A 288,358-nucleotide genomic window follows, 5' to 3' on the forward strand; every position below is an offset into this window, starting at 1 on the left:
CTCTCTTCTCACCTCCCTCTTCCCACTATTCACTTCTCACTTCGCACTTTTCACTATTTATTTCTCACTTCGCACATCTCACTTTTCAGTACTACTTCGCACTACAAATGTCGCACTTCTAACTTCTCCCTTCTCACTTCCCACTATTAATTCACCACTACTACTTATCTAGAATTTCTCATTGCACACTTTTAATTTCTCACATTCTTCACTTCTCACTATTCATTTCTCACTTCTCACTTCACACATCTCACTTCTAACCAAGGATGTTAACGATCATTCAGTAATTTGCGTTCGATCATTTAGTCGTTTGTCAATAACTAATTCCAGAAGCTGAATTTCAAAATGTGTTGTATGGTGGACTTCTAGTGCGAAGGTTTTTCTACAACTCTGCCTAATGGTTCGTGGTTTGAATTCCACTAGTAACGGAGTTATAGCTATAGTTTCAGTAACTTAGACTAAATGATAACAAAATTCCAATCATTTAGTTTAAGTTACTGTAACTAGCGCTCTACCTCCGTTATTAGTTGAATTCTAATAACGAACCATTAGGCAAAGTTGTAGAAAAACCTTCGCACTAGAAGTCCACCATACAACATATTTTGAAATTAAGCTTCTGGAATGTGTTATTGACAAACTACTAAATGATCGAACGCAAATTACTGAATGATCGTTAACATCCTTGCTTCTCACTCTATACTTCTCATTTTCACTTCTCACTTATACCCTCATATATCTCACTTCTGACTTCTCATTTCTCACTATTTACTTTTACTTCTAACATATAATTTTCCCTGCTTGCGTTTCACTTCTCATTCCTCATTTCTCAATTCTCAAGTCTCACTTCTCATTTTTCATTTCTTCTAATTTCTTCAACTTTCTTCAAATATCTCACTGCTCAATATAAACTTTTCACTTCTCACTATTCATTTCTCACTTCTCACTTCACACATCTCACTTTTCTCTCCTCCCTTCCAGTTTCTCACTTCTAACTTCTCACTTTTCATTTTTCAATCGCCACTAATCACTTCTTACTTCTCACTTCTCACTCCTCATTTCTCACTTTTCACATCTCACTTCTCATTTCTCACTTCTAACTTCTCATTTCTCACTTCCCACTTCTCATTCTCACTTCTTCACTTCTAACTTCTTATGCTATCGTGCATGTAACTGTTTCAGACAACATCGAGTTAGCGAGGTAAAAATACATTGGAAAATTACTTCGACTTAGAGAATATCGAGTAAGGGAGATATCGACTTACGGAGGGAACGCAGTATACTACATTCAAGGGACTTTGAATTTCATCGAGTAAGGGAAAATATCGAGTTACAGAATATCGAGTTAGGGAGAGTTCACTGTATTGTCAAATTTCCCTCACTATGATGAGAATATCATCAGCAAATCCTACAACCTCGAAACTTTTTTCTTCCAAGCCTTTTAAAAGGTCGTCTACGACTAAAGACCACATTAGTGGTGAGAGGAATCCTCCTTGAGGCCAACCTGTGGCCCGTACTGTGCTAGACGAAGTTCCCAGCTCAGAAGAGATTTCTTTTTATAAAAGCATGGTATGAATCCATTTCGTAATGTTCGTGTCGAAGTTTTTTTTTTCATGGCACGATCCATTGACGAGTAATAAGCGTTATCGAAGGCTCCTTCAATATCTGAGAAAATACAAAGCGCTATTTCTTTTGCCGATAGAGCTATCTTCACTTTAGATACCACTGTATGCAGTGCCGTGATTGTTGACTTACCTGACTGGTAGGCAAACTGGAACTTAGACAGTGCAGTGGTTTGATCATTTAATTTGAGCTGATATAATCACTCAACACCTTTTCCATAGTTTTCAACAGAACTGATGAAAGACTAATGGGCTTGAATGATTTAGGATGCGTCTATGGGAAGACGAGGAAATACCTGCTAGCTGGTTTGAAGGCCTCATTTGCCCTCTCTTTGAGAGAGGGCAAATGTTACGTCATTTGTTACCTTAGATGGATTAAAGCAGGGGGATGCACTCTCGAATCTACTGTTCAATATAGCGCTCGAGGAAGCGATTAGGAGAGCTGGTGTGCAACGAAGCGGTGCCATTATCACAAGATCGCATATGCTCCTGATATTTGCGGACGATGTCGATATTATCGGGATCTATCGCCGTGCCGTGGAAGAGGCTTTTGTGTTTTAAGACAGCGAGGATTGGACTCACGATAATAACGAAGTACCTGGTCGCTGGCAATCACCGTGGGTTCATTAGTGGTGGTGGTAGCGAAATGGTGCTAGATGGTGACAAATTTGAAGTGGTAGAAGAATTTGTATATCTTGGATCATTAGTAACGTGCGATAATGATGTTACCCGCAAGGTGAAAAGGCGTAATGCAACTGCAAATAGAGCTTATTACGGACTTCGTAACCAGCTTAAGTCCCGTAGTATTCAAATGAAAATAAAACTCGCGCTGTATACTACTCTGATTATTCCGGTGGCTTTATACGGCCATGAAACATGGACGTTAAAAGAGGCAGATCGGAGAGCTTTCGGAGTGTTTGAGCGTTAGGTGCTGCGGACAATTTGTGGGCTTCGTGGCCGTGCGGTTAGCGACGTCAATCGTCTAGACGCATGGGCTATGGAGCGTGGGTTCGATTCCCGCCCCTGTAAGGAGGAAACTTTTCGTGATCGAAAAATTCTCCACTGGTCCACTGGGTGTTATTTGAGCTGTCCGTTGTTTAGGTGTTAAGTGTTCAGTCTGTACGACCTATGGTCGAAGACGGTGTCCCTGTCTTTAATAAACAATACTCGGCGGTAGACAGGAGAACGGTATCTGACGGCGTCGCATGAACCACGAATTGTACCAGGTGTATAAAGGGCTGGATATTATCAAGCTTATACAACACGGCAAACTACGGTGGGCTGGTCACATTGTTCGTATGCCGGAAGAACGTCAAGGGAAGATAATATTTAGTTGATAACCCGGAAGAGGCCGCAGGCTTCGTGGAAGGCCTCGTACACGATGGCTTTTTGCAGTTGAAGAGGACCTGAGGGCGCTCAATGTTCAGGGCGACTGGAAGCAGGATTGACCCGGGATCGAGTCCAGTGGAGACCCGAGTAGACGATAATAGCTCAATAATATCAAATGTTGATAAGATAGCAAAATGAGATATGGACATGATTGGTATAAGAGATAAAATATCAGGCAACAATATCAAAAATTTACACTGAATAAAGGTTCCATTTCCCGACCAATTTGCTTGTCCCGGGATTCGGGATAAAATTTGTTGCTTGTCCCGGGAAATCCCGGGATCCCGGGAAATTTTGCAATGTGCTTAAAAACGCAATTATGTGGTTAAGAATAGAAATACTAGAATAAGAGATCGGCGAAGACGCCATCTTGTTTTTAATCGAACCGTCAAAAGCGGTTCCATTTCGACTTGTTCACTTTTTGCATCCATAAGAAGCAAGCAAAAAGTTCAAGTGCTGCCATTATTATTTTCACGATTTCATGCATTTTCATACGTTGCCATTTCGACAGTTTTTCACTCCGCCGGTCTCTGGTTATAGGGTTGCTAGTTAAGAATATGTTTTATTTATCAATAAAAAAATCAATGGTTCAAATCAAGTAACTGGTCTTATCAATTTGAATTCGTTCTCTGAAAATACGACTTCAAGAAGCAAATGTTATTAATGCTTTCATCGGACAATGAGGTTCGCTTTTTAGAACATATATTTCCGGAGTTCGAAAAGATGCGCTCGCTATCGGTTGACATCGGTTTGATTGATTTTAGGCCGCCGAAAATGATTTCAAGATTCGGGCTCAACTTACCATGTAGCTCAAAAAGTGACAGCTCTTTCGCAATCACTTTTGAAAAATCAATCATTGCCGAATCAGTCTGGGACGGGTTGGCATATTCCTTTATAGCCGATTCCAGATCTTCACGCATGCTCGATGGTGTCGATCCTGAATCGTCATGCATACAGGACAATCCAGCATTTAACTCGACAGCATCATCATCGGTCTGTCTTTGGCAGTCTTGCAACAATCGAACTCCCAGTTCCTTGATGAACTTAATCATTTGCGTTTTCGATGAGCTTTCCAGTTCTGCTGGCACTTGCGTTGACAACGGAAGACCTTGAAGGAACTTCAGCGATGTTATTATTTCTTTTTGGCGCCTTTTCGTGATTGCATCGAAGAGGTCATTTCCAACTTTGAAGTTACTGTTTTTAAGCTTCGTATACAAGAAACTCAAGCTGCTTTCCGCAGACAGGAATGTAGCATCTCGTCTTCCCAATGCTTCTGAAGCGAGTCTGATTGGCTGAAGAGCTTCCTGAAGGTTTTTTGCAACCTCGAAATCACTGTCCAACATAAGACCTGAAAGGCCTATTTCGGAAAGTGTCTCTTTGATGCAATCAAAACCGCGAATGAAGTGCTCCAGCATCGTTTCAGTCGAGTTCCAACGAGTTTTGACGTCCACACACAGTTGAAGTGGTTTATGCAACATTTTCGTGATGTTTTCTTGAAGCAGTGCATTCTGAACAGGTGATTTTCGAAAAATGTTCACGACTCTTCGAATACGTTTCAGAGACTCTCCAAATCTCGTGGTGTACAAGTCTAAAATTGAAATAAATTAGCTGCTTTCTTTAATATGTACAGGACATCGCAAACCCCCAAGTGAATCGCATGGTTGTAACACTGCTAATGAAGGTAATCCGACAATAATCAATACAATAATCAATAATAATCAATAATCCATCTTTAATACCGAATTTCCGGACCATATCCTTGAACATTTCCAAAACCTTTTCAGCAGGTAGTGATCCACGAATTTTGCCGAGACCCAGGTTGTAGAATGAACCGTCATCGAAATGGGCATTCACGTTTTAGTAGCGCTTGTTGCTTAGACTTGTCCACTCGTCCAAAGTGAGACTAACCAGTTTACCGCTATCGATACGCTTCACTATTTCATCTCGCCATTGCTGCTGAGCGTATCCATAGTATTCGGCGACCAGCTTCATGACGGATGTATTCGACGTTGGCAGAGAATATCCACGATCTGCGACCGATTGTCTGATGAACTTGCTGTTGGTGATTGCATTGATCGAAAATCCGTCTTCTGCTGCCAGCCGAGCTACAATTTCCGCCAGTGACTGACGTTTAACGAACTTGAGCATCGATACTTGTTTCACTGGGACATTCGGTGTGGATGATTTAAATTTCGATTATTGGGAAGCATCAAAGCGAAAAAAAAAATATAAGAAATGTGTGTCCCGGGAATCCCGGGATTTTCGGGACGGTGGAAAATCTTATCCCGGGATTCGAGAAATCCCGAATTTTCCAAGATCCCGGGATTTTTTGTCCCGGGATATCCCGGGTTGGAACCTCTAACACTGAAATATCAAGTTATACTATTTGTAATAAGTGATGAATATCATGTGCCATTCGTTTGGGCCAAACATACTTTTGCATATAAACAATAAAGACGGATCCATAAAAAAATTAAAACGATCCATAAATATCTGAACGTTCCTTGAAATGCTGCCATAAATCCATAAAATAGTTCAGGAAATTCCAAAAAGAATAATTTTTCGTTCCATAACTAAGCTAAAATTTGGCAATCAATAGGGAAATATGTTCCATTAACAAAAACAATATAATTTTTTTTATTTTTTATTTTTTGGATCATATGACCAAAATTATGGATAATATTACTGAAATTATGGATCATCATCAGGATAAAAACTGCGCAAATTTAAAATTTTGTGGATCAAAACATAGTTTTTATGGAAAAAATTTATGAATCATAAAAATATTTTTTATGGAATCTCCCGAACTATTTTATGGATTTATGGTAGCATTTATGGAACATTCGGATTTTATTTATGGATCGTTTCTCATTTTTCATGGATCGTTTTTGCACATTGAACGGTGCAAAGTAAGGGCTCCATTCGGCGTAGGTTCATCGAAGAGCTGTAACCCATCAAGTATCAAGTAAGTAAGATGGTGCAATCAAGTAACAGGAAACTCGAGTACAAAACTTCATAATCGAATGGTTTTTATTGTGAGTCAACATGCAGTTCCTTCAAAGTGTTGAATGGTGCTGTGGTAGAGTGAAGGACTACCAATGACAAGATCCATAAATCGAATCCTGTTTTATATTTTTATTTTATTTTTTTCAGCGGGAGTATTTTGCAACACTATTACAATTTCACTGCAATCGAAGAATGTTTCCGTAGGCTCCACCCCTTGCGCTTTTTAGTGTGCAAGAGAGTTATATTTGATGACGCATACGCAAAGATTGTTTCTTTCCGAATAGTTGCAACACAGTGAAATGTTCAGTAGTGAAACAAGTTGTGCTGCTTGAGAAGTGAGAAACGAGATTCTTTTTTCTTCCTTCTTCTGTCATATTTCTCCTTTCTGTCTTTTATCTGTCCACTCGCTTGTCACTACTCAACATCTCGCTTCTCACTTCATAATCATCATCTCTTCTTCTCACCCCCTGCTTCTGTTTTTCTAACTACTAACATACTTCTTCTTACATTATTATTCTCACTTCACAACTACCACGTCTCACTTCTCAACACTTTCTTCTCTTCTCATTTCTCACTTGCTACTACTCACATATTACTGTACACATCTCATTACTCAATACTCACTGTTGTTTTTCAGAACTCTCTTCTCACTACTCTGTACTCATTTCGAACATCTCATTTCTCACTTCTCATCTCTCGCTGTTCACCATTCACTTCGAATATCTCACTTCTCACTTTACTCGATAAAGGAAAAAATTTGAACTGTTCGGCTAAAAGGCATTTGTCCAAATATAAATGTGCTTCCTATATCGATACCTCCCTAAATCGATGGTCCCTTCAATCTGGAGTAAGGGAGATTTCACTGTATTTGAGTTAAATACAGATATAGTTGGTATTTAGAAACGGTAGCGGATGATACTGAAATATGGTGACATGGAAAGTAGAAATCCGGAGCATTAAATACCATTTTCCTCTATCTGCTTCTGATAATCTTACTCCACTGTGGCTCGCCCCGGGTGCATAGGCATGCGTCTCAGACATGATTCGTGACCGAGACAAGAGATTCTAGATATGTAGCAGCAATTGTTCACCCCCGCTCAGAGTCAGCATTTTTCCAATGTTCCGGACTTGAGTCAGCTTTACAGCACAAGATGACAAAAGCCAAGAAAAACGATTACTGTGTGCCTGTCCTTGGTGGGTTGATGGTCGGTGCAAATTATTAGACCATCGGGGGGAAAGCATAGGTTTTTATGAGATTGTGTGCTGGCTGGAGAGAGAGAAAGATGGCTTGATCGTGTTTCAAAATGATGGTTTCTAGATTAAAAACGCTTCAAGGGGGTCGCTCTTTTGTTCGCGAAGTACTATTGTCCTTTCAAGGATATATCTGCATGCAATACAGAGACTATTTAAGAATGAAAGGACATTAAACTGTGTTTAAATGACGAATATCAAGCATTTAAGATTGGCATTTTTGATAGGCTCTCGTTTCATTTCATTTCAATCATTTCATTTTTGATAAATCATTCTGTAATAGCTGATTGTTTACATCGTCTACTGTCTATTTATTTATCTATTATCAATCCATCATGAGTGGAACCTTCTCAAAAGACAAATATGATCCATAAAACAAGGGCCCATGTTCCATAACTTTAAACAAATGTACCGATAATATCATACAATTAAAAATGTATTTAAAAATGGATTGTTATTCCAATCGGCAAAAAACATTTTGCCGCCTCTATTCCGCTATACCCAACCGGTGATTGTTAGATTTTCTAACTCTGTATAAGAACCTACCAAAACCTGTAGAAGACCTGAACATATGCCAAAATGCTTCTCTTACAATATTTGTTCGTGAGCTTACATTTTTCGTATTAGAATCTAACAATTTCGCATATGCCCAGTTCTTATGCAGGTTTGTGTAGGTTCTTATACAGAATTGTAGGAAAATCTAACAGTCGCTGGTTGGGTACCTACGTACTGAGCGGACTAATACGAAACATAGTAGAAGTTAACGGATACATAATTAACCAGTTTTGCTTAAATTTTCAACAAGTTTGGTTGTGCTGTTTTTCCCGAGTTCAGCTTTTATTCCCCTAGCAGACAAAAATTGAAAACGAACATTTTTTAACCACTATTAAAAAGCCAATAATCCATAAACAGCATTTCATCTACACCTAAATTGGCAATTGCTGAAACAATATACGCAGCACCGACAACATAAATTTCTCATAGCTAAAAACCGTGTCAATTAATATAATTGATTTTTTGCGTTCATCGGTCGTTGTTGGTTGTACACACGTGCGTTGATGATGCCGCTGTCCCGACCGAGGTGGGCTGTCCGCCGCCGATGAAGCCGGAAAATTATGTTTGTTATTCGATTAACCCCAATTTGCAGGGTGCCTCCTTTCACTGTACTCTGCTACCGGTTCTATGGGACTATGCCGGGGCACACGGGCGCACAGACACACATTAGCGTGGATGTTTGAGCTTAGAAAAAGCACCTCTCGCTCGCGTTTCCTGTGTTGTTCCTGCTGGCAGCGGTGATACATTGGCTAAACGTCCCCTCCCCCTTTTCTAATAGTCACTGTCAGTCTATTATGAGCGGAATCCTTCTCTTGCCATCCTCACACCGACCGTTTTGAAGTCACACAAAATAAACCGTTTATATTGAAATAAATTTTAATTAAAATTGACACGTCTGTGAATTGTTGCTGCCAGTACCGCTGGTCTGTTTGGGGACCTCACGCTCGCTACTTCCATGCTGTTGGGGGAGGGAAGTGATGCACGGATGTGACAATAATTTATTGACATGATTGCGCCGTGCCACAACCAACACACCTGTCTTGCTCATCCCGGTAATAGTTTAATATGACACGCCAAGGTAATGTTCGGCCAAAGCGACTGTAGCTATGCATAATATTTACACTGGATGTGCCACAATGATTGACGGATGGCATCTGCCGTCTCCCGCGTGGAGACAATAGGCTTTAGTGAAACTTATCATCATTCTTTAGCAATGAACTCACTGCTGAACTTTACTAGAATCTATTTTTTCTTATGTAACGTATTTTGTGATAGCTTTAAAATTAAATAAACGCATAATATACTTAATTTAGCACATTCGTTCGATTTTTCAGTCTAAATATTTTGTAATATGGCAGTTGTTTTCACCCTCGGTAATCTAGCATGCTTCTAAGCGGACGTTTGTGTATAACTTAGCTAATTAGAGTGAGACTTTACTGATCCTTGTTAAGCTTATGGTTTTTGAAATAGTGCTTTAATTTGCTTCCAGATTTTGCAGGAAACTAACCAATTTGGAGTAAAAGGAACATGAATAAATGCCATACATTAATCGTAATGCGATATATGCAAAGTATGTAGAGACCAACTAATACCATACGAATGTTTGATGATAAACAGACCAAAAAACAAACAAAGACTATAACTGTTCCGATTAACCAATTTTGACAAAAACTTCGACAGTAAAACCTAGATTAGCAGTTAATTCCCTCGTCGCTTGTTCTATGCTGCAAAAGAATCAACTGACACGCGACCGGTAAACCACGGCGCCGAAGTTAATATCCTTCTCAGCTCCCACACCGAATTTGGTTTACAATTACGAATAATTGGCAGGAACTGCCAGCAAACTCGTCAAAAGTCGCGCTCCAATCCACTTCCGTTAATTGGCCAGTGCTGCCGGTGGGTGGGGGTAGGTGGATGGCGGACTTGGCAACCTTTAAACCGAATGCAATGGTGGCAACCAGCGCGGCGGCATGCAAGAAGTTGTTGCTTGGAGTTTAGTTTTTTTCGCCGTTCGAATAAAACTATTCCAGACTGGAACCTTGCGTATGGGCAGAACTAGAATTCGGTGAAATGAGGGGCACAACCTTGTCTCTCAACTCAAATTTGTTGACCATTATGGAAATTGAGAAAACTCTAAAAGCAACAGCATCCAACGACGAAATATTCCTAAGAATTCATGTACCGCATGTAGCATAGTTGGGCTGCCCTAAAGTTGCCACTGAGAGGTCGTACCTCGCTGTCTACCTTGACGGTTAATTCCCGTAGAAAAGTGGAAAGTTTCACTTGCTTCTAACTCCGTTCGTTTCGTTGGGCGACTTGTTTTTTTTTCAGTTCTCTCTCTCTTTCACCGTTAAAAAAATCCTCTTCCTAGTTCCTCATAAAACTCTGCACACTCACCATTGCACAATGTTCCAAAAAGGCTACTTTCGGGGCAAAATTATTTACTTTTCGAAAGTTGAGCCAATGCATGCTTTGATGGTGTTGCGTGGAGTAAAGATTTGCTACAGAAGTTTATTTGAATCTAGGATATTTGGACGAAACATTGTCAGCGTCTTATGTGGACAGAAATGGCTTTAAGGCCATTTGGCATAACGGTCATTTGGTGTAATGGACATTTGGCATAATTGTTATCAGCGTCAAAAGTGATGGTCATTTGGCATAACGAACATATCGATTATGTTTTTCGTGTTGACTAAATTAGCTGCTTGACGAAGTTTTCCTGGTAAAACCCCGGAATGGTGAATATATCACAGGTCAATAATAATATTAAAAAGACATAATCCTTTCGTAGAAAGCATGCATCAGAAGAGTATTAATAAGGGTATGCGATAACACAATTTTTCCTGACGAAACGAAACGAAACGAAATTAGAAATGCAACTGTTGGATCGGAACGAAACGAAACGAAATTCAAATTTTATTCCGAAACTTCGAAACGAAACGAAATCCGGGTCCAATTGATTCGAAATTTTACGAAACGAGACGAAATTTAATTTTTTTTTCGCGAAATTTTTATTAGACGGTTCTTTTAGCATTATATAAATAATGCAAAAAAAAAACGAATAAAAAAATCCGCGGAGAAAATAATTTTGTTTAATATTTTTAGAGTCAAGGTCGTAGATTTTTTTCTCTAAAATAAAATTTTGATGCGACAACATTAAAAAATTCGGAAAATTATTAGGATTTTCAAAACATTCTTCAACAAATCCGAGGAGGTTTTTGATTTTTTTTTTCATTTTAATATTTATCTTTTATTACCCCCTCCCCCTTGACCTTTCCGGCATCAGTAGAACATAATTTTTATTAAATGTAACGGCCTTAGAGTAAAATCAGCAGTGATTCAAATCGTTCGGGGCTGTCAGTTGAAATATAAATATGAAACATTAATTTTCCCAGCAGCTGTTTTATTTGATTTTTTTTTATTTTGTTGCAGATTTGAACCACGAATGAATCACGAGATTCAAATATTAGAAACCTCGCAGTTAATAAGGCCGATACAAATATTTAAAATCAATTTTGTCAAATGGTCCGATCCAGCCAACTTTCAATATGAAATGATAAGACAGGATTTCCATTTGAATGCAACTTGATGGTTGAGAATAAGTGCAAAAAAAATGGCTGGACTATTTACGCGCTTTTTGTACAAAAAATAGCATTTCGGCCATTGCTTATTTTATGCCAACAACTCGAACGCAGACCTTTACGATTATTGCTGAATATTAACCTTTCCGTCCCCAACGTCTGTTTTTAAGGGCTATCAAAAATCCAAACTGCTGTAAAAACCGCATTTCTTGACCGATTCTTTCGCAACAAGTTGCATTCCATCCGGATGTATCCCAATTTTTGATTTATACTAGTTTCGAGGCTATCCACAGTACGGTTTCAGAAGTATTCCAGATTCCGTTGGGGTCAGTTGTCCCCGGAATAAGTGACAATTTACAATTTTAAGTCAAAACAGGTCGTGCAACACCTCAAACTTCATGATTTCACAAAGCAATGATGGGAATGATATTTTTGGGGTTCCTGGCCCACTCAGACTCAATCTGGCCACATCGGTCATAATCCTGGGACCAACGGAATGGCCATTTTCTAAATTGATTCAAAATAGGTCGTACGACACCTCAAACTTCATGATTTTACAAAGCAATGATGGGAATGATATTTTTAGGGTTCCTGACCCACTCGGATTCAATCCGGCTACATCGGTCACATTCAGGGGCCCCACGGAATGGCCATTCTCTAAATTGATTCAAAATAGGTCGTGCGACACCTCAAACTTCATGATTTTACAAAGCAATGATGAGAATGATATTTTTAGGGTTCCTGGCCCACTCGGATTCAATCCGACCACATCGGTCACAATCCAGGGACCCAGGAATTCCACCGAAAATTTATACAGAAATTATACCGTAAATGAAATCAACAATTGAATTTTCAGAGGAATTCCTATATTAATTCCCAACAAAATCCTGACAGAATTCCGGTGGAAACAGCAAGATTTCTACTGGGACATCCTCCAGGAGTTTTTCTGAAAATTCCTCCTGGAGTTCCTCCGGGAATTCCACCGGCAGTTCCTCAAAGAATTCCTGCAGGATTTTCTCCGATAATTATTGCGGTAGCTCTATCGGCAGATCCTACGGGGGTTCCTCTTCCGGGAATTTCTCCAGAATTTCCTCCTGGAATTCATTCAAGCTTTCTTTATGGAATTCATTTAGGCTTCTTCAGGAATTTATATAGAAAATCCTCCAGAAGCTCCACCGAGAATTTCTCTGGGAGCTCCTGAAGGTAATCTCCGGGAGGTCCTCTGATGATGATGATGATCCAGCTCAGCTACATACCCCTAGAAAGGTTTCAGCTAGACGAGATTTGTGTATAAGATGAATTATCCAAGAATTTTTTCGAGCATTCTTCTGGTAGTTTCACTGGCAGTTCCTTCGGGGGTTCATTTGAAAATTCTCCCGGGAGTTTTTTCAGAAATTCCTCCGGAAGTTATTTCAAGAATGCCTCCGGGAGTTCCACCAGTAGCTCTTCCAGGAAATCATGCAGGCTTTTTTCAGGAAATCATTTAGTCCTTCTTCAGAAATTTAGCTGGAAATTCCTCCCAAAGTTCTTCCAATAGTTTCTCTCGGAATTCTGCTAGGAGTTCCTTCTGAAATTCCTCCGGCAGCTCTTACGGGAGCTCTTTCGGCAGTTACTACGAGAATTCCTCAGGGAGATTCATCGGCAGTTACATTCCTCCGAAAGTTTCTACGGCAGTTCCCCCGAGTGTTCCTCTAAGAAGGAACTCCTGGAGTAATTTCCGGAGGAGCTTCCAGTGGAACTTCTGGAGGAATTTCTTAAAGAACTACAGGAAGAATTTCTAGAGTAACTCTCGTAAGAACTCTTGGATGAACTCCCAAATGAACTTCCGTAAGAATTCCAGGAGGAACTCCTGGAAGAGTTCTCAAAAGATCTCCCAGAGCAACTCCCAAAGAAATTCTCCGAGAAACTTCTGGAGGATTTTGTAGATAAATTCTAAAAAAAAGCCTGAATGAATTCTCGGAGGAGCTACTGCTGGAACTCCCGGAGAAATTTTCAGAGGAACAGTCGTTGGAATACCCGGAGTTGAATTTCTAGAGGAACTTCCGAAATCCCATTTCCCGTGAAATTCCTGCCATATATCCTCCTGGATTTCCCTGTGAAGTTCTTGGAGGGATTCCTAGAGGAAATCTTGGAAAAACTCCTGGAGGAGGTCCCACAAGCACTTCCGGAAGAAGAAGCACTTCCACAAGGAAGTCCTGAACTAATTCTTGGAGAAGTTCATGAAGGAATTTCTGGATAAATATCTGAAGGAATTCCCGGAAAAATACCAGGAGAAATTATTGCAGAAATTCCCAGATGAAATGCTGAAGAAATTACCGGATGAATTCCCGGAGATAGTTCTGAAGAAATACTTGAAAGAACTCTTGAAAGATATCTTGGAGGAACTCTCAAATTAATATCCGAATGAAATTCTGGAGTGAATTTCTAGTGTCCGGAAAGCATTCCAGGACAATTCCGCAGAAAAATTTCGGGAGAAATTCCTGAAGGAATTCCTGGAGAAGTACCTGAAGCAATTCTCGGGAAAATACCTGGAAGAATTTCCGAGGAAATATATGGACGAATTCCTGGATAAATTTCTAAAGAAATTTTTAGATGAATTCTTGAAGTAATAGCGGAAAGAATTCCAGAATGAAATCCTAGAGGATTTCGCTATTAAATTTATGGAGGTATTATCGGAAAAACTCCTGAAAGTTAACCTGGACGAATTTAATGAAGAGTTCCTGGAGGAATGCCCGGAGAAGTTCCTAGAAGAATTTCCGAAGGAATTTCTTATTGATTTACAAGTGAAATTGTGGAGCGAAATCGGAGGATTTCCGTCATAAATTTCTGAAGAAACTTCTAGCGGAATTTTGGAAGAAAATTCTGTTTGTATTCTTGAAGGAACTCTCGAATGTATTCCTGAAGGAAATGTCCGAGATTTTTTTGGAAGAATAGCTAAAGAAATGTTTAGAAGGAAAAATTGGAGAAGAAAAGAAATCTTCAAGGAATTTCCTCATGAATTTCCTAAAAAACAAATTTAGTGAGGTGTTTCTAGATAAGGAGAAATTACAATTACATGAGAAAGATTTTCGAACGCTTTTCAGAGGAATTTGTGGATTACTTTCCGGAGGAATTTAGAAGTTCCCAGGGGAGCTTCTAGAAGAATTTCAAGGAGAATTCTTGGGCCCGAAACTTTTCGAGTTGTTTTGCCCCAACCTGCCCACTCTGGCTACGCCCTTGTATCATTCCCATCATTGCTTTGTAAAATCATGAAGTTTGAGGTGTCACATGACCTATTTTGAAGCAATTTAGAAAATGGCCATTCCGTAGGTCCCCTGATTGTGACCGATGTGGCCAGATTGAGTCCGAGTGAGCCAGGAACCCTAAAAATAGCATTCCCACCATTGCTTTGTAAAATTATGAAGTTTGAGGTGTCGCACGACCTATTTTGAATCAATTTAGAAAATGGTCATTCCGTAGGTCCTCCGGATTGTGGCCGGAATGGATCCGAGTGGGCCAGGAACCCCAAAAATATTATTCTTATCATTGCTTTGAAAAATCATGAAGTTTGAGGTGTCGCTCGACCTATTTTGAATCAATTTAGAAAATGGCCATTCCGTTGGCCCCCGGATTGTGACCGATGTGGCCGGATTGAATCCGAGCGGGCCAGGAACCCCAAAAATATCATTTCCATCCTTTCTTTGTGAAATCATGAAGTTTGAGGTGTCGCACGACCTATTTTGAATCAATTTAGAAAATGGCCATTCCGTAGGACCTCCGGATTGTGGCCGGAATGGATCCGAGTGGGCCAGGAACCCTAAAAATATCATTCTCATCATTGCTTTGTAAAATCATGAAGTTTGAGGTGTCGCACGACCTATTTTGAATCAATTTAGAAAATGGCCATTCCGTTGGTCCCCGGATTGGGACTGATGTGGCCGGATTGAATCCGAGTGGGCCAGGAACCCCAAAAATATCATTCCCATCATTGCTTTGTAAAATCATGAAGTTTGAGGTGTCGCACGACCTATTTTGAATCAATTTAGAAAATGGCCATTCCGTTGGTCCCGGATTGTGACCGATGTGGCCAGATTGAGTCCGAGTGGGCCAGGAACCCCAAAAATATCATTCCCATCATTGCTTTGTGAAATCATGAAGTTTGAGGTGTCGCACGACCTGTTTTGAATTAAAATAGTAAATGGTCACTTTTCCGAGGACAACTGACCCTAACGGATTCTGGAATAATTCTGAAACCGTACTGTGGATAGCCTCGAGTATAAATCAAAAATTGGGATCCATCCGGATGGAATGCAACTTGTTGTGAAAGAATCGGTCAAGAAATGCGATTTTTACAGCAGTTTAGATTTTTGAAAGCCCTTAAAAACAGACGTTGGGGACGGAAAGGTTAATTGTTAAAGGCAGCAGCACGTCCAAACTAACAGCAAACTTCCCTACGGAAAACACACCGCACCGGCACGATTGTGACAGAAAATCGGTACGATTTTGAAACAATTGAATAATCTGAATCTGAAGGATCTAGAAAAAGTGAGAAAATTATAGATTTCCATAATGTACGGAATCAAAAATATTTGAAGGTAGAAGTTTAGGTCATGACAATGATCTCAATCGGAAAGATATGGATCAGTTCCAGAATCCGAAATAAATGAGATATCAGAGAATGTCTCAAATCTGGAGCATTCTTAAATCTGCAAATATCTAACAATCTACTAAATCAGGAAAACTTCTGAAACGTCACAATCTCCATTTCATTGCTTTCAAACAATGATTGTTTAAATTGAATACTTTCAAAAGACAACAGAAAACGGACAATACTCAGTAGTACAGTGAGGATTATTTCGCTTATCGAAGAGTTTCAACAACTAGAAGAACACAAATCGAACAAACGCCTCATAATACATTACATAATTCATACCCAAATCAGTTAATTTAAATACAAATATAGCATACCAAAACGATGAGATCTACAAATTATTTTACTTCACTGAACAATATTATTTAAACAAATTGAAAGCTAAATGCGTTTCTGTTGAAGATACAGAATTGTATTACGTAGTGAGATTTAGTGAAGGAATTTATATGTATAAAATATTGAGTAGAATTTGAATGGCTTTATTCAGCGGCGCAGCCGATTTTTTTTATTTCATGGAAACTGGAATTATTAAAAAATAATTTCGAAATTCCACGAAATTCCGTTTAATTTCGCTGAAAGAGCGATTTTTCAGGCTTAATTTTTGAAATTTAACGATACGAAACGAAATCAGAAAAACAGATTTCGTCATACTCAAATTCCGCGGAATTTCGTTTCGAGTGCCCTAAAACGAAATTTTTCGAAATACCGCATATGCTTAAGTATTAAACATATTTAATTATAATAGCTCCATGGGATTCGTGGTTTGGCCCCTAAAAAATTGAAAAATATTGTCAGGGTTACTGTGGAAATCCGCCCAAAGCGTTTTCCATGGATTTTCTATGCCACTTCTCGATATTACCATAAGTCGATGCTCTTCAATATCGACTCATGGAGGTTTGACTGTACATAGAATAGAATACGTACATTGCATAGGTTCATTGTCATCCAAATAAACCCTGGAATAGACCTTATGATCTACACGCGTAACCAGGGATCTTTAGGCTTGTTTCAAAAGTGGTACATAGAATAGAACGCCTTCATTGCATATTTTCATGGTCATCAAAGAAAACCTACTGATCTACACGCGTAACTAGAGATCTTACGACCTGTTTGAAAAGATATACAATATACATGCCCTTCATGTTACGTCGAATAGAATGTCCATGGTCATCCAAGAAAACCCTGAAGTAAGGCATTAGGATCTGCATGCTTAACCAGAGATATATCAGCCTGTTTAAAATTTGGTACTTGTCATTTGTGGTCCATAGAATAAAATACGTTCATAGCATATGCTAATGGCCATCCTAGAAATTTATGGACTAAGACTTCGAGGCTTACACGAGTAACTAAAAGTTTTTATCCTGATTAAAATATGGTACATGGTCTTTGCGATATTCGCCCAGGTAGTCGGGAATGTTTCCCGCCCGAAAACATCCTAGACCGGACCGAGAATCGAACTCGCCATCTCCGGATTGGCAATCATATACCTGGAGACTACACTCCCCGATTTTGTCTACCACCAATTTTATCACGTTTTCGACCCAATCTTATCACCCTAACAATTTTTGAAAAATTTTGTCGTTTTTTATTTTTTTAAATAATATCGCGAACAAAAACAATAATGATTTTCATGATAACTTTCACCGCCTGTGGTTAATTATGAATCATTTTTGAGTTCCTGTCATGCATTTTGTAAGCCTCTTCGATTGGCGAAACAAATTGAAAAATTGATTTTTTTTTTTCCTATTTTGTCACATTTTCTATTTTATCACACCATAATTCACCAGGGGGTGATGAAATCGGGATATTACTGCACCAAGAAGGGGTCATACAAAGTGTTTAATGTTCAATAACTGCCTCCATTACGGGCCCTCCTTAGTCGTGCGGTGAGAAGCGCGGCTACAAAGCAAGACCATGCTGAGGGTGTCTGGGTTCGATACCCGGTGCCGGTCTAGGCAATTTTCGGATTGGAAATTATTTCGACTTCCCTGGGCATAAAAGTATCATCGTGTTAGCCTTATGATATACGAATGCAAAAATGGTAACTTGGGTTAGAAACCTCGCAGTTAATAACTGTGGAAGTGCTTAATTAACACTAAGCTGCGAGGCGGCTCTGTCCCAGTGTGGGGATGTAATGCCAATAAGAAGAAGAAGAACTGCCTCCATTACGAAGCCCACGACAACAAAAATAACTACTTCAAATACAAACATATACTGAGAAGGGGTAACACAACTTGTTTATTCTTCAAATAACTGCCTCCAATAAGGAGGTGGATCTACCGACCTTGACTATATGGAGTTCGTAGACTACCTGGAACCCACGACAACAACAAGAACTGCTTGGAATGCAAACGATTACCAAGAGGGTGTCACACAACTAGTTTATTTTCCAATAACTGCCTCAATTACGGAGGTCGATCCACAGACCTTGGATCTATGGAATTTGTTTACTACCTGGAACCCATGACAACAGGGTGTCAGGCCATTTGGCCGAATGCCGTTTGGCCGAAAAGTTAAAAAAAATTGACCTCAGTTTACGAGTGGTCCTTTTTCCTACTTCCTCCTTATTACTTCTTCCTTCTTTTTCCCTTTTTCCATCCACTACCTTCCTTCCTCCTTCCTTCTTTCTTCTTCCATCTTCCTTCTTTCTTCTTCTTTCTTCCCTCTTCCTTCCTCCTTAGTTTTTTCTTCCTTCTTATATCTTCCTTCTTCATTCTTCCTTTTTTCCCTTCTTTCTTCTATCTTCTTCATTCTTTAATCGTCCCTTTTCCTTCTTCGTTCTTCCTTCTTCTTTTTCCTTTCTTCCTTCTTCCTTCTTCCTTATTTCTTATTCCTTCTTCCTTCATATTTTGTTTCTTCCTCCTTCTTTCTTTTTACTGTTTTCTTCTTCATTCTTTCTTCTTCATTCTTTCTTCTTTCTTTTTTCTTCTTCATTCTTCATTTTCCCTTCATCCTTCTTCCTTGTTCTTTCTTCCTTCTACCTTGTTCTTTCTTCCTTTCTCCTTCTTTTTCTTCCTTCTTCTTTCTTCCTTCTTCCTTCTTCATTTTTCCTTCTCCCTTATTGCTCTTCCTTCTTCTTTCTTCTTTCTCCATTCTTCCTTCTTCCTTCTTTCTTCTTCCTTCTTCCTTCCTCCTTCTTCCTTATTCCTTCTTCCTTCTTCCTTCTCCTTCGTTTCGTCCCTCGTTTTCTGTTTCGTCTTCCTTATTTCTTTTTACCGTTTTCTTCTTCATTCTTTCTTCTTCCTTCTTCCTTCTTCCTTCTTCCTTCTTCCTTCTTCCTTCTTCCTTCTTCCTTCTTCCTTCTCCTTTCTCCCTTCTTCCTTCTTCCTTCTTCCTCCTGCTTCTTTCTTTCTTCCTTCTTCCGTCTTCTTACTTCTTCTTTCTGCCTTCTTCCCTCTCCTTCTTCTTTCTCTATTCTTTCTTCTTCCTCCTGCCTTCTTCTTTCTTTCTTCTTCTTTCTTTTTTTATGCCTTTTGCCTTCTTTCATTCTCCTTCTTTCTTCCTTCTTCTTTTTTTCTTCTTCCTTCTTCGTTCTTACTTCTTCCTCTTTCCTTCTTCCTTCTTTCTTTTTCTTTCTTCCTTCTTCCTTCTTGCTTCTCACTACTCACTCCTCACTTCGTAAGGAAACGTATTTCAACTATTCGGCCAAACGGCATTCGGCCAAATGACCCTAAACCGACAACAGCAAGAACTGCTTGGAATGCAAACATATACCTAGAAGGGGTCAAAAAACCTGTGCGTTCTTCGATAACTGTCTTCATTACGGAGGTTGATGCGTAGTCCTTGACTATATGGAGTTCGTGGATTACCTTGAGCACACGTTAACAACAAGGACTACTTGAGATATAAACATTTACCAAGAAGGGGTCACATAACTTGTTTATTTTTCGATAACTGGCTCCATTTCGGAGGTTGATCCACAGATCTTGACTCTATGAAGTACTTGGAATGCAAACATATACCAAGAAGGAGCCACACAACTTGTGCATTCTTCAAAAACTGCATCCATTACGGAGGTTGAGGTTGACTCTATTAAGTTCGTAGACTACCTAAAGCCCAAGACAACAAAAAGAGCTACTTGGAAATTGGAATACAAACATATACCAAGAAGGGGTCACAGAACTTGTTTATGCTTCAAAAATTGTATCTATTACGGAGGTTGATCCAGAAACCTTGACTCTATGGAGTTCGTAGACTAATTGGAGCCAAAGACAACAAAAAGAGCTACTTGGAATACAAACATATATCATGAAGGGGTCACACTACTTGTTTATTCTTCGATAGCTGCCTCCGTTGCGAAGATTGGTCCGAAGACCTTGACTGTATGGAGTTCGTAGACTACCTACAACCCATGACAACAGGTAATACCAATTTGCATGCAAGCATTAATTCTGTTCCTAGAACATCCACAGTATTAAGATCATCTAAAAACAACTGCCGAAACTAATCCCAGTTTTGCCTCATATAAATGCTTGAAACTTTTTGACGCACCTATAGGGCGTAAAAAGAGGGAGCGTTATTTGGAATTTTAAGGAAGGAGCGGAGGTAGTGTAAAAAGGTTTTACAGTACCTAAAAGGAGGCTTCTGAGCATCTTGATGGTTTGCTTCCATGCCTCTTGAAAAACGAATATCGAGTCCCTTGAAGAAAGGCTTGCTAGGCTTTTGAAAGGAGGTTCCCTTGCCTCTTGTAACGGCTTCCAAGTTCTTTGAAAGGGGTTTTCCGAGCCCCTTGAAAAAAGTCTTCAGAGTTCCTTGAAGGGATGCTTCTGAGCCTCTTGAAAGGAGGCTCCCAAGCCTCTTGAAAGGAGTCTCCCAAGCCTCTTGAAAGGAGGCTCCCAAGCCTCTTGAAAGGAGGCTTCCAAGCCTCTTACAAGAAGGTTTCTAAGTCTCTTGAAAGGGGGCTTACAAGCCTCCTGGATGGTGACTTTTGAGCCACTTAAAAAAAGGCTTCTGAGTACTTTCAAAGGACGCTCCTGAGCCTCCTGAAAGTACGCTTCCCAGTCTCTTGAAAGAACAATTTCGAGCTCTTTGAAAGGAGTTTTCCGAGCCTCTTTCAGGCTTTCGAGCCCCTTGAAGCTTCTTGAAAGATGGTTTCCATGCCTTTAGAAGGAAAGCTTACCAGCTACTTGAAAGTACGCTCTTGAACGGATGCTTCCGAGCCTCTTGAAGGGAGTTTTTTAAATCTCTTGAAAGAAGGTTTCGAAGTCCCTTGAAAGGAGGCTTAAAATCCTTTTGAAAGAAATTTGGTGGGGTTTCGGTCACTGTACAACTTTAGATTTTCTGGTTTGTTGATTTTTCTCGGTGATTTTTCTATCCGTTCTAAAATTTCCGTATTTCCAAAATCAAAATTGTGTCCTTCTGTCATATAGTGTTGCGCCATACCAGGCACTAGTATACCAACCACGAAATAAAACTAAACACACCGTATTCAGTAAACTAAAAGATCCGATTCCAAAAAACAAAACCAAAAATGTAGTTTATGCAATTCCCTGCGGTGCAGGTGACAACAAAGTCTACGTGGGACAAACAGGCCGTATGCTGGAAACACAAATGAATGAACATAGAACCAGTATAAAGAAAAGGGAGGCAAAGGGATACAATCTTGATTTTGGAAATACGGAAATTTTGGAACGGATAGAAACATCACCGATAAAAATCAACAAACCAGAAAATATACTGTTAAAAGAAGGCTTCCAAGCCTCTTGAAAAGAGGCTTCCGAACCACTTGAAAAGAGAAAAGAAAAAAGCAAGAAAGTTTAAAGAAAAAAGCTTAAAAAAGGCTTCCGGTCTATTGAAAGAAAGATTCTGAGCCTTATGAAAGACGACTTCCGGGCCTCTTGAAAGGCGGCTTTCTTACCTTCTGGAAGGAGGCTTCCAAACATCTTGGAAGGAGTCTTCAGAGTCTTTTAAAAAGAATACTTCGAGCTGCTTGAAGAGATATCCGGAAAGCGCAGAAGGCCAATCTTTTTGCAACGAAACAACTGAGTTTTTCGAATAAAAGTGCTCATATATCTTAAATGCAAACTTCAGAGCCTGTAGACTCAAGATTTTCGTTCAGAAGCATATTTATGTTTAGGACCTAGTGGCCTTCCAACTGAATTCCGTGTACTGTGCATCATAAACACCATCAATTACCAATTTCAATAGATGTTCGAGATCGTAGATGGAGGTGGGTCAAGAACATTTTGCGGAGGTGCAGACATGTAATCCGTAAGCAAGTACTCTTCTGATAAGCGTGAACTAATAGAATATTTTGGCAGATAGAGGTACATGATGGTATTTTCGTTTAAATTTTTCTTGCTGACAAGTTTATGGTCTGCACAATGTTCAAAATTCATAAAAATAAAAATCGTTATGAAACATTTTTTTTGCCCCTACAATATTTTGGGAACATTGATGGGGGGACTAAATAAATTAAAAAATTGTATCGGCCTTACTAGATCTTTGCAAATAGAAGCCGTTGGTGTACAAAACTTAAAATTGACAAAAATGGTTTATGTACTTTTTTTTTCAACGACGGTTGAATAGCATTGGAGGGTACTTCCACTATTGGATCTTTTACCCTATAGTGCTATTGCTCCTTTCCATTAACTCAAGCTCCTATGATCATCCCGTCCTGTTTGTTCATCTCAAATGCGCGACGCTTGCATCCGCCGTTTGTTTGCGCGACATTTGCTTCGTGAGCTCTGCCTCAATATCCGCTTCTGAAATGCGCGACCCACGTGTCCGCTTCCGAAATGCGCGACCTTCGTGTCCGCTTATAAATGCGCCACTTATATGTCCGCTTCTATTATGCGCGGCTTGTATGCCCGCTTCTTGACTGTGCGACTTTTCGTCCGCTTTTAAAATGCGCGATACTTTTATCCGCTTTAACCTAGCGCGATACTGCTATCCGCTTTTTTCAGGAGCGCGGTCTGTTACCCGCTTCTTATGCGCGACAACAGCGGTCCGCTCAGTGCGCGATCGTGATGATCCGCATTTTAAGTAGATTTTTTTCTCTACTATTTTCGCATCGTAAACAGGTGGTTCCTTTCTTTATTCAGGTTCTTACTATAATTATGTAATGCGAATACTGGCAGGATCGCCATTGTGAGAATCCGAAATAATCCAGAAAGGAACCACCTACCAAGATGCCACGCGTCTTACCTGTCCGCCGGTGTGCAGTCGAAAGTGACAGATTAGCTTGCTGCCTGTGTGAGCCTACTGCGATGGCACTCGAGGTGAGTGCCGAGCAGACAGTCGTGAGTAGCGGATGTTAAGCTCGATGTACACCAGAATGTAAGGGCTCTTTCACACCCACACATTAGGAATATTTCGCTTGAGTTAGATACTGTCTTCGTTCGTCCGAACAATATACACGCTAACTTTCACCTACTCAGTGACTGAGTAAAATTGTATTGCTCTCTCTTTCTCTCCCACGGAAATTTTACTCAATTTCCGTCAAAAGCAGGACAACTCAAAACTATGAGTAATCCTGCTTTTGACGGAAACTGAGTAAAATTTCCGTGGGAAGAAAAGAGATGGCAATACAATTTTACTCAGTCACTGAGTATGTGAAAGTTAGAGTGTAAAAGGCTACGAAACGATTTGCATTTTCAATTCGCTCAACACATCGCCGCTCGGCCATCAGAGGTAGTTCCGCAACCTTAATCGCTCCTAATTAAAATGATAAGAAAATACACACAGTATCCTTTTAAAATATGTTTGTGCTAATTATTGGATCAGAAATTCGTTGCTAAGAGAACAACGTGTACCAAAAGTGGCGCTGCAGTAGTTTCGAATGTTAACTGAACCGAATTGAATTCGCAGGATGAAAAAAAAAATCCGCGTAATTTCTCCTCTGTCTTCCGCCACCCGCACGCTTACGCGCCGCTTGTCTCGCGAGAAGTACGAAAGCAACCGGATAGAAGAGCATATCTCGCTTAACTTTTCAAAAGGTCCTAAGTAACATTTTTTTCATGATTTAATTTGAATACTGCAATCAAAACCTTTCATATTGGTCTGTTGATTGCACTATTCAAATTAATTCATGAAAAAAAATGTTACTTAGGTCCTTTTGAAAAGTTAAGCGAGATATCATTAAAAAGTTTTGCAAATAAACTACCCCAGCGTGGAGCATAGATTTTTGCAGTTCCACTTTATTTCACTTGATTTTTTTTCTACCCCTTTTCGGGGTTGTTTTGCCGCGCTCGTTTTGACGTAGTTTCGCTGGTTCACGATGTGCGCCAGTTCGGTTCGGAGGGCTACGCCACCGGCTGGCTGCGGCGGCCGTTGCTGAAGCATGTGAGAATTTCAGTAGCAATTTAAGCTTTTAATTTTAATTACTATGGCACTGTGAGTAGTTTGCTCGTGGCTCTGGAAGGCAATGCAAGTTCACTGGCGGTGGCGATGTTTTGAAGTGATAATGTGCCAAGATTTTCTGCTCGATGGAGATTGCATGCAAAGTTAGCTGCAACTAGATGCATTTGGCGCTTTAAATGGCTACGGGAGGATGATTTTTGTTTTGAGATAAGTAGGAGATTGACGTGATTTCGATTATGGGCACTTATAGAATGTTATTGAACCGATTGAAATCGATTATCAGTTGATATAATTTTAACAGGTGGTCTACAAGCGGTGAGTCAACAACTTAGAATCCGTTCGGTACATAGTTCACGGTCCTCGCGAGTTTTTGCGTCAAGCTTGTCTGACACAGCTTCCGCTTATGTTTACCAAATGGTAGAAGTCATATAAGAACTAGAAATTTAGCTTCCACAATGGAACCTTAAAATATTTAATTGAACAACTCTAAACAGGAGTGGCATTGCGCATCTCGATTCGAACGAAATTCTATCGAGTCGAACATGTTTGGCATTATGAATACTCGATAGCACACTGGAAAACGACTCAACTCGAATGAAAACGCTCGTCACCTTTACATCTTGCTTTCATTAGTCTGGTAAGCTTCACAGGGAAGATGTTCTCATAATTTGCCATAGCTCAACGCGGTCTGTATGCCGCCTTGAAATCGACGAACAGATGGTGCGGTGCGTTGGAACCTAGGAAGGATTTTGGACTACTGAATAACACAAAGTTTGCATAAATTGCGTTGAAAAGTAAAAAGCTATGGAGGCACACTGTACCGTCTTACCCTAAGTTAGTAGCGCTGGAATCAATCTCACTGTATGAGTAACTGTTGCGATCATGAACCATTAGCACTTCTTCTTTATGTTCAGGCTTTATGTTCTCTTTCAACAGTTAATTTGTGCTGCCATTAGTAGTCATCATTTTTGACGTAGGACTACGTCTGGCTTTTCTATATTGGGGTGCACTTTGCGATTGTGAGTCATCTGGGGTATCCATAGAATACGCAAATTGCATGAAGGAGTTGGTCATTCAGCCACTTCGAACACTCGTAGCTGCTAGTGAACAAGTCGCCAAGGCAAGGGAGATCCATGGATAAGAGAATACATATATAAAAGGGGTTATGATGATGGCAAAGAGCTGCCCGCCGGTGCACCAGGTAACAATAAGATCAGAGAAGCGTCAAACCATAAAAAAAGTGGGTCGGCGTCAGCGAAAAGTATCAGGAGCAATAAGACAAATTTAATCAATCTTGTCCTACTGTCGAACAATAGCAAGCATTAATCTTAATGCTATTCAGACCACTTACTTACTTACTTACTTATGGATCCTGTACACCTTCGGTGGTGCAAAGGGCCGACTTGAAAGATCTCCATCCTGAGCTTTGCCCGGCTATCGTTTTAACCTGTTGCCAGGTTAGGTTTCGGTCGACTTCTTTTATTTCTTTATTGAGGCTTCGCCGCCATGAGCCTCTGGGTCTGCCTCTGCTGCGATGTCCCGCTGGGTTCCAGTCTAATGCTTGTTTACAGATTTCGTTTCCACCCCTACGTAGAGTGTGGCCGACCCAGCTCCACTTCCGATCCTGAATTTCTGTTGCTATCGTCCTCTGAGATAGAGCTCGTTGTTTGAGATCCAGTTGTGAGGCCACCAGGCCACCACACCTGCAGCCGTTGAGTGTTCTCCACTGATACACACCATATAACAGCACAGATTTCACCTTAGAGTTGAAAATTCGCATTTTGGTGCGTTCACTTATCTGCCTGTTTTTCCAGATATTTCCTAAACTCGCAAAGGCAGCTCTTTTCTTTTTTTTTTTTTTTTACAAGGGAGAATGCATTTACACTAACCCAGTACACGTGTATTGTAGTTGCCAAACTACCACACGGAAGTGTACTGGAGTGTCGGACTCGACCATACCGGTAATACTGACTAAACTCCTTGGGCTCCACCATCGTTCCCCAGGAACTACCTCGCAGTACTACTTCTGGGGGGATGGCAGTACTAAGCGTACTCGCTCATTATCGCTCACACAGGCACTCGTCCTATGCGAGACTGACTTGGGTGCTCGCACACCATTCACTCCATTTGAGTCTTACTTGGATGCTCTCCCGGGCGCTCCGCTGCCATGCCTCGAGGTGTCAATAGCGGTAACTGCCTGCCCGATCAGGAATACATAACAAAATTATAACTCAATTCTATCAATGGTTGTTATTTAAAACAACGTGTGTTATAATTAGATAATTCGATAAAAATATGTCTTCGGCCAGTTTTATTTCATATCAAAATTATAACAACATTAGTTATGTATATTTACACAAAATAATTGCCTACATTTTTTGATATTGGAAAAAGCAGAGGTAATCACCTCCAGTATAACTTGAATCTATGTTCGATGTTAATAGCTAGTACAAAGTTAATTGCCTACATTATGGATGGAAATCCGGCGTTGTAGCGTACCACATTTTTATACGTGATGTAGGCAATTACCATGAAAGTAGATTTTTGTACCTCATAATCATATCAACGGTTGTTATAATGTTGAAATGAAGGTAACAACCTCTGATATAATTATGTTACGGCTAGAGGGAATTTTGATATAATTTTTGTTATTTTAACAACTAACCAGCCAATTTTATAACACATTTTGTTACATTATTTTTCTGAAATAAATAACTCCCCTTGTTATAATTTTGTTATTCATTCTTGATCGGGTGGGCCTACAGATATTACGCTACGACACTCCTGCCTCAGCACGAGCAGATCAATCACACCACTGCCGAAGCAGACCACACGCTACCCTGCCGAAGCAGGGACACTCCCCATGCACCACATGTGCACAACTGTAGGTGTGTGGGTACAACCCACTGCTACCCTGCCGCCGAAGCAGCTTCTCCAAAGACCATTCGCTCCATGTGACCCTTTTTTGGGTGCTCACTCTAACACTCCACTGCAATGCCTCGAGGTGTCGATGGGTACCTCGACTCCTACCTCAGCATGTGCAGTCCATACTCAGACTTCTGCTGCGCTTTGAGGTGACAATAGCGGCGACACGCTATGACACTCCTGCCTCAGCACAACCAGATCACTCACTCCCTGCCGAAGCAGCTCACGCGCTACCCTACCGAAGTAGGGACACTCCCCAACTCACTCTAACACTCCACTGCCATGCCTCGAGGTGTCGATAGCGGTATGTAGGGACCAATCAACGATACTACGCTACGACACTCTTACCTTAGCATGTGCAGTCCATACTCAGACTTCTGCTGCGCTTCGAGGTGACAATAGCGATGACGCGCTATGACACTCCTGCCTCAGCACAAACAGATCACTCACTCCCTGCCGAAGCAGCTCACGCGCTACCCTACCGAAGTAGGGACACTCCACATGCCAATTGGCACTCCCTGGGCTTGTGCTTTTGAAGCGGCACACAGTCGCTTTGATAGAGTCCGCTTACGGGCACTTGTGGTTTTTGGGAGGATTTTAGCAGAGCCCACTGCTAAATCCCACCACGCCCTAGGCAGTTCTCCCTGACTCGCAGACAGCTGGGGAGGGGTCGTCAAGCCCTTGGACATGGTCCATGCTGTCCCTGCTGTCCCTGCTGCCCAGCTCTTGCTCTTGCTTTCTTGATTCGTGCGCCTATGTCGATCTTGGTACCGCCATTTGGCTACCAAGATATTGGAAGCTTTCAACATTCTCCACTGGTTGCCCGGCTACTGTGTTTACATCCAACGATTTGGTTTTGTTGACGTTGATGACTAAACCTGCCGAAGAGGAGCGCTCGGCAAGGTCGTTGAGCTTACTCTGCATATCAGAGCGCCGTTGCGCGAGGAGTGCAACGTCATCAGTCAATTCGAAGTCGTTTAGGTGCTCCATGGTTATAGGCTGCCATAACAGCCCGCGGTTTGGTTCACGGTCAATCGCACCTCATCGATTACGATGAGGAACAGTAACGGTGATGTAATACATCCTTGCCTCACACCAGCTACGACCCGGATAGGGTCGAACAGGACCCCATTGTGCAGCACTCTACACGAAAAGGCCTCGTACTGTGCTTCGATGAGGTCGATGATTTTCTCAGGAGGGACTTGCCTACGCCTGCCCCAGCCTTGACGAGGACCCCTTTCTGTCCTCAGGCTCGGAACCCGCCCGGTTAACGACGCCGCGAAAGCGACGATACCATGTTGTTCTTCGCGCGGCCACTTGTTCAATAAAAGGATCGAGTTCGACCAAAGTGCACCAGTATGACCCATGAAGCCGACACGCTTAAATGCCGGGCACATCGAACCCCCCATGGGGTGCTTGCTGTTCGCAGCTTTGCTGGAACAAATTAAACAATTAGGAGGGTTCGTGCAGCATTGTGCCTTATGTCCCTCCAATCCGCAGCGTCGGCAGAGCTTGCTTTTGTCAGGGTCTTTGCAGTCCCATTGCTTGTGCCCCGGTTCCAGGCACTTGATGCAAATTTCGGGTTGCTCGTATATGATCACAGGGCACACCGACCATCCCACCTTGACGCTCCCTAACTTGACTACCTTGGAGGCATCCGCTACAGATAGCCGAACCAATGCTACCTGCGTCCCTGCCGGACCTTTCCGTCGCCAAACGGCTTCGGTGGGCGTCTCCACTTCACACTGTCACCGCAGTGCCGTGACGAGCTCTTCAACTTCGGTGATCTTTTCCAGGTCTTTAACCCTTAGATTCACCTCCGTCGTGAGTGCCCTCACCTTGACCGTCTCACCTAGAACTTCTTCCGCCAACATCTTGTGGGCGGCGCCCTTTTGCGCGACGCCCCACTTCAGCTCGAGGATCATCTCGCCCATCCGGGTACTTCTTACTCGACGTACGTCGGCGCCGAGTTCACTGAGCTTGACGTCACTCCTCATCGCCTTCAAGACGTCCGAGTACTTAGCCTCGTCCGTCGTAATGACTAGGGCATCGCGCCTGGAGCGATTGGTGCCTACCCTAGACTTCTTGCTACTCTCAATCGCCTGGGCCTTCTTTTTGGCCCTTGGCGTCTTCGGTTTCCTCTTGTTCTTGACCAGGGTCCAGGAGGCGTCACCCCCCATCTATTTTCCTGGTCTGGGGCGGCTGAGAGCTCTCAGCCTACCGTAACCCCATACCACCGTCTTTCCTGGGTGGACGGACCTTGCCAGGTCCTTCCTCCCCTGGTTTTGGAGGTACTTGACCGGGGTTCAGCTTCTCAGTCCCACTACCCTTGAACGGGGTAGTAACTTCTTGCGAAGGGGTTGTCGCCTACACTACTACAGCTAATGGCTCCGTTACAGGCCTTGCTCATTATTTCACTCCCTTGGCCATGCATCCCCTCGGCACGGGTCGCTTAACGCCTTGGGATTAGGGGTTAGGGACGATGGTCCCTTTGGTCGCACTCCCTCACTCTAGCTGATGTCAGAAGGACAACAGTGCCCAGGCTGCATTACCAGCTAAGTACAAAACCCTTAGCTGGCGGTCGATTGTCATCGGAAGACCCGTGGCGTGAGATTGGAACTTGTGAGGACCAGAGCTGTGCAGGTCGCTCCTTCCCAGATGTCAACTCACCATTTCGCAGCCCGATGTCTTTTTTTTTAGAGGGATGAAGGCAAATCTGACAAAAAGCAAACAGACACCTGAAATTATCACTCAGGGTGTGGGGATGGCGGAAGGCCGACCCACTAAACCCACCCAAGTAACGGAAGGTTACTTGAGTTACTCTTTCTACTAATGCCCTGATCCCCCCGGAACTACCTTCCAGTATTACTTCTGGAGAATAGGCAGTACTAAACGTACTCCTCCCAAAACGACACTTCTGAGCCCTTTGGCTCCCTTGGTTGTGCCAGTAAGCACACAATAGCCTCGAGCCCAGTCAGACCAAAGATTCCGGATGGAGATAGCTTCCGGTTCAGTGGTGCCCCGATGACCCAGATCCGGTGCATTCGCGCGCCACGATCTACTCAACTGGTCCCCGGCGATGGACCTAGCCTACTCCGATTAACCGATTTCCCATGCACTGAGCTATTCAGCTTTTTTGCTTAACCGTTGAGCCATTCAGCTCCCGCCTTAGCCGCGAACTACTCGGATAATCCACGGCGGTAGATCAATCCTACTCCGACGGAGAGTTCCCCGACGTCGGAAGCTCCCCCGTAACCGACGACCAGTCGCTACGGGTGACCGGACGAGTGCCGAGGTCGATCCAAAGATTCCGGGTGGAGATAACTTCGGGTTCGATGGTGCCCCGACGAGCCGAAGCCGGTGCATTCGCACGCCACGGTCTACTCAGCTGGTCCCCGGCGGCGGGCCTAGCCTACTCCGATAACCGAGTTTTGATTCCCTTGAGCCATTCAGCTCCTATCTTATTCGGTCTTCCATTTAGCTCCCGCTTCGGTCGCGATCGCGAACAACTCCCCGACGGCGGATCTAACCTACTCCGACGAGAAGTTCCCCGAAAGCGGGAGCTCCTCCGAGAACGGCCGTTTCGCCACGTTCCCATTCAACATTGACATATATATATTCACGACTTCCGCGGCGGAGTACTCATGGTCCGCTTTCCGCGATGGCGACCTGCTGCTGCTCAATGCGCCAACTTCGTTGTAGTATGTCGGCTATCCTGGACGTCACCCTTGCGACCGCTCTCCACTGTTCTGGGTTTTGGCACATTCTTTTCTTCTGACTATGTTATCGGTGGTAGTGTCCATTCCACATGCCTCCAATATCGCACTCCTCTCCGTTTCGAACCGGGGACACATGAACAGGATGCGTTCAGCCGGTTCTGTCTCGTCTGGGCATTGCGGGCAGGCGGGAGAAGCCGCGTGTCCGAACCTGTGCAGGTACCACCTGAAGCATCCGTGGCCTGTTAAGAACTGGGTCAAGCCAAAGTTTAGCTCTCCATGAAGTCTGCTAATACATGCAGACACACTTGGGACTAGGCGATGGGTCTACCTTCCCTTAGCCGAGTTGTCCCATTCCATCTGCCATTTGGCTACCGTTGCTTCCTTGATATTTCTTCGAGCATTACGTATGCCCCTGAGGGCGTAGCACTCCTCGTCTTCCTCTACCACCAGTTTGATAGGCATCATGTCCGCGAGTACACATGCCGCCTCGCAAGATACGGTGCGATATGCGATATGACTCTCAAGCACATTATCCTATGAGTACTCTCCAGCTTTCGCACGTTGCAGTTTACGCTCAGCGCCGACACCCAGACTGGACCTCCATATCGCAGTATTGAAACCGTCTCGCTTGCCAGCAGCCTGCACTTGCTGGAGTACACTCTAGAGCTGTTCGCCATCATCCTCGATAGTGCCGCTATCGCCGTCGTCGCACGCTTGCAGATATAGTCGACATGACTTTAAAAGCTTAAATTATCATCGAGCATCACCCCCAATTGTTTCAGAGATCTCTTGGAGGTGATGTTGCAACCGCCGACTCTAATTTTCGCCTCCTGCACCGACTTCCGGTTGTTAACGACTATCATCTCCGTTTTATGATACGCTAGCTGTAGCTTCTTGCTTCGCAACCATTCCTCCACTAGACTGATTGAATAGGCTGCAGTCAATTCGACCTCCTCGATGGATTTTCCGTACACGGTCATGGTTACGTCATCGGCGAATTCCACTAATTTGACTCCTGGCGGGAGCTTCAACCTCAGTACGCCATCGTACATCACATTCCTCAGCAATGGACCCAAAATGGATCCCTGTGGGACACCTGCCGTGATGGGGGCGCTAGCCAAGCCTTCTTCTGTCTCGTAGATCAATACTCGATTCTGAAAGTAGCTTCCCAGAATCTTGTACAGACCTACCGGTACTTTCAGCCGAAGCAACGAGTTCGCGATCTCCATCCAGCACGCATTGTTGAATGCATTCCGCACGTCGAGTGTTATTACTGCGCAGTAGCGTATACCGCGCCGCTTACATTCGATGGCGACCTCTGCAGTGTTGACCACCGATTTAATAGCACCCAGAGTAGACCGTCCTTAACCGTCGTCAACCCTCCACTGCAGATCACCGATCAAGTTTGGACTGCAGAATGTTACGTCTATTATCGATTCCACTCTGTTTTGCTGGAAGGTACTTCACGGACCTTCGTTGTACAGCACGACATCCAGTTTGGCTCAACCCTCTAGCAGCGTTTGCCCTCTCCGGTTAGTAAAGCGACTTCCCCACTCTGTCGCCCGATGTCTGTGTGTGTGTACGTGTGTGTGTATGTGTGTGCGCAAAATAATCTCACTCATTTTCAGGCACTTACTCTTAGCTGATTTACTCGAAACAAGTTTCATTCGACGCAGAATCTTGTCTCATTGTTTCGTATTGAAAATTGGCGTAATCGGACTATGGGATTCGGAGTAATGGCCAAAATACATTTTCTTACAAAAATAATCGGAAGGGTTATATACAAGATACGACCGCCCGACGTAAACTACGTAAAACAGATCATAAGATAATTATTTTGGTTAGAGCCTAGAGTGATTGAAATTTTTACTTTTGCGCTCCCTTATGCTTGAACGATAACATTTGCTGTTTTGGTGAACCTCCTAAATTTTCAACTGAATTGGTTATAATATAACTGAGTACGAGCAGTTTGAAGTTTGTATGAAAATTACTATAGAAAACGGTATGTGAGAGATCGTTTCGTGAGGCGGATCATTAACTATTTAGGGAGAGATCTCCCAACGCCGGACACCTCCCAATACCGGACACTACTTGCAGAGGTTCCTCCTTCATATTAAGTAAAAAGGAAGCTATTGAAAAGGCTTCTAACGGCAAGGAATATCAGATCTTCATGTGATAAACTTTGTACAAAATTTGAAGTTGAATAAAAATTCTTCACACCTGTTTTGTCAATTGTTTCTTCTTGCTGAGAAAGCCACAGAAATTAGCAGAAACAAAAATTTAAGAGGACATTGCAAAAGGTGGGAATTTGGTTTAGGATGTAAAAAATTTAGCTGAAGAGTCAAATAAGCTCCACCAACAATTTTTAATATTTACAACTTAAAGCACGCGACTTATTTACTATTCTGAATGATGTCTTTACTCATGTAACAGGAACTTAGTCACATTTGAACATGATGCAATAGTGTCCGGTACTAGGAGACATTTTTCTGAATCGTAAAATTTTTCACCAAAATTCATCGTTGAAAAACGTGTTCAAATGATCAAATATAGTTTGTATGAATCATCAATGGTCAATAGTCATATTTTGTTTTTCCTTTGTCTATCTTCTTCCTTTGAAGCAATATAACTCATGAAGAGGATGACCGATTTACGAGATTTCCCACACTAATCGATTCGTATTGGGATCAGCTGTGTTTCTATATGCAAAAGATTAGTAAATTTTAAAGGAAATATGGGAAAATTGTCAAAATACAATATTAGGGCGAGTTTGGAGAAAACCCTTATGCGATCGCTCGAAAAATGATCTAGAGTGCGGCGTCACAATCAACGCAGAAAATGACATTTCGAACGTTAAACTTAAAAACCCGAGCAACGCAGGGTACGTTCTGCTAGTATGGTATAAATGGAAACATAATCCGGATAGTTAAAGTTTTTTTTTGTTAAATGGCTTATGTGTCCGGCACTGGAGGATCTCCCCCTAAATAAAATCACCGAAGCCCGAAGACTTCGTAGAATATTTCTAAATCTGTAAGACGATTGTTGTTGCGAACCGATCGGATTTTCGTAAGCAAAGTATAAAGAAAATAAAAATGCTCATTATTGATTGACACGATTTAGTATTTCCTTAATATTTTTTCTTGTAAGCAGCGAATTATTTGGCAATAAAGACGATTTATTCACTTGCTAAGTTTCCTATGTTGCCAATGTACTCATATATGTTTAGATATTAATGTGGAAAACGCTTTCCGCTTTCTCATAGTAATTCTCATACAAACTTCAAACCGCGCGTGCGTGCTTAGTCAAATTACAACCATTGGGATGTTGGATATATGGGGTCGGGAGGTAGCGAGGCTTGTTTTGGTAAACGTTTTGCCGCATGCAGTGACGGAAATGTCATATTGATGTCATGGGACTAATTTGTTAATAACTTTTTCACAAGTAATTTACAATCGTATGTTTTATATAAACATAAAGCACTCAAAGGATACTAAAACTTTTTCTAATAGGTCATTGCTCTAAATCTGAAATTGGCGGCGTGAGAGCCGATTTAGTGTCAAATGACATAAATGTCATGACATTCCGTGACATTTTTTTAAATTAGTTATCATGCCTCACACTGTATATTTAGAACAATGACCTGTTTGGCAAAGTTGTAGGATCCTTTAAGCATTACATGTTAAAGGAACAAAATTTGCGTAACTCACTATATATGAAAATGGTTGGATATGACAATTTAAAATTTTCATTTAAAAACCCCAAATTTATTATTCCACAGTGGTGATGATGCCTTTCTCCGATTATTATTCGACTCAGAGTGATTAATGCATTCAATAGTTAATTGCCTATTAAATGGCGATTAATGCTTTTGAAGTGTTATTTTACAGAAAAGATATTTTAGTTACTAGATAAAGATTGTCGCTGTCGTCGCTGTCCGGAACATCTTTTGCTGGCGAGGATAGGGGAGCTAAATGTCAAAGAAGGAAAATCCATACGATTTGACAGCTTGGTACCCAACATGTTCCGGACAGCAGAACAAAGGGCACCGAAGCGACAATCTTCATCTAGTAACTAAAATATCTTTTTTGTAATTCCTGATCATAATACCTGGTTTACAGTTGGCGTTTGAGTGATAAAACGGCCTACTTTTTCATACCAACGAAATGGGTGCTTTAATGAACATTATGCAACTGAAATGGGTTGCGAAAATTCATTATAGCACTCATTTAGGTGCTATAATGAAAAATCAACATTAGGACAGTAGTAACATGACTACATTTTGCTGAATAATCTTGGGTAAGTGCTCAAATAGTGTATTCTATGCGCCCCGTAATAAATTAAATAGTTTGGTGGACATGACATCAAAAATTTCCAAAGTCAAGTACATCTATCGCTTCACGGCTTATCGAACTATGCAATGTGACACGGTAACATGGAATCTGATTGTTCTCCGCAGCAACATAATTTATTGGCAAGAATGATCATGTGAAGTAAATTAGACTGTACAATTTTGGTACAGATTTATCAAATTTAAGTCAATTTTTTGTCATTGCAAAAAATAGCGTGTGCAACTCGTTGCAAAACTCGATTTTTTCAGCACTCGTAGTATTTATCCAACTCGGCAAGCCTCGTTGGATAAACGTACAACTCGTGCTGAAAAAATCATCTTTTTGCAACTTGTTGCACAAACTACTATTTTGCAATTCCTGATCATAATACCTGGTTTACAGTTGTCATTTGAGTGATAAAACGGCCTACTTTTCCATACCAACAGAATGGGTGCTTTAATGACCATTATGCAACTCAAATGGGTTGCATAATATTCATTATAGCACTCATTTGGGTGCTATAATGAAAAACCTACATTGGGACAGTAGTTACATGACTACATTTAGCTGAATTAGTTTGGGTGAGTGTTTAAATAGTGTACTCTAAGCGTCTTGTAATAAATGAAATGGTTTGTTGGACATAACATCACAATTTTCCAAAGGCAATTGCATCCATCGCTTCGTAGCTTTTCAAGCAATGCAATTTGGCACGATAAGATGGAATCTTATTGTTCTCTGACGCAACATAATTTATTGGCATGAATGATCATGTGGAGTGAATTCGATTGTACAATTTTGGTATAGATTTATCATATTAAAGCCCATTTTTCGTCATTGCAAAAAATTGCGTGTGCTACTCGTTGCAAAACTCGATTTTTTCAGCACTCGTAGTATTTATCCAACTCGGCAAGCCTCGTTGGATAAACGTACAACTCGTGCTGAAAAAATCATCTTTTTGCAACTAGTTGCACAAACTACTATTTTTTACAGGGATGCCGAAATAGTAGGATACACGCTAACTTTCACCTACTCAGGGACTGAGTAAAATTGCATTGCTCTCTCTTTCTATCCCACAGAAATATTACTCAATTCCCGTCAAAACAGTTAGAATGTAACCTTGTTTAAAGTTGATAATCAATTTTAATATTCACCTCTTGCTAACATGAACATGTCCAGCATCTGTAGCACTTTTTCATAAACACTACTTTTTTGCTCCGACCGCGGTCATTGCTCTGGTTCTATTTTGTACTTTTTGTGCGAATCACCGCACAAAAGTAGAGCGCAAGAACCAACCGCAGACGGCGGTCGTAACGAAACTGTGAAATTTTACTGGGTTGGTAAAGATTTGGAATTTTTAATGTTTTTACGTTGATAATTAATAGTTCCAATAGGCTTATAAAATTGCTGGAGAGTTGCCGATTCGATTGATAATAAAATCTCGAAAATCCATTGAAAGATAAAGGAGCTATTAGCGTTTGAAATCTATCCTAATTTCGTGACGGTCTCGAATTTGGAAATTTCCGTTTTACACCCTGTATCAGAGTCTTCCCCTTAGACGTAGTTTACGTCAAAAAATCTCACTTATTTTTAGGCACTTACCCTCAGCCGGGCACTTACCCCAACAAGTTGCATTCGACGCAAAATCCTGTCCCATGGTTTCCTATTGAAAATTTGCCGGATCGGATTAAGGGCTCAGAAGTTATGGTCAAAATACTTTTTTTTCATCCCAAAAGTGCGTACCAATTACTCACTCGAAAAAAAACAAGAAAGGCACCATCACCGCTAGGTGGATTAATCTGTTTTTTTTTAAGACTGTTCGGCCAAAGGACATACGTTTTGCTGAAGCAGATTTGTCGATGATGATTAAAATTCAATTTTGGTGCCTGCTTTTGAAATTTTGTAAGCTTATCTTCACAGTGGACGAAACTACAACAAACATCAGAGGCAAAACTAGTTGCACTTTGCACAGCTGTTCCGGAAGGACTGGAATGTGGGTAGCACCATTCATTATTTTGGAAGATAATGCTCCATGTCTTAGTATTGTACACCAACGGATAAAACATACGGACATCGAAAACATGTTCATCTGGGACCACATCAAGAAAAGAATGATCACGAAAGGACTTTAATTCATTCCGGTTTATGCATGCTTTCCGAAATACGCACATCGTCGATTGTTGGGACGTTTTAACATCACAATTGCGGGGAAGTTAACAAACGCGAAATTACCGAAATGTAATGCAATAAAAACTGTTCGGGAAGTGACAAAGTGAATGATGGTTTTTAAGATAAGGTCGTCCCCATTGTAAGAATATGATCCTCACCCGAACTAGCATGCAAATCTACGAGCAAGGTGTACCGAGTAATATTAAATTAATGAAGAGATTTATTGGGAGGAGTGTTGTTAGAGTCACTTTTTTAGGTGAATTATTTATTTAATATTTTTTTAAATTTATTTACAATAAAGTAAAATACTTGTGAGGATGACATTACAAAGTAGACCAACATGCGATATATGTACTTCCGGCAGCTTCCTTCTATAAGATTAATGTAAAGTTATCAGTATCTCATTTACAAGTGAAGTCTTTCTGAAGAACCTCTATACTTTCATTTAAATCAATTTAAAAGTCTGTTAGCTGGTAAATGATCATGTTTTCGGTGAGATTTTTTCCGTAGATGTAAAGCCAGCTGTATCCAAAATATATGCCCGCCCAATAAAAATTAACTCTATGATACTTTACCAGAAATGCGCCACCGCGGAAGTAAACTTATCCGCATATTTTACGGCAACCTGCTATTGCCCCTCTCTACGCATGTTTTACGCATTAGTGACAAACTAAATCCTACCGCTCTTCAATCCACTATCTTTTGCGTTTCACTATGTCTAACCATTTTGAATCTACGCAACTTTTTTACGGAAGTGTTTCTGAATTTCTATCACCCAAAATATGATGCTCGCCGAGACACATCGAATCTAACCATGCTGTTCCGTATGATACCTAGCTGTCAATTGTATTTTGTCAATCAACAACCTGATTTGTTTTCGATCCAGTTTGTACTAGTTTGAAACGAATTTCAAGAAGTTGAACTTTGAAACTTTGACGCGAAACAGTAACTAGTACCTAATGGTGATTGCAGCATAGAATTTTGGAAAGGTGATTTAGATCGCATTTTGTTCAGATCTCGCACCTCCCTCGGTTCAAGGGCTCTTGTTATTCGTGTAGGGCATCTGGGACCTCATTGCGTATCTCGGCTCGACAGCACTTTTGTACGTTTCGTGTCGAGATGCGTAATTCCATCCCTGACCACTATGCTCCACTAAGGTTTGAATTATAAGAATTCACGGTTCGATGAGAATTGTTGGCAAGAACACGTTGGAGATCATAAATACCAACTGAGTCCTTACGACCAGACGTAACATTTGCCGAGAGTTACAAATCATTCCCAATGTTTGTTTTGGTTTTGTTAAAACAATATAATCATCCACAAGCAGACGCCGTTGATTGAGATGAAGTGGGTCGAATATTTCGGCCCTCAGACATATGGGTTCCATGCGTCACAAAAAATCTTGAACCTTTTTTGCGCAAATTAGACGATTCAGGTTTCCAATTGTTGCGATGCAGAATGTAGCAGCGAGTGATCACGTTTCAAGCCAACGGCGTGCGATCCTGGATTCGGATATCATCCTCGTCATTATCGTCTGTTTACGAACTAGGAAATTAAGCGCACACCTGTTCCAATCCTCCTCCGTTCACTCCACACGATCCGATTCGTTTCGAAACAGGCTAGGAGAGCGCCACCGACTTTGCGTTAAGTTTTAAGAGCCATCGATCGGAGCTCGCGTCCAGTGAGTCCAGATTCAGCGTTCGTTGATAGTGGTCGCGATTCGCGCGCAGATCGGGAAGGAAATTCCTTATAAGATACGTTTGCTAATTAAGCCTTTTTTCGGACAAAACATCAACCGTTAGTTCGTCGCGGGTGTGTGTCCAGAAGTCCGAGCAACGAAAGAAATTTAAATTTAGGATCGCTAATTAATGGGAGAGGACATTTCTGTTGAGCTCAATCTCCCAAATTAGGAAGATCGTAATATCAAAGAGATACCGACTGTGGCCGTCGGGTGCAGTGAAGAGAAAGATACTTGTTTTGTGTGTGAAATTTCTCATCGCGGTCCCACTGAGGACGGAACATAAAACGCAAGAAAGGTGTGTGCGGTGATCAAGTGCCAAAGAAAAAGAGTCAACATCGATCGGAAGAAGTGTTGCACGCATCGCTCGAAGTGACGACCGAAGAGAAACAGGTGAGAGTGAAACTTATACAAAGATTGTCGCGACCAAAATAAACAGATATCGCGCTTTAGGGTGGTTCGCATTGAGGTGGGTTAGGGACATGTATGATCTCTAACTGGCGGTATCTTGTGAGAATATGATATAAGAAAGTGGATGTGTTTATGTTAAACGAATACACAAAAACGAACCATTAAAGCTGAAATTGTTAAATTTCTTATTTTTATCGTTTCTCAGTAATTATCAGCACTATGCCAGAACAGACATTGAGTTGAGGCGTAAACTGGCTGCTTGCGCATACAGCTAAGAAAAGCTCGTTATAAATAATGAAAAAAAAAGTTATTTTGTTTATACAGTTATACGCTGCTATACAATATGTAGTTGCTTTTTAAGTGGTACGTTGTTATTTTCACAATGATACTTTTTTTAATGTAAAAAAATCCGTTTGACGAGTTCTTTCTACTTATACTAATAATATTTTATATAACTTGTGTGTTTGTTTTTGCTTGTGGTAGAGTATCTGCTGCCCATTCGGGATAATATATACTTTTCTATTTCTGTTCTACCTCTTTAAATTGTGAATATTTTATTCTATTTGTATTACAAAATTTCCACAATTTAATCAACCCGAGTAGCATTCAATCAGGGTTATCAATTTTCAAGCACTACATTTTACTAATAAATTTGTTGTACTAGGGACTACCCTAAGAGAAAATATTTTGGTGGACCGGTTCAAAATAAAACGCTTTCATTAAGAAATTGGGGAAATTTGACGTTGAAATACAATGATTCATCTTAGTTGGAGTTGCCAGTTATTAGGTAAGGAAACCAAAAGACTGTGATTCTCGGCAAGCTGCTTTGCTTCGATACAACTTCCCGGAATGGCAAATGTACTGAGTAGCCGTTCAATAAATAGAATTAAACATACAGTCGATCCATCATCGGAAAAAGTACTGATAGGTTCAATTGATTGTGTTATCACTGTTTTATTTTTCAATAAAAAATTCCGAATTCATCCTTATTTACGTGTTATTAAATGAAAATCTCTGATGAGTACATGTCTTCGTAACATAGTAGATTTTCGTGCTGAGTTAGAAGTGTGTATTAACTGTCTATATTTGTAACATTTACATTATTGTTGTTTTGTAACATTGAACGAAGTGACTGCATAGCTGTAACACTGGACAATTCTACCGCAGGTATGCCGTGTTCCTTGAACAAAACATTTCGCTTTGCTCTCAAAAAACAATTACTTAATCACTTGTCATAAGACGAGTTTGTACAATCCCATTGAATTCCACCACTTAATTGTATCTTGACAGATACGTATTTCGACCTCAACAGTAAGGCCGTCTTCAGTGTCTCGTACTTGACTCGACGTCAGTCAGTCAATTTCTACTACTGAAGGTTTCAGTTCTTCGTAAACCAAGTGACACTTTGCGTTAAAGTATAACCCAAAGGATACCGAAAAACGTTGCTGGAACGTCAACAAATAAAGTTATAACGCTTCGAAGATTGAGTGTTCACACCATATGCAAAAAAATCGTTTATTCTGCCAGCACTGCTGAACTACGTAGACCAATAATTTAACTGAGTGTTATTTCAAAATAATTGATCTTATAGGGTTTTAGAGCTCATCGAAGCTAACCTGAATAATTTCACAAAGAAAAAAAATCCAACAAGAAGGAAGATGGGTTTGCTCTTCGTTAACTATAGGTCGTCCGGCAGTGCCGGCAGAAACATTGATTTCTTGCATATGGTTTGAACAATCAATTTTCGAAACCTAATAACATTTTTTGTAGACCTTCCAGCTACGCACCTTCTTCGGCAAAGTCTTTCAGCATCTTTCAGACTATATGCTAACGTAATGAGTCACGTGATTGATGATAAATTGAAGCCGCTAATAGCAAAAATATGAAAAAGTACATTTTCCTATATTAATCTCCATGTAAAATTAAAACACGATGCGGCATGCGAGGTCGCAACCAATCGAGCCCATATTTTGCACAGTTGATTGGGGTCCCAAAACGATTAAGAAAAACCATGACCTCACTTGATCGGACGAAGTTTGCGTTTTTCCATACAACTGTGCCCCATTCTAATAATTATTTTCAAATATTTGTATATATTGGCATTATTATTAATTAATACGAGTTTTAAAGGCGGAAAGGGTCGCTTGACTGAAACCCATTCGACCGAGAGCCATTTGGCAGAATGCCACTAGGTCGAACAAACCATTAGGCCGAAAGTTATTTGTTGCGAAAGGGTCATCCGGCCAAACAGGTTATTTGGCCGAATAGGACATCTGGCCGAATAGGACATTTGGTCGAATAGGACATTAAGCGAATAGAGAAGGGCCGTTTGGCCGAAAGAGTCATTAGGCTGAAAGGGTCATTTGACCGGAAGGGCTGTTTGGTCGAGAGGGTCATTTAGCCGAAACGGTCATTAGACCGAAAGAGTTGTTTGGCCGAAAGGGGCATTTGGTCGAATAGGGCAGGGCCGTTTGGCCGAAAGGGTCATTTAGCTGAAAGGGTCGTTTAGCCAAAAGCGTCTTTTGACCGAAAGGGTAGTTTGGCCGAATAGGACATTCTGCCGAATAGGACATTTGGCCGAATAGGACAATTGGCCGAATAGTTCATTTGAAAAGTGAGAAATTAAAAATGAAAAGCGCGATGTTAATAATTAGACGTCCTATTACTCACTCCGCGCTTTTCACTATTTACAGCGAGAAGTGAGAAATGAGGAGTGAGAAGTGAGACGTCTCTCTTCTCACTGCTAATTTCTCATTTTTCAATGACCTATTCTGACAAATGTCTCGTTCGGCTAAATGTCTCATTCGGCCAAATGTCCTATTCAGCCAAATGATCCTTTCGACCAAACGACCCTTTCGGTCAAACGACCCTTTCAGCCAAATGACTCTTTCGGCCAAATGTCTCATTCGGCCAAATGTCCTATTAGGCCAAATGACCCTTTCAGCCAAACGACCTTTTTTGCCCAACGACCATTTCGGCCAAATGACATTCTGCCTAATGGTCTTGTTTGTTTCATCTACAATAACTCACTTTGAGAGACGTTTTTCGTGCTTTTTCCATTATACTCTTAAAAGTTATGATCGAAACGAATTATTGATCATCACCAGTTACCCCGAATTAGAAAAGCATAAAACTTGACGAAAAAGATGGTGGTGAGAAGAAAAACCATCTTTAAAATAGTCGTTGAGTATTATTTAGTGTGCAGTGTTTTTCCGTTCTGTTAATCAATTTATTATTTTTAATGTCCAAAATTGTGGTGCATACAAGAAGCCCAAAAACATGAAACAGACATATATTTTAAAACGAAAAACGGTTGACTGATAATTTTCCCTTGAAAAAGGCAGAATACATCCTGCCGAAACGTCGGGCAATTCAAAATATAGCCGTTTTGATCAACCCATAGACTGAGAAAGCCAGATCCTTAATGCAACAATTTTTCCAGTCGTTAATTAATAACACTTTTTGCCTTTCTCGTATACTAAGTATACGTAAAGGCTATATGATCGCTCCAAAAACAAACTTTTTATAGAAGGCCCGGAGACCCATAGTGTTATATACCGATCGACTCAGCTCGACGAATTGAGGTGATGTCTGTGTGTATGTGTGTGTGTGTGTGTGTGTGTATGTGTGTGCGTCTGTGCGCACCCACCCAAAAAAAATGTCACTCATTTTTCAGGTACTTATCCTTAACCGATTTACTCGCAACAAAATGCATTCGACGCAGGACATTCTGCCATTGTTTCCTATTGAGAATTGGTCAGATCGGACTATGGGCTCGGAAGTTATGGCCAAAATACCTTTTTTTTTTACAGAAAAAAATGTCACTCATTTTTCAGGTACTTATCCTGACCCGATTTGCTCGCAACAAGTTGCATTCGACGCAGGATACTCTGCCATTGTTTCCTATTGAAAATTGGTCAGATCGGACTATGGGCTCGGAAGTTATGGCCAAAATACCACATTTTTATAGAAAAATTGAGTAAAAAAATGTCACTCATTTTTCAGGCAGTTATCCTTAACCGATTTGCTTGCAACAAGTTGTATTCGACGCATGATACTCCCCCATTGTTTCCTATTGAAAATTGGCCAGATCGGACTATGGGCTCAAGAGTAATGGCCAATATACTATTTTTATAATGCACGAGAAAGGCACCATCACCGCTAGGTGGATTAATCAGGGTTTTTTTTACTTTTATTCTTGATTGATCTTGAAAATTGGATTTGAGCTAGTTGTTGCATTGGAGGTCAATTATCTCCATTTGAAACATCGCATGAACATTATTTGCGTGGAGGACCAACGCGCACTTGGAATTTTCGAAAGGAAAGTGCTGCGTACCATCTATGGTGGGGTGCAGATGGCGGACGGTACGTGGAGGAGGTGAATGAACCACGAGTTGCATCAGCTGTTGGGAGAACCATCCATCGTTCACACCGCGAAAATCGGACGACTGCGGTGGGCCGGACACGTAGCCAGAATGTCGGACAGTAACCCGGTGAAAATGGTTCTCGACAACGATAAGACAGGCTCAAGAAGGCGAGGTGCGTAGCGGGCAAGGTGGATCGATCAGGTGGAAGATGACTTGCGGACCCTCCGTAGACTGTGTGGTTGGCGACGTGTAGCCATGGACCGAGCCGAATGGAGAAGACTCTTATATACCGCACAGGCCACTTCGGCCTTAGTCTGAATAAATGAAATGAACATTATTTGCATCAGTAAACGATATCGAAAAACTGTGTCCTCAAAAATTAGCGAATAGTCTCGAAAATTTCTGTCAAAAGGCTTCGAGTTTACCAGACCAGATTTTCATGACATGTTTTGACATGACTAGTGCGATTAGAGAAATGTATCAGTTTTCGACAATCAATTGTGCCAAATTGTTTCAATAATTTTCCTGTACGATAATAAAAGTTCGACGTGTTGATCCCTGGCTTTCAGCTTTATGTTCAAGTCATAGAGATATTTGGTGACATGTACTATAAAAGCCAAGCCACTTACCCATTCTGGATCAATGGCATTGGCTTGTGCATTGGTTTTGCTTTATCTTGTAATTTCCTTTCGCTCACAAGCAAGGGGTTCGCCAACGAACTAACACAAAAAATCTCCGTATTCAGCTTTCGTTTCCGTCAACATAATTTGAAATTAGTGATGGTTGAGTTTCCTCGCGTAGATCAACTTTCTTCTTAATAAAGAGCCACGCTACATCACGAATATTGATCGTTTTTGCACATAGATCTTTTTTTGTGAAAAATGCAATGTGCAGAGAAATATCACAAATTAACTTTTGTGGCTGATTAACAATTGATTAACAAATAAACAAATTGCTTTAATTTTCAATTGTTACAACGCCATCGGAGCTCCATCAATTGTTAGGACTTATATTTAAAGAATAGTTCTAGCTGCTTCATACAGGTCTTAACAGCTTTCTCCAGGTCTACATCGTGTATCGTTCCGTTCATTGCGATCAAAGCTGCTAATTCCTCTGTGATTTGAAGATGATCATAAATGCCTCTCATGAAGACAGCTACATGTTTCTTGTTTTTTTACATAAAGTATTTTCCTCGATTGCGAGCAGGTTGATTCAGTGGCAGGTGACTTTTTCACGTAACGTAGTTTTCTAATATGCTGTAAGCTTACCGTGGCTTACGAAAAAATAAAGCTACACGATATCATCAACAGCCGATATGTATTCCCTAATAAGTTCTCCGTCCTGGAAAGGTTTCACCCACATTGCCAAAATCTCATTAAAAGCAGAACTGGCCCGTGCTGCATTATTCTACCACGTGTAGGTATTTCTCGAGCCAGATAAAAAAGCTATCGGGCCGGTTATGAAGCATTTTCTTACACGCTATAGGCTACAAAAAATGGAGTCAAGGGCCGCATCCAGCCCGCGGGCCGTACGTTGGGCAGCCCTGGCATAGACTGATTCATATTTATAAAAGGAATTGAAAAAAAGAAAAAGAAAATAAATCCGATTTTGTCACATTCCCTATTTATTGAAATATTCTGCGCTACAACTTTGTAGAACATAACATGTCAGAATTCCGAGAAATGAAAAAAAAAAAAATAAAATAAAAATATTTTTTTTATATGATGGGCCTCCCTATTTTTTTTGAAAGCATCATAATGATGGCCTTAATATTTCGAATTTTGTAGACAACAGTTTTTTTTTCTAAATCATTCCACGTCGAGCATCCGTGCGAGACGGTTGTAAGTCCGCGTACGGTCTGCTTCTCATTCGGTTTTTTTTCCTGAAGTACAGGTAGTGGTTTTTTTCGAAAATGTTTAGAAGCATAGTGCTTGAGTGGAAGTGGTGCTTAGCTGTAGCAGTTAAGTAGCCATTTCGTTGGTTTTGCAACTACGCAAAACTTTGCAGTTTATTCGGCGTCCATCGCAGGCGCAGGCATCATCGTCCCACGCCGACAGTCATCATCCATCGTGCGTCTCCACCAACACAGACGCCGCCGTCCTGCCACCATCCATCCACCCAGTTGCAGTGTTGGGTGCGGCGAGAACACCAACAATAGCGTGGTTCGCTTCAACCGCACCACCGGCGAGTGTCCATCGAGCTAGTGTGTGCTGCCAGAACTGTTAGCCGGCAACACAGTAGTGTGAACGCAAGTATTTAATTGAGCTCCCTCTCATTGTTCCCTCTTCTCCATCTCATTGGAATAGTTTTTTTCTTTCTTTTACTCGTCTTCCCTCTGTCCCAAATCATTATTTTGTTTGTGTGTGTTTTTTTCTGCCCTTGTGATAATTGTTTAGTTTTAAAAGATTGTGCCTCGCTGCAGCGGCGCATCTCGTGTCCGCAATGCGCGAAGGCGAAGTTGGCAGGGTACTTCGTATTCCATGTCAGATGTTTCGTTGCATTCGGGTGTTCCAAACCAAAACGAAATGGACACCAGCAACGCTAAAATTTCCTCTACGAGCCTTCGTCCCAAGGTCTACCCTCACGACTCTAGTGGGCCGTATGTTGTTTTCTTTCGACTCAAAGGGAAACGTTTGAATATCAGTCAGATCAGCAAAGATCTGAAAAGCGATTTTCGTCTGTCACGACCATTGACATGTTTGGGTCCAGTAAACCTGTGTCACGGTCAGTGATCGCAAACAGGCCAACGAGATTGCCACCTGTGAGCTTTTCACTCGAATATAGGGTGTATTTACCGTCAGCAGTTTGTGAGATCGCGGGGTGGTGACGGAGGGAAGTATGACATGCGACGATTTGAAACAAGGTTTCGGTCGTTTCAAGAACGTTTCTTTGCCTCCTGTTGCGATACTGGATTGCAAACAAATGTATTCGGTGTCGCAGGAGGGAGAGAAGCGGAGTTATTCCCGTCTGACTCTTTCTGCGTCACTTTTCCGGGTCCGCACTGCCTGACTACGTAGTGATTGTCAAACTTCGTCTACCTGTTTGGCTGTATGTACCGAAGGTGATGAATTGTGTTAATTGCAAGCAGCTGGGCCACACCGCTCAGTACTGTTGCAATAAACCTCGCTGTGCATCATGCGGAGAGAAGCATGTGGAGGAGCGTGCAAGACGGCACCGAAATGTGTCTATTGTAACGAAAGCCCTCCACATGCTCTTGAAGCTTGCCCAACGTACATACAGCAGCGAATCCACCAGAAGCGGTCTCTTCAGCAACGTTCTCGGCGAAGTTACGCCGAAATGTTGAGGAAGGCCGCTCCTTCACTCGTTTCTGACACCATCTACTCGTCTCTTCCTTTGGACGATCAAGGTAGCTCTGACTCGAGGTTGGAAATGGGGTTCCCTTTGTTTTCAATGGCTCAACGAGGAAGAGAATAAAACAGAGCCAGCGACCCTCGAAAAGCCTAGAAAACAGCCTCAAAGTGAGCCCCAATCCAACATGGTCAAATTCAAAGCGGAGGAAATACTCAAAACGATCAACTTTTGTGGTTTCACATCGGGATGATCGAGAGTTTCCACCGCTTCCGGGAACATCTAAAATCCCAGATACCCCATTTTTGCGATTTCTCAGTCGGAAAGAGAGGATAGAGAGCGAGCAGAAGAACTCCCGAGTGCTCCAATGTTCACACTTTCTGGCATCGTGGAGCTCATCCTCAACTTCTTTGAAGCTTCCGACCCCGTAAAGAACATGGTCAAAACTGTTCTTCCTATTCTGACTCCTCTCCTGAAGCAGCTGGCTTTGAAAATGCCCCTCCTCGAGTCATTTGTATCCTTCGATGGCTAACTTAGTCAATAAGGGTAACATGATTTCGATTCTACAGTGGAACTTTCGAAGTATTCTTCCAAAATTAGATATTTTCAAATTTTTAGTTAACAAATTACAATGCAATTACAAATTACAATAACACCAGATGTGAACCTTCATTTTCCTGATTTCAACATAATCCGCCGCGATCGGGCAAATCGATATGGAGGGGTGCTTTTAGGGATCAAAAAACAGCACTCATTCTAGAGAGTCGATCTTGCGCCGATGTCTGGCACCGAAGCTGTCGCAGACCTCAGTATCGCCTCGATATATCTTCCTCCAAACACCGCGATATCTCGAAGAGATCTCTCGCACATCTGCTCGGTTATGCCTGAGCCACGGTTACTCCTGGGAGATTTTAACTCCCACGGAACAGGCTGGGGGAACTGTACGACGACAACCGTTCATCAATGATATACGACCTCTGCGACGACTTCAATATGTCAATTTTGAATACAGGAGAAGTTACACGAGTGGCTCCTCCAGCAAGAGATAGCCGTCTAGATCTTTCCATTTGTTCGAGCTCATTATCGTTGGACTGTACTTGGAAGGTGGTCCAAGATCCCCATGGTAGTGATCATTTGCCGATCGAAGTTTCGATTTCCAATGGACATAAGCAATCTGCTTCCATCGATCTTTCATATGACCTCACGAAGCACATCGATTGGGGCAAATATGCGGACGCCATCAGCGATGGCATACAGTCGATAGAAGCACTTCCCCCGCGGGAAGAGTATAAGTTTCTATCGCAGTTGATTCTTGAAAGCGCTCTTCAGGCACAACGTCGGCCGGTGCCAGGAGCTTCGGTTCGTAGGAAACCCTACAGTCCGTGGTGGGACATCGAGTGTGCGCAACTTTATCGCGAGAAATCCGCCGCGTTCAAAGAATTTCGGAAACACGGGGCGATCGTTCTTCACAAACGGTACACCGCGCTCGAAATCCAGTTCAAGAAACTGGTCAAAGTGAAGAAGCGCGGATATTGGCGCACTTTTGTTGAAGGTTTATCGCGCGAGACTTCAATGAAAACTCTGTGGACCGTCGGGAGAAGAATGCGCAACGCGTCGTCCGTAAACGAAGATCGTGAAAGCTCGTCGCGGTGGATACTTGACTTCGCAAAGAAAGTTTGTCCGGATTCGGTACCGGTGAGGCAAGAGCTACGTGATGCTTTTGCAGACAGGGATGATATGGATCGTCCCTTTTCGATGATTGAATTCTCACTTGCTCTCCTTTCATGTAACAATTCCGCTCCAGGGATGGATAGAATCAGGTTCAATTTGCTCAAAACCCTCCCAGACGTCGCGAAGAGGCGCTTATTGCCCTTGTTCAATCAGTTCCTGGAGTGCAACATTGTTCCGGATGATTGGAGGGAAGTGAGGGTGATAGCCATCCAGAAGCCCGGAAAACCCGCGTCGGATTGTAACTCGTATCGCCCCATCGCGATGCTGTCGTGTCTTCGGAAGCTGTTGGAGAAGATGATTCTCTTCCGGCTAGACAAATGGGTTGAATCGAATGGATGGTTGTAAGATACACAATTTGGTTTCCGCAGAGGCAAAGGAACGAACGACTGTCTTGAGTTACTTTCTTCAGAAATTCAACTAACCTTCGCTAAAAAAGAGGCAAATGGGCTCAGTGTTTTTGGACATGTCGATGTCTTGTCCAACAAACTCCACGCGTGTAAACTTTCACCAATTTTGAACAACTATTTGTACAATTTGTTGTTAGAGACGCGTATGAGTTTTTCTCATGGTGACTCGGCAGCTTCACGAATTAGCTACATGGGTCTCCCCCAGGGCTTCTGTTTGAGCCTCCTTCTTTACAATTTTTACGTCAGAGACATTGATGAATGTCTCATGTCAAATTGCTCGTTAAGACAGCTTGCAGATGATTGTGTTGTATCCGTTTCGGGGCCAACATCGGTTGATCTGCAAGGACCATTGCAAGATACTTTGGACAATTTGTCTACTTGGGCTACGAAGCTGGGTATCGAATTCTCTCCGGAGAAAACTGAGATGGTTGTCTTTTTATTTATTTATTTATTTATTTTATTGTTACCTCCATCTGACTTATAGTCTTAATGAAGTTTACTAACAGCTATTCACACATGTCTACAAAATAGTCACAGAAACTTACAAAACAGTCAATTACTATAAAAAAATCTACATATATATTCTACAGCATCTGTTGTTTTCCACGCGACTTCACATTCGCAGCCTTAACTGGTTAGCAAATATAGAAGCTCCCTCATCAAACTCGAAAAACCTAAATGCATCGTTGAAACGCGAAGCCATAAACCTTATTGGATCATGCTGACCATAACGGCTATTACGAGGAGCGAGATACAGGAAATTTCTGCGTCGTAGAGGTCGTTCTGGAACATAAATATACAATTCAGCTAGAATAGCAGGGGCATCGATCCCGCCGGTCAAAAAAACATAAGCCGGCAAAGTTCCCGCTCCAACTGATGGGTAAGACAATCACTCATAGCATATCTTCTAAATACCTCGGGGTCTGGTTCGACTCGAAATGTACCTTCGGGAAGCACATTGTGTATCTGACACAAAAATGCCAGAAACGGATCAACTTCATGCGATCAATAACCGGAACATGGTGGGGAGCGCATCCTGAAGATCTTATGACGTTGTATAGAACAACCATTTTGTCGGTCCTCGAATACGGTAGTTTCTGCTTCCAGTCCGCGGCTAAAACACACATGCTGAAGCTTCAAAGGATTCAGTACCGCTGTCTCCGTATCGCGTTAGGATGTATGAATTGACACATACAATGAGCTTGGAAGTACTTGCGGGAGTACTGCCACTAACAGATCGTTTCGCGGAATTATCGCCCGGTTCCTCATCCGCTGTGAGGTTCTCAATCCATTGGTCATTGATAACTTCGAGAAGCTGCTCGAAAAACCCTCAATCTCGATTCATGAGTATTTACCACTGGTACATAACGCTGGAGGTAAGCCCTTTTCGGTAGATACCAACCGTGCTAACTTCTTAGACTCTTACAGTTCCTCTGTTACTTTTGATCTGTCCATGAAGCAGGAGGTTCATGGAATACCAGACTTTCTGTGTGCGGAGGTCATACCTCCATTATTTGCAAGCAAATACGGGCACGCCAGTGAGGAGAGAAGCTTTTTACAGACGGGTCAAAATTGATGACTCCACTGGTTTCGGTGTTTTCAACGTTTTCATAGCGCCTACTTTAAGCTCAAAGAGCTTTGTTCCGTGTATACTGCTGAGCTAGCAGCTATACACTATTCACTCGAGCAAATCGCATCCCTACCTCCTGACCACTTTTTCATCTTCACCGACAGTCTAAGTTCCTTGGAGGCTGTTCGGTCAATGAAACCGGTTAAGCACTCAGCGTATCTTCTAAATGGGATACGGAAAGCTTTGAGTGCCTTATCACAACGGTCTTACACAATCACCATGGCTTGGGTCCCTTCTCATTGCTCGATCCCGGGAAATGAGAAAGCGGACTCTTTGGTGGTGGGCGCTATGGAAGGTGATATTTACGATCGGAAAATCACCTTCGATGAATTTTTTACATTAGTTCGTCAGGAAACCTTGAACAGCTGGCAACAGAAATGGACAAATGGGGAGTTGGGTAGATGGCTGTATTCAATTCGCCCGCAGGTGTCGAAGCGTCCATGGTTCAAAAAATTGAATATGGGACGAGACTTCATTCGAACCATGTGTCGTCTAATGTCCAATCACTACACTCTAGATGCACATCTTTTCAGAGTGGGGCTCTCGGAAGGAAATCTCTGTGTTTGCGGCGAGGATTATCAGGACATCGATCATGTCGTGTGGGCGTGCGAGGAGCATCGTGGCCCCAGATCTGCGCTAACTGAACATCTCCGGGTCCGAGGAAAACAACCAAAGCCTATTAGGGAAGTGTTGTCGGGCCTTGATCTCGAGTACATGTCCCTGGTCCACCAATTTTTGAAAGTTGCTGATGTAAAACTGTAATCATTGTCTGTCGTACCCCATATCGAATGTCTTCCTCTTGTTGTACATTTCCATGTCTGTCGTTAATCCCTTCCGTATGTCTTCCTCTCGTCGTTGTCTCCCAAAAAAAAAGTTTGTTTGTCCCGTTACAGATGTAAAAATGCGAGGAATGTCAACTTCGTGAACATCAGCATAGTAATTACTTAAGCACCCTAAAATCCTTTCCTTTCCTACTGTATTATTGTATTCCCTAACCTCGACTAAACCGCGAGTCTTTCGGTTCCCCAAAACTAACACTATGTATAAGAATCAAGAAATGTATTGTTACCGGAGACGAGCCAGCCTCGGGCTGAAAGTCTCCTTAATAAAGTCAATAAAAAAAAAAAAAAAAAAAAAAAAAAATGTGTTGTTAAACTTGATTTCGGCTCCGTAACGCTTCACGGCAAATGAGCCTTCCAAATAAACGAAAGATAAAAAAAAAAAGAAGTGCCTAATAAACACTGAGCTGCTATTCGGAAATGTGTCAATTTGAACATTATGCAATAGAAAAATAAAAACAAACGATCGCAATTTTGCCGTAATCTGATAAAGTGACGTATACGCCATTTTCCAAAAATGGTGTAAACGAGTACTTTTCATCGAGCTCTTTAACAGAAAAATGGAAAACATGCAGGTTGTAAAATGGCTGTTACGTCACTTTTCCAGATTATGGCAGAATTCTTGTAAATTTTCGAAATTATGATCAGACAGTGTTTTGAGAATATGGAACTCTGAGTGAAACTTTGGAATTCTGTACGAAATTCCAGGAATTAAAAGGATATTACTAGGTGTCCATTTCTGACATTTTTTGTACTCCAAGATATGATAGAAGTGTTGATCTTTGATGGAGCTTTTAAAAATTGAGTTACTTGGGTTTTTAATTGAGAAACTAAGATTATAATACAGCGTCGTGCATCTTGAACCTTGAATAACTCAGCCGAAATATGAATTGCTACAAAGCAGATCATGCTGAATGTGAAAGGATTCAAGAGGAGACCCGGATTGAACTAGTCATTTTTGATGCCTAGTGTAGTCAGGTTTTTCGATTGTTCAAATTATTTTCATTCACAAACCGACGTAGCTATTAAATTATAGTGTCAAATGGTTTGAATGGTTTGTCGGGGTTCTGTTGGTTGAGTGGTAAGTATGCCAGCTTCTCATACGAGTGTGCCTGGGCCTAATCTCAGTCTCTGCTGTTGGTAATTTAGGAGACGAAAATGTTAGATCATGCCTTCTTTTGGTTAGAAATGGATCACAAGCATAGCCTTTTACATCGGGCATCTGTTGTACAATACGCCAATTACGTGAAAAATTCTTGGTTTTTTTGCAACCTTATCTGCGCTCTATTTTTTTAGTATAAAGTGTAAGAAAATGACAAACCGTTTCGTAATTAGCGCATGGTCTCTATGAACTCCAGGACTACTATTTTTGAGAGAACTTGAGTTGAACTCCTAATCAATAGTATGCCAAAATTAGTGTTCGGTTTGTCCCAAACTTCACTGAGGGGAACTTGTTCTAGCTAATTACGAAGTAAACATTATGAATCAGTCAAGATACCGTCGCGCGGGACTTCTTTAGACTCCGAGATCTATTTTGGGGTCTTAATTTCCTAAAAAACATAAACGTAAAAAATACCAAATTTGAAGCAGAAAGTTGCCATCCAACTATCAACAAGACACCCGAATGATGATAATGCTAATTTGATAGTAATTTACGTTGTAATTATTGTTTCAAAATGTCCAAAGTAACCCCCAATTTTTCAAAAAAGCACCGCACGACGGTGCTAAATGATATTAAGTTTAATTAGGACTGATTGCAAAATTCGACTGTAGTAGCTCACCGCATGGACATGAATCCCACCTTGTATAGAAAAAAAGGGCGCTTTATGTATTGATGCCTAACGTCACCCATCCTCGCGCATAAATATGCCCAACAGAAAGTATCAATGCTGGTATTTTTGTCAACATAACCTTAAGCTAACGGAATATGCTGAAAAAATACAGTCGTTAAGCGTATTCTTTGCAATTTTAATACAACGTCCGCCATTACGCTTTTTTGTCTCAGGTACCCCCAGAGATCAGCAAAGGTACTCCCAGGGGTACATGTACCCCAGGTTGAGAACCGCTGCGCTAATGAAAAGAAAAACATCGATAACTTACGATTTGGACAACAAAAATTCTTCTCGAGATTTTATAGCATTTTGCTATTTTACCTCTGTCTCTCTCTGGTACCTCAATTACTGAAAAGACAAATATTGCATCACATATTACACCCGATTGTCTAATGGGATTTATAACTACCGTATACTGGTCCCAACGCAGTAGTAATAAGTGCAAAAATAATAATAATAATAAAATATTCCATTAATTCCACCAAAGAATAACTATTCTTCAAGGGACAATAATATGTTGCAAACCTTAAAAATGAATATGGAAAACGGCACCAAAAGATCACATCTGTTTGACATTGCTTTAATTATTTTTAGTATGGCGCACAACTCGGCGCACGGGAGCCAGCGCGTAACTAGCACGCCAGGATGTGGATTTTAGAAAAGTACAACATAAAAAAAATATTTAAAAAAATTTGACTGCAGTCTGATATTTATATGGTTTTAGCATTGGCAGAGTCAAACTGTGGCACGATGGAGCATCAGAACGAATTTCTGGAGGAATCGCGAAGGAATTTGATAAGATAATTCTGGAAGAATTTTCCTCGGAATTCTTGAAGGAATTTTGGAATATCTTCGGATATTGCGTAAAAGAATCATCTGACAATTTCTGTAGATATCACTTCGGTAATTCCCAATTCCCTTTTTGCCCTAAAGTCCTAAAGGAATTGAAGTCCTAAAGGAATTTCCGAAGAAGTTTTCAAAGGAATATCCGATGGATTTTTCGATGGAGATTTCCGAAAGAGTTCCTAACAAAAATTCCGAAGAAATTTCTACAGGAAATATCCGGAACAATTTTTTACACGGATTTTTGAAGAAATTCCCAAGGGAATTTGTGAAAGAAATTCCATATGAGTTTCTGAAAAGGAAACCTCAAAAGAGATTCTGAAAACATGCCCAATAGAACCTCCCGAAGAATGCCTAAAATAGATTTCTGAGGAAACTACTCAAAGAATTTCTGAATAATTTTCCAAAGTAGTTCCTATACGGATCTATGAAGGAATGCCTAAGGGAATTGGCGGAAGAAATCCTAAATTGATTTCTGAAAGAATTCCTAAATGTGTTTTTGAAGCAATGGATACAGTAATCAACGGAATAATTTTTAAAAGGATGCCTGAAGAAATTCCTTAACAAACTACCGAATAGTTTTCCAAAAGAATCATTAAAGGAATTTCTGAATAAAATTTCTGAAAGTATTTCTTCGGGAATTTCTCAAGGTTTCTCTAAACAAAATCGAAGAAATCCTAAAAGGAATTTTCGAAGGAGTTCTTAAAAGAATTTTTGAAGGAGTTCATAAAGAAATATCCGAAATGTTCCTGGAGGAGGTTCTGAAGGAATTTTCGATGAAATTCTTGAATGAGTCTTTCAAGGAATTCCTAAATTTATTTCTTAAAATATTTCTGAATAAATCGAAAACAAATTATCAGAGATTGGATTCAAGATTTCGCTGCACTTGCTTTTGATACTTTTTGAAAAACACTGTCTTGAGTTATTATACTGGCCTGAAAGCTGATTCAAACGAAAACTGATAGTCCCCTGTTACACCATTATTGTAAGGTCACTGATCAAGAAACCGTCTCTTTAGTACTACGACAGTAGCCAAAGGAAACATCTTAGGTCAAAGTTCTTCCATTAAGGTTCAATCACTTCATCAGTAATTCATCTTGGCTCCACACCTAGACTAATCACGGAATGATTATGATGAGCGAGGACTGCAGCGGCGCGACCTGAGGACCCTACTGAGTACTGAGTAAGAAGAATTATATAGGGTAACGGCTGTATTTTGGACCGGGCTCATATTTTGGACCACCTAGTTGAATTTTGCATTTATATCACACAAAACTAAATAAAGCATGCAACATTTCAACTTTATTGCAAAAAGAAACTATCCATAAGGTATCTCCTACATTTGTTTCTTATAAAATATAGCAATTTTGAAAAAATATTGTCACGCATTTAACCATTCCGGCTGGATTAGACCAAAACCAAGACGCCATTGTAAAATTTAAGTCAACTTTCAGAAGCTGCAGGTTTATTTGTGCATAGATTTAAAACATGTGAATGGTGTTGTTGACTTATTAAAACCTAATTGAAGCAGTTTCATATCTCGAGCAAAATATTGTGAGTTTAAAAACAGTATTCTGAGGCATGTCGAAAATAGGTTCATTTTTCATTGAACCGAACATATTTTCGACATACCTTTATTTTTAGTTCAATATCTCTTAAACTTTTGTTTTTACCAATCATTTGTTTCTCTAGTATCAAACCATTCATAAATTACTGTTCATACCGCATTTATAAACTACCGTTCATTGATGTAAGCCCTAGGAAAATGTCTATTAAACCAACATGTAACTGTTTTCATTATTTCCTTACGATTGTTTGGGAAAGAACGTGCAAGGAGCAATTAAGAACTGGGCAACCCACTACTATCAATAACATAAATGGAACAAAACAACAAAAAATATGGCAGGGTAGGAGTAACCAGGTGCATACATCACGGCCATGGACAGAACGTTTGTTTTGCTTTGATGATGCTGCACCGAGTGGTACTGAAATTGATAATAGCTTCAATACCCTTAGCTGGTAGATATTGTTCTAAGCTTTAAAGTGGTTATAAAAATGTATTGCTTAACAAGGACTTTCAGGATAAATGCCGAAAATTGTGGAGATCACTAGCTTGATCTAATAGTAAGATAACCTTGCAATCAATACAAAATTGTTCGAGTGGTCCAAAATATGTTCAACAGGTTTTCCAAAATAAAAACAGGTGGTCCAAAATTAAATCTTACATATCTTCAAAATTTATGATAGTTTGGTTCTTTCGGTGGGATTTTTGACATTTTTACCTACAAATCCAACTTAGCATTCACCACTGTTTAGTTGCTTAGGGGATTGATCAAGTATTATTACAAAATCCAACTTTTATTCGAAAAATTGTTTGGCCATCTCCTAAAGTGGTCCAAAATACCTCCCTTACCCTAGCAGGTAGCAGCTGTGTTAAAAAGTGATATATTTAAAATGCGTTCAAATATTACGTATTGTATGTTTGGAATAAAATAACGTAGGTAACCCTTTCCTGATTGTTATCAGCTAGAACTGCTAATCAACATTTGTACCTGATTGATTTCAACGACGGCAACCTTTTGACATTAGGAAGAGGCCGTACACTTATTACGTAAGCAGTCTATCTGGAATTTTCAAACCCCCTTCCCCCCATGTAAGATTTTTCCCATATAAATATTTTTTTTATTCAAATGGTGCGTAAGAAAATAGCAGACCCCCCTCCCCTCATAAGTGCTTACGTAATTAGTGTACGACCCCCTCTGCCTTAAATCGTATCAGAAGTTACGTTTGCAACAAAAGAATCATGAAAAAAAATCTGGAGTTTAAGTTGCAACTGTTACCTCCATCGCTGGTGACTCTTACCACTATACTCGCTATGTGAGATTTTTATCCAGACTCCTTACCGCTTTGTCTGCAAATTCTGTGCGCTGAAAACGACAAATATTTGAATCACGTATAGGGTTCAGGCAGGCATTTTCGTCTTATCGTCATAGTCTCAAATATCAATCAAATAGAAGCTTTTTTGCCAAATTCAATCGTAAGCTTAGGCGAAACGTTCTGCTGTAGTGGAGTTCTAGCAAAATGACGTTGCTTTCATTGATTTTAGCCCCTATGATGATGGACGGAAATACCTGCCGTGTCCCTACTCTTATTCGGTCATCCATTTTGTATCCCCGGACTGAATTTTGGCAATAAAACCATTTTAATGTCGTACATAGGGTAAAACCTCCTATCGTGTGGTATGTTCTAATGTTGCGGTAGTGTTAAAATTGTCGACTCTGGATATAAAAGCATCAAGAACAATTGTGGATCCGCTAAAACTCTTCGAATCGACTACTAGAACACAAAATTCCATTTAAAATGATAAAAATTCAACACATTTCCTTGAAAAATTGCGTCATTTGAGCCTATTATTGCGACAGTGATAAGGTCCTATTCTCCTGATCTTACTTTTCATAGGAAATATAGGGAATACCGCATCAATAGGACTGACTTTCAAAAAATATCGCAACGATACTGCTTCCTATTATTGCGGTATGTGATAAAAACAAGACAATAGATGTTTAGCATAATTGACGCAATATGTACGAAACTATAGTCTAAGAGCAGCCTATTCAACTATTGCAATGTAGGAAAAGATAAACAACTCATTTTAAAAGATTTTTTTTTCAAACCAATTCTGTTTTTACGTAAGGCTTAACCCCTCAATAATAGGTCCTATTACCCTACATGTATTCCAAACATGGGAGCGCATTTCTCCAAACCGTTATGAATATAGTTTAAACTATCTTTTTTCGTACATCTGTACTAGGCTGTCTCATTAACAATTGAAAAAATGTTTTTGTTTTTTGTTATCTGATGGACTACTTTATTAGTTTGTTTGAAATTGAATTGCAGTTTAATAAATCAATAGACATGGATAATTCAAATTCGTAACTATGGGTATCTATAAGTTCTAATGTAGACTATAAGTTCACTTGAAAAAATAAGAAATTTATTTTCTCGTGCCAGTCTTCTGCACATTTTACACATTATTTGGTTAAGTTTGTGACGAATGCTTGGACGAGACGATAAATACCGCGATCTTTTAGATGCTGCGGCTGCCCTGCCTCGATCACTACCGAGAGTAAATTCCAGTCAGTCGGTCGGTAGACAGCGTAGTGATATTGTTGAATCGATCTTCCATATATTAATCCTCAGAAGCCGGCTCTTGGGAATGACCAAACCGAACCGGCGCGCCGCCAGTCAATGCACAGTTTATGCGATGGAAGTGAAATTCGGCGCCGTTGGGTATTTATTAGCATGAGTCTTGACGACGAATGTTTGCCGAACTGGTGGAGAAGTCTGGTTTGGCGAGATGCTCTTTGGTCCGATCGCGACAGTTTGTTTATGAAATTTATCGTTTCGCTGAATCACTGCTTCCGAGTTGTGTTCGATTATACACAAATGGATGGAACTGGTTACAGTTAGTCAATATAGTGATGCTGCGATTTTTTTTTGCAGAAAATTAATATTTATGAAGTATGGTTTCAGCGAGACCGTTATTCAACGATTGTAACTACTGCTTTCTATGGTTGATGATTGTGTTTAAATCTCAATCTATTATACATATATGCCTTATTTTGGAAGGTAATCAAAAATTCAAAAACAATTAGCGACTGATATTTTATTGCTTTTTCATTAACACACCTACTCTAGAATAGTGAATTTCAATGATTGACTTATGAAAACTATACGGACAAAATGTAATTTTGAAAAACACGGAAATGATCAGAAATGTTCACACCTCCTATTGATTGCAATCGTGACGTCGTGCTCGTTTCGAGACATTTCTTGGCAACTTCTTTTGAGACAAAACTATCTTTGTTCATTGTTCAGCGATGGGTTCCTCTATTTATAACCTACCCTAAGTAGCTTTTAAGTAAGCTTTTAAATGATTTATTGCCGCCAGGCTTCTTCTGGGTACTGCACGTGCTTCATCATCATTTGATACTTCATCACCATTTGGTACGGTGGTAAAGATAAAATAATTATGACCGTTGGATCTTATATTTTCTAAACACACAATACAAGAATAAAAAAAGCAAGTCGAAATTTTATATATTCCTTGTTGAATAGGTTCTCATGAATATTCATTCTGGATCCCTTAATTTATTTGTGCGCAGAAGACAGTCGTTTGCATCATCTTTAAAAAAAGAATATTCCAACCAGTTTATCATATGGATTGTCAATGCAAAACCGTTATTGGGATTCAAAAAATGTATCCCGGAACCTGCTTATCTATTATTCTATGATATTTGATTTTCTTCTTTCGTTTTCAATTCTGATGAAAAATGACAAAACCGTCGTGACGGATTGATACTTGCTGATGACACTTGATACTTAATACTTGACAATCGAAGATACAAACATTTAATATTGGAATATCAAAAATTAACTCCACTGAATCATAACTGTGAAAAGGAAATAATTGTGAAAATGTCTGTTTTGAAATTCATACAAGAAATACTTTTGAATTTCCCCAGAAATTTTTCTATAATTCAACATGATTTTTTTTTTTCTAAACTCCCAGGGAAAAATCCTCTGAAATCTCGTAATAATCTCTTTTGAGTATTCACGACAAACATTTCTGAATTTTTAAGGGAATTACTTCTAAATTTCCAGTGGCAAGGAGGCTTAGGCTAAAAATTTATGAATAATTTTTCTCATGTTGTTCATACACTTGACAGTAAGCTTTTTGGATATTGAAACGGAAAGTAGATTTTGAAATTGAAACAATACAAGTCGCCCAATGCTGGGTATTGATCTTTTTATTCGAAATCTCTCCATCATGGACGGATGTTGAAGGAGGATGTGTTGATCTTGTCCGTTATGTTATCATATTCTTGTAGTTTTTAATTCGTGAAAATGAAACTCTTCAAAAATCCCTTCCACCAGTTTCAACAATGAACGTTTCGTTTGCATTCAACTCGAATGTTCTTCCCGATCTACCGTCATGTAATATGGACGGACAAAAAAAAAACGCTGGCTTGGATTCAAACACAGCATCGTCGGCATTGAGAATTCGTAGCTATATGTCCCAAAGTTTCAGGATTCTTCCAACTGAGATATCTTCGCTTACCTCAAGGACATCAAAGAGGATCTACTGATGGATTCTTATCGCCATTGAGTGCCGGATATTCGTACCTACCTTACATATGCACTTGCATTTCCCTCCGAGGGAACGATCCAGGTAAAAGGTGGAAACACTGTTGACCTCCTGAAGGGCTATGATCTCAGGCAGCGGTTGTTCAACCTTTTTCTTGAGAGGTACCTCTTTGAACTTATTCTTTTATTGAGGTATGTTCGTACCCCTCATTTTTTCGCTGTAGATGAAAATAAGCGTAAATCAAAGGTTACGTTAAAATCGGACCTGAAAACTAACGAGATATATGGCTCTCGAAAAAGTTGTTTGAAATTTTCGTTGTTCCGTGAAGCTGTCCAATTTAAATTTATACAAGTTTATGCGTCAAGCTTGCTACAAGACTCTGATGATCTTCCGAGTCTCTCAAAGAGAAATTACCAAGCGTCCTAAGAGCAGGATTACGAACCTCCTGATAGGGCGCATCCAAACCTCTTGAAAGTTGGCTTTCTTTAAAGGAGGCTTCCGAACCTCTTGACAGACGGCTTCCGAGCCTCTTGAAAAAAGGCTTAAGAGCCTTAAAGAAGGCGTCCGAGCTGTTGGAGGAAAGCTACTGAGTCTATTGAAAGGAAAGCTTTTAGGCCTCTTGAGAAAAGGTCCCGAGCCTCTTGAAAAAGGCTTCCGAGCTTCTTGAAAGGAGGCTTCTGAGCCTTTTGTAAGGAGACTTCTAAGCCATTTGAAAAATAGGTTTCGGAGGAGGCTTCCAAGACTCTTTAAAAGAGGCTTTCTAGCCTATTGAAGATAGGCTTCCGAGCCTCTTGAAAGGAGGCTTCCGAGCCTCTTGCAACAAGGCTTCCGAGCCTCTTGAAAGGAGGCTTCCGAGTCACTTGAAAGGAGGCTTCTAAGCCTCTTGCAACAAGGCTTCCGAGCCTTGAAAGGAGGATTCTGAGCTCTTGAAAGGAGGCTCTGAGCCCTTGAAAGGAGGCTTCCGAGCCTCTTTAAAGGAGGCTTCAGAGCCTCTTGAAAGGAGGCTTCAGAGCCTCTTGAAAGGAGGCTTCCGAGCCTCTTGAAAGGAGGCTTCCGAGCCTCTTGAAAGGAGGCTTCCGAGCCTCTTGAAAGGAGGCTTCCGAGCCTCTTGAAAGGAGGCTTCCGAGCCTCTTGAAAGGAGGCTTCCGAGCCTCTTGAAAGGAGGCTTCCGAGCCTGTTGAAAGAATGCTTCTGAGCCTCTTGGTAGGCGGATTCCGAGCCTCTTGGAAGGAGGCTTCCGAGCTTCTTGAAAGGAAGCTTCCGAGCCTCTTGATAGGTGGATATCGAGCCTTCTGAAAAGCGGATTTCGAGCCTCTTGAAAGGAGGTTTCCGAGCCTCTTGGAAGGAGGCTTCTGAGCCTTTTGAAAATAGGTTTCCGAGCCTCTTGAAAGGTGGCTTACGAGCCTCTTGAAAGGAGGCTTCCGAGCCTCTTGAAAGGTGGCTTTCGAGCCTCTTGAAAGGAGGCTTCCGAGCCTCTTGAAAGGAGGCTTCCGAGCCTCTTGAAAGGAGGCTTCCGAGCCTCTTGAAAGGAGGCTTCCGAGCCTCTTGAAAGGAGGCTTCCGAGCCTCTTGAAAGGAGGCTTCCGAGCCTTAAAGAAGGCTTCCGAGTCTGTCGAAAGAATGCTTCTGAGCCTGTTGAAAGGAGGCTTTCGGGCCTCTTGATAGAAGTCTTTCGAGCCTCTTTATAGGAGGCTTCTGAACCTCTTGAAAGAAGGCTTCCGGACCTCTTGTAAGGAGCCTTCCGAACCTCTTGAAATTAGGCTTCCGAGCCTCTTGAAAGGAGGTTTCCGAGCCTGTTGAAAGAATGCTTCTGAGCCTCTTGGTAGGCGGATTCCGAGCCTCTTGGAAGGAGGCTCCTGAGCTTCTTGAAAGGAGGCTTCCGAGCCTATTGAAAGGCGGATATCGAGCCTCTTGAAAGGAGGCTTCCTAACCTCCTGAAAGGAGGCTTCCTAACCTCTTGAAAGGAGGCTTCCGAGCCTCTTGAAAGAGGCTTCCAAGCCTCTTGAAGGGAGGCTTCCGAGCCTCTTGAAGGGAGGCTTCCGAGCCTCTTGAAAGAAGGCTTCCGAGCCTCTTGAAAGGAGGCTTCTGAGCCTTAAAGAAGGCTTCCGAGTCTGTCGAAAGAATGCTTCTGAGCCTGCTGAAAGGAGGTTTTCGGGCCTCTTGATAGAAAACTTTCGAGCCTCTTTATAGGAGGCTTCTGAACCTCTTGAAAGGAGGCTTCCGAGCCTCTTGTAAGGAGCCTTCCGAACCTCTTGAAATGAGGCTTCCGAGCCTCTTGAAAGGAGGCTTCCAAGCCTCTTGAAAGAATGCTTCTGAGCCTCTTGGTAGGCGGATTCCGAGCCTCTTGGAAGGAGGCTCCCGAGATTCTTGAAAGGAGGTTTCCGAGCCTTTTGAAAAGCGGATTTCGAGCCTCTTGAAGGGAGGCTTCCAAGCCTCTTGAAGGGAGGCTTCCGAGCCTCTTGAAAGAAGGCTTCCGAGCCTCTTGAAAGGAGGCTTCCGAGCCTCTTGACAGGCGGCTTCCGAGCCTCTTGACAGGAGGCTTCTGAGCCTCTTGACAGGAGGCTTCCGAGCCTCTTGACAGGAGGCTTCCGAGCCTCTTGACAGGGGGCTTCCGAGCCTCTTGACAGGAGGCTTCTGAGCCTCTTGACAGGAGGCTTCTGAGCCTCTTGACAGGAGGCTTCTGAGCCTCTTGACAGGAGGCTTCTGAGCCTCTTGACAGGAGGCTCTGAGCCTCTTGACAGGAGGCTTCCGAGCTTCTTGACAGGAGGCTTCCGAGCCTCTTGACAGGAGGCTTCCGAGCCTCTTGAATGGCGGCTTCCGAGCCTCTTGAAAGAAGGCTTCCGAGCCTGTTGAAAGAATGCTTCTGAGCCTCTTGGTAGGCGGATTCCGAGCCTCTTGGAAGGAGGCTTCCTAGCTTCTTGAAAGCAGGCTTCCGAGCTTCTTGAAAGGAGGCTTCCGAGCCTCTTGAAAGGAGGCTTCCGAGCCTCTTGAAAGGAGGCTTCCGAGCCTTTTGGAAGGAGGCTTCCGAGCCTGTTGAAAGAATGCTTCTGAGCCTCTTGGTAGGCGGATTCCGAGCCTCTTGGAAGGAGGCTTCCGAGCTTCTTGAAAGGAAGCTTCCGAGCCTCTTGATAGGCGGATATCGAGCCTTCTGAAAAGCGGATTTCTGGCCTCTTGAAAGGAGGTTTCCGAGCCTCTTGAAAGGAGGCTTCCGAGCCTCTTGAAAGGAGGCTTCCGAGCCTCTTGAGAGGAGGCTTCCGTTCCTTTTGAAAGGCTAGAGGCTTCCGATTCTCTTGAAAGAAGGCTTCCGATCCTCATGAAATGAGGCTTCCGAACCTCTTGGATAGAGGCTTCTGAGCCTTTGAAAATAGGTTCTGAGCCTCTTGAAAGAAGGCTTCTGAGCCTCTTGAAAGGTGGCTTTGAGCCTCTTGAAAGGAGGCTTCTGAGCCTCTTGGAAGGAGGCTTCTGAGCCTCTTGGAAGGAGGCCTGAGCCTCTTGAAAGGAGGCCTGAGCCTCTTGAAAGGGGCTTCTGAGCCTCTTGAAAGGAGGCTCTGAGCCTCTTGAAAGGAGGCCTGAGCCTCTTAAAAGGAGGCTTCTGAGCCTCTTGAAGGGAGGCTCTGAGCCTCTTGAAAGGAGACTCCGGAGCCTCTTGAAAGGAGGCTTCCGAGCCTCTTGAAAGAAGGCTTCCGAGCCTCTTGGAAGGAGGCTTCCGAGCCTCTTGAAAGAAGGCTTCCGAGCCTCTTGAAAGGAGGCCTACGAGCCTATTGAAAGGAGGTCTCCGAGCCTCTTGAAAGGAGGCTTCCGAGCCTCTTGAAAGGAGGCTTCCGAGCCTCTTGAGAGGAGGCTTTCGTTCCTTTTGAAAGGCTAGAGGCCTGATTCTCTTGAAAGAAGGCTTCTGATCCTCATGAAAGGAGGCTTCTGAGCCTCTTGGATAGAGGCTTCTGAGCCTTTTGAAAATAGGTTTCCGAGCCTCTTGAAAGGAGGCTTCCGAGCCTCTTGAAAGGAGGCTTCCGAGCCTCTTGAGAGGAGGCTTTCGTTCCTTTTGAAAGGCTAGAGGCTTCCGATTCTCTTGAAAGAAGGCTTCCGATCCTCATGAAAGGAGGCTTCCGAGCCTCTTGGATAGAGGCTTCTGAGCCTTTTGAAAATAGGTTTCCGAGCCTCTTGAAAGGAGGCTTCCGAGCCTCTTGAAAGGAGGCTTCCGAGCCTCTTGAAAGAAGGCTCCGAGCCTCTTGAAAGGAGGCTTCCGAGCCTCTTGAAAGGAGGCTTCCGAGCCTCTTGAAAGGAGGCTTCCGAGCCTCTTGAAAGGAGGCTTCCGAGCCTCTTGAAAGGAGGCTTACAAGCCTCTTGAAAGGAGGCTTACAAGCCTCTTGAAAGGAAGCTTACGAGCCTCTTGAAAGGAGGCCTACAAGCCTATTGAAAGGAGGCTTCCGAGACTCTTGAAAGGAGGCTTCCGAGCCTCTTGAAAGGAGGCTTCTGAGCCTCTTGAAAGGAGGCTTCCGAGCCTCTTGAAAGGAGGCTTCCGAGCCTCTTGAAAGGTGTCTTCCGAGCCTCTTGAAAGGTGTCTTTCGAGCCTCTTGAAAGGTGGCTTTCTAGCCTCTTGAAAGGAGGCTTCCGAGCCTCTTGAAAGGAGGCTTCCGAGCCTCTTGAAAGGTGTCTTCCGAGCCTATTGAAAGATGTGTTTCGAGCCTCTTGAAAGGTGGCTTTCTAGCCTCTTGAAAGGAGGTTTCCGAAACTCTTGCAAGTGGGCTTCCGAGACTCTTGAAAGGAGGCTTCCGAGACTCTTGAAAGGAGGCTTCCGAGCCTCTTGAAAGGAGGCTTCCGAGCCTCTTGAAAGGTGTCTTCCGAGCCTCTTGAAAGGTGTCTTCCGAGCCTCTTGAAAGGTGGCTTCCGAGCCTCTTGAAAGGTGTCTTCCGAGCCTCTTGAAAGGTGTCTTTCGAGCCTCTTGAAAGGTGGCTTTCTAGCCTCTTGAAAGGAGGTTTCCGAGCCTCTTGAAAAGAGGCTTCCGAGCCTTTTGAAAGGAGGCTTTCGAGCCTCTTCAAAGGAGGCTTCCGAGCCTCGTGAAAGGAGGCTTCCGAGCCTCGTGAAAGGAGGCTTCCGAGCCTTAAAGAAGGCTTCCGAGTCTGTCGAAGAATGCTTTTGTTGATAGGGGGCTTCCGAGACTCTTGAAAGGAGGCTTCCGAGACTCTTGAAAGGAGGCTGCCGAGCCTCTTGAAAGGTGTCTTCCGAGCCTCTTGAAAGGTGTCTTTCGATCCTCTTGAAAGGTGGCTTTCTAGCCTCTTGAAAGGAGGTTTCCGAGCCTCTTGAAAAGAGGCTTCCGAGCCTTTTGAAAGGAGGCTTTCGAGCCTCTTCAAAGGAGGCTTCCGAGCCTCGTGAAAGGAGGCTTCCGAGCCTCGTGAAAGGAGGCTTCCGAGCCTTAAAGAAGGCTTCCGAGTCTGTCGAAGAATGCTTCTGTTGAAAGGGGGCTTCCGAGACTCTTGAAAGGAGGCTTCCGAGACTCTTGAAAGGAGGTTGCCGAGCCTCTTGAAAGGTGTCTTCCGAGCCTCTTGAAAGGTGTCTTTCGATCCTCTTGAAAGGTGGCTTTCTAGCCTCTTGAAAAGAGGCTTCCGAGCCTCTTGAAAAAAGGCTTCCGAGCCTTTTGAAAGGAGGCTTTCGAGTCTCTTCAAAGGAGGCTTCCGAGCCTCGTGAATGGAGGCTTCCGAGCCTTAAAGAAGGCTTCCGAGTCTGTCGAAAGAATGCTTTTGTTGAAAGGAGGCCTTCGGGCCTCTTGATAGAAGACTTTCGGGCCTTTTTATATGAGGCCTCCAAGCCTCTTGAAAGGAGGCTTCCCAACCTCTTGAAAGGAGGCTTCCGAGCCTCTTGAAAGGAGGCTTCAGAGCCTCTTGAAAAGAGGCTTCCTAACCTCTTGAAAGGAGGGTTCCTAATCTCTTGAAAGGAGGCTTCCTAACCTCTTGAAAGGAGGCTTCCGAGCCTTTTGAAAAGAGGCTTCCGAGCCTCTTGAAAGGAGGCTTTTGTGCCTCTTGAAAGGAGGCTTCCGAACCTCTTGAAAGGAGGCTTCCGAACCTCTTGAAAGGTGGCTTTCGAGCCTCTTGAAAGGAGGCTTCCGAGTCTCTTTGAAGTAGGCTTCCGAGCCTCTTGAAAGGAGGCTTCCGAGCCTCTTTGAAGTAGGCTTCCGAGCCTCGTGAAAGGAGGCTTCCGAGCCTTAAAGAAGGCTTCCGAGTCTGTCGAAAGAATGCTTCTGAGCCTGTTGAAAGGAGGCTTTCGGGCCTCTTGATAGGAGGCTTCCGAGCCTCTTTATAGGAGGCTTCTGAACCTCTTGAAAGGAGGCTTCCGAGCCTCTTGTAAGGAGCCTCCCGAACCTCTTGAAATGAGGCTTCCGAGCCTCTTGAAAGGAGGCTTCCTAACCTCTTGAAAGGAGGCTTCCTAACCTTTTGAAAGGAGGCTTCCTAGCATCTTGAAAGGAGGCTTCCGAGCCTCTTGAAAGGAGGCTTCCGAGCCTCTTGAAAGGAGGCTTCCGAGACTCTTGAAAGGAGGTTTCCGAGCCTATTTGAAGTAGGCTTCTGAGCCTCTTGAAAGGAGGCTTCCGAGCCTCTTTGAAGTAGGCTTCCGAGCCTCTTTGAAGTAGGCTTTCGAGCCTCGTGGAAGGAGGCTTCCGAGCCTTAAAGAAGGCTTCCGAGTCTGTCGAAAGAATGCTTCTGAGCCTGTTGAAAGGAGGCTTTTGGGCCTCTTGATAGAAGACTTTCGAGCCTCTTTATAGGAGGCTTCTGAATCTCTTGAAAGGAGGCTTCCTAGCCTCGTGTAAGGAGCCTCCCGAACCTCTTGAAATGAGGCTTTCGAGCCTCTTGAAAGGAGGCTTCCGAGCCTCTTGAAAAGAGGCTTCCGAGCCTTTTGAAAGGAGGCTTTCGAGCCTCTTCAAAGGAGGCTTCCGAGCCTCGTGAAAGGTGGCTTCCGAGCATCTTGAAAGGAGGCTTCTGAGCCTCTTGGAATGAGGCTTCCAAGGAAGGAGCCTCTTGGAAGGAGGTTTGCGAGCCTCTTGGAAGGAGGCTTCCGAGTCTGTTGAAAGATTGCTTCTGAGCCTCTTGAAAGGAGGCTTCCGAGCCTCTTGAAAGGAGGCTTCCGAGCCTCTTGAAAGAAGGCTTCCGAGCCTCTTGCAAGGAGGCTTCCGAATCTCTTGAAAGGAGGCTTCCAAGCCTCTTGAAAGGAGGCTTCCGAGCCTCTTGAAAGGAAGTTTACGAGCTGCTCCCGAAAGAACCCTTCTGTAAGGAGCCTTCTAAGCTTCATGCAACGATGCAACTGAGCAACTTTTCAAAAAAGGCCTTGTTGTCCCCAAAATAAAGGCCTTTGAACATTTGGATTCTAGATTTTAGTTGGTCGGGGTTCAACCAAAATGCACCAAGCGGCTTTTCGACTGACTTGTGATATTTTGTTCGTAAAAGGACAACGGAAATAGTTCCATATCAATTTAAACGTACATTTGCAGTTGGATATCCTCAGTTATAGGGTTATAGGGTTAGCCCTCTAAAACTAGTAATTTGATCGTTTTTCGTGCGGAGGATCATGATTGCAGAAGAAATTACGATTCTCTGGAGAAAACTACGCTTTCAAATGGCCGTTTAAACGCGAGTGTTCGGAATACATAAGTCATGTTCGGAATTTGAGCCAAAACTAATGTGACTATTCGTCCCGCGTTTCGCGGGACAGTCCCGCATTTTCCCAATTTGTCCCGCGCTGAAAAGCGTCCCGCGAAACGTCCCGCTTTCAACTTATTTCTAATTTATGTCCCGCGAAATACAAAAAAATAGAATACATTATTAGCTATTAATTAGTATTTTTAAAGAAATTATTAGATTAAAAAAAATATAATTTTGACTAAGACTAACGTTTTGTAAGGCAATCATATGAATCATAGAAATCATGATTAAGATGTTCTCCTGTGACAAAATTAAATTATCTATATAGTTTATTTTACCCAAGCCTTAAACCCTGGGAATCTTGTAAGCCGATTTTGCTTCCATGTATTTCCTGCTGCATAATTGCTTGGATTTCGACACGGAACGTCCAGAATTCCACTCCGCTTAAATGCCATGTGGATCCGAATCTTGGGGAAAATCTACCCCAGTTTGAAGACGACCTTTACTGTGTTGATATTGGATATCGATAGCAGATTTGGGAAAAACTTAAATTCCTAAATCTTTTCCAAAATTTAAATCACCTCATGGCACAGAGAATCGTTCATGATTCGACTCGCGGTTTACATCATTGCTTGATTTCTACGTGTTATGCTCCATTAAATTAATAGAATTTACTTTCTTGGCTTAAAACAGTGGAAAATAAATCCATAGGTAACATAAAATACGCTTTTATTGGGTTTTGGTGCTTTTTGAAGCGAAATCTTTTTTGGCGAATAAGCGGAACGATGCGTTTCTGCATGCAAAACTCCAGCACGATGCTCTCCCTGCAGAATCGCAAGCGATTTGAAATTTGACGGAATTTTTGATTTTCTGAGCAGATATCTATTCATATTCATTATCACCTGTTTTGTAATAAATTGGAACTAAAATCGTGGAAACCAGAATAGACCTTCAGAAAAATATGATCTAATTAATTCATAATCACAGTATTCACTTTGGTTAGGTATTTTAGAAAGAGTTATTTAGGTTATTCGGAAAACAATTTTCGATGTTCGATATCATTGCTTCTACCGCTACAAAAAAAATTCTAACAAAATTCTATACACTAAATGATCAACAGCTGAGAAAGTCATTTAATTGCAACGCTTTTCAACAGCAATCCGATAGTTGCAACTGTCCGCTAAACTTCAAAATTATACGAAACTTCATGGCAGCTCCATTGATCTGCACATTCAACATTTGAAGAAAACTTTGACTTCTGAAATGAGTTGCCGTTTATCGAACAGTTACCAAACTGAGCTTTGGTAACAAATAAAAAAAATTAAGATTTGATTTAAGCGTAGGTATTACTAAAACATATCAAACAATGAACTTTTTTTGTCCTTTTTTGTCACACAAAATTTATCTGGTCACATTAGCCAAAACGGTAATTTAAAAATGATTTTCATTCCATTCCCATAAACTCATGGAACAATTTAATATAATGTAATTTTGGAAATACTTCTGGGAGGAAATGTGTGTTTTGATAGTCAATGCATTGATTGTTTTTATATTCCAACTAGCTGACCCGGCGAACTTTGTCTCGCCCAAACTGATCAATTTGCTGATATTTTTTTACGTACACATTTTATTTAAAAAACAAACCGGTTATTCAAAATAATTTTTCCTTTTTTTGACATTTTTATCATGACACTTTTCGAATTAATTTAGTAGCCAAACCAAAATTAACACAAATCGATCTTTCCGTTATCTGATGATAATGTCAACTTAGATGACATGTTTTGAAATTACAATACAAAATGCACGACAAACCATTTCATCGGAGAGATTGGATTTTGATTGTCAATCAACTTCATCGTAAATAGAGGAAGGAAAGGGATATAAATTAGCAACAATTGGGCTGTCTACTCTTGAGTGGTGCGCGGTCGTACAAATGCCAACTTTGTTTTATATATAGATGAACTACAAACAAGTTTGAGATTAAAACCTATTAGCGCAGTCTTAACCAAGATGAATACACAGCCAGGTGTTGCAGTCTGCCCAATTTATGGACGAGAAGAAGGCGGGGGTGAAAAATTCATTTTCGGTGCAAAACATAAACAAACCGGCTGGCTCTCCCATACTAAAATCCAAGATGGCTGAATCGTGAATTTGGCAGATTGGAACACCTAGTGGTGTATTCATCTTGGTCTTAACCATAATCTTGCTTTGTAGAAGTTTACCCATCGTAGACCTTTTGCTTATTGGAAACAAGTTGCCAATTCTTGTCGCTAAATCGATTCTTCGGTTATAGTTCCTGCAACTGCGCAATCACCACCCGCTCCCAGTCCGAGTGCAGCCTTCGGGTCCAGGTGATTAGCGCGAAGATAACCATCCTGACGACTGAAGACCTGTCCCCTTTTCCAATGCAGTGGCAAACTTGAATCCAGTTGGACGCGAGCGCGCGTAGCGACAAGATCAAGTTCAAGTTCAGTCCGAGAGTCCGAGCGACTATTTTTCCTGTTTCGTGGTGATCTACCAGGTACTACCTAGGTGTGGAACAATCGGTGCGTTCCAAAGTTCAGCGCGCGGGTTCGATTTGGAGCCACTGCTGACGTACGGTAAGTGGAAGTCTCGCCATGAAGAGAAGCAGGTAGCTGCCGCGCGCGCGCGTCGTGGGGTTGGTGCGAAATAGCGAACAAGAGTCCGCAGATAAAACAAAACGCGTGAGCTCTAATGAATGAGAGGTGTTAATCAATTATTACCAGTTATTAATATTGAACGGCTGATGGTAGACGTTATTGTTTAGAATTCGAGATGAGTTTTGTTTTCATGGAATTGGCTGAAGAGCCGGAAAATGGTGACTTGCACATTGTAGTTCTGAGCTACGGTTAAGTGGTAGCGGTAAATTGCCTTAAAGGGTGTGTTAGCTAAATGGTAAGATTCTTTTGTCGGGAGTTGTCTGATACGCCGTTACGATGAAAACATAATTAATTGAGTAATTCATCTTCTTCGTCCATATGCAGTAGATGACCAGGCGGTTTCTGGAGAATCGGTTATCCTTGTGCCATGATTACTGATTCTTGATCGCGCTCGTTGCAGCTCCCGATCGTCTTCATGTTCAAAGCATCTCGGAGCAATTTGCATAAATACATGTTTAGTGGTCCCGGTATTTAATAAGTCTTGTTTGGATGAAACACGTGAGAATCAACGGCAATATTCTGAAGATGATCCTGCCTAGAGGTTGTTGATCCGGCACAAGGCAAAGGTTGGACGTGGCAGCATTAGCACATATACATGGCGCTATTGTTGAAATACAAACACATTTATGGATGAGCATAAATAAGCTTTTGGTTGGGGTTCTGCATACCAGAAAATGAAATGGAAGGGAAATATTTTTTTCGATCTTTTTTATTCATGATATTTATAGACATTTGAAGAAAATAGTGTTCAGATATCAGAATAGCTAAAACTGATTTTTTCTTCAAATTGCTCTAGTGAGGAAATGTGAAAGATATTTTGATTAAAATTTGGGTGTCTTAGGGAGACAACGAAGGGTTCACTCCAAAACAACTGTCGCATATCAATAGATATATCTTGACGAATTGAGTTAATGTCTGTCTGTGTGTATGTATGTATACACTGTGTATTTGTTTTAGTATGTGCTTGTATGTACATTAGACCTCTTCATGTTTCATGTACAGATCATACAAACGCATTTACCTGAGCCTCGAGCAGCATATTCGCTAATTAGCTGGTTAGACGTCAGCTTCTATCTTCAAAAGAGCTACAAAAAGTGGCACATAATCCACATTAATTTCTGAATACCATCATGGCGGTTCTACTAACACACTTAGCAAATCCTGGATTCCTCTTACTTGGGCCTTTGTAATTTCCACTAGTATTATACTTTTTACGATTACTAGAATAATTTGAACGAATAATTACAAAAATTTAAAAACGATCTATCAGAGCCAAAATCTCACTCACTCTATTTCTAACAGCTAACAGCTAACAGTCACTTCACTAAAACCATCCACTTTATTCTGGGACCACGTTCGCTCTAAATCACTGTTCGACTCGGAAAGACCTTTGATAGGATTATTCCTTTATTTCTTTGTTGAGTTTAACAGACAAGATTAATAGATAACTTCCATTAAAAAAAACGAACTCATCAGACAAACAAGCAAATTATGTCAATGAGTGGTCATAAAGTTGACTCCGGATAAGGTTACCTCGGAACATCTGCTTTGCAGTTGTGATGCATTGTACAAGGGCAGATCTAAATTTCTAAATAGTGGCTTTATGCAACCAGGAGATATTTGGACTGCAAATCCTGGAAAGGCAGTGGGTTTTATTAATTCAATTATACCGGACAGGAAAATACGTGTCTTAGGTTGTTTACTTGACAAATGTTGATCAACCTACAAGATGCGAATATAAAGTTAATAGTAATCAGCCCAAATAACAATTTCAGGACTTCTCCCAAATAACAATTTCAGGACTTTGATTTATTTAAGATTTTTAACGGTTTTATAAGAGCTGTGTCCAACGCAGCAAGATTAGCTTTTATTATGCAAAATTCATTCTGAATCCCCCCAGGAAATCAATCTGAATTTCCCAGGAATTAATTCTGAATTCCTCCAGGAATTCATTCGGAATTCCCCCAGGAATTCATTCGGAATTCCCCCAGGAATTCATTCGGAATTCCCCCAGGAATTCATTTTGAACTCCCCCAGGAATTCATTTCGAATTCCCCCAGGAATTTATTCTGAATTCCCCCAGGAATTCATTCTGAATTCCCCCAGGAATTCATTCTGAATTCCCCCAGGAATTCATTCTGAATTCCAGGGATTCATTCTGAATTTCCAGGAATTCATTCTAAATTCCCCAGGAATTCATTCTGAATTCCTCCAGGAATTCATTCTGAATTCCTCCAGGAATTCATTCGAATTCCTCCAGGAATTCATTCTGAATTCTCCCTGAAATGCATTTTGAATTCCCCAGAAATGCATTCTGAATTCCCCAGAAATGCACTCTGAATTTCAGGAATTCATTCTGAATTCCCAGGAATTCATTCTGAATTTCAGGAATTCATTCTGAATTTCCAGGAATTCATTCTGAATTCCCCAGGAATTCATTCTGAATTTCAGGAATTCATTCTGAATTCCAGGAATTCATTCTGAATTCCAGGAATTCATTCTGAATTCCCCAGGAATTCATTCTGAATTCCCCAGGAATTCATTCTGAATTCCCAGGAATTCATTCTAAATTCAGGAATTCATTCTGAATTCCCAGGAATTCATTCTGAATTTTCCCAGGAGCTCATTTTTAATTCCTCAAGGAATTCATTCTGAATTCCCCACGGAATCCATTCTGAATTCCCCCAGGAATTCATTCTGAATTCCCAGGAATTCATTCTGAATTCCAGGAATTCATTCTGAATTTCAGGAATTCATTCTGAATTCCCCAGGAATTCATTCTGAATTTCAGGAATTCATTCTGAATTCCCCAGGAATTCATTCTGAATTCCCCAGGAATTCATTCTGAATTCCCCAGGAATTCATTCTGAATTCCCCAGGAATTCATTCTGAATTTCAGGAATTCATTCTGAATTCCCCAGGAATTCATTCTGAATTTCAGGAATTCATTCTGAATTTCAGGAATTCATTCTGAATTTCAGGAATTCATTCTGAATTCCCCAGGAATTCATTCTGAATTCCCCAGGAATTCATTCTGAATTTCAGGAATTCATTCTGAATTTCAGGAATTCATTCTGAATTCCCAGGAATTCATTCTGAATTTCAGGAATTCATTCTGAATTTCCCCAGGAATTCATTCTGAATTCCAGGAATTCATTCTGAATTTCAGGAATTCATTCTGAATTTCCCCAGGAATTCATTCTGAATTCCCAGAATTCATTCTGAATTCCCCAGGAATTCATTCTGAATTCCCCAGGAATTCATTCTGAATTCCCCAGGAATTCATTCTGAATTCCCCAGGAATTCATTCTGAATTCCCAGGAATTCATTCTGAATTTCAGGAATTCATTCTGAATTTCAGGAATTCATTCTGAATTCCCCAGGAATTCATTCTGAATTTCAGGAATTCATTCTGAATTTCCCAGGAATTCATTCTGAATTCCCCAGGAATTTATTCTGAATTCCAGGAATTCATTCTGAATTCCCAGGAATTCATTCTGAATTTCAGGAATTCATTCTGAATTCCCCAGGAATTCATTCTGAATTCCCAAGAATTCATTCTGAATTCCCCAGGAATTCATTCTGAGTTCCCCCAGGAAATCATTCTGAATTCAACCAGGAATTCATTCTGAATTCCCCCAGAAATTTATTCTGAATTTCCCCAGGAATTTATTTCCTCAGGAATTTATTCTGAATTCCCCCAGGAATTCATTCTGAATTCCCCCTGGAATTTATTCTGAATTCCCCCAGGGATTCATTTTGAATTCCCCCAGGAATTCATTCTGAACTCCCCGAATATAAAGTTAATAGTAATCAGCCCAAGATGAATACACAGCCAGGTGTTGCAGTCTGCCCAATTTATGGACGAGAAGAAGGCGGGGGTGAAAAATTCATTTTCGGTGCAAAACATAAACAAACCGGCTGGCTCTCCCATACTAAAATCCAAGATGGCTGAATCGTGAATTTGGCAGATTGGAACACCTAGTGGTGTATTCATCTTGAATCAGCCTAAATAACAATTTCAGGACTTCTCCCAAATAGCAATTTCAGGACTTTGATTTATTTAAGATTTTTAACGGTTCTATAAGAGCTGTGTCCAATGCAGCAAGATTAACTTTTATTATGCGAAATTCATTCTGAATCCCCCCAGGAAATCATTCTGAATTCCCCCAGGAATTCATTCTGAATTCCCCCAGGAATTCATTCTGAATTCCCCCAGGAATTCATTCTGAATTCCCCCAGGAATTCATTCTGAATTCCCCCAGGAATTCATTTTGAATTCCCCCAGAAATTCATTCTGAATTCCCCCAGGAATTCATTCTGAATTCCCCCAGGAATTCATTCTGAATTCCCCAGGAATTCATTCTGAATTTCCCCAGGAATTCATTCTGAATTCCCCCAGGAATTCATTCTGAATTCCCCCAGGAATTCATTCTGAATTCCCCCAGGAATTCATTCTGAATTCCCCCAGGAATTCATTCTGAATTCCCCCAGGAATTCATTCTGAATTCCACAGGAATTCATTCTGATTTTACCCAGGAATTCATTCTGAATTTTTCCAGGAATTCATTCTGAATTCCCCCAGGAATTCATTCTGAATTTCCCAGGAATTCATTCTGAATTCAGGAATTCATTCTGAATTTCCCAGGAATTCATTCTGAATTTCAGGAATTCATTCTGAATTCCCCAGGAATTCATTCTGAATTCCCCAGGAATTAATTCTGAATTTCAGGAATTCATTCTGAATTCCCCAGGAATTCATTCTGAATTCCCCAGGAATTCATTCTGAATTTCAGGAATTCATTCTGAATTCCAGGAATTCATTCTGAATTCCCCAGGAATTCATTCTGAATTTCCCAGGAATTCATTCTGAATTCCCCAGGAATTCATTCTGAATTCCCCCAGGAATTCATTCTGAATTCCCCAGGAATTCATTCTGAAGTTCCACAGGAATTCATTCTGAAGTTCCACAGGAATTCATTCTGAAGTTCCACAGGAATTCATTCTGAAGTTCCACAGGAATTCATTCTGAAGTTCCACAGGAATTCATTCTGAATTCCCCTAGGAATTCATTCTGAATTTCAGGAATTCATTCTGAATTCACAGGAATTCATTCTGAATTTCAGAATTCATTCTGAATTTCAGGAATTCATTCTGAATTCCCCAGAATTCATTCTGAATTCCCCAGGAATTCATTCTGGATTCCCAGGAATTCATTCTGAATTCCAGGAATTCATTCTGGATTCCCCAGGAATTCATTCTGAATTTCAGGAATTTATTCTGAATTCCAGAATTCATTTTGAATTTCAGGAATTCATTTTGAATTTCCCCAGGAATTCATTTTGAATTCCAGGAATTCATTTTGAATTCCCCAGGAATTCATTCTGAACTCCCCAGGAATTCATTCTGAATTCCCCAGGAATTCATTCTGAATTCCCCAGGAATTCATTCTGAATTCCCCAGGAATTCATTCTGAATTTCCCAGGAATTCATTCTGAATTTCCCAGGAATTCATTCTGAATTCCCCCAGGAATTCATTCTGAATTGCCCCAGGAATTCATTCTGAATTCCCCAGGAATTCAATCTAAATTCCCCCAGGAATTCATTCTGATTTCCCCCATGATTTCATTCTTAATTCACCCAGGAATTTATGCTGAATTCCCCCAGGAGTTCATTCTGAATTTCCCCAATAATTTATTCTGATTTCCCTCAGGAATTCATTCTGATTTCTTCCAGGAATTCACTCTAATTCCCCCAGGAATTCATTCTGAGTTCCTCCAGGAATTCATTCTGAATTCCCCCAGGAATTCATTCTGAATTCCCCCAGGAATTCATTCTGAATTCCCCCAGGAATTCATTCTGAATTCCCCCAGGAATTCATTCTGAATTCCCCCAGGAATTCATTCTGAATTCCCCCAGGAATTCATTCTGAATTCCTCCAGGAATTCATTCTGAATTCCTCCAGGAATTCATTCTGAATTCTGAATTCCCCTAGGAATTCATTCTGAATTCCCCCAGGAATTCATTCTGAATTCCCCCAGGAATTCATTCTGAATTCCCCCAGGAATTCATTCTGAATTCCCCCAGGAATTAATTCTGAATTTCCCCAGGAATTCATTCTGAATTCCTCCAAGAATTCATTCTGAATTCCTCAGGAATTCATTCTGAATTGCCCCAGGAATTCATTCTGAATTCTAAGGAACTCATTCTGAATTTCCCAGGAATTTATTCTGAATTCCCCCAGGAATTTATTCTGAATTGCCCCAGGAATTCATTCTGAATTCCCCCAGGAATTCATTCTGAATTCCCCCAGGAATTCATTCTGAATTCCCCCAGGAATTCATTCTGAATTTCCCCTGGATTATTTTCTGAAAACCCCCAGGAATTCATTCTGAATTTCACCAAGAATTCATTACGGATCATTCCGAGAATTCATTAAGAATTCACCCAGGGATTCATTTTGAATTCCCCCAGAAATGCATTCTGAATTTCTTAAGAAAATTCTCCTTGAGTTGCTTTAAGAATGCCTTGTTGGAGTTCTTCCAGGAAAACGCACAGGAATTTCTCCAAAGTTCTTCTTGAAACTCCACCAGAAATTTATACCGGAGTTCCTCCAGGATTCCCTCCTGAGTTCACTGGGGTTCCTGCAGGGATTCTATATGGGGTTCATCCACAGGAATCCTTCCTGGAGTTTCTTCAAAAATTCTTCTTTCAGCTCCTCCAGAAATTACTTCTGGAGTTTCTCCAGGATTTCCTCCTGGAGCTCTTCCAGAAATTACTTTTGGAGTTCCTCCGGGAATTGCTACTAGAGTTCCTGCAGGGATTCCTCCTGGAGATTCTTAAGAAATTTTTTCGAGGATTCCTCCAAGCGTCTCTTCGGAAACTCTTCTTCGTTTTCCTTAGGGAATTTTTCTTGAAGTTCCTCTAGGAATTCTTCCTGTCGTTCCTCCAGGGGGTCTTTTTTGCGTTCTTACGGGAATCCTTCCGAAAATTCTTCTTGGGGCTCCTCCAGAAATTACTCGTAGAGTTTCCCCAGGATTTCGTTCCCGAGTAACACACTTGTCACATAACAGCCACTGCGACACATATGTGACCAAATCCAATCACATTGGTGTTGCTGCAACTAAATCGATCTGAACTGTGCTACTAGGGCTGGATTATATATCTCCTTTAATTTTTAGAAGCTCTTTCGGGAATTGCTTCTCAAGTTCTTTCAGGAACTCTCCCTAAAGTTCCTTTTGGAAGTTCCTCCAACAATTCATCCCGGATTTGATCCAGTAATTCCTTGTGGAGCTCCTTATAGAGTTTCTTCAAAAGTTCTTCTTTGAGTCTCTTCAGAAACTTATCTGATAGTTACTCAAGGAATTCTTGTAATAACTCACGCCTGTTGGAATTCAGAATTAATGGGGGGAATTGGGGGAATTTAGAATGAATTCCTGAAGGAATTCAGAATAAATTTCTGGGGGAACTCAGAATGAATTACTGAAGGATTTCTGGATGAATCTCTGGAGGAATTCAGGACGAATTCCTGGATGACATCTCCAGAAGTAATTTCCGGAGGAGCACCAATTAGAATTTTAGGAAATTCATCCTGAACTTCTTCCTGAGAATCCGCCAGCTGTTCTTCTTCAAATTTCTCTAAGAGTTCCTCCTGGAACTGCTCTAGGAATTATTCTTGGACTTTCTCCAAATATTCCTACAAGAATTCCTAAAGAAACTTCTCACTTTTGGATTTACTGCAGGAATTCACATATTTTTACTGGAATTCCTTCAGGTATTCATCAACGAATTCCTGTGGAAATTACTTTAACAATATCTCCCAGGGAAATGTAAGATGATGTGGTCTATATGCAAGCTATTTATACTTTTCAGATTGGACCCTGTGCCTGCGTTGCCCGGGATCGCTTCCTTTGTAAATGTCAAATATTGCAGTAACGCACTCTTAAATTTCTTCACAATTTATCAACTTTTAGCATATTATTGATTTTTGAACTATCCCCGTGAAAAATCATTTTTTTCTACATATAAACACAGCCCATTGAAGAACGAATCGAGCCGTGCATAAATCATACTAATCGGTTCATCCATTCGTGAGTTATATTGCCTCAAAGGAAATGTAAACTCATTTTTATATATAGAAAAGAAAGAAAGAAAGAAGAATAGAAGAAGAAAGAATAGAAGAAGAGAGAAGAGAAGAAGATTATACATTTTTGCCTATACCTACTTTTCTAAAATTTTCTTCAGAGGCTCTAAGAACATGTTTGGATATGTTGGATTGCTTGTTGGATGTTCGATCAGCACTTCCACAGTCCACAGCTCATGTTTTCTAAGCCAATTTATCAATTTTGCATTAATATATGATGATTGATGAGGCTAGCATGATGATACTTTTATGTCCATGGAAGTCGAGGAAATTTTCAAGACCGGACCGGGAATCGAACTCACGCACCCACATCATGATATTGCTTTGTAGCTGTGCATCTCACCACACGGCTAAAGAAGACCTTGCAACTTAATGTTGGTACCGGTATACACAATTATTTTTCAGAAAAAATATTCAAGCTCTTTAAGTGGAATGTCTTCAATTATCTAAGACGAGTTTAATACTTTCCATTTAATTCCACTTCAACACGCGGATACTGGCATTATTCAAACCGGCGCCTCCCTTCGTCACGATCTTTGGATTGAACCTCTAGAATCGCCATGCTTTTAGAAACGCGTTAGGATTTGTTTTGGAAAGATCCTGGATTTAATTTTTCGGGATTTTAGTTCCGCATATTCTTTGAAATCACAAAATAATCCTTAGATTTTCATGGCTGAGCTTTGATTCATCCAAAATTTCCTTGTGCTCCACATAATTTTGCATACAAGCAGTGTGGTACGACTTGCATGCAACATGCTGGATGACCACAAACAGACTGCAAAAAGCGTGGAACGGAACTATCCGGCTGGTTCTCAGTGGCCGTTACATGAAAATGTAATCTGTCTTCAGTAGGCGATTTTTGACATCCCACAGATTTTTCTGTGAAAAAATTAAGAGATTTGGCTGAAAACGGCTAAGATCTGGGTGCTCGAAGTTGCCGTTTCACGTTTTTTTGCGAGCTTGGTACTTTACGTTACAAATCTTGGCTTGTAGTGTTAATGGGAACAAAACGCAAGAGAAACTGATAATCGTTGCCAGCAAAAGTAATACATGTACATTGTACATTTATTAAATCATTCCTTCAGGGACTCCTTCGGAAAGGAATTTCTTCAGATCTCCAGGAATTCTTTCGAAAATTCTCATGGGAATTCCTTCGCTCATTTATCCAGAGTTTTATTTAGCAACTCTTCTAGGAATAACTTTAGACCTTTGGAGACCTTTTAAGAATTCCTTCGAGAAATCTTTAGAAATTTCTCATGACATACCTTCAGGAAATTCTTTTAAATTTCCTTTAGAAAATCCTCCGGAAACTTTTTTATAATACTCCTTCAATAGTTTTTTCATGAGATTTGTTTCATGAAAACTTCCGGAATAATTCCTGCAGGAATTTTGAAAGGTATATTACATGGTTTTACTAAAGGAATATCTGAAGAAATTTACAAAGGCCTTTTGGAAGATTTAACGAAAGTATCCCTGAAGGAGTATCCAAATGAGCTCCTGGGGAAATGTATAAATTTTTCCAGGAGGAGCTCTCGAAAGAACATCTTGACGATTTTCTGGAGAAACTTTGGAAGAATTTCTTTAAGAAATTCTGAAGGAATTGTTGAATAAATTACCTAAATCATTAGCGTACGAATCCACGAAACAATTTCAAACGGAATTTTCAAGTAAATACCTATTGGAATTTTCACATTTTTTTAAAGATTTCTACAGGAATTCATTCGAAAATTACCTCAGAAGCTCCTGCAAGAGTTCCTTCAGGAATATCTGAAGGAATCTCTTCGAGAATTCTTCTACAAAATTTATTCGGGAATTCCTTTGAAAATCCGGACAATAGTCAGATAAAACACTATATTAAATCTAGAATCAAGACTTCATGTCAAAAAGCAAAAATCTGAAGGGTTATGTACAAGACACGACCGCCCAACGTAAACTACGTAGAACAGTCTGGTGCATTGAGGAATGTAGTCATATTTTAAGATAATTCATTCGATTACTTTTGTCACTGGTTTAGAACCAAATTACCATAACTTAAAATATAAAATAAATGTTGGATACCGTAGTCAGGGGTGACGTCCGAGCCCTCACCGACAGTCTGGAGGTCGGATAACAAAATCGTTCAAAAAGGTCACTTATAATTCAGTTTTATGGTTCTCGGATACATTAAATCTATTCTACAAGCATTCTATGTAGTTGAAACAGTGACCCATTCTCACCCCTATTTGACCCGTTGTATCCCCGACGACGGTACGATAACTTAAATTTTTAACTTTAAAACCCCATGTGGTTATAATGCTTTTCGCAATTCCAACTGTTGCATTCGACTTAGAGTAAAATTAGTAGGGATTCAGTTTTATTCCAAATTTTCGACCACTATTCTAGTTTATTTGTAGTAATATATAGGTGGATATAGTGGAGTATGTTTATTAAATAATACTATTCTGAAATAAAAATAACTCACTAGCGTTACATGGTTATGATATCCCAAGCAGCACACGTTGAGCCAATCTTGTTGCAGTAACCATATTGTGAGAGAATTCGGGCATAAAAGTTACTGTGATCGATGTGCAATATGTTTGTTGCTGGGGGTGTATACTGGTGAGTGCGTGTACCACGATTTAGCGATTTTACGACAGACAGAAGAATCTCTGCTCTGGCTACGGACAAACAGGTGCCTCTGTCCAATGGTAGTCAGAGCATCGAGTCATCACTGGTGGAAGAATACGAGCCTTGATGACTCGATACGAGAATGGAAGAATACGAGTGACTAGGAATAGTTTGGCAGAGAAGGGATAGTCGTATTGTTGAATCCGACAAAGAAGCGCGATTCGATAAAACCCGGTTGCGCCAACTAGAAATCAACAAATACTAGCCATATACCGTTTTGACTCAAATTCCGAACATGACTCATATTCCAAACTTTAGCTTTTAAAAACCCATTTTAATTTTATTCGTGTAATTTTCTCCACAGGAGTTTGAATTCGTTTGTTATCTTGATCCTCAGTGCGGAAAACCAATGACAGTTTTAGTTTTAGGGCGCTAAAACGTCAGTGTTCGGAATATGAGTCATATTCGGGATTTGAGTCAGAACGGTACCAAAAACCAAGCCATTCGGTTGAGATGCGCCAGAGTAGTAAACGCTGCGGACGGGAATAGGGTATTTGTGCTGTTTTATTACAATCTAACTCCCACTATCTGGCAGTGGCATTATGGATAACATATTCGTGCAACCATATTATTAATATAATTGCAAGAATCTATTATAACCTATAGTCCGTTTCAATAAAGTATGCGTTCCGAAGCTATAGCCGTATACAATAAGCCCCGCATGGTTTTACCCTGGGACGGGACTTGCAAAGAGGAAAAAATGTAACTTCAGCTGCTGCTAGTCAACTGCTGCCACGAACTGTCAGGTGCAGCCAGCACCTTTTTGAGTGAAAGTATTGGTATCCCAAATAAAATATTCCGCATCATTTTTGTTTTACGAAGACTTTTTACTTTAACGAGTATTCCAAACCATCCGTTTAGCTTGTTAATAATCAGTAATAAACCTGTGTTTTGTTCCCGGTATAAAAATCCTTATGAAAATGAATTTACTAATTCGTGAATTGGATACACTTTTATTGTGCTCAGAAGGGTCCACCTGGGGCTTAGGTGGAACAGTCAAGTAAACAGTTGAAGCTCGATGGTCAACTGTGATGAAAAGAAGAACAAGTGTCAAAACAAGAGAAAAGAAGCAGCGTCTTTGCAGGTCTCGTCTCAGGTTGTACCCACAGAGTATCTGGAGTGCATTCAAACTTCCTGAATTAAAATTGAAATCTTTTGATTTTGGCGCATATTTAATAATAAACATATAATTCACAATTTGCCGTTTATCATAAATTGGCTTACAATTTCCTAAGTTATCTTTGAATCGAACATGTTTGTTCATTTGCATTGCGATTATCGCATTATGACATTGCATTGCCGTTGCAAACAATCGATCATCCTATTTTTGCACAAATGCGCTTGTACAGGGGATGGACAAAATAATTAGGATAGGCAAATTTTGGGTAAAATTAGAAGTGTTGTAACTACCTTAGTTATTATCCGATTTTGACAATTCAGGCATGCCTGAACTAAAAAACTAATGCAGTTTACCGGTATGTCCATGGAACCGACTATGGCCAACGGATTCCGGAGATATTCCGGGTTTTTCGGAGGTAGGTTCAAAACCGTAAATTTGAGGTGGATATTAGGAGAAGTTGTGGTTAAAAATTGAATAATATTAGTAACCACAAATGAAGTAGGGCTCTTGCTGATTGGAACCATATATTGAGATTTGGAATCGGACCAGTATCAAGTGAGATATGGCCATTTCTTTAAAATCGGTTCCTATCGATACTTATCAAAGGAGTCAGGCCACTACTTCTTTTGAATCTCGCTTTTTGATAGATGCTCCACTATGATTTTATTCTAGAAGGCCTCTAATGTGTCAAGAATGAAAAACCAATTGAATAAACGGATCCTAGAGTCGCTGGGATGTCCCCGGGGAACCTGTGAATGGGGACATTTAAATTTTTGCACCAAAATCAGTCATTCGACGGCTCTTTTTTCATGGTTTTCGATCAGGAAGCAAAGTATGAATATAAAATGGTCAATTTACGATTCTGAGCGCTTCCAGGACCTACGGATTGGCCCCGGGGAACCTGTGGAAAGGGACATTTTAGTTTGACCACCAAAACCAGTCGTTCGACGGCTCTTTTTTCATGGTTTTCGATCAGGAAGCGAAGTATGAATATAAAATGGTCCATTGACGGTTCTGACCACTCCAAGGACCTACGAATTGGCCCCGGGGAACCTGTGGAAGGGGACATTTTAGTTTTAGCACCAAAACCAGTCGTTCGACGGCTCTTTTTTCATGGTTTTTGATCAGGAAGCGAAGCATGAATATAAAATAATCCATTGACGGCTCTGACCGCTTTCAAGACCTACGGATTGGCCCCGGGGAACCTGTGGAAGGGGACATTTTAGTTTTACCACCAAAACCAGTCATTCGACGGTTCTTTTTTCATGGTTTTCGATCAGGAAGCGAAGTATGAATATAAAATGGTCAATTGACGGTTCTGACCGCTTCCAGGACCTACGGATTGACACCGGGGAACCTGTGGAAAGGGACATTTTAGTTTGACCACCAAAACCAGTCGTTCGACGGCTCTTTTTTCATGGTTTTCGATCAGGAAGCGAAGTATGAATATAAAATGGTCCATTGACGGTTCTGACCACTCCCAGGACCTACGGATTGGCCCCGGGGAACCTGTGGAAGGGGAAATTTTAGTTTTAGCACCAAAACCAGTCGTTCGACGGCTCTTTTTTCATGGTTTTTGATCAGGAAGCGAAGCATGAATATAAAATAATCCATTGACGGCTCTGACCGCTTTCAAGACCTACGGATTGGCCCCGGGGAACCTGTGGAAGGGGACATTTTAGTTTTACCACCAAAATCAGTCATTCGACGGTTCTTTTTTCATGGTTTTCGATCAGGAAGCGAAGTATGAATATAAAATGGTCCATTGACGGCTCTGACCGCTTCCAGGATCTACGGATTGGCCCCGGGGAACCTGTGGAAGGGGACAGTTTAGTTTTAGCATCAAACCCAGTCATTCGAATGCTCTTTTTTCATGGATTTCGACCAGGAAGCGAAATATGAATAAAAAATGACCATTTACGGCTCTGACCGCTTCCAGGACCTACTGATTGCCCCCGAGGAACCTGTGTATGAGGACATTTTAGTTTTAGCACTAAAACCAGTCATTCGATTTTCGATCAGGAAGTGAAGTATGAATTCAAGACCCACGGATTGCTCCTGGAGAATCTGTGTAAGGGGACATTTTATTTTAAGCATCAAAACCAGTCATTCGACGGCTCTTTTCTAGTGGTTTCGATTAGTAATCGAGAAATGAATATAAAAGGGACCTTTGAGGGCTCTGACCGCTTTCTGAACCTACAGATTGGCCCAGGAAACCTGTGGAAGGGGACATTTTAGTTTCAGCACCAAAACTAGTCATAACACGGCTCTGTTTTCATGGATTTGGATCAGGAAGCGAAGTATGATGTAGGCAGGTTCCCTGTGAGCTATCCGTAGGTGATTTTTGTGCTAAAACTAAAATGTCCCCTTCCACAGTTCCCGGGGGCAATCCGTAAGTCATGGAAGCGGTCAGATCCATTAACGGTCCAATTTATACTCATACTTCGCTTTCTGATAAAAAATCACGAAAAAAAGCCATCGAGTTATTGGTTTTGGTGCTGCAACTTAAATGTTCCTTTCCACTGGTTTTACGGGGGGAATCTGTAGGTCCTGAGAGCGGTCAGAGTCATCAATAGTCAATTTTATATTCATACTTTGCTTATATTAAAGAAGAGCTGTCGAATGATTGATTTTGGTGTAAAAACTAAAATGTCCCCTTCCACAGGTTCCTCGGGGGCAACCAGTAGGTCCAGGAAGCGGTCAAAGCTGTCAATGGTCCTTTTATATTTATACTTTGCTTCCTGATCGAAAACCATGAAAAAAAGAGCCGTCGAATGACTGATTTTGGTGGTAAAATTAAAATGTCCCCTTCAACAGGTTCACCGGGGCCAATCCGTAGATCCTGGAAGCGGTCAGATCCGTCAATGGACCATTTTATATTCATACTTCGCTTCCTGATCGAAAACCATGAAAAAAGAGCCGTCGAACGACTGGTTTTGGTGGTAAAACTAAAATGTCCCCTTGCACAGGTTCCCCGGGGCCAATCCGTAGATCCTGAAAACGGTCAGAGTCGACAATGGACCATTTTATATTCATACTTCGCATCCTGATCGAAAACCATGAAAAAAGAGCCGTCGAACGACTGGTTTTGGTGGTAAAACTAAAATGTCCCCTTCCACAGGTTCCCCGGGGCCAATCCGTAGATCCTGGAAGCGGTCAGATCCGTCAATGGACCATTTTATATTCGTACTTCGCTTCCCGATCGAAAACCATAAAAAAAGAGCCGTCGAATGACTGATTTTGGTGCTAAAACTTAAATGTCCCCTTCCACAGGTTCCCCGGGGACATCCCAGCGACTCCAGGATCCGTTTATTCAATTGGTTTTTCATTCTTGACACATTAGAGGCCTTCTAGAATAAAATCATAGTGGACCATCTATCAAAAAGCGACATTCAAAAGAAGTTGTGGCCTGACTCCTTTGATAAATATCGATTGGAACCGATTTTAAAGAAATGGCCATATCTCACTTGATTCTGGTCCGATTCCAAATCTCAATATATGGTTCCAATCAGCAAGAGCCCTACTTCATTTGTGGTTACTAATATTATTCAATTTTTAACCACAACTTCTCCTAATATCCACCTCAAATTTACGGTTTTGAACCTACCTCCGAAAAACCCGGAATATCTCCGGAATCCGTTGGCCATAGTCGGTTCCATGGACATACCGTCAAACTGCATTAATTTTCTAGTTCGGGCATGCCTGAATTGTCAAAATCGGATGGTAACTAAGATAGTTACAACACATCTAATTTTACCCAAAATTTGCCTATCCTAATTATTTTGTCCATCCCCTGTATGTATATCGCCGACTGCGGTCACTGCTCTGGCCCTACTTTTTGTGGCAAACTGGTGCGAAGCACCGCACAAAAAGAAGAGCCCAAAAACCAACTACACTGAACGACGGCCGAATGAGACTCACGTTGCGAACGGGAAAAGAGGTGCTGCCAAAATGGTCCAATACCCTACTTTAACGTTGATAATCAAATGTTTCAATATAACTGGAAAATTGGTGGAGAGTTTCCGAGTCGATTGATATATAAATCTCAAAAATCCATCCAAAGATGAATGCGCTATTAACGTTCAAAATCTTACATGATTTCGTGACGGTCTCGGATTTAGAAATTTTCATTTGTCACCCTGTATCAGAGTCTTCCCCTTAGACGTAGTTTACGTCAAAAAAAAAAACAAAAATATTGGGAATGCAGTCGATCCGTCATCATACTTCTTCAAATATTCTCAAGAAAATCTTAGCAATTTACTTCAGGAGTTGCTTCGGAATTTGCTCCAGTATTCATCCAAGAAATATCTCTTAACTTAGCTTAGCTTGATTGACTGTACCTATCGTAGTTGCTAGTCGTGATTGGCCGAGAAACAACAAATAATGAAAGCTATTCTCACTGTACATGCTTCGGAGTTTCTTCAATTCAAGACCAATAACGATGCCGGCCACGTCCTCACAGTCAAATAGGATAAGGGGAGGAAAATTAGTTCGACACTCATTGCTACAAGAGACCGAGGAATCCTCTGCATCTCCATGAGCGCACTGGACTAGTATGTTAGTTGGGAAGGAAATATATTGGAAATCGCCTGAGTAAGCGACAAATTATTTCATTTGAACGACGCCATATTCACAAAAACGGAAAAGCAACGCGAGTCTTACATATTTTCCCGAAGACTGATTCGATATCAGATTCTTAATTACTTCGCGACGACTAAAACACGCACTGCACAACGCTTGCTCGATAGCTACTCCGAAAAAACACGCATTGAACTGATTAACTTTATTACCGGCCACACATTGCAGAGCACAATATTTCGGCAGATCGCGCGATACGAAACAAGAGGAAACACGCACTGAACTTTATTCATCCAAGAAATATTTCATGCATGTATTCAAAAATTCGTCCGGAAAGTCCTCCACACATTTTTTCGTAAAAAATACCCTCAGGAATTCCTCGGTTAGTCATCCAGAAGTTCTTTCAGGCATACTACCTTCAAAAGATCCTTCAGGAATTCCATCGAAAATTTCTCAGAGTCATACAGAAGAAATCTCTCCAGTGATTTAATACTAAATTCCTCAAGGAATTTCTTCAAAAATCCTCCACAAATGAATCTAGAAATACCTCCAGAAAATTATCTTTTTAAAACTCCTCTGGAATTCTCTTCCTGCAGGGATTCTTTCGGCAAACTATCAGGAAATTACTTAAGAGATAGATCCAGAAATTGTTTGGGAAATGCATCAAGATATTCCTTCCAGAATGTCTATAGGGAAATCTTGTAAAAATCCTTAAGGAGTACTTGCGTCTTGAGAACTTCTTCGAAATATCATTAACGAATTATTTAAAGAATTTCTTGGTTGGGATTTCTCGGCAACATCTACGGAAATTGTATCACGAAAACTTTCCGAAATTTCTTCAGGAGAATTCCTTCATTTTTTTCGGAAACTGCTCTGGGAGTTCCAGAGATATCCCCTCAGAATTTCGTTCGAACATCATCCGGGAAATCTTTCGAATTTTTTATAGAAATTTCTGCGGGCATTCCTCCAGAAATAGAATTAGTCTTAAGCCTTCGAATATTCCTTTGAAATTTAGTCGGAAATCACTTCAGAAATTCTTTCAATAACAATTCGTGAATTATTTACTATAAGAGATCAGGACATTTTTTGCAATATCCGTGAGAAAATTTTCCGAAAAATTCCACCAACAATTTTTTTCGGAATAATTACTGCAGGAGTTTCGAAAGTAATTCCGTGTGACTTCACTAAAAGGATTTCCGAAAGATTTCCTGAAGAAAGATTTTAAGGAATTTCTGGAGAAATTTACAAAGGCCTTCCAGAGAATTTGAAGAAGGAATTCCTGGACGAATGTCAAAAGCAATTCCTGGCGTAATTTTCTTAATTATTCCTGGTGAAGGAGTTCCAAAAAAACTGGATTTCCTTAAACATATCCCGAAGAAATTCCAAAATCGATTTCCGAACAAATTACTAAAGGAATTTCCAAAGAAATTTGCGAAGGATTTCTCTCAATTTCTGTAGATATTCCCAGGGTGTCCATCCAGTCGGAAAACCCGGAAAAAGCGGGAAAAACTTGGAATCGGACCCGACCGGGAAAAAACCGGGAAAAATGAGGGAAATCATTCAACTAACCGGAAAAATTGATTGTATTATGTGAGTAATATTTGAAATATATTCTTCTCAACTGATTTCCGCATTGCATTTCTGAAAGTTTCAGAATTATAAGGTTCTGATTTTTCACGAAAGAGTAAAAATTGAAAAAAATATATCTTCTCGAATTAAACTAAACTAATAGTGATAGCTGAAAAGGTATGAATAGTCCTCCTGTAAGGTCAAGAATATTTTTGATGGAAATCAGTTTGTGTTGGTGGAATAATTAAAAATTAGATTTTTTTTCAAAACTAGCGAAATTTGATATTTGACCGTTTGCTAAGCTAAGTATTAGGTATTTGAATATCATGTGCATGTCGATGTTTCATAATTTGACTAGGGGAATTATATTTCTCTAACATCTATTGGCTTTCCTTTGAGCTGTTGGTCGAAAAAAAAATAAACTACATATACACAAGTGAGATAATCATCAATTCAAAGATTGTCATTCTGGGCTGTTGCCATGCAGCTATCACCTGCTAGAACTGCTAGCAATTAATTAGGAAATTTCTCGAGGAACTCAAAGAGCAAGAAATTCATGATAATTCCTAATGGATGAATGTCATTGAAAGTTTCAAATAATTATAAATAATTTCTGATGATTTTTTATGAAAACCAATAAAAACAAGTGGAATTAGCTCTGGGAAAATTTGTTATACATGATTAGGAGAAATTCATTCAGAAATTTAAAAAGAAAATCTAAAAATTTTCTCTAACTATTTACATAGAAAATAAAAAACATGTTCCAAAACTTTGAATATTCTAATATTGTAATATTGTTGTTATATATAATAAACGTACTAAGATCAATTAAGAACGTGTTCTTGAGCAAGTAAAACAAGATTTTGAGTTTTAGAGCGTTAAAAACATTATAAATAAAATCCTGAAGAAATTGATTGAGATTAAATCTGTCTTGAAGAATTGAAAAGCAAAATGAAGGCTAAGTCATTTCAAGTCACAGAAGTTATATAGGAATTTCTTAAATATGGCCTTCAACCACCTTCAACTACACCAGCCGTTTAAGTTAGTAAACGCCGTTCAACAGTTTTGCAACGCATTTTAGATGCAAAATGGTTGTCAGTTTATGATGCAATGAAATAAAAGATATTTTAGTTACCAGATAAAGATTGTCGCTGTCGTCGATGTCCGGAACAGCTTTTGCTGGCGAGGATAGGGGAGCTAAATGTCAAAGAAGGAAAATGCATACGATTTGACAGCTTGGTACCCAACATGTTCCGGATAGCAGAACAAAGGGAACCGAAGCGACAATCTTTATCTAGTAACTAAAATATCTTTTAATGAAATGCATCTGAATGTGCAGCGCAATGCAACCGTCATTGACTTTGACTTTGTTTATAAATTTAGGAGATTTATAGCTCCAAAACTGTTGCAACTATAGAATTACAGTTAAATGACTTTCAGCCATCGAAAGTCTACTTTTTTTTTTAAATAATTTCTTGTGGATTCAGATGTGACAAAAATGGGATTGATACTGAATGGGTCTAAGAGCCTGCTACTCCTCCCTCCAATGAAATGAACCTAAAAGTTAGATAATTGCCTTTTTTAAATCCGTCGATAAGGTATTTTTATTATGTTATCAGTTCCTCCAACCGGGAAAAAACCGGGAATCTGAAAATCGATTTTGAATGGACATCCTGTATTCCTAAAGGAATATCCGAAGGATTTCTCTTAGGTATTTCCGAAGAAATTGTCAAGGAATTCTTAAAGGAATTTCCAAAGGAATGTCTAAAAGAATTTCTGAAGAAATTCCTAGATGATTTCGAAAAGTATTTTCCGAAATTTGCTTGGAATTCCTGCTTTGATTTTCTAAAGGAATTTTTGGATATAGCTCCAAAGTTATTTTCGGATAATTTTCTGAGGAAATAGATGAAATTCTGAAAGAGTTTTTGGAGGAATGTACAAAAATATTTATGAAAAAAAAATCAAGAATTTCGGAAATGTCTTAAGGAGTTACTTTAGAAATTTCTGTTAGGGATTCGTACTGGAAATTCCGGAGGAATTATTGGAGAAAAAATCGAGAGAATGGAATTTCCGATGGTATCCGAAGGAATTCCTGAAACCATTTTAGAAAGCATATAGTATTATGTAGTATTATAATACGGCGTATTTAAAAAAGGTAAATATTTTTTTTCTACATAAAGGAGACTTTATTACAAAACGTTAATTATGACAAGCAAAATGTTAATTATTGATATTGCCTAATGTCTCATCAAGAGTAAATCAATGAGTACTTAAATTAGGCCTGTTGTCTATATTTGCTTATTCAAGATTTTCATTCAGTCAAAACACAAAAAGAAGCCCTGTCTGTTTGCCCCACATAAACATAATGTGGATCAGCAAGCATCGATCACTTCACCCAAACAACTCACTCGATCAGCAGCAATCTAAGCCGGTGGCGCTTCTTTGCCTCTTTTGTACATACCTTCCGTCAGGTTGAGCATCGCCGGCGGCGGTTACTCGCGATCGCAATTGACAAACGATGCGGTGCGACCTCACGGTTCAAAACCGGTAGCCCACCAACAATAAACCTCAGCCATGTGTGATTGATTCGGTGTCGATGACCTGACCCTTACCGGTCGGTTGGGTGCACAACAAAACAAGAGTTCATAAAGCGAGGTGTTTACAACCTTTAATAAATATTGATGTGCACTACGACGTAAAATGATTAGATCTGATCTGATAAATAATGTTGCTTTGTAAGTGTGTCAGTTTTTAACGAATAATTTTCGTACCAGTAATGCTTTCTGTAAGCCACATTTGGCATTAACAAATTGGATCGCCAGTTGCCTTCAACGAGTAAATCAGTTTGCCATTTAAATGGGTTGATGCGTTTCGAAGATGCGAAGAAAACGCTGTTTAAATATAATAATATGTAGTGGTAGAAAAGTTTGTCAAATTATTTGTATTGTATTTCATATTGATGAACAATGGCATTGGAAAGAATGTGTTTCTTATATGCTCTCAAACATATTTCAAATCAAAATTTTACTTATACATATTGCGAAAAGTTTTCGCCGAAAAGCGCCATGCTACGGCTCCCACACACGCAACACTAAGCGTCTACGTCAGTAATTGAGGCGATAATTGCCTGCTCGATCGGTTCAAACCGGGTGCTTAGCTTCATACCACATGGATTAGTTTCCATTCTTAACTACGCAACGGGAAGAATGCGGTTTTATGAGTTTTATGACCAAACTTTTATTTGATATTGGTTACAGGGGAGATTTTATCACCTGCCGGTGATTTGATGATAACAATTATTAATGCACTTTTATTTCGTTTTATTTGACTCATTCAGACTTATTGATTCAGGTAGTTCGGTGACTGAGGTTTATTATGTCGCTCGTTTTACTTCGCTTATTCGTTAACCTAAACACACTCTTAACTTGACCCAAAATGTGCTTTTTGATAAGCAGCCTCTTGACGGAGAATCCTGTTCCATTCTCTCTTATTGAAAACCTTTGGTGCCTTTAAAAGATATGTCTGAAATACTATAAGCGAGTCCATCAGGGTTTTCAACTAATAAACTAGCGAATACTAGTTCAGATGTTCTCTGTTTGTGAACAAACATAAAACGTAAACATCCACATACCTCAATCACTGACAATGGACATTTTGACTTAATTATAGGATACAAAATGATGAAATAGCGATTTGAAACTTAACTAACATATCGTAATTCTATGAATTACTAGAGCTTATTGCGTCAAGCGTACAATATCTCACAGATGCACTTCAATTCTGTGCCCTTAAATATATTTGCCAATTTACTTAGTAATTAACGCCTTATTCATTCATCCACCAGAAGATCATTTGCACGATCACCACTTACCTTCCCCGTTCTGCTCTTTCCAGCAATATCACCGATCATTTGCAAACACTTGAAGCTTGCTGCTTACAGCAACGGTCAACACCCACCGAGAGGAAACGGATTCCAAACGAGTAACAGCATCCATTCCTCAAATATTTGGCCCGAAGGCAAATCCCGGGAACTAGTTTACTGAAGAGCATCTGGACGTTGAGCGGATCTAAAACGAATCATGTCACGAAACCTGTCCCATTGCACCGAACTGTGTAATGCAAATCACAGCCATCCCCATTGCCACCGGTAAGTGTTCAAAATCTCGTTATTCAAATATTGCACCTCAGCCAACACCCTCCACCGGCCATGCACACCTGTGTTTGAAGATGCACCTGCCCTCGCGTTGACAGTGGTCAGGAATCTTGTATAAATCATCCCGAGATCCCATCCCACCTTATCATCATCCGCCCGTGTAGTAAAGACACACACATATGCATACTTACCACGTCTTGTCTAAAGTGGAGATTCGTTTGCATTTTTCCACATTCTCAGGAGCTGCACATTTTTCACTCGACAACGGAGAGCCACACATGTTTGCCGTCGTCTTACGCTGACCGGCAAACTGCCGGCGATGGTCACGGTGCTCGGTGTGCTGCTGGCCGGACTGGGGCCGGCAACGATGGCGCCGGCCGGAGACGAAAGTCTTAGCATAACGGTGAGTAACAATCTGCTATTCGGGCGATGCATTGTGCATTCTGTTGCAACTTCGGGTTGGGGTGGTACTAGCAGATGCTTCCTAGTTTTTGATGCATAAAATTTCATAGGCAGCATCAGACACAAGTGTAAAAATGCGCAAAGTTTTTCACCTAGCGGTGTATTTGCGTTTTTCACTCATCAGAAGCAAATGAGAATGGTCAAACATAAAACTTTCAAGAAGATGGTTTACGTTATTCCATGTGTTTAAATCGAAGAAGAGCCATTTTGCCGATAGAAATTTCGCCGAATGCCACGGGACTGAATAAAACGATAGGCCGAAAGTCATTTAGCCGAGTTGAGCTATGACCGAAACGGTCATAAGGCTGAAAATTTCTGTCGGTTGGTTCCGAGCAGCGTAACGTTTCATACAAAATTTCAGAGATTTGATTTAAAAAGTGTGACGGAGGAGGGAAGGGCTCGGAAGCCTCCTTTCAAGAGGCTCGGAAGCCTCCTTTCAAGAGGCTCGGAAGCCTCCTTTCAAGAGGCTCGGAAGCCTCCTTTCAAGAGGCTCGGAAGCCTCCTTTCAAGAGGCTCGGAAGCCTCCTTTCAAGAGGCTCGGAAGCCTCCTTTCAAGAGGCTCAGAAGCCTCCTTTCAAGAGGCTTGGAAGCCTCCTTTCAAGAGGCTGGGGTGCCTCCTTTCAAGAGGCTCGGAAGCCTCCTTTCAAGAGGCTCGGAGGCCTCCTTTCAAGAGGCTTGGAAGCCTCCTTTCAAGAGGCTCGGAAGCCTCCTTTCAAGAGGCTCGGAAGCCTCCTTTCAAGAGGCTCGGAAGCCTCCTTTCAAGAGGCTCAGAAGCCTCCTTTCAAGAGGCTCAGAAGCCTCCTTTCAAGAGGCTCAGAAGCCTCCTTTCAAGAGGCTCGGAAGCCTCCTTTCAAGAGGCTCGGAAGCCTCCTTTCAAGAGGCTCGGAAGCCTCCTTTCAAGAGGCTCGGAAGCCTCCTTTCAAGAGGCTCGGAAGCCTCCTTTCAAGAGGCTCGGAAGCCTCCTTTCAAGAGGCCCGGAAGCCTCCTTTCAAGAGGCTCGGAAGCCTCCTTTCAAGAGGCTCGGAAGCCTCCTTTCAAGAGGCTCGGAAGCCTCCTTTCAAGAGGCTCGGAAGCCTCCTTTCAAGAGGCTCGGAAGCCTCCTTTCAAGAGGCTCGGAAGTCTCCTTTCAAGAGGCTCGAAAGCCTCCTTTCAAGAGGCTCGGAAGCCTCCTTTCAAGAGGCTCGGAAGCCTCCTTTCAAGAGGCTCGGAAGCCTCCTTTCAAGAGGCTCGGAAGCCTCCTTTCAAGAGGCTCGGAAGCCTCCTTTCAAGAGGCTCGGAAGCCTCCTTTCAAGAGGCTCGGAAGCCTTCTTTCAAGAGGCTCGGAAGCCTTCTTCAAGAGGCTCGGAAGCCTCCTTTCAAGAGGCTCGGAAGCCTCCTTCCAAGAGGCTCGGAAGACTCCTTCCAAGAGGCCCGGAAGCCTCCTTCCAAGAGGCTCGGAAGCCTCCTTCCAAGAGGCCCGGAAGCCTCCTTCCAAGAGGCTCGGAAGCCTCCTTCCAAGAGGCTCGGAAGCCTCCTTCCAAGAGGCTCGGAAGCCTCCTTCCAAGAGGCTCGGAAGCCTCCTCCGAAGAGGCTCGGAAGCCTCCTTCTCAAGAGGCCTCCTTCCAAGAGGCTCGGAAGCCTCCTTCCAAGAGGCTCGGAAGCCTCCTTCCAAGAGGCTCGGAAGCCTCCTTCCAAGAGGCTCGGAAGCCTCCTTCCAAGAGGCTCAGAAGCCTCCTTCCAAGAGGCTCGGAAGCCTCCTTCCAAGAGGCTCGGAAGCCTCCTTCCAAGAGGCTCGGAAGCCTCCTTTCAAGAGGCTTGGAAGCCTCATTCCAAGAGGCTTGGAAGCCTCCTTCCAAGAGGCTTGGAAGCCTTCTTCCAAGAGGTTTGGAAGCCTTCTTCCAAGAGGTTCGGAAGCCTCCTTCCAAGAGGCTCGGAAGTCTCCTTCCAAGAGGCTCGGAAGCCTCCTTCCAAGAGGCTCGGAAGCCTCCTTCCAAGAGGCTCGGAAGCCTCCTTTCAAGAGGCTCGGTAGCCTCCTTCCAAGAGGCCCGGAAGCCTCCTTCCAAGAGGCTCGGAAGCCTCCTTCCAAGAGGCTCGGAAGCCTCCTTCCAAGAGGCTCGGAAGCCTCCTTCCAAGAGGCTCGGAAGCCTCCTTCCAAGAGGCCCGGAAGCCTCCTTCCAAGAGGCTCGGAAGCCTCCTTCCAAGAGGCCCGGAAGCCTCTTTCCTAGAGGCTCGGAAGCCTCCTTCCAAGAGGCTTGGAAGCCTCCTTCCAAGAGGCTTGGAAGCCTCCTTCCAAGAGGCTCGGAAGTCTCCTTCCAAGAGGCTCGGAAGCCTCCTTCCAAGAGGCTCGGAAGCCTCCTTCCAAGAGGCTCGGAAGCCTCCTTCCAAGAGGCTCGTAGGCCTCCTTCCAAGAGGCTCGGAAGCCTCCTTTCAAGAGGCTCGGAAGCCTCCTTCCAAGAGGCTTGGAAGCCTCCTTCCAAGAGGCTCGGAAGCCTCCTTCCAAGAGGCTCGGAAGCCTCCTTCCAAGAGGCTCGGAAGCCTCCTTCCAAGAGGCTCGGAAGCCTCCTTCCAAGAGGCTCGGAAGCCTCCTTCCAAGAGGCTCGGAAGCCTCCTTCCAAGAGGCTCGGAAGCCTCCTTCCAAGAGGCTCGGAAGCCTCCTTCCAAGAGGCTCGGAAGCCTCCTTCCAAGAGGCTCGGAAGCCTCCTTCCAAGAGGCCTGGAAGCCTCCTCCAAGAACTCGGAAGCTTCCTTTCAAGAGGCCCGGGAGCCTCCTTCCACGAGGCCCGGAAGCCTCCTTCCAAGAGGCTCGGAAGCCTCCCTGCAAGAGGCTCGGAAGCCTCCTTTCAAGAGGCTTGGAAGCCTCCTTCCAAGAGGCTTGGAAGCCTCCTTCCAAGAGGCTTGGAAGCCTCCTTCCAAGAGGCTTGGAAGCCTCCTTCCAAGAGGCTTGGAAGCCTCCTTCCAAGAGGCTTGGAAGCCTCCTTCCAAGAGGCCTGGAAGCCTCCTTCCAAGAGGCCTGGAAGCCTCCTTCCAACAGGCTCGGAAGCCTCCTTCCGCGTAAGCCGCTTTTCAAGAGGCTAGAATGTCTCCTTTCGAGAGGCACGAAAAGCTTCCTTTTAAGAGGCGGGAAAAGCCCTTTTTTCGGATGGTTCGGAAGCTTCCTTTCGAAAGGTTCGAAAGCCTGCTTTCGAATGGCTCGAAAACCTTATTTCAAGATGCCCTGAAGTCACGTTTCAAAAGGCCCGGAAACCTCCTTTCAATAGGCATGGTCAGTGAAATTGGCCGGGGTGGCATTGTGCATCTCGATTCGAACGAAATTCTATCGAATCGAGCATGTTTGGCATCACGACTTTCGATTCGATCTCGAAAACGAATTATCGTTCGAGAAGGTACAAGAATAGCGAGATGTTTTGGCATTATGGATACTCGATTTAGGGGTATGTTATCTGGATTCACTTTGGAAAGTGCTGCGATTTATGGGATGGGATTATATTAAGTGCGAACCAAAAACACGGTTTAATTGATTTGTGGGTTGCACAAAGCAATTTGCTTTATGGGCTTCACAAAGCAAGATAAAATATCGTGAAGCGCAACCTCTCTACGAGCTAATCGAAACACAGAACTATGTTTTTGGATCTCGCGTTAGTTCTGGGTTTAATACGAAACACGATCAACACACTAATTGATTTATGTTCCAACCGCACAGAACAGAACACCCAGATCTAGTTAAAGTTCCACGTACGAAACACAATCAATCTCACACTAAACGATTTACTATCCGACTGCACAAACCAGATCTTGACACTGGAGTTCGACGGTAGTGCAGGGTTGGTTGATTGAGAGTCCAGTAAGTCTGCTGAGCTCGAAAGTCCTCCAGCTATGACGATTTGGCTAGGATAGACCTCTGAAATTCGGCTGGATAACTATTTACAAGAACTAGATATGATAAATAAATCTATCCTGAGCGTGTTGGTAACTCCCAGAGGATCGGATACGATGCGTTCGTCCGCATCAACATGTATAGAATAATACTTGCGCTTGCCACCTATTCTGTCAAATGACCTTTTTTGACCGAATGTATTTCTTGATCATGCCATTTGTTCGGCCACATTACACGTTCGGCAAGCGATATTTATGACCGTATGATCCGCTTGGCCAAATGAAATTCTGACCGCATGATCTGCTCGACTAGATGATAATTCTGGGCTTATGGCCTACTAGGTCAAATAAAATCGGCCAAATGGCGCTTTCGGCTGAAGAACATTTTCGGTCGATTAAATCACATTTTAAGCTAAACGACATTTGCGGACAAATGACTCATTCGGCCATACATTTTCGACCATATGCTTCATACGTTCGGATGTAAAACAATATGCCATCATGCCAAAAATCAATCTGAGACCGAACTGCATTCAAAGTGATGCCGAGATCAGAATCGAATTTCTAACATACTTGAAGAGTGGGATGGTATAAATCGTAAGAGCAATCAAAAGCTGAAACCATTCTTTTACCCTCTGGTGATCGATCAACTGTTCCAGGGATTTCTCGTCCACTTATCAGAATTCCAATAGTGGTTCAAAAAATCGATTTTGCTCCACAACGCTTATCCGATTCTATATCATGTTCTGAGTGTCCTCCGAAAATTTGAGCTCATTTGGATTAAAACTGATTTAGCACAAGCTGTTTCAAGTTTGCATGCAAATTAGTATGGGTAAATTAATTTTTTCATTATACTGATTATGGCACTTCCTAATTAAGCGCAGGTTAAAAGTAAACTTAAATAGCTAAATGGAATACCCAAGAGCTTTCACTCAGCGAAAACCGCATCTTAATTAATCGTTCCAATAATTAGCAATCGATTTTAATACAGGTTGCGAATCTTAAGTCATGATCGTTAAACTTCTTTGAGGGCATCACTGAAGCGTACAGTGCAACATAGTAGCCTGAATTTGTGAGTGCCATCTTTCGCGTCACGAGCAGCAATGTTGCCTGTTTAGGAGTTACGCAATTAGCTCCAGAAAACTACGGTATAGATTAAATTTGATTACTAATTATTGGAACGATTAATTAAGATACGGTTTTCGCTGAGTGAAAGCTCTTGAGTATTCCATTTAGCTATGTAGGTTTTCTTTTAACCTGGGCTTAAGGTGACTCGGGAAGGCACTACACACCGTGTAATTTTTCCTATCTTCTGTCTCTTTCTAACATTGTCACCTCGTAACTTTGGAGCGGCATATTTCGGTTTTCAGTTGTTTGATGTAACTCTAACTGTATCAGCATGTAGGGTAAATCACTACTTGGGCCTATGGACCCCATTCCCGGCTCACTGCACAGAAAGCTAATGATTTATACTGTTTAGTAGCCGTAGGTTTATGATTGATCATTTTAAAAAAGTCTCCTATTTATCTCGCACAATACTCAATATTTTTCAACCATTTATTTCACTCCTAATCGATCCAATTATAGAAAATAAAAATGTAGATTTCAAACTTTTGCTCTTCGTTGCAACACCACTGAGCCAGAGTGATTCTTTCCACTTTTACAAAACGGTATCATCAAATAAACACCTACCTGAAAATCGTCACAGTGCTCGATCCAACCATTGCTTCAGGCTGTTTATCACCACACAATAATGCTAAACTCACGCACTTCAATCTTTTGTAATTGTTCGTATCACTAGATTGTATATTAACATATTGGAATACATTTAAAACTGTATCCTCAAACCGAACAAAAAATCACCTCGGCCCAAGAACTTCTAGCTGTACAGCGATGCCAAAAGGCCATAAGTCTTATTTTAGTATGAAGATAATCCTTCATCGTTAATAGGAAAACTGTCTAATACGTTGACGCTATCATGTTATTTATAATTCTCTCGATTTCAAAAGGTCGAAAAGATATTGTTTTTAAGTGTTTGGAAGAAATTTGGATGAGTAAATATATCTTCTCAACCAAATAAAAATGATTATGAATAATACCATCTGGCATCTTGTTGTCGTGGAACGTGCATATTTTTGTTTACGTCGCATTTTCTACCGTCCTGAGAGAGAGAATGAGAGTAAGATGTTGAGAGATTGAGTAAAATATTGCGTATGCCGAGGAGATTTGGGGTATGCCGGATAAGCAATCGCCTATGACTGAAATGAGTGGTACATCATATTAATTTAAATCAAATAAAAGCTTTTTCAAGCGGTGTTTAGCAAGAATAACTATTTTTGAAGCAGAGGTGAACCCCATCGCAATATTACACGGCCCACAAAATTCAGAAAAGTTGCCCCTAGTCATAAATATCAATTAAATAATGCAGTCGTGCGCATGTTAGGCCGGGAATGGGGTGAAAAACCCTATTTTGCGAGTAAGCACGCGCCGATGATGTAGAAAACAAATTAAGCATTCAATGATGAAAATAATGACGATTTGATGATTGTTCGTGCTTCCCGTGTCACCTTAATGAGGAAGCGCCATAATCAGTGTAATGAAAAAATAAATTTCCACATACTAATTTGCATACAAACTTGAAACGGCTTGTGCTAAATCAGTTTTAATCCAAATGAGCTCAAATTTTCGGAAGACACTCAGAACATGATATAGCAGCAAAATCGATTTTTTGAACCACCCTACTATTCACTTGATCGACGATGCAGCGGAACTCCGGTAGGGACTTAATCCTCGTACGTACCGCTGACAATTCAGTGAAGCTTCTCGTTCATCTCATAGCAGTTCTTTTGAACTTGTATTGTATTGCAAAAATGTTTTTATAGTTTGCAGATGAAAATTTTGTTTAATTCATACAACTATCTATCATATTTCTTTCTAAAAATTATGCTCAAGCAAAGCATTAACAAAACTAGATTATAATGTCTTCGCTTTGGCACTGTTACGTTTGTCTCGCTTGCACTTCTTACTAATGGTCCACCAATAAATTGCGCAAACTCTACCAAGGAAACAGTGGACGCACTGCCGCCACACCATCTATGAACGATTTCAGCTTTTTCGTACATCTTGCTTTTGGGTAACGTGCACCTTGTTGGACACCACGCGTCCCCGTCGCCGGTTGCCGTGTCGACAGGTAAATTGAGTTTTGATGTCAGGATGGTGCTGGTGCATATCAACTACACCCCGGAGCCGAGTCGAAAGGCGCTGTTGTTGTTGATGCTGGTGCTGCTGATGCGACTGCTACTGGCTCACAAAGGATGATGCAACAGCTTGTCTTGTGTGTGCTCTTATACCGGTTTCGGGTATCTTCTCGGTGCAGTTCGTTTGAAATGTCCGTGTTCTTAAAGAAGGTGGAATCTGGAATAAGACACTCGACTCGGATACTTTTTTACTCAGGATTCTTTCTGCAGTTGATTTGGTTTTGGTTGTTATGCTGAAATCTGATTCTGATCTGTCAAACTTGGTACCTTAATTAGCAGTCTTCCATTAGGCTTTCAGCAATCGTGTACGTACACGCACGTTTCACTCACACTTTTACTCGGTTTGTTTGCAACCACGAGCAGCTGTCACGGCAAAATCAAATGGGATTGTTTGCAACCACGAACCTGCGTTCGTGTTGGTGAGAAATGTCGGCGAGACCCTAATGGTACATAAACTAGCAGTCTAACTTTTCAATAGTTTGCCTGTTATCTTTGTTTTGCACCAGTCAGTAGGCGCACCGTCGGGTCGTTTGCTTTTCTACTGTGCACAAGCAAAAGTGAAACGGATCGTCATGAGTGAGGTGTTTATTAATACGGTCGAATTCCGTTTCTCGATCGATTCACCTCGACCCTCGTGGGTAGAGATTACTGAGTTTGTAAAACAATTGGAATTTGATGTGTCGCATGTGGAAGCTATCTACAAGCTGACAGAAAGCCGAAGTATTTGCATCAAGTTTATTTCGGAGGCTGTGATGTTAGAATCTCTTCGAAAAAATGCGGAGCCACGGACATTCAAAAAGTGGTAGAACTGTGGAGATGTGTATGATTGTAGCAGGAGGTAACACTCGTTACCATCGAATGTTTGATATGACACCGGAGGTATCAGACAACGCACTGTCAGTGGTTCTCAGCCAGTACGGAAAAGTCCATCGTACGATTCGCGAAAAGTTTCCTCCTAACCTGGGATTGGACCATGTCTGCACTGGTGTTAGAGGCGTGTACATGGAAATGGAGAAGGAAGTGCCTTCGTCAATCGAAGTTAACTGCCGAAGCGTAAAAGTTTTCCAAAAGTGACTCCTCCCAGTTTCACAGTAGTCGGGCAACCAGTGGAGAATGTTGAAAGCTTCCAATATCTTGGTAGCCAAATGGCGTCAGACGGCGGTTCCAAGATCGACATAGGCGCACGGATCAAGAAAGCAAGCCTTTGCGAGTTTAAGAAATATCTGGAAAAACAGGCAGATAAGTGAACGCACCAAAATACGAATTTTCAACTCTAACGTGAAATCTGTGCTGTTATACGCTAGCGAAACATGGTGTGTATCAGTGGAGAACACTCAACGGCTGCAGGTGTTCATTAACAGATGCCTGCGGTATATAATTCAGGCCTGGTGGCCTCACAACTGGATCTCAAACAACGAGCTCCATCGTCGTTGTCACCAGCGGCCGATATCAACAAATTCGGGATCGGAAGTGGGGCTGGATCGGCCACACATTGCGTAGGGCGGAAAAGAAATCTGTAAACAAGCATTAGACTGGAACCCAGCGGGACATCGCAGCAGAGGCAGACCCAGAGGCTCATGGCGGCGAAGCCTCAATAAAGAAATAAAAGAAGTCGACCGAAATCTAACCTAACAACAGGTTAAAGCGATAGCCGGGCAACGCTCAGGATGGAGATCTTTCAAGTCGGCCCTTTGCACCACCGGAGGTGTACAGGATCCATAAGTAAGTAAGTAAAATTACACCTCCCGGGGGACAAAGGATATTGTAGGATAGTTTTGAGATATTCTGGGCAATCCAAACTGTCTTTGAGTTTGGGACTTGAGATCTACAGCTGCTTAGAAGCTCTTTTCGATACTCAAAGCTTCAATATTCGTTCAATTATACACATTACACCTTCCGGGAGGTCAATGGATATGGTGAGATAGTTTCGAGATATTCTGGGCAATCCAAACTATCCTCGAGTTCGGGACTTGAGATCTACAGCTGCTTAAAAGCTCTTTTCGGAACTCATAGCTTCAATATTTATTCAATTATATCCATTACGCCTCCTGGGAGGTCAACGGATATCGTAAGATAATTTTAAGATATTTTGGGCAATCCAAACTGTATTTACAAACTGTAATACTTACGGATAGCTGGAAAATGTACTGCTGTGCCTGTAGATCGCATGTTCTGAACTCAAAGATGGTTTTGATGACCCAAGATAACCCAAACTCATCTAAACATGTTCTTTGATTTTAATGAATGTATTATGGATATGGATGAATACATATTCAAACTTAAAGCGACGAAAAAAGCTAGAGTGGTGGCTGTAGATCGCAACTTCTGAACTCAAGAACGGTTCGGATGACCCAGGATGTCCCAAAACCAACTTACCATGTTTCCTGGTCTTCTGGAATATGTTATGGACATGCTTGAATACATATCCAAGTTTCTAATGACCAGAAAAGCTAGTGTCGTAGCTGTAGATCGCAAGTTCAGCACTCGAGGACAGTTTGAATAACCCAGGATATCCTAAAACCATCTAACCATGTCTCCTGATCTTCTTGAATATGGTTGAATACATGTCCAAGCTTGGAGCGACGAAAAACATACTCAAGGATAGTTTGGTTGACCCATGATATACCAAAACCATCTAACCATGTCTTTTGATTTTTGGAATATGTTATGGACATGGTTGAACACATATCCAAGCTTAGAGTGACGAAAAAAGCTCGCATTGTAACTGTAGATCGCAAGTTCCGCACTCAAGGACAGTTTGGATGATCTAGTACATCCCGAAACAATATTTTTCAGCATGTTTTGTCAGTTATCCATTATAAATCACGAAAACAAATGGAACATATCAAATTTACTGCGTAACACCGCAAAAATTTGGGCCTGAAAGGGTTGATAACATGTTCCAAAATTAATGATATTTGCACAAGGAACGATTTCGACTTAATTTCTGTCGTTTTTTTATTGTTAACATGCGCGCTAAATAATAACAAACAGATAAATTTGCGACCCAATCTTTCGTTTTCGATTGTTATTAATGAGGGTACATGTTATGAAATAAAAGAGCGGATACACTACGAAAGAAAACCAGAAATGGAAGACATTGCTTCGAAGAATACATCAGAATTTTGGAAGGTGGAAGCAACACTTCGAGACTTTGTTGAATGGAGGAAGTGACGGTGCATCGGTGAACAGAATAAATATTAGCGACAAGCTGTGGAGTCACCTACACTAGATGAGGTTAAAAAAGCTGTCAAAGAGCTGAAAAACAAGGACCAGCTCCCGGCTGAACTTCTCAAACATGGCAGTGAGCAGCTTTATGAAGTTCTGCACCATATTATGTCGAAAATATGGGAAGACGAGGAAATGCCTGCTAGCTGGTTAGACGGTCTCATTTGCCCTCTCTTTAAGAAAGGGCACAGACTGGAGTGCGCCAATTACCGAGGAATAACCCTCCTTAATTCGGCGTACAAAATTATGTCCCGTATTCTGTTCAACAGATTGAGACCGCTTGAAGAGTCCTTCGTCGGCGAATTCCAAGCAGGTTTTCGTGAGGGCCGATCAACGACGGATCAAATGTTTACCCTGAGACAAATCCTTGATAAATTCCAGGAGTACAACTTGCAGACACATCATCTGTTTATTGATTTCAAGGCGGCGTACGATTCAGTGAAACGAAATGAATTATGGCAAATTATGCTAGAACATGGTTTTCCGGCGAAACTGATACGGCTGATGGCACAAATCTCCCAAATTGAGGTGAACGTGCCCCTGGAGCCGACGTTCTGATACCTGATACGGCTGATTCGTATAACGTTGGACGGATCGAAATCAAGTGTAAGGGTTGCGGATGAAATATCGACGTCATTTGTTACCTTAGATGGATTAAAGCAGGGTGATGCACTCTCGAATCTACTGTTCAATATAGCGCTCGAGGGAGCGATTAGGAGAGCTGATGTGCAAAGAAGCGGTACCATTATCACAAAATCGCATATGCTCCTGGGATTTGCGGACGATATCGATATTATCGGAATTGATCGCCGTGCCGTGGAAGAGGCTTTTGCGCCTTTTAAGAGGGAGACAGCGAGGATTGGACTCACGATCAATACCAGCAAAACGAAGTACATGGTCGCTGACAATCAACGTGGGTTCATTAGTGGTGGTGGTAGCGAAATAGTGCTGGATGGTGAAAAATTTGAAGTGGTAGAAGAATTTGTGTATCTTGGAACATTAGTGACGTGCGATAATGATGTTACCCGCGAGGTGAAAAGGCGTATTGCAGCTGCAAATAGGGCTTATTACGGACTTCGTAACCAGCTTAAGTCCCGTAGTCTGCAAACGAAAACAAAACTCGCGCTGTATACTACTCTGATTCTTCCGGTGACTTTATACGGCCATGAGACATGGACGTTGAAGGAGGCTGATCGGAGAGCTCTCGGAGTGTTTGAGCGTAAGGTGCTGCGGACAATACTCGGCGGTAAACAGGAGAACGGTATCTGGCGGCGTCGCATGAATCACGAATTGTACCAGGTGTATAAAGGGCTGGATATTATGAAGCTTCTAAAACACGGCAGACTACGGTGGGCTAGTCACGTTGTTCGTATGTCGGAAGAACGTCAAGCGAAGATAATATTTAGTAGAGAACCCGGAAGAGGCCGCAGGCTTCGTGGAAGGCCGCGTATACGATGGCTTTTTGCAGTTGAAGAGGACCTGAGGGCGCTCAATGTTCAGGGCGACTGGAAGCGATTGGCCCAGGATCGAGTCCAGTGGAGAAGGATACTCCATTCGGCGTAGGTTCATCGAAGAGCTGTAGCCCATCAAGTATCAAGTATCAAGTATATCATGAGGCTAGCACGATGATACTTTTATGCCCAGGGAAGTCGAGACAATTTTCAAACCGAAAATTGCCTAGACCGGGAATCGAACCCAGCCACCCTCAGCATGGTCTACCTTTGTTCCGTGTAAACTGCGCCTAACAATTTTCTTTGAATCGTTGTGTCAGTCCGGTCTAAAACTTTCAAAAAATCTAAGAAAACAAAATTCGTCAGCTGATCGCAGCTGTCTTATGGATTGTCTTAAATGTGCAATTTTTGACGATTTGTGTAATTAATTGTTGAAGAACAACCCGAGCAGCACATGTGACCATAATTCACTCTACAAGAGTGTTATAAAACCAGTATAAAACCAAAATGTTACTAGGGACGTGCGGCATCTTCCTCGAGGTGTGGCATCTCACCCGGATTTGACTTTTTTCGTAATGTAAATAGTACAGCCCGATTTTTTTGTTTTGCAAACAACATCTACACTATGTAGTTAGAGGTGTCAGACCTTTGGCCGAATGCCGTTTGGCCGAATAGAAAAAAAAATTGACCTCAGTTTACGAGTGGTCCTTTTTCCTACTTCCTTCTTCTTTCATCTTCTTTCTTCTTCTTTCTACCTTCTTTCTTCTTCTTTCTTCTTTTTTCCATCCTCTATCTTCTTTCTTCCTTTCTCCTCCTTCCCACTTCATTCTTCCTTCTTCCTTCTTCCTTCTTCCTTCTTTCTTTTTTCTTCTTCCTTCTTTCTTCCTTCTTCTTTCCTTCTTCCTTTGTCTTTGTTCCTTCTTCCTTATTTCTTTTTCCTTCTTCATTCTTCATTCTTCCTTCTTCTTTCTTCCTTCTTCCTTCTTCCTTCTTACTTTTTCTTTCTTCCTTTTTCCTTCTTACTTCTTTTTCTTCCTTCTTTCTTCTTCCTTCTTCTTTTTTCTTTCTTCTTTCTTCCTTCTTCCTTCTTCTTTCTTCCTTCTTCCTTTTTCCTTTTTCCTTCTTCCTTTTTCCTTCTTCTTTTTTCCTTCTTCCTTCTTCCTTCTTCTTTCTTCATTTTTCCTTCTTCCTGCTTACTGCTACCTTTTTCTTTCTTCCTCTTCCTTTTCTTTTCCTTCTTCCTTCTCCATTCTTTCTTCTTCCTTTTTCCTTCTCCCTTCTTCCTTCTTCCTTTTTCCTTCTTACTTCTTCTGTCTTACTTCTTCCTACTTCCTCCTTACTTCTTCTTTCTTCCTCCTTACTTCTTCGTTCTTCTTCCTTCCATCTTCCTTTATTCTACTTCCTCCTTTCTTCTTCCTTCTTCCTTCTTCTTTCTTCCTTCTTCCTTCTTCCTTCTTCCTTCTTCCTTCTTCCTTCTTCCTTCTTCCTTTGTCTTTCTTCCTCTTCCTTTTCTTTACCTTCTTCCTTCTCCATTCTTTCTTCTTCCTTTTTCCTTCTCCCTTCTTCCTTCTTCCTTCTTTTTCTTCCCTCTTCCTTCTTCCTTTTTCCTTCTTACTTCTTCTTTCTTCCTTCTTCCTTCTTCCTTCTATTTTCTACTTTCTTCCTTCTTCAATTCCTTCTTTCTTATTCCTTCTTTTTTCTTCCTTCTTTATTCTACCTCCTTCCTACTTCCTTCTTCTTTATTCCTTCTTCCTTTTTCCTTCTCCCTTCATCCTTGTTCTTTCCTCCTTCTTCCTTCTTCCTTCTTTCTTCTTGCTTCTCACTACTCTCTTCTCGCTTCGTAATGAAACGTATCTCAACTATTCGGCCAAATGACCCTTAACCGTAGTTGGATACCCAAACGATAATTAGAGTGAAAATATAACGGTTTGTTTTGAAGAAATATCGGTTTTTAAAAAGGTGTGGCATCTTACCCCGATTTACCCTATCACTTACCGTGCTTTGCCATCAAAATGTCAAATTCGAGTTTTGTGCCGAGTTGTACACGCTATTTTTTGCAATGACGAAAAATGGGCTTTAATATGATCAATTTGTACCAAAATTGTACAGTTTAATTTACTTCACATGGTCATTCTAGCCAATAAATCATGTTGCTGCAGATAACAATCAGATTACATGTTATTGTGCCACATTCCATGGCTCGACAAACCATGAAGAGATAGATGAGCATGAATTTAGAACATTTTGAGGCCATGTCCATCAAACTATTTTATTTATCACGCGACGCAGAGAATACACTATTTGAACACTTATCCAAGCTTATTCAGCAAAATTCACATTCACAGAGAACAGACGTTCATCTTCATTCACGTGTTTGTGCAAAGTTTTTACTGGTCGTTTTGAAGTATGTCGTTATGCCTCCGTTGCGCGGTGCTAGTGTGCTGATAAATATGGTTAAAATTTGTCGTGTTTTACTTTTTAGCGCTAGTGTTCATTTCGAATTGCTCCTAGGCTCTCTCCTAGTTGGCACACTACATTGTTTATGTAGTGTATGCCAACGCCATCACTTAGTGAGATTGAGTTTTTATGTCGGGCAGTCTGCGTTGGCGGTGCTGAGGTGCGATTTAAATCTTTACACACGTTTTTACCAAAAATTTGTTCGAGTATCCATGTCTGTTCTCTGTGATGAAACTACTATTTTGATGTTGGTTTTTCATTATAGCAACCGAATGAGTGTTATAATGGATTTTATGCAACTCATTTGAGTTGCATAATGGTCATAAGCACCCTCTTCACTGGTATGGAAAAGTAGGCCGTCACTCAAACGCGAACTGTAAACATGGTTTCAATTTGAATAATGTTTCCGTTATACCAGAATGAAAATGAATAAAAAGGCGTACTTGCTATACCACATATTTAGAAGAAAAATCTCTGGCTTTCAATAAATTTGATTTTTTTTTTCCTTTTTCAGAAACGATTTAATGGAGAATACAGTGACTACGACTATAAATTAGACGCCAATCCATACGAAAGCGCGTTTTATAAATATAATCCAGCAGAGAAGAATAAAAGCGGAAGGCAAGATGCAATTTTAGAGTACTTTCGTAAGTATATTTTTTTTACATTAAATCAGATAATTTGCATGAAATCCCTTCAATTCTAATGAAAAAATATTGAAATTCAAAAATTTTAAAGCACAATTGTTTGCGGCATGGACAGTTGTCGCGCTATTCCGATTCTTCATATCATCATATCTTAGCTCAGAAAAATATATTAGGCTCTTTTAGTGGAACCGTCTAAGACGAATTAAGTACTCTCCATTTAATTCCACCAATTATTCAATAATTGGTAGAATTAAATGTAGAGTACTTAATTATAGTCTAAGGCGGTTGATATCTTAGCTGTCAAACTCAAAATGGGGAAAAGCAATTAGATCTTTCAGCAATATTTAATAGGTCATAAAATGGAAGAAACAAAACTTTTCTTCATACTTCCTCCGTGTTAAATCTCAATCATTTCACTAACTGTTCGATTATCTCTGCGTACCGTTCATTAAATAACGAAATATAAAACCTGAGTCCTAGAATTTTTATCAATCTGCAAACTTTGTAGTTTCTGACGTTTCTATTAAATGGCTATTAACACTTCGCTGAAAAAATCAACAATAATTATCCAAATCCATGGTTCTGAAAATTTTCGTCTGAACATTCTCACACGAATCAAGAAAGAGATAGGTTCTAATCTCACACGCACGTTGAACGCATGTGTTTGATGGCGATCATATTTCATCCTACCTCGGTATCATAGCGCATCCTAGTCACGTTTCGATTTCGGAAGTAAATTATCCGTGCAGGTTACACCCAGCGAAAATGATTTGGTGCTATCTTTACAAACGTGCTATCCACCGCGCACTGCTCCATAGTTTAACCTACTCGATCCGATACGGTCGGACGGCAACCCGCCGGTGGAAAACTTTAATCAGCACAACGCAACGCACATCTTGTTGCTTCCTAAGTGGTATAAATTGCTTCGGTTCTTGATTCAACTCGGGATAGTAACGTTCGGTGGCGTACAGACAATCCCCGCTCATTATTCATAATCTAGCGAGGAACGCGGGTGCAATTGAACTAAACTTTACAACACTTGATTCCGGGTTGGTTTGCTGGCAGAAGCAACACCATTAGCTCGCCGAGGGAAAGTGAGAGTTGGATCGTTGTTCCATCTAATGCCAGGATATGGAATGTAGATATATCGTTTGTTCGTAGAGGTACATTGCACCAGTGGAAACGAACGAATGAAGTTAGCGCAATTCGTTTCTATTATCGTATGGCATCCAATGCACTTGCGATGGAGACACCATCGCTGCAGTCTCTTGCTAAATCTCTATAGTGTTGATTTGTAGCAGTTTTGGAACGCACAGCACAGAACGTGGAGCACTACAAGCAAAGTTTCCTTTTATCGCCACTCGCTGAACGAGTTTTGGGTAGATTGAGTTCGAGTTGAGTTTTGTTCCGTATCTTTTATTGCCATATAATTAATAGTTGAAGATTCTGAAGATTTTGAAATATAGTTGAAGTGCAGTGGTAGCATTCTGAACGGCATACTGTACCCAAAATATTGGATATTTCCTGTAAAACATATTTCTGATTAGGTTTTATTTTGCTTATGCATGCACTGTAATCCAAAAAAAAACAGTCTCGTATTTGTCTTCTATCCACCTATCCACGTTCTTTATCACTACCGTACTATAGTCTGCTCCATGAAACACACGACCTTTCCCAAACATCGTTTATGGCATCTTCAAAATGGCACGTCATCGCGATTCCTTTTCGCTAATTCTAGAACCGCTAACCGATCCGACAGTACCACGCGATGGAATTAAAAGGAAAAAAAACTAACAACTCCACGCGCATCATCGAACGGTTTCAGGTGTACAAACCAAGTCAAGCGTGCCGCGTCGGTAATAATCATCATCACAGCAGAGTGTAATTATCATCTGCGTTTCGGCCAGGGTGTGAGCATATGAATCGGCCCCCGTTAGCTCGCCGATAAACTTCCGTAAACTGATGGATCGATCCTAATGACGGTTTACGTATGAATAAGTAGAAACAACAGTTGAAAATGGGTATGACCATTGGAACGAATGGGTGATGAGTCAATTAGCTTTTCTCGTTTTTGTTGGGAGATTTTTCCCATGATCAAGTTGTGAATAACAGCTTCTTCTTCTTTTAAGGCTCTACGTTTCAATTTTAACTTGGCCTGTCTCGATGCTGTTGTAAGCAAGTTACTTTTAATGATAACTGTTCTATGAGTTACCTACCTGGATACATGGTGGGTTACAGCGTCGATACACATATGCCTGGCGTATTGTAGAGCATTATATTCGTCGGCCTTGGGCGATGTTCTTCCAGTTTCCCCGAACGATTAGGGTCCCAGGTCCTATCCTCTGTGTGCAGCCAGCGTGTACGTGGCCATCAACGAAGTCACCTGGCATATATCCGGTTCTCCGTTGAATATTGTTTACGCTATTCCTTCTTCCGACGTGACCAGTCCACTGAAGTATGCCGTATTTTCTTCGATTCACAATATTCATTTCTTTGTATATTTTATATAGCTCATGATTCATGCGTCTGTGCCACACACCATTTTCTAGGCCGAGTATTGTACCTAGCACTTTTTGTTTGAAAACCCCGAAAGCCTTCCATTCCGCCTCTTTTAATGTCCACGCTTCATGTCCGTAAAAGGCAAATTTCGTTTCCGTCTGCATCTTGCGGAACCTAAGCTGGTTACCTAAATAATCCGTGAAAACCATTTTCGCAGCGGCAATACGTCTTTTCCCTCCACGGCCACGGGAAACGTCATTGTCTCATGTCACAGGGGTTCCAAGGTAATCAAATTCTGCAATAACTTAGCACGTAGCAATCCTTCAGCACCAACACTACTAGGTCTTCCTCTGTCTCTACCTGCAACCATATACTTTGTCTGTGGGTAAGCCTATCCTCGTTGTCTCCCTCTTCAGTGGAACAAAAGCCTCAGCTACTTCTCTGCAATCGAATAAAATGCGATCGATGTCGCCTCTTGCTAAAGGCGAGCCCAGGAGCATAAGCGACCAAGTGATGATAGTCCTGTTACTCTGAACGCCAGATCTTCTAATCGCGAAGTCGAGCCCAACGAGTGCACCGTGCTTCAATCAGTCTAAGGTCACAAACGAGGTTGACAATCCGAATACTTGATTTCGAGCCATCCAGCGTTGCACGTATCAGTCTAATCAGTTTCGCCGGAAAACTATGTTCGGAAATCAATGAACAGATGGTGAGTCTGCAAGTTGTACTCCCGGAATTTATCAAGGATCATCCGCAGGCTAAACATCTGATCCGTCGTTGATCGGCCATCACAAAAACCTGCCTGGTATTCGTCATCGAAGGACTCCTCAAGCGGTCTCAGTCTGTTAAACAGGATACGCGACAGGATTTTGTACGCCGAGTTCAGAAGGGTGATCCCTCTGTAATTGGCACACTCTAGTCTGTACCCTTTCTTATAGATTGGGCATATAAGGCCATCCAACCAGCCGGCAGGCAGTTCTTCATCTTCCCATATTTTTCAGGATAATGTGGTGGATTGATTGATGCAGCTGCTCACTTCCGTGTTTGAGAAGCTCGACCGGGATCTCGTCCTTCCCAGCAGCTTTACTGTTTTCCAGCTCGTTTAGAGCCTTCTTTACCTCGTCCAGTGTTGGATGTTCCACAGCTTGACCGTCGCCGACTATGTCCATCCTCCTCTTTAATACACCTTCATTTCCACCGATCAACGCATCTTCGAAGTACTCCTTCCACTTAGCTGCCACCATAGTCTTGTCTGTCAGCAAATTCCCCTCTAGGTCATTGCACATGACGGGCACTGGCGCAGTCTTATGTCGCGCGCCATTGACAGTTGCGTAAAATCTCGTGACGCTGGGAATTCGTGCGGACTGCATGTGGTCTATTTGTGAGCAAGTGTCTCCACACTATTTTATTCCTTCAGGTACGCGAAGTACCAATGGTACGATTTACCCTGCATTTGCCGTGCCGAGTGCCAACACAAGCACCTAAAAAAATCTGATCTCATCATGCCAGGAAAGCATCATGAAAGGAAAATTTACATGACGTATTCATTAGTGCTATGAACTCGTCGGATCCTTTGATAAGCTCACTCAATTCCCCGATAACCAATTTCACAATCAATCTAATCTGGAATATCCAGAAGATGTTAAAAGTTTGTTTAGTGACCGAAAGTTCCTGCAGTAAAAAATAGCGCTAGCAGATATTGTAATCGATCTTGAAAAGACAATGATGATTTTGTTGAAGATGTTCATGTATAAATAAATGTTGTTGCAGTATACTTGCAAACCTTGAAACCTTTATTACATGGAGTTCATGTAGCTTTATGGAGCATTATTTTGTATTCCCTTTACTTGTTTTAAGGGTTAAGGGTCTAAATCGATTAAAACAAAAATATCAAAGACAACCAGTTACGCTTGTAGATGCGAAGGCCTGTATTCCATGAAGTCCTTGGGTGACTTAGAACATCTGTACAACTCAGAATAATTCACTATTTTCAAGTTTAAATACTATAGGCCTGTGCCATGCTAACATACACCTCAATAGACTGCTGCAACATGTACATTGCAAAACATGTATTTCACATATTTTAGCCATTATCTTCGAAATAAGTGTAAAATATTTAAGAAATGACGTGAAAATATTTTCGTCCACCTACTTGTATGTAGAGGTGTGCGCCGGTTCAAAATTCGTCGGCGGCGGCGTTTGTCAGAATTTTGACCGGTGGCGGCTGCATTTTCGGCGTCACGCCGACAGCTATTGTAGCCGGCGGCGGTGGTGGCGTAAATCGGCGTGTCATTTTTTTATAAAATTCATATTTTTTTCAATTTATTTTTTATTTTTTTTATATTTTCAAGACATTAACGGAAGAATTTTTGAGATCCTCGCATATATGATACGTTTGCGTTGCGTTTGAGAGTTTTCCCATGGGAAATAAAGAAATAAAAGTTATAGGAACTGCGCCACAAAATTCACTATTTTTTTTCAAAATTTTCTTTTGAAAATTATTTTTAAATTTTTCAAACACTTTGAAGTTTCTAGAGCTATTTGGAATTTTCAAGGGAAGCACATAAGAACTCGCAAGGAAAATTATTTGTGAAAAAATCTTTAGAATTTCTATGAGAAATTGATCCAAATTTCTACAGGAGAATGTTAAGAATATCCACGGAAAGTTTTACGGAATTTCTGTTTAATAATTTTCGAAATATACACAAAGATTTTTGCGGAATATGCGCAAGCAACTTTAAGGAGTTTCTACGGGAAAATCTCTGGAATTTTCAGGAGATGCTCCGGAGTTTTCACGGCAAATTCTTCAGAATATCCGCGGAAAACTATTCGGAAGTTTCATAGAAAATTTATTTAAATTTGCATGTTTTTGCTACATGGAGAAAAATGTGTTAGAATCAACAGAATTCGGCAACAATAACAATAGTTATTGATGATACAACCAAAAATAGGGTTGAATCAACCATACGGCCCATAAGCGATAGCTCACTGGTTTATTTCGCTACGCCGCGTCACTGAGCCGCCTCCAAGAATATGGCCATTCGCTGCACCTACTTCCAACACAGCCTCCCGTATCGGTACACCTGGAGATCACCACTGCAGACAGAATCACAAATTGACCACGTTCTGATTGATGGACGGCACTTCTCCGACATTATCGACTTTAGGGCCTATCGTGGCACACATCGACTCTGATCACTATCTGGTGATGGTTAAACTGCACCCAAAACTATCTGTCATAAACAATGTTCGGTACCAACGACCGCCGTGGTATACGACCTAGAGCAAGTGAAGCAACCTGAAGTCGCCACTGCATACGCGCAGTATCTCGAGGCAGCGTTGCCGGAAGAGAGTGAGCTCGATAGGGCCCCTCTTGAGGACTGCTGGAATACAGTCAAAGCAGCCATTAACGATGCAGCGGAGAATAACGTCGGGTATATGGGATGAAGTCGACGGAATGATTGGTTCGACGAAGAGTGCAGACAGATTCTGGAGGAGAAGGACGCAGTGCGGGCGGTCGCCCTGCAGCAAGGTACCCGGCAGAACGTGGAACGTTATAGACGGAAGCGGAGACAGCAGACCCGCCTTTTTCAGGAGAAGCGGAGTGCGAGGAGATGGAACAGCTGTGCCGTTCTCAAGAAGTTTGGTGATCGAAATGTGGAAGCAACACTACGAGGAATATTTTAATGGCGCTGAGAGTACAGGCAGTGAAAGTCAAGTCAGCGGAGGAGATGACTACGTCAGTTCAGCGGACGATGGAAGCCAACCAGCACCCACCTTGAGGGACGTTAAGGATGCCATCCAACAGCTAAAGACCAATAAAGCAGCTGGTAAGGATGGTTTCGGAGCTGAGCTCATCAAGATGGGTCTGGAAAAGCTAGCCACTTGCCTGCACAAATTGATAATTAGAATCTGCGAAACTGAACAGCTGCCGGAGGAGTGGAAAGAATCGGTTATATGCCTCATCTACAAGAAAGGTGACAAGTTGGAGTGTGAGAACTTTCGAGCGATCACCATCCTCAATGCTGCCTACAAAGTGATATCTCAGATAATTTTCCAACGTCTATCACCATTAGTGAATGAGTTCGTGGGAAGTTATCAAACCGGCTTCGTTGATGGTCACTCGATGACGGACAGGATCTTTACTGTTCTACAAATGCTTCAAAAATGCCGTGAATACCAGGTTCCAACGCACCATCTGTTCGTTGATTTCAAGGCGGTATACGACAGTATAGACTACGTAGAGCTATGGAAAATTATGGACGAGAACAGCTTCTCTGGGAAGCTTACCAGACTGATCAAAGCATCGGACATGAAACATGGACAATGTTCGAGGAGGACTTGCAAGCATTCGGAGTATTCGAGAGACGGGTGCTTAGGACCATCTTTGGCGGTGTGCAAGAAGACGGTGTGTGGCGGCGAAGAATGAACCACGAGCTCGCCCAACTCTACGGCAAATCCAGTATCCAGAAGGTATCTAAAGCCGGAAGGGTACGATGGGCAGGACATGTTGCAAGAATGCCGGACAGCAACCCTGCAAAGATGGAGTTCGCTTCCGATCCGGCAGGTACGAGACGGCGTGGAGTGCAGCGAGCGAGATGGGCAGACCAGGTGCAAAACGACTTGGCGAGCGTGGGCGTGGCGTATTCGAGGATGGAGAGATGCGGCCTCGAACCGTGTATTGTGGCGTAAAATTGTTGATTCAATGTTATCTGTTTAGATGTATACTAAATAAATGAATGAATGAGTGAGACGTATATGAAACGAAAAAAGAATTACGTAAAGTAGGTACGATTTTCGTTTATTTTTCAGGTCTGCTCTAGAAAAAAAAACGAGTAAAAGATGTTTCTCGCCACATACTGCCAAAAAAGATTCTCCTTCTCCTAGGGACATTCTTTGTTTTTCTCATAGGAAATTCTTCAAAAACTCTTTAGAAAATTGCATATCATTCCTCTACTCGGCCGTATGATTTTTTTTGTTAAATATCTTGGCGAAAATGGAATTTGCGAAAAAGAGTCCACGTGTCTTAGAGGGACTCGAAGCCTCAACATCCTACTCTCTAAATAGGCGTGAAAGCCCCTACACAACAAGACCACTTAGAGGTCACGTTAGCAGAAAAGCCATCAGAATTAGAGATGGGCGCTCCGCTCAGGAGCTGTTCGAAAGATTCGCTTCCATACATTGAGCTGATGAACCATGGATCTTTTTAAAGAACACCAGCTCAGCAGCTTACATGAAATCATTGTCAAATACGCGCCTAGAGAAACTCACTCGAACGTACGCACTCAAGTACGCGCGCTGTATTTTGTACAACACAAACGAAAATACCACGCTCGCGGTACACAACACAAGCGAGCTTGTATGAGCATTCCAGTCCAGTACCGCGCACGTGCTGATCGTTTATTATTTGCACCTCAAGCACCATCAAGCCAAGCGACAGCACCATCTAGCCAAGCAACAGAAATCATTTCTGCTGCAGAGAGGAATAAGAAACACACAAGCAAAAATAATCCAACTAGAGTGCCGTCTATTTCTAAACCCATACCCACATACTCAGCGCTACGAACGGACACACAAAGATATCTAGTCAGACCGCATCGTGCTTTCGTTCTGTGCGGTTCTTTCTCTCTTTGCGGAAGGAAGTTTTAATACTACCCGAAGCTATTTTAATTTCAACGGTGCTTCTTAGCGCTATTTGTACCCACTGATCCTGTTACGATCTTTGCAAGGACCCGTGCCTTCGTTTTACGTTGGACTTATTTGCGGAAGTAAATTCCGACAAGCGGTGGTAGTCCTACAAGGACACCGTTCGGGAAAAACCTCTAAGAAGTTCACGTCTCCACGCTCAGCAATGAGTATTAATAAAAACAAGAGGAAGGAGTCTTTGAATTCTCCACTTCCTTCTAAGAAACAAGGTTTCAAGACCGTCCTGCCAAAGCGCGGAAAAAATAGAAGGAAGCTGGAGAATTCAGATATTCCTTCAAACTCTAATGTCGGAAATAATTTTTCTCCTATCGAACTGAGCAATCAGTTCGATTTGATTAATGATGATATTGAGCAAATCGAAACTAGCCCAGGTGATTCGATTCATGCGAAAAAGCAAAGGATTCCGCCGATTGTGGTATCTGTTGCCGAGTTTTCTGGCTTTAGGAATGAGATTTTGAGTAACCTTCAGGGGATCAAGGTTTCATTCCAGATTGCTAGGAAGGGTGACTGCCGCGTTTTGCCGGGATCCTTTGACGATCGCAAACGTCTTCTTCAGTATTTAACTGAGAAGCGCCATAAATTCTTCACATACGACGACAAAACTGAGCGATTGTTCAAAGTCGTCTTGAAGGTCTCCCAGTGATGACAAATCACTGGATGAGATTAAATTGAAATTTCTCAATTACTTGGATTTTCACCAGTCCAAGTAATTAAGATGAAAAAGAAATCCCATTCTGGTACTTCCCAGAGGGCATTAAGAATTTTATTTAGTTCATTTTAACAAAAGTGAACTAAATAATATGAAAAGATTGAAAAGGCCTGTATTATGTCTCATGTCCGTGTTACATGGGAACATTTCCGCAGGCCTGGGGAAACTTCCAAAACCCTACCCAGTGCCGTAAGTGCCAAAAGTGGGGTCATGGAACCAAACATTGTCACATGGATGCTAAATGCATGATTTGTGGTGGAACCTCTCACGCCAAGGACGCATGTCCTGTGAGAGAAGATTCCAATAAATTTAAATGTGCAAATTGTGGGGGCAATCATAAATCCAATTTCTGGGAATGCCCTTCACGCAAAAGTTTTGAATTTGTGCAAAATTGATGACGGGAAATTCCAATCGGATCCCAGATTCGACGGGTAAAAATTTTTCAAACGCTCAAATTTCGAAACCGGTTACCGGTCGAGCAATTCATACCCACCACAATTCACAAACAAATTTTGCCGCTCGTCAACGGGTAGCAAGCACTTCAGTAAATTCCAATTTTTCGAATGTACCTACGTATGCAAACATCGCTGCTGGTAGACAAAATTTCTCTTCTCAAAATGAGGTTTATACCCATGTCCCAACGGAAAATAACGGTCATGTTGTTGATTCAGGTGGCATGACTGCTTCCGATTTTGATTTTTTAACTGAACAATTGCATCACATGATTGATGCAATGTTCAAAGCAAATACCATTCCTGAAGCTGTTCAGGTTGGTATAAAGTACACACAAAAAATTGTTATCGGACTCCGTTTCAATGGATCCAAATAATTGTGTGAAAGTTCTAAATTGGAATGCCCGCTAAAGGGTAAGGAAGATGAATTATTCAACTTCCTTTCAGTTCATAATGTGCATATTGCCATTATAACTGAAACGTATTTAAAACCAGGACTCTCCATTAAAAGAGATCCAAACTATTTTATCTACAGAAATGATCGTCTTGACAGCGCCTGTGGTGGGGTCGCCATTGTCATTAATAGACGTATCAAACATAAATTATATTCTTCGTTTGAAACCAAAGTTTTTGAAACCTTGGGAGTTTCTGTTGAAACAAATTTTGGACAATTTTCCTTCATTGCAGCCTACTTACCTTTTCAATGCAATGGGCAGCAAAAGAATTTGTTGAAAGCTGATCTTCAAATTCTGACTCGCAACAAATCAAAATTCTTTGTAATTGGTGACTTCAATGCCAAACACCGTTCATGGAATAATGCTCAAAGCAATTCCAATGGTAAAATTTTATTTGAAGATTGTTCTGCGGGATATTATACTATTCAATATCCCAATGGACCAACTTGTTTTTCTTCCAGTCGAAATCCTTCTACAATTGATTTAGTTTTAACGGATTCAAGTCAGCTGTGTGGCCAATTGGTAACTCATGCTGACTTTGACTTCTGATCATCTTCCTGTGACATTTGAAATCTCACAAGAAGATTTATAATCCAATCAGCACGACTTTTAATTATCATAGTGCGGATCGGGTTGTTTATAAAACGTATATCGATAGGAATTTTGCTGTTGATATTCCTCTGGTTACCAATAGTGATATTGATAATGCTCTCGTATCTTTGACAAATTTAATTGTCGAAGCCAGAGGCATTGCAATTCCTAAATGTGAAATTAAATTCAACTCCATTATTATTGACGACGATCTTCAGCTACTGATCCGTCTTAAAAATGTGAGAAGAAGGCAATACTAAAGAACTCGCGATCCCGCGTTGAAAGTTATTTGGCGAAATTTGCAAAACGAAATTAAAAACGTTTCGCTATTCTGAGAAATACCAACTTTGAGAATAATGTCTCAAAGTTGGATCTCAGTTCGAAACCCGTTTGGAAACTAACTAAAATTCTTAAAAACATCAAAAGCCCCAACGCTTTAAGAGGGAAATAAAATTTTATTAACAAATGGCGAAAAGGCTCAAAAACTTGCTCAACAGTTCGAGAGTGCCCATAATTTTAGTCTAGGTCTCACTAGTCCAATTGAGGATCAGGTTACACGGAGCTTCGAAGACATTCTCAATCAAGAGAATGTTTTGACCCTTCGTTGGGAAACTAATTTGGATGAAGTGAGATCTATTACTAGAAAATTTAAAATATGAAAGCCCTGGGTGATGATGGTATTATCTACATACTTATCAAAAAACTTCCTGAGAGCTCTTTATCCTTTTTAGTTAATTTTATTAACAAATGTTTTCAATTGGCATACTTTCCAGATAAATGGAAAACGCCAAAGTTGTTCCAATTTTGAAGCCGGACAAAAATCCAGCTGAGGCTTCTAGTTATCGCTCAATTAGTTTGCTTTCTTCAATAAGCAAGCTGTTTGAAAAGATTATTTTAAATAGAATGATGGTTCATATTAATGACAATTCTATTTTTGCTGATGAACAATTCGGTTTTCGCCATGGGCATTCAACCACCCATCAGTTATTAAGAGTAACGAATTCAATTCGGCTCAACAAATCTGAAGGATATTCGACTGGAGTTGCTCTTCTTGATATAGAGAAAGCATTTGACAGTGTTTGGCATGAAGGTTTGATTGTAAAATTGATGAATTTTAATTTTCCTCTGTACATCATTAAACTGATCCAAAATTATTTATCAGATCGCTCACTGCAGGTAAACTATCAGAATACTAAATCTGATAGATTACCTGTAAGGGCTGGTGTCCCCCAAGGCAGCATACTGGGGCCCATATTGTATAATATTTTTACGTCTGCCTTACCTGACTTACCACCAGGGTGTCAAAATCTTTGTTTGCAGATGACACGGGCCTTTCAGCCAAAGGGCGAAGCCTTCGTGTCATTTGTAGTAGATTGCAAAAAGTTTGGATATTTTCTCCACTTACTTGCAAAATGGAAAATTTCCCTGAATGCTTCCAAAACTCAGCTTATAATTTTCCCACATAAGCCGAGAGCTTCTTATTTGAAACCTTCTAGCAGACATATTGTCACTATGAATGGGGTTCCAATTAATTGGTCTAGCGAAGCTAAATATTTAGGACTTCTGCTAGATCAAAATTAACTTTTAAAAATCACATTGAAGGCCTTCAAGCCAAATGTAACAAATATATTAAGTGTCTATATCCACTTATAACAGAAAATCAAAACTTTGTCTTAAGAACAAACTTTTGATTTACAAACAAATTTTAGACCTGCCATGTTGTATGCTGTGCTAATATGGACTAGTTGCTGCAATACCAGAAAGAAGGCACTTCAGAGGATTCAAAATAAAATTCTGAAAATGATTCTGAAGTTGCCTGTGGTATAGTACCAATGAACTTCATAGAATTTCTAATATTGAGACATTGCAACAAATGTCCAACAAAATAATTTCCAATTTTAGATAAAATCGTTGCAATCTTCTATTGCAACGATTAACCTTGTACCCTTAGTATAAAATAGGTTAAGTTTAGTTTAAGTTGAAAACATTGTAATTCCTACATGGTTCAATTCAACCAGAGGAAAAATTCTAACTGCCAGAGGCAATTGAAATGTATTAATAATAACTAAAAAGTAACATAGCAAATAAGGATGATAGTGTTAAGAAAACACGGAACACCTAGTCTAAGAGATGAATGCATGTATTAGATAATCAGCAAATAAAATTAGTTAAAAAAAAAAAAAAAAAAAAAAAAAGATATCTAGTAGTCCGGTAGCGAACGAGCCGGATCAAGCAAAAGATCCGAAGATCCGAATAACTCTCAGTTCTGCTCATGTCCAGGATTGCCACTACTTTTTGGAAGAAATCTGGCATGCTACATTCTAAAAATCTGGCAATATCTGGCGAAGAAATTTGTCTTTATCATTTTTTTAATTAAGTGATTTGAACTAAAAATATGATCTGATTATTTTTACCTATCCCTGTTTCGACCATCTGTTTGGTTTTACTCTAAGTTTATCAAAATTTATTCTTCTAAAAGAAGGATTGCTTCCGTCTAAGATATTCGTCGGAACAATTATATACCCGTAAAAATGAGATTCTAAGGGTTCATAACGTTTTAAGTATTTAAAAAAATCAGATAGATTCTGGAAATAGATAGTTTTGAAAATTATAAAAAGAATATAAATAATATTGAATGAACTTGACTTTATTCAAAAGAACGGGGTTGTTTTAAAATTTCTAAAAAACTCTAAATGATGTTTATTTGTTTATTTGTTTTATTATTATTATTTTTAATTAACAATCGGAGCTCAAGTTAAAAAATATTCAGATATAGTAAGCTATTCCAAAAAAAAAATTGATAAACATAGTTAATAATTGAATCTTTGTAACAAAAAAAAAAATTCCATCATAATTTTTATGAATTGTCCAACAGAGTCCGAAGAGTAACAAGTCCATGAGAAGGGGTTAAGACAATCATTTGTTACTCAGAGTACGATAATGAAAAGCTTTGAACAAAATTGCGCTCCTCTAATACGAGTATCATGAATTTTCCACTTTTACGGAGATTTCGGATCTTCCGGAGGACTGGAGGTTCATGAGAATGGGCCACATCAATCATTCGTTATTCAGAGACAGATGATTTTTATGAACTGGAGAAACGGATGCCGGGAATCTTCAGAAGGTTGCCACTCAGGTCCATCAAAATGAGTTTCATGATGTTTCGGATCTTCCAGAAGAACACCGGATTGTTGAATAACCAGAATTATCACATTTCCATGGAAATAGGCAATTATTACATTCTATTGGGATTATTATTACACAGCGTTGAAAGCTAGAAACGCAAGAATTTGCAATCTTTGTTCCTTTAAACCCGATCTCTGGAAGCAAGCGTGGCTTAATTGCAGTCCGGAACAACATCCGAGGAAACCACACCTTTACATTGATTACAAAAAATTGTAATTGATTAAAAATGGGTTTTTGGAAGCGAGTTGAAGTTGCGGTAATTTTTGACTTGCTATGTGCTATGACTTGCATTGTGTATAACTGTTTTCACTGTAGCATCCCGAACAGCACACTTGTATTAGACGATTTTCTATGCCTCATATTCTACCGATTCTGGTCACAAAAAATCTGTCTGAAATTTGAAAAGTCTGGCATTGTGGATGGCTTCTCTTTTTCTCTTTTTGGTGCCAAAAAGTCTGGCAGTGCCAGATATATCTGGCATAATGGCAACCCTGCTCATGTCGTCATCCAGCTCGAAATTGCTGTGACATGGAAGCGAGAGCTGCGCTACCAGCTCAGATCCGTGCGACACGGATCTCGATTCGGATCAGTCGCGACCGATTCTAGCGACCCGTGTGGTTGTGGTTCAAACGAACCGAACTGGGAGCTGTGTCTTGCACGGAGCGGATCTTTTGCTTGCGACGGGTTTCATGTGCATTCTGTCTGTTTATAGCACCGTGCTCTGTATTTTTTACTCTCTTGTTTTAGTTCTCTCACATTTCGGGAACCAATATAGATGAATGAGCTCACTTGTATGAAACTACGTCAACTAAGCATGGTTAGAAGCGCGCGCAAACAAGGGATTGATTTACTGCACCAAGTACAGGCTATTGACATCCTATTGTTTAGCCCATCGCCAGATCGTAGCCAGGATGTCCCGGGCTATAATTTTTTTCATACTGCGTTTCAATGATGACAGCGGTCTATGTCTATTGATGATGATGACACCGCGCTTGTCACCGGCTTGACCAAGTATGAAGAGAAAACTTATGACACGTGATATGGTTCATATAGGCCAGGGTAAATCACTACTTGGGCCTATGGACCCGGTTCCCGGCTCACTGCATAATAAACTAATGATTTATACTGTTTGAAAGCCGTAGGTTTATGATTGATAATTTTTAAAAAGTCTCCCATTTATTTTTCACAATACTCAATATTTTTCAATCACTTGTTTTACTCCTAATTGATCCAATTGTAGAAAATAAAAATGTAGATTTTAAAATTTCGCCTCTCCGATGCCACACAATAAGGCAAAGACAAAGGTGCTGTTTGAACGAGATGGCGCCACAACATTTAAAGTAAAATGAATTTCCTTGTACGGACAAATCATCCGTTCTCGTTAACTACGCATCGCATCAATATGAAACCTAGGTCAAAAAGCAACAAATAATTTTTCGATTTTTTGTTCCCACGACTTGTTTTACAGTTCTAGACAATAAAATAGATTTCATTGTACCTCCATACTAAATTCTAGCTGTATACTTTCAATTTCTTCAAGACTGTTCTCCACCTCGTGTGTGTGGAAGGAACATTGAAAGCTTAAGATATCGAACAGCAGATGTCACTAGTGTATATGCAATATTACATTGATACAAACACATAGCAACACCACCTGTCGCCTGATAATGGAAATATTGCATTTATACCGTCAGGTGTAGTGGCTGTTGTTAAAATATTTAGGAAGGGCCTCAAGCGGAATTTTTGCTAGAACGCAACTGACGATCTCCTATTGAGCCGGAGTGATTCTTTCCACTTTTACAAAACGGTATCATCATATAAACACCTACCTGAAAATCGAAACTGTTCTTGATACAATCATTGCTTGAAGCTGTTAAACACCACACAATAATTCTAAACTAACGCACTTGAATCCTTCCTATTTGTTTGTTTCACCAGGACTTTTATAAACATATTAGAATACATTTAAAAATGTATCCTCAAACCGAACAAAAATTCACCTCGGCCCAAGAACTTCTAGCCGCACCGTGCTGCCAAAAGGCCAGGATTATGAAAATCGTTAATAGGAAAACTGTCTAAAACGTTGACGCTATCATGTTATTTATAATTCTCTCGATTTCAAAAGGTGAAAAAATATTGTTTTTAAGTATTTGGAAGAAATTTGGATGAGTAAATATATCTTCTCAACCAAATAAAAATGATTATGAATAATACCATCTGGCATCTTGTTGTCGTGGAACGTGCATATTTTTGTTTACGTCGCATTTTCTATCGTCCCGAGAGAGAATGAGAGTAAAATGTTGAGAGATTGAGTGAAATTTTGCTTAGGCCGGGAATTGGTTTTATGGTATGCCGGAATGGCAATCGCTATGACTGATATGAGTGCTGCACCTCGTTAAATTAAATCAAATAAAAGCTTTTTTGAACGATATTTAGCACGAATAGCTATTTTTAAGCAGAAGTGAACCCCAATACAGTCTTATACAGCTCACAAGATTCAGGAAAAGTTGCTTCCTGTCATAAATATCAATTAAATAATGCAGTCGTACGCATGTTAGGCCGGGAATGGGGTAAGACACCCTACATATCAGAGACTAGGGATTCAAATTAACGATTTGAGAAACGTTATCAACAAAATGTAACTTAGAATTATGAATAGAAAATAATGTTGAGTTAGTTTTTGTATAGAAATAAATGTGATGATTCTGTTCTGAATGAACTCCTATTTAAAATTAGACAGAAAAAGCGTAATAAATGTTATTAGATTAAAATTGTAGGTTTTTAATAGAAATCTGCTTAACTTTTCAAAAGGACGTAAGTAACACATTTTTCATGATTTATTTTGAATATTGCATTCAACAGACCAATAAGAAAGCTTTTGATTGCAGTACTCAAATTAAATCATGAAAAAAATGTTACTTAGGTCCTTTTGAAAAGTTACGCGAGAAATCATTACCTCACTATAGCTTAACATTTTAAAAATTTCAAAGTGTGATAAATAGATGACAGATGAATGAATGAATAGATAAATTAATGACAAACATTTTTCAAATTTTTGAACAATTATTAAAATAAAAATAATAATATTAAAAATTATTTTTTTAATATATGTAGCATTAAAGAACTGAAGAGCTGATCTAAGGAGCTGTCTTTTTTCAATGATCTGAACGGATCAGTTCCGCTCACTCCAATTAGCCGTTTTGCCCACCTCTAATCAGAATCCGAGTACCAACCTCCACCGCGGTTAGCTCTTTTTGCAAATTGAATATCTTTAGGATGCTTTATATATCTACAGTCAAGCATTGTTTATCATCGAGAACTTCACACTCTATGCCCCAACAACGGGCTGGGCGGATTTGTATAGAGTGTGAATCAATCACACTCTGCTGTTCCAAAGACTTGCTTGGCTAAAGCATTTGATGAGTGTGACTGTTCTACGCAGCAGTCGCGTGTGCTCAAACGACTAATGACGGTGGAAGACCGACACTTGATCACAATTAATGGCGTTTGGCGACTCGGTCATACGAAAATAATTTGTTGTCAAAAATCTAGGTAAAGGATCGTTTGGCTGAAAATCATTCGACGGAAAGACATTTCGTGCGAAACGGTTATACATGAATAACGGCTTGAACAAAAATTTCCTTTGGCCAATAAAAAACCTTGTCTCTTGACCTTTTCGGCAAACGGTATTTTCGGTCAAACAACTTTTTCGGCCAAATAACCAAACAATATTTTCGATTGTGTATCCATTTCGTTAAATGACATTTTCGGTCAGATGGCCCTTCCTGTTGTTTGGTCGAAAGTCATTCGGCGAAAAGCCATTTGTTCGAATGCCGCTTGGACGAAAAACATTGTATGCCGAATTCCATTTGGTGGAATTAAACGTTTGTCCGAAACGGTTGTTGGGTCGAAAAAGGTTTGACCGAAAATGTAATTTGGCCGAAAGCGACATACAGCCGAAAGGGACATTTGGTCGAGCTCGTAATTTGGCCAACAAAATTGTTTGCCTTAGCAACCATTTAGGCTGAAACTACCGTTTGGTCAAAATAATCGTTTGGCCGAAAATGTCGTTTTGCCGAATAGATCATTTAGCCGAAAATTACCTTTCTGCAAAACACTCCGACACTTTAAGCAAGATGACCATTCCGGCCAAATGGCCCTTTCTGTCAAACGACCATTTCAGCCAATTGAGCTATTCGACCAACGGATTTTTTCAGTCAAAGAAACTATTCAGCCACACGACATTTTCGACAGTATGTACATTTCGACCAAATGACATTTTCGGCGAAAAACCTTTAGGCTAGATGGGCTTCGGCTAAATGGTTTGTTCGGTCAAATGCCATATTTGGCCAAACAACATTTGGCTTTCGCCCAAATGGCTTTTTGTCAAACGACCCTTCTTCTTTAAAAAATTCTTTGGATTTCAACGGAAATCTTAAAACACGGTAATAAAGATAAATTCACAATTTGCACTCGAAGTTCTTCTTAAGTTTTTCAAGATATTTATCGTAAAATTGTGCGGACTTCTTTGAATTTGAATCGGCGTGGAAAATTAGAGCTCAGTGGCGTGACAAATTTTAGACGGCGGCGCGTCGATGCGAAACTATCGGCGGCGGCGGCGTGCCTAAAACTGTCGGTGGCGGCGCACACCTCTACTTGTATGGAGCCGCCCCATAATGCAGACTAAGGATAGGTCACAAAAAGTTAACTCATGCATACCTTTTGGAAAAAAAAACCAGGATAATCCAGGTGATGATGCCTTTCTCGTGTATTGTAAAATTTAACAAGAAAAGTACATAAGATAGGTCAAATTTGCACTTTAGGGAGATAAAATGAGTTATTTCCATCAATTCACATTTATTTGCGTTCAAAAGTTCGGTTTTGGAGTGATCCTATACTGCCGCTAACCGCAAGTCGAGCACATCTGTATATGGAGGCCCATTTACAGATGTGCTCGACTTGCGATTAGCGGCAGTATAGCCTTTGAGTATACTTAGTATACGTGAAAGTCAAAAACAGATCCGCCAAATTGCACAAAATGCATCCAAGTTCTTAACATAAACCATATTATCGTAAACTGCCCAGTATATGAGGACGTGCGTGAAAAATTGGAATTCAACCCAACATGAGAAAAGTTGTGGCCGACAACCACCGCTAAGCAAAAAAAGTGCTAAGTTTCTTTAAAGAAATCTCGCTGATAGATGCAATATAACTTACCACACTAAAACAAAAGCTACAGCTTTAAAATAGTGTAAGACTGAGGAGCAACATAGTCTCCCAAGTATCGTTGAACGGATCACTTCTCAAGACACATTCTGCTCCACCGACAATGGGAAATCACGAATCGAAGGAAGATAACGTAAAGCGGATCGGTGACCAACAAGTTAAGGTTATCAAGTATTAGGAGGTGCACACGGAGTTCCACACCAAGCACGAATGGAAACTGACAATCATCATGGCGGCGTGGGCCCTGGATTGGATATATCTTAGTTGCAAATCATGCACGTGGGCTCTACGGATTGTATGGGCTTGACTGGTCGATTTCAGATAGCTATCGAGTGCAGCTGACATGGTAGACCAATTGATCCAAACCCCAGAACACATTGGAGAACCTAGTACATCTGGTTAGGATATAAGTGAGTTGCAAATCATAAGCGTGGGCTCTACGGACTTGTACGGACATGACTGGTCGAATTCATATAGCTATTGAGCGCAGTTGGCTTGATAGACCAATTGACCCAAACTCCAGAATAGTTTGGAGAACCTAGAACATCTGGCTTAGGCAAATCTGAGTGGAATATCGTACATATGGCCTTTACGAACTGGCATGGACATGATGGGTTTCCGTATTTTTCTTCGGCAAAATTTGCATATCATCTTTCATCAGTCATAGAGGTCATTTTGGAGTCGCTAGGGATGTCCAGAAGAAACATATTGTTCACACATAGTGTATTCAATGCTAGAAACCTGTGTTATAAAACATTTTTGAAACCTGTAAGTGATGTTTACTCTGAAATATGTCATTTCAACTAAATTTAACTATATTTAAAAAAAACATCCTTACTCACGCCCTTCAAGGGAAAAAAAATAGCATCCCTAGAAACAAAACTCACCAGAGTGGTAAAACATGATGAGGTGGGTAAGACATCCGTAAAAAAATTGTGGCAATCGGTCAGAAGACGCCTGAGAATCAGCTGTTTGAAAATTCAGTTCCCAGGATTTTCTGATCACTGATTATGCTTATCAAAAAAAGGCTCATAAATTACATATGATATTGTTGTTGGATACGATTAGTATTCGAACATATTTTTTTAGATGCTTGATCCAGCATGAATGGGAAATGGAACGAACTTACTGAAGTAGTTATAGGTACATCCATTTCTTTCGACTCTTTTACCGTCCACAGGGTTGTCCTCGCGCACTCATTGATCTGTGCAGCATTATTAGTAATCTGCTACGAAATTTGAAAAACACAATCCTAGACACTAGGCTGACGACAGTCAATGATCCGGTAGAACAAAATGTCAAAAAACTATGCAATTTTCTTCCCATTCGGCAACAGATCGATTACTTAATCTATTTACATCATTTGTAAACCCAATCATTCGCTTCATGCTGACCCATGTTTACAAAATACAAATTAAGCATTCCGTAGCAGAGCAGCATGCGGCTGTTGTTTAATCGACCGATTCCGAAACAATTGAATTCAATTACGCCACCGTTTGATGTAATTGGTTGACCAAAACCGTCCCCGTCCCAGTGCCTATATGGTGAGGTCAAATCCAACATGATCCACTTTTGCGTGACCGACTGTTATCCGAAGCAAGCGCGCAAATTGACATCATGTTCGTTTTGGTCCCCACTGGTTCTGGATGGATGTCTGTCTGCGCCGGAGGCGCATCATTTCGGCATAGAGTGCATCATGTTGCAAAGTGTGATTTGGGTATCTGCTTCAGTTCGTAGTCTTCAACATTTTTTTTTCTACGAGCACTCCGAGCAGCATCTGAAACTGTCATATCGTTAGACAAGTTCTTCGCAACATAGCTTCATTTGAAGTGGTTCCCGCGACGAGAGTCGTTTTCGTTTTATTGCCGCCCGTCTGTCTGACGGAGGGGTTTCTGCTCGGAGCAGCTGGACCGGGAGAAAATAAGATATTCATTTCATTTCTCGTCAAACATTTTTCATTCCCGGGATGTCGTTTTCGCTTCGGAATATGATGAGGCTGCCAACTGCCAATGATGATGGTGGTAACAAGTTATTCCAAGTTACTGGTAGCTGCTTTTTTTCACGCTGGATTTTTACCACACTATCTTTGGCTGTCCATTCAAGATGCGTTCGGGTGGAAGAATTTAACAAGAGCAGAACGGCAATTCCCTGGCGCTGCTTTTGAGTGGAACGACTACTTGCTAGTTGCGAAATGAGAAAATGGCAGATCCTTCGCATCGCTGTCTATTTGCCGTTCTTTCACATCGCCGGAGAAGTGGGTTAAATGGTTCTTGTGTTGGGTCAAGCTTTGTGAATACTATCCTGCAAACCTAAATTGGAAATGCACAAAATGATTGTAAGTAACTGGTTCTAGAAGTAAATTTTGGTTACATCAGACTCATTCTGAATTTCGTCGGTTTTTGTGAAATATTTTTCGAAATGATCTGTACGGTATTTCAAATCCCCGTGTTAGTGGTGTAGTGTGTTTTAAGATTTTATGGACGACTTGGATCTCAATATTGTGAAGTTTTGCATTCTAGGGCTGCTTTAAGTAGTATCGGAACCAGAGGATATTTGATTATTTTTTCACAAGGGATCCATCCCGTCGAAAAATTTGTCTCGTTTTTATTGTCTCAGTCGATTCATGTAAGGCCAACCTTCCCAAAAGTCATCACTTTTTCAGTTTTTGTTTTGAATTTTTTGAATTCATTTGGAAAATAGACCATCAATAAATCAAAGAACTGACTGAAGCAATAAACAAGACAGATGTTATTATTATTATTTATTCAGACTAAGGCCGAAGTGGCCTGTGCGGTATATAAGAGTCTTCTCCATTCGGCTCGATCCATGGCTACACGTCGCCAACCACGCAGTCTACGGAGGGTCCGCAAGTCATCTTCCACCTGATCGATCCACCTTGCCCGCTGCGCACCTCGCCTTCTTGTGCCCGTCGGATCGTTGTCGAGAACCATTTTCACCGGGTTACTGTCCGACATTCTGGCTACGTGCCCGGCCCATCGCAGTCGTCCGATTTTCGCGGTGTGAACGATGGATGGTTCTCCCAACAGCTGATGCAATTCGTGGTTCATTCGCCTCCTCCACGTACCGTCCGCCATCTGCACCCCACCATAGATGGTACGCAGCACTTTCCTTTCGAAAACTCCAAGTGCGCGTTGGTCCTCCACGAGCATCGTCCAGGTCTCGTGTCCGTAGAGGACTACCGGTCTAATTAGCGTTTTGTAGATTGTCAGTTTGGTACGGCGACGAACTCTATTCGATCGGAGCGTCTTGCGGAGTCCAAAGTACGTACGATTTCCAGCCACTATGCGTCTCCGAATTTCTCTGCTGGTGTCATTTTCGGCAGTCACCAGTGAGCCCAAGTACACACATTCTTCTACCACCTCGATTTCGTCACCACCGATGCAAACTCGCGGTGGGTGGCTCACATTGTCTTCTCTTGAACCTCTTCCTATCATGTACTTCGTCTTCGACGTGTTGATGACTAGTCCGATCCGCTTAGCTTCCCTCTTCAGTCTGATGTAGGCTTCCTCCATCTTCTCAAAGTTACGTGCCATAATATCTATGTTGTCGGCGAAACCAAATAGCTGGACGGACTTATTGAAAATTGTACCACTCGTGTTAATCTCTGCTCTTCGTATTACACCTTCCAAAGCGATGTTGAATAGCAAACACGAAAGACCATCACCTTGCCGTAACCCTCTGCGGGTTTCGAAGGGACTCGAGAATGCCCCTGAAACTCGAACTACGCACATCACCCGATCCATCGTCGCTTTGATCAACCGTGTCAGTTTATCCGGAAAACCGTGTTCGTGCATTAGCTGCCATAGCTGGTCCCGATCGATTGTATCATATGCGGCTTTGAAGTCGATGAATAGATGATGTGTGGGCACGTTGTATTCGCGGCATTTCTGCAGTACTTGGCGAATGGCAAACACCTGGTCCGTGGTGGAGCGTTCGCCCATAAACCCGCCTGGTACTGCCCCACGAACTCCCTTGCAGTTGGTGCTAGTCGACGGCATAAAATTTGGGAGAGTACCTTGTAGGCGGCGTTCAGCAATGTGATTGCGCGGTAGTTGCTACAATCCAGCTTATCGCCCTTTTTGTAGATGGGACACACGACACCTTCCATCCACTCCTGCGGCAAAACTTCCTCCTCCCAAATCTTGGTAATGACCCAGTGCAGCGCTCTAGCCAGTGCCTCACCACCGTGTTTAAATAGCTCTCCTGGTAGTTGGTCAACCCCAGGGGCCTTGTTGTTCTTGAGCCGGCCAATCTCCTCCTGGATTTCCTGGAGATCCGGAGCCGGTAGAATTAAGTCCTGCGCGCGTTCTCCCAGGTCCATCACCATACCGCCATCTTCGTCTGCCACATCGCCATTCAGGTGTTCTTCGTAGTGCTGCCGCCACCTTTGGATCACTTCACGCTCGTTCGTAAGAAGGTTCCCGTTTATGTCCTTACACATATCGGGCTGTCGCACGTGGCCCTTACGTGAACGGTTGAACTTCTCATAGAACTTTCGTGTGTTATTAGCGCGGTACAGTTGCTCCGTTTCTTCACGGTCTCGATCTTCTTGCTGGCGCTTTTTCCTCCGGAAAATCGAGTTTTGTCTGTTCCGCGCCTGTTTATATCGTGCCTCGTTCGCCCTCGTGTGGTGTTGCAGCAATCTCGCCCATGCTGCATTCTTCTCTTCCACTAACTGCTCACATTCGCCGTCATACCAGTCGTTTCTCTGATCCGGGGGCACCGTGCCAAGTGCAGCGGTTGCGGTGCTACCAATGGCGGATCGAATATCTCTCCAGCCATCTTCAAGAGATGCTGCGCCTAGCTGCTCTTCCGTTGGAAGTGCCACTTCCAGCTGCTGCGCGAATTCTTGGGCTAGTCTACCGTCTTGTAGCCGCCCAAGACAGATGTGGTCCTGATGATTTGCCGTTGAAACGCTGCAGAAGCCACACGGTGTAAAAAAAATAGATTATTATGGAAGTTTCATGTACCTCTGATTTTTTCACCGAAAGTTGGGCAAGGCCACTAGAAATGAAGTGGGGTCTTTAAAAATATTTCATTGGCCATGTTTTTGTAATAAGTGATTTTAATTGTTTTATTCCTTTATAAACCGTCTAAAAAGTCAATTGATATCTCAGCAATGGATGAATTAGTATAATGTGTAATTAGTGTAACTGTAAGCCTCTTTTGTATAGCAAACCTATCTTGAAACGGATCTAAAATTTTGAAAAATATGTTTTTTTTCTGAGAATTAAGCGTTTTTAAAGTATGTTTTCGGATATTTGTTTTATTTTTACTTTTATTTATCTTTTTTCAACCGTCTAAGACGAGTTTAGTACTCTCCATTTAATTCCACTAATTATTTTGTTATCTTTGCAGATACGTGTTTCGACCACAACTGTGTGGTCGTCTTCAGTGTCTCGTACTTGACTCGACTTGAAGAAAACAATCGCAACTTACACTATTTCTACTATCTGTGACCCCTTCTTAATATATGTTTGCATTTCAAGTAGTGCTTGCTGTTGTCATTGGTTTCAGGTAGTCTACGAACCCCATAGAGTCAAGATCTGTGGATCAACCTCCGTAATGGAGGCAACTAAACTCGTCTTAGACGGTGGAATACATTCCACTAAAAACAGCTAAAAATATTTTTTTCTGAATTGTTTTTCAATTGTTTCAGCAAGTATCATCTACTTCTAGCCTTGGTTATCTGCTGTATTCTATTTTATTCTTCCGACATTCACATTAGATGGCCAGCCCTTTGTTAGTTTGCCAAATGTTATAGGATATTTTATAGGATTCATAATACAGTAATATCCCGATCTTTTCACCAACCGCACCACCACCCCCCCACCCCCGGTGAAAACCAGGGTATGAGACAAAATTAGAAATAAAACATTTCCAATTTTTTAATTCATTCCGCAAATATGAATCATTTTATGCCTAGGAAAGGCCAAATGCGAGAACGGTACCCGTAATTTTTTTCGCAATTGCTTATAGAATATTTCCCAAGTACTCAGAAGTCGTTCATAATAAACTACAGGCGGTGAAAATCAGTTCATGAAAATCAATGTTGTTTGTGGTTTGTGGTACGAAAATGAAAAGAATGACAAAAAATTTTGAGGTGACAAAATCGCGTCGAAAACTAAAATCGGGGGTAGACAAAATCGGGTTAACACTGTATACATCATATTTTCCTTTAGATACAGTGTCCCATCATTAATGTGGCACACGCCATGTACAAGCACCTCACTGAATATTATTCGCAGCACATTTTTCTTGAAAACCCTAAATCTTCCTGGCCTGCTTCTTACAGTGTTCACGCTCTATGTCCGAAATACGCTAAGGATGAACTAGTGCTTTATACAGAGCGAATTTCATTTCCGACTGCATGTTACCGAAACTAGGCTATTGCTACAAGCACAACTGTCCCATATTTGAGTGATTCCATTTATGTTTGGGCTATTCATACTTTTATGGGCAGTAAGTTGGTTACGTAAGTCGTAAAAGACCGTATTGGCAACACAATTTCTGCTGCGAATAGAGTTACCTCCGGGGTATTTAACAAGCTTTAGGCCTAAGTTAGGTCTTGTATAATACAGACGGAAAAGAAATTCGCTCTTTATAATACCTTAATTCTACCGGTGGGCAATTACGGACATGAAATGTAAAGAGGCAGACTAGGAAGCTTTCGAATTTTCCGAGCGGAAGGTGCTGCGTACAATACATAGTGAGGACCGCTAAATGACGAGTAGCACTTGCACACGAATTACAAGGAATATCATATGTTTGAATCTTTCAAAATACGGCGCACTTCAGTGGGCAGGTCATATTTTGCAAATGTCAGAAGATAGTATTGCAAAAACAATATTCAAGTGAATATTCACCAGACAACAGTGTAGATGCCGGAGATAGAAGATTAATAAAAACGCAAAAATTAAAAACAAAAGAAATACTTGAAAAAAAGCCTTAACCACAGATAGGTTTTCTACACAAAAAAGGCTACAAATATGTATATTTTCAATTCTGCCGACTAATAACAACTACAACTAATTTATTCATCCATTGCTGAGTTACTTATTTATTTATTCAGACTAAGGCCGAAGTGGCCTGTGCGGTATATAAGAGTCTTCTCCATTCGGCTCGGTCCATGGCTACACGTCGCCAACCACGCAGTCTACGGAGGGTCCGCAAGTCATCTTCCACCTGATCGATCCACCTTGCCCGCTGCGCACCTCGCCTTCTTGTGCCCGTCAGATCGTTGTCGAGAACCATTTTCACCGGGTTACTGTCCGACATTCTGGCTACGTGCCCGGCCCACCGCAGTCGTCCGATTTTCGCGGTGTGAACGATGGATGGTTCTCCTAGCAGCTCATGCAACTCGTGGTTCATTCGCCTCCTCCACGTACCGTCCGCCATCTGCACCCCACCATAGATGGTACGCAGCACTTTCCTTTCGAAAACTCCAAGTGCGCGTTGGTCCTCCACGAGCATCGTCCAGGTCTCGTGTCCGTAGAGGACTACCGGTCTAATGAGCGTTTTGTAGATTGTCAGTTTGGTACGGCGGCGAACTCTATTCGATCGGAGCGTCTTGCGGAGTGCAAAGTACGATTTCCAGCCACTATTCATTCATTTATTTAGTTTACATCTAAACAGATAACACTGAATCAACAATTTGACGCCACAATACACGGTTCGAGGCCGCATCTCTCCATCCTCGGATACGCCCCACGCTCGCCAAGTCGTTTTGCACCTGGTCTGCCCATCTTGCTCGCTGCGCTCCACGCCGTCTCGTACCTGCCGGATCGGAAGCGAACACCATCTTTGCAGGGTTGCTGTCCGGCATTCTTGCAACATGTCCTGCCCATCGTACCCTTCTGGATACTGGGTTCGCCGTAGAGTTGAGCGAGCTCATGGTTCATTCTTCGCCGCCACACACCGTCTTCTTGCACACCACCAAAGATGGTCCTAAGCACCCGTCTCTCGAATACTCCGAGTGCTTGCAAGTCCTCCTCGAGCATTGTCCATGTTTCAGGTACGTAGAGGACTACCGGTTTTATTAGCGTCTTGTACATGACACATTTCGTGCGGTGGCGGATCTTTTTTGACCGCAGTTTCTTCTGGAGCCCATAGTAAGCTCGACTTCCACAGATGATGCACCTCCGTACTTCACGACCAACATTGTTATCAGCCCTTAGCAAGGATCCAAGATAGACGAATTCTTAGACCACGTTGAAGGTATCCCCGTCTATCGTAACACTGCTTCTCAGGCGAGCCCTGTCGCGCTCGGTTCCCCCCACAAGCATGTACTTTGTCTTTGACGCATTCACCACCAGTCCAACTTTTGTTGATTCACGTTTCAGGCGGCTGTACAGTTCTACCACCCTTGCAAATGTTCGGCCGACAATTTCCATGTCATCCGCGAAGCAAATAAATTGACTGGATCTGTTGAAAATCGTACCCGGCTGTTACACCCGGCTCTCCGCATGACACCTTCTAGCGCAATGTTGAACAACAGGCACGAAAGTCCATCACCTTGTCTTAGTCCCCGGCGCGATTCGAACGAACTGGAGTGTTCGCCCGAAATCTTCACACAGTTTTGCACACCATCCACCGTTGCTTTGATCATTCTGGTAAGCTTCCCAGGGAAGCTGTTCTCATCCATAATTTTCCATAGCTCTACGCGGTCTATACTGTCGTATGCCGCCTTGAAATCAACGAACAGATGGTGCGTTGGGACCTGGTATTCACGGCATTTTTGAAGGATACAGTAAAGTAAAGATCTGGTCCGTTGTCGAGCGGCCGTCAACGAAGCCGGCTTGATAACTTCCCACGAACTCATTCACTAATTGTGACAAACGACGGAAGATGATCTGGGATATCACTTTGTAGGCGGCATTAAGGATAGTGATCGCTCGAAAGTTCTCACACTCCACCTTGTCGCCTTTCTTGTAGATGGGGCCCATAACCCTTTCCTTCCACTTCTCCGATTGCTGTTCAGTTTCCCAGATTATGACTATCAGTTTGTGCAGGCAAGTGGCTAGCTTTTCCGGGCCCATCTTGATGAGCTCAGCTCTGATACCATCCTTACCAGCTGCTTTATTGGTCTTTAGCTGTTGGATGGCATCCTTATCTTCCCTCAAGTTGGGGGCTGGTTGGCTTCCATCGTCCGCTGAACTGACGTAGTCATCTCCTCCGCTGCCTTGACTTTCACTGCCCTCGGATACGCCCTCCCGCGCTGCGTCCTTCTCCTCCAGAATCTGTCTGCATTCTTCGTCAAACCAATCGTTCCGTCAACTTCGACCCATATACCCGACGTTGTTCTCCGCTGCGTCGTTAATGGCTGCTTTGACTGTATTCCAGCATTCCCCAAGAGGGGCCCCATCGAGCTCACCTTCTTCCGGCAACGCTTCTTCGAGATACTGCGCGTATGCAGTGGCGACATCAGATTGCTTCAGTCGCTCTAGGTCGTACCGCGGCGGTCGTCGGTACCGAACATTGTTGATGACGGATAGTTTTGGGCGCAGTTTAACCATCACCAGATAGTGGTCAGAGTCGATGTTAGCGCCACGATATGTCCTGACGTCGATAATGTCGGAGAAGTGCCGTCCATCAATCAGAACGTGGTCGATTTGTGATTCTGTCTGCAGTGGTGATCTCCAGGTGTACCGATACGGGAGGCTGTGTTGGCAGTAGGTGCTGCGAATGTCCATATTCTTGGAGGCGGCGAAATCAATTAGTCGTAGGCCGTTTTCGTTCGTCAGCACGTTGGCGCTGAATTTCCCAAAAGTCGGTGTAAGCTCCTCCTCTTGGCCAACCTGAGCGTTCAAATCTCCTATGATGATTTTGACGTCGTGGCTTGGGCAGCTGTCGTACTCACTGTCTAGTAGCGAGTAGAATGTGTCCTTATCATCATCAGTGCTTCCGGAGTGTGGGCTATGGACGTTGATTATGCTGAAGTTGAACAAACCGGCCTTTGATCCTCAACCTGCACATTCTTTTATTGATCGGCCACCACCCGATCACGCGCCTTTGATTGTCGCCCATCACTATGAAAGCTGTTCCCAGGTCGTGTGTGTTGCCGCAGCTCTGGTAGATGGTATGATTACCTCTAAACGTTCGCACCATTGATTCCTTCCAACAAACCTCCTGCAGCGCTACGATGCCGAATCCACGGTCCTTGAGCACATCGGCGAGTATGCGTGTGCTCCTGATGAAGTTGAGAGATTTGCAGTTCCACGAACCGAGTTTCCAATCGCTAGTCCCTTTTCGTCGCAGTGGTCTTCGCCGATGGTTCCGGTCCGTACTCTCTTGTTGATTGTTCGTTGCTTATGATTTTTTAAAAGCTGGCTTGCAGGGCCTGACGCCAAACCCCCTAAATTTCCGGAGGACCATTCCTCCTTATTTCCGGTGGACCATGGTGCACAGTTTCACTTAGAGTCCCTCGCTGGCACTCGGACGATGATCAGCCGCCCCTAACATGGAGAACAGACGCTGTTGTGAGCCGATCCTGACACGGAGAACAGACGCTTAATAATATTTGCACCTCCGGAGAGGAGCAAACTCCCCCTTCCCTGTCAGCATACGACCATAGTTCCCACCGGGGTTGGTTACCCGATCTTCCCTAAGGTTGCTCGTATCCCACAATATTAACATATTGTGATATTTATAACTTATTTTGATACAATTTTGTTCTTAGTAACCATTATCTTTCAAATGTTGTAACAGGATTTTATCATAATATGATTTAAAAAATGCTTAACACCGAATTGCCCAACAGTAAGCAATTGAAATAGATGTAACAAAGTCTTCCAGCCATATATATATATATATATCACAATGCTGATATAATTTGCAAAGGCTGCCTTATTTGTAATGTTGTTAGTTTCATGTTTTCGAAAAATATTCTTGTTCAGACAAAAACAAAAGTTTCGTATTGTTGATGACAACTTTTCACGAACTGTAAAAATTTGAAACAGCACAGAACCAATATATTTTGTATCTGATTCTGTTATAAATTTCTAACAAAATATGTTATTTTTGTGATAAAATTGTAACAAAATATGAAAGGTTTTTGTTTCAAGTAGTGTAATTTTCAATAAAAATTTAGATATTTTAACAACAAGTTTCTAACAAAGTCTGTTATAGAAATTTAGTATAACATAATATCATAGGTTGATATAATTTTGATATGACCTTCTAGTCGGGAAGGACCGCGAGATGGGGTCTATTTTATTCCTTCAGGTAAGTACCACTATGCGTCTCCGAATTTCTCTGCTGGTATCATTTTCGGCGGTCACCAGTGAGCCCAAGTATACAAATTCTTCTACCACCTCGATTTCGTCACCGCCGATGCCAATTCGCGGTGGGTGGATCACATTGGCTTCTCTCGAACCTCTTTCTATCATGTACTTCGTCTTTGATCCGCTTCTAGTCCGATCCGCTTGGCTTCCCTTTTCAGTCTGATGTAGGCTTCCTCCATCTTCTCATAGTTACGTGCCATAATATCTATGTCGTCGGCGAAGCCAAATAGCTGGACGGACTTATTGAAAATTGTACCACTCGTGTTAATCCCTGCTCTTCGTATTAGCCCTTCTAAAGCGATGTTGAATAGCAGACACGAAAGACCATCACCTTGCCGTAACCCTCTGCGGATTTCGAAGGGACTCGAGAATGCCCCTGAAACTCGAACTACGCACATCACCCGATCAATCGTCGCTTTGATCAACCGTGTCAGTTTATCTGGAAATCCGTATTCGTGCATTAGCTGCCATAGCTGGTCCCGATCGATTGTATCATATGGGACTTTGAAGTCGATGAATAGATGATGTGTGGGCACGTTGTATTCGCGGTATTTCTACAGTACTTGGCGAATGGCGAACACCTGGTCCGTGATAGAGCGTTCACCCATAAAACCCGCCTGGTACTGCCCCACGAACTCCCTTGCAATTGGTGCTAGTCGACGGCATAAAATTTGGGAGAGTACCTTGTAGGCGGCGTTCAGCAATGTGATTGCGCGGTAGTTGCTACAATCCAGCTTATCGCCCTTTTTGTAGATGGGACACATGACACCTTCCATCCACTCCTGCGCCAAAACTTCCTCCTCCCAAATCTTGGTAATGACCCAGTGCAGCGCCAGTGCCTCACCACCGCGTTTAAATAGTTCTCCTGGTAGTTGGTCAACCCCAGGGGCTTTGTTGTTCATCAGCCGGCCAATCTCCTCCTGGATTTCCTGGAGTTCCGGAGCCGGTAAAATTATGTCCTGCGCGTGTTCACCCTGGTCCATCACCATACCACCATCTTCGTCTGCCGCATCGCCATTCAGGTGTTCTTCGTAGTGCTGCCGCCATCTTTGGATCACCTCACGCTCGTTCGTAAGAAAGTTCCCGTTTATGTCCTTACACATATTAGGCTGTGGCACTTACGGCTCTTACGTGAACGGTTTAACTTCTCATAAAACTTTTGTGTGTTATTAGCGCGGTACAGTTGCTCCGTCTCTTCACGATCTCGATATTCCGCTGGAGCTTTTTGCTTTTGTCTGTTCCGCGCCCGTTTGTATCGTGCCTCGTTCGCCCTCGTGTGGTGTTGCAGCAATCTCGCCCATGCTGCATTCTTCTCTTCTACTAACTGCTCACATTCGCCGTCATACCAGTCGTTTCTCTGATCCGGGGCACTGTGCCAAGTGCAGCGGTAGCGGTGCTACCAATGGTGGATCGAATATCTCTCCAGCCATCTTCAAGAGACGCTGCGCCTAGCTGCTCTTCAGTTCTGAGTGCCACTTCCAGCTGCTGCGCGTATTCTTGGGCTAGTCTACCATCTTGTAGCCGCCCAATGTTAAGCCGCTGCGTCCGACTTCGACGCGTGTTGTACACCGTAAAGAGTTTTGAGCGCAGGCATACTGCAACGAGGTAGTGGTCGAATTCAATATTCGCACTGCGCTAAGTGCGGACGTTCGTGATGCCGGAGAAGAATTTACCGTCGATTAGAACATGGTCGATTTGGTTTTCCGTTTCTTGATTAGGTGATCTCCATGTGGCCTTGTGGATATTTTTGCGGGGAAAGAAGGTGCTTCGGAATACCATTCCGCGGGAGGCTGCGAAGTGTAGGCATCGTTGGCCGTTGGCATTCGATACGGTGTGCAGTCTATCCGGTCCGATGACCGGTCTATACATTTCCTCCCTTCCAACCTGTGCGTTCATGTGACCGATGACGATTTTGACGTCCCGTAGTGGGCATCCATCGTATGTATGCTCAGCTGTGCGTAGAACGCTTTTTTCTCGTCGTCGGGTCTCCCTTCGTGTGGGCAGTGCGCGTTGATGATGCTATAGTTGAAGAAACGGCCTTTTATCCTCAGCTTGCACATCCTTGTGTTGATTGACAGCCCAGCACTATGAAGCCGGTTTCCAGCTCGTTGGTGGTGTTACAGCTTTGGTAGAAGGCCGCTCGATGCCCGCTTTTCCACACATTCTGTCCTGTCCAGCAAACCTTCTGCAGCGCCACGACATCGAAGTTGCGGGTATGTAATTCATCGTAGATCATCCTATCGCAACTTGCGAAACCTAGCGACTTGCAGTTCCATGTTCCAAGCTTCCAATCGTGATCCTTTATTCGTCGCCTAGGTCTTTGCCGATTATATCGAGTCGCATTATCTATATAATAAAAATGAAATGGTCTGTGTTCGTATCCGCATAACTCGAAAACGGCTGGAAGGATTTCATTCATTCCTTCTGCAGATTTGTTCGTTGCAGTTTCCGACGAGTTTATATGATATTTCCTCATGTGTACATCTGGAGAAAGATTCTCTATTCACTCAGTGAAAAACTAAAATTCGTATGGAAAATTTGCTTCGGCAGTTCACAACACGCATTTTGGCCTACTATGCAGGACAACGTCTGCCGGGGCGACTAGTCTCTTATATTGTTCGTAATTATTGTTTTTCCAGGCCTTTTGGGCCTGCGCAAACCTCCTGTCTCGTCGAAGGGCCGTCGTGTCAGGGCTGTTTATAGCGTCCCGCCTAACACCAGGACTTGGGCTTGTGTGCTTTGAGCGGCACACGGACGCTTAGTGGGGCTTACTTGCGGATACATGCAGCTTTTTAAAGGAATTTAACAGGGCCCACTGTCAAACCCCACCACATCCCAGGCAAGCCCCACAACTCGCAGATGGCCTGGAGAGAAATCGTCAAGCTCTTGGACATAGTCCCTGCTGCCCGCAAAATGTCAGAACTTTATTGCACTTGATTACTGAAGAAATGTGGCCATCATAGCAAAAAATAAGGAAAAAAACACAGACATTTTCGAAACTCATGAACGCGGGGAGGGATCTACCGGAGCGGCATAAAAAGGTCTACTAATCCCCTTTGAGAAAAGTCCAAGGTCATGAAAAAAGTTCGCAAAAAAAGAAGAAAAAAAAATCCTTGGTCTGCTCTGAGATTTTAAAGAGACTGCTATTTAAATCTGTTCACTAGTTGATTTCTGGTTTTTAAAAATTCAGCTAAATAACACAAAATGTGGCTTAAATATTCCAATACCATTATTCAATTCAATGCCATAACATGCAAATTTTATTGTCTCATTTGCTGTAGTTTAAGGTTAATGTTGATAAATAATTGTGTGTATCAAATTGTATCGTAATGTCAACATGTCTCAAGTGATGATTCGGAAAAAATACCTAAAATTGGCTAAACGTTTGAAGCCATTGACAGCCATGAGATTTTTAACGTGCTTAAGTTCCATCAAGTGCTAGTGTGTCTGTTATGCCTATTCTTGAATTTTGTGAGTGTGGGATCAAACGAGTTTTTGGAGCGCAGAACAATTTCGAGATCCGTGATATTTTTTTTTATTCTTAGTTGTTGAAAAATATATTAATTAGTGCGTGACCAAATGTGTTTCAAGAAAGCAGAACGACGTGGAATTGTGGGAAAGTCATGTGCGTCTGATCGTGTTTTTTCTAGTCGCAGAACGATCGCGCGATCATCGAAATGTTTTGTTCTGCGTTGTGCGGTTGACCTAATTATTTGGCGTGTGCATTTGCGATCGTATTTCCCTTATCACGCAGAACGATCGCGCGATCATTGGATAATTTTGTTCTGCTTTGTGCGGTCGGTAAATCAATTGTTTTTTTGTTTAACCTCGTTCAAATTACACACTACACTCGGCATACCGTTTACCAAAACGAACCCTGCCACACTCCCTCCCCACATATCCAAAATCCCAGTGATTTCTCGTGGAATTGCAGATGACTCGTCGGCTTCCATCAAAGCGAGTATCACGTCAACATTTTCCTTCCTAATCCCTAATTGACCTGCATTCGGACACGGCCGGCGCTGTTATTGCTTAATTTTGGGTCACCAGTTCTTACACATTGAGGATGATGTTAGTCCCAAATACCATCTGTTGGTTCTCTGTGTAATTACAGCTGACCTGGCAATAACGGAGTAGCAACCGTGGGCTTTCAATCATGCTCATGCTTGAGAAAAGTTCGTGGTCATGAAATTATGTCAACGCTGTACAGAACGAGCACTTTGAAGGAGTTGACTGTCGTCCCGGCCTTTCGAGGGTTAAGCTCGTTCAACCAAATACTCACTTACCGCAGAGGAATAGAAGTCTGAAAAAGCAATCTACCAACGAAATTACTTGAGAACGTATGTGAACAGTGTGACTGAAAATAAAATCAATTGGCATCTAGATCTTCTAATTCAACATTGTTTATTGTCAAGCGAGTTCATTCGGGTTGGACGACATACTAAATGGGCTTAATCTTTATATAGGAAACTTCATGGCCATGATTATAATGTTTCCACGTACTTGCGCAGGATTTTTGTAGCGATAACAGGATTCCGGCGGGGTGCCGAAGACGGATGGATTTGTCACGTTAACGGAATTCCGGCAGGGCGCCGAAGACGGGTGGTTTACGGCGGCGTGCCGAAACGACGATTACTCGTCCGATCGTGTTGATGACGTCGTTGTCCTTGGAGCGTCGAGTTACCGGCGGCTTCCAGTGGGCGATCGCTGCCCCACAAGATGGTGGTGTGAGCTCGTGCGCAAAATATGTGCTCTCGGAGCCTGACAACCAGGGGTTGTAACGTACAGGTGGTTCTATGACAGTTTTTAACGACTGTCGGGTCAGTTTCAGTTGACTGACTGTCGAACTTCACTCCTCTCCGTTTAGTTACCTTGAAAGACGGGCCTTAGCGGTCACACGAGCCCGAATGGTCGCTCTGGGACGGAAAAATTTGACGGGAACCCCAAATTGACTCCGCTGTTCGCTTTTGAATTTCCAGCCCGTACATAAGAAGCGAGGTTTTCCTTCAGGAAACCTTGAAGGACAATTGTTTAATATTCCCAGATTTTCAAATGGCGATAGCAGTTTGGCGCTTTCCTAGATTTAAGCAAATGGTTGAATACGAGATCGATACTTTTAGGAGAGATTGCTTCATTCACTGAAGTAGTATACCACTTTGTTTTAGCATAAAAACCTCTAAATCTTTTGAATTCCTTTTACATTTAATTCAAAATATCCGTTCAACGATACTGTGGTTTTGCTTTGTAAATTGTTCTGTACCGTATTTTATCCCATTGACTTGCGGAAGGTTCCTAGGTTGGTTTCAGCACCCTCCACTACCAGTTGCTTCCATAGCACTGGCAATACCATAACAAGTGAAAAACCGAATATTCCTTTTTATAATTTACAGGAGTTCACGAAGAAAAATGCTGTTTTTTAGACACACCTTGCAGGGTGATCCAAGTAGGTAATATTGCTTTGAATCGGCCAACTTAAGAGATAGGTACAGAAAATAGTTTTGTTAGGGAATTTGATTGGAATTTGCTGCGCTACAACTTTGAAGAATATTGCAGGCCAATATTCCTAATTAAACTTCCAATGTGTTCGTACCTTCAAATGATTGGAAGCATTCAATTGTTACAACCTAGACCAAGTTGCAAGTCTTTCGGATTCCCAAGACTATCATCATGTCTTCGGCTCCGTTATAATGATTTTGCTATTTCGAACAACTTTGTAGAACCATATTTTTCTAAAAAAAATATAGTTTTGGCGTAAAATACATCTTTCTACGTAAATCTACATATATCCTGGGCCACAGTCCAATGGGCACATTAAAAATGTTGGATGATCAGATTAAAGATGGCGACATACAGCCGAAAAAAACGTCATTTCTCGATACTCTCCATGTCTTGTTTTAACCTTATTGGCATTATGGACATCTTGACACGAAAATGGTGCTGCATCCACCCTATATGCTTAGTGAGTGAATAAGTGACCATGCACAGCTCGGCTAATTTGTTAAAACTCGTTTGGGAAAGGACAAACGGGCAAGGAAATATTACTCAATTAGTCCATTTACAATCAGTGGATTCAGTGCTTTGATTATCCATCTACGATTATTTCTATTCTCTACAAATGTTTGATAAAAATAGATGATCCAGAATTATCGTAGAATTTCCTAAAACCATGTTACTTCTGAAAAAGGATTTTAATCTAAAAAATCCCATCAAATTGTTAAAAAGACCTTTCATATTTCTCCATATAAATAGAAATCCCCTTTGAAATCGCATGTATTTTAAACCTTCAATTTCAACGGTATTATCAGATGGTAAAATATATCATAAATCGCATAAAATAACAAAATAAAGCTGTAGGAAGGATTTTTTTAATGTGAAAAATTTGTACATTAGATAGGGGAAATGACGGCTTTGGCAGGCTTTGTTCTATTATTGTTAGGGGGTTTTCTATAACTAATTATGTTCAAAATTGGACTCAACATTCTTTGCATATCAAAGAATATTATGGCCAAATTTCATACAATTTGGTCAACAAAAAAACCCCTGACAATAATAGAACTAAACTTGCGAAAGCCGTTATCTCCCATATCTAAAAAAAATCTTCAAAATATGTAACATAACTAACCTTAACCTAAGGACTTCCGTAGGATGAATGAAAAAAAATATTAGTCACTAACAAAACCCACTCTTAACTGTCCTGCTTCTTACCTTGCTTTTAGTTCTATCTCCTCCATAACGTCTCTGTTTGCTCCTTCATTTATCAGTGATAAATCATGGGTTTAATTCACACACTATTTATATCGACTCGATTAGAAAACTTCAACTGCACACCAGCATCGTATCAGCATCGATTGTGGAATCGTGGGGTCCACCCAAAACCAGGTTTGCCACTATCCTTCACAGCCGGTGTGTTCAATCAGAAATGAAATGCACCAAGATCCGCAAATGAGAGACAGTATGCCATGGTCGCAACCGGCCGTCCAGACATTCAGCCGCCATCATCGTCATCATCATCGCCGTCGGTGCATTGAGCATCAATTCTCCACTTTGCCGGCCTTTTCAGTCCATTCAGTCGGCACTTCACCTCACTTGGTTGGCACAGACAGAGCCAATATCATTTCGATTTTTAGTTCGACCATTCTGGTTTTTGCGCCGAATATCGGCTAGTATCGAAACGATGGTTCAGCATCCAGGAAGAGAGCTGACGTCCGATAGCTAATAGGGTAGGTACCTGAGCTTTCCCCATGGAGACCTGGTGTCTGGCGCTGGAGTGGGCGGTGTCTACTACCAGTTCACAGTTGAGCAATATTTGAATGGGGGAATATTAATCCTCGTTCGTTTGTTCGCTGCATACCGTACCTATTGCAGCGTTCAATAGGATGTCGGTGCATCGGTATAGATGTGTCTGTAACCATGGAAGAATTGGAGTCAGGTGGGGCAGCATCGTTTGTGTGATTTTTCATTTTACTTTTAGCATTTACCTACTAAGTTTTGAAAAACATGCTATGTAAAACCCAGGATATATTTGAAGAGTTCCAATCAGAGTGTGAATAAGTTGAAATATTTTAAAGAAAAAAATAGCCTTCGATTCTCGGTCCGGTCTAGGATATTTTCAGGTGGGAGACATTCTCGACTCCATGGGCATAATGTATCCATTGTACTTGCCACACAAGATGAATACTCATGCAATGGCGGGCATAGAAAGCTATCAATTAATAACTGAGGAAACGCTAATAGAATAATAAATTAAAAAACAGATCAAAAGCTGAGAATGTTGCACGTTATACCATAATCGATTCGAAAACGAATAGGCATAATCATACCTATTGAATGCATAGAAAACGTACCTAACAGTCGCCGGTTGTTTTGTATAAAAATTAGCAGAAGATTGGAACAACAACATTCTCCAATTCCTTCAGTGTTTGATGTTTCCACAGCATCACGTAATGACTAAGTGATGCAATTTCTATTAGGACCGCAAGTTGGTCCAATCGTTTCAGTTATTATGGAAATATGCATATTATGAACTTTTAAAAGGTTGGATAATTCATCTTCCTTACCTTTTGAAGAGCAGGCATTCCAATTCATAATTTCTTTTAAATATTTGGGTCTGTTAAAACGAAGTCCAATAACATTTTTTTTATGAACCTCATACTGTAGCAGTTTTGTTTAGCGGGCGACTTCTTAGTAGATTTCAATTGAGTCCAATGTTTTTTCGCCATTTTAAAACAGTAATACTCAGCAATTTTAGTCACAATTAATCAAATTTTACACTCAAACTTTATACAGCATAAAAAGTTCTACACGTTTTGTTGCTTCAAACAAGAATCTATAACCCTTCTCGCAAAAAATTCTAATTATTGTTCTCCTCGGGGGTTTCATTGAAAATCAGGTCGGACAGGCAGCCATGTTCAATAGATGAAAATACTTATCTGACTTTCTCAAACTATCAAAACCACTTAATTTTATAGTAGCCATTGTAATCTCCAAGGCGAACACTGTGTTCATTTTCATGCGCAAATTGATAGTCTATATAAACACCATTTTTTTTTTTCAAATCACTTAACTCTAACTGTCGGATTCGGCCGCTTGATGACGCGTCGCCACCAGTGACGGGAAGTGTCATTTCGATGTCATGAGACTAACTTGCTAATAACTTTTTTCACTAGTCATTTACAATTATGTTTTACATGTAAACATGTAGCCCCCAAAGGACCCGAAAACTTTTTCTAACAAGTAATTTCTCTAAACATGATATTGGCGACGTGAGAGCCGAATTAGTGTCAAATGACATTATTGTCATGACATACCGTGATTTTATTTTAATCACAATAGCAATGCCATGAATTTTTTTTTGAAATTTCCCATCACTGGTCGTCACACTCGTCGAATGTTGAAACCAGCCCCCTGAAATGGCTGTCAGTCATCTGCAATGCGTTTGAAGCCGAAGCTGTTGCTTTAAGCACGGGACACAGTGAGTCTTATGGGAACAACACCATTGATACGTTTGCGTGCGTTTTGACAGTTTTGCCATGGGAAAACTGTCAAAACGTACGCAAACGTATCCATTGTGTTTGGCCCATTATACCCATGGAAATGTATCTTTCTATTTGAGAACCATTTTTGGAAACGAAAAAAAAAAAACAACTGACTGATTAATCAGTAGTGATTAATTTTTTCTTCAAATTTTAGAACACTATTCTAGTTGGAATCTGAAGCAAAATAAAACAAAATTGCTTCTATCTCCAGTATTCGGGAAATTCGACAATATCATTTTTGAAAGAATGCAATGTACTATGGTCCAGGATACAGATTTACGCGGAAAGATGCATTTTACGACAAACCTATATTTTTAGATAAAAACTGTTGTTCTACAAAATTGTTCGAAATAGTAAGACCATCATTATGGTGCAACCAAAAAATAGGGTGGCCCATCATATAAAAAAAATTAGAAAATATTTTTTTATTTCTCGGAATATTGACATGATATGTTCTACAAAGTTGTAGCGCAGCTTATTCCAATCAATTTTACCAAAAAAACTTTTTCTGTAGCTCTTAGATTGGCTGATTTAGAGCAATTTTACTTAATTGGATTAGGGTGTACCTCATAAAAACAGTATTTTTACTCTACTTTTTTTGTTTTGGATTTCTCGAAAAAGTCGTCTTCAAATGACTTTTAGAGCTCAAAAAATGCAACTTTTGATGGGTAAATATGCTCAATATCTTTTTCCGATCAAAAATTATAATCGTTTTTCTGTCAAAATTACATTTTTTCATAAGTTGATATCTCCGGTTAGGGCAGACCAAAAAATATGTTTACACGGCATTTGAAAGAGAAATTCATATTCCTTATTATGTCAAAAAATTGGAGATATGTTATTTTTTTATCTCAAGTTTTACCAATTTTACTAAAATCATGTTTTTTCAAATAAATTGATATAACTCGACAATGGAAGAAGATACAGACGATATTCTCATACCAAAACACGCGTTTTGAAAGAAGGTGACATTTGTGAGAAATGAAAATAAAAATCTACAACTTTAACACTTTTTGCCTTTCTCGTATACTAAGTATACGGTAAAGGCTATATGATCGCTCCACAAACAAACTTTTTATAGAAGGCCCGGAGACCCATAGTGTTATATACCAATCGACTCAGTTCGACGAATTGAGGTGATGTCTGTGTGTGTGTGTGTGTGTGTGTGTGTATGTGTGTGTGTATGTGTGTGTGTGTGTGTGCGCAAAACTACTCAACAAAATGTCACTCATTTTTCGGGCACTTATCCTCAACCGATTTGCTCGCAACAAGTTGCATTCGACGCAGAATCCTGTCCCATTGTTTCCTATTTGAAATTGGCCAGATCGAACTATGGGATCGAGAGTTATGGCCAAAATACAAATTCATACGAAAAAATCGCGTAAAAAATGTCACTCATTTTTTGGACACTTATCCTCAACCGATTTGCTCGCAACAAGTTGCATTCGACGTAGAATCCTGTCCCATTGATTCCTATTTGAAATTGGCCAGATCGAACTATGGGATCGAAAGTTATGGCCAAAATACAAAATCATACGAAAAAATCGCGTAAAAAATGTCACTCATTTTTCGGGCACTTATCCTCAACCGATTTGCTCGCAACAAGTTGCATTCGACGCAGAATCCTGTCCCATTGTTTCCTATTTGAAATTGGCCAGATCGGACTATGGGATCAAAAGTTAAGGCCAAAACACAAAATCATACGAAAAAATCGTGTAAAAAATGTCACTCATTTTTCAGGCACTTATCCTCAACCGATTTGCTCGCCTCAAGTTGCATTCGACGCAGAATCCTGTCCCACTGTTTCCTTTTTTAAATTGGCCAGATCGAACTATGGGATCGAAAGTTATGGCCAAAATACAAAATCCTACGAAAAAATCGCGTAAAAATGTCACTCCACATATCCTTAACCGATTTGTTCACAACAAGTTGCATTCGACGTAGAATCCTGCCCCGTTGTTTCGTATCGAAAATTGGCCATATCGGACTATGGGATCGAAAATTATGGCCCAAATACAAATTCATACGAAAAAATCGCGTAAAAATGTCACTCATTTTTCGGTCATTTATCCTCAACCGATTTGCTTGCAACAAGTTGCAAGACGCAGAATCCTGTTCCATTGTTTTCTATTTGAAATTGGCCGGATCGGACTATGGGATCAAAAGTTATGGCCAAAATACAAATTCATACGAAAAAATCGCGTAAAAATGTCACTCATTTTTCGGACACTTATCCTCAACCGATTTGCTCGCAACAAGTTGCATTCGACGCAGAATCCTGTCCCGTTGTTTCCTATTGAAAATTGGCCAGATCGGACTATGGGATCAAAAGTTATGGCCAAAATACGAATTCATACAAAAAAATCGCGTAAAAAATGTCACTCATTTTTCGGACATTTATTCTCAACTGATTTGCTCGCAACAAGTTGCATTCGACGCAGAATCCTGTCCCATTATTTGCTATTTGAAATTGGCCAGATCGGACTATGGGATCGAGAGTTATGGCCAAAATACAAATTCATACGAAAATATTGCGTAAGAAATGTCACTCATTTTTCAGGCACTTATTCTCAACCGATTTGCTCGCAACAAATTGCATTCGACGCAGAATCCTTTCCCATTGTTTCCTATTGAAAATTGGACAGGTCGGACTATAAGATCGGAAGTTATGACCAAAATACCTTTTTTCATAAAAATCACAAAAAATTTCACCTATTTTTCGGACACCTAACCTTAATCGATTTACACGCAACAAGTTGCATGCGACGCAGAATCCTGTCCCATTGTTTCCTATTGAAAATTGGCTAGATCGGACTATGGGATCGGAAGTTATGGCCGAAACACCATTTTAGCCTTTTTATACGAAAAGGCTGTATGTTCGCTCCAAAACCAAACTTTTACAGAAGACCTGGAGACCCCCATAGTGTTATATATCAATCGATTCAGCTCGACGAACTGAGATGATGTCTCTGTCTCTCCCACTTCATACGGGAGTTTGGCAGAAAGACGGTCATAAGATTTATATCATAACAAATATTGCCCTCCGCTCGCGTGATGGGAATGACATTTTCGTTTTCTTTTGTGTAGTCGGAGCTTCAGTTCAACTAACATCCAAAAGTGATATCCTTAAAATATATGACTGGGTGAAATAAAACAGGGTTATGTACGTCAAAAGATTGGAAAAGGAAACAAAATGTCGAAATTCTTATTAGCATATTGTAGATCAAGCTGAAAACCGAACTGAGGTCCCGCGAAATCGCATTTCTCGCATTTCCGGATGTTGCAACTGCATCGCGAGTAGTGCGCAACTGTGCCATAGTCGGGCACCACTCGCGATACAGTTGCGACATCCGGAAATGGGACAAAATATGATTTTCGGTTTTCAACTGGATCTACAATATCTTTGCCATAAATAATCTGATTTTCATAGAACGGACAAAGAAATTTGTCTTTTTTACTCCTAGCCACTAGCTCATCTTTTTTCAAGCACACACATTTTACGAAGGTCGAGAAAGGCACCATCACCGCTAGGTGGATTAATCTGGGTTTTTTAAGTTTTATCATTATTATCGTATTGCTAGATTTACGAAAAATGATGCATTTTCGGTCTAAAGCATACTTTTAAGAAAAAAAAAATGTTCTACAAAGTTGTTCTGGATACTTGGGCCCTTATTTAAGAGTTAACGAAAAATAAAGAGAACCATTTTATAAAAATTTGAATTTTTTTTTTATTTTGCTGAATATTGACATAAAATGTTCTATAAAGTTGTAGCACAGCTTTTTCCAATCAACTTTGTTATATAAACTTTTTATGTAGCTCTTAAACTCACTTGTTTAGAGTAATTTTACTTACTAGGATTAGTGTGTCCCTCAGAAACAAAATTTGTGATCTGGTCATTTCATTTTTATTTTTCACGGATGTCACCTTCTGAAGGCTTTTGGAGCTTGCTTTTCAAAACGCTTGTTTTGCTATAAGAATGTCGTCTGTATCTTCTTCCGTTGTCGAGTTATATCAATTTATTTGAAAAAAAAACATGATTTTAGTAAAATTAGTAAAACTTGAGATAAAAAAATAATACATCTCCAATTTTTTGACATAATAAAGAATATAAATTTCTCTTTCAAAGGCCGTGTGAATATATTTTTTTGGTCTGCCCTAACCGGAGATATCAACTTATGAAAAAAAATGTAATTTTGACAGAAAAAAGATTATAACTTTTGATCGAAAAAAGATATTGAGCATATTTACCCATCAAAAGTTGCATTTTTTTGAGCTCTAAAAGTCATTTAAAGACGACTTTTTCGAGAAATCCAAAACAAAAAAAGTAGATTAAAAATATTGTATTTTTGAGGTACACCCTAATCCAATCAGGTAAAATTGCTCTAAATCAGCCAACTTAAGAGCTACAGAAATTTTTTTTTAGCAAAATTGATTGGAATAAGCTGCGCTACAACTTTGTAGAACATAACATGTCAATATTCCGAGAAATAAAAAAAATATTTTCTATTTTTTTTATATGATGGGCCCCCCAATTTCTTGGTTGCGCCATAATGATGGCCTTACTGTTTCGAACAATTTTGTAGAACAACTTTTTTTTCTAAAAAAATGGTTTTGGCGTAAAATGTATCTTTCTGCGTAAATCTGTATTCTGGACCATAGTGCAATGGGCTCTAAATTTTACCCAATCGTGGTGTATTCAGGAAGGCCTTAGCATTAATCCGTCAAAAATTGTAATTGTACCATTCACTAGAAAAAGGAAACTTGATCTAAAAGCTCTTAAGCTTGGAGCACTAGAAATTCAGCTTAGTGAACAGGTCAAATACCTGGGAGGCATTCTGGATTCTAAACTAAACTGGAATGCTCATATTGAGTGTGCGATCGGAAAGGCAACTAGTGCCTTCTGGATATGCTCTAAAACATTTGGAAGAAAATGGGGCTTAAGACCAAAAATGATAAAGTGGCTTTACACTTCCATTATTCGTCCAAAACTGACGTATGCTGCTCTTGTATGGTGGCCAAAACCAAAAGAGGCTACTGCACAGAAGAAGCTGACAAAACTGCAAAGGTTAGATTCCATTGCTATAACGGGAGCGATGCGTAGCACTCCTTCAAAATCGTTAGATGCAATTCTAAATCTGCTACCATTGTATGAATTCGTGCAGTTAGAAGCGGAGAAGAATATGCAAAAACTTAAACGATTGAAGTTATTCAAGTCAGGCGATTTAGTGGGCCACTTGAGTATCTCACAAAATTTTCAATTTGGGCCAGTGATGAATATGAGTGGAGACTGGATGAAACCTGTGGAGAACTATTGTCGAATTCGTTTTTAAAAAGTTCCAACCTAAGTGCTGTCAAAGCCGGTGTCAAAGGGGTGTCTCACGTAGAATAAATCGAATTTATCTGCAGAAAATTAACCAAGCAACCGAAGCGACTTTATTTCGATGTAAATCAAAATTTTTAAAATCCAGATGCTGATTTTAGCAACGCAACGAATACATCATCTGTCAAATCTAAAAGTGACAGTGATTGTAAACATCATTCTGAAATTTTCCAATTACCTATAGGTATACAGAACTTTCATATAGTAAAGGATATTAGTTATTCCGAATATGAGAATTCATATTCACCTCGAAAATCCATATATTTTAAATGCAATGCACGTCTATGACGAACGGATTCGCTTTTAGGACGTACTAGCGTACCTTCGCCATGTATTCAGTCCAGCCCAAGGTCCAGGCTGTCGAAGTAATACTTGGTACTACGGGGAATCATCATCCTCCTTTCATTCGCGATACAAATCTCCGTCCATACAATAGAAAAATGACTTACTAGCATGATGACGCTTACTAGCATGATGATAAACTTACAGCTACATCAGTTTGCTCAAAATCGAAATGTACATTTCTGAAATGGGTCGACGAAAAATCGGAAAAATTACGAGGTGCTGCAAGCACAAAAGTAACCACTTCGAGCACTTTTTTTTCATTTCGTGCTCATTAATCTACACATCACAAAATTGCATCCTATTCAAAGCGCTATGTGATTTGTGAACATAACATTTTTATTACATTTCTAGACCAACATTTGAAAAGGGCGTAACAGCCAAAATTTATTCCTTCTGATTCTCCGTCTACATATAAAGCTATGTATGGGGACAAAGAATCAGAAGGAATAAATTTTGGCTGTTACGCCCTTTTCAAATGTTGGTCTAGATTTGTAAATTTTGTCAGTGAAAAAAAAAAATTGGTCATAATGGAACTTTTCTCCTTTGGAATTAGCCGCAGCCTTTGAGCCATATGTCTAACGGATCCTTTTTTCGGACACCTCCTCTTAGGTAAATGATACGTAATTTGGGCTATAATACATTTGGATATTTCCGGTATTCCTATGCCCTTAAAACCTGAAATAATAAAACTTTCTGTTATTCAATGATTGATGTAAATAATGGATATTCAGAAAAAAAAATCATGTTGGTGGGAGAATAAACAACTTCACGGATGTCGTTGCCAACGTGTAAATTCAACGTTTGCTAAGATCAAAATACAGTTCAAGTGTCTTGAAACATATCTGTCAAATAGCAAACGGTGTTTCAATACCGCCTTTAATCCATTGTTTTCAATAATTGGGCATTGATACCCAAATCTACAAAATCGGCAGTTATTATCCCACATTATCCGGAGCACTTTTCGTGCATTTGTAATTGATATATGATTCAACCTGGTGAAATATTTTGATTGCCAGAGGCAACCGGAATATTTGCAATAATGCGTAAGTAATAGATAATAACCCATGAGTTTTTAGGCGCTGAGTTGAATGCGTTTCAACTTGATTTGAATCATCCATGAGTTTTGAGATTTTGAGTTTTTACCAACACGTCAAAACATTGTTATTCATGCATGGTTCAACTAGGTGAGAAACGAATAGGCATGATTATACCTATTGAATACATAGTAAATGTACCTAACAGTCGCTGATTGTTTTGTATAAAACGGGAGCAGAAGAGTGGAACAACATCATTCGTCCACTCCCTTCCGTGTTTGGTGTATCCACAGGCAATGACTAAGTGGTGTAATTTCTATTAGGACCTCAAGTTGGTCCACTTATTAAGTTTCAGGTATAATTGTAATATGCACATTATCATGTGATTCAATTGTTCAGTTAGATTATCAAAATCGGAAGCAGACAAACTACCTGAATCAAAAGTATGACCGTTATTTTCCGTTGAAGAAAGGGTAGGAACCTTGTTTTGAGAATACACATTTTGTCTGCCAGCAGCGATGTTTGCACATCTTATATCAATTCTTGAATTTAATTTTCTTGATGTTTCTTGATTGCTTTTCACGTCTTATTTTTATATATCACTACTATCATTTTTTACAATCTAATTCATCTTTTTACTAGATGTTCCGTGTTTGAGTAACACCATCATACTTATTTTCTATGATACAATTTTCTATTTATTAAGTGAAATGTTTCAATTGCCTCTGGCAGTCGAAACCGATGTTTTGACGTAGGATTACGTCAAAAGGTGGTTTCATACCGCATCGATCTTTTAAGTCATTTCAAGTCTAAAAGTGAAAAAATCTTCAGCTATATCTGTTCATATACTTCTGTCCCCTACGGACATGGACAATGCTCGAGGAGGACTTGCAAGCACTCGGAGTATTCGACAGACGGATGCTTAGGACCATCTTTGGCGGTGTGCAAGAAGACGGTGTGTGGTGGCGAAGAATGAACCATGTGCTCGCCCAACTCTACAGCGAACTCCAGAAGGTAGCTAAAGCCGGAAGGGCACGATGGGCAGGACATGTTGCAAGAATGCCGGACAGCAGCCCTGCAAAGATGGTGTTCGCTTCCGGTCCGGCAGGTACGAGACGGCGCGGAGCGCAGCGAGCGAGATGGGCAGACCAGGTGCAAAACGACTTGGCGAGCGTGAGGCGTATCCGAGGATGGAGAGATGCGATCTCGAACTGTGTATTGTGGCGTCAAATTTTTGATTCAGTGTTATCTGTTTAGATGTAGACTAATTAAATGAATGAAATATGATTAATTATTATAATAAGTAATGAATTTATTTTGACCAATAACTGTGATTAACGATTAAATTATTTTTGGCATAGTTAATGATGATTGAAAAAAAAAATGAAAACGACGATCGTGAAGTAATATTGGCACAATGTGTGTTTTTATCGAAATTAATGTATTGTTTTTTTTCGGTGATAATTATACTACTCAAAGCGAAAGGGAGTAGGGTAAGACGGTATAATGCGCCCCACCTGGCCAACACGCCCCACTTTGATTTCTAGAAAACTATAACTAACTAAGGGTCAAAACCAGTTGGTACTTATAAATATTTGTAAAACCATAATCCTATGTGAATATGGGAGTATTTTTGTATTACGTATTGAAAATAATAGAAAAATACAAAAAGTTACAGTTTTGATGTAACTTGCAGTGTTTGTTTGCTCAACATTCTGGAGCAACACTAGCATACTGTCCGCAAAACTTGCACTGGAACACTTAGTTGGGCAACCAAATAACTTTTCTCAATGGTTAATGGGATATAAAATTGCTTCCATCTTAAAAAATGTAACGTTTTTCAAAAATATGTTTCACTGATCAAAACGCCCCAGTATAGGCAGGACGATATGCCCTTCCCAAGTAACATTTCAAACTTTATTACACTCTATTAGCAGTTTTGAGAGCAAATTTTCAAGAGTAGCAATAAAACTAAGAACGATATGACAACCTCTTGATGACCGCTAACAGTGTAACTTATGACCAAGTGGCCCACTCTTAAGAGCATCTTCAAAGCAAGTTCCAGGCTGATGATAAAACTCACATAAAACCGCTGTCAAAAAAGCGAGCTTTCCCTTCGCGGACCCAGATTTGTTATTGTTTTGGTGAAAAAAGGGAATCAAAAAAACGGATAAAACAACAAATGGAATGGACACGAATGTAAAATGCAAAATATTAGGAAAATTGGATGCCCCAGAATTCGTTCGCATGTACCAATTTTTTGTGCGCGTTCGAATTTCTGGTGAAATCAGGTAAGATAAATGGTTTAATAGAACGCGCCGCCTAAAGATGCTTTAATTACGGCAATCAAATTGGGGAGGAAATTAAATCTTAATGCTTTTTTCCCAAGTTAGATCCCATTTCACATAATAAACATTTGGTGATCCAATATATCTACAACACATTGTGAAATTCAATGGTATTTACGTCTGAAAGCAGATTTAGTTAAAAGTTTTCAACAGATTATTTTATATTACCGCCATGGCTGCTTTTGCACAACGGGTTGTTTTCATATGATTTAACGGCCAAAATTATGTAACGATGTACTATAAACTTCCGTAATATCGCGATGATATGAGATTAATCTGAAATTGATCCGAGCAATTAGGGCTGCAGAATGTTGATGTTTTTTTTTAATTATATGTATAAGTACAATCTAATGATATCAAGCAATCCATGTACAACTATATATGTACATGGATTGCTTGATATCATTAGATTTCTATTTTCTTAATGGCGAGGGAATAATCCTCAGTTTCTGGGTATAATGTCAGTAGTAATTCAAAATCTGCAGAAAATAGAATGAGCGGTATAACGATATTAAGATTTGAAACTCAATTATAAAAATGTTATAAAAGTAATCTGCAACGGCCTGCCGAGGAAAGTCACGTTTCAGATTCACATTCAAAATGAATTTCCCCGAACAAGTTGAATCTGTGCTGGTTGACTTCTAAATCAGTGAAATAATGAAGCATCTTATATGTAAAATTTCACCATGTTCACCAACCACACCACACATAGATGCTTGATAAAAATATTGTTTATATTACTTACTTCCTAATGCTCATTGGATTATTAGCTTTAGCATTAAGCAATTCGCACAAATTCGTGGGTGGTACAAGCCTAGACAGGTGCTTGATTACTGTATTGTATTGTCATGTTAGTTTTGATAAATAATATTTGACCTGGAATTAAACTTTACAAATTTATCACCCATATTCTTGTTTACGTACGAACGTTCTTTCGAAAATCAAATGGAGAAACGGTTCGAACGAATCGCATTTGTTCGAAAGTATCGTTCGTCCGTAAACAAGAATAAGGGTGTATATCTAAGAACACATTAAAGACATTCCTCACGGAATCCAAAATTAAATGCACTTGCGTTTTCAAGGGCACCCCACTCAACACAGACGCAGCGCACAACTGTCATTGTTATTATTTCACGCATGCTGCGACGCAGAAAAGCCGAAATAAAAAGATGACAGTTGTGCGTTGCTTACGTGTTGAGTGAGGTGCCCGTGAAAACGCAAGAAGATTTAAATTTAAATTCCATGAGGATTGTCCTTAAAAAAATCTTTCATCATCTTTGGTTTCATTTTATTTGCTAAACATTCAGTGGAATAACTGGATGAAACAAATGTTTTTAGCCATCTGATATGTCATAGTTCATGGATTCCACTATAAACATAATATTCTTGGACAATGCCATTATAAGTCTGTTGAAAACTATGATGTTTTATTATAGTTATTTATAAGACAAAGTTATGACCAAAAGATATAGCTTTATAATTGTTTTTAAAGTTGGTTTTATCAGACGCCCCAAGATAATGATAAGATCTCTTATAAGCCTATAAAGTAATTGACGTTTGTGGATTTATTAGACTATTTATTACGGTTTTGAAGATAGCAATAAGTGCATCATTAAAGTTTATCTTGCGGAATTGAACAAAACTCTGATAAACCCGTTATAAAACTTAAATAAACCTATGAAGTCTTGAAATTGTTACTTGGGTTACCAACTGCACACAAGCGCGGCGAGCTATTTATTATATGGAAACTATTCAAATGTAATTCCAACCTGCTTAAATGGAATGTTTGGTTGGGTTGGTTCGTTTTTTAATGTCAAACACATAAGGTTTGTAATCTTTTTATTATGGGATTGATAAAATACTTATGAAAAGCTATGAAACGTTTTTGGTTAAAGTGGGGCGTATTGTCCAGGCACTTTTTGAAACCCATTTTCTCACGACTTTTCAAAAAAGCTTTATTACGTTAGAATAATTAGGCAGAATAACAGCGATTTCAACAATGCTTGTTCTCTCATATGGCCCTGTGCTAATCTTCAGTTTCTATTCATTTCACACTTGCCGCTCGCTTGCGGTGTCAATCGAATCTGTATCTTCATTACTTTTTTATACTCCCTTTCGCTTTGAGTAGTATAATTATCACCGAAAAAGCTAATAAATTAATTTCGATAAAAACATACATTGTGTCAATATTAAATCACGATCGTCGTTTTCAATTTTTTTTTCAATCATCTGCACCATCTGTGTTGCATCTGGTACGCAACACTTTCAAAAACTCCCAGTGCGCGTTGGTCCTTCACGAGCATCATCCAGGTCTCGTGTCCGTAGAGAACTACCGGTCTTATAAGCGTTTTGAAGATAGTCAGTTTGGTACGGCGGCGAACTCTATTTGATCGGAGCGTCTTACGGAGTCCAAAGTACGTACGATTTCCAGCCACTATGCGCCTCCGAATTTCTCTGCTGGCATCGTTATTGGCGGTCACCAGTGAGCCCAAGTACACGAATTCTTCAATCACTTCGATTTCGTCATTTCGTCACCGATAGAAACTCGTGGTGGGTGGCTTACATTGACCTCTCTTGAGCCTCTTCCTATCATGTACTTCGTCTTCGACGTATTGATGACTAGTCCAATCCGTTTAGCTCCGCTTTTCAGTCTGATGTAGGCTTCCTTCATCCTCTCAAAGTTACGTGCCAGGCTTCCTTCATCCTCTCAAAGTTACGTGCCATGATATCAATGTCGTCGGCGAAACCAAATAACTGAAAGGACTTCGTGAAAATCGTACCACTCGTGTCAATCCCTGCCCTTCGTATTACTCCCTCCAAAGCGATGTTGAATAGCAGACACGAAAGATCATCACCTTGCCGTAACCCTCTACGCGTTTCGAAGGGACTCGAGAATGCCCCTGAAACTCGAATTACGCACATCACCCGATCCATCGTCGCCTTGATCAACCGTATCAGTTTATCTGGAAATCCGTGCATTAGCTGCCATAGCTGGTCCCGATCGATTGTGTCATATGCGGCTTTGAAGTCGATAAATAGATGATGTGTGGGCACGTTGTATTCGCGGCATTTCTGCAATACCTGACGTTTGGCGAACACCTGGTCTGTGGTAGAGCGTTCACCCATAAATCCCGCCTGGTACTGCCCCACGAACTCTCTTGCAATTGGTGTTAGTCGGCGGCATAAAATTTGGGAGAGTATCTTGTAGTTGCTACAATCCAGCTTATCGCCCTTTTTGTAGATGGGACACACGACACCTTCCATCCACTCCTGCGGCAGAACCTCATCCTCCCAAACCTTGGTAATCACCCAGTGCAGCGCTCTAGCCAGTGGCTCACCACCGTGTTTAAACAGCTCTCCTGGTAGTTGGTCAACTCCAGGGGCTTTGTGGTTTTTCAGCCGGCCGATCTCCTCCTGGATTTCCTGGAGATTCGGAGCTGGAAGTCGCATGTCCTGCGCGCGTGCTCCTAGGTTCATTACCATACCGCCACCGTTGTCTGCCATATCGCCATTCATTGAAATTCATTCAAATTCATTACTTATCATAATAATTAATCATATAGTTGAATGAATGAATAATAATAGACTGGAAGCTTTTCTCATTGACGATCTAATAATTACATGAAATGAAGTCACAGTGAAAACACCGAAAAAGTGTTCAAAATCATTTGCGACAACTATCACGTTTCGGATGAAAAACACCCCTAGTAACATTTTGGTTTTATAATGGTTTTATAACACTCTTGTAGAGTAAATAATGATCTTCAAGAGCGTAATAAAACTTAAAATGTTACTTGGGACCAACGACTTAAAGAAAATACTATTGAGCAATATCTTAAAGAATTCGTCGGTCAATTGATACCAAAATGTACAAAATCGGTTGGAAGACGGCTGTGGTATGATACCACCTTTTGACGTACTCCTACGTCAAAACATCGGTTTCGACTGTCAGAGGCAATTCAAACATATCAATTAATAATAACTGAAAAATTTATCATAGAAAATGAGTATGATGATGTTACTCAAACACGGAACATCTAGAAAAAAGATGAATTAGATAATAAAGAATGATATTAGTGACATATTAATAATAAGACGTGAAAAGCAATCAAGAAACAGCAAGACATGAAATTCAAGAATTGATATCAGATGTGCAAACATCGCTGCTGGTAGACAAAATGTGTATTCTCAAAACGAGGTCTATACCCTTTCTTCAACGGAAAATAACGGTCATGCTTTTGATTCAGGTAGTTTGTCTGCTTCCGATTTTGATAATCTAACTGAACAATTGAATCACATGATAATGTGCATATTACAATTATAACTGAAACATAATAAGTGGACCAACTTGAGGTCCTAATAGGAATCACACCACTTAGTCATTGCGTCATAGTCATAGAAAATAAGAATGATAGTGTTAATCAAACACGGAACGATTTTGCTTCCGATTTTGGTAATCTAACACAACAATTGCAACACATGATAATGTCGAAAGCTTTTCCGTAGTCAATGAATACCAAATAAAGGGACTAGCGGGACTGTTCAAGAATGATAAGGAGCGTGACAATATTGAGCGGATGTCATGCGGCCAGCTTTGAGCATCTCGGTTGATATGCGATCGACACCTGGAGCTTTATTCGATGCTTAGCTTAATTTTGGCTGTTTGAATCTGTGACAGTGATGGCGCTTCGGTATTAACACGTGCTATACGTCGAACTCTAGACAGTTCACGCCGAGTTGGTGGCGGCTGGGCTGGCACTTGAAAAAGATGTTGGAAGTGCTCGAACCAGCGTTTCAGAAGGCTAGTTGAGTCGGTCAATAACTGATCATTCGCGTCTTTCACAGGCATCGTCGCATTTGTTTTCGCCTTTCGCATAAGGATCTTGAAATATCGTAGAGGAGGCGAATGTCTACGGGCCTTGCTGCGTTTTACATCTTTCTCCAGAGCCTGGTATTGTTGACGGGCCTCGGCTCCCCTGGTTTTATCGCTCTATCGCGGCTTTGGCTTCTCTATCGGTTCAGGCTGGTATAAAATTCACAGAAAAAAATTATATTGGACTTCGTTTTAATGAACTTATATTTTTTTAAAACTATGGGCTAGAATGCCTGCCCTTAATAGGGTAAGTTCTTAATGTGCATGTTGCCGGTGGCAAACATATCAATTAATAATAACCAAAAAAATGTATCATGAAGATTAAGTATTATTGTGTTAATCAAACACAGAATATCTAGTATAAAAGATGAATGCATGTTTTTGATAATAAGAAAATAAAAAAATGAAAGCAAGAGTTGAATAGTAGACTAAGAAGATTGGCAAACATCGTTGCTGGCGATGTATTCTCAAATGTTCATATCCTCCTCTTCAACGGAAAATAACGATCATGCCCTTGAATCAGGTAGTTTGTCTGCTTCCGATTTTGATAATCTAACTGAATAATTGTATTACATGATAATGTTCATATTGCCATTATAACTGAAACTTAAAAATTGGACCAACTTGAGGTCCTAATAGAAATTACACCACTTAGTCATTGCGTGTTGCTGTGGAAACATCAGACACGGAAGGGAGTGAACAAATGATGTTGTTCCACTCTTCTGCTCCCATTTTATACAAAACAATCAACGATTGTTAGGTACGTTTGCTATGTTTTCAATAGGTATGATTATTTTATGCAGTATTAACCAGGATGCTTTTATTGGTGAGTGGGGGGGTTTGTGATCTGACTTGCCAATGTCCCCAAGTCAGCCATCTTGGATTTTTGTATGGAATTTATGCTCTTTTGTTTACGTTTTGCACTGAAAATAATGTTCCCCCCCGCGCTGGTTATTCCCATATACTGACGAAGTCGTTTAACCTTTACATACGAAAGGGCCTTGGTAGTAAGCGTTGATTAGGTGATTTCCATGTGGCCTTGTGGATATTCTTACGGGGGAAGAAAGTGCTTCGGACTACCATTCCGCGGGAGGCTGCAAAGTTTATGCATCGTTGGCCGTTGTCGTTCGATACGGTATGCAGACTATCCGGTCCGATGACCGGTCTATACATTTCCTCCTTCCTACCTGAGCGTTCATGTCACCGATAACGATTTTGACGTCCCGCAGTGGGCATCCATCGTATGTCTGCTCCAGCTGCGCATAGAACGCTTCTTTCTCGTCGTCGGATCTCCCTTCGTGTGGGCAGTGCACGTTGATGATGCTATAGTTGAAGAAACGGCCTTTTATCCTCAGCTTGCACATCCTTGCGTTGATTGGCTGCCACCCAATCACGCGTTGGCGCATCTTTCCCAGCACTATGAAGCCGGTTCCCAGCTCGTTGGTGGTGCCACAGCTTTGGTAGAAGGTAGCCGCTCGATGCCCGCTTTTCCACACTTTCTGTCCTGTCCAGCAGATTTCCTGCAGCGCTACGACATCGAAGTTGCGGGGATGTAATTCATCGTAGATTATCCTGTCGCAACCTGCGAAGCCAAGCGACTTGCAGTTCCATGTTCCAAGCTTCCAATCGTGATCCTTTATTCGTCGCCTAGGTCGTTGCCGATTGTATCGAGTCGTATTATCTTCTATGTTGTTCGTAATGGTTGTTTTTAAAGGCGGCTTATTGGGCCTGCGCAAACCTCCTGTCTCGTCGGAGGGCCGTCGTGTCAGGGCTGTTTAGCGTCCCACCTAACACCAGGACTTGGGCTTGTGCACTTTGAGCGGCACACGGTCGCTTTGGCGGAGCCTACTTGCGGATTCATGCAGCTTTTTATAGAGGTTTAACAGGGCCCACTGTCAAACCCCACCACATCCTAGGCAGGCGCCTAGCTTGCTTGCTTGCTCGATGCTCGACTGCAAATTCTCGTTTCGCTGTAATAAGTCATTACTTAACACAATAGGCCGTTGTCATTAAGGTTCGAAGGTAGGTCTGGTTTAATATGGTTTATACCATCCATGGTTGAGCGTACGCAAAAAAAAATACTACGAATAAAATATAAAAAAATGTTATTCCTATGTTATTTATTCTTCTACCCGGGATTACATGAAATAGCATGCTAACATCAAATTTTGTTATAATAGTAAAATTTGTTATTTATATCTCCCCTTAAACGATATCCTATCCCCGGTGTTGAACTTAATCTAGAATTTAAAAAATACCTTAATAAAGAAGAAAAAAAGATATCCTATCCCACACGTAAAAAAATTTAATGTTATTTATCATTAATATTTCTAATACCTTTTTGCCAAAGCAAGCGCTTAATGATATGTATAAGAAAAAACTTATACATCGCATTAGGCACATACATTCCGAAACTTATACTTTTCATTAACTTATGAATGTTATTAGCTTTTTGGTATGGGATCATTCATTAGGTGGCATAATAAAGAGTATAAGTATTTTCGAATGTTTTTTTTCCAAAACATATAAGGTTATTTTTTTACGCTGGAAAATCATGGGAATTCAAAGGTATACTCGGTCTCTAGTAGCAACGAGAATCGGACTAACAATCCTTCATTTACGACCGTAAGGACGTGGCCGGCGCCGTTATTGACTTAAAATATTTGAGCTCCCAAAACGTGTACATTGAGAATGGGTAGCTAATCCCAAGCCCCATTCATTGTGTTCTCTGTACAATTTCGCAAGTTCAGTCAATCACGGAGTAGAAACTACGAATTGTGCGGTCATAATGCTCATGCTCATTAAAAGTCTTGAAATCTTATACTAAGGCAAAAATAATATTTTGGTCATCATAACTTCCAAGCTCGTAATGCGATCAGGCCGATTTTCAATTGATCCCAGTCCCATTCGCAACCCAGTCAAATGCAACTTGTAGTACGCAAATTAATTAAGGATGAGTGCGAAAAAAGTAAGCTTAACTGTGCGATCTGGCCAAAAACAATGAGACAGGATTCTCAGCCAAATACAACATATTGTGTGCAAATCTATTAAGAACTACACAACAAAAAAAATGTTAATATCCCATGACGTAACATTGGTCAATGTACTTAAAAAACCTATGTAATTGCCGATTTGATGTATTTTCAAGTCAATTCGATGTTTTATTACATAACTGAACGTAAAATTTAACGGAGAAAAATATTTTTTCGGCTGCACGCAAAGTACGTAACATTACCTCTATAAATCGGTAATTTCTTACACATAAAATGATGCACATCATGCCAGTTGGAAAAGAAGCGTAATATTACATACTTATGTTGTATATTATGTTAAATCAACGTGAAATTGCAGAACATTGCAGGAATCGCACTCAAACCCGCCACTCGAAACGAACTGTCAGTCAGAAGAAAAATTTTCTTGTTGCTGGTTGACGAACATGTCGGTGCGTGGAGAAAAACTTGTTGTGCGAAGCATGAAGCTTAAACAAAGTGCGTTTTAAGTGTTCAATAAATATAAAGCATGGAGTTTAAATATAATTACGGGAATCGAGTGTTTGTTAAGTTCAGAATGAAATAAATTAGATTCAAGATGAAAGGTAAGTTTCCGATCGGCAGGAGGTTTATTGCAATGTTAAAATGTTATTGTTGCAGTGATCGCTGAATTTCACGAACAAGTGTCCAGCCAACGAGTATTCCGGAGTTTATCGTGTCAGTGTTCAATTTTCGGTGTTTTCGGCCCTAAGCAAAACGGTGGAGGAGTGCAGTGGTGCGACTGAACAGCTGCTAGCAGGAAATGGGAAACTCCTACGCTACCCGGTAAAACAACGAAAAAGTGATTATTCCTAATACAGACCCCATTCGATTTTGGCAACATTTTTTTTATTTTTGAAACCACTTGTGAGCCGCGTAAGGTGCCTGCCAGAGTAGACGCGTCTACGCGACGCTGCGCGAAAACTGCACGCAAAGGAGCAACAGTCAATAATAAGGAGCTGTTAAATCGTATGGACGCTTCGCTTCGCACTTCGCGTCTACTTTGGCCAAACCCTAAATCTCATAATTTTCGTAAGCAAAATGAGTTAGAGCACTGAACCGACGTAAAAACAAAGACAAGAAAAAAATTATAAAAAAATATTTTTTTTTAATTTTAAATTTTCTATTATTAATTTTTAATTTCTATCTTTAATTTTTATTTTCCATTTTAAAATTTGTAATTTTTAATTTTCAATTTTTATTTTGAAGTTTTAAATTGAATTTTTTAATTTTTAGGTTTTGAATTAAAAATTTTAATTTTTAGGTTTTGAAATAAAAATTTAAATTTTTAATTTTGAATTCTTAATTTTTTATTTTGATTTTAATATTAATTTTGAATTTTGAATTTATAATTTATAATTTTTAATTTTTTTTTCTTTGTTTAATATTTTGGCTGTGCATATGCACAGAACATGTTTCGAAATGGACAAATTGATATGAAATTTGCGAAAAAGAAGTAGGTAGGAGTAGAAGGTTGAGGGTTCGAGTCCTTCCAAGACACGTGGATTCTTTTTCGCAAATTACATATCAATTTGTCCATTTCGAAACATGTGCTGTGCACATGCACAGCCATATATTTAACAAAAAAAAAATGGTTTTTTTTATTATTAATTTTTTAATTTTTAATTTTTAATTTTTAATTTTTAATTTTTAATTTTTAATTTTTAATTTTCAATTTTTAATTTTTAATTTTTAATTTTTAATTTTTAATTTTTAATTTTTAATTTTTATTTTTTAATTTTTAATTTTAATTTTTATAATTTCTAATAGACATGTGCGCCAATTGATTTTTTCCCGGGACGGTGTGATAGATCGTTCGCAGCCTGCGGCTGCGGCGTGACGGCGTCACGCCGTTGCTGATCGGCGGCGGCGTGGGTAGGCGTGAACCAGTTTCAAGCGCCAAAACTTCCGCTAGATTTTTCAATAGTTCCCAAATCAATTCTCAGGAAGTTCCACCACAAGTTTGTAAGGAAGTTCTTCAATAAGTTCATTAGATAGTGCATCTCGAAATTCCTCTGGACAATCCTCCAGGAATTCCTCCAGAAGTTCCTCTAGCAATTCCTCCGGAATTTCTTCCAGGAGTTCTTCCGAAAGTTTCTCTAGCAATTCTCCGTTAATTCCTCCAGAAGATCCTTCAGGAATCTCCCCGGAAGTTCCTCCAGGTATTCCACCTCAATTTGTATCCAAGAATTGCTTCGGAAGTTTCTCCAGCAATTCTCTGAAAGATCCTCCAGAAGTTCTTTTAGGAATTCGTCCGGAAGTTCCTCCAGGAATTCCTCCGGAAGTTTCTCCATAAATTTATCCGGAAGTTCCTCCAGGAACTCCTCCGGAAGTTCCTCCAGGAATTCCTCCGGAAGATCCTCCAGGAATTCCTCCGGAAGTTCCTCCAGGAATTCCTCCGGAAGTTCCTCCAGGGATTCCTCCGGAAGTTCCACCAGGAATTCCTCCGGAAGTTCCTCCAGGAATTCCTCCGGAAGTTCCTCAAGGAATTCCTTGGGAAGTTCCTCCACGAATTCCTCCGAAAGTTCCTCCACGAATTCCTCCGAAAGTTCCTCCAGGAATTCCTCCGGAAGTTGCTCCAGGAATTCCTCCGGAAGTTCCTCCAGGAATTCCTCCGGAAGTTCCTCCAGGAATTCCTCCGGAAGTTCCTCCAGGAATTCCTCCGGAAGTTCCTCCAGGAATTCCTCCGGAAGTTCCTCCAGGAATTCCTCCGGAAGTTCCTCCAGGAATTCCTCCGGAAGTTCCTCAAGGAATTCCTTGGGAAGTTCCTCCACGAATTCCTCCGAAAGTTCCTCCACGAATTCCTCCGAAAGTTCCTCCAGGAATTCCTCCGGAAGTTGCTCCAGGAATTCCTCCGGAAGTTCCTCCAGGAATTCCTCCGGAAGTTCCTCCAGGAATTCCTCCGAAAGTTCCTCCAGGAATTCCTCCGGAAGTTCCTCCAGGAATTCCTCCGGAAGTTCCTCCAGGAATTCCTCCGGAAGTTCCTCCAGGAATTCCTCCGGAAGTTCCTCCAGGAATTCCTCCGGAAGTTCCTCCAGGAATTCCTCCGGAAGTTCCTCCAGGAATTCCTCCGGAAGTTCCTCCAGGAATTCCTCCGGAAGTTCCTCCAGGAATTCCTCCGGAAGTTCCTCCAGGAATTCCTCCGGAAGTTCCTCCAGGAATTCCTCCGCAAGTTCCTCCAGGAATTCCTCCGGAAGTTCCTCCAGGAATTCCTCCGGAAGTTCCCGCAGGAATTCCCTCGGAAGTTCCCCCAGGAATTCAGGAGTTCCTCCGGAAGATCCTCCAGGAATTCATCCGGCAGTTTCTCTAGGATTTCTCCCGGAAGTTCCTCCAGGAATTCCTCCGGAAGTTCCTCCAGGAATTCCTCCGGAAGTTCCTCCAGGAATTCCTCCAGAAGTTCCTCCAGGAATTCCTCCGGAAGTTCCTCCAGGAATTCCTCCGGAAGTTCCTCCAGGAATTCCTCCGGAAGTTCCTCCAGGAATTCCTCCGGAAGTTCCTCCAGGAATTCCTCCGGAAGTTCCTCCAGGAATTCCTCCGGAAGTTCCTCCAGGAATTCCTCCGGAAGTTCCTCCAGGAATTCCTCCGGAAGTTCCTCCAGGAATTCCTCCGGAAGTTCCTCCAGGAATTCCTCCAGGAATTCCTCCGGAAGTTCCTCCAGGAATTCCTCCAGGAATTCCTCCGGAAGTTCCTCCAGAAATTCCTCCGGAAGTTCGTCCAGGAATTCCTACGGAAGTTCGTCCAGGAATTCCTCCGGAAGTTCCCGGAAAGTACCTCCAGAAATTCCTCCGGAAGTTCCTCGAGGAATTCCTGAAGGATCTTCCGGAGGAATTGCAGAAGGAACTTCCGGAGGAATTCCTGAAGGAACTTCCGGAGGAATTCCTGAAGGAACCTCCGGAGGAATTCCTGAAGGAACTTCCGGAGGAATTCCTGAAGGAACTTCCGGAGGAATTCCTGAAGGAACTTCCGGAGGAATTCCTGAAGCAATTTCCGGAGGAATTCCTGAAGCAATTTCCGGAGGAATTCCTGAAGGAACTCCCAAAGGAATCCTGAAGGAACTTTCGGAGGAATTCCTGAAGGATCTTTCGGAGGAATTCCTGAAGGAACTTCTGGAGGGATTCCTAGAGGAACTTCCGGAAGGATTCATGAAGGAACTTCCGGCGGAATTCCTGAAATAACTTCCGGAGGAATTCCAGTAGGATTTACGGATGGAATTCCTGAAGTACTTTCCTAAGGAATTCCTGCAGGAACTTTCAGAGGAATTCCTGAAGGATCTTCCGTAGGAATACCTGGAGGAACTTCCGGGGGAATTCCTGAAGGTACATCCGGAGGAACTTTCGGAGGAATTCCTGACGGGTCTTCCAAAGGAGTTCCTGAATGTTTCCTGAAGAAACTTCCATAGGAATTCCTGGAGGAACTTCCGGAGGAATTTCTGAAGGATCTTCCGGAGGAATTCCTGGAGGAACTTCCGGAGGAATTTCTGAAGGATCTTCCGGAGGAATTCCTAAAGGATCTTCCGGAGGAATATCTTGAGCAACTTCCGTAGAAATTCCTGAAGGAACTTCCGGAGGAAATCCTGGAGGAACATCCGGAGGAATTCCTGACGGATCTTCCAGAGGATTTCCTGAAGGGTCTTCCAGGTAAATTCCTGAAAAATCTTTTGGAGAAATTCCTGAAGGAACTTCCGGAGGAATTTCTGAAGGTTGTTCTAGAGGAATTCCTGGAAGTTGTTCCTGAGGAATTCCTGGAGGAACTTCCGGAGGAATTTCCGGAGGGATTCCTGGAGGAACTTCCGGAGGGATTCCTGAAGGAATTTCCGGAGGTATTTTTGGAGGAACTTCTGGAGGGATTCCTGTAAGAAGGGATTTCTGGAGGAACTTCCGGAGGACTCCCTGGAGGAACTTCCGGAAGAATTCCTGGAGGAACTTCCGGAGGAATTCCTGGAGGAACTTCTGGATAAATTCCTGGAGGAACTTCCGGAGGAATTCCTGGTGGAACTTCCGGAAGAATTCTTGGAGAAACTTCCGAATGAATTTCTGGAAGAGCTTCCGGATAAATTCCTGGAGGAACTTCCGGAGGAATTCCTGGAGGAACTTCCGGAAGAATTCCTGGAGGAACTTCCGGAGGAATTCCTGGAGGAACTTCCGGAGGAATTCTTGCAGGAACTTCCGGAGGAATTTCTGGAAGAACTTCCGTATGAATTTCTGGGGGAACTTCCGGAGGAATTTCTGGAGGAACTTCCGGAACAATTCTCGTTGAAACTTCCGAAGGAATTCCTGGAAATATTCTTAGATTAATTTTCAATGCCTGAATCATGTTCACGTCGAGCCACCAAAAATAAAAATTAAAGGAATGAAAATTGAAAATAAGAAGTTAGGGAACATCCATGAATAACGTAACGCTTAGAGATGGGAGGGGGGTTTGCCAGAATTTTGACAATCCATACCAAATTCTCAGATGTTTCATACAAAAATTGTGACTAATGGGGAGGGTGTTGAAAATGGGCAATTTTAGCGTTACGTAATTAATGAATCTTCCCTAAATGAATTGGTATATTTAAAAATTGGAATTCAATATAAAAAATACCAACCTAAAAATTAAAATTTTCATATTTGAAATCGAAACTACAATTTAGAATTGATAATTTATTTGATTGATTGATTGGTTTTAATTGATTTAAAACTAAAAGTATCATGCTTAAAATCAAAATAAAAAATTGAGTAAATGTATAAATTATTATTTGTAGAAACAAAAAATGTGTCAAAAATAAATAAAATGTAAAATTGTATCCTCTGAAAATATATTTTCCAGCATGAAAGAAATAATCCGAATTCCCATAATCCTGCTTCCGGAAGCGAGATTCATCCTATCCGGTTTTTACGTCGTTTATTCAATTACGTCGAAAATATTACGTCGAAATTGTATTACATCGTTTTAATTTGAGAACGAAATATCAAGTACGTCAACTTTTTACTACATCATTCAGATGTAATAAAACACCTTATTTACGACGGGGATAATGTGCATCAAATCTGATGTGATATTACTTTTTATTTTTTACTGTGTAGTCGACCCGGCAGACGTTGTCCTGCATAGTAGGCAAAAATGCGCGTTGTGAACTGCCCTTGCGAAATTTCCATACGAATCTTAATTTTAGTTTTTCATGATTTACTCAACTTTATTAATGATTTTCGCATGAGGAAATATCATATAAACCCGTCGGAAACTATGGCGAACATATCTGCTGAAGGAATGAAGAAAATCCATCCAGCCGTTTTCGAGTTATGCGGATACGAACACAGACCATTTCATTTTTATATATAAGAAGATAAGTTCCCCAAAAAGTGAGCTAAAATTTTTTACTCGTTTTTGGTTTCAAAAGATTGTATTTTGGCCATAGCTTTCAAGCCCATAGTCCGATCCGGCTAATTTTCAATAAGAAATAATGGGTCCCCTTTTCTGCTTCGTATCTCAATTCAAAGAACTAGGGTAATTCGCCTATTGATGAACGCACGTTTATTTCTTATGGGAGTTTAATAATATGCGACAAAATTAGCCGTTCCCCTAGCTGTGTTATCAAAAGCCGACTCGAAAACGAATATGCATAATAATACCTATTGAATGCATAGTAAACATACCTACCAGTCGCCGATGGTTCTGTATAAAACGGGAGCAGAAGAGTGGAAGAACATCATTCGCCCACTTCGTTCCTTGTTTGATGTTTCCACCGCATCACTCAATGATTAAGCGATGTAATTTCTATTAGAACCTCAAATTGGTCCACTTGTTATGTTTCAGTTATAATCGCAACATGCACATTATGAGCTTACTTATAAGGAACAGGCATTTTAGTTCATAATTTAAAAAAAAAATGTTGGGTTTATTAAAACGAAGTCGAATAAATTTTTCAGTTTGAATTTTATACCATATATATTTAAACGAAGTCCACTATTGTTTTACTATTTACTTTGAACTAATCATGTGATGCAATTGTTCAGTTAGATTATCAACTTCGGAAGCAGACAGATTACATGAATCAACAGCGTCAACAAGAGCGTACATGCCAATTCATAATGATCGGTGCAATGGTTGACTGAATCACCGGGTAGAAAATCCGAAACTAGTTACCGGACGAACAAATCATACCCACCATAGTAAACGTACCTAACAGTCGCCGGTTGTTCTGTATAAAACGGGAAAAAAATAGAGGAACAACATCAAGTTCGTCCACTGTCTCCCGTGTTTGATGTTTCCACAGCATTCACAGCAACGACCAATGATGTAATTTCTATTAGGACCCCTCGTTACTATTGTTTTATAACAAAATTCTGGTTTACCATACAAGCGGTGAATGAATTATTATATCCCCAGCATGGGCAAGGACTTTATGCACCGTAGCAGGAATTTTGTACCAATCACTTGTTAAAATATAAACTATACGAGAAACGTGTGTGATATTGAGCTATGATGTTCTAGGATCTATAGAATTTGTTACATTCTACCTTCTTCATATACCCTTCTTCATGCGGAATTGATAAAACTTACTAACTTACTTACTTACATTTTATTAATTGTATTCTTCACATGTACATTCATTATACTCATTATTTCATATATGAATTCTATTTCTTCGATTGCATTGAATGAATGGCATAAAAAAAGTCTACCATTTCCATCCCTAATCCCTGTAATAGTGCTTGAAAGATCGTGTAAAAGTGCGCATCGGTTCGGTACGCGTTTCTCGATTACCGAGTTACCGAGCTTACATTGTGCGAGATTTAATTGCGGGACAATCCAGGTGATAAATAAAAGTTGTTAGAGTTCATTAGTGCGCGTCGGTTCGGTCGTAGAAGCGTGATCCTCAATATTCAGAAGCCACCGGATCTTCATTGTTTTAGCTCAGACAAACAGACATAACACTCATCAAATTTCCATCGTTCACTGTTTTGCTCGTCAATTCAAATAATCATTAGTTGGCCAATCGATCACTCGTGGCGCGCGCATCGTTTTTGCTCGAGTTTGACGTTTGCTCACTACCGCCATCTGGTTTGCGATTTGCCCAACTAACTGAAATCAACAGATGTCGTTAGTGTTTGAACGACGATGAATTTGATGAGTAAATGTTCAATGTGTTATGTCTGTTTGTCTGTGGTTTTAGTATTTTCTTCGTCGCGATATCATGAAGGTAAAATTGTTTAAAAGTAGAACGGTCCCGAGGCCATGGATTTTTGTTCTGCTTTGTGCGGTAAGTTTTTCAAATAATTAAGTGCGCGATCGGACGTGTTTGTTTTAAACATAACGGTCTCGAGATCACGGATTTTTTGTTCTACTTAGTGCGGTCAGTAATGGAACTAATAAGCGCGCGATAGTCAAACTACACGTTATACACAGCATGCCGTTTACCAAAACGAACCCTGCTACATGCCCTACCCCATATATCCAATATCCCAGTGATTTCTCGTGGAAGTGCAGATGACTCGTCGGCTTCCATCAAAGCGAGTATCACGTCAACATTCTCCTACCCATTCCTTAATTGATCTGCATTCGGACACGGCCGGCGCTGGTATTGCTTTATGTTGGGTCACCAGTTTTTACACATTGAGGATGATGTTAGTCCCAAACATCATCTGTTGGTTCCCTGTGTAATTACAGCTGACCTGGCAATAACGGAGTAGCAACCGTGGGCGGTCAATCATGCTCATGCTCATGCTCGTAGCAGGAATTTTGTACCAATCGTACAGCTGCAAATATAGGTAGGTTGCTTTACAATAACTATCTAGCTTTTCTGGATTGATTGGCTCTTGGCAGTTTATCGCGGTCAGAATGTTCCAGAACCGGTGTATTAGCTCTTCGTTGACATCTAATGCTTTACTTAACAGATTTGGATTCGAAAACGCTCATCGTACTTGATTCTGCTCCGCTTTGCCTTGGGTGATCGATTCTCAGCCTTCTCTGTCAGTTCCTTTAATATATTTGATTCCTGCCACTTTAAAATCCATTCCGTAAGATATGTGTAAAAGTTACTCGAAAAATAGCATCCATGCAAGGAATGAAGATATTCCCTAAACAACTGGTTTTTTTCTGGAAACTGGAAATGGACAAATTGATATGAAATTTGTGAAAAAAGAATCCACGTGTTTTGGAGGAATTCGAAACCCTCAATAATTTTGCATAGATTATAGAAGGTTCATTTATTTAGTTTTCATCTAAACAAATAACACTGAATCAACAATTTGACGCCACAATACACGGTTCGAGGCCGCATCTCTCCATCCTCGGATACGCCCCACGCTCGCCAAGTCGTTTTGCACCTGGTCTGCCCATCTCGCTCGCTGCGCTCCACGCCGTCTCGTACCTGCCGGATCGAAAGCGAACACCATCTTTGCAGGGTTGCTGTCCGGCATTCTTGCAACATGTCCTGCCCATCGTACCCTTCCGGCTTTAGCTACCTTCTGGATACTGGGTTCGCCGTAGAGTTGGGCGAGCTCATGGTTCATTCTTCGCCGCCACACACCGTCTTCTTGCACACCGCCAAAGATGGTCCTAAGCACCCGTCTCTCGAATACTCCGAGTGCTTGAAAGTCCTCCTCGAGCATTGTCCATGTTTCATGTCCGTAGAGGACAACCGGTCTTATAAGCGTCTTGTACATGACACATTTGGTGCGGTGGCGAATCTTTTTCGACCGCAGTTTCTTCTGGAGCCCGTAGTAGGCCCGACTTCCACAGATGATGCGCCTTCGTATTTCATGACTAACGTTGTTGTCAGCCGTTAGCAAGGATCCGAGGTAGACGAATTCCTCGACCACCTCGAAGGTATCCCCGTCTATCGTAACACTGCTTCCCAGGCGGGCCCTGTCGCGCTCGGTTCCGCCCACAAGCATGTACTTTGTCTTTGACGCATTCACCACCAGTCCAACTTTTGTTGCTTCACGTTTCAGGCGGGTGTACAGCTCTGCCACCTTTGCAAATGTTCGGCCGACAATGTCCATGTCATCCGCGAAGCAAATAAATTGACTGGATCTGTTGAAAATCGTACCCCGGCTGTTACACCCGGCTCTCCGCATGATACCTTCTAGCGCAATGTTGAACAACAGGCACGAAAGTCCATCACCTTGTCTTAGTCCTCGGCGCGATTCGAACGAACTGAAGTGTTCGCCCGAAATCTTCACACAGTTTTGCACACCATCCACCGTTGCTTTGATCAGTCTGGTAAGCTTCCCAGGGAAGCTGTTCTCGTCCATAATTTTCCACAGCTCTACGCGGTCTATACTGTCGTATGCCGCCTTGAAATCAACGAACAGATGGTGCGTTGGGACCTGGTATTCACGGCATTTTTGAAGGATTTGCCGTACAGTAAAGATCTAATCGGTTGTCGAGCGGCTGTCAACGAAGCCGGCTTGATAACTTCCCACGAACTCGTTTACTAATGGTGACAGACGACGGAAGATGATCTGGGATATCACTTTGTAGGCGGCATTAAGGATGGTGATCGCTCGAAAGTTCTCACACTCCAGTTTGTCGCCTTTCTTGTAGATGGGGCATATAACCCCTTCCTTCCATTCCTCCGGTAGCTGTTCGGTTTCCCAGATTCTGACTATCAGTTTGTGCAGGCAAGTGGCCAGCTTTTCCGGGCCCATCTTGATGAGCTCAGCTCCGATACCATCCTTACCAGCTGCTTTATTGGTCTTTAGCTGTTGAATGGCATCCTTAACTTCCCTCAAGGTGGGGACTGGTTGGCTTCCATCGTCCGCTGAACTGACGTAGTCATCTCCTCCGCTGCCTTGACTTTCACTGCCTGTACTCTCAGCGCCATTCAGATGTTCCTCGTAGTGCTGATTCCACCTTTCGATCACCACACGTTCGTCCGTCAAGATGCTCCCATCCTTATCCCGGCACATTTCGGCTCGCGGCACGAAGCCTTTGCGGGATGCGTTGAGCTTCTGATAGAACTTGCGTGTATCTTGAGAACGGCACAACTGTTCCATCTCCTCGCACTCCGCTTCTTCCAGGCGGCGTTTCTTCTCCTGAAAAGGCGGGTCTGCTGTCTCCGCTTCCGTCTATAACGTTTCACGTTCTGCCGGGTACCTTGTTGCAGCGCGACCGCCCGCGCTGCGTCCTTCTCCTCCAGAATCTGTCTGCACTCTTCGTCGAACCAATCGTTCCGTCGACTTCGTTCCATAAACCCGACGTTGTTCTCCGCTGCGTCGTTAATGGCTGCTTTGACTGTATTCCAGCAGTCCTCAAGAGGAGCTCCATCGAGCTCACCCTCTTCCGGCAACGCTGCCTCGAGATGCTGCGCGTATGCAGTGGCGACATCAGGTTGCTTCAGTCGCTCTAGGTCGTACCGCGGCGGTCGTCGGTACCGAACATTGTTGATGACGGATAGTTTTGGGCGCAGTTTAACCATCACCAGATAGTGGTCAGAGTCGATGTTAGCGCCACGATATGTCCTGACGTCGATAATGTCGGAGAAGTGCCGTCCATCAATCAGAACATGGTCGATTTGTGATTCAGTCTGCAGTGGTGATCTCCAGGTGTACCGATACGGGAGGCTGTGTTAGAAGTAGGTGCTGCGAATGGCCATATTCTTGGAGGCGGCGAAATCAATTAGTCGTAGGCCGTTTTCGTTCGTCAGCCGGTGAGCGCTGAACTTTCCAAAATGTACATATATTTCTTGTAAAAAACCTTCTAGGCTTGTCATGACATTTGGAGTGGTTTTACAAATTGGGCAATTTTGCACACAATTAATTGTATATTATTCGGCAACTCGGCCGAACGAAAATAATTTTTTGTCAAATATATTGGCTGTGCCTTCTAAGCTTGTAGGCACAGCATATGTTTCGAAATGGACAAATTGATATGAAATTTGCGAAAAAAGAATCCACGTGTCTTGGAGGGATTCGAACCCTCAATAATTTCGCATAGATTACGTATCAGTTATGTAATTTAGAACTTTACCATCTACCATGCTCATGACAAAATCGAAGTCAACCAAAACATATTTGTCCTCTTCCAAATCGATCTTAACTTTGCAATCGATCACAGCTTGCTTCGATTCCTTCACATACTCTAGCATAATTGGTCTGCAATAGACTGGCCCAGGAAACAAAAAGTTGTCTAATTCCACGGGGCACCCCCCAGGATTGTGTCTTTGGGTGAGAAAATCAATCTCTGAAAATTTCAGTTCAATCGCTTGTTGCATAATCTGGCGCATTTGATTTGAAGTTTGTATGGGGATTTCAGCCAAAATGTATAGGAAAATACACCTCCGTCACTCATTCGATCTGGAAATTGGTTCTGATTGCTCGATTGATCTCAGAATTGCAAAAACGGCAGTTGGTATGCTACAGAACAATTTCACAGAACATTGTATGATGATTAAATGAACTTTTATATAGGTTTTGGCTGATGCGATTCGATAAAAAAAATCCAAAAATACACAAATCAGCTCCTAATAAATCAGCCGAAAATTATATAAAAGTTCATTTAATCATCATGCAATGTTCTGTGAAATTGTTCTGTAGCATATCAACTGCCGTTTTTGCAATTCTGAGGTCAATCGAGCAATCAGAACCAATTTCCAGATCGAATGAGTGACGGAGGTGTATTTTCCTATACATTTTGGCTGAAATCCCCATACAAACTTCAAATCAAATGCGCCAGTTTATGCAACAAGCGATTGAGCTGAAATTTTCAGAGATTGACTTTCTCACCCAAAGACACAATTCTGAGGGGTGCCCCTTGGAATTCGACAACATTTTTCTCCCCATAGTAATCTGGGCCAGTCTAGTCTGCAATAACGGACACTTTGTGGAGTCAAATTGTAACAGAAAATATTTACGATTATGTTTCGTAAATACAAATGTATTGCAGTCGTTGTCACTGAAAATACATATGAATCATGTTGTTGATTTGTACCTGGGAACGATTGACGATATTGCGAGTATCCCGTGCTCAAAAGGACCATCGACGAATTCCTGGTCATTTTCATCCATATATTGTTTGATTTCGTATTTCAATGATTTCACTATTCGTTCTACAGTATGTTGAATTAGTGATTGTATTCTAACCTGTAAGAAAATATTAATACATATATTATTTCATTTCAAGCGAGATGATCCTTCTTTCATTACCGTCGTTTGGGGTGACATTGGGTCTAGGGGGTAAGATTGGGCCAAAAACGAAAAATGTTTCAACTCCTAATATCTCAGAAACTGTTACGAATTTTGATCAAAACTTCAAACGGTTCGAAATTATATAAAATTCACTTCTAGGAAATCACAAAACAAATTCCTAGAACTAATTGTGCTCGTACCATAATGCTTAGAATTTGAATGTAAAACTATTGATCGAATGAACCCGTATTAAAATAGTGTCAGTAATGCCCCACAAATCTATTACATAACTAGTTTTTAGATCGATAGATACCTGGTTATCATGTTACGATAATCGGTTGTTGTGTTATCGAATTTTATGAATATTTATAAAGCGGTTCTGGGTTTTCGTAGCAACGAGCAATTCACGCTGAAATGGGGTGAGATTGGGCCAAGCCTTTGGTTGATTTACCATACATAGTTGGTAAGAGCCGTAATGTAGGCAATTATTTTTAATGAATTGAATCGTTGCATCGTCACCGCTGTACTTTATTGTACTTGGCCCAATGTCACCCTCTGTGAGGGGTGAGAATGGGCCAATTTTAAACAACATATAACTTCGAAGAATTTCCCTCATTTATTATTTGTTCCCCACACAGTGGTAAATTCATTGTTCAAGCTTGTACCAAACTAATAAAAACTTGATTCCAATGTTAACTAGGGTATCGAATCATGGTTTGAACTAGTGAAAAGCGTATCATTGTTTGAACCATTTTGAAATCAGTAGAAATTACCATCTCATTGGCAGGAAATGAACCTAAAACAGTATGAATGGCATATTTAGGTATACTGGAAGTGATAGAGTTTTTTTCAAACATTCGTACATATTGTTTAAGTAATAAAATATGGAGCGATTTAAAAACGTCCTAAATTTGCGCTAAATCCCCCCACCAGTGGCATAATTTCTAAAAGCTCGTAAGGGAAGCATTTTATGACACAGGAGTGAGATCAATATATCAAAAGGACGGACAAGTACAATTGAGAAACAGTTTTAAATAGTCAAAATATTAACATTCATACAAAATAAAAACTGATCATGGTTTGAACCAAATTCATACCATGGTTTGAACTTATAAATGCAGTCATGTTCTGCTGCTGTCCGCTAGAAGCGCTGCATGCGCCTAGCTGGAGCATTTTGTTTACATTTCCAATATGAAAAAATCGCAATTTTCATATCGATAATTTAGACGACGTTTCGAGTTACTAATCTAATGCGAGAAGATGAATAGTAAAACAAATTTGCTTTTCTATAGATTTCCTCAGCGTTTCATGCATGTGATTAGTATTATATTTAGGAGCTGCTGCAGTAGTTCAAACCATGGTACGAATCAAAGTTATGTAATTATTAAGTTTTTTCAATGAAACTAAGCATAAATATGTGCACCCAGGATGTTTTTAGAAAGATAATGAACTAAGCTTCCATATAAACTAGAAATCGCAGTTGTAACATGTCCCTAATAATAGTTGTAATAAATCAACTTTGTTTTGACGGCTCATCTGAAACCCTCCATTTGGTTCAAACCATGATTGGATACCCTACTAGAGCTTTGTAACATTTATTTGGAGCATACCACATTTTGGCCCAATGACGCCAACGGGGGACCTGTATTTTTGTTGCCGTTTTTTTCGATGGAATCCAGCGGAGGAGAACATTCATTTTTGTATTGTAGGGTGCAGTCAATACGATACACCGCGCGGCTGTTGTAATGTTGCCAAAAGCGCATTTGCACAAGATTCCACGCGGCGTCATACATTCGAAAGGAACAACCGCACCTTAGGAAACGCCGCAATGTTATCTCCCCATAAGAATCGAGTATACGGGCAGGAAAAAGCGCGGTGCGTCGTTTCCTTTGGGAAGCGCCGCGTGTACTTTTGGGCAAATTTATTTATTTATTTCAATCTTCAACGTAAAGTTGTACAGATGTTTCTTAGCTATACTAGGTTTTGTATTCTTGACTTATAGGCCTCTTTACTAATATTAAAATCAAACACGTGACTTACTTCATTAAACGTGCGGCAGCACATGCTCCATGGCTCATTGTATCCATAGTTTGTACGGTGAGTAGACTCGGCAAGAAGTATGTAATGCCGTAGTTGTCTTCGAGGCACGTTGATGTGTACTTTAGCTAGGAGAAAGCCACAGTCTACATCTCCAGCGAGAATTCCGAACACGAAGAGTCTTTGAAGGAGTTTTCTTCTGGCAGCTAGCGATTGCAGATTTATTAGCATACACCGTTCTTCGTAGGGGGGCAAGCTAGCCGTATTGTTCCAAGGTAGTACCCGGAGGGCGTATCTGATGAAGTTTCGTTGAATCGCTTCCATTCTGTTAATCAATGTTGCATGAAAGGGTGCCCATACAACAACTGCATATTCTAGCAGACTGCGGACGAGAGCACAATACAACGCTTTTAGCGCATATATGTCCTGGAATGCATTCGTGTTTCTTTTCAAAAATCCCAGCATGGCAAACGATTTGGCTGTGATCATGTTGATGTGGTCGTTAAATCTGACTTTAGAGTCAATAATGACTCCCAAGTCTTTAATCGATGAAACTCGTAGTAAACGGCTGTTTCCAATAAAGTAATCAGTCAGCAATGGCTCTCGCAAACGGCTGAATGTTATGGAACTGCATTTAGCAACATTGACTTCCATACCATTTAAAGAGGACCATCGTAGAAGTGTATCAATGTATGAAGTTCTCATGTACAGCATTGTATGCAGTACCTGTGAAAACGAACATGTACATAAGTACAAAACTGATGTATAAACTTGCGCTCAGATCTGCCTGACAGAAAAGGAAAAGGCAAAAAAAAGAGCAAAATTAGTCGGGAACGTTACACGCTGAATTGATGGTACATAGTGGATCTTAAAAAAAATTAAATTGACAACATATTTTTATATTTTTTGTAAAATTTTATTATAAGGGTTTGTTACAGTTTGTCGTATGCATTGACTACAAATCGTACGGAATATTTGGAATAACCCAGGATGTTAAGAAGTTTGACTGCCCAACTTTATTTGGGAGTGCATGTTTCGGAGAAAACGAATAGAAACGCATCATTATAAACACTACTGATAGCTTAGACCAGCGAGATCAAATCCTATATGCCATTTTATGGGACAGATCTAGTCAACCGATTTGCTTGTGTCATATTTCATTTTTTCTTCTTTATTTTAAGTATACATGTTAATTTCAATTCAATGTTGTATACACAAAATCAATTATCAATGGAAATGAATGTTGAGAAATTGCAAAATAAAAAACTCACACGCGAGTCGCTTTTTCTGTCTATACCTGTTGATGGCGTCAGTGAGGAGATCTCGATTGCATCGAATTATCATCAAATCGTCTAGTCTCGATGACGACATGTTCAATCGATGCTGCTCCAGCAATAGTTTCACAGTAGAAAAACAACGCTCCACTGTTACCTGAGTGAGTTACCTGGAACTCAGGTTCCTCGAAACGTCTGACTTCCCAATATTTCAGAATATCATTTGAAGCTGGTAGTCTGGTTTTCTGGTTGGCCAAATGAATTACCTTCACTTGTCGTTGTCGGAGGTTGATGCTGTGCTACACTCCTGCTCTAACATAGCCTCAAAATCGTCAAATGTGTCGTTATCTGATGGGGTCTGTTGTTGAGGCTCTGTTGACATTTTCTTCAGTACTTCAAGAAGGTTGGCTAATTTGAGAACATGTTCCTTTAAGTTTAATTTATGTGTAATACAAATAAAAAATAAAATAAAGTCAGATTAAAGACAAACAGACGAAACAGCTAGTATGTCTAACTGAAAATAGCTTAGTTACTCGGCAACCATCTAGCAATCATGTTGAAATAGCGTTGGGGTCAAGGTTGGGGTATTGTAAATAAAAGGGACTCGTGTAATATGTAACACAATCGAGAAAGGCGAAAAGGTCGCATCTGATTGTGGAATTAGTAAACAATGAAATTTAAAATAACTGTTATCGATGTAAAATTTAATAGTGTTAAGCATGTTTGTTTGTGGTGAATAATTTAACTACACTTAAGAGTTATTTAAGTACTTACAATGGCTTCTATCTTATCTTCTTTGGAAAAGAATTATACGGTTGTCGATTGCATCATTGAGACCTCGTACGAAAGGATTTTCACAGGGAAGCTTTTTTATGCTAAACTGGCATTGTTTTATTATCTTCAATAGATCGCCCATGATAATATTTTCGCTCTGCAGTGCTTTAACAGCAGAATACACACACTCAAAACCATTTTTGAAATTTTTCATTCATGCCCATGTATCGTCTGAAAGCCTAAGAGCAGAGCACTTACTACTGATCTCTTTGACTATTAGCTCGTATTTCTCAATGCTCTCCACCATATCACATGTAGAAGACCATCTTGTTTCTACGTCAAGCTTTGGAAGCGGTATTCTGGCAATTGTGAACAATGCACGATATTCCACGCGTTTTGACGTTTTCACCATTTTTCTGATGTCTTTCAGCCAATTGTCGTTTACTGTTGCTAGAGCATCCTTCACAATAAGGTTGAAAGTGTGTGCTCCACACTTAATGGACTCAATGCAACCTTCGCTACTTGAAATAATTTCATCCACCTTGGTAATGAGATTATCAATATCGTTATCATCTTCCATCAATTTTCTTCCATATTCTTCATCAATTTCGTAGTCCGTTTCTTCCACTTCTCCATTAATAAGGTCTGCATCTAGTAATTTGTCCTCAGAAATACTTCCCAGAGAATTCAACAGTGACAACTCTTGCTGGTCTCGAAGGATTTCTGTGCATTTGATCATATTTTTCCCATTGTCGGTAGTTGCGGCATAAACGTTTTTGATATCCAGCTTGAGATCCAGAACATCGTTAATTCTGTTTCTAGTTTTGCCCTGTATGTCGCTCAGTCATGTCTTCAATCGACAAAATCCTTGACATAAGTTTCCCACGCTGGATAAATTGTGCTGTAATACCTAGTATTTTCCTGTTATGCCGACAAGCTCCATCAAACGTTCAGAAACAACGTTCCCTTCATTTCTTCGGAAATTATCTCTCGGACATGCTCCGCCACGTGCTGAATCATCAGAACAATAGCATCAGCATGGTTGGGCATTCCTATAGCTTTCGCCAGGATCCCTGCTGTCGTTTTAAAGCCGGAGCTGTCGAAAACGTTGAACGCCACTCCTTGAATTGCGGCAGGTTCATCCAATCCAGAAAGAAACTCCGCTTCATTCACTTCGAGCGAAATTGTTTTCATTTTCTTTGCCTTAGGTAAGGGTATGCGATAAAACACTTTCTCCTAACGAAACGAAACGAAACGAAGTTTAAAATGTTTATGTTGATTCGAAACAAAACGAAACGAAACATAGATTTCTTTTCGAGACGTATCTCGATCTTCTCCTGGATTTCCTGGAGATTCGGAGCCGGAAGTCGTATGTCCTGTGCGCGTGCTTCCAGGTTCATTACCATACCGCCACCGTTGTCTGCCAGTTGTAACAGAAATATATGAAATAAAAAAAATGCAGCGGATCTTTGTACATGCAGAGGAACAATCTCAATACAACAAGGCTTTTATTCTTTGCTGGTTGTTTTTTACATAAGTCTTTATCGCCAAGAAAAAAACCAGATAAATCCACCTAGCGGTGATGGTGCTTTTTTTCGAGTGAGTATTTTCTTCGCACTTTTGGTATGAAAAAAAAAAAAACTTCTGAGCCCATAGTCCGATCCGGCCAATTTTCAATAGGAAACAATGGGACAGGATTCTGCGTCGAATGCAACTTGTTGCAAGCAAATCGGCTACACTGAGGAAACTGGACTAGGGAAATTCAATCAAATGCCTTATGTTTTTTTGCCACAAGAAATCAGTATGATTTTCAAAAATTTGCCTTATGAAACGATCTGAGATCAATCGACTTCATTTCTTATGTTTTACATATGGCCGCCTTATGAAATTTGGTGTTTTGAAATTATGAAAAACATATTCATCCATATAATATTTCAAATAAGGAAAATCGAAATTCAGTACTTTCATTAACAATATCACGAGGTAAAAATAAAATCAGTGCTGATGATATTTTTCAAAAATATAAAAAAATACAATAAAAGCTATTTTAGTTACTAGATAAAGAAGAAGCTATTTATCGAATTTGCAGAAAACACAAGGTATGGTTTTATCTTAGCTTAACATTTTATTCGAAATATATTTAATTACATTTAATAATGTACTTATAAATACAAAATAACCTAACAATATCTAAAAACCCAGATTAATCCACCTAGCGGTGATGGTGCCTTTCTCGACCTTCGTAAAATGTGTGTGCTTGAAAATAGATGAGCTAGTAGCTAGGAGTAAAAAAGACAAATTTCTTTGTCCGTTCTATGAAAATCAGATTATTTATGGCAAAGATATTGTAGATACAGGTGGAAACCGGAAATCATAGTTTGTCCCATTCCCGGATGTCTCGATCAGGGTTGTTAACGTTAATCAACGATTAACGCCGTTTCGTTAATCCGTTAACGTTAATTTCAACGATTAACGATTTTTACGTTAATTTTGAAAGAACGTTAGTCAACGGTAACGTTAACGCTTTCCGTTAATTTAACGTTAACGGCTGCGTTATTTTTTACGTTAATGAGTAGCTATATGTACTGTCAAAACCCAATTTTCAAACTACCACTTTGGCAGATTTTATTATTTTATAGGCAAAGGAGTTTTTGTTGATCAGTATAAGTGAGATTTAGCCGTAAGCCCCTTTGATATTAAGATAATTGTAGAAACATATGTAAGATAAAAAAAAATACGATTTTATAGTAGAACATTCTCTGCTAATGCCATCATTACTCAGCTATTGAATATCATCGCCCAGATAACAAAATATTCGACAAAAAACATCATAGCATTTTATAATAGACTTGATTGAAATTCATCACATAATGTAAAAGGCACTAAGAAATCATTAAATTTTATTAACAATCCGGAATTTGTTTTTGAACATAATGATTTCGCTATCAAATTATATTAATTAGTTACATAATGATATGCCCAATGGAAAAAACATTTTCATTTTGAATTTGTTTTGCGTGAAAAGAAAAACTTAACGAGTTTTTCCGAATGCTGCCATAGTGCTAAATGATGTTTTCATTTCTATATTTATTCATTATCAATTTATAGCTATTAGGATTTTAGTGAAAACAGGAGAGCCAAATTTCATGGACAGCTGAAATTGAACCACATTTCCCATTTTATGAAATCTGCTTTATACATATGTATGAAAGCAGTATCTTTCACTAGCAACTAAAACCTGTGCTTTTGATGCGCACATCTTGAACGGTCTGAATTTGTGTAGATAATAATTGGCAAGTTGCTTTATCCAGATTCTGTCAAAGTTGGTCTGACTTGAATTGAAAATACTTTCAGAATGACAATGGATTTCCATAGCGGTGAACTATGATTGATGAAGAAAAAAATCATGCCCCATGTCATGTCCCATGGAAACCACATTCGCCTAGAAACGATTTGATTGTTATTATGCAGAACCTGATGGCAGATGAAAAAACATTAACGAGTAGATTATCGCTGCTCGTTGACGTTAAATCAACGCATCCCGATAACGTTAACGTTATAATCCAAGTAACTCAACGCAACGAAGTTGACGTTGAACCAAGAGAAAATCAACGTCAACGGCGTTAATCGTTGATTAACGTTAACAACCCTGGTCGCGACTGCATCGCGAGTGGTGCCCGACTATGGCACAGTTGCGCACTACTCGCGATGCAGTTGCAACATCCGGAAATGCGAGAAAATGCGATTGTCGCGAAACCTCGGTTCGGTTTTCAGCTTGATCTACAATATGCTAATAAGAATTTCGACATTTTGTTTCCTTTTCCAATCTTTTGACGTACATACCCTGTTTTATTTTACCCAGTCATATATTTTAAGGATATCACTTTTGGATGTAAATTGAACTGAAGCTCCGACTACACAAAAGAAAACGAAAATGTCATTCCCATCAAGCGAGCGGAGGGCAATATTTGTTATGATATAAATCTCATGACCGTCTTTCTACCAAACTCCCGTATAAAGAGGAAGGAAGTGTATCAGTGTGGAAGCATCCGATAGTTCGTTTTCGGAAAGAAATTATAGCCTTTCGGTACAACTTTGTTGCACAAGAAAGGCAAAAAGTATTTTGGCCATAATTTCAAAGGTAATAGTCCAATCTGGCCAACTTTCTAAATAGAACAGGATTCCGCATCTAATGCAATTTGTTGTGAGTAAATCGGTTGAGGGTAAGTCCATTAAAAGTCAGCTAGACTTTTTAACTCGCTTTTTTATAACACATAGTATATTTTGGCCATAATTTCTGTGCCCATGGTCCAAATTTTCAATAGAAAACAATACGACAGGATTCCGCGTCGAATGAAACTTGTTGGAATTATAGATAGTGGAATACATAGATGAGTGAAGATAAATCCTCTGTCTCCAAACGAACTGTCAAACGTGTTTCCAAACGAGCATGACGTCACGATTTCAATGGAAACGTTAAGGGCTGTGACGTCATATGTGCATGTGCACGGGCAGAAAAATCGACTCAGCCATGCTTTCGCTCATCTATATATTCTACTATCTATAGTTGGAATTAAATCGGTTGAGGATAAGTTCCAAAAAAGTGAGCTAAACTTTTCGCACTTTTGGTGCGCGCACACACACACAGACATCATCGCAGTTCATCGAGCTTATACGTATATAACACTATGAGTCTCCAGGCCTTCTGTAAAAGTTTGGTTTTGGAGCGAACATACAGCCTTTTCGTAGAAAAAGGCAAAAATGGTGTTTCAGCCATAATTTCCGATCCCATAGTCCGATCTAGCCAATTTTCAATAGAAAACAATGGGACAAGATTCTGCGTCGAATGCAATCTGTTGCGAGCGTCAATAGATGAAGTCTAAGTGCTAAAAACCCAGATTAATCCACCTAGCGGTGATGGTGCCTTTCTCGACCTTCGTAAAATGTGTGTGCTTGAAAAAAGATGAGCTAGTGGCTAGGAGTAAAAAAGACAAATTTCTTTGTCCGTTCTATGAAAATCAGATTATTTATGGCAAAGATATTGTAGATCCAGTTGAAAACCGAAAATCATATTTTGTCCCGTTTCCGGATGTCGCAACTGCATCGCGAGTGGTGCCCGACTATGGCACAGTTGCGCACTACTCGTGATGCAGTTGCAACATCCGGAAATGCGAGAAAATGCGATTTCGCGGGACCTCGGTTCGGTTTTCAGCTTGATCTACAATATGCTAATAAGAATTTCGACATTTTTGTTTCCTTTTCCAATCTTTTGACGTACATAACCCTGTTTTATTTCACCCAGTCATATATTTTAAGGATATCACTTTTGGATGTTAGTTTAACTGAAGCTCCGACTATACAAAAGGAAAACGAAAATGTCATTCCCATCACGCGAGCGGAGGGCAATATTTGTTATGATATAAATCTCATGACCGTCTTTCTGCCAAACTCCCGTATGAAGTGGGAGAGACAGAGACATCATCTCAGTTCGTCGAGCTGAATCGATTGGTATATAACACTATGGGTCTCCAGGCCTTCTGTAAAAGTTTGGTTTTGGAGCGAACATACAGCCTTTTCGTATAAAAGGCTAAAATGGTGTTTCGGCCATAACTTCCGATCCCATAGTTCGATCTAGCCAATTTTCAATAGGAAACAATGGGACAGGATTCTGCGTCGAATGCAACTTGTTTCGTGTGAATCGATTAAGGTTAGGTGTCCGAAAAATAGGTGACATTTTTGTGATTTTTATGAAAAAGGTATTTTGGTCATAACTTCCAATCCCATAGTCCGACCTGTCCAATTTTAATAGGAAACAACGGGACAGGATTCTACGTCGAATACAACTTGTTGTGAGCAAATCGATTGAGGATAAGTGCCCGGAAAATGAGTGACATTTTTTACGCGATTTTTTCGTATTAATTTGTATTTTAGCCATAACTTCTGATCCCATAGTCCGATCTGACCAATTTCAAATAGGAAACAATGGGACAGGATTCTGCGTCGAATGCAACTTGTTGCGAGCAAATCGGTTGAGGATAAATGCCCGAAAAATGAGTGACATTTTTTACGCGATTTTTTCGTATGAATTTGTATTTTGGCCATAACTTCTGATCCCATTGTCCGATCTGACCAATTTCAAATAGGAAACAATGGGACAGGATTCTGCGTCGAATGCATCTTGTTGCGAACAAATCGGTTGAGGATAAGTGCCCGAAAAATGAGTGACATTTTTTACACGATTTTTTCGTATGATTTTGTGTTTTGGCCATAACTTTTGATCCCATAGTCCGATCTGGTCAATTTCAAATAGGAAACAATGGGACAGGATTCTGCGTCGAATTCAACTTGTTGCGAGCAAATCGGTTGAGGATAAGTGCCCAAAAAATGAGTGACATTTTTTACGCGATTTTTTCGTATGATTTTGTATTTTGGCCATAACTTTCGATCCCATAGTCCGATCTGGCCAATTTCAAATAGGAAACAATGGGACAGGATTCTGCGTCGAATGCAACTTGTTGCGAGCAAATCGGTTGAGGATAAGTGACATTTTGAGTGACATTTTGTTGAGTAGTTTTGCGCACACACACACACACACATACACACACATACACACACACACACACACACACACAGACATCACCTCGATTCGTCGAACTGAGTCGATTGGTATATAACACTATGGGTCTCCGGGCCTTCTATAAAAAGTTTGTTTTTGGAGCGATCATATAGCCTTTACCGTATACTTAGTATACGAGAAAGGCAAAAATACTTATTGTTCGCCTCATGTATACTAAATGGCAACTCTTCGTTTCTTTGTAAGTCAATTACGCTCTACAAATCAGTTCGTTCTTCTGCCTCATATGCCAATAAGTGGTCTTCGAATCTGCCAACTTTCCAATTTCTACATATAGCGTATAAGTGGTTCTGGTACCTTATAAATTCTTCAATTTCTAACAGCGAAATTACCGAGTCTCCAATTGTTGATAAAAATTGACCAGTTTCAAATTTAGTGCCTTTCAACTGGATGACACGGGCGAAATAGGTTTTTTCGTTTTCGTGGAACGGACACTCTGTAACTATTTTTGAATAATAAGGCCTTGATTTTAAAGTTTGCTCATAAAAATCTCCTTCCACGCTAGAATCGAAAATGTCTTGTGGTATACATTATAACTAAACTGTAAGCTAGCTTTCATGCATAAAGTATATGCGATATTGATACGCGATGATATTACATGCGCATATTCCTTGAAGTGTTGGTGTTTTGCCTCATTCCGAAAACACATCATCAAATGTACAGGTCCACTTTGTCTAATGGTCTTTGGATAGTGAATAAGAAAATGCTGCTTCGGCTTCAATGTATCCTTGAAGAGATCCTGATACAATCTATTGTGCAACTGAATCAAGTCACTCATTTCAAGCAACAAATTTTCATTGAACGATTTTGCCAGAATTAAGTCTACCATTTTTACCAAAACTTTGCAAAAGTTCCATACAGGATCATTTTGCGGTACAAGCGGACCTACTATAAAAATGAAATTTTTGTAGAAAGCTTTCATTTCTGCAGCAGTCATTCTTATAGCAACAACTTTTGCTCTAGTTTTTCTACTATACGTCTCCTCAAAGTCTGGCATTCGTTTCAAAGCTACATCCTGAGACGTTCGACTAATAAAATTTAATCTGGTGTTTAAAACTGTAACGTTAAAAAAATGTTCCTTGTAGATAAAGTGATTGAGAGCAGACAGAAGGCCATACTTGCAAACTCCATTGCTAAATAAATCATGCATTGCGTCTACACTTGGATTTTCAATCACATGAAACGAGTCTAACTGATTGAATGCAGAATTTCCTGCGATTCCTGTCTCCGAATGACGACCAGCAGCGACATCTTCATCATAATTATGTCTATTCCTTAAACATTCTTCATGTTCCTTGCAATCAGTCTGTAGCTGCAGCCTGTGTCTGCGGCAAAATCGACAATAAAAATTTGCATTAAATCCTCCTGATAGCAATAATAAAGTATGCACCACAAGATTATCACCTTGAAATAAAGACAGTACAAAACGTACCCTAATCTTCCTTTCTCCCAGTTTCAACATAATTCCTTCTCTTTCGATTTTTTTAAACGGTACAATCAATGACTCAACAAGAGTATTCACGCCAACCTTATCTATCACCACTTTTCTAATTATACCTGCTACAAAAATATTGACCAACTTCGATTTGTACTCTTCTGGTAGAGTGGGAAACGTGTAATAGATGCCACAGACCGAGTCTACTTTGCTGTGTGAGCTTTGTGGATCATTCACTTCATACTCATCGGCATACATCCAAATGGGTATAATGTAGTCGTCTTGCTCGTATTTTGCTTTTATTTGTTTCCATACGCTTCCATTAATAAAATGGAGTATATCAGAAGATTGTTCCAATGCTGCCATGTGTTCAATCGTTTTATCTAAAACATTGTCAATTTCGAAAAAAGTTCGAATTTGAAATTCAATTTGATTCAAGACTAAACACGATTGTCTACATTCCGCAGGTATTGATTGGTTATGATTTGGATGCTGATTCAATGTGACTGTTACTGGTGCTTTGAAAATACCAATGTTATCAAGATGTTTAAAAAATTTGAAATCGCTGTCTATGAAATCAAAACAATGTTGTAATTGAGACAAATATACCTCGAACTGATACTGGGTTTCTGAATTTCCTACGGTCATGTTTAGCTTACGAATAGGCTGAATAGCTTCGGAACAAAATTGTTGAGTGGCCCTTTGTATATCACGTACATCACATCTAGAAAAGTTGGGTCTCTGATGCATATCTAACGTGAACTCTACAGCTGTTTTCTGTATGAAATTCAAATTTTTGTCGATGGATGATTCACTGTTATCTTTGACGATGTCAGTCTTTCTAACCTTTTTTGTTGGTTCTTCAATTTTCAAATCGTTATAAATTTCATTGCGATATTCAAGCATACTGAACTCTACTGAATCAAACTTATGAGTTTTTACGTGTTTCTTAAAACTATATATTTTTGAACATATTTGAATGCATCCTGGGAATGTACACTTATATAGAAAATCGACTGGAGGCTTATGTGTACGTTGAACATGGACAATCAGTTCCTCTGCTGTCTTGAATTGACAAGCGCATTCTACTATGCAGCACGGTAACATTATCGCTGATTTTCAGACTGGCTATTCAAAAAATGGATTAACTTATTGATACATAAATAGCCGCCATAATTCGAAGGTACTTCGTATACGAATTGCTCGATGAATACCCACACCAATTTTGAAAATTTGGCAACCGGTAATCCAAGGACTATTTGTAGTTTCAACAATACGTCAACTCCACGCACAATAGTTTCAAGATTGTAGATTGTACAATTATACAGGCATTCACCTGTAGCAGCAGTCAAGTTCTCTCCAACGACGATGAGCTTCGGAGCAATTGCAAACCTCTGTTCTTCGTATATTTGTATAGTTTTCTCCAACTCACTAAGTGCTTGATCCTTGTTGTCGACTAACAGAAATGTTTCTGCTTGGCCCGTGGCTACCGTCGGCTTAAAACCTTTCGAGGCCTTAACTGGAACGAGCACCGTATTTAAAGCCAGAAGTAAATTCAGTAGTCGACAATCTGGAAGCAATAAGAATGTTTTATTAATTTTAAATCTACTTATTTTAACCTAATGGGGTCTTCAAATTCCCTAGAACTGATAAAGCTTGGCTATATAAACATGAACACAACGAATTACCTTTCACCCATATGGTATTCTGCGCGGATTTTTTTTTAGATTCGTCTGTACTGCTTCTTTATTCCAATCATCGTTTTTTTCAGGTATCATTATAGATAAATTATTTTTTGTTTATATGGAGCATGAGAAAATGACAGACCTCCCCATTAGTGCTTACGTAATTATTGTACAACCCCTTAAGATACATGATCAAGTTTTTTGGTTTCAAGTTAACTAGTTAACTAAGTTGTTCGGAACAACTGTTATTCAATTGTTCACCTAAACCAGTGAAACCTGCCCAACCCACCCTATATCACAGAAGTTTTTCTTCATTCCATACTTTAAACCAATGCACACGTAAAAATCACTTTTCTTAATTATATCCATTTTTCTCAATAGCACTTTTTCGACTCTCTCGTTGCAAAACTTGGTCCTAATCGGCCCGCAAGGTTCTGATCGGCCCGCAAGATCCTAATCGTTCCGCCAGATCCTAATCGATCCACCTGGTCCGTCGGTAAACTACCTGTTTTTAACCAGCTGATCAGCCAGCATTGTGGTTCTGTCAAACATAATCAGGTTTTAATCACTAAGCAGTATGATGTTTTCCTTTTTAAAACAAACCTGTGTATCGGCTTCTCCAATATGTCGATAATATTCATCGTTGAGATGAAAATCCATTCCGCGGTTAACGGCGGATGCTGTTTTACTTCGTAAATCCAAGCGTAAACCATCAGTTGGTTCTAAACATATGCTATACGCTGGCAGTGATTCCTGTAATTAAAAAAATATACTGGCTGTTATCACGCAATATATTACATCATGTTATGTATAAAATGTATATCAATTAAACAAACCTGTTTATTTTCCATTATCCAACAGTCGTTCCGCTTAGCGCTCCAGACGTTCTGGATTTTTCTGGGACGTTTAAAATTAGTATTAACACTATTTAAAAACGCTAAAAACAGTGTAAAAAATCGATGGAAGACTTAACCACTGACTCAATGTTTTGATCATTCTGTTCTGTTCTGACAGTATAGGAATACACTGTTAGAAATGATTTCAAAACTTTAGCAAGAGAAAATACATTTTAAACTTTAGAAAAGAATAATTCTAAATAAACTAGAATTATTCTAGTTTTTATTTACAAAAATAATGCAATGAATATTTAAAAAATATTCTCATTTTAAGCTCTATTTGAGTTGTTTTTCACCATGAATTTTGTCAGAATCAAAGATCTCCTTATTCAAAGAGGAAAGGCAATCATTTTTTCTTGGAGTTCTTTGATTTAATAAATTGTGTTATTCGCAAAATACGTAACGCTAAAAATGGTGATTTTGGACCAACACCCTCCCCCTCGGGTCACTTTTTGTATGTAAGGTTTTTTTTTGTATGAATCGTAATGCTACGTAATGACAGGGTAAGTGAATTGAACAACTCAGTAAAATTTAATTGACTAGTCAAAAGTTGAACATGTTTAACTTTATTTTCGTTCAAGTGAATTGAATTAAGGTGTTTACACGTTCCATTCGCGTTCGATTCAAGCGACTTGCTCAATTCACTTACCTTGTCTAAACGTAGCATAACGTCTTGGCTATAGGCGTGTCCGTCTCCTTCCTCCTGCAGCGTAACGTAATTTGTGAACAGCCCCTATCCCTAACATCAAAACCGTGACACCTGCCGCATCATCAGTTTAGTAAGTAGTTTGTTTCTCTGACACTTGGTCCGAAATTATTTAATACAATTAGGAACTATCGTGAATACTGCGGAACCCATAAGCCCCTGTTGCTGCTATACATGAATTTGCGTTGGACCATTTAGACGATAAAACGTGATTAACTGAGGTTAGTATGATAATGTTAAAACGGTCGGTTTACACACTGGTGACGACTCTGTTTGCATCTGACGAGAGCTAAAAGAACCGTCGTTATCATGCTGCTAGACACAAAGTTATAGCATTGCTTTGTGGATGCCTCTTTATAATTTATAAATTTCTAACTGCAATGCATTATGCAATAGTTTAGTTGATGTTAAATGCAATCAAAGTGCGTTATTATATAGTATTGCTATCAGACGAATCCAAATATCTTAGTTTTTGCGCATAATAGTGTCAGTCTGTGCATGTTTATATAAAAATATTAATTAGACACTTATGATGCATGTTTCTTACCGATCGATAGCTCGTTATTTCTCAAAGCATATGACAAGTCTTTAGCTGATGGATCCTTAGCATACTTGCTGACATATTTTGCAATGGGCTCAAACAATGAATTCCATTTCTTTGATGGTTCCGTCGGATTTCACAGACCAAGTTTACGGTACTCGATATCCAGCTGTAAAGATATTACATGTATAATTGTCTCAAACTATAAAAAAATATAAATATTCGTTCTATTATTACCAGTTGATATCCACACTCATTTGAGAGGTGTGGGTAAGTATTGATTAATTGACCGGCCTTAGAAAACTGACGTAGATCAGCTTTTCTGGCAGGAAAACTTAGTTCCCATTGTGACAGGACAGTCGCCCAAGGAAACCTATTAATTTCCAACCAGGCCAATGCTGTTGCTACCTCGGGTAACAGTTGTTCGTTATCCAAATCGTTGTCCGTTGAAATGTGATGCTTCTCTTTTTGATCACGTTTACGTTCCGATTGTTTAATATAATTTATACTACTGTATAATTTGCCAGCAGGGTTACCACGGTTCTTGGCTTTCGGAATGTAATATGTTTCCTTTTAAGAAATGCAAAATAAAATTTAATTTTTTTATATTATTGACGCACCAGTCTGTTTTAGCATGGGGTATACAAAGAATCGATAGAACGGAGATTATTTTTTTAATACTTTGTTTCGACACAAGATCGATCACATTGGCAACCACCAAAATTGAAAATAATTATAGCACCTTAGATAAAAAATGCATTCTCTTTCTGGTACTCACCTTGTTTTCCTTTTTGAATAGTCCGCATATTACTGTACTTAGATCATCTACCACTTTGGATGATGTTTTACAGTTTCGGGTTAAGTGGTACCTTGCCACCGTGTCGACAACAAACTTTCTTCCAGAATCCGACAAGCAGTGAGTTTCAGCGGCTTTCAGCAGTTGTTCGCCGTATACAGTTTGCTGCATAAGCTCCTTCAGCAGAGCCGGTGTCAAACGGGAAGGTGTATCGCCAACTGAAGATGTTGAAACTTGCAGACCATCGGTGGCGTCAGCCTCCGGGGGTTGATCGAGAACTTGCTGTATTTTTTTTTTTTTTAAATTTTCGGGCGGCTTCAATATTACGAATATTATATTACTACAAATATCACTAGTCTGTACTTAGCATTGTGTTTTTTTAATGAATATATACATTATATGCCTACTCAATCCAGTTGAAAACTGGAATGAGCGACTAGCGAAGTTGGTTTTATCTTACAAACCTTCGGAGTAGTGCACGTATAGTGCTTCGCCATACGAAAACAGCACACCACTACCAAAGTTAGGTTTAAGGTACGAATGCAATGGTGAGATGAATCCAACTGCGCTAGTTGTACATTCCGGTTTGCAACTGCATTGAGCATACCAAATTTTTGAAAGTAATTTATATTTAGCAAAGTGCATTCCAGTGTGCTATTTTAATTCAACCATATCGACGATAAATACCTTTGTTTGACTTGTGTTGTGTGGATCTCCGTCTGTTACGAGCTCTGTTCCGAGCTCAATTCCGTCACTCTTCCTCCCGGAAAATTATTTCTAGTGCTGCCGGGCTTATTGACGACTAAGCCGCAACTTAAATCGTATATTTTGGAAGCGCTATGAGAGTAAAATAAAAAAACTAATAATTTCCAATTTTCAGCTTGCGGAAATGTTACATACCACTTTTAAATCAAGAGGCTTATCTGAGGACGATTCAGCGGTTTCTGCTTCACCGTTTATCGATGCATCACAACTTTTTCCAGTAAATGTGTTCTAGAAGTAATTTTAAATTGATGAAATGTGTTTACATTTTTATGATTTGAGTATACTGCCGTTCTACGCATAACTGTCCCATGTACATAGGAAATCCCAGCAAACATGGGACAAATATGCGTATGACGGCAGTATACTAACCTCAAAATCAGTTGCAGTTTTATGCAAAACTTCTACCGAAGAGTGAGCTGGTTCTTCCGGAACGATTGTTGCGTTATCCAGACCCTATTAAAAGTTATATTCATTAATTTTCGTACTACAGCTGGTTTGGAGAAATATACGTTTCGTAAAGCCTCGAACGCAGTAAAACGGAATGGCAACGGTAAGGACAGGATTTGACAGAAAATATATGGGCTAACTGTCAATTACAGTCGCCGTTCCGTTGCAGTGCATTAAAGGCTTAAGAACTACTTACGTTTCTTCTTCGCCAGTCGAGAATCCAGGACCATAATATCTTTTCGTCAACCGGTGTATCGATATCCGGGCTCGATTTTATCGCGCTTGCTAGTTGGGTCTCAGTAAATGTTATCAGTTGAATCGTTGTGATTTTCGCTCCTATAAACAAATAACAACCTTATGGCACTGAGATTACAAATATTGTTAAACTTACGTCGGAAAAGGTCCAAATTTAATCCGGGAGCTCCTTTTAACAAATCTGCTATCAACTTTAGCTCGTCTACCACGATAGGCGCCATTTTTGTATTTTCAAAGGTTTGACGTATGACTTTTTCACACAAGTATAATTGTTGAATTTCATAAGGCGGTGTTTTGAAAAGCTTATGTATGACGTAAGCAATTTCAATGTTTAGGTGACGCAAATCATATGAACCATATGAGTTTCATATGTACCTTATGAAAGCTAGATTTTGAATCCAAAAGTAGTTTCATAAGGCGAAATTATTGAATTTCACTAGTCCAGTTAACTGAGTGTAGGGTAAGTGCCTAAAATTGAGTGAGATTTTTTTGTAAAAATATGTATATTGGCCATAACTCCGAATCCCATAGTCCGATTCCGCCAGATTTGAATACGAAACAATGGGACAAGATTCCGCGTCGAATGCAACATGTTGCGAGCAAATCCGTTAAAGATAAGTGCCTGAAAAATGAGAGATTATTTTACACATACACACACGCACAAATAGACATCACCTCAATTCGTCGAGCTGAGTCGATCGGTATATAACACTATGGGTCTCCGGGACTCGTATAAAAAGTTCGTTTTTGGAGCGAACATATAGCCTTTACCGTATACCTTGTATACGAGAAAGGCAAAAGCGAGTCAACGTGATTCTGGGAAACTGAACAGCCACCAGAGGAGTTAAAGGAAGGGGTTATATGCTCCATCAACGGCGACAAGCTGGAGTGTGATCATTTCGATCGATAATGCCGCCTACAAAGAGATATCACAGATCATCTTCCTTCGTCTGTCACCATTAGTGAATGAGTTTGTGGGAAGTTATCAATCTGGCTTCGTTGACGGCCGCTCGACAAATCGGCAAATCCGACTGTTCGGCAAATCCTTTTAAAAATGCCGTGAATACCAGGTGCCAACGCACCATTTATTCATTGATTTCAAGGCGGCATACGACAGTAGACAGTATAGACCGCGTAGAGCTATGGAAAATTATGGACCAGAACTGTTTTCCTGGGAAGCTTACCAGACTGATCGAAGCAACGATGGATGGTGTGCAAAACTGTGTTAAGATTTTTTTTTTCGAGCACTGCAGTTCATTTGAACCACGCCGGGGACTAAGACAAGGTGATGGACTGTCGTGCCTGTTGTTGAACATTGCGCTAGAAGGTGTCATGCGAAGAGCCCCGTGCAACAGTCGTAGTACGATTTTCAAAAGATCCAGTCAATTTATTTGTTTCGCGGATGATATAGACATTGTCGGCCGAACATTTGCAATGGTGGCAGAACTGTACACCCGCCTGAAACGTAAAGCAACAAACGGTCAACAAACATTCACCACCCCACCAAATGTGTCAGACGCTGGCAAGACTGGTAGTCCTCTACGGACATGAAACGTGGACAATGCTCGAAGAGGACTTGCAAGCACTCGGAGTATTTGAGAGACGGGTGCTAAGGACCATCTTTGGCGGAGTGCAAGAAGACAGTGTGTGGCAACGAATGCCGGACCTGGACCATCCAAAGATGCTCTCCAGATTCGCCAGGTACGTGGAGCCTAGCGAGCGTGGTGGGCTGCCAGGGGCCAAACGACTTAGCGAGCATGGGGCGCATTCGAGGATGGAGATATGCGGCATCGATCCGTGTATTGTGGCATCAAATTGTTGATTCAGTGTTATCTGTTTAGGATTAAACCAAATAAATGGAAATGAACGTGATTCGATTCCTTGGGTTTTGGGAGGGTAAATATTGGTGTTTGGAGTATGAAAATGAAAATTCCGTGAAAATTTGAAGAAAATTCATTGAAATGCAATTTATCACTAACGTCATTTTCAATTCTATGAACCTACTGCATACTGTTCCTCATGAAATATGTTGAACGTATTTGGTGGTTATATGGCTACCACTTATGTTTCATATGCGAGATGTCGTGGGTTCAATCCCAGGCCCATTCCGTTCATCCCAATTTTTGTACCTTTCCATATATTTTCCATCGCTGGAATTGGAAATGAGCTTTCCAGCTGTTTTGATTTCTATCCTATACCTACAGCTTGACTAGTTCTAGCAGGTAACTGTTAGAATTCGAAATGAGCGAAAAATTTCGTTTCGGCATCCAATATCATAACTACTATCACATTGGCAACCCGTTACCCAAGATGAACCTCTGCCATAGAAGCTAACCCTCGGATGTCAATAAAATTCCTCACGAACTCGTGGCAAATGCAGGGGTGTTCTCGACTTGCAGTGGGTGAGTGATTGCGCTTATTCCCGACAAACCGCGATGACGAGGCCAGCGCCGTTATCGACCATTTAACATATACAGGATTCTGTTTCTACACGATTTTTTCGGTCGTATTTTTAATCGTGTGAGTTCACTGCCCATGATTTCATAGTTGACGTAACAACCATTGCACTTTCGCATGTATTTCTAATAATTTAGGGATAAACATCGCAAATTTAAACAATTTCAACCCGTAAGCACTTAAATGAGGAACAAGCAACGTATCGATGTTGCAGGGGTTGAATTACCGTAGTAAACGCGTAACAAGTCAAATTCGCTTAAATTTTGAATGGTTGATACGTCAACTATGAGATCATGGGCAGTTAAATTTACCATCAAAATCTTTGCAACATGTTTCAAAAAATTCTGAATAAATCAAAGAAAAATTACATGATGATTAATATGTGTTAAGCATTAACAAAGAGTTCAAAATTGAGAAAATGTGAATCATGTAAAAACAGAACCCAGGGTACTCTATAGAGCTCTCGGACTGTGTACATTGTGGTTGGAGAGCAAATCCCATGTTTCGATCCTTTGGTTCACTAGCCAATTGCGTTTATTCTGGTCAATTACGAAGTAGCTATTACGACATAAAAGGCGATCATGTTCATGCTCAATCTACTCCTACTGTTGTCCCTCATGAAATATATTTTTTATAATTAAAAATCTACAAATGTGATACAAGATTGGTTGTTTCTTCATGTGAATTAATTCGAGTTTACCTTTGTCTGACGGGATTGATTGGATGCCACTTTTTTCACTCTCTTTCTTTTTTTTCTATCCATTGCAGCTGTACGCCCACAAGTACTGGACGAAGATGAACTGCTGGTCAATCGACTGAACATGGTGGCCGGAGCGGTTGGAAACACGCTGTCGCAAATCCTCTTCGGCACGAACGAGCTCCGATCGGAGGTGACGTTTTGGTGTGCCAATCGGTAAGGCTTTCTCCCCGGTGAGTCATTTGTCCAAATCTGGTTCGATAATGCTGTTGTGTACATCTGCAGGGATCACGCCCATTATATGCAGGTGACCGTCAACGACCCGGAAGTGCACTACAAGGTGGACGTGTCGAAGCCACTGATGATGCTGGCCCACGGCTGGACCGATAACGTGAACAGAAGCTGGGTAAAGGACACGGTGGCGGACTACATCGGGAATATTGGCGGAAATGTGTGCGCCGTAGACTGGAGCCGGTTGGCGCTGGTCGAATACAATTTGGCAGCGAAGAGCACTCCGAAGGTTGGTCGCTATTTGGCCAAGTTTGTCAAGTTTCTGCTCAAACAGGGTCTGACGATGGATCAGGTGACCCTGGTTGGTCACAGCATGGGGGCGCACATCGTTGGCATTGCCGGACAATCGTTGGACGGTACGGTACCGATGATCATCGGGTTGGATCCGGCTGGACCGGCGTTCACCAAGCCGTACCTGGTGTCGGAGAACAAGCGACTGGACAAGAGCGACGGGATGTTCGTCCAGGCCATACACACCGATAAGGACATCATTGGAACCACGATGAACGTGGGTCACCAGGATTTCTTCACCAATAGTGGGGCGAGCCCACAGCCGGGATGCGAGTTCCCGCTAGTCAATAATGATATTACCAAGTCGTATCGTAAGTATGGGAGGAGGTGATGGACTAGATGGAAAATACTCAAGCGTGAATGGCATCTTCATCTCTGTTTAAATTGTTATTTTTGCATTACTCTTGTTCTATGTGATCCTAATTAAATAATTGACTTTTCTAACTTTTCAATTTTCTTAAATTGTTTCATTCTTATAGTGGAAATAATAATTGTTAACATAAATGAATGGAAAGACGTATCTATAAATTTTCATTTTTTCTTAGATTATCGTACTTTTATTCTTCTTTGCTGATTTCCAATTTCGTCCTTTCTTCTATCTTCAGTGATTTATGATGTCATCTCTATACAAAACTCTATATAAAACTTGTTAGTTCCATGATAATCAAAACCGAAATTAACACAAGTTATTCATTGCGTAATTCGAAATCTCTCTTCTTCCAGTGCAATTTATCTGCAGCCATTTCAAAGCAGTGGAATACTTTCGTGCCTCCCTACACAAGGGGAATATCTTCGAGGGCACCAACTGCAACACGTACAACAACTACAAGCGAGGTGAATGCACCAATAATGCCCGCGCGGACTTCGGTCTGTTCAACAAGTAAGTACCGGTTTCGGAAAATCACCCGTTTCAAACGAATTCATTCTAAACCCCAAAAAAAAATCGTTGCAGCAAACTTACCCTGGGACCGTTGTACATCACGATAGACAAAACCGTATATCCGTACGCCAAGTCGATAGCCAGAGGAAATAGATGAACCTTTGCGTTGAACGTGCCCCAAAGCGTTGATCTTTCTTGAAGAGAAAATTCCATCCTTTTGCGTCTGCCGAAGCCGCCGTCGTGCAACGGTGTGTGGTATCGGCCGGGGTATTGCCCGGATGGGTGGAGGCGTTTCGGCGAAGAGCGAACCGGCGGTGGCGATGATTTATTAATGGGGAAAATTACTTCCTGTTTCGGGGGTTGGGAGGCCGGACTTTCTGCCTACAAACCGAATCGGGCGCTCTTCGCTGCTGCCGACACGGCGATGATGACGACGACGTCCGTCCGTAGAGAGCCGGGAGAAGAAAATAGGAACGGAAGTGTGTTATCATGGTCTATTATCGTGTTTGGGTGATGTAAGTGCTATGTTTCGCATTAGGCAGTAACCGTGTCGGTGGGAGCGGGACTAAACTCGAGGGAGTGACTTGTGAAGTGCCTATAATTAATAGAAGGGCTTCTGAGGTTAGGGATTTCGAAAATTAATGTTGCCAGGACTGACCGAATGCGGCAATATTAGTGCCTGGGCATCTTTGGGATTTTATCACTGAGGAATGCTACGCTTCTTGGGAGGAAAAGTGTTCCTGGAGGCAAAAGCCACGAAGAGGACAATAAATCTTGTGCGAAACTATAAATAATAACCAGTTTATAAACTGAAGTTGTTCCTTTTCGAAAAGTGCAGCGGTAAAGGTGAGCTCGAAGCGAGTATGAAGCAGTTCTTTGAAAGTTGGTGATGCGGTGAAAGTGGCCGGAAAAGAATACAGTATTTTGCATAATAATTTAATATTTCACTGCAATGGTGCAGTTGGGTGGCAACCCAAGAAGCAAAATCGTGGCTCATGATGGGAACGAAACGTCGTCGTCGAACGTGTCGATTCCGCTTTCGGAGGTATTGCACCTGCTTGGCGGAGGGAGAGTGCGCTCCACGGAAAATAGTGAATGTTTCGATTTCGATTTCATGCAACGTGTGCATGTTGGGCCGTAGCAAGGGATTTCGGTTAATATTTGGTTATTTGTTGAAGAAAGAATTGTTTTGACTTGTCCAAAGTATTTGTTTGCTTAGGATTCAGCTTGTCGCCTTTCTTGTAGATGGAGCATATGACCCCTTCCTTACACTTCTCCGGTAGCTGTTCAGTTTCCCAGATTCTGACTGTCAGTTTTTTCAGCTTTATCGGGCCCATCTTGATGAGCTTTGCTGCGATACCATCCTTACCAGATGCTGGAAAGCTATTCGCGATGAATCGGCCGATAAACCAAAGCCCACCTCATGGGTGCTCTAAGCCGCCAAACGTCGTCTGTGAGATCTCGTTACTGGGCTTGTGGTATTGAAAGATTGTCCGCAGTAACCCTTGACCTGAGAGGACCGGAAGTGAAATAGGAAAGTAAGACCGCCGCCGTTAAATACTCCTAACACTTTGACGATCATCCGGTTGTGAGTCAAACTCTTGTGGACTGTACTCGGCTGACCGTGCTCTCCACGACGTCACAGGTACAAAAATCCAAGGAGGTTGACCGGTGCTTGGAGGTGTACCGGATTGAGACGTTATTTTAGGAAGAAGGGTCGTTAGGCCGAAACCCATTCGGTCGAATTCCACTAGGCCGAAACCCATCTGGCCGAATAGGACATTTTACCGAAAAGGTAATTTGGCCGAAAACAACATTTGGTTGAATAGGACATTTGGCTGAACAGGACATTTGTCCGAATAGGACATTTAGCCGAACAGGACATTTATCTATATAGGACATTTGGCCGAAAAGGACATTTGGTTGAATAGGGCATTTGGCCGAAAAGGACATTTGGCCAAATAGGACATCTGGCCGAATAGGACATTTGCCCGAATAGGACATTTGGCCGAAAAGGACATTTGGTTGAATAGGACCTTTGGCCGAACAGGACATTTGGCTGGATAGGACATTTGGCCGAACAGGATATCTGGCTAAATAGGCATTTGGGGAATAGGACATTTGGCCGAGTAAGACATTTGGTTGAATAGGGCATTTGGTCTAACAGGTCATTTAGCCGAATAGGAGATTTGACCGAATAGGACATTTGGCCGAACATGATTTTTGGCCGAAAAGGATATTTGGTTGAATAGGACATTTGGCTGAACAGGACATCTGGCCGAATAGGTGAAACGTCCCACTTTGCACTACTTATTTCCCACTTCTCACTGTGAATAGTTAGGAGTGCGGAGTGAGTAGTGAGACGTCTCACTACCCATTTCAAACGACCTATTAGGCCAAACTGTAAAAATAGTTACAAAATAGGAACCGTTTTAGTAGATTTAATTGAGCTTGATTGGTAAGCTTCTCGCCACGAGAAGCTGATTTAAATCATCTTGTAGGATTAAGTACTAAGATTCGAGCAAATATTATTACCGGCAGCGCCTCTAGCTGTCAATTATGCAACTGTATTACATATCATATTCCTAGCAACTTGAAAGTCACTCGCCGTATTTTCTTCTTAAAAAACTGATGAGATGACGAGAGAATTTATTCTATTTACTTATAAGATTCTGAAGGCTATAAAGAAAAGGATTGCCAATAAATAGGTCTTTTCCGAGTTGAACGACAACAATTGAAGAGGACGTGATCCCAAAAAAATGGAAGTTTGTTAAACTGTGAACCTGAACAATCGTTCAACAAAGCTTGGCAAATTGTTCTACAAATATTAGCACTAATTTCTAGTTATCGGAATCTCAAGAAACGGTGGAAAAAGTAATTAGGCCCAAGTGCGTGGAAACAAGAATTTCCTATGTAAGAAACTGTTTGTTGCAAAATGTTATGTAGAAAAGGAGAAGATTTGTTACAGCTTAGATTTGAAAATAAGTCCATCTAACTAATTTTAGCATATAAGTCGTGGCTGCTCGAGGCTCAGGTGAGGCATTTTTCGAGCTCTATTCAAACGAAAGTTCAAAATGGTTTTATGTGGTGCCAATGTAGCTGTGAATATGTTTTTCTCTTTTTGGTATGAGAAGGAACTTAAAATCCTTCACGCGAAGGTGTTTCATCCGGTCTGAAGATCGGATTGTAGGTTGCGGGAGGTATCGATCACTCCGATTCCTCTTGGTGGGTCTCGAAGCTTGGCGGCTTGTAGGCGTTTGTCTTGTCGTCCGGTCAATGAACCACAAAGGCATCTACGGGCCAGGGAGGACTTTCACAACTCCCAGGAATCGTCGCTGGAAGACAATTCCCGGCCATATTCTATTCTCGGTGGCCTCTAGTAAGCTGTCTATTTGGGCAACGAAACTGCTCGGATAGCGTGAATTAGCACCGGTTAGCGAGAACTAACCCACTGACAGCATCAGCACACCATCAGAATTTCGCATATGCGTAAACTTTACCAACACCACCGTACGCAGCGTCTGCACCATCTACTGGCATCCACGAAGTTAAGCCTCACCAACACCGTCGCCTCATCCATTGCTGGACATCGCGCCTAAGCTCGAGCCGGAGCCACACGACAGGTTAGATACATTTGTTTTTTTCTGAAACCAATACATGTTGAAAATACGACAACTGAGGGACTGTGAGAAGCACGGTTGTGCGAATGCACAAGTCTAAAGTGGAACTTGCATGCAAGTAGGAGTGATAGGACTGGTAACGAAACTTAATTTCCTATTCGTTAATCGGAGTCGTCGGAGATTGTTCTAAGCAGAGGAAAGATTGATTGATTGTTTTTTTTAGATTTCCTTGTCTGGCCAGGGAACTGGGATTTAATCGTGAAGATTGTGAGTGATTTGGTCGGTTCGTTCTACTGTTTCTCCATGACTTTGAAGGACTCACCCTGAGTCTCGCCGGGTATCTTATTTTGCGGCTTCACAAGCAAGATATTTAGGTCGTCTTGCTTGGCGCTTAAGTGAAGCCAGTTAAACGGAATTGAAAGAACGGTTCCAACTCGATAACTTCCCGTTACAAAACGACCTTTTCCGCCATATGACCTATTCGGCCAAATGATCTATTCGGCCAAATGACCTATTCGACCAAAAGACCTATTCGGCCAAATGACCTATTCGGCCTGACCTATTCGGCCAAATGACCTATTCGGCCACATGACCTATTCGGCTAAATGACCTATTCGGTTTGACCTATTCGGCCAAATGACTCATTCGGCAAAATGACCAATTCGGCTAAACGACCTAGTCGGCCAAACGACCTATTCAGAGAAATGACCTAATCGGTCAAATAACCTATTCGGCCAAATGACCTATCCAGCTTTCCACGTTCGCCATAATGGCGGCTGCTATAAATCTGACAGTAACTGCTTCCGACGCTGAGTTGTTTCTGATAATGGTCGTATCTTAGCAACCGTTTTCACATTGTTTGTTTATTGTTACGTGAGCAGATAAATACCTACAACATGGAAAAACTGGAGGAAATGCAGTTCTCGTCACAAGCTGGTAATATTTTTGTATTTATTGATATGATATATTAGATATTCACGTTTTCTATGTTTTAGGTGGAAGTAGGATATTCGGCATTCGAACGCAATTTTTATACGGTATAATAACTAACCAACAATTATATATGCTTCATAGGATTTCGGGTGATAACAGATTTATAGCCCTAGAGATGCTCAGTTCTTGAAAAGAAATCAATAAATCCTAAGCTGCGCGTTCGGCAACAGCGGAGGATAAACCCGCAGACAGGTACGATGGTAATGCTTTTGTTCATCGGAAGACTTGCTCGATGAACGCGGAGACCTTTTCCGACTTGATTATGGCGGAGGATTGGCTACACACACATCTACACATCTAATAATTTTATTATCTATTGTATAATCAAGTAGCAATAAATATGGTTTACCGCTTGTCCCCCCTGTGGTCGGACAAGAAGCGGTTACATAATATATCATAAGCTTTTATTGAGGAATTTATTCCTCCTCTTCTAACTGATAAGGATATTGATTGGAAATACTGATTATGAACAGGATGGTAAATCACTGTTTACCAGAAATCAGTGGAAAGTAGAAAATAAACGAATATGAACGAACAAAAGCAACATTATTCTATTTTTCTCGTTACGAGTATCTAGTGACTAAAACAATCAAGATCTCCAATCAATCATGGTATCAACCTGGCACATTTGAAATAAATCATGGCTCTTCTGGTGGAACTTAACAATTACTCGTACTACAATTCCTTCAACATCAAACACTTCACCCGGGCCCGATAGTAGACAATAACAAGCCTCATCGACACATACTGGATAATCGAAAGTTTTATTGCAGTAAGCAAGACTACCACCCAATCAAACCTCCCCACCGGGCCAAGTCAGCGTCCGTCGAACCAAGCTCAGCCCGTAGAACCGTCACTTCTTACGGATTCTAGGAATTCCCAAGATCACGACCATCTTTGCAAGCTCATGGGCCACTGTCTCGACGTTAACTTCTCGTCCGGCTTTACCACACACGGAGACCTCATGTTAGCGGATTCAGAGTTCTCCTTTTTCCGTCAGCCAGTTTAATTTCGGGCCTGTGATCTAACGCCGAGGGCGTCGCCAGAGTTTGATGCACCAAAAGGTCTTCCGTTCTCACCCTAGAAGGCCGCCGCGGTTAGACCAGCAGCTAGTGGTTCAGGCCAGCTCCCTTCCGGAACTAAGCAGTTTCAAGGCCGTAAACTTAGAGTCCCATAAATAGCATATCCTCAGGGGTACCAAAAGTTATGAGAAATTACGAGAATTGAATTTCCTCCATTTCTCCCTCTCGTAACAATAAAAAAAAATGTGAAAATAGTTGCTAAGATACGCCCATCGTCCGAAACAGCTCAGCGTCGGAAGCAGTTACTGTCAAATTTATTTATAGCAGCCTGATAGCAGCCGCCATTATGGCGAACGTGGAAAGCTGGATACGTTCAAATGACCTATTCGGTCAAATGACCTATTCGGTCAAACGGCTTTTTCGGTCAAACGGCCTATTCGGTCAAACGGCCTTTTCGGTCAAACGGTCAAATGACTCATTCAGTCAAAAGGCCTATTCCTTCAAATAGCCTATTCGGTAAAATGGTCTATTCGGTAAGTTTACCTATTCGGTCAAACGGCCTACTTGGTCAAACGGCCTATTCGGTCAAATGGCACATTCGGTCAAACGGCCTTTTTGGTCAAATGACCTTTTCGGCCAAATGACATATTCGGCCAAATAACCTATTCGATCAAATGATTTATTCGGCCAAATGGTCTATTCGGTCAAATGACCTATTGGACCAAATGGCCTATTCGGTCAAATGACCTATTCGGTCAAATGACCTATTCGGTCAAATGATCTATTCGGTCAAATGACCTATTCGGTCAAATGACCTATTCGGTCAAATGACCTATTCGGTCAAATGACCTATTCGGTCAAATGACCTATTCGGTCAAATGACTTATTCGGTCAAATGACCTATTCGGTCAAATGACCTATTCGGTCAAATGACCTATTCGGTCAAATGACCTATTCGGCCAAATGACCTATTCGGCCAATTGACCTATTCGGCCAAATGACCTGTTCGGCCAAATGACTGATTCGGCCAAATGACCTATTCGATCAAATCACCTATTCGACCAAATGACCTATTCAGTCAAATGACCTGTTCGGTCAAATGACCTGTTCGGTCAAATGACCTGTTCGGTCAAATGACCTATTCGGTTAAATGACCCATTCGGCCAAATGTCCTATTCGGCTATATGACCCTTTCGATCAAACAACTTTCTGCCTAGTGGCTTTTGGCCAAACGGTATTCGGTAAAACGGCCGTTCCCTTTATTTTAGGGATGGGGATGACATGATATGGGTCACCATTCGTCTGGAAAGTATAACGGGTCGGCCAGTCGCGTTTCCGGTTAGCCGCCCAATTTGCTTATGCACCACTCCTGAAAGGAGACCGCCCAACAAATTGTTGTTGCCCGGCTTGAGACCTTCTTAGGGGAAGGGTCACTTTTCTTATGAAAAAAAAGCTGACTGACTAATCTGAATACGTCCGCCTTACTAACTAATTCCGAAAGATTTCCCAAATAAGTTCTTCCGATATCCGGCCTGGAACCAAAGTCATTCGGGCTATAGATAGTGGAATATATAGATGAGCGAAGATTAATCCTCTGTCTCCAAACGAACTGTCAAATGTGTCTCCAAACGAGCATGACGTCACGATTTCAATGAAAATGTTAAGGTCTGTGGCGTCATATGCGCGTGTGCACGGTCAAAAAAATTGACTCAGCCATGCTTTTGCTCATCTATAGATTCTACTATCTATAATTCGGACCAACCCAAAAAAAGTTACCCGTTTCACCCTGTCCAAGATTCGAAAGCGGTCAAAGTCAGAATCGGGCTGACTACCTAGTGAATACACCCAAAATATATGCTAATACACTACTCACGAACACGAAGCGACATAAATTCTGGGCTTCGTGGCCGTGCGGTTCGCGACGTCAATTGTCTAGACGCATGTGCTGTGGAGTGTGGGTTCGATTCCCGCCCCGGTAAGGAGAAAACTTTTCGTAAAGCGAGAAGTTCTCCTCTGGTCCACTGGGTGTTATGTGAATGTGCATAAATTCTTTACAGACACCAAATAAATAGATTCAAATAGCAGATTTTGAACCGGTCTAACGGTTTCGAACGAGATATTTCTTTCGGTTCTTATCCCCCCATACATGAAGCTCCAAAAAAGGTTTACGTGGTTTTTATTGCAATTATTTAATCTCTACTACGTCACTAATACCTTTTACAACACACTACGGCACGGAACAAAGTGAAATTTTAGACATTGTCCCCAGAGTTCGCGAAATTCAACGAAGTTGAAATTTGCGAACCCGAGCATCAAAAGCATTATCCACGAGATCCCCCAAAATCGTGCATCTCATTCCAAAAGACGATTTAAATTAGTCAGTTAGCTTGCTCGCTAAGAATCGTGCCAAACGTGGAATGCCGGACAAGTCAAAGGTCAACGCAACTATAACAGACCGGCGTGCGGGTCGTTGGCCGCAAGCCACGCGCTTCTTTTTGCGTCATGATATGCTGGCTAAACCCCATGTATTTTTTTTGGTAGCTGACTGTGGGGAACTCACAAGACTCAATTCTTAGCGTAGGTAACTCAATAGCGTACTTCTTAAAGACCATTCTTGCGGTGATCCAACACAAAGATTTATTTCAAAAGACGCAACTGGACATGCAAAGTTTTATAATCATAATAGATAACAAAATTAATATATTTACAGAGATAAACTACACATTGAAATAAATAAATCAATAAATATGGCGTACTTGCTACAAAAGGTCCGGTCATTCCAGGCTTGATTGATTAGGTTCAGAAACAGGGCTGCGATGGAAGAAGGTTGGTTATTGAGCATGGAGTGTCTGAGACCCAAGAGTTTAAAAACAGTTTGATTAAAATTGATCGTAATTACAATGAATATAAAATGTGTTCTATTCACATAAAATGGGCTTGTTCTAGAACAACACATAAATGAGCGAGAGTTATACAGTCGCAAAAATGGCTCGAGGTATTTTATTGAAGCACGGATCTCAATATTTTTAACAGCATAAAACCAGAAATCACATACATATTCTCGTCAAACTGTATTTTTGACTGAGATTAAGATTCAGGGCTCCCCGCGCAATAAGATAATAGCGAATACAATACGAAGCAAAAGGCATTTTATTTCTATGACTTTATAATTTATTACATCTGTCATCTGTTTTCAATCGGTTTTTTATTTGATTTTATCATCTTCTTGGTCCTAGTGATGCCCCTGAGCGGAAGAATTCCCGGCTGGAAGGTATGTTGTTGTTTGGTGAAAATCCTATAAATTATACACCTTTCTGGCATCGAGAGAAATCGAGCCCCGGTCTTTGCCAATGTTTTCCCCAAAGAGACCAACAGTTGTGAGAGCGCGCGGAAATGATGGCATCGTCTACCAAAGAACCTCCTTCTGCATACCAACCAGTTGTTGAACGGCTTGCCGCCAGCTATATTTTAGCGGTATCGATTCTAGTCTGCTCTGTTGACGCGGTGCAACTTACTACAAAAAGGAATCGAAATCGGAATGCACTGGTGCTTCGTTTGTAAGTTTTCCTTTCTGGGTATCTCGAAGAATCGCTTTAATTAAATTTTCAGTAGCTAATGCAAATTTATTTGGATTGAATTCGACAATGAAACCGCTTTCCATTTAACATCGATCTCTACTTCAATTCACGTGAGCTTTCTATTCAATCAAGAAAATTAGTAAACAGCGAAAATAACACCCCCGTACAGGTTTTTGATTACCTCTCTTATTTCAGGAAGGCTCCATTTGCTGCCCATTTGTCAATTCCAATTGATAAACTCTAATTTGCTGCACATTAAATGAAAATTGACGCGTCAGTTTGATTAGTCCCGTGGGCGTTAATAATTTATTTATACTCCTGCAGCACACATGGTCCTGGTCGACACCGCACCGGTAGCCTATATGGTACGATACGACTCTCGATTCCGACGACGACTGTTTCGGTGATTCCTAGAAATTACGCTGCACCATCACCATATCCACTACCGCTTACCTACCAACCACACACCCATGACTGTGGCACGGTCAGCTTAGTCCAGGAGAATAGCACACAAATTGTACACTTTCCAATGAATCGAGAGGACGGACAAATGCTATGAATTTTCCGGCCGGAAAAGTGTAGGATTCGAAACCCCGTCTAACCAATCCGAAATGCTATCCTAAATGCGTCTCGACGTAGTCATTGTCGGACTGGGAACTGGATCGTTCATGGTCCGGCAAAAGTTGAAACTGGTGGGTGTGGGGTGGCGTCGAGAAGACCTATGGTCAAATTTCGTAAACAAAATTTTCCCTTTCATCCAATTTGGAGTCGAGGACGGTTCGTAGATTATTGAACCTGCTGTTGTCAGTTTTCTAACGCCACGTTAGCTCGCCGCCGTCTAGTCGGAAATTGAAACTGCTTCTGGCTGGCTTTTAGCAGCTCACTTCTGAATTATTGCGAGGTACCTATGGATAAATTTTACCGAATTTTCATCAGCAAACAGCAATAAAACATTAGATGTTAAAAGTTTAATTTTCGGCGTAGAAAATTGTGCGTTGTTTCGTGTAGATATCGTCAGTCTGTAATATTTTTCTATACCTTTATAACTGTGATTTTTTACATTTTATAGTAGTTCAGCACCAGTTCAGGTATCAGGTATCAGAACGTCGGCTCAGAAGGCACGTTCCCCTCAATTTGGGAGATTTGTGCCATCGCCTTCACTGACCTTTCTCATCATTTACCTGACGGAAAAGGAATTGAAAAAGGGAAAGGAAGAGGAAGTGAAGTTGGAAAGGGAATGGAACCATTTATACACCCAAAAAACAAATCTGATAATTCTGTATAAAATCTGGGCATATACAATTCTGTAAGCTTTTTATACAAATATTGTATAAAAATCATACGAATCTGTATTATTTTAATACAATAATTGTATTAAAATCTTCCGAAATTGTATATGCCCAATTATTATACAGTTTCTGTAAGGTTATTATGCAGAACTGTATTAAAATCTGCCATCCGCTGGTTGGGTGGAAAGCCAATTATGTAGACTCACACGCATTCAGCTAGGTACTAAAGAGAGGTGTCACAAAAACACAAAGGACGTAACAATGGACGAACGTCAAAGACGAAACACAGAGTGCACTGTGAAAAACGCATAATGCGAATCCATATAGGTAACATACACAAAGTACATTGTAAAAAACGCATAATGCGAATCCATATAGGTGGCAATTTGTTGAAAACTAAGTATAACACATATTCATAACCCCATTCTTATTAAACCTCACGTTGAGATTGAACAAGAGTAGCTGAAGCCGAACGTCAAGGACTAGACACAGAGTACACTGTAAAAAAACGCATAATGCGAATCCATATAGGTGACAATTTGTTGAAAACTAAGTAAAATACATATTCATAACCCCACTCTTATTTAACCTGACGTTGAGATTGAACAAGAGTAGCCGAAGCCGAACGTCAAGGACGAGACACAGAGTGCACTGTGAAAAACGCATAATGTGAATCCATATAGGTGACAATCACAAAGTACATTTTAAATATCGCATAATGCGAATCCATCTAGGTGGCAATTTGTTGAAAACTAAGCAAAAAACATTTTCATAACCCCACCCGTATTCAACCTCAAGTTGAGATTAAACAAGAGTTGCTGAAGCCGAACGTCAAAGACGAAACACAGATTACACTTTGAAGAACGCATAATGCGAATCCATATAGGTGACAAACACAAAGTACATTGTAAAAAAAATGCATAATGCGAATCCATATAGGTGGAAGTTTGTTGAAAAACTAAGTAAAACACATATTCATAACCCCACTCTTATTTAACCTCACGTTGAGATTGAACAAGAGTAGCCGAAGCCAAACGTCAACGACGAGACACAGAGTACAATGTGAAAAAACGCATAATGCGAATCTATATAGGTAACAATTTGTTGAAAACTAATTAAATCACATATTCATAGCCCTACTCTTATTTAACCTCACGATGAGGTTGAATAAGAGTAGCCGATTATCTCGGAGAAGTAAAAAGTCAACTACGCCAGAGCTCCGGTTAGCGCAGCGAGGGCTAAAATACTGTGAAGGGGGCACTGATGCTTCACAGGCTCCGTTTGCGGTTAGGTTCTTATTAGACCCCCCTAACCATTCATTCGTAGGCACGGTAAGCATAAAGCCGCATCACACCGAAAATTGGGGGTCACCTGTATGGTGGACTTTTACCACTGGAACAGGCAATCCGTAATGTTATTCTTAGCCAGATAACCAGCTGCCGATACCACGGCTATCTAGGCTGTTCGTGGAGAGAAGTGTGTATTGACTTCACGTCAACTCTCAATGTGGCCGAACAGCCGAGATCAGTCAGTCAGTCTGTAATATTTTTCTGAACCTTTATGACTGTGATTTTATACATTTTACAGTAGTTCAGCACCAGTTCAAAATGTAACGGTAAATGCTTCAAATCAAGATACGGTTTTTGAACGATTCTTGTTGATTTAATCTTTACTTGTTAATTTAAAAGTGAGATCGCGGGTGATCATTTTCGATTTTTTGACAATTTGATTTTTCCCATCTCTGCCATGAACATAGCATAAACATTCTATATATGCAAATTATTTAATAAATTTTATATCTCTAGAACATAGAGAATAAGTCAATATTTCAAACTATTTTTCAACTTCCGTATATCACTTTCATAGGCGGAAATATCGATTCAGCCTTCTCCGGAGGTGGATTTGAGACTTATAAAGGTGAAAAACCAGATTTACTTCGAGAAGCTGTTGAAAACAGAGAAGCCAGAGGACGGTTCGGCGGATCATATCATTCCACATCGGGTTCACAACCGAGTTAACTGCATCGATCATTGCCGGTATCTATCGACTACCTTCAAATGGGGTTACGACACAATCCCTGTGTCGAAACGTTGGGTAAATAACATAGGTATTCGATTCATTAAATTAAAGACTTAGTAGCCGTTTGTTTCTAAAAAAGTTTTCGGTTGTAACACAGAGGAATTGAGCTCAGAGATGGACGTCAAGCTGATGACGAAATACACAGTATTTCAAAGAACTCTGCTTGTTCTCATCTTTTGCGGGACCACAAGATCGGAATACATTTTCTTGAGTTTCTTGAGGTGCCTCACCCGACCATACTACGCTACTCGGATATTAGCGCTTTGGCTACTGGTTCTTCAGCCACACCTAAGCCCGCTGATAGGCAACTGTTCGAGTAATCACCCGAAAGCAGGGGTAGCATTGTGCATCACTCGATTCGTACGCTTTCGCATTCGTTTCGAAAAAAATGCGGCATTATTATAGATAGTAGAATCTATAGATGAGCGAAAGCATGGCTGAGTCGATTTTTTTGCCCGTGCACACGCGCATATGACGTCACAGCCCTTAACGTTTCCATTGAAATCGTGACGTCATGCTCGTTTGGAGACACGTTTGACAGCTCGTTTGGAGACAGAGGATTTATCTTCGCTCATCTATATATTCCACTATCTATAGGCATTATGCATTTCGTTCGACTTCATTAAGTCGTAGTACAAGATTTCGAATGATGCTGTACTAGCTCAATCGAATATGTTCTGTCAAATGAAATGTAAACAGAGAGAATAAGAGATAGCTGTCTCCGTGTTAAGTATACCGCCCGCTGGAGAGACAACCTTCAGCGCATGGCGAATGTGAGTAAACATAGGTGCCTGCCAGAGTACACTCACAAAAAACTCCGCATTATATTCATGAGTTTACACATGGATTTTTGCAATGGGGGTAGCGAAATGGATTCCATATTTTCGACACATATATTTCATGCGCCCACATGCATTCTATGGATGTTCACACATACTATCCATGTGGGTCATAGTATCCATGTGTGAATTTGTATGCAAATAAGTATGTGCCGACGCATGATATGCATATTTCAAAATACATGGATTTTTGCCATAAAGTATGTGTCGATTTTCCTGAGTGTAGATGCGTCCACGCGACGTCGCGCGAAAACTGCACGCAAAGGAATAATAATCAATAATAAGGAGCTGTCAAATCGTATGGACGCTTCGCTTCGCATCGCACTTCGCGTCTACTCTGGCCGCACCCATAGAGTAATTTCATCTGCGTGTAGCATGGTGCCTGTTGGGAAAGCATCCTTCAGGGCATGAATTGGCAGTTAATTTATAAACAAGCAAATTGCGCTCAGTGACAATGAAAAATCAATATTATTTATTAAGTAGCTGCAATTGATTTAAAAATTATGCCGATACGATATGTTTTGTAAATTGAGATAATGTTACGACACAAATTATATGTTTTATGTTTATTCGAGTTAAAGCCACAGATACAATTTTGAGCTAAATAATTTATAGCTAAAGAAAGATTCGATAATAAATTACTTTGATGTTTCTATGTGTTTTTGCTAAATGCATTTGGGTCATCTCATGCGCGTTTTTTTTTAACTCACCTATTTTTACGTAGATTGTGGAATATACACGTTTTTACGCCGATTTTCCGCATTGATTTTTTACGTGGTTTATCGAAATCGTCAAGAAAAACTGCAAACACCCGATTTTAGTTGAAGTCGTTTTTACGCGGATTTCGGGATAACTAGATATTGCATATTGGCTAGAAAATATAAAAGTAGGTATACTAATGACATTTTTTCCTTCAAGATACAATGATGAAACATTTATTCTCTTCCCGTAGAGAAATTATAACAAATACATATAATTGAATTCTTTCAGCAAGAAATGACTCTCGAACAACATTCGAAAGCTATAAAGGTGACGACTGTTTTTCATTCGACTTGAGTCGTTTTTCAGTGTGCTATCGAGTTTCCATAATGCCAAAACATCTCGTTATTCTTGTACCTCCTCGAGCATACTCGAACGATGAGTCGTTTTTGAGATCGAATCGAAAGCCGTAATGCCAAACATGTTCGACTCGATAGAATTTCGTTCGAATCGAGATGCGCAATGCCACCCCAGAGTACATAACGTGCGACCTTCCAAAATTTCTCAAGTTTGTCTACTCAATGAATACTCGCAGCAGATGACGTTTCTGCTCTTCTTTAGAAGATGAGAGCTATGCGCTCCGAGCTGGAAACCCTACCAACTAGAGGCCTGAATAAGAGAAACGCGGATAGCTATGTGCCGCCAATCGAACCGTCAAAAAACAGCAGCCAATCGAGCAGGAGACCTGTCAAGCAGCCAAAATATTGGCTCAAATACTGAAAACGGCCAAATTCGATTTTGTGCCATTTTTCAATAAACAAAATTGAATGTATTTTACATTAGTTTGCAATCATATATGCAAGTCATTAATAGATTATGAAATGAAATTCCATTGTTTATTGGATTCTATTGTTATGTGATGTAGACACATGAATAGCCGAATGTGAGATTTTATTTACATAAACCATTTCTTCCTGTTCATGTGTTGTTCTTTGATGAAGAAGATTGAATGCAGTGTTGACAGAGTCATATTTTCTACCCGCGTTTCTCTTATTCAGGCCTCTACTACCAACTTAATTTTTTTTTACCGGGATCTCAGCAAAATGTTGAACTTTTACCAAGATTCGCGCAGCCCACCCCCCTGGCGTCCTATACTATCACAAGGGGTTTGACAATAGCCACCATGTCCACGGACGGTAGCTCATTACCGTCCGTTGTTATTGTACGAAAATAAACATCATGTGTTTTGTTTACTATTTGTTTTGGTTAAATCTAAAAATTGTTTTCAAAATAATTTGCAAGATTTACATCTTTGACCTTGGGAATTATGTTATTTGATGATAAAATATAATAAACTTACGAATTGGAGGGAATCTACAGGTGAAATCAAGCGCTACACGAAATCATTTTTCGTAACTTGTTCTCCCGCTCCGAATCAAACAAAACATATTATTATTGTTTATACTGTGTTTAGCATCACAGTTGAAATGGTCCGGGGACGCAAATCGAACAAAATTCATTAGTGAAATTGAAATGAAATAAATGGTGTGCTGAAAGATGTTTAAGGATTATATTTTCATGCCCATAATAGCTGGTATTATTTTTTAACAAATTGAAAAAGTGTAACCAACAATATTTTGGATAAAATCCAGTTGCTTATAAAGGAACGATTCGGGAGAAGTACTTTTCAAAATGTATGCTGGACATATTCATGAAGATGTTCGCTACGCTGAGTAGCATCTCTTGCCACGGGGCTGGCGCAGCCGTGCCCCAGCAAACATATTTTTTGCCGAGATTTCTGTCAAAGTTGCTGAAAATCAGCAAATAATTTGCCGAAAATCAGCTAATAAACGTCATGTTTGTCGGGATATCAGTTTTTCATTTTGCTGGCGCACGGCTGTGCGGATTTTTGCCGAGCTGCAGAAATAAAAACTAAGTGTGTACGGCTTGAAGTTCCGACGTTAATGATTGAGAACGACTACATAAGAAGGCAACAGGATAGAAAAGCTGCTCCCCGAAGTCACGACACTGCTCAGTCTGATTCCATTCCTGCCGCTCTTCAACCATCTAGGCTTCTATCTAGTTTTTCTTCATATGTCGCTACTATGAGTTCGCAAGTAGCACACTTCAGGCCTGATTGATCATGGTAAAAAGTCAAAAAGAAGTCTATCCAATGCTTCTCCTAATCTTAAACCCCTAAAAATCCAGTGAATAGTTAGTAAGAAAAGAATGGCGATCCACCAAATCCTTGCCATATATTCAACCTACACGCTAACATCTCTCATGTTGCCGCCTCCAAAGGGTCGAAAATTTGCTACACTACTGCAAATCCCGAGTTGTCGCCTGATCCGGACAGTCAGGCCTTTTTGGTACAGAAGCTATATCCCAACCAGAACCATTGAACCGACGCGGCGTCCGAGGATAGCCTCGGACGAAGAAAACTTTCGTGGAGCCTTGGATAGTTGGGACGCCAATGACCTCACCGGACCAATCGACGAAGATTCAGCAGAAGTTCGGAAGTTCTCCACAAACGCGGTTGTCATTCCCACACTTGAACTGGTGAACGACCCCGGCGCCGGCACGTATATAACATTGTATTGATACTGATACTCCAATACTCCAACCATAAATAAATATTTGAGCAACGCTCTCCTATTATAATTCGAAAATATCATAGAAACGTTTAGAACATTTTATTTAAGTGATAGCGGCAAGAAAGTGTAAGTAATAATGTTGAAGTTGGATTTAGTAAACGTGTTTTCAAAAAAGAACGATTTGGTAATGTTTCTGATGGCTAAATTAGAAAATGTAGATTTAGATTAGCCAGACAAACTACCCACTTGAGCTGATTCATTGAGTAGTGGAGAGGAAGATGTTAGAATGATTGATCATAGCCTGAATCCTACGTCAGTATCAAATCAAACGATACTCGGTCCGGTCTAGGATGTTTTCGGGTTGGAAAGTTTCTCGACACTCTGGGCATAGTGTATCCATTGTACTTGCCGCACAAGATGCATACTCATGCAATGGCGGGCATAGAAAAGCTTTCAAATAATAACTGAGGAAATGCTAATAGAACACTAAATTGAAAAGCAGGCTAAATTCCAGTTGGAATGTGGAGGCATAGAAGAAAAAGAAGAAGATCAAATGAATTCAACGATTCCAAAATTTTCCAGTACCCCTGAAAATATTCCATAAATTAATGTTGAATGCAAAAGACAGATTTAAAAAATACAAAACCGACCAGTTCTACGGTTATTCCTAGAACGCTGATGCAGGCCTGCTCGTGTTGTGTATCACGGACGATGTTGGTATGTTAATAATAGTTCATTAATTTATCTTCAGATAATTAGAATTAATTCATACAGTTTCCTAATTAACATATACATATTTTTTTTTGACAAGTTCAGAGCATTTTCTTTTAAATTCAATAATAGTTCTTGCATTTTTATATCTAAAGGTAATTCATTAAAAATTCGTATTCCTCTATAACAGCGGTTCTCAACCTTTTTGTTGAGAGGTACCCCTTCGAGTTTTTACATTCATTGAGGTACCCCCTATTTATTCGCTGTTAATGAAAATAGGCATATTCGCATAAGAATGAAAAAAGGACCTGAAAACTAATATATGACACTCCAAAAAACTGTCTGAATTTTTTGCTGTTCCATGAAGCTTTCCAATTCAGATTAAGTTTAGCATACTTTGAGGACTTTTTAAAGCTTCCGAGCCTCTTGAAAGGAGACTTCCGAGCCTCTTGAAAGTAAGCTTCCGTGACTCTAGAAAGTTGCTTCCAAGCCTTTTGAAAATAGGTTTCCAAGGCTCTTAGAAGGAGAGTTCTGAGCATATTGCAATGAGGCTTCCGAGCCTCTTGAAAGGAGGCTTCCGAGCCTCTTGAAAGGAGGCTTCCGAGCCTCTTGAAAGGAGGCTTCCGAGCCTCTTGAAAGGAGGCTTCCGAGCCTCTTGAAAGGAGGCTTCCGAGGCCCCTGGAAGGAGGGTTCCGAGCCTCTTGAAGGGAGGCTTCGGGGCCCTTTGAAGGGAGGTTTCCGAGCCTCTTGAAAGGAGGCTTCCGGGCCCCTTGAAAGGAGGCTTCCAGGCCTCTTGAAAGGAGGCCTGAGCCTCTTGAAGGAGGCTTCCAGGCCTCTTGAAAGGAGGCTTCCAGGCCTCTTGAAAGGAGGCTTGAGCCATTTGAACGAAGGCTTCTGAGCCTCTTGAAGGAGGCTTGAGGCCTCTTGAAGGAAGCTTCAGGCCTCTTGAACGAAGGCCTGAGGCCTCTTGAAAGGAGGCGCCCGAGCCTCTTGAAAGGAGGCTTCCGAGCCTCTTGAAAGGAGGCGCTCGTGCCTCTTGAAAGGAGGCGCTCGAGCCTCTTGAAATAAGGCTTCCAAGGCTTTTGAAGAGAGGCTTCCGAGCCTCTTGAAAGGAGGCTTCCGCGCCTCTTGAAAGGAGGCTTCCGAGCCTCTTGAAAGGAGGCTTCCAAGCCTATTGAGAGAAGGCTCTGAGGCCTCTTGAAAGGAGGCCTGAGGCCTTTGAAGGGGCTTGAGGCCTCTTGAAGGAGGCTTCTGAGGCCTCTTGAAAGGAGGCTTCAGGCCTCTTGAAAGGAGGCTTCTGAGGCCTCTTGAAAGGAGGCTTCTGAGGCCTCTTGAAAGGAGGCTGAGCCTCTTGAAGGAGGCTTCCAGGCCTCTTGAAAGGAGGCTTGAGCCTCTTGAAAGGAGGCTTCCAGGCCTCTTGAAAGGAGGTTTCCGAACATCTTGAAGGAGGCTTCCGGGACTCTTGAAAAGAAGCTTCTGAGCCTCTTGAAGGAGGCTTGAGGCCTCTTGAAAGGAGGCTTCCAGGCCTCTTGAGCAGGGCTTCCAGGCCTCTTGAAGGAGGCTTCCTGAGGCCTCTAGAAAGGATGCTTCCGGAGTCTCTTGGAAGGAGACTTGAGGCCCTGTGAAGGAGGCTTGAGCCTCTTGAAGGAGGCTGAGGCCTCTTGAAAGGAGGCTTCCAGGCCTCTTGAAAGGAGGCTTCCGAGCCTCTTGAAAGGAGGCTTTGAGCCTCTTGAAAGGAGGCTTCTGAGCCTCTTGAAAGGAGGCTTCTGAGCCTCTTGAAAGGAGGCTTCCGGGCCTCTTGAAAGGAGGCCTGAGCCTCTTGAAAGGAGGCTTCCAGGCCTCTTGAAGGAGGCTCTGAGCCTCTTGAAAGGAGGCTTCTGAGGCCTCTTGAAAGGAGGCTTCCAGGCCTCTTGAAAGGAGGCTTGAGCCTCTTGAAAGGAGGCTTCTGAGCCTCTTGAAGGAGGCCTGAGCCTCTTGAAAGGAGGCTTCTGAGCCTCTTGAAAGGAGGCCTGAGCCTCTTGAAGGAGGCTTCTGGAGCTCTTGAAAGGAGGCTTCTGAGCCTCTTGAAAGGAGGCTTGAGCCTCTTGAAAGGAGGCTTCTGAGCCTCTTGAAAGGAGGCTGAGCCTCTTGAAAGGAGGCTTCTGAGCCTCTTGAAAGGAGGCTTCTGAGCCTCTTGAAAGGAGGCTTCTGAGGCCTCTTGAAAGGAGGCTCTGAGCCTCTTGAAAGGAGGCTTCTGAGCCTCTTGAAAGGAGGCTTCGAGGCCTCTTGAAAGGAGGCTTCCGAGCCTCTTGAAAGGAGGCTTCCGAGCCTCTTGAAAAAAGGCTTCCGAGCCTCCTGAAAAGAAGCTTTCGAGCCTCTTGAAAGGAAGCTTTGGAGCCTCTCGGAAGAAAGCTTTGGAGCCTTTCGGAAGGAAGCTTAAGAGCTGCTTCGTTTTCCCGCAGCTCTTCATACACTGTGTTGGTTGTAGTAGCAGGATTTAATACACAGTTCGAACGAAACTTGTAAATTTCCGTTCAAGTAGATGTAACAAATTGACCTACGTGTTAAGCAACGTAAGGTTATAGGGTATTTTAAATTTACACGTGCTGTAATTTACGAGTTTATATTTTTATATGAAAATGCGACCGACATGGGAATCGAACTTCAATCCACAGAGTGAGAGGCCACCTCGTTAGCCACTTGTGCATTTCAACTTCTTGAAAGCGAGCCGACCAAAGAGTATCAAGTTAAGCGTTCTGTCGATTTGATTATTCTTCATCAGACTGAGGTTATCGTTTAAATTTACATGACACGGAAACTTCTTCGAGGCGCGAATGTTTGAGACTCGACTATACTGAATACATCACAGATTTCTCGAAGGGATGTTATAAAATCATTGAGTTACAGCGATGAAATGCTGCGTTATGAGGGCCACTTTGTACAAACATCCGAATATTTCAATATGATTCATGCTTATATAAATAAAATAAGCGCCAGCTGCGGTTTGCATGAAATGGAATGAGATTTGTTTTGGTTTGTTTTGACAGCCACGTTCTCGCACAACAAGGTTTCCGTTTGACGCATGTAAAATTAAGTCATGTTGAATGGAAATATCAACGATTTTATCGTTTACATCACAGAAATTGAAAATTATGATCTAGTACACATTCTGTTACCAAATTTTACATTCAGTAAGGATTTCCGTCGTGGCTAATTTTCAGAATATTTTACTGTGTAGGATTTGATTTACTTATCACCATGCATATTGTACAATACAAAGTTTTCATATAAAAAGTTACACAATCAAAAAATTATCAAAACATTATCAATAAGTGTTTACTGGAATTGTGATACATCCGCCATTCAGCGAAGATACCCCCAGGGGTACATGTACCCCAGGTTGAGAACCGCTGCTCTATAATACATTGGCTTTTGATTTGTCGTCATTGTGAATGGTACAACTTGTTAAAAAAAAGAAAAAAAAGGCCCCGTTGTGCAGCACTCTACACGAGAAGGCCTCGATGAGGCCGATGATTTCCTCAGGAACCCCTTTGCGCCTCAGGACGCCCCACCTATTATCGTGATTGTGATAGTCGAAAGCTTTTTCGTAGTCAATGAATACCAAGTAAAGGGACTCTTGGAATTCGTTGACCTGCTCCAGAATAAAGGCTCCCCCAGACCTAAGCGATTTCATCGCCGCGACGGCGACAACTAGTCGCCACGATTCTATCGTTGGGTCGCTGCAGGCAATGTTCTATTTACGCTTCCATACCAACGGCGACAGAATCGCTGTTGCCAAGCGATAGAATCGCGTCGCGACTCTCGCATCGCGTGTGTTTGGGGCACCTTAATGCGGAGCGTGACAATATGGTCCACACAGGACCTTCCGGTACGGAATACGGCCTGCTGCCGCCGAAGAGTCCGGAAAGTTCCGGTGTCCCAGATATTACGAAATAAGCGATGCAGTAGTTGAGCGGATGCCATGGGGTCAGCTTTGAGCATCTTGGCTGATATGCGATCGACCGCTGGGGCTTTATTCGATTTCATGCTTTGGATGGCTGTTTGAATCTTTAGCAGTGATGGAGCTTCGGTATTGACGCGTGTTATGTGGCCTGGCTGACACTTATAAAAGTTGTTCAAAGTGCTCGAACCAGCGTTTCAGCTGGTCAGTTGGGTCGGTCAATAACTGATCATTCGCGTCTTTCACAGGCATCGCTGCATTCGTCGTAGAGGAGGCGAATGTCCCCGGTAGCTGCGGCTCTCTCTCCTTCGTCGGCCACAGAGTCCACTCACGCTCGCTTGTCCCGTCGACATGAACGTTTCATTTGGTTCTCCAGAGCCGAGTATCTTCGACGGGCTAAGACTTTGGCTCCTCTGGTTTTAATTCGCCCTATCGCGGCTTTGGCGTCTCTTTACTCCTCTTTCTTCCTCCAGGTCTCATATCATTCCTCCATCGGTTGCTATTGCCTTGCTTCAAATTAGTACCGATTTCAAGGCCCCAAAACGTTTCCTCAGCTCTAACGATGTCTTGACTATTCCTTCACAAGTATGCATTTTTAATGGCGGCATGGTGGCCAACTTGGAAGCACGCGCAAAGGACATACGATTCCGGCTTCGGATCTCCATGTAATCCAGGGGAGATTAGCCGGCTTTAAAACAACAAAGACCCTGGGGTTGACCAACGTCCAGGAGAGCTGTTTAAACACGGTCGTGAGGCACTGGCTAGAGTGCTGCACTGGGTAATTATCAATGCTTGGGAGGGTGAGCCTCTGCCGCAGGAGTGTATGGAAAGGGGCGTCTGCCCCTGTTCCAGAAAATGGGCGATGAGCTGGATTGCAGCAACTACCGTGTAATCGCATTGCTGAACGCCGCCTTTAAGGTACTCTCCCAAATTTTATGCCGTCGACTAGCACCAATTGCAAGAGAGTTCGAGGGGCAGTACCAGGCGGGATTCATGGGCGAACGCTCTACCACGGACCAGGTGTTCGCCGTACGCCAGATATTGCAGAAATGCAACCTGTCCACATATAATCAATTATTCCACTTCAAAACTGCATATTATACAATCGATCAAGATTAGCTATGGCATCTAATGCACGAACACGGCTCTCCGGATAATCTGATACGTTTGGTCAAGGTGACGATAGAGCGGGTAATGTGCTTAGCTCGGGTTTCTCATTCTCGAGTCCCTTTATAACGCGAAGAGGGTTACGGCAAGGTGATGGTCCTTCGTGACTTTTATTCAACATTGCTTTGGAGGGGCTAATACGAAGGTCAGGGATACTTTCTACACTTTCCTTTTTCCTCTTATTTGAAAATAATAAATTTCAAACATTCTCAACATATTTTCGTTGTCGCTGTTTTCCATTGGTTTGGCGTTGGAACCACCAAATGTCGGCGTTGGAATACCGACGAAAAAGATTCTTGTTGACATAGCGGGCTGGTACTGTACTCACTCAATACGCTCACCCAATCGTGAACAGTGAGCGCTACCCAAACGGTGAGAAACATGTTCAACCAGTCAATAAGGCGCGATGTCGTTGGATTTGTTTACGTAGAATCAATAAAGAAGGTGAACGAAAATAGAACGTTTGAAGTGAAAAGTTTGGCAGCGTATTCATTTAACGGACAAGTGGAAGGTGAAATTATTAGTAAATTGTAGTTTCGGATTACGATCTTTATTTGAAGAGTGATCAAACAGCCAAAGCGGAGTTAAACTCAGTAGGGGAGAAGCGAGTAAAGCAGACTCGTAGATTAGGTAGACTAAGGCCGGCAAGTTGGTGTTGTTTGTTGCATCGGTCAGATTCCACGGAAAATAAGGAAACTATTACTTTTTTGAGCTGATCACAAGACTGCTGCAGAAAAAATAGTCTTTCTTTGGACCGATTCCGAACAATTCTCGATGACAAACTTAACTCACTTTCACTGCCGGATCAGGCATTGAACCCAGCCACCTGCAGCATCGCTTTGTAGCTGCGCATCTTACTAATAGACGAAATGACAAAATGATGATAATTTTTGCGCAAATAAAGTTTATCCTTTTTATTATTCAAATCGGTCCACTATCACCAAATCGTCGGGGTTCTGCTAAACCGTTCCAAGCGGATTTTTGACTGACTTTTGTAACTCGTACAAGGAAAACAAAAACTGTTTCATATCAATTCGTGCGTACATTTGCTGTAGGATATCCTCAGTTATGGGGTTGAGGAATATCCGATACGATTTACGTTCAAGTAAATCTGTTAAACGAAAGCATGGGTAGAAGCATGTCAAGTCGAGTCAAGTATGAGACACTGAAGACGGCCACACAGTTAAGGTCGAAATCCGTATCAAAACACGATAACAAAACGTTGTGGAATTAAATGGAAAGTACTAAACTCGTCTTAGACGGTAGAAAAATGAGTATTTTTTCATTGGCACTTGGTGCGATTTGGTTGAAGCCTGACCAAATTTGTAAGCCGCATTTATATCAATTTGCTCAAACTGGGTAGCATGGCGATGAAGACATGCCACCTATTTATTGCCAGTATGAAACACATGTCATAAGTAGTAAATCTCTAACATCAAGATTTAATTTATAATTTACTAGGGGGAATGACGGCTTTGGCAGGTTTTGTTCTATTATTGGCAGGGGGTTTTTTTATGACTGACTAGGCATATCAAAGAATATTGTGGCCAAATTTCATAAAATTTGGTCGACAAAAACCCCTCTGCCAATAATAGAACAAAACCTGCCAAAGCCGTCTTTCCCCCTAATGAAGAAAATATTCAAGTGTTGCAATCCATGTTTATTCTTTTGTTTGTTGATGGTCAATTAATAAAAATGTCGAATCTAAATGCATTCTTTCTGAAGCTATTACCCAAACGTTATTCCAAATGAACAATGTGTCGAGTGACTGCTATCATATTTTCATATTTTCAAAAGCTGTTCCTAAAGTAAGTAGCTCGAGAGAAAGTGAAGGTAATAATATCATCGACGTGCAGAGTGCAATCGAATAACTTTGAAAAGCTTTCTCCTTACCGGTGGCCAATCGATCAGCGAACTTCAATATTCCATCAATATGTTAATTTTTCCTCGACAAGAAGCTATGCTTTTTCTGATGTTTCGATTTATTCAGCACCATCACTATCATCATCATCGGCTGCTGCAGCTGGCAATGAACGACACCGTGATGAACCCTGCATCAAAGAGAAACAGACGTTATATGACGAATAGAGTCCGGTATCGTATCTGATCATTAATTCCGTAGAAGTGTATTCAGTATAAAGTTTCGGCACGAATTTGTTTAGCTGTAGTCAATTTATCAACTACCGATATTCAATCGGCCTGCTCAAACATTTGAGTCCAACTCTGAAGTGCTATGCGACGGAGGATTTATTTTGTGTAAAGTCTGTTTCTTTGTGGCTGTGCCATACTTCATTTTTCACTGCGGTGCCATGTTAATCTAGGAAAGGGTGGAGAAAGAATTAATAGAGCCATCCACTGCATCGCAACGAGTGGAAAGCAATAAATAAATCAAACAGACGTTCAAAAATGATGACATCAATGCGGGATCGTTCCATAGCGGGAAACTGCATTCGATTGAGTATCGTCGCAGCCACTTGTTCCAAATGAAATCGAGAAGAAATGCAATTTCCATTTGGAAATGTGTTTAAAGTCTGGAAGCTGATGATTGGGTCCAATGTCAGCTGACTGAAAGAATCGTGGATTTGTCCTTCTAAACGTGAACAGTAAGAATCAAACGCTTAAGATCTCACGTAGTTTCATTGAAATTTGCATAAACGGTTCTTATCAAAGCTGTCCCTAGAGGTCGTGTTTTTGAAAAGTGCCAATCCGGCAGTGTTTGTCCCGATAATGAACATCAATATTTTTGAATCAATTCTCGAGAAAATGAAATAGGGAAAAGAAAATGCCACAACCGAGAATGTCCCGCAGCAGGGATACGCGATTAGATAAAACCAGAGTCAAAAATCAAATACCTACGCTGCTAAGGCGGAAAAGTAAACAATCGGGCCGGGGGAAAACGGAGCGAAGCGTGAAAATAAGACGTGACATAAAATTTAAATGCTTATTCAAAGAAGTGTCGCCCCACAAGACTGCGGCACACCGTGAAGCGCTGTCGAAGAAGAGGCGAAACAAGATTATACAATTCGCTTTCATCCCGCGCGAACTTAACCCTGACACTAAGGGGGACTAGCGGGGGGAATGGTCCGAAGTTGGCGTAAGTTCTGAATTGTTATCAATTTAAACTTTAAATGATCAATGGGCTAAATGAGAATTAAATTATGAGGTGAACCGGTCAAGGGCCGAAAACCTCATTAATAAAGACAATAAAAAAAAAATTAAATTAAACATAAAATTTTGATTGTTCAACCATACGCCTCCACAATTAGATGTTTTAACCCACTTTCCCTGCATTTTTTTACCTTCCCATTCTGCGTCAGCGAGATGCCCGTGATTCGAAGCGAACAATTGAAGATGACTACCGGAAATCTCCAAGGTGAAGTATTTCACAGGAGTAGCTATAGATTGCGAAGCGAAGAAAAAACGTCTTTCGAGGTTTGTATGGAAAACAGAACGAAGTCATCTCCTGTGCTGGGCTGGGGCTGTCAAAGAGACACCGAAGCAGATAGAGGTTAGACAGGTGATCACGATTTTCGAACGGGTGTTGTTTGGCGGATAGCAGGGCAATGTAAGTTAAATTTCCAAGAGACAGGATTTTCATTTATTAAAATGCGAAGAACTTAATGTAGAACCAGGGTATGCTACATTAGACCTCTTCATGTTTTTAAAAAGTATCAAAAATTCAACCGATCAGTCCAGAATCACAATTCTTATGCTAAAATAAGTCTCCTGTCAAATTTTCAGCTAATTCGGATAAAATTTCGAGGTGGCTCAAGTCGATTTAGTGCTTTTGGGCTATTTTCAATTTTGGAAAAAATCTAACAAGAGATATAAACGTCGAAAACTATCGCAACAACCTCTACACGGAAGCTTTTGGTGTGCTCTACAAGTCTTGTGAATATTGCGATTCGTTCCGTTCACGTTTTGTCCATGTTAAAGTGATTTTCAAGATTTTAAGTGCATAAAAATACAGTTTCACCCAAATGTCGTTGTTCTACAAAATTCTTGAATTTATGACAAATGATCGCTAATTTATTATATTATTATTCCTATGTTTTCCCTGGAAATTTGAGTTATATAATTGCCCTTGTGTGAGTTACCGTTAAATTCTTAAAAATCAGAAGCTGAACATTTGTCATAAATTTGCACGCTGAGATTTCTTCAAACAAGTTGTTCAAACAAAGAAGCTTCGATTTCACTTGTTACTAGGATGCACTCGATGTTAAAAACATGCAGGCATATGGTGAAATTAACAAAATTTGGAAGTCGTTTGTTGTAAGCATCAAATATCATATGATTTGATTTATGTTTTGTTCGATCAACTTGTTTGAAGAAAACCTAACGTGCAAATTTACGACAAATGTTCAGCTTCTGATTTTTAAGAATTTAACGGTAAATCGCACATTGGCAATTATATTACTCAAATTGCCAGGAAAAAGAGAGGAATAATAATATAATAAATAAGCTATCATTCGTCATAAATTCAAGAATTTTGTAGAACAACGACGTTTGGAGGAAACAGTATTTTTATGCACTTAAAAACTTGAAAATCACTTTAATATGGACAAAGCGTGAACGGAACGAATTGCAATATTCACAAGACTTGTAGAGCACACCAAAAGCTTCCGTGTAGAGGTTGTTGCGATAGTTTTCGACGTTTATATCCCTTGTTAGATTTTTTCCAAAATTGAAAATAGCCCTAAAACACTAAATCGACTTGAGCCACCTCGAAATTTTATCCGAATTAGCTGAAAATTTGACAGGAGACTTATTTTAGCATAAGAATTGTGATTCTGGGCTGACCGGTTGAATTTTTGATACTTTTTGAAAACATGAAGAGGTCTAATGCTACATTTAACCAATTTCAGCATGTTGAATACGAATATTTTTTATATACAATGAGGATATGTAAGTTTGTTTCAAAGTATTGCCGATAAAGAAAACTATGTTTGAAGAAGCTCAAGAAAAAGTAATTTGAGCCCAGTTTTATTACTTGCGATGAAATTGAGTTATCACATTCGAAAATATCGTGATAAATCCCTTAATACGCATTTACACTGAAGCGAATCTAATTGACTCCCATCTATCTTGATGTTCACACATTCATTTACAATCGTTTACAACATCAATCTAAATAAACTCCCATTCGTGGGGAAATGAAACTGGAATAAATTTCCTTTCCCCATCCCCGACTAAACACTTACAAGTTCCTTCCTGTGTCATCGCAGGGCATTCGATCTTCATTCGTAGGTATGCGTACCTCACTGTGGTGCTAGAATTGTTCTAGTCACCCCGGTCTCGCAATAGCAGCGAAAACGCTTTCCATCGACGGACGGCAGCAGAGCCTTCGGGAAATAAAACAATTTTTTCTTCATTGTATTTCCGGACAGTCTCCACTCACTCTGCTTGCCAGCATCCGACCACAATCTGTGCCCCTCCTTCCATTCCCATCATGATTCGCTTCTGAACGCACTTCGGCATGGGGAATGATGACAATGACGACGCACGTAGGGGACCGAGGAGGTCGTTGATAATCTTTCCGTCGAACAAACGTGGAGGGCGCATTGCTCGTCGTATCAAATCTTTTGCTCTTTTCGCTGATGCTTTTGTCTCCGCCGAGGTTGAAGTTGTCTGGGCGAGGACGACTACGGCAACGTTTTCGGTTCTGCTTGCGATACAGAGCTCGCACCAAACGGAATGACTTAACAGAGGGAAGGAGGTAACAGAGCGTGAAACAAGGAATCCCGAACAGTGCCGAGCTGCGTTGGCATCATGGACGGATGTTTACACAAGAAAACTTCCGGAATTTCATGCTGAGAGCTGGTGGGTTATGGTGGGAGGACAAATGAGGTAATCTGGATTTTTAGTGCAATTGTTTGCAAGAAAAGTTGAAAGCGAAAGGTGAGAACCAAAGCGTACGTACTGCAACTACTTTGAAGCCATTTTGTACTAATGTACAGAGAATAATTGCTTTTCAGTTACGCGAACACTTTTCTATAATATTGTTAGCAACTGCTAGCTGAACGTCCGTCCGAAAGACGATAAAGACAAGAAGACAATTAGACAAGAAGACAAGAAGACAAGAAGACAAGAAGACAAGAAGACAAGAAGACAAGAAGACAAGAAGACAAGAAGACAAGAAGACAAGAAGACAAGAAGACAAGAAGACAAGAAGACAAGAAGACAAGAAGACAAGAAGACAAGAAGACAAGAAGACAAGAAGACAAGAAGACAAGAAGACAAGAAGACAAGAAGACAAGAAGACAAGAAGACAAGAAGACAAGAAGACAAGAAGACAAGAAGACAAGAAGACAAGAAGACAAGAAGACAAGAAGACAAGAAGACAAGAAGACAAGAAGACAAGAAGACAAGAAGACAAGAAGACAAGAAGACAAGAAGACAAGAAGACAAGAAGACAAGAAGACAAGAAGACAAGAAGACAAGAAGACAAGAAGACAAGAAGACAAGAAGACAAGAAGACAAGAAGACAAGAAAACAAGGAAACAAAAAGACAAAAAACAAGAAGACAAGAAGACAAGAAGACAAGAAGACAAGAAGACAAGAAGACAAGAAGACAAGAAGACAAGAAGACAAGAAGACAAGAAGACAAGAAGACAAGAAGACAAGAAGACAAGAAGATAAGGAGACAAGAAGAAAAAAAAGACAGGAAGACAAGAAGACAATATTACAAGAAGACAAGAAGAATTCTTACAAGAAGACAAAAAGACTAGAAGGCTAGAAGACAAGAAGATAAGAAGACAAAAAGACAAAAAGACACCTTCGCAAATTCGGAAGAATTTCCTTTCAAAAATTCAGAGGAATTACACTTCAAAAATTCGGAAAAATTTCCCTTCGGAAATCCGGCAGAATTTCCCTTCGGAATTTCGGAAGAATTTCCCTTCGGAAATTCGTAAGAATTGCCCTTTGGAAATTCGGAAGAAATTCCCTTCGCAAATTCGAAGGAATTTCCCTTCGCAAATTCTAAGGAATTTCCCTTCGGAAATTCAAAAAAAATTCCCTTCGGAAATTTGAAAGAATTTCCAATCGGAAATTCTAATAATTTCCTTCGGAAATTCGGAAGAATTTCCTTCGAAATTGAAGGAATTTCCTTCGAAATTCAAAAGAATTTCCTTCGGGAATTCGAAAGAATTTTCCTTCAGAATTTCGAAAAAATTCCTTCGAAATTCGAAAAATTCTTCGGCAATTCGAAGGAATTTCCTTCGAAATTCGAAGGAATTTCCTTCGAAATTCGAAGGAATTTCCTTCGGAAATTCGAAGGAATTTCCTTCGAAATTCGAAGGAATTTCCTTCGGAAATTCGAAGGAATGTCCTTCGAAATTCGAAGGAATGTCCTTCGAAATTCGAAGGAATTTCCTTCGGAAATTGAAGGAATTTCCTTCGAAATTCGAAGGAATTTCGAAGGAATTTCCTTCGAAATTCGAAGGAATTTCCTTCGAAATTCGAAGGAATTTCCTTCGAAATTCGAAGGAATTTCCTTCGGAAATTCGAAGGAATTTCGAAGGAATTTCCTTCTGAAATTCGAAGGAATTTCCTTCTGAAATTCGAAGGAATTTCCTTCGAAATTCGAAGGAATTTCCTTCGAAATTGAAGGAATTTCCTTCGGAAATTCGAAGGAATTTCCTTCGAAATTCGAAGGAATTTCCTTCGGAAATTCGAAGGAATATCCTTCGAAATTCGAAGGAATTTCCTTCGAAATTCGAAGGAATTTCCTTCGAAATTCGAAGGAATTTCCTTCGAAATTCGAAGGAATTTCCTTCGGAAATTTGAAGGAATTTCCTTCGGATATTCGAAGGAATTTCCTTCGGAAATTCGACGGAATTTCCCTTCCGAAATTCGAAGGAATTTCCCTTCGGACATTCGAAGGAATTTCCCTTCGGAAATTCGAAGGAATTTCCCTTCGGAAATTCGAAGGAATTTCCCTTCGGACATTCGGAAGAAATTCCCTTCGGACATTCGGAAGAAATTCCCTTCGGAAATTCGGAAGAATTTCCCTTAGGAAATTCGGAAGAATTTCCCTTCGGAAATTCGGAAGAATTTCCCTTCGGAAATTCGGAAGAATTTCCTTTCGGAAATTCGGAAGAATTTCCTTTCGGAAATTCGGAAGAATTTCCTTTCGGAAATTCGGAAGAATTTCCTTTCGGAAATTCGGAAGAATTTCCTTTCGGGAATTCGGGAGAATTTCCCTTCGGAAATTCGGGAGAATTTCCTTTCGGAAATTCGGAAGAATTTTCTTTCGGAAATTCGAAGGTATTTCCTTTAAGAAATTCGGAAGAATTTTCTTTCGGAAATTCGGAAGAATTTCCTTTCGGAAATTCGGAAGAATTTTCCTTCGGAAATTCGGAAGAATTTTCCTTTGGAAATTCGAAGGAATTTCCCTTCTGAAATTCGAAGGAATTTCCTTGGGAAATTTGAAGGAATTTCCTTCGGAATTCGAAGAATTTCCTTCGGAAATTCGAAGGAATTTCCTTCGAAATTCGAAGGAATTTCCTTCGAAATTCGAATGAATTTCCTTCGAAATTGAATGAATTTCCTTCGAAAATCGAAGGAATTTCCTTCGGAAATTCGAAGGAATTTCCTTCGAAATTGAAGGAATTTCCTTCGAAATTCGAAGGAATTTCCTTCGAAATTCGAAGGAATTTCCTTCGAAATTCGAAGGATCTTCCCTACGGAAATTCGAAGGAACTTCCCTCCGGAAATTCGAAGGAATTTCCTTCGGAAATTCGAAGGAATTTCCTTCGAAATTCGAAGGAATTTCCTTCGAAATTCGAAGGAATTTCCTTCGAATTCGAAGGAATTTCCTTCGAAATTGAAGGAATTTCCTTCGGAAATTCGAAGGAATTTCCTTCGGAAATTCGAAGGAATTTCCTTCAGAAATTCGAAGGAATTTCCCTTCGGAAATTGAAGGAATTTCCCTTCGGAAATTCGAAGGAATTTCCATTCGGAAATTCGAAGGAATTTCCTTCGAAATTGAAGGAATTTCCTTCGGAAATTGAAGGAATTTCCTTCGGAAATTCGAAGGAATTTCCTTCGAAATTGAAGGAATTTCCTTCCGAAATTCGAAGGAATTTCCCTTCGGACATTCGAAGGAATTTCCCTTCGGACATTCGGAAGAAATTCCCTTCGGACATTCGGAAGAAATTCCCTTCGGAAATTCGGAATAATTTCCTTTCGGAAATTCGGAAGAATTTCATTTCGGAAATTCGGAAGAATTTCCTTCCGGAAATCGGATGAATTCCCTTCCGGAATTCAGAAGAATTTCCTTTCGAAATTCTGGAGAATTTCCTTTCGAAAGAACTTCCTTTCAGAAATTCAGAAGAATTTCCCTTCTAAAATTCAAAAGAATTTCGTTTCAGAAATTCGGAAGAATTTTCTTTCTGAAATTCGAAGGAATTTCCCTTCGGAAATTCGAAGGAATTTCCCTTCGGAAATTCGAAGGAATTTCCCTTCGGAATTCGAAGGAATTTCCTTCGGAATTCGAAGGAATTTCCTTCGGAAATTTGAAGGAATTTCCTTCAGAATTCGAAGGAATTTCCTTCGGAAATTCGAAGGAATTTCCTTCGGAAATTCGAAGGAATTTCCTTCGAAATTGAAGAAGAATTTCCTTCGAAATTCGAAGGAATTTCCTTCGAAATTGAAGGAATTTCCTTCGAAATTGAAGGAATTTCCTTCGAAATTCGAAGGAATTTCCTTCGAATTCGAAATTTCCTTCGGAATTCGAAGATTTCCTTCGAATTCGAAGGAATTTCCTTCGGAAATTCGAAGGAATTTCCTTCGGAAATTCGAAGGAATTTCCTTCGAATCGAAGGAATTTCCTTCGAATTCGGAAGGAATTTCCTTCGAAATTCGAAGGAATTTCCTTCGGAAATTCGAAGAATTTCCTTCGAAATTCGAAGGAATTTCCTTCGGAAGTCGAAGGAATTTCCTTCGGAATTCGAAGGAATTTCCTTCGGAATTCGAAGGAATTTCCTTCGAAATTCGAAGGAATTTCCTTCGAAATTCGAAGGAATTTCCTTCGAAATTCGAAGGAATTTCCTTCGAAATTCGAAGGAATTTCCTTCGAAATTGAAGGAATTTCCTTCGAAATTCGAAGGAATTTCCTTCGGAATTCGAAGGAATTTCCTTCGGAAATTCGAAGGAATTTCCTTCGAATTCGAAGGAATTTCCTTCGAAATTCGAAGGAATTCCCTTCGATATTCGGAAGGAATTTCCTTCGGAATTTGGAAGGAATTTCCTTCGAATTCGAAGGAATTTCCTTCGAAATTGAAGGAATTTCCTTCGGAATTCGAAGGAATTTCCTTCGAATTCGAAGGAATTTCCTTCGGAAATTGAAGGAATTTCCTTCGAAATTCGAAGGAATTTCCTTCGGAATTCGAAGGAATTTCCTTCGGAAATTGAAGGAATTTCCTTCGAATTCGAAGGAATTTCCTTCGGAATTCGAAGGAATTTCCTTCGGAAATTCGAAGGAATTTCCTTCGGAAATTCGAAGGAATTTCCTTCGAATTGAAGGAATTTCCTTCGAAATTGAAGGAATTTCCTTCGAAATCGAAGGAATTTCCTTCGAAATTCGAAGGAATTTCCTTCGGAAATTGAAGGAATTTCCTTCGGAAATTCGAGAAGGAATTTCCTTCGAATTCGAAGGAATTTCCTTCGAAATTCGAAGGAATTTCCTTCGAAATTGAAGGAATTTCCTTCGAAATCGAAGGAATTTCCTTCGGAATTCGAAGGAATTTCCTTCGGAAATCGAAGGAATTTCCTTCGAAATTGAAGGAATTTCCTTCGAATTCGAAGGAATTTCCTTCAAATTCGAAGGAATTTCCTTCGGAATTCGAAGGAATTTCCTTCGAATTCGAAGGAATTTCCTTCGGAAATTCGAAGGAATTTCCTTCGAATTCGAAGGAATTTCCTTCGGAAATTCGAAGGAATTTCCTTCGGAAATTCGAAGGAATTTCCTTCGAAATTCGAAGGAAATTTCCTTCGGAATTCGAAGGAATTTCCTTCGGAAATTCGAAGGAATTTCCTTCGAAATCGAAGGAATTTCCTTCGAATTCGAAGGAATTTCCTTCGGAATTCGAAGAATTTCCTTCGAAATCGAAGGAATTTCCTTCGGAAATCGAAGGAATTTCCTTCGAAATTCGAAGGAATTTCCTTCGAAATTGAAGGAATTTCCTTCGAATTCGAAGGAATTTCCTTCGGAATTGAAGGAATTTCCTTCGGAATTCGAAGGAATTTCCTTCGAATTCGAAGGAATTTCCTTCGGAATTCGAATTTCCTTCGGAAATTCGAAGGAATTTCCTTCGGAAATTGAATTTCGAATTGAAGGAATTTCCTTCGAATTCGAAGAATTTCCTTCGAAATTGAAGAATTTCCTTCGAAATTCGAAGGAATTTCCTTCGGAATTCGAAGAATTTCCTTAAATTCGAAGGAATTTCCTTCGAAATTCGAAGGAATTTCCTTCGAATTCGAAGGAATTTCCTTCGAATTCGAAGGAATTTCCTTCGAAATTCGAAGGAATTTCCTTCGAAATTCGAAGGAATTTCCTTCGGAATTCGAAGGAATTTCCTTCGGAAATTCGAAGGAATTTCCATTCGAAATTCGAAGGAATTTCCCTTCGGAAATTCGAAGGAATTTCCCTTCGGTAATTCGAAGAATTTCCTTCGAAATTCGAAGGAATTTCCTTCGAAATGAAGGAATTTCCTTCGAAATTGAAGGAATTTCCTTCGAAATTCGAAGGAATTTCCTTCGAAATTCGAAGGAATTTCCTTCGGAATTCGAAGGAATTTCCTTCGGAAATTCGAAGGAATTTCCTTCGAAATTCGAAGGAATTTCCTTCAAATCGAAGGAATTTCCTTCGAAATTGAAATTCGAAGGAATTTCCTTCGGAAATTCGAAGGAATTTCCTTCGAAATTCGAAGGAATTTCCTTCGAAATTCGAAGGAATTTCCTTCGAAATCGAAGGAATTTCCTTCGGAAATTCGAAGGAATTTCCTTCGAAATTCGAAGGAATTTCCTTCGAAATCGAAGAATTTCCTTCGAATTCGAAGGAATTTCCTTCGGAAATTCGAAGGAATTTCCTTCGAAATTCGAAGAATTTCCTTCGAAATTCGAAGGAATTTCCTTCGAAATTCGAAGGAATTTCCTTCGGAAATTGAAGGAATTTCCTTCGAAATTCGAAGGAATTTCCTTCGAAATTGAAGGAATTTCCTTCGAAATTCGAAGGAATTTCCTTCGGAAATTCGAAGGAATTTTCCTTCGAAATTCGAAGGAATTTCCTTCGAAATTCGAAGGAATTTCCTTCGGAATTCGAAGGAATTTCCTTCGGAAATTCGAAGGAATTTCCTTCGGAAATTCAGAGAATTTCCTTCGAATTCGAAGGAATTTCCTTCGAAATTCGAAGGAATTTCCTTCGAAATTCGAAGGAATTTCCTTCGAAATTCGAAGGAATTTCCTTCGAAATTCGAAGGAATTTCCTTCGAAATTCGAAGGAATTTCCTTCGGAAATTCGAAGGAATTTCCTTCGAAATTCGAAGGAATTTCCCTCGGAAATTCGAAAGAATTTCCCTCGGAAATTCGAAAGAATTTCCCTCGGAAATTCGAAAGAATTTCCCTCGGAAATTCGAAAGAATTTCCCTCGGAAATTCGAAAGAATTTCCCTCGGAAATTCGAAAGAATTTCCCTCGGAAATTCGGAAGAATTTCACTTCCGAAATTCGAAAGAATTTCTTTCCGGAGATTCGAAAGAATTTCTTTTCGGAGATTCGAAAGAATTTCCCTTTGGATATTCGAAAAAATTTGCTTTCGTAAATTCGAAAGAATTTCCCTTCGTAAATTCGAATAAAATTTCCCTTCGTAAATTCGAATGAATTTCCCTTCGTAAATTCGAAAGAATTTCCTTCGGAATTTCGAAAGAATTTCCTTCGCAAATTCGAAAGATTTTCATTTTGGAAATTCGAACGAATTTCCTTCTGATATTCGAGAGAATTTCCTTCCGAAATTCGAAAGAATTTCCTTCGGAAATTCGAAAGAATTTCCTTCGAAAGAATTTCATTTTGGAAAATTGAAAGAATTTTCTTTCGGGAATTCGAAAGAATTTACTTTCGGGAATTCGAAAGAATTTACTTTCGGGAATTCGAAAGAGTTTCCCTTCGGAAATTCGAAAGATTTTCCCTTCGAATATTCGAAGGCATTTCCCTCCGGCAATTCGAAAGAATTTCCCTTCGGAAATTCGAAAGAATTTCCCCTCGGAAATTCGAAAGAATTTCCCTTCGGAATTTCAAAAGAATTTCCCATCGGAAATTTGAAAGAATTTCACTTCGTAAATTCGAAAGAATTTCGCTTCGGAAATTTGAAAGAACTTCCCTTTGGAAATTCGAAAGAATTTCCCTTCGGAAATTCGAAAGAATTTCCATCGAGATTCGAAAGAATTTCCTTCGTAAATTCGAATAAAATTTCCTTCGTAAATTCGAAAGAATTTCCTTCGTAAATTCGAAAGAATTTCCTTCGAAATTCGAAGAATTTCCTTCGAAATTCGAAAGAATTTCCCTTCGAAATTCGAAAGAATTTCCTTCGGAAATTCGAAGAATTTCCTTCGAAATTCGAAGAATTTCCTTCGGAAATTCGAAAGAATTTCCTTCGAAATTCGAAGAATTTCCTTCGGAAATTCGAAAGAATTTCCTTCGGAAATTCGAAAGAATTTCCTTCGAAATTCGAAAGAATTTCCTTCAATTCGAAAGAATTTCCTTCGAAATTCGAAAGAATTTCCTTCGGAAATTCGAAGAATTTCCTTCGGAAATTCGAAAGAATTTCCTTCGAAATTCGAAAGAATTTCCTTCGGAAATTCGAAAGAATTTCCTTCGAAATTCGAAAGAATTTCCTTCGGAAATTCGAAAGAATTTCCTTCGGAAATTCGAAGAATTTCCTTCGAAATTCGAAAGAATTTCCTTCGAAATTCGAAGAATTTCCTTCGAAATTCGAAAGAATTTCCTTCGGAAATTCGAAAGAATTTCCTTCGAAATTCGAAAGAATTTCCTTCGGAAATTCGAAGAATTTCCCTTCGGAAATCGAAAGAATTTCCTTCGAAATTCGAAAGAATTTCCTTCGGAAATTCGAAAGAATTTCCTTCGAATTGAAAGAATTTCCTTCGGAAATTCGAAAGAATTTCCTTCGAAATTCGAAGAATTTCCTTCGAAATTCGAAAGAATTTCCTTCGAAATTCGAAAGAATTTCCTTCGGAAATTCGAAAGAATTTCCTTCGAAATCGAAGAATTTCCTTCGAAATTCGAAAGAATTTCCTTCGAAATTCGAAGAATTTCCTTCGAAATTCGAAAGAATTTCCTTCGGAAATTCGAAAGAATTTCCTTCGAAATTCGAAAGAATTTCCTTCGGAAATTCGAAAGAATTTCCTTCGAAATTCGAAGAATTTCCTTCGAAATTCGAAAGAATTTCCTTCGAAATTCGAAAGAATTTCCTTCGGAAATTCGAAAGAATTTCCTTCGGAAATTCGAAAGAATTTCCTTCGAAATTCGAAAGAATTTCCTTCGAAATTCGAAAGAATTTCCTTCGAAATTCGAAAGAATTTCCTTCGGAAATCGAAAGAATTTCCTTCGAAATCGAAAATTTCCTTCGGAAATCTAAAGAATTTCCTTCGGAAATTCCAAAGAATTTCCTTCGGAAATTCGAAAGAATTTCCCTTTCGGAAATTCGAAAGAATTTCCCTTTCGGAAATTCGAAAGAATTTCCCTTTGGAAATTCGAAAGAATTTCCCTTCGGAAATTCGAAAGAATTTCCCTTCGGAAATTCGAAAGAATTTCCCTTCGGAAATTCGAAAGAATTTCCCTTCGGAAATTCGAAAGAATTTCCCTTCGGAAATTCGAAAGAATTTTCCTTCGGAAATTCGAAAGAATTTTCCTTCGGAAATTCGAAAGAATTTTCCTTCGGAAATTCGAAAGAATTTCCCTTCGGAAATTCGAAAGAATTTCCCTTCGGAAATTCGAAAGAATTTCCCTTCGGAAATTCGAAAGAATTTCCCTTCGGAAATTCGAAAGAATTTCCCTTCGGAAATTCGAAAGAATTTCCCTTCGGAAATTCGAAAGATTTCCCCTCGCAAATTCGAAAGAATTTTTCTTCAGAAATTCGAAAGAATTTTCCTTCGGAAATTCGAAATAATTTCACTTCGGAAATTATAAACAATTTTTCTTCGGAAATGCGAAAGAATTTCCTTCGGATATTCGGAAGAATTTCCTTCGGAAATTCGAAAGAATTTCCCTTCAAATTCGAAAGAATTTCCATTCGAAATTCGACAGAATTTCCTTCGAAATCGAAGGAATTACCCTTCGGAAATTCGAAAGAATTTCCCTCCGGAAATTCGAAGGAATTTCCCTTCGGAAATTCGAAGGAATTTCCCTTCGGAATTCGAAGGAATTTTCCTTCGGAAATTAGAAAGAATTTTCTTTCTTGAACTCAGAAAAAATTCCCTTGGAAAACTTGGAAGATTTATTATCTGGGAACTCGGAACAATTTTTCTTAGGATGATCGGAAAAATTCCCTTTTGCGAATTAGTAATAATTTCCTTCTAGCAATTAGTAATTCTTTTGGAAACGAACAGTTCATTTACTAAATGCTTAAATTTTTTATAGAAGAGGTTTGATAATTGGCCCTTTGTTCAGATTTTGATTATAGGCTACCTAATAATCGCTTAAGTATGACTTCTGCAGTGTCTGAAAAACGTTCCAACATTAAATATGAGGCGTTTTCGGTTTTTATTTCTCATCTGTAGGAGCAAGCGCTTTTTTTGCGTCAGAACGCCATCAACATAAATGCACAAAGAGCATGGGAAATGCCGCCGGTCACGCTTGCCAAGTGTTCAACTGTTAAAACAAATTTTATTCGTATTATTGGCACGTCGATCAGCGTCGTGATAAATTTGTTTTGCAAACGCAAATAAATAGTGGTACTACGTGGAGCGGAGAGTGTTCCGGCTTTTTGGCTTGAAGTCTGCCCTCTGACCGTCCGTCGTCGCCGGTCGTTGCGGCTGGTCTGCTGTTGTTGGCATTTATTGGTCGATCAATGTCGTGCTGGTGAGGTGGTGTGGGAGGGTATCGGAATGGGGGGAACGGGAACTGATTGCGTGAAAGATTGATGGCCTACCAACTGGCAGCATTTTCGGTTTCGGGTTCGATGTTTGTTCGACATGTGTTTGGAAGTTCTGACGCTTGGTATGGGCTTCGGGCTGTTGCAACAAATATGCAACACAATTTCCGCTCTCGATGTATGGAAAAACTACTATTTGGCTGTTGGGGTAGAGGTCAGGGTGTTGAATCACAGTTTTGATGTTTTCACCATTTTTATCGAATTTATTAGCCTCCGCAAATGGTAGTGACAGTGGGAAAAATGAGCCATGCTAGTTGGGTAGAGCTTCATTTTCGATTATTCTTGGAACCACATCCAACCAGCAGTGCGTCAAACGCCGACACAGGGTTCAAATATCAGATATTTCCAGTGAATTCCTATTATTGGTTCGACAGTTGGATGGAAAACTTTCTAATTACGTCGTTAGCTGTTATTAGCAGCAATTTTCCTCATCAACCCGAGTACCAAAGCCACAAAGTCAACCAACCCCAAGTAAAGAGTTTATCTAAACAACCGACCAATTATCGTCATCATGTTTCGTGACAAAAGTCAGTGATATTATCAAATTAGAATTATTTGCTCCGCAGCCCTTTCATACTGTTCCGGCATCCATCCCAACTAGCTCCCCTTTGTGACACTTGATTCCGCAATTAGTGCCGAGGACGACGACGACGACGCTCTGCCCTGCAGAGAGCCAACAGTTTGTAACTAACGACTGGAACCAACCTGTGCGGAGCAACAGAGGCAAGCAAGTCGTCACTTCGCATCCAGAGACAAGCTGCTTTCGCAGGAGAACTGAAAAGTCAACCTCAAACTCCTTCCGTCAACACCTGCTGATACTGTTGCTCGGGTTTCTGATGTCTGGACTGCTAAATTCCCTCTGCCTGTAGTTAGTCCAGGAGGAGCTACCACTTCAACCAGCTCTGAATGGAGTGAAGGTGAAAATTATGTACTCACTTCGCCGGGAAGGAGGGGTTTCAAAGGACCGAGCAACCGCTACTTTGTGTGCTGCTGAAAATTAACCCTAACGAGGGTAGAGGTGTGTCCCTTCTGTAGATGTTGATGACGACGACGACGGCGACGACGACATTGCAATATGGCTCATGGGTTGCAATTTCTCTGCTCGAGTTGACTTTTATTTGATACCAGGTGAGCTCGTTTTGGCTTAATTACACACAGCTGCTCCGATGGGGAATTGCAGCTTGATGGCTGGAATCGTCGGAGGGATAATTTGTGCTGATTTAATTTATGCAATGATGATGATACGAGTTGCGCCCCTTGAATTGATTATGGGGAAATTGTAAAATGAGGTCGTTTACATCAATAAATGCCGTTATTGTTGCAATAAAATGAAAGCGCTGATCTGTTCGATCCTGGTTCGACCCAACCTTCGACAGAAGTTGAACGAAATGTATTTTTTCCCTTTGTCACGTCTGTAACCAGACCAGATGAGCCGAACTGTGCGTTGTTAGTACTGGTGAGTGAACCAGAAAATCAATTTTTATTTGTGTTCATCGTTCTTTTCATAAGATACCTACATCTACGTCCTACGTCCACTACATGAGATATCAATGAACTAAATGGTTTTTAGGTGAATAATTTATAAAAAAAAATGAACCTGTTCTTATTCTGATCCTAAATTTACTTCACATTAAGCTTTCTAGCCATTGAAATAAAAAGTAGAATTTGAAATAAAAACAACACAAATCAAAAACAAATCGCCACTAATCAAAAACAGCTTTTAAGGCAACAGCGAACCTTTGCTCATCATTTTCACCTGATTATTGTCCGACATTCTGGCTACGTGCCCGGCCCACCTGTTGCAACTCGTGGTTAATTCGCCTCCTCCATGTACCGTTTTCCATCTGCACCCGGCCATAGATAGTACGAAACACTTTCCTCTCGAAAACTCCAAGTGCGCGTTGATCCTCTAGGAGCGTTGTCCAGGTCTCGTATCCGTAGAGGACTACCGGTGGATAGTCAATTTGGTACGACGGCGAACTCTATTCGGAGCATTTTGCGGTGCCCAAAGTACGTACGCTTTCTTGCCATGATGCGTCTCCAAATTTCTCTGCTGGTATCGTTATCGGAGGTCACCAGTGAGCTCAAGTACATGAAAGGATTCTTCAACCACCTCGATTCCGTCACCACCGATACAAATTCGTGGTGGTTGGCTTACATTGTCCTCTCTTGAGCCTCTTCCTATCATGTACTTCATCTTCGCCATGTTGATGACTGATTTAATTTATTTAGCTTTTCATAATGATAGTGTGATATGATAAATAGACCTGTGCGCCGAAGTATTTGTGAACGGTGGCGACTTAAGGCCATTTTCACACTGGCGGAGGCGGCATCAACGGCGTCACGCCGTAAGCAATTTTCTGCGACGGCGTAAATCGGAATACCTATGGACACTGTTTTAGAAATACATTCGGACATCTCTTTAGGAGAAAACCAGAATTGGATTTAGATTGTTTTTAGAAATTCCTTCAGGAATTTCTTTTAGGAATTTCTAATAAAAAAATCTTACAGTAATTCCTCAAAGAATTTCTTCGGAAACTCTAGGAAGATATTTTTGGTATTCTTTCGAAATTTCCCTCTGGAATTTATTTAGAACTTTCTCCAGGAATTCTTTCCGAATTTCCTATAGGAATTCCTTCGGATATTCCTCCGTAAATTCCTTTAGTAACTCTTCCAGAAATTCCTGTAGAATGTTTGAAAATTTCTTTTAAAATTCCATTAAGTATTTTTTCGGGAATCTCTCCTGAACAGGGCTGACAATCGTCATCGTCATAGCACGAAATGCCACAGTAGCGACGAGTTGCATTGTCTTCATTGCTACTCTACACTTCGTCAATGGCGCGCACGATGTTAGCTTTCGTCGTGTAACCAAATCGTCCTAACGACATCGAAGAACGAAGACTTTATACCGTTATTCTTCAAGCGGCAGCTGCCATGCGACGATTCTTACTAATTCTTTGTTATAAGCAACGTATGAAAGCGTTATGAATGCTATCGATACATTTATGTTACCAAATTTCCTACTATTTGTTTATTTGAGACGCTATTGTTTTTTTAACCAGTCCGTCTATAATGACGTGCAATCAATTGTGTGAAGAACTGACCACGAAAATCGTCATAACTTTTGGCTGCGCGATTATCGTCATGGTACGCATGCGGCACGAAGGAAACGAAAAGGTGTTGCGTCGTGCAATGTTATAACGAAGACTAAATTTTTTTCGCTTTCTTCATACGACGAGAATGACTATTATCAGCCCAGTCTTCTGGGAAATCTTCAAAAATTTCGTTTGTAAATTCCTTCAATTTTCTAAACCGTTGCTTAAGTGTTTTTTCATTGAAAATAAGTTTAAAACTCAAATACCTTTGTAAATTTCTTCGAAAATTCCTATAAAAATTCCTCCAAATCAGAATTTGTTCCGGAATTATTCCTGCAGGAATTTCGTATGGTTCAAGTTCCAAAAGAATTAGCGTTAGCGTTGTTACGGTATACTTCGTAGATTGGACACTAGTGATACTCATGTTTCTTATGGAATCCTTATCCAGATTGCTATCGGAAATCAAGGTGGGGAGTTACCCTTGATTCCAATCTAATTAAGATAAAAATTGCATAAGCATGAGGATTTCTACACCCGGCCACGCCCATCTTTACCGTAACTAAGGATAGAAAAGGAAATGTTGATGTAGAACTTTCTTAACGAGAGGCCCCCGACTTGGCGACGCCCTCATAAGTTCTACGGAGTTGGTGGTTGGGTAGGGTAAGGTAGGTCATGGAGGTTTGCCTCAATCTGGCAATTCGACCCACAGACTATGTTGTTTACCAGTTTTTATTTAAACTCTTGCCAGTCCGAAGAGTATGCTAATATCGATTTTATTTACAGTTTATTCTTTAAATAATTTACAGGCGATTTCTTAACCTCAATCTATCAACAACTATCCGTTGAACAAATCTAAATTTAACAAATTTGTATTTCTGCTCAGTGAGCAAAACGATTCCTCTAGGTTCATCGAATACAAAAATCAATCATGCTGTCGGTAGCAATGATGAGCAGTAGTCTGATTGATCCCTGATATTAAATTTCACTGTAAGACCCATAGACATGTAAGTTCATTTTTAATCAAACTCTTTAACCTTCTTCATAAATTCAACTATTTCAATTGCCCATTGAGATTTTTTAAATTGTAACGCTCTAACCCACTTTATTTCTCTTAATACAAATCTCTTCCGTTTTTCACATGGTCTACACTAATTTTGGATAACATTATGCTACATTGAACTTTAAAAGAGAACATGCTGATGGCGCAGCGAGCTTTTACAGATTATCACCGGTTGGTATCATCGGAAGTAAGCTTTCGCCATGTTGCTATTTCCGAAGGGTCATTGCTGCCAAACGTAAAAGTTGTCGGAGTCAGTTGACCAAGTCACGATCAAGAGGTAGTCGTGGTGATGACGGTGATGAATATCGACAACTAGATGGCGCTCGGATGCACAGTCAAAATCACTTCGTGTATACACGGACACATGCATTTTAAAGATTATTATACTAAACATTTTACAAAGTTTTATTTGAAGTATTTGTCGAAGAAAACGACCTAAAAGGCTCAAAACCAAATATAGAAAAATGTTTGCCCAAACTCCTCCGTAATAAAAAATTTACGATGCAGCTAGTTGAAATTGAACTCAAAGATGCAATTGCTGCTTTAAAAATGGATGCCCAAGCGCAATAGCTACACGGTAATATCGGTTTACTCATTTTAGGAGTATTTTTCATTCATTTTTGAGAATATTGCCCATACGTCAAAATATGCGTACTTTTAACTATAGGCGGGGGAGTATTTTTTATGCTTTTTGTGGAATGCGAATGGAATTGGAAATGAGTAAAAAAAAGTACATTCAAAGAAAAGAAAATTTCCATGAACAGCAATCAGTCAATTGATGGATATCAAAAGTGATACAGACTCGGTTTGGCGTTTCAGGCAAGTATGTTATATTTTTAAATGTTTCAGATATCAGATCATTTACCTTGTTATTCTGTTATCAGGAATCGTGACTTCAGAACTTCAGACGCATATCTTCTTCATTATGTCAGCCAAACACAGTGGGCAATAGAAAATGTTTATTGCCGATTCAGAGTTTCTTCTGAACTGCTTGGCCATTCGAGACCTTACCGCTTTATTGCTGATCAAATACCGGAATCTCGACCGGAACATCATGACACTGTTCAGCACCAACCAATCTCCTTGAAACCGGAGAGTTCATTAGAATCATCTGGGAGTCGTTCCAGCCGAATCCGTTTTGACCACAGATGAAAACAGCCAAGGACACCAAGTTAAGTATTGGTTAAAGTGCAGTACCCAAAGAAATTTGAGAACAACGTCAACAATAAATGCTACCGCCGTGATCTTCGCAAATCTGCTCCCGGACGTATCAGTGCGGCCGCAACAACCTGGCGCAATGAAGCAAAGCCAGACACCAACATTATTGGAAGCTGTTTAGTGCTTAAGTCCCCAAGAAATATAAATATACTTAAATAAAACTACTTCTTAATGTATGGCTGCCTTGTTTTCTTATTAAAATAAATTAAATTCCGAAAACATACCAATTTTTAAAAGCAAACTTATGCAAGGAACTTTAGGAGTAAAAAGTACCCATTTCCATTCTATTCCCAGAGTAAAAATTACTCCTTTTTTACTTGTAAAAAAGGAGTAAAAAGTATGCCGATTTTGACGTATGAGCAGTATACTCCAAAATGAGTAAACGAAATTTACTCCTTTTAGGCGTAGTTCCACTTTTCCACGATTATGCGTACTTTATAGTCCTAAAAGAGTATATTCTGGTTACCGTGTATAGTCGCTCAAAGGGGGTTGTCTCAAGTGTAACGACCCATACAAACCATGCGGATAGTTCACACGATTGTGACATAGAGGGGTAGGGGTATTGAAAATAGTCAATTTTTGCGTTAGGTTATTAATGGATCTTCTCTTACAGGAGGAAAAGAATATGAAATGTTACTTGTATGAGTCATGTTACTCAGTACAAATAATTTACGCTGGACCTACATTAAAGCAGGGAGCAACTGAAAAAACATTTAATTCATCTAATCAAGTAAAATCAAGATTCTGGGATCTCGACCATGCGGAACTGGCCCAGCCAGCCGCGCCCATTATATATGATGATGATGATGGTCCCGCCACATACCCCTACAAAGGTTTGAGCTAGACGATTTATCTTTAAGATATTTAATTGTGATCAATTTAATCAGATTTTGCAAAACAATAAACGATCCGATTATTTTCACAGATATAAACAACAATACAAATTATCATCGCTTTCCAGCAAAAATATAAATAAGTAAAAAGAACCGTTGAGTTCTACTGCAGATGTTCGCAAGCATCATCAGTGATACAGCGAGTCCGATACAAATACAAAACTTGTGATACCTCTCGCATGATGCCAAAAGTTTCGTCAGGAAGCGCGTACTCAAACCATTCTCGCTAGTACCAATCAATTTACTGTACAAAGCTCGACAACATTCAAAACTTGTGTTACCTCTCCGTAGATACCAAAAGTTTCGAGAAAATCGCGTTCTATCTGAGAGCTCCCTACTTTTCTGTAGTATCTTTCAAACAGTTTCAAATATTTCAAATTGTAGTGATAAATACAAAAAGTCATTTATACCTGTATTACGCGCGCGATTCTCAAACTTTCGTAGACTACACATAAAGAATAAAAGTTAAAACACATCAACAAATAAAATACCATCATCATCATCGAGGCGAACAATATAGTCTATAAGCGCCCTAATGAAATAACAAATCATTTACATTCGTCCAAACAAAAATCCGTTATCACAAACTTCGTCAAGATACACAATTAGTCAATAATAAAACTTAAATAAATAGCTGTTTAAAAACAGCTTTCACGTGTGAAATGCAAAGTCTCTTGAACTGTGATAGTGTACTTGCTCGCTTGATGTGTGCAGGCATCGAATTGAAAACATTTATTCCTTTATAAAACAATGAATTTTGTGAAGCACCATGCAAAAAATAAGGTGTTCTTATTTCTTCCGCGTTTCTAGTATTATATCCATGAATGTCACTTCCTCTTTCAATTCGATTACACAAATATCGTGGCAGCAATCTATTATGTCAATGTCAAATAAACAATTCTCTGCTTCACTGATAACCATTGTAAAGCGTCCAACAAAAAGGAGGAGGAAGTGAATCTATTGCATCTTAAAATCAAACGCATTACTTTATTCTGCAAACGCTGTAACCTCGATATTTGTGTTTCATTAGCTAGAAATAAAATGGAAGCACAAAAGTCCAAGTGAGGAGAGATGATTGACTTGTACAACTGTATTTTACTCGCAACAGTTAATTCGTTTTTTAATCGACATAAAATTCCATACTTCTTGGCTATTTTCTTGATGACATTGTTGATATGAGAATCAAATTTCAATTTATCATCAATAATCACGCCAAGATATTAAATTCCCGAACGCGATCAAGTGTTTCATCATCAATTTGAACGGAAACATTACCAATGACTCGATTTCGCGAAATTACCATGTATTTAGTTTTGCTTACATTCAATTTCAACTGTTTGTACTTCAACCATCTACTTAAAGAACGCAAATCTGTATTCAAGCGTGAAACTGCATCTTCGATAGTTCTAGCTGCAATGAATAATACGGTGTCATCCGCGAATAGATTTATATTACAAAATCGTAAAACCTGTCCCATGTCATTAATATACATAATAAATAAAACGGGCCCTAATACACTTCCTTGTGGAACACCAAGATTATTTTCCATAGGATTTGAAACACAATCATTAAAAGCAGTCTTTTGAGTTCTGTCAGACAAATAGCTTCTAAACCATTCATATGCAGAACCCGAAATTCCAAAGCGCTTTATTTTTTCCAACAATAAGGGCCTAGAAATTGTCTCAAATGCGCGTTTAAGATCCAAAAATACAGCAATGATAGTATCTTTACGCTCCATGTTCTCTTTCCATTTGGCTAACACCAAGTTCAATGCGGTTTCACAAGAATGTCCTTCTCGATATCCTGATTGTTCTTGTATTAGCAAGTTATTACTATTCAAATATGTAACTAACTGGCCTTTGACAACAAGTTCTAATATTTTTCTAATGTGTGCAACATGTTGATGGGACGAAACTCTTCGGCTTTAATCCTTCCAGCAACTTTTGAATAGGAATCACAAGAGATTCCTTCCATACCTGCGGCACGTGCCCGGTTCTCAGTGATTCATTTATGAGGTCCAGCAGTTTGTGTCCAATGACATGAAAACAATCTTGTAGAACTCTAGCGTTAACGTTATCAACTCCAGCCGTTTTACCTAATGAAAAGCATATGTTTTAAGTTCATCAATTGTAATTGGGCGAAAACACTCGAACCTACATCTACTATTAACCGGCTGTTTAATTTCATCGGGTTCATCAACCAAATCAATAGATTGATTGATTGATAAAACACTATCGATGAAATATCTATTGAAATTACAAGCAATTGTTTGTTCCGACTGTTCTATTGTGCCATTGAAAGTTATGGACCGCGGCTTGGAACAATTGGGTTTTAACAAAGATTTTAAAATTTTCCATAACTCCCTGCTGTTATTCTGATGCTGATCAATTTTCCTCTGAATATATTCACAACGTGTTGTTTTCAACGATTGTGAATATGTGTTCCGCGCGATCTTGTACCTATTCCAATTATTATGACTACGTCTTCGCAAAAATCTCTTGTACAATTTATCTCTTTTGCGTTTGAGACGCAACAGGTCTAAATTGTACCAGCTGTTCGAGTTATTCAAAGATACAAATTTTTCTTCAATTAACTTATTGGTACTCGATTTCAGAACGTTCGTTAGAACAGCTGCTTTCTGATCTAAGTTCCCGGAAATTACTTGAAAATCCTCGTTTCTCGCAACAAGATTCGAAACAGCTTGTTTCGAATATTTCCTCCAACACTTTAATTTAACAAAATCATCAAGTCTATTAAAAGTTTCTACATTTATCACTAAAGTTTCATGATCGGTTACTTTCAAACAAGTATCTGTAACTGAGTTTACAGAGTCAACATTAGAATAAACATGATCAATTATAGTTCTACTGTGTCGGGAAATTCGCGTGTAATCGACAACCTTTTGTTTCAAATTATAAAACTCAGTCAGACGCTTCAAATGATTCGAATTGTCGTCACACCAATTGATATTAAAATCACCAGCTATTACATTCAGTTTACTTAAATCGACAAACATTTCAAACCAGTTCTCTAAAATTTCAATAAAACGCTGGTCACTTGAACTTGGCGAATGATATAAAACACCATAATTACCATTCTTCATGCCACGTACAACTGTAATGCCCAAGAACCAATTTCCTTCACAAGCCTCGTTCAATTGAAGCATGAAGTGAACCGATTCTTTGACATAAATAGCAACTCCGCCAGTGTGTCTTGAATGTGATAAACAAGCAGCGACTTTATATCCCGGAATGCTGTACTGATCAGATGCTTCATAGTCTACAATATGTGTTTCTGCTAATAATACCAAAAATGGACGTTTTTCTTCTACAATCGTACGTAGAGCTACGTAGTTTGTAGACAAACCAGCAATATTCAAATACAAAACATCTAATTGGTTCACATTACTACTGGAACTTGGTTGCTATTCATTGAAACGCAAGCCGCTTTTCTTTTGATCAAACAATTTCTTGTAGATCTTACACTCAGTACTAAATGCTGGATGATTGACGTCCAACTTCATATTACGCTCCCGGTTCATTTTTAAACAATTAACGCATTTCAATACAGTTGACGTGCACTCAGAAGTTTTGTGACTATCGCTGCACTTAGAGCACGCAATGTGGTTTTACATTCTGTACTCATGTGCCCGAATTCTCCACATTGGAAGCATCTCAAAACATTAATCGCGGGTTTAACAAGGCACCGATCAAACCTTACATTTACTTTTCTCGCGGTCAACAAACAACTATATGTATCCTTATCTACTTCAATCACGGCATTGAACTGCTTGTATTTGAAGCGAGGATTTTCGTAAACATTAATTACTCTCACATCATTAATAGCGATGTCTTCATTATGACTTTTGAGAAAGTCAATGAAGTCATCGGAGGAATATTTATCGCTCATACCCAACACTTTTAATCTTGGCACCGATGTTGGGACAACAGCAGTATAGTTTTCACCCAATTCGTTTTGCATGCCATTTTTCACTTCATCTATATTATAACCAGTTGCACACTCAACAATAATGGAGCCATCTTTCCCGTTCCTAAAGTTACTAATTTTGTGTACCTTTGGATCTAAGGTGTTATTCAAAAACTTTCGAGTATCATCACTACTCTGATCTGACTGCTTCGGTTTAACCACAATGACAGGACGAGTCTTACGATCTTTTGGCTTCACAATTTCAGGCACTTTACTAGTACTTTTTTTATTTCTTTTCTGACAACCGTAACGAATGGAGCATCGTCATCAAAAACATCGTCATTCGAATTAACTACAATATCATCCTTATTACTAATTTTCCGTTTTTACGCGCACTAGAAGATGATTCCGATTGAACCAATCTTGACGAGTCCTGCGTTTTTTCATTGCAGCTATTTTACCTTTATCCTCATTAATTTGAAAAAAAAAATGAGCTAGTCATAGATTCCATTTTACTATTAACCAATAATTCAAGTCCTTTTATTGAAGCATTTACATTTTGGACAATTTCATCCATCCTGTTCTTTAACGCGATGCCAATCTGAGCAGTAAGTTGATTTCGAATGTCAATGATAGATTCAGATAGAGAAGAAATATTCTTCATACCTTCTTCCATCATTTTGGCATCCAGAAGCAACTTACTCTGCTCGCCGCAATGCAGGCTGGACAGGCATTCGTCACACTTGAAAAACACATTAACGTTCTCCGTGATCAATCTTGCTGCTGCTTTGTTATCCACCGAGCTACAGTGCGCATGGCAATATCGCTCGCATTGGAAGCAGAGCAAAGGAAACGCGTTGATCGCTATCCCACTTTGCATTTGTAGCACTTCATTGCTTATGCCTATACCCAGCAGTGGACGCGCTGCATGCAAATACACACAGAGAGACGATCGAAAAACAATAAAATCAACCACAGCTGGCCCACGAATTAGCCTGTTCGGCTTTCGTTAATTGCCGCTGTGGCGAGAAATAAAACACAAAATAAACAGTAACAAGCTATGGAGATGATTTATCTCCTACTTATCCTGATATTATCCACTTATGGGCACACGTTAAAACAACTTTTCCCGCGGCACTTCACCAATTTCACACGAAATTAATACTAATTAACACAGCACGGCAAAAACAAACTACAATGTACGCCATCACCACCGTGTATGTATGGAAATTAGTGTGGAAAACTATGCATTTCTGATTTTTTGCTCTTGGAGGTTAGGGCTGTTCGGGACCCCGAAAGGCTTTGAAAAGAGATTGATTTGAAATAAAATAACCCTACTCTTATATAGATGTATTTGAAATAACAACTGCAAAAAACACATTATTGGGTTGATCTCACCAAATTTGATTCTTTTCCAAAATCAGTCATTTTATGGTCCGACCACCAAGATCCAGGAAACTTATAGTAGTATACACTTCACAGTAGCAGCACATACATTTCTTCTAATCTAAATCTAATCGACAAAACGCACGACACTTGAACACTTTATGGTTTATCGGAATAAGCGCAATCAGAAACCCCTCCGAATGAATGCGTATTGCGTGCCACAAAGCCTAAACTCCGCGAAACCATTGAAACAAACATCCGTAGAAAACAATAACCAAATACAAGCTTTTGCTATAGTTTTACTCAAATATAAGAATTATAGTTAAAAGGAACGAGTTCACCGATTTCGTTGTCCATCGAAGAGTCATCGATCATCCTTTCTTGATACTGGTGCTGATGTTGCTGTCACTGCTTTTAAAAAACAAAATTATGGTTATTCAGGGTGGCCATTACTTAGGTCCAAACAATCACAATTTATATTAACACTCGTTTTAAACAATATGATTCCGTTTTTCACTTCCAACTGCTTAACATGAATCGGCTGGCTCTATGGTTCAAGTTCCAAAAGAATTCCTGAAAAAAAAGCCTTTCCAAGGGGTTTTCTGAAGGAATTTCTGGATGAATGTCCAAATTGTTTCCTGGTGGCTTTTGTAAAGATGTTTTAAAAGAAATTCCTGGAGGAATTTCCGACTCAATTCTTGAAGGAATAACCGGAAGAGAACCTGAAAAGATTTTTCGAACAAAATTTCTAAATGCACTTCTGAAGGAATATCAGAATGAATTCTGAATGGAACTTACGAAGGAATTTTTAATGGATTTTCCAAACAAATAGCTATTGGAATATAAATCAAAATTCCTAACAAACAAACTCAGTTTTGACTCTAGTCAACATGCCAAGAAAAACTCCCAAAATATCGAGATTGCGGATATCCGGATATTCTTAAGAATTTCTTTTTTTTCGTTTTAAATAGTTCCCTAGGAAATATATTCAGGAATTAATTCGGTAAGTCATCAAGAAACTCATTCTAGTATACCTCGAAAAATCCGTTATGAATCCGATCGGCAATTTCTCCAGGAATTCCTACAAAAACCTCCTCTTTACTACGGAGATAGATCCAGAAATTTCTCTAAAAATTTTCTTCGTGTACTCCTGCAGAACTTTCTCGCGGACATCCTTCGGAAATTATTTCAAGAAAACCAAGAAATTTATTTGGGAATTGTTTATAAAATAAAGTGTTGTGAAACTTTTTATTAGTTTGAAGCATTGAGGAGAGAGAAGCACTGAGTTGAGAGGAGATTATCGCTATCCCGCGGGCTTTGCGTAATTGTCTCTGCTTTTTTTATTCATATATTTATTTGGTAGGTACTCTGTGTTCTTAACCGCTACTGTGCCGTGATCTACTGTGGTATTCTGCTGTACAGAATCCACACAGAATCTATTTTTCGATGTCCCTAAAGCCCCAAACGCAATACAACGGAACGGTGACGGAAACGGAAAATTTGACAGTTAGCCCATATATTTTCTGTCAAATTTGCCGTTTCCGTCGTCGTTCCGTTGTATTGCGTTTGGGGCTTAATTCCTTATTGTTGTCGTTTGCCAGTTCATCTCATCGTGAGTCCATTGTGTCCATTTGTCCATATGCTGAATCCAATGATCGTTGCTTTGATCGGTTGCCATTTATCGAGGTACGTTGGAGGAATGCCTCCGAGAAGAACAGTTTTGTTAGTCGTCATCAGGCAGCCGTGTAGGTGAGGCGTGTCTCCCAAAACGCCACCGTACGAACTGTGCTTCCGGCGACTGACAAGGTTTTTGGTGGAGGGGCTAGGAATCGAACCCATGACCATTCGCTTATAGGCGTACGTGTAGCCAACTACGCTGCGGGACCCCCAAGTGTCTCTGCGCTGCAACGGAAACTCATCTAGGAATTCCTTCGGAATTTACTCCGCCATTTCTTTCCAAAATTCTAGGACGAATTTTCGAATGTCTCCGTGCGAATTCCTTGAGCAATTTCCAAAATAACTCCTAAAGTATATACCGACGTTAATAAATTTCTTGAAGAGTTTCTTTAGACATTCCTTCAAGAATTCCTTCGGAATTTTCTCCGGGGATTCCTTCAGAAAATCTTCCAGAAATTACTCCTCACGACACTAAGAAATTTCTTCATGTATTACTTCTAAACTTCATTTGGAAATGATTTCAGGAAAACCAAGAAATTCTGTTGGAAATTTGTTTATCGATATAAATTAAAACAATTTCGACAATTTAGGTACAAGGAGTAGAGAAGAAAATGTCAAATTTGGTGGGTTACATCAAATATACTATATTAACAATATGATTCACTCTCACGAAATTTTGGCGACCCCGCATGTGGCGCCACCCGTGCCCAAAAGAATCGATACACGCTGAAACGAAACTACCTAAAATATGAGGATCGTTAAACACACATACTTCAAAATGTCATCACAAAAAAATAGGGATGCCTGATGTTTTTTTAGCACATAATCGATTAAAGTTAATCGAATGCCAACGGAAAATCAAATGTTTAGCAAAATTGTGGTAGACATGTTTCTGCTAATACAGGGGTTAGGCAAAATGATTGAGATAGGCAAAATTTGGCCCAAATACAAATCCTTATAACTTTTTGAAAATTGATGAAATTGGACAAAACCAGAAGCATTCGACGGCAAATTTAGTCAAGATTTAGGAACATGTGCGGTCACGAATACTGGCCACCGGACACCGGAGATGTTCCGATTTCGGAGGCCATGTCAAAAACACATTTTTTCTGCCGCTCGTATTTATGTGTGGTTTGATGTTACATCGATGAACATTATTTTCCTAGAAACTAGATCTTATTGAAAATTGAATGCGGGCTGTTGCGCTAAGATCCGTTGAAAAACATCCGAGATATGGCCATTTCAGTGAACCTGGTTCCGGATACTATGGTCAATTATGTGTATCCTTCCAATCACGTATATATTATCCGGTACCATATCAATATTGGTATCAAACTTCAAGATTTTTCATGGAGATGCTTCAGGAAGCATATGCAGGACGATCAGTTGCCCTGACCACTCTGTAGTAGGTTCCAGGTGCCCCGGGGAAGTGGCCAATTTGAAAAACGTTCAGAACCCTATCAATATGGGTATCAAACTTCAAGATTTTTCATGAAGATGCTTCAGGAAGCATATTCAGGATGGTCAGTTCCTCTGACCACTCTGTAGTAGGTTCCAGGTGCCCCAGGGGAAGTGACCAATTTGAAAAACGTTCAGAACCCTATCAATATGGATATCTAACTTCAAGATTTTTCATGGAGATGCTTCAGGAAGCATATTCAGGACGATCAGTTGCCCTGACCATTCTGTAGTGGGTTCCAGGTGCCCCGGGGGAAGTGGCCAATATGAAAAACGTTCAGAACCCTATCAATATGGGTATCAAACTTCAAGATTTTTTCATGGAGATGCTTCAGGAAGCATATTCAGGACGATCAGTTGCCCTGACCACTCTGTAGTAGGTTCCAGGTGCCCTGGGGAAGTGGCCAATTTGAAAAACGTTCAGAACCCTATCAATATGGGTATCAAACTTCAAGATTTATAGAGGTGATACCTTTAAATGCATTTTACAACCAGCAGCTGTCATGACCACTCTGTAGTAGGTTCCAGGTGTCCTGGGGAAGTGGCCAATTTGTAAAATGTTCGAAACCATATCAAAATGAGCATCAAAGTTCAAGGTTTTTCATGGAGATGCTTTTGGACTCTCCTGTCGAATAGAGTTCGCCGCAGCACAATTTTGGCGGTTACGATGGGCCGGGCATGTAGCCAGAATGTCAGACGATAACCCGATTGAGATGATGGCTCGATAATAATCCGACCGGTACAAGAAGAAGAGGCGTGCAGCGGTCACGGTGGATCGACCAAGTGGAACGCGACCTGCGGATCTTTCGCAAAAATGAAAAAAAGACGTCATATTCAGGATTTGTCATCATATCAACAAATACATTGTCTTCCAAAATAATTTGATAATCGGCAGGCTTAAGTGCCATAATAGGACCATGGCCATGTCAAGATATAGCACCCCACACAATTGCTAAGTCATCTGCCATTGATGGCCATCTTACACTTGGTCGATCCCTCGTGACCGCATCGCGCCTCTTATTCTTGTACCGGTCGGATCATAATCGAGCACCATCTCAATCGGGTTGTCGTCTGACATTCTCGCTACATGCCCGGCCCACCGTAACCGCCAAAATTGTACCTTATGGTAGTTCTTCTAACAGTTACAACTCGTGGTTCATTGGCCTCCACCACCAACTCCATTGGCTTCCATCTGCTTCCACCCCACCATAAATAGTCCGCAATACCTTCCATTCGGAAACTCCAAGGGCGCGTTGGTCCTTCGCCAGCAACATCCAAATTTCGTGGCCATAGAGGCAGATCAGTCTAATGAGCGTTTTGTAGATGGTCAACTTCGTGCTGCGGCGAACTCTATTCGACAGAAGAGTCCAAAAGCATCTCCATGAAAAACCTTGAACTTTGATGCTCATTTTGATATGGTTTCGAACATTTTGCGCGGGGCACCTGGAACCTACTACAGAGTGGTCATGACAGCTGCTGGTTCTAAAATGCATTTAAAGGTATCACCTCGAGAATTCTTGAAGTTTGGTACCCATATTGATAGGGTTCTGAACGTTTTTCAAATTGGCCACTTCCCCCGGGGCACCTGGAACCTACTACAAAGTGGCCAGGGAAACTGATCGTCCTGAATATGCTTCCTGAAGCATCTCCATGAAAAATCTTGAAGTTTGATACTCATTTTTATATGGTTTCGAACATTTTGCAAATTGGCCACTTCCCCAGGACACCTGTAACCTACTACAGAGTGGTCATGACAGCTGCTGGTTCTAAAATCTTGAAGTTTTATACCCCCATTGATATGGTTCTGGACGTTTTTCAAATTGGCCACTTCCCCCGGGCATCTGGAACCTACTACAGAGTGGTCAGAGGAACTGACCATTCTGAATATGCTTCCTGAAGCATCTTCATGAAAAATCTTGAAGTTTGATACCCATATTGATAGGGTTCTGAACGTTTTTCAAATTGGCCACTTCCCCCGGGGCACCTGGAACCTACTACAGAGTGGTCAGGGCAACTGATCGTACTGAATATGCTTCCTGAAGCATCTTCATGAAAAATCTTGAAGTTTGATACCCATATTGATAGAGTTCTGAACGTTTTTCAAATTGGCCACTTCCCAGGGCACCTGGAACCCACTACAGAGTGGTCAGAGCATTTGACCATCCTGAATATGCTTCCTGAAGCATCTCCATGAAAAATCTTGAAATTTGATACCAATATTGATGTGCACCGGATAATATATACGTGATTGGAAGGAGACACATAATTGACCATAGTATCCGGATCCAGGTTTACTGAAATGGCCATATCTCGGATGTTTTTCAACGGATCTTAGCGCAACAGCCCGCATTCAATTTTCAATAAGATCTAGTTTCTAGGAAAATAATGTTTATCGATGTAACTTCAAACCACACAAAAATACGAGCGGCAGAAAATGTGTTTTTGACATGGCTCTCCGAAAATCCGGAACACCTCCGGTGTCCGGTGGCCAGTATTCGTGACCGCACATGTTCCTAAATCTTGACTAAATTTGCCGTCGAATGCTTCTGGTTTTGTCCAATTTCATCAATTTTCAAAAAGTTATAAGGATTTGAATTTGGGCCAAATTTTGCCTATCTCAATCATTTTGCCTAACCCCTGTATGTATATTAAATTTGATTTTGCACGTTGAACCGCCGGTGCACCATATCGAAACTGACACACGGTGAAACATTTGAAAAGCTAAGAGGGTGCTATTGAAGTTAATATTCTTCATTCACATCTCGCTTTATACTCGCTCTCTGTTCTCACACTTCTTTACTATTTGCCGGTTTTCATCCTACATTGGACTGTTTCTACAGTTCGGGGCATCAAATAATATGATTCTATGGGAAATTTGACAATAAATTAGTCAATGAATCGACTGAGACATAAAAAACAAGGTTATACTTTTGGGAAGTGTCAATTTGAAAAAGACACTTTTATACACATATCGTACAAGAGTTCATGCATTTTTACTATTTATGAATATATGAATTTGGCGAGCATTCAGATCAGATTACGAGCTCATCTCTCGATGAACATTTTGGTTGAGTTAGTAACAAGTTAATAAAATAATTATTTATTATTACTTTTTATTGAGAAACAATGATCCCACGGTCTGAAAATAATTTTGAATCTATTTATTCATCTCTTTATCCACAAAATTATTTGAAATATCCCTTGTCACTATTTAACTCACATTTCAAGGATTGTTTTTCTGATTGAACCATGAAATACAACAGCCGTGAAAAAGCCAACACAATCGCACTCAAATTTATATATAATGTGGCAGTAATCCAGCTGAAATTTATCAGTGGAACAGTAAAACATAAATGAAAATTTTGAGTAAGGCGGGTTTCTTGAAACTAACGAGGCTAGATCTAAAACGCGGTAAAATTCGGAATTTGGTTAACTGCAATCTAGCCATTTGTATTTGTGTTTGTATTTATTTATTTAATCCAACTGACCACTTATGGTCTCTTTGAAAAACTTATAACTAGAACACAATAAGGCACATTATCAATAGATTTCAATACAATAGATTTCATTATCGTACAATAAAGTCGCACAATCTTCATAATTCTTTCACAGTTTACAATTATCGACAACAATTAAACAACAATCTATCATTTTACCACAGCACAGTTCATCCATTATACATTATACATCATTAGATTTTCGTAAAAAGTAGCATTGCATTACACAGGATTTTGTTTTTACACGATTTTTTTTCGCTCGTATTTTTGATCGTGTGACTTCAATTTGCCACCAAACTCTTCAAACCACCAAAATAAATCAAAGAAAAATCACATAATAATTAATATACGTTAAACATTTAGGATAAGTGGAAAATTGAGAAAATATAAATCGTGTAAAAACAGAATCCAGTGTATTATGGTTTCCACGTTTCATTTAATTTAGACACAAATTCTCGGCACTTTATCCCTTTCGGCCAAGTTGACGTTTTTAGAGCTAATGTTTTTTTTTATCCATACTTAAAACAACCTTAAACGATATATAGTCCAATGCATCAGTATTCTTCCACTTCGGGACGAGTTTCACTACATCACATTCAGTTGGTATTGGAATACCAAGACAACTTGATATCATCTTTCGCACGTCAATTTCGGTAGCACAATTATCAATATTAGATAAATACAATGAGAACGATCCACTTTCTCCTTCGGCATACTGTGACGTGCCAGCGATCTCATTTGAGCCTTCATGATGGATGCAGGACGAAATCGGTGTGGAATGCAGACATTGAGTATCTGGTTTATCAACGATAGCTGCGAGCGTTCGGACGACATCAGCGACGGTACGTTTCAGATCGTCAATATCGTTTTCTAACGAACGGTGTTGTTCAGTATTAGTAGCGATGTCAGTTGGTGCAGATATTTCGGTAATTGTTGCAGCATCCGAGTTTATTCGATCCCTCACTTTACAAAACAGAGCCATACATGTGTTACACATCCAAATTATATTTGTTGATAATGCACACATATCTGCTTCTGTTAGTCCAACACAGTCAGCATGAATTTTTTTTTGCGCATCCTCCTTCACACACCGTATGGAGATCAGTATGGGCGATGACAAGAGAGCATTTCTCACAATTCATTGTTCTAATATTACGGAAGCAATGGTTGACACAAAAGCCGATACAGATATACAGACAATTTTAGCGAAACTATCAAGCACAAACGAATAACAATTATTATTAAGTTAAGACACTGATCAGCAAAACAATGAATGGACGGGACTTATAGCCAATTTTTATAGTTTTTGGACTTCTTCGACTGATTGAATTCGATTTTCACGGGAAAGCGGTCAACAACACAGCCAACACGTCAGAACGTCTACTCTACTCTATTCAGTTTACAGTCAACCAAATTGATCACACGGTTTAAACATATACCAACGCAGCACGGAAATACTTAAAGTACTTCTGGGGGAACTCGTGGGTGAATCAAATTGATTTTGATACTGTAAGGTACCACACTATTATTGGCCATATTATCTCAATTTTCAAGGAATATCATCAAATTGTAATGTATTTTCATCATATATGAAAGGCATTTAGAGAAAAGCTATAAGAAGTGCAAATGTTTACGCAATTTGAATATGAATATTTATTCTGCTTCGTCGAGAAATTTTACAACAGAAGTTATATTCTCCATTAAATTTGATCACTCCGTCAAAATATAAAGTTATAACAACCTTTTGTTGTGGTATGCCATATTGTGGACCTGATCTCATTATAATAGTAATTTAATTCAAAAGATACCAATTCATGTTCAACCAGTGCAAAAAAATCTGCACTTCATTATGCCATACATGGGGTTGGACAGGCAACACTTTATCAAACTTCAAATGATAACAACTCTGTGAAATATCAACCGATTTCTTTGGTTCTGCCAGAGTTCGAAAAGAATACTCATCTAGTTTTAGAAAATTCATGTTCAGAGTACTAGATACCGGAGATGATTGCACTTATCCGTTCGTCGACCTTCTGACGGTAATCAGCCGATACCCCTTCCACCGACAATCGGTGGATATTGTATCGCATCGTTCACTGTGATCTGTCGTTCGATACAGTTGACAACCGTGATCGAATTTTACTGACAACTAGATAGTGATCAGAGTCAATGTTCGAACCTCTGAAAGTCCTCACATCGATAACATCCGAGAAATGGCGCCCATCAAACCAGAACATGGTCTATCTGGTTACAAGTTGCACCATTTGAGTGTCTCGAGGTGTGCTTTCGTGTGCTCCAGGTGTGCTAGGTCGTTGTCATTGGTAGCGAAGTGAAGGTTCTCCCTACCAATTATGGGACGGAAAAAGTCCTCTCTACCGACCTGAGCGTTAGCGTCTCCGATAACAATTTTCACGTTATGCTTTGGGCACTCTCCATCGGCTTTATCAAGACATTCATAAAACATGTCCTTCACGTCGTCGGATTTATCGTTTGTCGGTGCGTAAACTTTGATTAGACTGTAATTGAAAAATTTGCCCCGTATCCTCATCACACAGATTCGTTCACTAATGGGTTTCCAGCGCATGAATCGCTTCACCTGCTTGCCCATCACTACGAAACCAACTTCATGCTCTGCTTTTCCGCCGCCGCTGTGATAGATGTTATACTTGAATGCAGTGTTGGTCAAGGGGGTCCACGGCTCGGAATTCACGTTCTCCGGATCTAGGCCATCGGACTTCTTGAATAGCGGCCACGTTCACTCCAACCTTCTGCAGTTCACGAGCCAGAAGGCTCACTCGTCCAGGTTCATTTAGAGTGCTGACGTTTCAGGTACCGAGTTTCCAATCATAGTCCTTATTTCGTTGCCGGGTCGGTTGCCAAACATAACGTTCTTTTTTTCTTCTATCTCCATTTTTCGTTGTATTTGAGAGGCTTCAGTAAGCTACCTTACCGGGGTCGCGTTAGCTACATCGCGTTGGTGGAGCTGCCACCTTAGGTAAAGCTGACGCGATACAGCATTTCGTTAATCAGCCGCTGGGTACCAGGCAGACGCTGTTTGAGCCGAACCTTGAGACGCTTGAGACGTACCTTCTGGCTGATGTCAGAAGGATAACAGTGCCCAGGCTGCACTACCAGCTCAGTACACAACCCTTAGCTGGCGGTCTTTTGTCATCGGACGACCCGTGGAAGCGTGAGATAGGAACTTACGGGGACAAGGGCGTAGCCAGAGAGGGGCGATCCAATCATATACTGAAAAAGGTGGTTGAAATTCAAAAGATTCCCAAAACTTATTAGGGCATCCAGGATCCATAATATATGAAAGTTCAAAACAACTCAAAACATTTCGGGCTCAAAAATTCTCCTTGAAATTCTTCTAGAAGCTCCCCTGGAAACTTCTGAATTCCTCCGGAAAGTTATCCACAAGTTCCTCTGAAAATCGTTCGAAAATCCTTCTAATGTAATTGTAATTCCTCCTTATCTAGAAACCCCCCACTATTTTTTTAGGAAATTCACGAGAAAATTTCTTGAAGATTTCTTTTCTTCTCTCCAAGATTTACTTCTAGACATTTCTTCGGCTATTCTCTCTTCAGCAAGAATCCGGCATTTCCTTCAGGCATGCATTCGAGAGCTCCGTCAAGAATACATACGGAATTTCTTCCCAAAATTATACCAGAAATTTCTTCAAAAATTTATGACGGAAATCCTCCGATTTAGCTCAATAATTTTAGTAAATCTATAAGAAATTCCTTCAGAAATTCTTCTAGGAACTTCTCCGGGCATTCCTTTCGGAACTCTTCCTTTAAGTCCTCCGGGATTACTTCCAGGAAATTTTCCGGGAATACCTCCAAACATTCAACAGCGAAATCATCTAGCATTCCAATCTGGAATTCTTTTCGCAATTACTTCAGAATATCCTTCATGAAATCCTCTGGAAAAATCTTCATAAATTTCTCCTGGAATTCGTCCAAGTATCTCCCCAGAAATTCTTACAGGTATTTTTTCGGGAGTTTCTTCAGGTACTTCTCCAGGAATTCCTTCAGGAATTTCTCCGGGAGATTTTCCGCGGAAGTGTACTAGAATTCCTTCCGGAATTTACTCGGATATCTGCCAAGAGTTCTTCCAGATATCCGCAGGGATTTTCTTCAGCAATTCATCTGGGAATACTTTCAGGATTTCATCTGGGAATTTCTGCATTAATTCCTTCTGGTATATTTCTGGGAATTCCTTCAGATATTTTTCGGAAATTCCTTTAGGAACCTCTCTAAGAATTATTTCAGGACATCCATGTGGAATTCCTCCGGAAGTGCTTATGGGAGTTCCTCTGGGAGTTCTTCCAGGAGTTTTTCCAAGAAATTCTCCGATAATACCTCCAGGAACTTCACAGGGAATTCCTGGATGATATTTGGCAGGAATTTCACGGGAAATGGGGTTTTGGAAGTTCCTTCAGAAATATTTTTTCTCTTCCTCTAGGGTATTCCACCGGATGTTCCTCTGAAGTTCCACCAGTAGCTCCTTCGGGAATTTAATTAGGCTTTCTTCCAGGAATTCATTTAGCATTTCTTTAGGCATTTATCTACAAATTCCTCCAGAAGTTCCTCGGAGAATTTCTCTGGGAGTTCTTACGGGAATTCCTCCGGGAGGTTCTTTTAAGAACTCTTCCAGGAACTCCTCCTGGAATTCTTACGGAAGTTCCTTTGGGAGTTCATCCTAGAATTCTCACGAGAGTTCCTCCAGGATTTCCTCCGGAAATTCTTCCTGTAGTTCTTCAATAAATTCCTCCAGAAGTTCCACCGGCAGTTCCTCCGAGAATTCCTCTGATAATTTCTCCGGAAATTCCTATAGAAAATCCCCTGGGAGTTCCTCCGGAAATTACTCTGGGAGTTCCTCCGGGAGTTCCTTTTCAGAGAAACACCCGGAGAAACTGCCGGTGAAACTCCCGGAGGGATTCTCGTAGAAACTGCTGGTGGATCTCCCGGAGGAATTCCCGAAGGAACTACCGGAGGAGCTCCCGTAAGATCTCCCGTAAGAACTCCCGGAGGAATTTCAGGAGGAACTCCTAGAAGAATTCCTAGAGGACCTCCCGGATGAGCTCCTAGAGAAACTATCGGAAGAACTTCGGGAGGAATTTCCAGCTTAATTTCTGAAGAAAGCCTAAATGATTTCCTGAAAAAAGCCTGAATAATTTCCTGGAATAGCTTCTGGTGGAAATCCCGGAGGAAATCTTGAAGTTTCCACCGGAACTCTTTCAGGATTTCATTACGAATTAATCTAAGAATTCCTCCGAAAATTCCATTGTTGGTTTCGTTTTCGGTATAATTTCTGTATAAATTTCCGGTGTAATTCCTGGAGAAATTCTTTGAAATTTTCACAAGAAATTATTCGAAACAATTCACGGAAAATTTTATGGAATTTACACAAGAAATTCGAAGATTTTTCGTGTAATTCTCAGGAATGTTTACTGGAAATTCTGCGGAATTACCATGGAATATTCTTATTTTAAAAAATTATGGGAAACAGTACGAAATTATTTGAATTATTGCAGGGAATTCCGCAGAACTTATAAAGAAGTTCGTGAAGATTTTCTTGGAGTAAATAATGGTGGAATTTTCGGATCAATTCCCCGCAAAATGTATGGTGGAATTCCTGAAGACACTGCCGAAGAAGTTGCTGGAGGCATTCCTAAAGAATCCCTGATAGAATTTCGGATAGAATGCCAGGAGCAATTGTCGAAGGAATTCCTGGAGAAAGCTTGCATATTGATTTTTCTGCCTATTTTATAATAAATATTATTTCAGAGAGGATTTGTTTAGAAATTCAGATGTATGGTTCTAGTTTTCTCAAACTTATGGAAAAATGCAGGATTTTTATATTTATTGTTATAGCCGATTTTATAATCTCTCTCAATACTAAGTTCGTTAATATTTTTCTTTTAATATATTTAAGAAATATCTGATGAGCAATAAATCACGCATTTTTAAATCCATTATTGTTTTAATCATTATTGTTTCGATTTGGTTTGGATTTGGTTTCATATGTTAATATTCATGTGTTTTTATAAAACTACTATAAAACTACGATTTAGAAGACCAAAAAAGTTGCCCCCCCCCCTTCTCGAAATCCTGGCTACGCCCATGCTCGCAACAGAGCGAAATCGAGACGTTCATGGAACATTGCTGGCAGCAACCAAACGATCAAATCGCGGCGATCAAGTCGCTTAGGTCTGGAGGAGCCTTTATCATGAGGCAGAGACGATAGTAGCAATAATGACACTTAAGGGCATCAACATTCGTACACTTAAAGACAATCCTCACGGAATCCAAAATAAAAAGTACTCGTGTTTTCAAAACTCAAAACGTGATTTAATATGTAACTCTTCGTGACGTCCACACGTCTGTAGAGTGGACGTCCAAACGCCCTATGCCAGCTCAACCAACTTCTCAGGGTCGACTCTTTCCTGCTTAGGTGACTCACTGGTAAATCGAAGCGGACACTAAGAAACCCAATGGACATGCATGCACTTGTAGAAATTAAAAGAGGAATTGGTACATTTTACTTAGAAATTTATTGTTTTGTTTTTCAATGGGAAGGTTTGGGGTTAGTTTTAGGATAAGGATCGTTGCGGCCGATCGGTGGGTTGAGGCCCATCATGCAAGGTGGCAATTGTGCACGACATACATTTGGTGCTGGAGCAAACGTCGCGTCGTCGCTGGTAGAAGCACCAGAGGAGGAGGAGGAGATCGGAAAACGGTTCAGTTGGCAACTACGGTCCAACGGGTCGTCGTAATGTTGCGACGGATGCTTGATGGGACGATCTGCTCAGGCGCAGTGTGGGCCGGAAAGCTCTGCTGGCTCTGTATTGCTGGAAGTGGACCGGTTAACATGGTAGCTGGAATGACTGGTATGGATTCCTCGTGCTGTCGATGAACCGGAACTTACGGCTGCGGCTCGATGGGACGGCCGGAGTGGCCGGAAGATTTTGATCCGGTTTAGTGAGGAAGCCGCTTCGAGCAAAAAGTACGGCTGCTGGAGCACTGCAGGGGTTTGAAGGGCGACTGAGTGGCCGGGATTCACGGGCCTAGATCCACAAGCTGTCTATAGGCCAGAACACACTGCGGCGGCTTAATCAGACGACCGGATAGCCGAAACACGGTGCGGCGACCTCCCCTCCTGAGGCTCGATGGGAAATAACCCACGGCTGCGGATTGGTCGGGCGGCCAGAGTTCCCCGAATAAATAGCTTCGGCTTGCTTGGAATGCCGCGTGGGCCGGAATTTAAGGCTGAATCCCTGTTGAGGCTTAAACAAGCGACTAGGCTACCGCGTGGCCAGGTTTTCCTTTTTCGTTTTTATTTTAACACTTTCTAATTTTTTCACGTCTGACTTTGTCCAACGACTAGCAACGACTCTCCACTATTTTCTGTCCCCAACTCTCTCCTCCGTCTCCTTTTCTCTTTTTCACCCAGATATGGAATTGCCCTCTCTGTTTTTTTGACAGTAGGAAGTGAACAGGATTGGGAAGATTTTACAAGGGGAGTATTTTGGGTAGTAGCGCATTAGCATGTTGGGTAATTATTATATACAAAATTCATTTTTGTTAACGTAAACGGTAACAAATATTCCCTGCTGGGAGGAAAAATTGAGCCTTATTCAAGGCTTAATTTTTCAGGCTTCTTGGACCATTTATGTATCGGAGGAAATTGCTCTTATTGACGGCAGTAAAAGATATGAGGGTTGGACTTCAGTTCGGATCAAATAAATTGACCCTCTCGTACCAATTTGCATTCACTCCCTCGAGATTTGAACTTCACTGAAATTGCTTAATAATAATCCGTTTTGGCTCACGTAACTAACAATTTATTATTTTTCGCTATTGAAGCCTGCAAACTTGTTGGGAAATACTATTTGACTTTCTCCATATTCTTCGTAAAGGCTCAATTCAACTGCCGTCTATAGGTTTATATTATATATTTGCTCATTCTCCTTCATTTATTCAACTCATTCATAGGGCCCTATTCCATTCATTCACTATCCTGTCATTCATCCTTGTAACGCGATGTGGATTTTTTGGAATAATTTTATTGGATTTGCTTAAAGCTTCAGACGTTTTTATCTTTTTAAGCAAAATCATTTGTAAATATATTATGAAATTAAATTATTATTTTTAATTAATAAATAGCTTTGACGTTTTTATCCTTTTAAGTAAAATATCATTGAAATGAGTTGAAGCTTAATTATTAGTAATAAATTATTTTTTGCTTTATTTTTTGTTGTTGTAATTATTAGATTATTTGAATTTAATTAGCTTTGGACGTTTTTCTCTTTTTAAGCAAAATAATGCTTGAATTCGTCAAGTCGGCTTGACGATTCACAGTCCAAAGCGAGACCATAATATTATCAGTATTTGCCCGACTATTTGACTGTCTCGGGTAAGGAAATATTTCGAGCGGTTTGCGTCTCGGCTAAGCAAAGTGGTATATGTTTCAGTGAGTGCAGTAATGGCTCCTGAAATTAGATAGCTCTTTTTCAACCATTTGCTCGATCCTGGGAAGGCGCCAAATTGATATCGCCATTTGAATATTTATACATAACCAGCAATTGTCCTTCAAGGTTTCTTGAAGGTAGAAATCCTTAAGCTCGTTCATTTTCGCTCGCACTAGAGGAAGAGAAGTATCGCGGTTTCCAAGTTCCGAACAATTTAAGTTTTCTACAAAGTGAAACGTGTTCCTTCAAAGTTTGCAGAAGGTAATAATTGAGAACAGTGGTGTAAAGTGAAGTGCTTGAAACAGAATCTTTTGGTGTCTTCCAGATAGCTGCTTATTTCGGTCAGTGCGTCTGACACTTTCGCGATTCTTTCCATTTGTCGGAGTAGATATAGAGACAGAAAAAGGTAATTTAGATTTATGACTTTAATTTTGCACACGACTAACGTTCGCCATTCGCGTTGGACTTCCAGCGCGTAGGCGCTTTTTTTGTACAGGCTGGAATTTTGTGACGACCAGCGGAGTCGAATTGGGGTTCCATCCATTTTGCTGTGGATCGCGGTGCGACCAAAATTGAGCTTGGGTGTCCGCTAAGGCCCGCCTTTCGGGGTAGTTAAACGGAGGGGAGTGCAGTTCGTAAGATAGTCGAGCGAAATTCACCCGACAGTCGCCAAAACTGTTGATACGACCACCATTACGTTACACCCCCCTGGTGGTCAGGTGTCGAGAGCGCGGTTCCCGTACGTCACCAATTATCGTACGCAGAACCAAACCCGAACCGAGAATTAGTAGCTTTCTTTTAGTCCTCGCCCGGTGAATCGGAAAGGTACGTGAAGCCGGGTCGTAAGGGAACGTGGGCTACTAGTTCGAGGGAACGGTTATTCCGGACGCTCTCGGGAAGTTAAAATCGGAAGCTTTCCGTCCAGCCGCCACTCCCTCCGCACCTTTAGCTCGACCATTTTCACCCAAGCTCACGCCGCCATCGTGTGGAGCATCGAACGCCCACTGGCAAGTCGCCGGTACTACGACGCCATCGCGACAACTGCGTCGCCAGCAACGCCGGAAGAACCTTCGTCTTCGGCACACCGCCGGAAAAACCTTTCGTCTTCGGCGTCCCGCCGGAAAACATCGTCTTCGGCACTCTGCCGGAAAGCCCTCCGTCTTCGGCACCCGCCGGAACCCGTCATCGCTACCAAAAATCCTGCGCAGGTACGTGGAAACTTGTATAATCATGGCCATGAATTAGTTTCCCCCTAGCTAGTACAAAATCCCGTCCAACCCGAATGAAGTCGTATTAATAAATTTGTTGAATTTGAAGCTCTGAGAGTCAATTGATTTTGTTTCGGCAGTTCCGTGAGAACCTGCTGTTCTCTTTTACGTTTCCGTTATTCCGTTGGTAGATTGCACCTCAGACTTCTATTCCTCTATTGGTTTTGCATTTATTGTTGAGCGAGCTTAAGTGATTACAAGGGTAACCAGGGCAAGGGATTTAGGGTGGTTTTCCAGGATTCAGCGGGTGATTTTGAACATTCAGCCAGCAACCGTTCGAGGATTTCCCCTGAGGAATTGTCTCCAAAAATAGTCGGGCAAGTCAACAGACTGGTGGTCTCTCGTACGCGAGAGTGGCGCAAAAGCCACCAAGGTTTAATTAATTCCCTCAGACGATTTGCGAACGGTTTCATCCTAATTTATCGATTAAATTTTTTACTCTTACCTAACTAACGCTTACCTAACTTGGTTCAATCACCGAGTCTAGTACCGCCTCGAGTGGTTTTAATTTTTTTTTCCATACAAAGCAATTTGTTTCGTATTTGGCTCCGTAATATTGTGGGTTGTGAGTTCCCATTTGAATTTTCTTTTATTCAATGTTGAATTTAACTCTAATTTATTAATTGTTTAATTTATTTAATGTTGTTTAGCGTTGTGTAGTGTTACATTTTTTTTTGCCGTTTTATTTCGTGAGCGTGCCCTGTTGATTCTCGCCTGCATAATTGCAGTCAACTTCAGCTCGTTCCATGCGAAACTCAAAATGTAAACAAAAATCAGCGATAGTCCAACTTCGATAGAGTGAAAACAAAACAGTACGGAGCTAGACTTTAATTATAAATTAAGAAAATAGGAAAATTTCAAGAACAACTTCCAAATTATACATATCGGGAAAACTGGTGAAACGTTTACCAATACCGGTCAAACGTGATTGTAGATTCTATTCCGGTTTCAGATGGGAAGCTGGCCACACCCCAAGTGACTTTCCAGCCAGGTCCTCTAATTCATAGGACAAGGATCCTTTCAGCCCAGTGATTCTTGCTGGTAGGAATTGCGGACCGTATTTGGAATTATAGTGCTCTATGGCGCTGGACAACTTCGTGTTACGCCTGTATACAAGCTGCCCTAACTGAAAAGACTTACCAAACTTTCGATGGCGTAGTTCATATCTTTTGCGGCACTCTTGATGTGCTTTGGCAAGACTGGTCCTTACAAGATCGCAAATTTCTCCGTACAATTCCTTTTGTCTATTGCATCTATGTTCAGGGGATAAGACTTCTTTGGAATCACTTCGACGGTGATCAGAGCCTTTGGAAATTATTTCGTACCCGTGAGTCGCGAAGAAAGGGGTGAGTTCAGTAGCCGTATGTAAAGACGTATTTAACACGGTTTCAATCTCCGACAACTTCCCATCCCACAATCTATGATCCTCTCGCACGTAAGTGCGGATGGCCGCATTAATTGTTCGGTGTACTCGCTCCACCGGGTTAGCTTGAGAGTGGTACTTTGCGTTCAGCCAATGTCTCACATCGTACCTTTGCAGTAAGTTTCGAAACTCATGTGATAAGAAATAAGATGCATTGTCAGTGATCACAACTTCGGGAACCGAGTTTCGAAAAAACCACTGATCACGAAGGGTAGTATTTTGGGTAGTAGCGCATTAGCATGTTGGGTAATTATTATATACAAAATTCATTTTTGTTAACGTAAACGGTAACAAATAAAAAAAAATGACAGCTGTGCGTTGCTTACGTATTAAGTGGTGTGCCCTTGAAACGCGAGTACTTTTTGTTTTGGATTCCGTGAGGATTGTCCTTAAGCACTTTGTTAGTCTATAGATATGCTAATAGAATGCAAATGTATCGTTTTAAATATATCGTTGACATTTTCTTCTTCGTCTTCTATGTTTCTACATTCCAACTGAAACTTGGCCTGCTTTTTCAACTTATATTTCCTTCCTGCATTTCTTCAGTTATTAGGTGAAAGCTTTTATATGCCCACCATTGCATTGCATGACTGTGCATCTCGTGTGGCAAGTACAATGGATACACTATGCCCAGGGAATCGAGAATGTTCTCCACCCGAAAACATCCTTGAACGAACCGAGAATATAACTCGCCATCTCTGGATTGGCAATCCTACGCCTTTGCTCGGAAATAAAAAAAATGACATTCACAGACTTAAACAAAATTTAATGCAAGCTTTTACACTTCAAAAGTGCAACATGGCATGCACAATTTCAAGTTGATCAAAATTTGATCGAGGCCTAATTGGATGCTGATATCTGATTCAGCTGAAGTCAGAGGCACAAAAATGCCCAGGTTGCGCTACAAAACTGACAACTGATTTATGAGAAGCAAGTACCATAGTAGTACCATAACGGATAATATTTTGCATGATCTTTGTGAGCAACAGTATCGACAAACGGGTATTTGAAAAACAAACTCCATGTTTTTGTGTTGTTTTAAAGAAAACGTGGGAGTTTCTCCAACACAAAAAGTAAGCAGATCCCCTACCCAGGCAACTAACATACTATTGGATTTTTGATTAGATATGGCGTGAAAAAACTTTTTCCATCAACACAGTAGTGCGGCAGTTTTGATTGCTTGTTCCCCACATTCCGAAACCGGAAACGCACTCTCACACGCAATCGGCCAAACTAACAAAATGCTACGAGCTTCGATGGAACGTTGTTCCGTCTACTAGGTACTGAACCATTGTGGGATGAACTTTTCTCGCCGCCTGGAGATCAATCGAACGTAATTGAGCCTAGCAATTGGAAAAGTTTCTATAATTCACATTTTTCCCCTGGGACAATGAACCGGAACTTGCTGGCCGGCCGGGATGATGACCACACTACTCCTGCCGGTAGCTAACGACTGTTGCGTTCGTCGTCGGTCTTCGTGGCGATGAAAGCGATGCTGTCTGAACGGGGATTGGAAAACTTTTGCTTATGTGCAATCAAAACTTGACCTACTGAGCAGGAGCAATAAATTCAGCACAAAGCGTTTCTGCACAATGCTAATCATGGCGGTTGAAAGATCTGTTCCGAACACGTGTGTGAGATTAAATCATGAAAGCAGCACACCAAGGATCAGCACCCGCGAACGAAACCGTATCGATTATTTTGGAGGTGAAACGTTCCACACCATCATCGTTTCGCATAATTTCCATCCCGCAGGCATATAATTAATTCAATTATTAATTAACCGGAAAATTGGTTGTCTCGAACCCAAATTCTCACATCTCGCTTGAGGGGGAAATAACATAGCTAATAGAGTTAGGTTTGGCTCCGACTGGAAGTCAAATTTGACAAGATAATTTCAACCGTCAAGACACGTTTCGCATTCTTCCATACGTGACACACGCACAATCTTTTCAACAACTTGCTTAAGTATCGACTGTATTCAAATTTGTGGATGCTACGGGAAGGATGCCAGGTTTTATTAAATCTTGTGCATCAAACAATATTAAACTGGAACAAAACATACATCGCTAAAACAAAAGCATAAAATTTTGCTCGTCATAAGACGAGTTTGTACAATCCCATTGAATTCCACCACTTATTTGTATCTTGACAGATACGTATTTCGACCTCAACAGAAAGGCCGTCTTCAGTGTCTCGTACTTGACTCGACTTACGTACGAGACACTGAAGACGGCCTTACTGTTGAGGTCGAAAAACGTATCTGTCAAGATACAATTAAGTGGTGGAATTCAATGGGATTGTACAAACTCGTCTTATGACAAGTGAAGACATTCCACTAAAAAGCTCAAAATAATTTTCTTAATACCATATACCATATACCATATACCTTTCATTTGCGACCGGGATGTAAATAATCTGTCGGGGGGTCTAGTACAACTTTTTTTTAAGTTAGATGATCGTGTTTCATAGCGAATACATGTACCATTCCCAAATTGTTCTTTGAATCATTTGGAATTAGAAGCATGAACGCATGAGTATAAATAAAAACTTCCAAAAAGAAGTAAAAGCGCAGCAAAAAAAGCCGTTTTGTAATTTGGAAAAATAATTTTCCATCGGGACGAAGTTCGTCAGGTCAGCTAGTACTAAATATTTTTGCACCCCTATAGTTCTGGCGGAATTGACAAAGTACAACCTGACCACCCGCTCACTACGGCCCTGATGTGCGTCTCCAACGTAACTGATTATTTTTGTCTGTTTGGTTTATGACAAACGCGCATCCCGTGTTTTTCCTTCGTCGGATCTCAAGTATATAAGCCAGAGACTCCCAAACTTTTGGATATGCGACCCACCTTGCAGAATCCCATATTGCTTACGACCCACCAGGTATTAAATGCATTGATTTTGTGAAATTAGATAAAAATGAGTCCAATCCTATGGACAAATCATAATAAATTGCTTTTTATCCCATCATTGTATTTGTCAAAATATCGTCAATTTTTTTAATTGGATGTGGATTGGATTTGGATGGGATTTAAATTGAATTTGGGTTGGATTTGGATGGGATTTGAAATTTATTCAGATTGGATTTGAATTGGATTTCGATTTGATTAGAATTGGATTTGAATTAGATTTGGATTGGATTTTAAATAGATTTGGATTTGATTTAGATTGGATTCGAATTGGATTAGGATTGGTTTTGGATTGGGTTCGGAGCTTAGATTTGGATTGTATAGGACTTCTTTCTACTTGCCCAAATATCGTATAACAAAAAAAGGCCGTTGACCTCGTCAGGTTTGTTGTTCTTTGTCATCCAATCATTACTTAGATCCTAATTCAAAATATGTAATAGATTTGTGGGACAAAATAATAACAAAATTATGAATTAAGATTTGTCTTTCGCGACCCACCACTGAACAGCCCACGACCCCCCTAGGGGTCGCTCCCACAGTTTAGGAACCTCTGATATAAGCAAATCAGTGTCCGAGAACATAAAATTCAAAATGGAACCGAAAAGCCACGAGGAAAATCAAAACTCAGTTTGTGTATTGTGTTTAAAGAAGAGAAGTTTAAGAACAATTTCCGAAAAATCTAAGCATCTCATCAAACTTCATTTTCTGCCGGATATCGAGGTAAAAAGTTGGTACTATCCCAGAAAGACTTGCAGTCGTTGCTCGTTTTCGCTAAGTGAGGAAAGAGAGAATATAGAAGTTCATCGCTATGAAAATTATCCCCGCGTTTCCACAAGAAATGAGATGATTTGAGCATGTGACGTGTGTGACGCTAGTCGCGTAACCTTACCAAACCTGGCCAATCTTATGTCGAATTCGTTTTTAAAAAGTTCCAACCTAGGTTGGAACCAGTTCCAACCTAAGTGCTGTCAAAGTGTTTTTTTATTCGCTCAGGTTGGAACTAGGTTCGCACTAGTTCCAACCCCAAAGCTGTCGGGTTCGCACTGTGTTGTTTCACGGTTTCGCACCGGGTTCACCAATACAACTGTATTTCAACTGTCAAAACCACGTGGGTGGGTGGGACTGGGCGGAATAAACAAGCAGAAGGGGGAAACGAAACTGTCTGTTTATTAAAATAAAATGCGCGTTGAAATTTTTTTTCCGATAGTTTTGTGATTATTGTAGTTTCAAATGAAATTAAACCGGTACTGTTGTCTAGATTCAGTTTTAAAAATAATTGTTAGGGAAGTTATGTATTCATAAGTTCATTCAAGTTTTCCTTACTGATTGTGTCCTAAATTAGGTCGGTGGATGCAATTGTGTAGTTTGGGAATTCCCCTTAAAACTCGTTCACAAAATCCGCTAAGAATTGTCAGAAAAATATATTTGAGGAATACCGAATAGAATTTTTTCTTTTGCAGAATTTCTTTTGAAATTCTTTCAAAAACTCTTTCGTGCGTTTCAGAATTGTCTTCGGGAATTCTGCCAAAAATTACTTCAGAAATTCTTTCTTGAATTTTTGGCGATATCTTTCAGGCATTCCTCCATGTTTTTCCAAGGGATTAAGCATATGCGGTATTTCGAAAAATTTCGTTTTAGGGCATTCGAAACGAAATTCCGCGGAATTTCGCGGAATTTTAGTATGGCGAAATCTGATTTTCTGATTTCGTTTCGTATCGTTTAATTTCAAAAATTTCGACGGAAAAATCATGCTTTTAACGAAATTAAACGGAATTTCGCGGAATTTCGAAATGAATTTTTAATATTTCAAATTTTCATATCATAAAAAAATTTGGCTGCGCCGCTGAATAAAGCCATTCAAACTCTATTTAAAATTGTATAAGGTACATCGAGGCAAGTTGGAACGGGTTTTTCAAAAGTTAACTTTGTAGTGCTATAAAAAAAACTCATTCTTTGATAAATTTTCTGTTCGTTTGCGGCATTTGCTAGTTCGGGGCAAAGATTATACATAAAAAATTAGCAACCTTACCAAACTTTCTTATAAATAGTGAGTATACCAAAATTATATTTTTATATGCATCGTTTCAACTTCCCCACGTATCGGGGCAAGTTGAAACACTGCGCTATATACAGACATTAGCCAATATTGCCGTATCAAAAACAAAACATAGTACTCAGTGAAACTCAAGATGCACAAAGTTGGTATGGTGACTGTACTGCCAGGACACTCATAATGTATATGTTGATGTAATCTTCTGATGATTTTGAATATCTCAAAATTTGCACCTGTTAAGGAAAAGAGATAAAATAGTAGGCTTTGTTCTAGAATTTTGAAACTCAAATCCTTCTTGTATTGTCCATCTTGATATTTACTCGGATTACTTTTCAGGATGGTTAATTATTTGGTTCCCTTGAATTGTGTGCTTGATCAATTCGTTTGTGTTTTAATTAACCAGCATATCTCTCACAAACCCCTCGAAATGTGGAGTTAACAAAATGGTTACATGCTCTGTTTTATTTGTTTGAAAGCCACTGCTCACTATGAGGAAAAGTAGATTAAGAATCTCAAAACAAGTCCATGCAGTTTGAACATGACCCCTTTCAATTCTCGCTTAACTTTTCAAAAGGACCTAAGTAACATTTTTTTCATGAATTATTTTGAATACTGCAATCAAAAGCTGTCATGTTGTTCTGTTGATTGCGCTATTCAAATTTATTCATGAAAAAAATGTTACTTAGGACCTTTTGAAAAGTTAAGCGAGAATTCTATTCTTGTGTGGATATTGCAGGTGGGTTGCATTCATGACGGGATGGGCGAAAATTTATTAAATTTATTTTCAGTAGCTTGGACCTTTTTATAAATATATATTATCTGAATGTATTTATGGACCAATGTGAATTCTGGAAAAAAAAATTCATTTTAAATTGCGAGGGTGACGTTATGAACCGTTGTTTCAACTAAACCCCGCACCACGCATTTCTATTTGCCTCGATGGGTTGAAAATGCGGAGCAATTTCAAACGACAAAAATACGAAAATTTACCGGGTCTTTCATCGATTTTTTATAATCATTGTGCTTATCCAACACTAGCAGACCCGACGAACTTCGTTTCGCCTAAAATTGATTTATTTTCTGAATATTTCTTGAGTTATGAAGAAATTGATGTTTCATTTGTGTGGAAGCCCACCTTTCCAAAGGAGGGAGGGATCTCAAACCATCTTAGGAACCTTCCCCGGCCCCAAAAACCTCTGCATACAAATTCTAACGCCGATCCATTCAGTAGTTTCGAAATCTACAAGGTTCAGACAGACAGAAATTAATTTTTATGTATATAGAAGATTGGTTTTGCTTGATTACCTACCGTGAAAATTTGATGGAAAATAACACTTACAAACACCATTTTGAGACTTATTTCATTGGCACGCCAAAAACAACTACCATGATATGTGAAGCAACTTTATCCAATGGAAATTTGCAGAAAATCGTTGATTCCAGCGTTAACTTTTGGTTTTTGTTCAGGGGGTCCATTATACGCACGGGGTCCATTACTAGCACTCTCCCTAATATTTAGCAATAAACGTAAATGTCTGCGTTCTAGTTTGATGACATAAAACTAGTTTACATTTAATAGCTAAAAGCTTATAAATTGTTCTCAAGGTCTGAAAAGATTTATAACTGTTGATTTTAAGCATTATATTCATTCTTTTTTCATCTAGCAGTTATATTTTTTCAAGTGAAATCTTTTGCTTGTAACTTTTGCTTCTCTTACATAAATAATGGATATTTCTATCGAGTTTAGATAGTTTCTATCGAGGAAGATAAACATTGTTTTTTTAAACATATTGTATGGAAGGTTCTGTACCAAATTAATTTGGTTACACTGGCGACCACCTTATCAGAGCTACCGACTGAATGGTAACAAGGCAGACACGATTGAATTGTCACATCATGTCCTAGCTTTCAGCAAACACGTATGCCTATTTTTTATTGCTAAAATGCAGCAAATAGTTTATTGGAAATCAGCAGATAACCGTATTTTATACGGAAGTCTGTTCTTTATTATGCTGAGCTCCAGAAATAAAAACTGATTGTGTGTTTTTAGTATTGCGAAAGTTGTTTGGATACTCAAAATTACCTTCATCCTATAAATTCAGTAGACCCTCAAGACCCTCAACTTCAGTAGGTTCAAGTTCCCTATATTCTCCTAATTATTCAGATCTATTATAGTTTTTTTTACATTCTATTTCCAATGGTTTGAATTTCCAGGCTTTACAAATTCATCATGGAATGGAGAACGTTTTCCGGGGTGCCAGGCAATGTGAGTCAAGTAGGCTAGTAGGAACCCGGAACTGTCCCGCATAATCCGGGACGTTTGTAACCTAATGCCTACATGCAGATAGCGTAATGATGTTGCTAGAATAAGAGCATCTCACAGCTATTATTGTTAAGGTCCGACTCCCATTAGCGCAGCATATAATTTTTCTAATCGTTCCCACAAAAAGTGAGTGAGAGGTGAAGAGATTAAACGAAAAAGGTTTTCGTCTAGCAGTCACGATTTTCGTTTATCTTCAAAGGCCGAGAAAAAATGATGGATGTAAAATGCCCCTCACCATAACCATAAAAAAATGCTCGCTTAATATTTCCATCAGACCTCAGTAAAAATTCGGGTTTACACACTTAGTTTTTATCTCTGTAGCTCGGTAAAAATCCACATAGCCGTGCGCCAGCAAAATAAATAACTGATATTCCGGCAAAAATGATGTTTGTTAGCTGATTTTCGGCAAATTATTTGCTGATTTCCAGCAATTTTGACAGAAATCTCGGCAAAAACACGTTTGCTGGGGCACGGCTGTGCGAATCTCGGTAAAAGTTGACCATTTTGCTGACATCCCGTTAAAAAAATTTAAGTGTGTACTACTGCAACCAACAGCTGTTTGGAAAGTCTCACAGATTCAATAAATCTTCATGAATTTGGTTGGAAATTTGCCTGGAGACTTTTTTCAAGATGTCGGTTGAAATGGAAGGGTGGCACTTTGAATCTGCAATACTTTTCAATAGCCAATACCAACAATAGCATTTCAAATTTCGTTTCGTCAGGAAAAAATGTGTTATCGCATACCCTTACAAGGGATCCTTTCGAGATGAATTACTTTGGAAATTCTTCTAGGAATATCTTTGAATACTGTTCCAGGATTTTCTCTGAAAGTTGCTCCAGTCGAAATTCCAGTGGAAATTCCTAACAATAATTCCTTCAGGAAATCTTTCTGGAATACAGGAACTCACTCGAAGTTTCCTTCAGAAATTGCTCCGCAAGTTTCGTACATAAGTTTCCCCGGAAATACCTTGAGCAATTTCTCCGGGAGATTCTTGAAAATTGAAAATGCACGGGGCCCAAAATCCGGCGGAAAATTTTCCCGAGGTGTGAGTCTACCTTATCAGGAGAGTTAGCGAGGAAAAAATAGCGAATCCTGGATAATTTTTATTACATGCTTCTGAGTGTTCTACGAAAAAAAAAACTTTTGCAAGAGTAGATGAATTTTTGTAGAATAGAAAATCTCTTTTACATGATTTCTATACGAAATTCTTGATACAAATGTCCACGGGGCTATTGAATATAATTAAATAGGTGAACTGTTCCGATTTTCATCGCACTGAACATATATTCATCTCATCGGGAAACAAAGAAATACAGCACCAATTTCGCCGCCTCTTTTTTTTGTCAACATGCGTGCTCATTGCTGAAAAAAAATTACAAAAATAATAAACAATCCAAATTTCTTTCCATTGCTTATACGAGGTGAACCGGCCCAGGGCCGAAAACCTCTTTAATAAAGATAATAATAATAATAAATATCCATTGCTTTGTTTTTGATGGGATGAATATCTGAGCCATGAGATAAATTCCAGGAGCAGTTTCCCTATTTATATCCAGTAAATTCCACTATCCGCAAAAATCAGTTCACGCACTTAAACATATTTATTTATCATGATCTGATTAGTCAAGGCCAACGCACTGCCAGTGCACTGAATGTCCTGGATCATATGTTTCGAATCAAAACAAACACGATGCTACGCACACCAACATATCCAATGACAGATGGAACTGAAAATGTTTTTTTATTCAGGGTTCGGGTTGGCACTGACCCAGGTTTAAAAACGAATTCGACATTACGAAGAAGGCTAAAAAACGTAGGCGGCCGTTCGCCACAGATACAGAATTCAAAAAAGCGCGTACTGCATAGCTCTGCACGGCATGTTTTTCGGAAATAGCACAAGGCAAAAAACATACGTGTTCCCTCATCGAACGACAGAAAAATCTTCTGGAGTTTTTGCGAGGTGAGCATCCCCGGGCCGGCGATTCAGTGGTAGCAGAATATTTGAGAAATATTCGAGCTGATGATGGATCGATCGCTCTTTCCAACATAAGAGGACGACCTTCACTATGGACATGTGGATCTTCAGGGTCATCCCCAAAGGAATGTCTATCCATGGACGACATGATGCTCATCAAAAACGTATGTGATTTGAGCACCAGGGCACCAAACGTTGAGACTTAGCAAGGCATTCAGGGGAATGGACATTGAAGTGCCATTGCATTTACCCCAAAAGCTAACAGACGCCAATCAAAAGCTCAAAGATTTTTTCTCTTTGGAGCACATATCTTTTAATGTTGAAAAGGATAACGCATCTGAATTACGAGTGGTGATGAAACCCGTCGTATATTGTACTGATGTGAAAGGCCTTATCGAGTTTGTGCTAAAGGAGAGGCAGATTTCGAAGACTAACGTTTTCTACAAGATTGGTGCTGATGAGGGAGGAGGATCGTTCAAAGTAACTCTATCTATTGTCGAAAAGTTGCGGAGCATCTGTAAAGGTGAAAAGGATACGGGAGTTAAGAAACTATTTCTGCTTGCAGTTGTTCCCAACATTCCGGAAAAGTATGTAAATATTGTGAAAGTGTGGTCAAATCTGTTGAAGTTAAACGAATTGGAAGTAATTGTGGCGGGTGATCTCAAAATAATTTATCTTTTACTCGGATTAATGGGTCATAGTGCAACATATCCTTGCCCATATTGTCACACTAGCAAGCCTCTGCTTTATCAGCAATGCAAGGAACCGCGAACGTTGGGTTGCATCAACGATAACTGCGACAAGTGGAAAGAGGATGGTTCTGACGACAAACGAGCGAAATATTTTTACAATTGTGTACAATATCCCTTATTGTATGGCGTACACAGTCAGAAAACTGTTTTGATTTGTCCACCTCCCGTTCTCCATATCGTACTCGGCATTGTAAACGCCATCTACAAAGGAGTTGAAGCTATTAATCCGGAGGTTGCTGAACGGTGGGTGAAAGCCAGTTCTTGCCAACGGCACAGCAAGTATGGCTTCACTGGCCGAAATTGTCACAAACTGATAGATAAGAGGACCATTCTGGAAAATGATGGGCCACTTGGAGTGCTCAGAACCGTAAGAATTCAATAAATTGATTCTGTTCTTGTAATAAAATTATTTGATTGAAATTTACAGGTGCTTGACAACTTTGCCGAGGTATTTGCTGCATGCCTGCAAGAAAAGTTGGTTGCTGGATACGAGATGAAACTTGAAGAATTTGCAAAAAACTGGCTTCAGGCTGGGCTTCCAAACAGCTCCAAATTTCATATCTTACGCTACCATGTTCCAGAGTTTTGTAACGCTACAGGATCTGGATTGGGACGATACGGTGAACAGGCCAGTGAAACCGTTCATTTTGACTTTGGATTGACCTGGCAGAAATTGAAAGTTCCGGAGTCATCTGACCAGTACGACGATCGTTTGCTTCGTTCCATAGTTTTGTACAACAGCGATCACATTTAGTCATTTTTCCTTATCCAGCACATAAATTCTACTACATTTGTTTCAAAACTGAATAGAAAATAACTCAAGTATCATTAAAACAACTGAACTTATTATTTATCAGCCGCTAACCAATCTACCTATAATATTTTCCATGTGATTTAAGCACGAGTTTGGACGCCAATGGTCATCCATAAATCACGTGGATACATTTTGTGACATACGATACCGCTCACTTTTCCTGCGAGATCTTTTGTTTCCATAACTTTGTACGGACTAAGGCCTCCAGCGAGACTCCTCTCTCCAGCTCCCTCCCTCCCTTTCGCCCTATAATCCTCACAAAAGAACATCGTGGTTTATGGACGACCATTCATAATTCACGTTACAAAAATATTCCAGACTCATTTCATTTTGTAATTTGTTCTCAGATGTAAGTTAACTTAAATGCAAAAATATATGATATACCCCCCCCCCCCCTCCTCCTTTCCCATCCCCCTTTCTTATTTTTAAGTGGGTACGGTTTTACTATTTCTCCTTATCAAGTATAAATGCAAATTTCGGCTTTGATTACTTGAGAACTCTCATTCAAAGTTCATTTTTCATTTGAAAATTTAAACATTTTGATAAAAAAAACTTCAAAAAAAAAAGTTGCACTAGTCCCCCCGACGGATTATTTACATCCAGGTCGCAATTGAATGGTATGACTCCCTTCTGTCATGTAGCAACATTTCAGAAATGCCGATTTTTTTAGTTGAAGTTTTTCTACAAAAGACACCGTGTTTGCTTTCATTCATACAAACGAACGTGAAATAAGAATATGGAGCATGCTGACTAAAGCGATCATTTGATTAATAGTGTGGTACGAGCTGAAACAACAAATGGCCGTGTTTGAACTTGAAAATTTGTCCTCGAGAAAATAGAAAGATGCTCTAGCACACGAGAATGCGCATTCGGGTTGACATTTCTCTGAATACAGCTCACTTGTGAAAAAAAAACCTTGAACCTAATAAGTGCGAGTTCATTCAAATTTATCCAATTCCAAAACTTAACTTTAATTTCTGTATTTGATTACACTAGGTAGAGAGATACCTTTCGATACTTACCAGGGAATCAATTTTTCTGAAATGCGCTTGCGAAACAAGCGACAAAAGAGAACCAACGACAAAGCTTTGTTTTTGTCGGAGATAATAATGACAAAGATCCGAAAAATTTTGTCAGCAACAAAAAAGAAGACAATCTTGTTGCTTACTTTTCATCCCGTTATTTTGCATTATGTCTAGAGCAAATTTCGGTTTTATACTATATTTTTTTATTACTTATAGTTTCTGCTTTTATGGAAATATTCAAGAATCCAACAATGATTACTAGAGTGGGGTGTCATGGTCATTTTTTCAAATCAATGGTTTTTCGAAGCCATTCTGGGTTCTGAACAACTGTGCAGAATTTGAGACCGATTGGTTGCTTCCTCGCTTTCCGCATCGCGTTTGAAGTTTGTATGGGGGAACGTATATTTTTGCAATTCTACTTCTAGAGGTTTCAGTTCATCGTAAACCAAGTGGCACATTGCGTTAAAGTATAACCCAAAGGATACCGAAAACATTGCTGAAGAGGGCACGTTGCTGGAACGTCCACGAAAAAAGTTATAAAGTTTCGAAGATTGAGTGTTTAAACCATATGCAAAAAATCGTTTATTCTGCCAGCACTGCCGAACTAACGTAGTTTAATAATTTAACTGAGTGTTATTTCAAAATAATTGATATTATAGGGCTTTAGAGCTAATGGGAGCTATCCGGAATCATTTCACAAAGAAAACAATACGACAAGAAGGAAAATGGGTTTTGCCCTTCGATAACCATAGCACAGACAAACAGACGTAACAGCTAGAACAATTTGTTTTGAAATCCATCGCCCAGCTATTTTACCACCACCTAACGTGCATGTTGTACGAAATAAAGTTTAGTACGACAATGTCAACAGAAGGCGCTAGTGTGAGATGTCAAATACAAAGGTATACGATGCGCGCGCCCCTGGATGTGAAACTCGCAAGCAGTTGAATTTGAAACGACTGTTGAGCTCATGGTCGATGGGAATTTCCTCAGTGTTACGTCTGTTTGTCTGTGACCATAGGTTGTCCGATAGTGCTGGCAGAAACATTGATTTCTTGCATATGGTTTGAACAATCAATTTTCGAAACGTAATAACATTTTTTGTATACCTTCCAGCTACGTTCCTTCTTCGGCAAAGACTTTCGGCATATTGCAGACTATATGCTAACGCACTGAGTCATGTGATTGATGATAAATTGAAGCCGCTAAGAGCAAAAATGTAAAAAAGTACGTTTTCCCATACTAATTTCCATGCAAATTTAAAACGCGATGTGGCATGCGAGGTCGCAACCAATCGAGCCCATATTTTGCACAGTTTATTGGGGTCCCAAAACAATTCAGAAAAACCTTGATCTCACTTGATCGGACGAAGTTAGCGTTTTTCCATACAACTGCGCCCCACTCTAATGATTACAATATTAGCATCGTATTCTCGGAAATATCAAAGCATGCAAGGCAAATGATTCTTGTCATACTGTGTTCGGGTTCTGATAAAGGTTTGTCGCTAGGTGCGTTTGTCAGTAACAAACTCTGTTGACGACAAAGGGTATATTATTAGGCGTTGCTCTAATATTGATTCCCTGATACTTACATAATTTTAAAAACTTGTATGGAGTTCGAACTTAAAACCTATGTTAGCCTAGCAGCACTGCTTCCCAACAGCCAGACTGGATATACCAAATCTATGTACATATCGGTTTGATCTTCATACACCATAGAATGCCTGTTCTGGCAGTGGTAAAACCCCCCGCGGAATAGTTGAGAGGAAGCATAATTACAAGCAACAGACGGAAATTCACCCCTTGGCATCTCGGAGGAGGCGAAACCGCCAGGACAACAACTACGACCAACAAAACGGTGACAGGCAGAAGGAAGTGATTCAATTATCAGCTAATTTATAATTGAGTATCCCGTCGCAAAGGATCGAGCGGCTTACGCTAATAAGCATGGAGAAGTTTTGTGGTGCCACCGATAGTCAGTGCAGTGATGTGATTTAGGGCTGCTGCTGTTGCTGGGCTACATTTGTGCGGTAGGGGAAATCGAAGACTTTCTTTTACCCGGCGCGGTTCTTCTTCGGTGTCTGGGACGGTAAATGAAGTAGTTATTTCAATCGGTGTAAAAGCATCAATCTTAAAAATTAATTGAAATGTTTCGTGTTGGAATGTCATTATTAGTTGAATTAATTCTATTGTCGATCATTGCTGACCAGTAAATTCAGTTGCAAACATCCCACGGCCCGACATAACAAAACAAAAATCGGCCAAGTAACTTTCTCACTTTGCTAACCATTGTGAGTTGGTTGTCTATTGAAGGTGAAGCGAATGCTGTAGGGCTCAGAAAGGAAACTCACGCGACCACTCTTCACCAACGTGGACGGCATAGAATAAAGATAAATTGTACATAGATTGTATTTCTGCTCTTTTTTCCTTCAATCCAGATGACTTCCCACAGCCCCGAAAACAGAAGAAAAGCCAAAGGTGACGCATCGTAGGTAAACGAAGCAAACGACCGGCCACTACTCTTCTGCCTTATTCGTTGGCAAGCTGCCTTCGAATCTGGAAGAATTGCCCCTTGAGGTGATTTTTCCACTTCCCACTCTTCCATTTCGACAAACTGCACGGCATGCCCTCTATCCGGTCTCTCAGATTCGATTTGTTGCCTCGTACCTATAAGGGAGCGTCGATTTTCCGTTTAGCTTCCTTTTACTTACCACCCACCCCCGCCCGGTGACTGTGCGGTGGAGTCTTTGGTTTTCCCCGAAGGCATAAACCGTTGTTGCTGGTCGGTCGGTCGGTGCTCATGAAGGGTAACCACCGTGACACCAGCAAGGACGTTGTCGCCGCCGTAATGGTCTACTTCGGCCAAGGCTGCAGCTTTTCTTTTCCCACAGGTACGACCTATTCTGTGAGGCGATGGGTTTCTTCGTAGTAATCCAATGGTTGTGGTGGTTGGGCGGCAAGAGAGAGGACTATTCATACGGATTTTGACCAGTCAGTCGCCATCGGTTTGATGGGGTGGGACATGATGGGAAAGAACACAAAAGCTGAGCGTTTTGAGTTATTTTCGGCCAGAGCACTGAGTTCAGACTTCCGCCTTTGACGGTCGGTGCAAGATGGAAACGCGGATAATGCTCTGAGGTGAAAAATGATATATGGCGTTGGCGATATTTGGAACGAAGTAGTCTTTACGTGGTGGCATTTTTTGGGAGTGATTATTTTGAAACGCTGAATATTTTATCTGTTCAGTAGACACAGAAGGCAGGAAGTTGTGTGAAATATATAAATGGCATACAGATTTATTACCATATTATGAAGTAGATCTAGGAGTCCTCCTTGGCCGTGTGGTAAAATGCGCGGCTACCAAGCAATACCATGCTGGGTTCGATTCCCGGTCCGGTCTAGGACATTTTCGGGTTGGAAATTGTCTCTACTTGAAATATCATCGTGTATCAACACAAATATCAGAATGCAAAAATGGTAGCTTGGCTTAGAAACCTCGCAGTTAATAACTGTGGAAGTGCTTAATGAACGCTAAGCTACGAGGCGACAATGTCTCAATAAGGATGTAATACCAATGAAGAAGAAGAAGATTAAGTGCATCTATTCAGGCAGTACCCCTGCCCTATCACATTCAACCAGATAACTTGATTTTCGTGGACTACTAGAAATCTGCAAATATACATCATGTACATACTAAGAATCAAGTCACTTGGTTGAAATGTAGCTGAGTAATGAAAAGTAGAGAAAGTAGCAATACTTACTTACTTATGGATCCTGTACACCTCCGGTGGTGCAATGGGCCGACTTGAAAGATCTCCATCCTGAGCCTTGTCCAGCTATCGCTTTAACCTGTTGCCAGGTTAGATTTCGGTCGACTTCTTTTATTTTTGCCTTTCTCGTATACTAAGTATACGCAAAGGCTATAATTTCACTCCAAAACCAAACTTTTGATAGAAGGCTCGGAGACCCATAGTGTTATATACCAATCGACTCAGCTCGACGAATTGAGGTGATGTCTGTTTGTGGGTATGTATGTATGTGTGTGTGTGTATGTGTGTATGTGTACAAATTTTGTAGACACACTTTTTGGAACTTAGCATTACCCGATTTACTCGCAACAAGTCGCATTCGACGGGGAATGCGGTCCCATTGTTTGCTATTGAAAATTGACCTGATCGGACATTGCATTTCGGAATTATTGAAAAATCATTGTTTTTTCCCAAGGCCCTTGGAAAAAAAAAATTCAAAATGGAAAAAAAAAATTTTTCAAGAATGGTGGGAATGCATAGTAATTAATGCAAAAACATGCAAAATGATAGAAAATATGCGATTTATCCCCCTAAAGTGCTTTTTCGACCTTTCCTATGTGATTCTTTCAGTACATTTTACGATACACGAGAAAGGCATCAACACCGCTAGGTGGATTAATCTGGGTTTTTTATTAAGGCTTCGCCACCATGAGCCTCTGGGTCTACTCCTGCTGCGATGTCCCGCTGGGTTCCAGTCTAATGCTTGTTTACAGATTTCGTTTCCGCCCCTACGTAGAGTGTGGCCGACTCAGCCCCACTTCCGATCCCGAATTTCTGTTGCTATCGGCCTCTGGTGACAACGACGATGGAGCTCGTTGTTTGAGATCCAGTTGTGAGGCCACCAGGCCCGAATTATATACCGCAGGCATCTGTTAATGAACACCTGCAGGGTTGTTACGACTACGCGGATTTCGTGATTTTCACGGATTTCGCGGTTTTCGCGGATTTGGCGCGGATTTACATATCGATTTTAGGGTTTCACGCGGATTTGGCGCGGATTTAGTTTTAGGTGGAAATTTAATAAATAAAATGCTAAATCTAAGGAAGTTTATTTGAAACTTAGTTTGATGCCTATCTAGATGGGCTTTATTTTCATTAGCAAATGTTGTTGAGAAAAAATTTACGGTTATTAACATTATTTTATTTGTCCTTATTTAATGGCATGCATTACACTCTCAAGCATTATTTAAACAAATGTTATCAGGAGAGATGCGGCACTTTTTGTCATTTTTAATCCATTTTTAAACACGACGCACACAAACCATGTCTAGTGAAGGACATGAACACCCATTTTCATGTAATTCCAAGAAATTTGTCAGTTTCTGATTGGTTGTTTCTTTTACGATGAACCTCTCAGCATGATATATTATATCATTCTTCAAAAGTCGTCAAGAATTCTTTCATAATATTGGAACATTTTATATTTCCTTTAAAACATTCATCTAGAACGAATAAGGATTTATACAATAATTGAGAACATAAACATGTTCTGTGATTTAATGCAGATGCCTCATTTTAATAAGTTCCTCCGCAGAAAGTCGATCAAAAATTAGAAGATGATTTTCTCAAGTTATTTCTGGCAGGTTTTTTATAATATTTTCGGTTAACTCCGATTTTACAGGATTACCAACAGAAAACGAAGAAGCTTCCTAAAGAACCGTCTAAGACGAGTTAAGTATTCTCCATTTAATTCCACCAATTCTTTCAATATCTTTGCAGATACGTATTTCGACCACAACTGTGTGGTCGTCTTCAGTGTCTCGTACTTGACACTGAAGACGAACACACAGTTGTGGTCGAAATACGTATCTGCAAAGATATCGAAATAATTGGTGGAATTAAAAGGAGAATACTTAACTCGTGTTAGACGGTTGAATACATTCCACTAAAAAGAGCTTAAAATTATTTTTTCCTTCCTAAAGAAGTTTCCACAAGGACCCTATGATGATCCTTGTATAAATTCCTTGCAAATAAATTAGAGCGATGATCACAGAAATTTCTTTAATAAGTGCTTAAAAATAGAACCGAGAGTTTTTCCGCAGGATGTCGCCAATCAATTTCTGCAAAAAATTTTTAAGCGATTTCCCTAGGAATTCATGAAGGGATTTCTGCAAGTAAGCTCTGAAGATTTTCCGCAGGTTATTTGTGGAGAATTTACTTGAACTCACGACAAAATTCCCAAATGAATTACAAAATAATTTCCCTGGGGAATTTTTGTAAGAATACTCGGAGGAATTCCCACAGATGATTTGGAGCGACTTCTGCACTTCAGCAGATTCAAGGGCAGTTGGATTTCTGCAAACATTTCCATGAAAATTTCCTGGAGAATTTCCGGAGGATGACCCGCAGAAATGTCTGGGATGAATCTGCGCACGAAAGATGAATTTCTACAGAAGTTCTCGGAGTTTTTAAATAAAATTCCAGTATGAATGGTCAAAAAAATTTCTGCATGAGCTTTTAGAAAAGCTTGGTACAAGAATTGGAGAAGAAATACCCAACTAATTTCTGTTGGAGTTTACGCAAATTATTCTGTCGTATTTTCAAAGAAATTTTGTATCATTTGTTACTTGATATGAATTCAAATATTTGTTTTACAGAAGTTTTGTTTAAAAACGGAGCTTCGTTGTTTTATTCCTTAATATCTACGCAAGTTTGTCTTGTGATTAATAACTACAACAAAGCTTCATAATTAATTACTTCAAACCAAATTGCGGTTTCAGCAGATTTTTTAATATTTGCCACGTTTATCTTAAATCAATTATGATTGGCTCTCGCTTTTACATTCATTTGTATATCAACCTTGCGTCGAATTTTATAAAGTTCTATCAACAAAAAAACTAACAATAACGGAACAAAACATGCCAAAGCCATAATCTAAACCAAAAAGCGGTGCTTATGCAAATAGTTTTGACGTTTAGTTCTTGTTCCCTTAGATTCAGTACTTCTAGTGGTGAATAAGGCCATTTAGAAGGGTTGTTATACTTACTGCGGTTTTATTAGTCCTATTAGCATTTTGATACAAACATATGTTGCAGTTTAAAATCATATTTGAAATTAGTAATATTGTAACAAAAGAACTTGAAGAGAAGACGTTCAATAGATTGTGATACAAAAATTCGGCGCGGAAAATATTTCAGGATGTCTGTAACAACCCTGCACCTGCAGCCGTTGAGTGTTCTCCACTCATACACACCATGTTTCGCTAGCGTATATTCGTATTTTGGTGCGTTCACTTATCTGTCTGTTTTTCCCGATATTTCTTAAACTCGCAAAGGCAGCCCTTGCTTCCTTGATCCGTGCGCCTATGTTGATCTTGGTACCGCCGTTTGACGCCATTTGGCTACCAAGATATTGGAAGCATTCAACATTCTCCACTGGTTGCCTGGCTACTATGAAACTGGAAGGGGTTACCGTGTTTACATCCAACGATTTGGTTTTTTTTTACGTTGATGACTAAATCTGCCGAAGAGGAGCGCTCGGCAAGGTCGTTGAGCTTACTCTGCATGTCAAAGCGCCGTTGAGCGATGAGTGCAACGTCATCAGCCAATTCGAAGTCGTATATGTGCTCCATAACAGCCCGCGGTTTGGTTCACGGTCAATCGCATCTACCAGAAACTCGTCGATTACGATGAGGAACAGTAACGGTGATAGAATACATCCTTGCCTCACACCAGCTACGACCCGGATAGGGTCGGAGAAGACCCCATTGTGCAGCACTCTACACGAGAAGGCCTCGTACTGTGCCTCGATAAGGCCGATGATTTGCTCAGGACTGCCCTTGCGTCTCAGGGCTCTCAACATATTCTCGTGATTGAGACGGTCGAAAGCTTTTTCGTAGTCAATGAATACCAAGTAAAGGGAC

At 40.6% G+C, this 288,358-nt stretch overlaps 2 protein-coding genes across 3 annotated transcripts; one reads left to right on the forward strand and one right to left on the reverse strand.

Moving 5' to 3' along the window:
- Positions 1–39,167: 39,167 nt before the first annotated feature.
- LOC134211596 (phospholipase A1 VesT1.02-like) lies at positions 39,168–200,933 on the forward strand. Of its 2 annotated transcripts, none has more exons than XM_062688623.1 (8): positions 39,168–39,601; positions 93,002–93,254; positions 93,501–93,663; positions 108,481–108,613; positions 199,368–199,512; positions 199,582–200,189; positions 200,602–200,758; positions 200,831–200,933. In XM_062688623.1, the coding sequence occupies exons 2-8, from the start codon at positions 93,187–93,189 to the stop codon at positions 200,913–200,915; spliced, it is 1,359 nt and encodes a 452-aa protein (XP_062544607.1). In that variant the 5' UTR covers positions 39,168–39,601; positions 93,002–93,186; the 3' UTR covers positions 200,916–200,933. The 2 variants fall into 2 exon arrangements, with proteins under 2 accessions (XP_062544607.1, XP_062544597.1); XM_062688613.1 differs by lacking the exon at positions 39,168–39,601 and adding an exon at positions 70,765–70,949.
- LOC134218714 (uncharacterized) lies at positions 191,158–196,363 on the reverse strand. Its single transcript, XM_062697727.1, is given in 6 exon segments — positions 191,158–191,621; positions 193,886–194,048; positions 194,117–194,449; positions 194,658–194,957; positions 196,084–196,223; positions 196,279–196,363. Coding segments are annotated over 6 exon segments (1,485 nt in total).
- Positions 200,934–288,358: the final 87,425 nt, after the last annotated feature.

This window comes from Armigeres subalbatus, chromosome 1 (assembly GCF_024139115.2).
Source record: "Armigeres subalbatus isolate Guangzhou_Male chromosome 1, GZ_Asu_2, whole genome shotgun sequence".
NCBI classification, from domain to species: Eukaryota; Metazoa; Arthropoda; class Insecta; order Diptera; family Culicidae; genus Armigeres; species Armigeres subalbatus.

Excerpts from the sequence above, each read along its gene's own strand:
- LOC134211596 (XM_062688623.1), top strand. The coding sequence starts at position 93,187 with ATGTCACGAAACCTGTCCCATTGCACCGAACTGTGTAATGCAAATCAC. Across the intron at positions 108,614-199,367 it reads TGCAATTTTAGAGTACTTTC|CTGTACGCCCACAAGTACTG; the intron begins GTAAGTATATTT and ends TATCCATTGCAG. Across the intron at positions 199,513-199,581 it reads ACGTTTTGGTGTGCCAATCG|GGATCACGCCCATTATATGC; the intron begins GTAAGGCTTTCT and ends GTACATCTGCAG.